Source organism: Mesoplodon densirostris, chromosome 3, assembly GCF_025265405.1.
Source record: "Mesoplodon densirostris isolate mMesDen1 chromosome 3, mMesDen1 primary haplotype, whole genome shotgun sequence".
Classification (NCBI taxonomy): Eukaryota; Metazoa; Chordata; class Mammalia; order Artiodactyla; family Ziphiidae; genus Mesoplodon; species Mesoplodon densirostris.
In genome coordinates, this window is record NC_082663.1 from 14,415,632 (window position 1) to 14,659,424 (window position 243,793).

A 243,793-nucleotide genomic window follows, 5' to 3' on the forward strand; every position below is an offset into this window, starting at 1 on the left:
TTTGCTGTGTTGGGTCTTCGTTTCTGTGCACGGGCTTTCTCTAGTTGTGGCAAGCGGGGGTCACTCTTCATTGCAGTGCACGGGCCTCTCACTATCGTGGCCTCTCTTGTTGCGGAGCACAGGCTCCAGACGCACAGGCTCAGTAGTTGTGGCTCACGGGCCCAGTTGCTTCGCGGCATGTGGGATCTTCCCAGACCAGGGCTTGAACCCGTGTCCCCTGCATTCGCAGGCAGATTGTCAACCACTGCGCCACCAGGGAAGCCCTAGGAGAATTTTTTTCCCCATCAAGTTTAAGTTCAAAACTCATGGATTCCGGACAACTAGCGTAATCTGGGGAAGAGAGAAGCTAGATGATTTTCCCCGGCTACCTTCTCCCAGACTTGTCTGGTTCTCTGCTGTTTCCTGGGGCAAACTGCTTTTCTGGGTTCTAGAAATCTGGTTTTGCCAAGAAGAGCTGCCCTGGGAGTTAAGGATTAGGCTGCTTTTCTCAATTTCGTGGGTGTGGGGTCAGGGCTGTGACACTTGAGTGTGTCCTATTAACTCTTTAAACTCTTTAAACTCTGTAAAAAGAAGAGTACTCCAGGGCTTTTCAATGAACGAATATCCCTTCTGAAACCTGCAAGCAATGATGCCCATTCCAGGCAGAAATAGCCCAGGCATCTCCCCATCCACAGACCCCAAGGATGGCCCACAACCCCTTCCAGGGGTCTTCTATCTTCTTAATAAGAGTAAGGTGGTGTTTGCTTTTTTCATTTGTTGACATGTGCACGGACGGTACAAAAGCAAGTGGGCATGAGCTGCTGACCCTCAGCCGGCATGGTGCCCACCTGTGCTCACAGCCATTGAATTCTTCACCACCAAATTTTTTTTTTTGCGGTACGCGGGCCTCTCCCTGTTGTGGCCTCTCCCATTGCGGAGCACAGGCTCCGGATGCACAGGCTCAGTGGCCATGGCTCACGGGCCCAGCCGCTCCACGGCATGTGGGATCTTCCCAGACTGGGGCACGAACCCGTGTCCCCCGCATCGGCAGGCGGACTCTCAACAGCTGCGCCACCAAGGAAGCCCACCACCAAATTTTAATCCACTTTTCTTTAAGAATATCCATGACAAAACTGTAAAAATTACTAATTTTCTTAACTCTCATCCCTTGAGTACACATCCTTTTAAAATTCTATGTGACAAAATGTAAAGACCACCTGGAAGACTTTGGCTATGAGCCAAAGTTCAAAGGCTATCTTGAGAACAAGCACTTGTACAATTGTTTGAATTCAGAGCTGAACTAGCCCTCTTTTTTTTTTTTTTAAATCCCTCCCACCTTTAGAGCCCAGCTCACATATCACACTTCTCAGGAAGCCTCAGGCTGCAGCTCTCCCCACTGGACTAGAAACTGCTTGGCAGGAGGGACTGTGGCTTTTTTTTTTTTTTCAGCCACACCACACGGCTTGTGGGATCTCAGCACCCTGGCAAGGAATTGAACCCCGGGCGACAGCTGTGAAATCCCGGAGTCCTAACCACTGGACCACCAGGGAACTCCCTAGCCCTCTTTTTAAAATGGGCATCTTTTTTATTTAAAGAAACTACTGTAGTTATTCAAACTTAAGTGTCTGACCACCATTTGCTCAAAATTGAACAAAGAGCCTGTCAGTTCAAGGGAAATAGCTGACATTAATTGTCACCAATAATAAAATTCAAGCTGTCAAGTAAAAATTGGAATTTTAAAAAATGCATATCCACTACCATGAGCCTGTTTCCTAGTGCTTAAAGACTTCTCTGATAAGATGGGGGTATATTAACAAATGTGATTTTTTGATCTTGTATAGTAAAATATGTCAACATTCATAGATGAACCGGTGAACTGGTTCAACTCAGTGAACTGGTATTTTCCAAATGACTAAAATATGATATTAACAAAATTATGCATGGGTAAAACATCCTTTCAAAATGGAAGATATTCCAATGGATTTTAATGTAACAAAGTACGCAAAGTACACTGATGAGGTTTCAGACTCTTCACTGGAGCTAACCTTTATGAAACTAGCTCTTGTCAAGCACAGTGTAATATCAAAGAAGAAAATCCACAATTATCTGAAACAGTTATGAAATTACACCTCCCTTTTCCAACTGCATAACACTATGAGGCTGGAGTTTCTTCAGATTCTTTAACCAAAAGGAACATATTGCAACAGATTGAATGCAGAAGCGGGTATGAGACTCCAGATGTCATCTATTAAACCAAACAGGAAAAAGGATTTGCACACATGTAAAAAACAAAAGTCATTCTTTTTCATTATATTTTTTGTATTGGAAAATATTGTTATTAAATATGTTAAATTTTAATGGATTTATTTTGTTATGTTTAAATAAATTAATAAGTACTTTTAAATGTCTCCATTTTAATTTCTTATATAGTGAACTTTGATAAGCACTTCGGTGTTTTTGACAATTGTTGAGAGGTTAAAGGTGAACTGAGACGAAAAGCTTGAAAACCAATGACCTAGACAATGAGAACTCTGACTAAGACAGCCAGAATACGAAATGGAGGGATGGGGGAATTTAATATCTTTGAATTTTTAACTCAAACGGAAAACAGAATATACTTTTAAACATTAATTCTGGCGTATGTTTGAACTTTACTGCGAGGGGATTTAATAATTGGACTTTAATTTCCTGTTGGGAAATGTAGAAGATTTGGAGTCAAATTCAGAATATCTATGTTGCTGTCCACATTATTGTCCTTTGTTACTAATGTCCTTTCATTTCAACTCAGACTCTCTGTATTGGAGACGCCAGAATAAGCCGAATTGGCTGATGATAATTTGGAATGCAAATGGAAGAAGGATTACATTTTCAGGCTTGGGTTGAGTGGCCTTGGCTTTGATTTCATTAATGCTGTTTTCTAACTCATTCCAGAGAGCTCTGAGAGCAAAATCTACACTGCCAGGGAGACCTCAGAGGGTACCCAAAAGGCTGTGGTTGGTATTGGGAGCAGCATCAGGAAGCGGGATTAGGTCTCTTCTGAGAGCCTGCTGATCGCCTCCTGAATGGGGAATTGTTACCGAACCAAACTCGGGTCCTCTCACCTGCGCTCAGTAAAGCCAATCGACTGATACCGGACTGTGGTGAAGGAAAGTGCAGCGTTTATTGCAGGCACCAAGCAAGGAGTCCAGGCAGCTAGTGTTAAAAAAAAACCCAGAACTCCCTGAAGAGTTTCAGGAAGGCATTTTTAAATACCAGGTGAGGGAGGGGTATCCCAGGGTATGGGATCAACTCTTGCACAATTCTCTGATTGGCTGATGTTGTAGTAACAGGGCGGTGTCACAGGGGTTAACATTATCAATCCTTAGGTGCCAGTGGGTTTGGGGGCTATGTGCTCCTGATCATCAAGTAGTTAATTTCTTCCTTTTGGTGGGGGTTTTAGCATTTGCAAAACAACTCAGGCCATGTGCATCAGATACTATTTTCTAGGTACTTCAGAGAGAAGCTACAGCAGAGAAGATGGGGGAGGGGTCTGTCCTGGGAAGGCCCCATAGGGTCCTGACATTACAGAAGGTCCACACATGTAATGGACTCCACAGCCAAATGGTCCTCCACCACTCTTGGCATTTCCTTTCTCACAGATGGAGTGTCCTTAGAATACACCCCACCTCTCACCCTGACACTCACTGTGCCTCAGGGAGGTGGTACGACTTATCTGTTGGTGATTTGGGAGTAAAGGACTGTTCGGCCGCCTCTTCTACTCTGTCTCTCCTGGGAGTGCCCAGAAAGAGCATGAGTTCCAATCCATCCCAGGCTCCACTGAGTGATTATTGTAAAAGTCTGCCGAATTCTGAAGTTCTGAATTAGGAAGTTAACTTACTCACAGACAGAAGTCACATTCTCTAAAATCATCTCATCAGTTAAAGTGGTAACATATTGGTTCCATACGTCCTCTTACTTTGTCTTATCTCTTGGGTTATTCAAAAGGCAAGCAAGGAAGCAGCCTTATTTATTAGGTCACCTTAAAAACCACAAGAGACTGAATTCAGGTCCACTTGATTCCAGAGGTCATGCTCTTTCCCCTTCATTACTCTGCTTCTGCTTTGTGTTTTCCCGTAGCACCAAGACCACCTCTCCACTAATAAGAACTTGTGGAGTGCATGCTGAATGCATGAGTAAATGAATGAATGAAACACTATCCCAGCATATTGTTTACCATCGTGTGAATTATTCTTCAAAATCAAGCAGAATATTCTTTCTGATCTCAAGTGATGACTAGCTTATAAAGTAAATTCTGGAAATTGTTCAAACTCTGTGGCTTCCTTTACATTAAGAGCACATATAGGAGAGGTATGATAACATAATATGCTGAGACAAGGTAAGAGTAGCCATCAGAGGGCCTCCCTGGTGGCACAGTGGTTGAGAGTCTGCCTGCTGATGCAGGGGACACGGGTTCGTGCCCCGGTCTGGGAAGATCCCACATGCCGCGGAGCGGCTGGGCCCGTGAGCCATGGCCTCTGAGCCTGCACATCCAGAGCCTGTGCTCCGCAATGGGAGAGGCCACAACAGTGAGAGGCCCATGTACCACAAAAAAAAAAAAAAAAAAAAAAAAAGGCATGCAATTTTAGGGACAGCCAGCAAAAGACAATAGGCATATTTTCTGGTAGTAAGGTAAAATACAGTAAGGTAATGTGGTAAAAGAAATCATTCTAGTGGCCTGTATTACAAGGGCAAGACAAGGGATCTTTCAGAGCTGGTCACCTCCATTACAGGATGCCTGGTTTGCTAACCTATGTATCTGGGTGGAAAGGGCTCAGGTGTGACTGGTTCTTTTCAGATCCACCTGGTAAATTTTGATCACTTGTTTCTAAGTATTTATTTTTTTTTTGGCTGCGTGGCTTGTGGGATCTTCCCTGACCAGGGATCAAACCCGTGCCCCCTGCAGTGGAAGTGTGGAGTCTTAACCACTGAACTGCCAGGGAAGTCCATCAATCCCTTGTCTCTTCATCATATTTTCTATACCTTCTTTTTTTATATAAATTTATTCATTTATTTATTTAGTTTTGGCTACATTGGGTCTTCGTTGCTGCTGTGGTGAGTGGGGGCTACTCTTCATTGTGGTGCACAGGCCTCTCATTGTGGTGGCTTCTCTTGTTGCAGAGCACGGGCTCTAGGTGCATAGGCTCAGCAGTTGTGGCACGTGGACTCAGTAGTTGTGGCGCACAGGCTTAGTTGATCCGTGGCATGTGGGATCTTTCCAGACCAGGGCTCAAACCCGTGTCCCCTGCATTAGCAGGAGGATTCTTAACCACTGAAGGGAAGTCCCTATACTTCCTTTTTTGGGGGGGGGGGTACGCGGGCCTCTCACTGTTGTGGTCTCTCCCATTGCGGAGAACAGGCTCCGGACGCACAGGCTCAGCAGCCATGGCTCACGGGCCCAGCTGCTCTGCGGCATGTGGGATCCTCCCGGACCGGGGCACGAACCCGTGTCCCCTGAATCGGCAGGCAGACTCTCAACCACTGCGCCACCAGGGAAGCCCCCTATACTTTCTTTTATTAAAATATATTAAACACACCCACTTCACACTGTTTCTGATCATTTTCACATCTACCACTTTGCAAGTCTAATTCTGTGCTTTGTTTTTTAGTGCTGACTTTTGTTTCTAGAGACTTGTTTTTGCTTATTCTTTTTAAATTATGAACTCATGTTCTTGGAAGTTTAGCTATGGGAATTCGTTGAGTCCACTGTTTTAATTGTGTTTCTCTAAAGAGTATTTGCATTTGCCTCTGCCAGTCTCGCAGGGGCACTACCTACCCAAGACTACTCTAAATTTTCTACAGCCAAACAGGCAGAGGGAATTTGGCCCCAAACCCTAGTGATAGCAGGCTTGTGGTTAGAAATTATAAGTGGAAATTTCGTCCAATTCACTGAAAGGAAAGCTTGAGACAGGATGTATCTCCAATATATGTCTCCAAGATTTTCATCAACAGGGTAAGTTTCTTCTACTTGTCCACTTTAGGGGTGCTACATTTATGCAGGAACTCTGACTAGGCCCCCTTTTCCTGTTTGAGGCCCAGGCTCTGTCTCCTGTCCCTGTGCCTTTGTCCCATTAAAATCCAGGAAATAAGCACCAAGTTTTACCCCATACCTCCAGGGCAAACTCTGGCTCCAGCTCTACCTTGCTCTTTTGGATTTGAACTTTCATGAGGTTTCTAGAAAAATCCTGAAAAATTATTTTACTTTCTCTGAGCTTCACCATGTATTATAAAAGATGCTAGGGGTTGAGGTTTTTTTTTGTTTTTTTTGTTTTTTTGTTTTTTTTGCGGTACACGGGACGCGCAGGGTCAGTGGCCATGGCTCACGGGCCCAGCCACTCCGTGGCATGTGGGATCTTCCCGCACCAGGGCACGAACCCGTGTCCCCTGCATCGGCAGGTGGACTCTCAACCACTGCGCCACAGGGAAGCCCTAGAGGTTGAGTTTTTATACAGCATTTTTAGGTGTGCTGTACTGGGAGAGGTCCCTCTGAACATCTTAACTGCCACTTTGCAGAAATTGGAAGTGAGAGCTACAGTCTTATACCATCACAAGGAAGATCAATTATTTACTTATGTTTGAGATGATCAATCAAGAAAGAAGACAATTGCTAATCCGAAAAGATACATGCACCCCAGTGTTCACTGCAGCACTATTTACAATAGCCAAGACACAGAAGCAACTTAAATGCCCGTCGACAGATGAATGGATAAAGATGTGATACATTTATACAATGGAATATTACTCTGCCATAAAAAGAATGAAATAATTCCATTTGCAGCAACATGGATGGACATAGAAATTATCATAGTAAGTGAAGTCAGACAGAGACAGACAAATATCATATGATATCACTTATATGTGGAATCTAAAAAAAATTACACAAATGGACTTCTTTACAAAAGAGAAGCAGACTCATAGACATAGAAAACAAACTTATGGTTACCAAAGGGGAAAAGGGAGTGGGGGAGAAGGGATAAATTAGGAGTTTAGGATTAACATATAAACATTACTATATATAAAATGGATAAACAACAAGGACCTACTGTATGGAACAGGGAACTAAATTCAGTATATTATAATAACCTAAAATGGAAAAGAATCTGAAAAAGAATATATATAACTGAATTACTGCTGTACACCTGAAACTAACACAATATTGTAAATCAACTATACTTCAATTAAAAATCAATTAATTAATTAATTAAAAGAAGAAAGAAAGAAGACTGTTGGAATAAAAGAGTTAAGGAAGCCAAGTTGTCATTTGTTCCACATGGTCAACCACAAAGGGACATAAATGAGGTCCAGAGACAGTCCATAATTTTGTGTTATTAGGAAGCAATAAAGTGTCAAAGGATGAGACCATTGCTCAATGTCTTACACAAACAAAAAACGACAGACCACAAAGCTGAATTTATTACTTCATTAAGTAAGGAGAATTATGCTGGATGGGCACAGTCTTTCTGAGAAGAGCGGGTAAGTGTTCTGACATAGGCTAGTATCTGGGATGTGTGGACCTCAGGGGTCGGTGGGCTTTCAGAAGCAGGTGTGTGCATACCTCAGCTGGAGAAGCAGAGTTACTCAGGTGAGACTTGTCGATGGGTTCACTTTCAAAAGTCTGTTTATTGGAGCGCATCCAATAGTCCCTATTGGCTGATTTTCCAAAGCGAAAGGCTGGTGCTGACTAGTTGGCTTTCAGAAGCATGTTCACTGGGATGAATTGCTGATTGATTAAATAGTTTTAAAACTAGTTCTGTTGGCTCCACGGTATAAAATTCTCTCTCTCTCTTTTTTTTTTTTTTTCTGGCGGGGGGGCGGTACGCGGGCCTCTCACTGTTGTGGCCTCTCCCGTTGCGGAGCACAGGCTCCGGACGCGCAGGCTCAGCGGCCATGGCTCACGGGCCCAGCCGCTCCGCAGCATGCGGGATCCTCCCGGACCGGGGCACGAACCCGTGTCCCCTGCATCGGCAGGCGGACTCTCAACCACTGCGCCACCAGGGAGGCCCCTCTCTTTTTTTTAATAAGCTGTTTTAAAATCCATTTTGGTGGCTACTTATTACCATGACTACAGAATAATTAGTCCTTTCCTAGGCATATGAGAATTTTTCAGTTGGCAAAAAAAATGTCATCGACTAAAATATGCAATAATTTGTAGACCCAAATCTAAATTTTCAGATAAGACAAAAAACCTCAAGTTAGGATTAACCTACCAACAGCCTCAATTAACCACATATGTGTACATATGGACACATTCATTCTGTGTGAAAGACACAGTGACAAGAAAATGTGATGTCTTTGGGTTGATTCAGTCTTTCACATCTTCTGCAACAGCAGCACGGTACAATTCGAGTAATACTCAGAAAATTCACCTTGTTCACAAGTCGTAAAACAAAGTCCTCAATCACAAAGTAAGATTTTGGTCAATGTCACAAAATCTATACAGTAAAGAAAGGAGCAATGCAGCCTAGAAGATTTTAAAACAAGTATAAAGTCAAAAATAATTATGATCAATACTTAATGAACTAGGAAAGAAAATTCAGACACCTAATTTCCTGATGATTTTAATTAATACCAATTACATACAAATTAAAATATACTATCTCCAATTCAAGATCTGAGAGCACTTATCTTGGCATTACACTTCACTCAGCACATGACAGTATAGTGGTTCAGAGCACAGCCCCAGGTGCCTGACTGCCTAGACCACAGCGTGGCTCTGTAAGTGCCTCAGTTTCCCCATCTGCTGTTATGGGCTGAATTACATCCCTCCAAAATTCAGATGTTGATGTCCTAACACCCAGTACCTTAGCATGTGACTATATTTGGAGATAAGGTCTTTTCAAAAGTAGTTATGGTTAAATGAAGTCATTAAGGTGGGACCCAATCCAATATGACTTGTCCTTATAAGAAGAGGAGATTAAGACACAGGTATGCCCAGAGGGAAGACCATGTGTGGACACAGTGAGGAGGCAGCCATCTACAACCCAAGGAGAGAGACCTCAGGAGAAGCCAACCCAGCTGACTCACTGATCTCAGACTTCCAGCCTCCAGAACTGTGAGGAAATAAATTTCCATTGTTTAAGCCATCCAGGCTGTAGTATTTTGTTATGGCAGCCCTAGGGAGCTAATACATCTACTAAAGTGGATAGTACTGAATCCCCATCATAGGGTAGTTGTGAGAATAAAAGAAATTAACCATTTATTTTATTAATTATTAAAATAATAAATGTAAAGTAATAATAGTGACTATCATTTCCTGACCACTTACTATATGCTCTAGCACTAAGACCAAAGACTGGGGGGAACTTCCCCAGTGGTCAAGTGGTTAAGAGTCTGCACTTCCACTGCAGGGGGCATGGGTTCCATCCCTGGTCAGGAACTAAGGTGCCACATGCTGCACGGCAGGGCCAAAAAAAAAAAAAAAAAAAAAAAGAAAAAAGACCAAAGCTTGGGAATTGCTCAATGTACTTACTGTGTATTTTTGCTTTTTTTTAAAAAAAAAATCAAGATTTCTTAGTGAGAACAGAATGTTATTCTAAAACAATAATTTTGGATTTGATTTTAAGTATTAAGTACAGGTGGCTCACCTTGCTTGCAAACTCAAAAAAGCTTCATCCTCTGAGTGGCAGCCAGGTGTAGTTTTTGATCAGCACATGGATAAACTGTAGTTTGAGGAATGAAAATAATTCATTTAGCCTCATGCAGGGGAATCGATGCTATATGATGTGTCAGGCAATGATTCACTGACTTAAAGGAGATGATTGGTTTTGACCCACGCTTCCCCCTTTTAGATGCCCTAACCTCTTTACTTGGAGTGGTAGGGAATTGGCTATAAATTTTTAAGTGCTGTCCGAAGAGACGTACTATTTCAATGGGAGGAAGAGACAGCTGGAATAAAAGCATGGTTTAGGAAGAGGCAGAAAAGATGCAGGAAGACCAGCCAGTAAATTTGCACAGGGGAGGCAGGGAGTGAAGACAGGAAGATTGGGTACCTTGAGGACGTGGCCGTGACTTGAGAAGTTTAATGCAGATTATGATGTGGTGATAAGTAAGCACATTTGGTAGACGGATTTTAACATCAAGACGTGGGAAAAACTGAGAAGCAAAGAGTCTTTAAGATGTTCCTGGAAACCCTTGAAACTTCCTATAGTGATGTGAAGGGGTTATGTGGCAAAGTGGCCTCGGAAGGAAATTCCCTACAGCTCTCCCTCTGGTCCTATAGGAGGACCCCAGAACTCCGTGGAAGTCGACCCAAAACAGATGGGCCGAGGTCTGCTCCACTCCAATCCTGGACCAGGGAAGAATTATTAAGGTAAAATGCAATAATACACATGAGTCGGGGAGAAAGGCAAGCTTGGATTTCAGAAGACTTCAGAAGCCCAGATTCTGTGTTTCAGGGACATGCAGTCACTTGAAAGAGACCAACGCATATAGGCTAGTGGAAGTCCCAGTGACTTTGCTTTAATGACCAGTTAAGAATCACATATAGGGCTTCCCTGGTGGCACAGTGGTTGAGAGTCCACCTGCCGATGCAGGGGACGCGGGTTCGTGCCCCGGTCTGGGAAGATCCCACATGCCATGGAGTGGCTGGGCCCGTGAGCCATGGCCGCTGAGCCTGCACGTCCGGAGCCTGTGCTCCGCAACGGGAGAGGCCACAACAGTGAGAGGCCCGCATACCGAAAAAAAAAAAAAAAAAAAAAGAATCACATATAATAAGGACATAGCAAGTATTTCTGTAGAATGAGTGATTTCAAATGTTTTTTTTAAATTTTAACAACTTGAACAGTTTCATGTTCTTCAGTATCCTAGTCAAATATTTTGCGATTAATATATGAACATAAACTTCAGCCTTGCCTCTTGACCAAATAATCATAAATTCCATATGTATTGCAGTGGGTGATTGGATTCTTGGACATTCTTTGTCTCATTGTCTGCCCTACTCATACCCCTCCTCTACCCGCCCCCCAAGAGGGCTGCCCACAAATTTACAGCAAATCATCTGCCAGGAATTGAACCAACTCCTTAGTCTGTGGGTTATTTTCCATATGTTCTTATGGTACCGTTAGTTTAACTCAATATGTTAATACATTAGGCATGAGCCCAACTTTGATCAATTTTTCCCACAAAAGCCTAAGCGCCACAAAATTAAAAGACAAAAATAAACACAAAATATTTTCTCCCCTCCAAGTTAGCTAACATGATATGAAATTGCCCCAAGTAACATTTCCTGGTATGAGGTGTTTCAAATATGTTGGGAGTTTAAAAAAAAATGTTAAATAGCTTTGCTTTCCTCCTGCATTGTGGAGTCATGGTGGGAGGAGATGGGGGCTAGACTTTAACTGTTAACCAGGAATATTCTGGATAGTACAATTTGGTTTTGTACACATGCAATTACTAGCTGAGTCCTTTTTGCAGATTTATGAGGAGAACTCCTGAAAAGACAGGGGTTCTTTGCCAAGCTGTTAAGTTTACAGTTGTCAAAGTAACTGTCATTTTGATTTGTAAATAAAACCAAAATGATAAAGACATCGCTGAAAAAAAATTTTTTTCTTGAGCTTATGGTGACATAAAGAATAAGCTTGATCATTTGCAGACTCACTTGGTTAGATTAGCTGATTCGAACTTTTCAAATTCATTAAACCAGTTGTTTGAATTGACTGCTAATTCATTATAGAAAAACAAGTTAGCCCTGTAGGTAGGGCTTAAATTGCTGCTCTGAATCCTGCATTTGCCTTCCAAGAAAGGTAGCTTATAGACCTACGATTCATCAGCTGTTATAATTTCTTTTTTTCTTTTTTTTTTTTTTTCTTTTTTTTTTTTGTGGTACGCAGGCTTCTCACTGTTGTGGCCTCTCCCGTTGCGGAGCACAGGCTCTGCACATGCAGGCTCAGCAGCCATGGCTCACGGGCCCAGCCGCTCCGCGGCATGTGGGATCTTCTCGGACCGGGGCACGAACCCACGTCCCCTGCATCGGCAGGCGGACTCTCAACCACTGCGCCACCAGGGAAGCCCTATAATTTCTTTTTTTAATTTTTTATTTTATGGAAGTGTAGTTGATTTACAATGTTGTGTTAATTTCTGCTGTACAGCAAAGTGATTCAGTTATACTTGTATATATTCTTTTTCGTATTTTTCATACGGTTCATCACAGGATATTGAATCTAGTTCCGTGTGCTCTGCAGTAGGACCTTGCTGTTTACCCACCCTATGCACAATAGTTTGCATCTGCTCACCCCAAGCTCTGACTGCGGTTACAATTTCTATTTGTTTGCCTTCTCAGCCATCTCCCACAACCCAGGTACACCGCATGTAATCAATGAAGGGTCATTATGTTGTAATCAGTAGCTATGTCATAAACTGCTATGAGACACTGCAGCCAGCCAGCCAGGATGGGAATAAAAATGGAAAATCGGGAAATAAAGGTGTCCGTTTCCAGAAGGGTGAGAGAGGCCTCCTTATTGTTTTGGCTCCATGATGGAAATTATTATTACCCAGATGGATATTAAGGAACAGCAGGAAAGTGGACTGGCATCACTACAAATTAATGCACACAGCAATGGGGGGTGTTCATTTGTTATCAATGTAACTGCATGAAAGTTACCAACATAATTTTCTCTGACAAGTGATTGAGTCAAACAAACTAAGAAGCCTCTGTGGTTAGTTATCTGCAACCTGTTTTTTCCTTCTCTCACCCAATCTGCAGGTATTGCAGGCTGGCTGGAATACCTTAATGGTATGCAAAGGGAAACCTCTGACTTACTGAGTCATAGCCTCTTGTATAAACACAGCAAGGTTCATTAGCACTTACAGAAAGTGTCTCCAATGGGGTGACAACTCATGTTATAAATAGTGTTTTCTAAAGATCCAGAAACAAAATGAGCTGGGCTTAGCCTTTGGAAACATATTGCAGACAGACCTGGGAGAATTAGTATACGCCGCAGAATTATCTCAGCTTCCTAATGGTGCTAACATTTATTTTTACTTAATCGCAGAGAATGACAACTGGGAGAGGAAGACGATAAGTATAAAAGAATGAAATTTGCCAGATAGAGAGAATTCTACATCCTGACCAATTTCAGGCTCCCTTGGGGGACCTTTATGTCAGCGCTTAGAGAGGAAAGGAGCTGGAGGCACCATCTTCCTTTGGCTCTTTTGTTGATCCCTTTATTTGCTGTTTGGACCCCAGACTAAGCCATGAGTCATTCCTGGTAGAGAGGGAGGTGGGGAGGGGGGGAGCGGAAATGGAAGTAGTCGTCTCATCGATTTTCAAAAGGCTAAATATAATGGAAGCTAATATTATTAGCGTGCATCAGCACTCGAATTTTTTTAAAGATCCATTTGTTTGATATGTACGTTTTCATAAAAGCTTTTGCATGACTTTGATGCTTTTAACTTTCACTCTATTCACTGAAAGTGGTCAGGAAGAAAATGATCGTTCCTGAGCGGCAGCGGTTTCTTGTTTAAAGATCTCTACTGATCTCTGACATAGACCACCAGAATCATGTTATTTTTCAGGGTGATGCTACGATTCCAACTAAACAGGACTGAACGCTTTATTCTTAGCATGATGCCCCTCCCTGAAACGCCTACGTTCAGAAACACGGAGGAAACGGTTTGACAATTTAAAAAATTTTTATTGCCGATCTACCAAGAGTTACACCTTTGTCTTCACAATTCAGGAAACCTCTATTCTTTTTTTTCTTTTTTCTTTTTTCCCAGCCCTCCCGAATGTACACCACCCGGTTGTGATGACATATGGAACTGCATGGCACAGTGCCCAGTAAATATAGATGCTCAAGTATTGCTAGCTGTTCTCCTTCAATGGTCAGAGCCTATGTCTCTCTAACGTGGCTAAGTCGTATGACTGAGGACTGATTGGTTTTAAGATCAGACCAGAATTAGGCCAAGCAAATGAGCGAACAGTTGATTGGCTCCAGCATGGCAAAGAATGAACAGTCGGTGGATTCAGACTGAACTTGAACACCAGACTGAGCACTGAACGTGACTTTGTTACTCTAGCTCTCTGAGTTTCTGTTCCATCTTCTGTAAAACATGATAAATAATATGCTACAGAATATTTTTGAGGATAAAAATTGAAATATACAAATCAAATATTGAAATTAAAATATATAAAACCCCCTAGTGCAGTATCTGGCACACAGTAAGTACTCAAAATATTTTTAATTTAAGGAAACACGTACTTTGACAATAAAATCATTAAACAGAAAGAACAACAGTAATGTTGTCAGTGTATGTATCATAGAAACGTCTCTTCTTGAAGGCAGCAGGTGGTACGTCCCTCCAGTAGAGCAACTGGATTTCATGCAGATGTGTTCTGCCGATTTCACTATTTGAAGAGTAGAAAAGAGAGGAAAATGGCTGTCCATTCAAGAAAGGGGGAAAGGAAAGGATTTTTAAGTGTTAAAGTGCATTCTCAAATAAACATTGCGCTTAGAGCAGGTCAAGTGAATGTAGGCTACGTATTTACAAATGCCCCTGCCGAGGCCAGGTGTAGATCTCTAGGGATGAAATCATGCCCTCTAAATCTCTTGCTTAAGTCACTCTTAACTTGGCTACAGACACAAGTGAAAACAAACTAATGAGAACTTGAAGCCCAAGAGCCTGCTGGATCAACATGTTTTCCAAACAGCTGGAAAATCCACAATAATTCTGTGACCAAATGCAGGTTCAGCTGCTTGCCACTCAATAGCCAATAAATCAAATCGAAGGGCAAGCTTAGGTAGAGAAGGAAGGTACTTTCTTCAGAAAAACCGGCAATCAGGGGAGATGGTGAATTTATATCCAGAGACCAACTCCGAAGATTCTGCTCAGCCATGACGATTTTTAAAGGGAAAAACAAGAAACAGTCTCAGTTAATCATTAAGGCAGGAGGTCAGATTCTTGGTCATCTTTCCATTGAGTTTAGACCTGCAGACTTCTCCCCATCTTCCTAGGGACACTGTCTTGTTCGCATGGTCCGCCTGCAGTTGGATGTTCTCTCGCCTGCATGGTCCTCCTGCTCCCATGAGGTCCACCTGCAAATTTACTAAGGGGAAGCTAGGGGTAGAGGGTCAGTCAGTAGTTAATTAAGTCATTAAGTTAATTCATCTTAATTCTACTTAATTCTTCATTCTTACTTCTCTTAATCCAGGAAAGGAATCAGCAGGTTAGATAAGGTGTTGTGTATATTTAGTAAAGCAGAAATCAAGAGCTAAGTTAAGTGTTACCTAATGATGTCATCTTTATGATTAAGGTCTAAAGAAAACAAGGATGATTAAACAGAAAAGAGGCAAAGGAGCTGCTTATATAACCACGTTTTCACATCAGAATTACATCCCCTCCAGACTGATGATTCAAAAGGACATGTGACCTAATCTGTAATCTGATACCAATTTAGTCATGGGGTCACCTTGACTAATCACCAAAGGTCACTATGTAAGGAGAAAACACTCCTTTCCTAATTCAGCCACATAACCTCAAACATGAATATTTGAATTAAAATGACTTCGAACATGAACCTGGAAGCTCAAGTTCATCTTTGGGCTCAGGGAACTGTTCAAATGAAGACCATACCTGTTATGTGTCAGATGTTTGCACTCTCTGGCTGATTTCTAAATTCATTCATTGGCTACAACACCCTAAGAAAGCAAACTTAAGTGAATATGGAGGGTAGCTGAGGATTTTGGAAAGAAAATATTGCCTGAGGATCGAGAGGAGAAGAGGACAGTAAGGCACAGTCTTCTTAACCTCTCAGGAGGCCACTGTCATGTCCTCAGCATGGTTGCCCCAGAGAGCGGTGAGGGAAAAAAGAGCCTCTCATGACTTCACTAGGGAGGAGAAACAAGGGAAAGAAAAGCACTCAAGGACAGAGGAAACCCGGCTGCTACAGGGGACACCAGCCAACAGGGACGTCTTACTGTTGTCCAGGCACTTCTGTGATTTCCAGTGGGTGTGCCACATACCCACCGGCCTCTTTCCCTTCAACAAACACCATTAAGCACATAGTGTGTGCCAGGGCGTGCTAGGCGCTATGGGTGATCACAGTGGATGAGGGAAAGGTCTGATCTGTACCAAAGTTCAACTCCAGGAGCTACACAACACACACACACCTGGATGCCATGACATCCTAAAGAAATCCCATCTTACCGAGCAGAGTCCAGAATCCTAGTGACAAAAATTCTGTTCCTTTGGGGATTTTGAGCTCCTCGAAGACAAGGACTATTTTCCATCCACTAAGCCCAGTGCCCCTCTCATAACGGGTATTCAGAGTATATTGGGAATAAATTAATTAATGTTTGAGTGGATATTTCAATGGACAATCTTAGAATTTTTATAATTACAAAATACATCACATCTAGTGTACATATAAAAATACTGTAACTGGGCTTCCCTGGTGGCGCAGTGGTTGAGAGTCCGCCTGCTGATGCACGGGACACGGGTTCGTGCCCCGGTCCGCGAAGATCCCACGTGCCGCGGAGCGGCTAGGCCCGTGAGCCATGGCTGCTGAGCCTGCGCGTCCGGAGCCTGTGTTCCGCAACGGGAGGGGCCACAACAGTGAGAGGCCCACGTACCGCAAAAAACAAACAAACAAACAAACAAAAAAACACTGTAACTTATATTTATTTATCACGTTTATTATTTAAAAAATAATACTATCATAAACAAGATTGGCTCAACAAGTAGAATGTCTCTGAAACCCTCTCTATGCATTTCCCGAATTGCCTTCCAATCCTCACTCCCACACTGTAATAACCAATATCATTGAGTAAAACCTTGGTGTCATTTAAGACCCCTACTTCTCTTTTATTCCCAAATTCTACTGGCTACCCTACCTAGTCTTGGTGTGGAAATATACTCCTCCCTCCAAAGGACCTTCCATGGCTCTATTGCTCTTTCCCATTATCTCTTCTAGATTATTGTATTTGCTGTCTTCACCAGCTAAGTCTTTCCTATTCGCATTTTGCTAATTAAATGAACTTTCACTATGGTTTTATTTTTGCAGAAGAGCAGCCTGAGCAGTGAGATAACTTTTGTGTCTGTTTCAATGCATTTCCAGGATGTTGAAATCATAGTAGCTTCTATCTCTCGGTATATACAGCACACACAAAGGAACTGTGACAATAGACCTCACATTTCTTTTCAGTAATTTGTACAAATGAAAGCAGCTGGCAGTACGTCAACCATTATTATTGATGATCTCCTTGTACAGGGCACTGGGCAAGGGGCTGAGCGGCATCTAAAGATGTGTAAACAAGAACCATCTAGTCTAGGGTTCACAGACAGGTTAGTTGCAGTGGTGACTAGTTGAAATCTCTGCTATGTTTATGGGGACTAACAGACAGAATTGTTAATCCTCTGTTGTCTCTCTAGACTTCAGCCCTTTAATTAACTGGACACATTAATGTATACTACACACACCCGCTTTATAAATCCACAAATATCGCCATTTTTGAATCCTAGTTCAAAAGGTATTTTGTTTTAGCCCATCCTTAACCCTGAGGATAACTGAACAGGCAGCAAAGGCCACTGGCCTTGAGAATGACTCCAAATGCTTCCCCTGACCTCCTTAAGTCTATCACACATCTCCAGGGACACTGATATTACCAACTATTTAAGAGAAACCTTTGAAATGCTTGCCCTCAAAAATTCCAGCATAAATAGAGAATACCGTAGTCATTTTTCTTCTCTGAAAAAGAATTGATGCCTATTTCCTCGACTGATGACCAATAAATCAGTTACCCTTTCCATCCACACATGACCTATCACAACTTAAATGAGTCAGGTTCTCCAGAGACGCAAAACCAATAATATACGTACATAGAGAGAGAGACATTTATTTTAAAGGACTGGCTCTCCTGAATGTAGAGACTGGCAGGTTTAAAGTCTGCAGGGTAGGCGGGCAGGCTGGAGACCCAGGGAAGAGTTGCAATTTGAGTCTAAAGGCAGTCTGTTGGCAGAATTCCCTCTTCCCCCAGGGAGAAGTCCTTCAACTGATTGGATGAGGCCCACCCACTCACATTATGGAGGGTTATTGGCTTTACTTAAAGTCTACTGACTTAAACATTAACCTCTTCTAAAAAATAAATTCACAGAAACATCTAAAATAATGTTTGGCAAAAATCTAGGTACCAGGGACTAGCTAAGTTTAACACAGAAAATTGACCACCACATGACACAAGTGGCTTAACCTCTCAGTAAGAGACACTTACCCAGGGTTGCACAAACTATGGCTGAAAATGTGGCGTCATGTCAGTTGAAACTCAGCCTACTTTTCCAGAAATTATACTCAATTCAGTAATAACCAAAGATGGGCAGGAAATGTCTGCTTTGTTTACCTTGTTTTATTTTATTATAACAAACAGATACGGGGACTTCCGGGTAAGATGGTGGAAGAGTAAGACGCGGAGATCACCTTCCTCCCCACGGATACACCAGAAATACAGCTACACGTGGAACAACTCCTACAGAACACCTACTGAACGCTGGCAGAAGACCCCAGACCTCCCAAAAGGCAAGAAACTCCCCACATACCTGGGTGGGGCAGGGCGGAGAGATTCCCGCACGGAGGAGCGGTGCCGGGCGGCACTCACCAGCCCGAGAGGCTTGTCTGCTCCCCCGGGGCGGGCGGCGCTGGAGCTGGGGCTCGGGCTTCGGTCAGAGCGCGGGGAGAGCACTGGGGCTGGCGGCGGGAGCTCAGCCTGAAGGGGGCTAGTGTGCCGCGGCTGGCCGGGAGGGAGTCCGGGGGAGCTCTGGAGCTGCCGAGGAGGCAGGAGACTTTTTCTTCCCTCTTGGTTTCCTGGTGCGCGGGGAGGGGGGATTGAGAGCGCCGCGTGGAGGAGCTCCGGAGACGGGCGCGAGTCGCGGCTGAAAGCGCGGAGCCCAGAGACGGGCGTGGGACGCTGGGGCTGCTGCTACCGCCGCCAAGAAGCCTGTGTGCGAGCGCAGGTCACTGTCCACACCGCCCTTCCGGGAGCCTGTGCAGCCTGCCACTGCCGGGGTCCCAGGATCCAGGGGCGGCTTCCCTGGGAGAACGCACGGCGCGCCTCGGGCTGGTGCAACGTCACGCCGACCTCTGCCGCTGCAGGCTCGCCCCGCACTCCGTGCCCCTCCCTCCCGCCCGGCCTGGGTGAGCCAGAGTCCCCGAAGAGGCTGCTCCTTTAACCCTGTCCTGTCTGAGCGAAGAACAGACGCCCTCCGGCGACCTACACGCAGAGGCGGGGCCAAATCCAAAGCTGAGACCCAGGAGCTGTGAGAACAAAGAAGAGAAAGGGAAACCTCTCCCAGCAGCCTCAGAAGCAGCGGATTAAAGCTCCACAATCAACTTCATGTACCCTGCATCTGTGGAATACATGAATAGACAACAAATCATCCCAAATTGAGGAGCCAGGAGTCAGTGCTGTGCCTCTGAGGTGGGAGTGCGAACTTCAGGACACTGGTCCACAAGAGACCTCCCAGCTCCACATAATATCAAACGGCGAAAATCTTCCAGAGATCTCCATCTCAACACCAGCACCCAGCTTCACTCAACGACCAGCAAGGTACAGTGCTGGACACCCTATGCCAAACAACTAGCAAGACAGGAACACAACGCCACCCATTAGCAGAGAGGCTGCCTCAAATCATAAAAAGTACGCAAACACCCCAAAACACACCACCAGACGTGGACCTGCCCACCAGAAAGACAAGATCCAGCTTCATCCACCAGAACACAGGCAGTAGTCCCCTCCACCAAGAAGCCTACACAACCCACTAAACCAACCTTAGCCACTGGGGACAGACACCAAAAACAACGGGAACTACGAACCTGCAGCCTGCAAAAAGGAGACCCCAAACACAGTAACATAAGCAAAATGAGAAGACAGAAAAACACACAGCAGGAGAAGGAGCAAGATAAAAACCCACCAGACCTAACAAATGAAGAGGTAATAGGCAGTCTACCTGAAAAAGAATTCAGAATAATGATGGTAAAGATGATCCAAAATCTTGGAAATAGAATAGACAAAATGCAAGAAACAGTTAACAAGGACCTAGAAGAACTAAAGACGAATCAAGCATCGATTAAAAACACAATAAATGAAATAAAAAATACTCTAGATGGGATCAATAGCAGAATAACTGAGGCAGAAGAACGGATAAGTGAGGTGGAAGATAAAATAGTGGAAATAACTGCTGCACAGCAAAATAAAGAAAAAAGAATGAAAAGAACAGAGGACAGTCTCAGAGACCTCTGGGACAACATTAAACGCACCAACATTCGAATTATAGGGGTTCCAGAAGAAGAAGAGAAAAAGAAAGGGACTGAGAAAATATTTGAAGAGATTATAGTTGAAAACTTCCCTAATATGGGAAAGGAAATAGTTAATCAAGTCCAGGAGGCTCAGAGAGTCCCATACAGAATAAATCCAAGGAGAAATACACCAAGACACATATTAATCAAACTGTCAAAAATTAAACACAAAGAAATCATATTAAAAGCAGCAAGGCAAAAACAACAAATAACACACAAGGGAATCCCCATCAGGATAACAGCTGATCTCTCAGCAGAAACTCTACAAGCCAGAAGGGAGTGGCAGGACATACTTAAAGTGATGAAGGAGAAAAACCTGCAACCAAGATTACTCTACCCAGCAAGGATCTCATTCAGATTTGATGGAGAAATTAAAACCTTTACAGACAAGCAAAAGCTGAGAGAGTTCAGCACCACCAAACCAGCTTTACAACAAATGCTAAAGGAACTTCTCTAGGCAAGAAACACAACAGAAGGAAAAGAACTACAATAACGAACCCAAAACAATTAAGAAAATGGGAATAGGAACATACATATCAATAATTACCTTAAATGTAAATGGACTAAATGCTCCCACCAAAAGACACAGACTGGCTGAATGGATACAAAAACAAGACCCATATATATGCTGTCTACAAGAGACCCACTTCAGACCTAGAGACACATACAGACTGAAAGTAAGGGGATGGAAAAAGATATTCCATGCAAATGGAAACCAAAAGAAAGCTGGAGTAGCAATTCTCATATCAGACAAAATAGACTTTAAAATAAAGACTACTAGAAGAGACAAAGAAGGACACTACATAATGATCAAGGGATCAATCCAAGAAGAAGATATAACAATTGTAAATATTTATGCACCAAACATAGGAGCACCTCAATACATAAGGGAAATATTAACAGCCATAAAAGGAGAAATCGACAGTAACACAATCATAGTAGGGGACTTTAACACCCCACTTTCACCAATGGACAGGTCATCCAAAATGAAAATAAATAAGGAAACACAAGCTTTAAATGATACATTAAACAAGATGGACTTAATTGATATTTATAGGACATTCCATCCAAAAACAACAGAATACACATTTTTCTCAAGTGCTCATGGAACATTCTCCAGGATAGATCATATCTTGGGTCACAAATCAAGCCTTGGTAAATTTAAGAAAATTGAAATTGTATCAAGTATCTTTTCCGACCACAATGCTATGAGACTAGATATCAATTACAGGAAAAGAGCTGTAAAACATACAAACACATGGAGGCTAAACAATACACTACTTAATAACGAAGTGATCACTGAAGAAATCAAAGAGGAAATTAAAAAATACCTAGAAACAAATGACAATGGAGACACGACGACCCAAAACCTATGGGATGCAGCAAAAGCAGTTCTAAGAGGGAAGTTTATGGCAATACAATCCCACCTTAAGAAACAGGAAATATCTCGAATAAACAACCTAACCTTGCACCTAAAGCAATTAGAGAAAGAAGAACAAAAACATCCCAAAGTTAGCAGAAGGAAAGAAATCATAAAAATCAGATCAGAAATAAATGAAAAAGAAATGAAGGAAACGATAGCAAAGATCAATAAAACTAAAAGCTGGTTCTTTGAGAAGATAAACAAAATTGATAAACCATTAGCCAGACTCATCAAGAAAAAAAGGGAGAAGACTCAAATCAATAGAATTAGAAATGAAAAAGGAGAAGTAACAACTGACACTGCAGAAATACAAAAGATCATGAGAGATTACTATAAGCAACTCTATGCCAATAAAATGGACAACCTGGAAGAAATGGACAAATTCTTAGAAATGCACAACCTGCCAAGACTGAATCAGGAAGAAATAGAAAATATGAACAGACCAATCACAAGCACTGAAATTGAAACTGTGATTAAAAATCTTCCAACAAACAAAAGCCCAGGACCAGATGGCTTCACAGGCGAATTCTATCAAGCATTTAGAGAAGAGCTAACACCTATCCTTCTCAAACTCTTCCAAAATATAGCAGAGGGAGGAACACTCCCAAACTCATTCTACGAGGCCACCATCACCTTGATACCAAAACCAGACAAGGATGTCACAAAGAAAGAAAACTACAGGCCAATATCACTGATGAACATAGATGCAAAAATCCTCAACAAAATACTAGCAAACAGAATCCAACAGCACATTAAAAGGATCATACACCATGATCAAGTGGGGTTTATTCCAGGAATGCAAGGATTCTTCAATATACGCAAATCAATCAATGTGATACACCATATTAACAAATTGAAGGAGAAAAACCATATGATCATCTCAATAGATGCAGAGAAAGCTTTTGACAAAATTCAACACCCATTTATGATAAAAACCCTGCAGAAAGTAGGCATAGAGGGAACTTTCCTCAACATAATAAAGGCCATATATGACAAACCCACAGCCAGCATCGTCCTCAATGGTGAAAAACTGAAACCATTTCCACTAAGATCAGGAACAAGACAAGGTTGCCCACTCTCACCACTCTTATTCAACATAGTTTTGGAAGTTTTAGCCACAGCAATCAGAGAAGAAAAGGAAATAAAAGGAATCCAAATGGGAAAAGAAGAAGTAAAGCTGTCACTGTTTGCAGATGACATGATACTATACATAGAGAATCCTAAAGATGCTACCAGAAAACTACTAGAGCTAATCAATGAATTTGGTAAAGTTGCAGGATACAAAATTAATGCACAGAAATCTCTGGCATTCCTATATACTAATGATGAAAAATCTGAAAGTGAAATCAAGGAAATACTCCCATTTACCATTGCAACAAAAAGAATAAAATATCTAGGAATAAACCTACCTAAGGAGACAAAAGACCTGTATGCAGAAAATTATAAGACACTGATGAAAGAAATTAAAGATGATACAAATAGATGGAGAGATGTACCATGTTCTTGGATTGGAAGAATCAACATTGTGAAAATGACTCTACTACCCAAAGCAATCTACAGATTCAATGCAATCCCTATCAAACTACCAATGGCATTTTTCACAGAACTAGTACAAAAAATTTCACAATTTGTATGGAAACACAAAAGACCCCGAATAGCCAAAGCAATCTTGAGAACGAAAAATGGAGCTGGAGGAATCAGGCTCCCTGACTTCAGACTATACTACAAAGCTACAGTAATCAAGACAGTATGGTACTGGCACAAGAACAGAAAGATAGATCAATGGAACAGGATAGAAAGCCCAGAGTTAAACCCACGGACATATGGTCACCTTATCTTTGATAAAGGAGGCAGGAATGTACAGTGGAGAAAGGACAGTCTCTTCAATAAGTGGTGCTGGGAAAACTGGACAGGGACATGTAAAAGTATGAGATTAGATCACTCCCTAACACCATACACAAAAATAAGCTCAAAATGGATTAAAGACCTAAATGTAAGGCCAGACACTATCAAACTCTTAAAGGAAAACATAGGCAGAACACTCTATGACATAAATCACAGCAAGATCTTTTTTGACCCACCTCCTAGAGAAATGGAAATAAAGACAAAAATAAACACATGGGACCTAATGAAACTTCAAAGCTTTTGCACAGCAAAGGAAACCATAAACAAGACGAAAAGACAACCCTCAGAATGGGAGAAAATATTTGCAAATGAAGCAACTGACAAAGGATTAATCTCCAAAATTTATAAGCAGCTCATGCAGCTCAATAGCAAAAAAACAAACAACCCAATCCAAAAATGGGCAGAAGACCTAAATAGACATTTCTCCACAGAAGATATACAGACTGCCAACAAACACATGAAAGGATGCTCAATATCTTTACTCATTAGAGAAATGCAAATCAAAACTACAATGAGATATCATCTCACACCAGTCAGAATGGCCATCATCAAAAAATCTAGAAACAATAAATGCTGGAGAGGGTGTGGAAAAAAGGGAACACTCTTGCACTGCTGGTGGGAATGTGAATTGGTACAGCCACTATGGAGAACGGTATGGAGGTTCCTTAAAAAACTACAAATAGAACTACCATATGACCCAGCAATCCCACTACTGGGCATATACCCTGAGAAAACCATAATTCAAAAAGAGACATGTACCAAAATGTTCATAGCAGCCCTATTTACAATAGCCCGGAGATGGAAACAACCTAAGTGTCCATCATCGGATGAATGGATAAAGAAGATGTGGCACATATATACAATGGAATATTACTCAGCCATAAAAAGAAATGAAATTGAGCTACTTGTAATGAGGTGGATGGACCTAGAGTCTGTCATACAGAGTGAAGTAAGTCGAAAAGAGAAAGACAAATACTGTATGCTGACACATATATGGAATTTAAGAAAAAAATGTCATCAAGAACATAGGGGTAAGACAGGAATAAAGACACAGACCTACTAGAGCATGGACTTGAGGATATGGGGAGGGGGAAGGGTAAGCTGTGACAAAGTGAAAGAGCGGCATGGACATATATACACTACCAAACGTAAGGTAGATAGCTAGTGGGAAGCAGCCGCATAGCACAGGGAGATCAGCTCGGTTCTTTGTGACCGCCTGGAGGGGTGGGATAGGGAGGGTGGGAGGGAGACGCAAAAGGGAGGGGATATGGGAACATATGTATATGTATAACTGATTAAATTTGTAAAATAAAAAAAAAATTCCCTTTAAAAAAAAAAAAAAAAAAAAAAAACAAACAAACAGATACTTTATGGTTTACAATGTGAACTTGCATCCACTTTTTAAATGAGTCTCATAAAATAAGACTTCAAGGAAAAGTTTTCCTTTCCATAAACCCCTTTGGGCTAGGTGCCCCGGTCTCTGCCAGAGACAATTCTGCTTAAACTTACTTTTCTTTGCTGTTAGATATATGTTTAAGAAGAATTGCTATGAAGCTTCACCCTGGTCATCTTAAACTCTTGGCCACCTTGAGTAGGTCTTTGTTTCTCCATGCGAGCTATCTCTATCTCTCTTCATTGTGGTGCGCGGGCTTCTCATTGTGGTGGCTTATTTTGTTGTGGAGCACGGACTCTAGGTGCTCGGGCTTCAGTATTTGTGGCACGTGGGCTCAGTAGTTGTGGCACACAGGCTTAGTTGCTCGCGGCATGTGGGATCTTCCCGGACCAGGGCTCGAACTCGTGTACCCTGCACTGGCAGGCGGATTCTTAAGCACTGCACCACCAGGGAAGCCCAGGGCTCATTTATTCTTAACCCAAGTAGGCAAAGGAGTTAACCATGTCTGTGAGCACAGAGACCTGAGTCCACAGTTGGCTCTGCTTCTGCCCCCTTCCTGACCGCTAGAGACAACACAGAGAGCAGGAAGCAGTGTGAATTGGATAGCAATCCATCACTGAGAAACAAGCTCAGGACCCATGTCTTCATGGGAAGAAGAAGGAATCTATGAATTAGTGTTTCCAATAAAAACAACAGCATACACATCGTTCATCCAACAAATGTTTATGGAGCACTTACTATACACTAGTAACACTCTACTAGGTGCATTGGTTAGTATATGGCTTGTATTTGGTTATTGTTCTCAGGAGGTCTGTGGGGATTCAAGCCCACATAAAAGGATGAGGGAGAAGCATCAGCAGTGGGCTTCATCCTAAGTGTGTTTGTTACGTGATTGAATTGGATCATACATTGCAAGGCTTAGTGAAAAACAAATTGTATAAAGCCTTTAATTTAAAATGGAAAAACTCAATGATTTCCTCCTACTGGAAATTTAGAGGGAGGAAACCCCTATTATCTGATAAATTATCTGCATTAAAATGCATTAATCATCCATCTTCATACCATCTGCTGACAGCTACATTGCTTATTTAAAAACAGCACAGTACCCTTTGTCTAAGCAGGCCTTTTATGGTTCTCCTGAAAGAAACTCATTACACTCAGCCATAGAGGAAAGTAAACTGCTTTACAATAAATTCATATGTTATAAATAAAGGAATGCTTTGCATAATATTTTAATTACTATTTTAATTTAAGGCTTAATGCATTGCTGCCCAAAATGTCTACTGCAGAAACCTAAAGAACATAGACCTTATTGTTGATGGTAAACTCTAGAAAGAAGACCAGCCACAGCATTTATTTTTCCTATGCTCTAACTGAATGACAGAGGATTCTAAGGTGCGCTTGAACTATCCATAACAAATGGCATTTTCTTCCTTCCTTTGAAAGGTCACTGAGACCAGTTGTCCTGGAGTCCTCATGGTTAGAAAGGCAGATGCTTCAAAAGGCACATTGGCTCTTGTAAGTATATATTGATATGTTGTATTTGACCCTTTTAGAGCCGTAAGTGTTTCCGTGGTTCTTAGTACAGCATTTCAGGATATCCAAAAAGCATCATAAAAACTAATTCGTTTTGGATTTGTTTGTTTCAGACAAGTGGGTGATTTCTCTATTTGGCTGCCGAAGAGGCATCATTTACAAAATAGAAGAAGCCAACACCCCACAAATGACTCATAACTCCTTCTAGAAGGCGACAGCCCACTCTACTTTCTCTGTGCCCTGGGGGATCGGGAAGGAAAGAAGCTTCTGTAAAATGAAAGCTGAAGAGCTGCTATATTACACGACATCCCGCCAAGTGACAAGAGGATGGTGGGAAAGGGAATGAGAAGAAGGAATCAGTCAGGTTTAGGGGAAGAAAGAGGATTTCCCACAGTTGGGAAGTGAGGACTCAGAGGAATGTCGTGAGTGAAGGGGGTGAGCTGTAATTGTGGAAATGGTGACGAAGAAATGACGAATCAACAAAGCCAACTTCAGAAAATGAGAGCTTTGTCTCTCATTTGGAATACCTTCCTCTCTTCCCACTCCTGGCTCTCATTCTAATCAAGTCCACTGTTTTCCTCTTTCCTTTCTTCTCTCCTCTCCAGTTTCTGTTTCTTTTGTGTGCACGTGGCCAGGTTCCTCCCACCGACACTGCTTAAAGGAAAATCCCGGGTTCACTTCCCGTTTGCTCCATTTAATGGACTTGTGATCTTGGGCAAATCTATTATCCTCTCTGCACCTCAGTTTCATCTGATATACAATAGGGACACCAGTACATAGCTCGTAAGGCAGGTACCTGTAATGATTTCCCCAGGATTGCTGATGTCCAGCCCAGGGTGGGTGATTCCATAAGTTCTTGGGAGGGGAGTTCATATCCTTGACCCTAATCCTGAAGGCCAACTGCCCGCTTCACCTCAGTATATCCCTCACCTGCTCCAAACCCTCGAGTCCACACTTTTACTGCGAATTCTTCAAGTTCCCAACCTGTCTGACCTTCAGAATCACCTGTAAATCTCCCTCAAAATAGATATTCCAGGGACCAATTAAATTAGAATCTGTGAAACTACAGAATTGGAATCCCGGGGGCAGAAGGAGAGTGGTGTTGGCCTGTGAGCTGATCCCCATGCTGAGGACAAGGAGAGACAGAAAAAAGAAGCAGCCCCGTCCAGACTGGCAAGTGGCAAGTTTAATAAGAAATGGAACTCACATACAAGGCTTGTCTTGAGCATCTGCAAGACCAGTAGATCTCCACACATGCTCACCAGAATGTAAACCTTTATACAGAGGCCTTAACTGGGTGCAGTCACGTGCACAGCCCAGATGGTCTCACCTGCACACAGGCTGCGTCCTTGAAGACAGCTCCCACTATGGGAACGGTGGACAGAACATACCTTCCAAGGACAGGGAAGGTGGTGAGGAGCCTCGGATGACCCAAGTCCAGCTCGTGGGTCAACCAGTGGCCACGTCCTTTCAACGACCTCCTCCAACAGATGGACTCAGAGGGTCTGCATGCATTTTTTACAGAAGTTTCTCCATCCAATAATTCTGATGTGTCATCAGGCTTGGGCTGCATTCAAGTTCTATTTCCCTGTGAGGAGCATTGGCCCAAATGCCTGCTTTCTGTGTGGCCATGCGTTTTGGTGACCAGTAATGTTCTAGAAGACTCCATGGTGGTTTTCCTCCCCCTGGAGTTGACTGAGTCCATCTCTTCCCATTTCACTGCCTCACACCTGCGCCCAGCCCTGCCTTTCCCAGACTGTCCAGTCCTCTTCATCCAAGCCCAGCTTTTCCATAAGCCAAGACAACCTTAGCCTCTTACGTATTCTTTCCCCTGGAACTTAGACATCTGATTTCCTAATGTCCAGGGTGCAAACCTGACTATGTTTAGTGATCCCATGCTTAGCTCTTACTCCAAGATCCCACGGCTACTTCCTCCCAAGGCTCTGTCCTTGTCAGGGCATCAAGAATCCATCCAATTAGTCATGCAAACCCAGTTTCCCTTTCCTGATGCCATTAGAAATGCCTTCCATCCCTCATCAGGAGCCCACTCTTCAGGCATCTTTAGCCCTTAAAAGCAAATCCAGCCTATCTTGGATTTTCCTGCTCGTGCCGGAAATACAAATGTTTCCTTGGCAAGAGCCTCAGGAAAGGCATGAACAATCCCTGAATAAAAAGGACACACCACCCACACAGCTATGGAGCATCTCACTCATTACCCAGACCCGCCTGACTCAGAGTCACTCATTGTCACTTCATATCTGTGGATTCTGTGCTTTCATCAATATTCCCTGGGCACTTAAATACATCACACACACACACTGAAGTGAAAGGTAGTGAATCAAGTCACCATGTGTGTGTGTCTGTCTGTCTGTCTGTGCAGTCCTAAGCCTGGTGCCAAAAGGAATTTTCCTGGACTATGAACTATGTCTGTGTTTGTGACAAGGGAGCTGCCTTGGGCACAGCAGCAAGGAGCCTGAGTGTGCCGTGGAAGCTGGGGCAAAGAGTGTAGTACCAGGATGTCTTCAGATGAAGGGTTCCTACCTATTCAACTGAAAGTAGCTTGAACTACAAGGACATCTATGTCATAAAGCAAGAAGGCCAGAGGAAGGGTGATTCCCAGATTGGTGCATGAGTTCAATGATAGCAATCAGGCTCTTTCCACCCTTTTACTCTGCACCTCACAGTGTTGGCAGGAGTGTCCACCCCTGGGACTGCAAGAGCACTGCTGCAGAGCCAGGCATCACCTATCATCATGACCACATCCAGGGAAAAATATTGGTAATTCCTCCTATGGGTCTCTTTTGATTAGGAAATCAACCTTTCTTAAGATCCCTCACATATACATACAGCATCCTTCCCCCTTAGGTCCCTTTAGCCAGGACTAGCTTCAAGAGAATCATCAAGAGAACTTAGGAACGTATCTGGCATGTGTATATCATGGTGGAAAGATGGATCTGCCAGGAAATAAGAAGCCATGGGGCAGAGACAGGGATAGGATGGCTGTTGGGTAAACAACCAACACTGGATGTTCCAGGGGCTCAGGACCAGATGAGGAGAAGGATGGAAGAATTCTCCTGCCTGAATCTTGGATGGTCCCTCTTGGTACCATTTTGAAAATTACTGTCTCCACGTATCTAGACATACCTTAGAGACAAAGGTCCAGATACTCAGGCATCACCATTTGGGGTTACTACTTAAGGACATCAAAGGCATTTTGTATCTTTCCCAGCACCAGGAGAAACCTGGGAAGACTTTATATTCTTAAATGTATTCAAGAGATAGAAACAAGCTCTGTAAAGCTCCGCTTAGCTGGCCCTGCTATAATAAAAATAGCACCGACTGAAGGCTTAAGCCACAGAAATTTATTTCTCACAGTTCTGGAGGCTGGGAAGCCCCGGGTCTGAGGGCAGCATGGTCAGGTTCTGATGAGAGGCCTCCTCCGGGTTTGCAGGTGGCAGTCTTCTTGCTATGTCCTCACATGGTGGAGAGCAGAGTGGGAGAAAGCAATCTTTCTCAGGTGTCTTATTATAAGGACACTAATCCCTTTTGTGAGGGTTCTACCCTCACGACCAAATCACCTCCCGAAGTCCGCATCTCCTAACACCATCACTTTGGGGCTTAGGATCTCAACATGAATCTTGGAGAGATACAAACATTCAGTCCACAGCAAAGCCAAAGTGAAAAGAGGAGAAACAAGTGGGTGCCAGTGCCTAGACTCACAGCTCAGCTTCTGGTTAGTGGTGGACAACTTTCCACTGAGGGTAGCTGAACTGAAGGAAAGAGAGTGAAGTCACCATTACAAAAATGAATTTCACCCTCGTTCTTGTGAAGTCTGCAAACTTATGGATAAGGAGAATTAAGGAATGTCAGCAAGTAATGGCTGAAGCAGGGGCTTAGAAGTCAGAATATGGGCTTGAGTCCAAATTCTGGCTGTGGGTCATGGTGTGACCTTGGACAAGGCACTCCAGACAGTGTGGGTCTGCTGGAACCTTGTTTAAACAACGTGTGGCACATTCTGAGCCAGCAGGGAGAGGAAACGGGCTATTCACAGACAGGACACGGGCAAACTCAGGCTGCACAAAAGGTAGTACTATCACACTCATTGACACCAGCGACTACTGGGCAAGACACAACAGTGTTTGCAATTCTACAAACTTCCATGGTGGTACTACTTCTACGGAGAAGAGAGGGGGGTCTCCTGAACCCCACTAGCCCTCCTTGCACACCCCTCCTAGTCTTTCTCTCTCCCTTCCCCTCAGCCCTCATGTTTCTGGTGTTTTATAGGGTCAGGGGCTGCCCAGGTTTGTTCTCTGAACCCCTGAAGCTCTTTGCCTTCTTGGGACTATAGTCTATGTCCTAACTCTTCTGTAATCTTTGTGCTTCATGAAAACTTACCTCCCCTGCATACCATGGCTTCTGGGACTGACATTTCACTTAAATGCTGTCCAGCTAAGATGCTGGTAATTGATTCCAGGTCAAGAAGTACCCCCACACGTCCCCTCCCATTTCCCAGTTGATACTTGCATTTTACAGGGGTTTCCTATGTCTACTTGCAAGAGATTCAAATGTGGGAAGATTTCTACTGTCCCTAAAATCATTCATCTGTTCCATCTGTAGCTCAGGCAAGAGTTCTCTTGGGAAAATATCATTCTTTTGTATTAGAGACAGTAAAGCCAGAGTGGATGAAAGTGACAGCTCCAATGTCAGGGCATCTGGGTTCAAATCCTGGTTCTATCACTCATTAACTGTGAACCTGGGCAAGTGAATTAACATCTCTGTGCCCAAATTTTCACACAAGAAAGAAATAAAGAAAGAGCTAAACAGACACAGAAAGGGCAAAAAGGATTATTGTAAATTCCTCTTTGGACTGGTGTAAGAATGCAAGGAGTATTACGGACTAAATGTTTGTGTCTCCCCTCCTCCCCATTCATATGTTGAAGCCCCAAGCCCCAGTGTGATGGTGTTTAGAGGTGGGGTCTTTGAGAGGTGATTAGGTTTAGATGAGGTCCAGAGAGCGAGGTACCAGTGATGGGATTAGTGTCCTTCTAAGAAGAGGAAGAGAGACCAGAGTTCTCTCTGTCTCTCTCTCTCTCTATCTCTCCCTCTCCCAGGTGAGGATATAGCCAGAAGGCAGCCATCTGCAAGCCAGGAAGACAGTCCTCCCCAGAACCACTCTGGCACCTTGATCTTGGAACTTCTACTTCCAGAACTGTGAGAAATAAGTGTCTGTTGTTTAAGGTGCCTAGTCTATGGTACTTTGTTATGGCAGCCTGAGCTGACAACGACAATGAGTTAAGGCACAGAAGCAGAACAGAATGAAAGGCGTTGATGTATAGAGAGCACTCATAGGCATCAGTCAGATGCTAAAGTTTTACTGTCAATAACAGCAGGGATGGAGTTTGTTGAATCGATTTTTTTAATATTGCATCTAAATGTTATTTATCTTGATTACTGAATTTGTTGACGCCGCCTTAAATTTTGTGCCCAAGGTGAGTGCCTTATTCATCTCACTTAGTTCCAGCCCAGGTTACTATTCCCTGACAACTGGTAAATGCTCAGTTATAGTTGTAATTCCTTAAGCTTAAAAGCAACAGTGTATCCATTAATTATATGTTTACAATAAATTTTGTTGAGGGTTATGTTCTAAGTGGTCTGGTGAGGAAATCCATTTACAAATCCCTATTCCTGGTGTTTCTGGGTCACTTACTTCACACTGTAAATAACAGAAAGGTCAGAATGGCATGAAAATAGCACAAGTTGTGCCATTCCTGACCCAGAAAGACATATGACCTGAGGTAATGGAACCAGCTGAAATTCAGGTGGAAAACCTTTGGCCAGGTCATCCATCTCCATCTGAATACTCATCATAAATACAGAGCAAAGTCATTATGGCCTTTTTTATTTTTCCTGAGTCCCACCCCCCTCCTTAGCGCTGACCCTTGCCCCTGTCTGAGCTGGGACCTACAGAAAAGATTCTCACTTCATGTTACATCCCAGCCACCCACAACAGACATCACTTCTGAACGTGATGGGCATTGCAACAAACATCGCCGAAGTCACTTCTCCTCATGATCCCTCTGAAGTCTGCACCCCTTTTCTTTCAGTGAGTTTAAATCACTTTCCAATACCCATCTATCTTTACAACATCCTCAAGAAGAACATCAGCCAAGAAGAGACATTATTTCCTCTACTTTATACATGAGGACCCTGTGTAAAGGAAACTCACACTTCATCTACTCCATGCCTAATGAGGTGGTCTAAGCTATCCACTGAGGCCATGATTCTTGGTCTTCTGTTCACTAATGCCCCAAGCCCATCTTGCTTTCTTCACTGGTGCTCTTCCCTCAAGGATTCATGTATTTAGAGTTCAGGTGGATCTTTAGCAAAAAGGACCAAACACTTTTAACTGGGAATCCCATTCCCAGTGGATAGAGCTCTTCCCAGAAAGTGTGCATCAAAGGGAATCTATATTCTAATCATGGCACGACCATGATCATCATGGCAGTCATTGGTCAAGTAAGAAGGAAGGGAAAGAGCAGAAGTATTGGACATTTGCTAGGGGCCAGAGTGCTGATGCAGTGGGAGTCTATGGGGAAAGAGTCAGACTGTGATGTCCACGTGAACAGCACAGCACAGGTCACTAGCACAAGTGAGCCAGCACTGGCCTCCCATGAACAAAAAAGAACCACCATGGAATTCTGGCTCTGGCCTAGGAAATAGAATCTTGGTCGAGGATGTATCCTTATCCAGGAGTGTGATTTTCAGGAACGTACAATATTTGGGTCTTTGCTGCTAATTTATAATATGAGGGGTTTAGGCTAGACAAGACGTTTTCTACCTGGGTCCGTCTGACACGTGGATTTGCCTTAAGGTGTCTGTGGGGGGCACTCAAGCCAGTGGGGCTCAGGAGCTGCCATGTTGGGACCAAAGCATTCCCCTTTGATCTGTTTTACATGCTAGGACCACACCTAAGGTTGTCTCTGAATAAAGAGCTCTGTGGTTGATAATAAAACAAAGCAAAACAAAACAAAAACTAGTAGCATGGATGTTCTCAAATCTTTCTTTCAATATCATCAGTCAATGATTTAATAAAAGTTAGTGATATGTTTTACAAATGGACCCTCTGTCAATGCCCTCCAACAAAGACCTCAGAAATAGCACCCTTGAAGAACTTGGCTTTATTCTTCGTAGCAGGGAGGGAGGATGCCCACCCAGAGGAACCATGGGGCACATCTGTAGGGAAGCAGTAGAAGGAAGCTATTCTAGACTTTGTGTTCTGCTTGGGTAATTATGAGAAGGGAGAGGTGGGTAAGGGGAGGGAAGAAAGTCCTAAGGAAACAGGGGTTTGGTCTGGACTGGGTGCTGTCAGAAAGTGGGAGCATTCTATGGTTGGGTATATTCAAAGGCTTACTACAGGGAGGGCGGGCTGGAACAAGGATAAACTGTAACTGGTAAAGAAGCAGCACTCACTCATCTTAGCTGAGAGAGAGGAGGTGTGGTGTTTGCTGGGTGCACAGTGGCCTTTTGGTCTCACTTCGTCTTGGTCTCAGAGTGACTTTGTCTGACATTGACACGTCCAGTGTGAGATCCCAGTGTGAGATTGTTTACATGAGCGGAACACAGGGTCTAGCTGTGAGCATCAGGCCAGCTCCCGCATGCCAGGGACTGCTTTTTATTTTCTTATCTCAATTCAAAGGTTTGTTTTAACTTTGAAAGAAATCCTTAAATCAGCACCTTCCCACTCAGAGCTCCTCAATACAATCAGGTGCTTCTGTGAATGAGCTGAATAAACATTCATGTGAAAAATCCTACCCACAGTGTCCTTCCCACCTCCCTCTCTTTGCCCACCCAGAGACACCCGAGTGATGCTGAGATTTGTCTGCCTTGTGTTCACATCCCTGAGAAATTCTGGGAGACACCAAAGAAGAATAAACACAGGACAGAAGAGGAGAAGGATGACATGAGATAAAGACATATGTGCGTTTTTTCATTAATGTGGCTCATTGCATCAAAAAGCCAGACAGAATGAATGTTGCCTGTTTTTCCATCAGGTGGTGACTGGCCAGTGGCTACATGAGCATCAAGGTGAATTCCTCTGTAATGAAATAATTCGGAAGGTATGCATGCCCCCTTAAAGGAAATGGGGTTGAAATGAAGATGGTCAATAGACACAATTCTTTAGAGGTGAAAGGGAGAAGATGTAGAGATAAATGATATTTGAGCTGTTAGAATATATGTGGAAAAATTAGTGAATAAATCAGCTAAAACCACACTCACATACATACATGAACATACATGCTTTATTTGCTTTCTTTTTTTTTAAGTTATCTACAATTTCCTGGCAGGTATAGAGTTACTTAATAGACTAAATTATTAGTAGGAAAATGGCATTGGGAACATTCTAAGTTCCTTGTCTAGATGGTCCTCATTCTTGGTCAGTCCTGGCAGGACTGTGTTATATATCCTAAGATAAGAATGGCAATGGTTCAGAGGAAGGGACTCTGACCAAGGAATCAAAGATCCACGTTCCAGTCCCACAGTTGACCAGGAGTGTCATTTGGGCAGGGCACTTAGCCTCTGTGGGATTCTAGTTTCCTTTGTTATCTAATGGCAGATTTGGACAAAAATTTCTTTAAGTCCGTTCTAGCTGAAATGTGCAATGATTACGTGACCCACACCTTCTCTGCATCAGAAATAGGTACCTTCCTCTGTGGTGAGCTGACCCCTCAGGCACGAGATCTACAGTTTGAGCTCCAAAATAACTATAGTGAGCACTTACTGTTTTCGGCCTTTTAGCATCTGTATTAGTCAGGGTTCTCCAGAGAAGCAGAACCAATAGGACATATCTAGATATGTATGTTAGAGGAGATTTATTACAGGAATTGGCTAACACACTTACAGAAGTCGAGAAGTCCAACAATCTGCCAGCTGCACCTGGAGAACCAGGAAAGCTGGTGGAATAATTCAGTCTGAGACTGGAGGCTGAGAACCAGGAGGCTGCATGTCCCAGCTCTCGAAAAGTGAGGAAATTCATCTTCTGCTTTTTTGTTCTTTTCCAGCCCTTAGCGGACTGGATGATGCCCGCCCACACTGGTGAGGACAGATCTTCTTCACTCAGTCCACCGATTCAAAAGCTCTTCTCTTCCAGAAACACCCTCAACAGACACACCCAGAAATAACGTTTGACCAGCTCTCTGGGCTTCCATCAGCCCAGTCTAGTTGACACATAAAATTAACCATCACAGCATCCATCACACCATGTTCAATAATCTATATTTGAAAGCCTCAGTTTTGTTTGAGGATTCACACACACACACCGTTAGCAGTCCAGGTGGTTTGGATGAGTGCTCACTTCCCCTGCAAACCAATCAGAATAATTCCATCATTTTGGTCACCGTGCTTGACTGGTCTGTACGAGTACCTAACTCAGGTTTGTTCAAAGTGAACCTTCCAACTTGAGAGGTAGGTGCTTTGGGAAGAAGATTCCACCTGGGAGGATAGGCGTCTAATCAAGTTTCTAGAGCTAATTACCAGCCTATAAGAGATCTGAGGGAGAAAAGAACATGTTAAGTTCTGTGGACTCTATAGGGAAAAGGACCTAGTTTCCCCAACAGAAGAAAATAGAGCAGAGAGAGAGAGAGAGGGAGGGAGGGAAGGAGTAGACAGCTATAAAGAGATCTAAACAACTTATTACCCAATCAGGTGTAGGGAACTAACTCGGGTACTGATTCAAATATGTAAAACAATCAAGGAAATGTGAACTGACAGGATGTTTGACAATATTAAAGAATTATTGTTAAAAATTTTAGATGTGATGATGATAGTACAGGTATTTTTTAAGAGAATCTTTATCCTTTAGAGATTCATACTGAAATATCTACATATGAAATAACATCTGGGACTTGTTTCAACATAACTTGGGATGGGGAGGGAATAGATGAAACAGGATTTTCTGGGTGTGAATGACTGTTGAAGCTGGTGATGGGAAACCAGGACTCAGTAGATCATTCTCTCTACTTTTAGATATACTTGAAAATTTGCATAAAATAATTTTTAAATAAAATCACATATATGCTTTCTAAACACAAAAACTCCACTTTTGAGAAATGACACAAATTATAGACAAAGACGTTTATTTTAAGATTATTTGTAATGGAAAAAAACTAAACGTTGAACTACAGGTTAAGTAGATTATAGTAATTCCTTTCAATATAATGATATGCACCCTTCAGTTATGTCTAGGAATAGTTTTTAAAGACATGGGGTATATTTATATAGTATTAACTGAAATGTATATCAAGACTATAATATTATCTCAAATAAGTGAAATGTATATCACATGAAAAATTGTACTTATTTCTAAAGAGGCTCATTACCATGATTTTTATTGAGGGGCATATGACCTTGTTAAAAGGGCAGGTTCTAGAGGGAGTTGGAGCCTCAGCTCAGCCACATACTAGATGTGACCTTGAGCAAATCATTTTACCTCCATGTTCTAATCTCTTAAATGGGCATAATCGTGATACCTACCTCAGAGGTTGTAAGATTTAAGTACATTGATTTATTTAAAACACCCACAACAATGCTGCCATATAGTAAGTGCTTTACTAATGTTGGCTGTTACTACCGTTCACAGTATAGTGCATATAATACATGCTGATACTGGTTGCCTGAAAATTGACGCTTTACATGGAACGTATTTCTAATTTTCCAAAGCACCGTTGCCATGTTATTCTATTTTATTCTTGTAACAGCACAGTGAGATAAGAAGAAGTCGAATAATAACTATTTTCAAAATGAAGACTAAAACTCAGTTGCAGAGAGTCGAAGGAACTTTCCTGAAGTGCCCCTGGTGATCTGCTAGAGGTCACGAATCATCTACCTTGGTCTCCTGGCTTCTGCTCTGCCAAAGACGCCTTTCTGCGAGCAATCAGGTCATCACGCGGCGGACTGCTAGCTGCTGTCATTCAGGCCCAGACATTATTTTTAATCTCGCTACTCTGGTAGATAACGGTTCCAAATTCCAGGGCTGGAGCAATAAGGCCTCCCCCCCAGGCTAAGTACTGGAGAGTCAGAGACCATTTTGTGTGCCTGGAGCCTCCGATAACTGACAGCATTCTGCTGCTCCAGCTCGGGTTCATTTCTCTTGCCTGAACTGGCCCTGTCTGGGCACCTCCAGAAGGATGGTGTCCTCACAGCCCATCCAGATTGTGAGGGCCTTTATCTGCATCTCTTGATTAGCGTTCTATTTGTATGCAAATAAGTCCCTGCCTTTGTTGCTTGTGGATAAATGGCCACTGCAAACTGGAGCTCTTCTGGTGAAAGGACTGGAAGTGATCTTAGAGAATAAGAAGTCAAATTTGTGTATTTTAAAGATGCGGAAACTCAGGCTCAGAGTGACCAAATGGATCCCCCAGGGACATGTTGCTAGTGAGAGCAGCCAGTCCAAATATTGGGATCCCCATAGACCATATTTTTATCTCTACCCTAGAACCTCAGTTGAGCTGGAAAAAACAATCACTGATTAATATCAGTCTATCAGTTACTCTGTGTGTGTGTGTGTGTGTGTGTGTGTGTGTGTGTGTGTGTGTGTGAAAGAGAGAGAGAGAAAGAGAGAGAGATAGAGAGGGGTAGAGAGTCGGGGGGGCGGGTACGGGTTAGGGGTGTTATCCCTAAATCATTGGTTTCCAAATTGTGGGACTCACCTCCTTAAAGCAGAGATTGTGCTTAGTTAACAGTTACTTTAATCCTTCAATAAACTTCTATCTTTTTAAACAAAAGGTATTTTTATTTTTTAAATAAATATAGATGGTTAAATTATTGTCCAATTTTAATTGACAAACAATCTGATTCAACTGCTACCTTTAAATTAGTTAAACAAGGAGGCCATTAGACAGAGGTGGTACCAATGCCATGGCAGCCTATGTAAGCAAAGCATATTCTAAGCCTGAAAGGGTCTCAAGTTTTGAAATCAAAACCTAAAGACAACCAATCACAAACAGCCATCTGATTCTAAGCTACAGCCAACCAGTAATTTTCGCACTTTGTTTCCGCTTTTTCTGTATAATGTCTCTCCCCAGCTCCTGTCAGTGGAGCATTCCTAACAACTTCCGGCTTGATGTTGCCTGATTCAAATAGGTGTTTGTTCAAATAAACTCTTAAAATTTGTCATGTGCCTTCGTTTATTTTTTGAACAACACTGAAAGTCCAAATACTGTCAAACGATTGCCATTAAATATTTTAATGTAGAAAGAGAGGGAACCTCATAATAAAAAAGATTACGTTTTCTTGCCATACGAAACAAACTGGGTGAACTGGGTGATGGGGTTGGAGGAACGCAAGGAAACTTTGGGAGATATGGGATATGACTATTATCTCACTCGTGGTGATCTTTCGCAGATGTTCAAACTCATCAAATTGTCTACAGTAATTATGTGCACTTCTTTGTTTATCAATTGTACCTCAATAAAACTATTTTTTAAAAGGATGGGGAAAAGCAATTATAAGTCAAAAGGAAAAGATGAAAGAGGGGTTAAAATAGTCATTTGAAGATGAAAAGAAAGGGAATAAGCATCGAGATTGCTTAATAAAAATGTAAATCATAACTGACATCCACACATACACAAAAAGTGGGAAATAACTCATGTTCACCATCCCCAAAAAGCCCAGGAGGGCTAGAAAATGCCTGGGGTCAAAGTGCAGGAGCTCGGGCCCAGCCAGGAGCACACAAAGAACAAAACTTCCCCCAGTTCCCTCCTAACAGAGGGAAGGTCAGAAGGAGTTCGTGCTGCTGGAAGGGTAGTAACACCACCCAGCGCCCAGGAGAAATCCTTGCTGTTGAGGGCTGTGTAGTTCTTCAGGAGGGGAACTGCCTTTCGGAGGCACAGCTGATACATATTGGTTTGGCCTGACAGCGTCCAGCAGAAACTAAGGGGTGAGAATATTTGTAAATGCCCGTCTTTACCCCAAGTCATCTTGGTGATCATGGCAACACACTTAGGAGTGAAATTCAAATGTGACCCATGGGCTTTAAGTGTCAAGATGGGTGAGAAAGTCCCAAGGACCATCAGAGTGTGTACGTGGGTCTACAGAGGACACCCCACATGATCCAATGTTGTTCACAGGGCCAGACTGGTTCACACAGGCAGGCTGCTATGCTGATGTACCTGGGAGCTTTTGAATTTCTTTTGTACCAGAACGAGGAGGGGAAAGTTGCTTGTGCAAAAGCAAGAGGTGAGGATGAGATGGGGACAACATGGCAGTGCCCTCCCACATCTGCCCATCCACCCAAGTCCAGCCTTCTTGGGGCTAGATTTGAGCCCCAAGGAGGAGGTCTTAGGTCAAAGCATGAGGTAGCTATGTTCAGGGACCGGGGGCTCCTTACACAGAAGGCACCATTCCATTCACTTTACATACATGATGTCATTTAATTTTGACAGCAATCCCTGAGGTAGGTACAGCTATTGTCCAGATTTTATAGATATGGAAACCGAGTCACAGAGAGGGTAAGCATCTACCTCAAAGACACACAGTAAGACGTGCAGTCACGATTCTAACACAGATGGTCAAACTCTTAACCACTGAGCCACATGGCCTCAGCTCCACAGGCAACGATGCTTTGGGAGCCCAGGTGACCAGAGACAACCTGCCCCCATCTTCCCAGGAACCCAGGGACATGAAGCAGAGCAGGATCTTGGAAAGGCCTTGGAGCAGGGACTGCAGTGGCCCCTTGACCAGGAGGGTGGAGCCGACAGGGTGAGCCAGAAGATGCTGCACACCTGGACACACCCGGACATGCCCAGGGTCCATCAGGTCCTGGGTCTGCTCTGGAGACACCCTGTTGGAGCCAATGGGATTCAAGTTCCCAGCTCTTGAAGGAAATGGTCATGAAGAGGAGAGAGAGAAACCCCGTAGCACTTCCTTTACCCTCCCTCCACACCTAGACCTAATCCTGGCCTGTCCTTCCCGGGTTAAGGTGGTGTCCTCAGTGCCTCAAATGACTGGCATAACATGAAGGGACTTAGCTATTACCAGAAACCCAGCCAACTACAGCATCTCAGAAACATACTGAGGACAACCACCCACTTCACTGAGCCCCCATGACTTAGAAACGCCCTCTGGGCTCCCAAACTGGAGTAGGGAAGCTGGCATTTGGTGGGACAGGAGCTGTGCAACGTGAAATGGTAGGATGCATTTACTATTAAAAAGAAGCAGCAGCAGCCACATCTCTATTGCTTCCTTGGAGCCCGGGTTTCCCGCCAAGTGTGTCGAGTGTGCCTAATTGCAGCCACCAGCAGACCATGGGGTCCCTTGTGGCAGAGGGAGCTGGCAGGAGGCATCAGGGGAGAGCCAGTCCCACCCTCCCTGGGGACCCAGGTGACAGCGTCATCCAAATCTTGCTGCAATTAGGAGATACCAGCTCCCCCTCTGCAGGCTTCTTTGTGGCCACAAAGAAAACCAGAGCATTATTATTCTTCAGTCATCCTACAAGTTGCTGAGCCTTGAAAGCTCTAACAGAGGTGGCTGCCGGGGCAGCCCACGTTTAATTGCTTCACACATGGATCCCGTTTATGGGGCTTTTGCTCTGTATTTAACGCCACAGCTGGTGATGGATTGTCGCTGTTTGAATGTGCTCCGGTCCTCTGCACACTGCTTTATAACTGATGGGGGAAGATGTCCTCTCTTTGGCAAATTGTATCTGGCCTTTCCAGCCCAGTGGTAATTAATGTTTGTTCTCATCCAATGGGCAGAGTCAAAGAAATACAGCTCTCATTAGCTCCTGCTCAATTAAGAAAAATTCTCCTCTGTCCCCATGACTCAAAAACTGCTATCAAGCTGGAGCTGCTTGAATTACACAGCTGGGAGGACCAGGAGGGCATCCTAGCTGCCTGTGGTGCTCCAGCCTCATCCCCGTCGGCATCCAGACTCCTTCAGTCTCCTCCAGTGCCCCCCACCCCACCCATTCCACACCCACCTCCTAAGGAACCAGAAGGACAATAATAACTAGATAATAACTAATGTTTGTTGAGTGCTCACCATGTCCTAAACAATGCACATGGATCAGCTCATAAATGACGCACATGGATCAGCTCATATATGACTCACATGGACCAGATCATAAATGACACACATGAACCAGCTCTTAAAGGATGAATATGAATTTGCTCATAAATGATGCAGATGAATTAGCTCATTTAGGCATGGTCACGTATCTATGATGCCAGGAACTCACGAGTTGAATAAGAACTTTTTTTTTTAAGACTACATGTTTAGGGGCTTCTCTGGTGGCGCAGTGGTTAAGAATCCGCCTGCTAATGCAAGGGACACGGGTTTGAGCCCTAGGCCGGGAAGATCCCACATGATGCAGAGCAACTAAACCTACACGCCACAACTACTGAGCCTGTGCTCTAGAGCCCACGAGCCACAACAACTGAAGACCTTGTGCCACAGCTACTGAAGCCTGTGAAGCTAGAGCCCATGCTCCACAACAAGAGAAGCCACCACAATGAGAAACCCATGAACCACAACAAAGAGTAGGCCCCACTCACTGCAACTAGAGGAAGCCCATGCGCAGCAACGAAGACCCAATGCAGCCATAAAATAAACAAATAAATAAAATTTTAAAGGCTATATGTTTATATTCTTCCTTAAAGATTGTGTTTGACAGAGCTGGAGGAATCAGGCTCCCTGACTTCAGACTATACTACAAAGCTACAGTAATCAAGACAGTATGGTACTGGCACAAAAACAGAAATATAGATCAATGGAACAGGATAGAAAGCCCAGAGGTAAACCCACGCACATATGGTCATGTTATCTTTGATAAGGGAGGCAAGAATATACAGTGGAGAAAAGACAGCCTCTTCAATAAGTGGTGCTGGGAAAACTGGACAACTACATGTAAAAGAATGAAATTAGAACACTCCCTAACACCATACACAGAAATAAACTCAAAATGGATTAAAGACCTAAATGTAAGGCCAGACACTATCAAACTCTCAGAGGAAAACATAGGCAGAACACTCTATGACATAAATCACAGCAAGATCCTTTTTGACCCACCTCCTAGAGAAGTGGAAATAAAAACAAAAATAAACAAATGGGACCTAATGAAAGTTAAAAGCTTTGCACTGCAAAGGAAACCATAAACAAGACGAAAAGACAACCCTGAGAATGGGAGAAGATAGTTGCAAATGAAGCAACTGACAAAGGATTAATCTCCAAAACTTACAAGCAGCTCATGCAGCTCAATATCAAAAAAACAAACAACCCAATCCAAAAATGGGCAGAAGACCTAAAGAGACATTTCTCCACAGAAGATATACAGACAGCCAACAAACACATGAAAGAATGCTCAACATCACTAATCATTAGAGAAATGCAAATCAAAACTACAATGAGGTATCATCTCACACCAGTCAGAATGGCCATCATCAAAAAATCTAGAAACAATAAACACTGGAGAGGGTGTGGAGAAAAGGGAACACTCTTGCACTGCTGGTGGGAATGTGAATTGGTACAGCCACTATGGAGAACAGTATGGAGGTTCCTTTAAAAACTACAAATAGAACTACCATATGACCCAGCAATCCCACTACTGGGCATATACCCTGAGAAAACCATAATTCAGAAACAGTCATGTACCAAAATGTTCATTGCAGCTCTATTTACAATAGCCCGGAGATGGAAACAACCTAAGTGTCCATCAACAGATGAATGGATAAAGAAGATGTGGCACATATATACAATGGAATATTACTCAGCCATAAAAAGAAACGAAATTGAGCTATTTGTAATGAGGTGGATAGACCTAGAGTCTGTCATACAGAGTGAAATAAGTCAGAAAGAGAAAGGCAAATACCATACACTAACACATATATATGGAATTTAAGGGGAAAAAGTGTCATGAAGAACCTAGGGGTAAAACAGGAATAAAGACACAGACCTATTTGAGAATGGATTTGAGGATATGGGGAGGGGGAAGGGTAAGCTGTGACAAAGTGTGAGAGAGGCATGGACATATACACACTACCAAACGTAAGGTAGATAGCTAGTGGGAAGCAGCTGCATAGCACAGGGAGATCAGATCAGTGCTTTGTGACCGCCTGGAGGGGTGGGATAGGGAGGGTGAGAGGGAGGGAGATGCAAGAGGGAAGGGATATGGGAACAGATATATATGTATAACTGATTCACTTTATTATAAAGCAGAAACTAACACACCATTGTGAAGCAATTATACTCCAATAAAGTTGTAAAAAAATAATAATAATTAAAAAAATTTTTTTAAATAAATAAAAAAACTACAATGAGATATCAGCTCACACTGGTCAGAATGGCCATCAACAAAAAATCTACAAACAATAAATGCTGGAGAGGGTGTGGAGAAAAGGGAACCCTCCTACACTGTTGGTGGGAATGTAAATTGATTCCGACACTATGGAGAACAGTATGGAGGTTCCTTCAAAAACTAAAAAGAGAACTACCATACGACCCAGCAATCCCACTACTGGGCATATACCCTGAGAAAACCATAATTCAAAAAGAGTCATGTACCACAATGTTCAATGCAGCTCTATTTACAATAGCCAGGACATGGAAGCAACCTAAGTGTCCATCAACAGATGAATGGATAAAGAAGATGTGGCACATATATACAATGGAATATTACTCAGCCATAAAAAGGAACGAAATTGAGCTATTTGTAGTGAGGTGGATGGATCTAGAGTCAGTCATACAGAGTGAAGTAAGTCAGAAAGAGAAAAACAAATACCATATGCTAACACATATACATGGAATCTAAAAAACAAACCAAAAAAATGGTCATGAAGAACCTAGGGGCAGGACAGGAATAAAGACACAGATGTAGAGAATGGACTTGAGGATATGGGGAGGGGGAAGGATAAGCTGGCACAAAGTGAGAGAGTGGCATGGACATTATACACTACCAAATGTAAAATAGATAGCTAGTGGCAATCAGCCGCATAGTACAGGGAGATCAGCTCAGTGCTTTGTGTCCACCTAGAGGGGTGGGATAGGGAGGGTGGGAGGGAGATGCAAGAGGGAAGAGATATGGGGATACATGTATATGTATCACTTTGTTATAAAGCAGAAACTAACACACCATTGTAAAGCAATTATACTCCAATAAAGATGTTAAAATAAATAAATAAATAAATAAATTCAATTTTTAAAAAAAGATTGTGTTTGAAATAAAAACAAAATATTTACTTTCTCATAGAGAACTTACAAATCTCCTAACATTTGTTGGTGGTCTCCAGTGTCAGAATCACTCCTTATAACATAATAATATACTTTCATTCTCTCTACAACTTGAGGTGATATAAACAAAGACTAAATACTCTTTTAATGAATTTGATTTTAGTTTAAATAAGCAGGACTTCTTTCAATTATTCTTCTTTTCCCCATTTCTTTTCTTTTCTTTCTTTCAAAATCCATGTATTTTTTAATAATATTTACTGGAGTATAGGTGCTTTACAATGTTGTGTTAGTTTCCACTGTGCAGCAAAGTGAATCAGGTATACGTATACATATATCCCTTCTTTTTTAGATTTCCTTCCTACTTAGGTCACCACAGAGCACTGAGTAGAGTTCCCTATGTTATACAGTAGGTTCTCATTAGTTATCTATTTTGTATATAATAGTGTATAGCTGGCAGTCCCAATCTCCCAGCTCATTCCACTCCCCCACCAGCCTTGGTAACCGTAAGTTTAAGAGTTGAACAAGAACTTGAATGAGTTCAACGTCTACTCCTGACACCTATGAACTGAGTGGTCACCAGGAGGAGACCTACATGTCTGTAACTGATCAAAGCCAAATAGTCACCATGTGAAGCTCTGATGTTGCTGTCTCCATGGGCCAGTTCCCTTCACTTTGTTCCCTTTCCTCAGGCTACACCCAGGCAGCCGACTCCCAAATGCTGGTGAATGGACCAGGATCAGGAGGAAAAAGGAGAGAATGGATCAGCCAAAATCCATCACCACCCTTGAAAATAATGCCTGTGATGTTATGTTTGTGCATCTGTAAGTCGGAGCTGAAAAGAACCAGTTGTAGGTGTGTGTTAATGGGCGGGGCCTCTCTGCAGGAAAATTTGCTAATATTTCAGAATTTCAAATGCACGTACCCTTAGACCTAGCAATTCTACTTCTAGGAATTCATCCTAAAGAATGGAGGGAGGGGGATGTACAAGCATATTTATGGCCACATTGTCTGTACCAGCATGGGACTGGAAGCAATCTAGTTGAGGGACCAACTAAATAAATTATAGTATATTTATACAATGGAATTGTATATAGCTATAAAAAAATAAAGGCAGCTTTAAATTCAAGTGGAACCATCTCCAAGATATTTTGTTAACTAGGAAAAAAGCAAGATGTTATCATTGGCATATTGTTTTAAAATATCCATACTCATTTGCTCATAGGTGAATAGAATATCTCTATAAGGAAATCAACAATGGGTGATAGTTGCTGTGTCTGGGGAAGCTCCTAGGGTGGCTTGAGGTCAGGCATGAGAGGGATGTTCATTTTCACTGTGCACCATTTTGCATCGTGAATTTGTGCCATAAGAGTGAGTAGGTGGGCCTCATTCAATCAGTTGAAGGCCTTACGAGAAAAAGGTTGAGATTCCCCCTAAAAAGGAAGAGGGAGTTCTGCCTCAGGACTGCCTTCAGACTTGACTTAAGACTGCACCACCAACTCCCCCTGGGTCTCCAGCCTGCCACCCTGCCCTGAAGATGCCAGACTCTCCGGCCTTCCACAACCGCATGCACAAATTCCTTAAAATTTGAGAGGTGCATGGGTTTTGTTTCCTTGGAGCACCCTGGGGTATTATCACACATCAGAACACACATCACACCTGGTGTAGCCAATGCTAATCTCTTATCTCCAGGTGTGCGTATGTCCAGTCCAGCTCGCTAGGCTGTAAGGTCTCTGTGAGCAGGCACTGCATCTCCATCATCAATGCATTTCTACCATTCAGCGGAGAATCTGCATCAGGAGCAAGGGCTCACTAAAGATGTGTTGTTGAAGGAAGCAACACTTTTTGTGACAACGGTCCAGATGCTAAATACTTGGGTTTGACTCCTTTACAGATCAGCATCTAAATCAGCTCATTGATGAGGGGAACATAGAGGAAAAGAAAAGAAAAAGAAAAAACAACCCTTCCCAGTTATTGCCAATTACCAGGACACTTCATTTTACATGTTTCTTCTTACACAGCCACTTAAAGACCTGTCCAAGGCAATTCACTGCTCAGAATCTATTGATCTGACCACGGTAGTCAAGTTTCCCTGATTTCAGACTTAGCCTACATGGATTCAAAATTAAAATCAAGAATTCTCTTTTGAAATAAGATATATTTAAATAGAAAAAAATTATAAAGAAAAATGTTACCTAATATTATCATCCTCCCTTAAACCTCAGATCTGTAGAATTTCATCACTCATTTGAAAAGAAGAAATTATGACCCTTAACTACAAGAGCAAAATATCATTCCTGAAAGGCAGATTGAATTCTAGATTAGAAACCTCTGCAGATATCTTCCACACAAGTTTTTATCATTTGCCCTAGTTTTAAAGGATTACAGATGAATTCATCCTTGACAAGTCACTCTGAATCGATCTGAATCCTCAGATGAATAAAGAACCAGTTGGTTTTGTTTTCTAATCAATAAGACCATTTTCAATGTGCACCAACACTGACAATTCCGTCCCATAGGAAAACTGATTTATAAGCATGTCAAATGGAGATTTTATTTTACTTCCTGTTTTTACTGCTCTGCCATCAGCTGTCAACCCAGAACCTACAAGCTGTCCCCTGGGAGCAAGGAGACAGAGATTATGAGGCCTTCAGAGGTCATCCTTGAAAGCAGGACACACTCAGCTTTGACCTGGTCTATTAAAATCAGTAGGACATGGCATAGAGAAAGAAAGCAGATGGCAGAGTGTAGGTACATCAGTATTTTTCTTAATTATAGAAGTTGCATTCAATTCTATTAATGGACAAGTGGGTTAAATTGACCATGAGAGATACAAAAAGTGTATGCAACAAATCATATCCCATATGAATTTTCATCCACACTATAGGATTTATTGATAGGCTTATTTTTCTTTTAATGAAGTCATCTTATTTCTTTCCATTCTAAGTTATGTGAAACAGTATAGTGCGAAGCATAAAGAAAAGAATACATGACCTGCAGTCCCACCATCAAAAGACACCACTACTGACATGTTAGCATATTTGATCACAATACTTTCTCTATGTTGTTTATAAAATTGTGAATCCTGCTTTTTCCACTTAATACTATAATAAAATAATTTTGTATGTTATTATAAATTCCTCTTCCTTATAAGAGCTCTTATTATCCTCATGTTGTGAGATAAAGCCTTTTCTAGGTCCCCAGAGCTAGTAAGGAATAGAGCTTGGATTCTAACCCTGATCTACCCACTTCTGAAGCCACTTTCTACTATGTTAAACCACCTTAAAACACAGTTATTCTGGGTTTCCCTGGTGGCGCAGTGGTTGAGAATCCGCCTGCCAATGCAGGGGACACAGGTTCAAGCCCCGGTCTGGGAAGATCCCACATGTCGCAGAGCAACTAGGCCTGTGAGCCACAACTACTGAGCCCACGCGTCTGGAGCCTGTGCTCCGCAACAAGAGAGGCCGCGATAGTGAGAGGCCCTCGCACCACGATGAAGAGTGGCCCCCTAAGAAAAAATTTTAAAATGTCATGAAGAACCTAGGGGTAAGACGGGAATAAAGACACAGACCTACTAGAGAATGGACTTGAGGATATGAGAAGGGGGAAGGGTAAGCTGGGACAAAGTGAGAAATAGACATGGACATATATACACTACCAAATGTAAAATAGATAGCTAGTGGGAAGCAGCCGCATAGCACAGGGAGATCGGCTCGGTGCTTTGTGACCACCTAGAGGGGTGGGATAGGGAGGGTGGGAGGGAGGGAGATGCAAGAGGGAAGAGATATGGGGATATATGTATATGTATAACTGATTCACTTTGTTATAAAGCAGAAACTAACACACCATTGTAAAGCAATTATACTCCGAAAGATGTTAAATATATATATATACATATATATATATATATATACACACATATATATATACATATATATATACATATATATATATGTATATATATGTGTGTATATATATGTGTGTATATATATATATATACAGATAAGCCGAACTAGTATTAAGAAATGCCTCTCCTCGGCTGGATTGGGGAAGATGGCGGAAGAGTAAGACGCGGAGATCACCTTCCTCCCCACAGATACACCAGAAATTCATCTACACGTGGAATAACTCCTACAGAACACCTACTGAACGCTGGCAGAAGACCTCAGACCCCCCAAAAGGCAAGAAACTCCCCCACATACCCCAAAGAAAAAAGAATAAACAGAGACAAAAGGATAGGGATGGGACCTGCACCAGTGGGAGGGAGCTGTGAAGGAGGAAAGGCTTCCACACACTAGGAAGCCCCTTCGCGGGCGGAGACTGCAGGTGGCGGAGGGGGAAAGCTTCGGAGTAGCGGAGGAGAGCGCAGCAACAGGGGTGCAGAGGGCAAAGCGGAGAGATTCCCGCACAGAGGATCGGTGCCCTCAGGCACACACCAGCCCAAGAGGCCTGTCTGCTCGACCGCCGGGGCGGGCGGGGCTGGGAGCTGAGGCTCGGGTATTGGGTTTCGGTCGGAGCGCGAGGAGAGGACTGGGGTTGGTGGCAGGAAGAGAGCCTGAGGGAGTTAGTGCACCACGGCTAGCCCGGAGGGAGTCCGGGGAAAGGGTCTGGAGCTGCCAAAGAGGCAAGAGACTTTTTCTTCCCTCTTTGTTTCCTGGTGCGCAAGGAGAGGGGATTACGAGAGCTGCTTAAAGGAGCTCCAGAGATGGGCGCGATCCGCGGCTAAAGGCGCGGACCCCGGAGACGGGCGTGGGACGCTGGGGCTGCTGCTGCCGCCGCCAAGAGGCCTGTGTGCGAGCGCAGGTCACTGCCCACGCCCCCCTTCCAGGGAGCCTGTGCAGCTCACCACTGCCGGGGTCCCGGGATCCAGGGACAACTTCCCCGGGAGAACGCATGGCGCGCCTCAGGCTGGTGCAATGTCACGCCGGCCTCTGCCGCCGCAGGCTCGCCCCGCACTGCGTGCCCCTCCCTCCCCTCAGCCTGAGTGAGCCAGAGCCCCCGAATCAGCGGCTCCTTTAAATCCGTCCTGTCTGAGCGAAGAACAGACGCCCTCCGGCGACCTACACGGACAGGCGGGGCCGAGTCCAAAGCTGAGACCCGGGAGCTGTGAGAACAAAGAAGAGAAAGGGAAATCTGTCTGTGCAGCCTCAGAAGCAGCGGATTAAAGCTCCACAATCAACTTGATGTACCCTGCATCTGTGGAATACATGAGTGGACAGCGAATCATACCAAATTGAGGAGGTGGACTTTGAGAACAAGATTTAAGATTTTTTCCCCTTTTCCTCTTTTTACAACGAATTATCCCAAATTGAGGAGGTGGACTTTGAGTGCAAGATTTAAGACTTTTCCCCCTTTTCCTCTTTTTACAACGAATTATCCCAAATTGAGGAGGCGGACTTTGAGAGCAAGATTTATGATTTCTTTCCCCCTGTCCTCTTTTTGTGAATGTGTATGTGTATGCTTCCGTGTGAGATTTTCTCTGTATAGCTTTGCTTCCACCATTTGTCCCACGGTTCTATCCGTCCTTTTTTTTTTTAATAATTACATTTTTATTTTAATAACGCTACTATATTTTATCATACTTTATTCTATTTTACTTTATCTTCTCTCTTTCTCTTCTTACCTTCCCTCCCTCCCTCCACCTTCCCTCCTTTCCTTCTTTCTTTCTTCCCTCCCTCCTGTCTTTCTTTCTTTCTTTCTTTCCCTCCTCCCTCCCTCCCTCCTTTCTTTATTCCTTCCTTCATTCCTTCCTTTCTTTCCTTCTTTCTTTCTTTCTCTCTTTCTTTCTTCTACTAATTCTTTCTTTCTACATTTTCTCCCTTTTATTCTGAGCCGAGTAGATGAAAGGCTCTTGGTGCTGCAGCCAGGAGTCAGTGCTGTGCCTCTGAAGTGGGAGAGCCAACTTCAGGACATGGGTCCACAAGAGACCTCCCAGCTCCACATAATATCAAGCAGCGAAAATCTCCAAAAGATCTCCATCTCAACACCAGCACCCAGCTTCACTCAACGACCAGCAAGCTGCAGTGCTGGTCACCCTGTGCCAGGCAAATAGCAAGACAGGAACATGGGCCCACCCATTAGCAGAGAGGCTGCCTAAAAACATAATAAGCCCACAGGCACCCCAAAACACATCACCAGACGTGAACCTGTCCACCAGAAAGACAAGATCGAGCCTCATCCACCAGAACACAGGCACTAGTCCCCTCCACCAGGAAGCCTACACAACCCACTGAAACAACCTTAGCCACTGGGGACAGACACCAAAAACAACGGGAACTACGAATCTGCAGCCTGCAAAAACGAGACCCCAAACACAGTAGTATAAGCAAAATGAGAAGACAGAAAAACACACAGCAGGTGAAGGAGCAAGATAAAAACCCACCAGACCTAACAAATGAAGAGGTAATAGGCAGTCTACCTGAAAAAGAATTCAGAATAATGATAGTAAAGATGATCCAAAATCTTGGAAATAGAATAGACAAAATGCAAGAAACAGTTAACAAGGACCTAGAAGAACTAAAGATGAATCAAGCATCGATTATAAACACAATAGATGAAATGAAAAATACTCTAGATGGGATCAATAGCAGAATACCTGAGGCAGAAGAACAAATAAGTGACGTGGAAGATAAAATAGTGGAAATAACTGCTGCAGAGCAAAATAAAGAAAAAAGAATGAAAAGAACAAAGGACAGTCTCAGAGACCTCTGGGACAACATTAAATGCACCAACATTCGAATTATAGGGGTTCCAGAAGAAGAAGAGAAAAAGAAAGGGACTGAGAAAATATTTGAAGAGATTATAGTTGAAAACTTCCCTAATATGGGAAAGGAAATAGTTAATCAACTCCAGGAGGCACAGAGAGTCCCATACAGAATAAATCCAAGGAGAAATATGCCAAGACACATATTAATCAAACTGTCAAAAATTAAACACAGGGCCTCCCTGGTGGCGCAGTGGTTGGGAGTCCGCCTGCCGATGCAGGGGACACGGGTTTGTGCCCCGGTCCGGGAGGATCCCACATGCCGCAGAGCGGCTGGACCTGTGAGCCGTGGCCGCTGGGCCTGCGTGGCCGGAGCCTGTGCTCCACAACGGGAGAGGCCACAGCAGGGAGAGGCCCGCGTACCGCAAAAAAAAAAGAAAAAAAAATTAAACACAAAGAAAACATATTAAAAGCAGCAAGGGAGAAAAAACAAATAACACACAAGGGAATCCCCATCAGGTTAACAGCTGATCTCTCAGCAGAAACTCTACAAGCCAGAAGGGAGTGGCAGGACATAATTAAAGTGATGAAGGAGAAAAACCTGCAACCAAGATTACTCTACCCAGCAAGGATCTCATTCAGATTTGATGGAGAAATTAAAACCTTTACAGACAAGCAAAAGCTGAGAGAGTTCAGGGCCACCAAACCAGCTTTACAACAAATGCTAAAGGAACTTCTCTAGGCAAGAAACACAACAGAAGGAATATACCTACAATAACGAACCCAAAGCAATTAAGGAAATGGGAATAGGAACATACATATCAATAATTACCTTAAATGTAAATGGACTAAATGCTCCAACCAAAAGACACAGATTGGCTGAATGGATACAAAAACAAGACCCATATATATGCTGTCTACAAGAGACCCACTTCAGACCTAGAGACACATACAGATTGAAAGTAAGGGGCTGGAAAAAGATATTCCATGCAAATGGAAATCAAAAGAAAGCTGGAGTAGCAATTCTTATATCAGACAAAATAGACTTTAAAATAAAGACTATTAGAAGATACAATGAAGGACACTACATAATGATCAAGGGATCGATCCAAGAAGAAGATATAACAATTGTAAATATTTATGCACCCAACATAGAAGCACCTCAATACATAAGGCAAATACTAACAGCCATAAAAGGGGAAATCGACAGTAACACACTCATAGTAGGGGACTTCAACACCCCACTTTCACCAATGGACAGGTCATCCAAAATGAAAATAAATAAAGAAACACAAGCTTTAAATGATACATTAAACAAGATGGACTTAATTGATCTTTATAGGACATTCCATCCAAAAACAACAGAATACACATTTTTCTCAAGTGCCCATGGAACATTCTCCAGGATAGATCATATCTTGGGTCACAAATAAAGCCTTGGTAAATTTAAGAAAATTGAAATTGTATCAAGTATCTTTTCCGACAGCAATGCTATGAGACTAGACATCAATTACAGAAAAAGATCTGTAAAAAATACAAAGACATGGAGGCTAAACAATACACTACTTAATAACGAAGTGATCACTGAAGAAATCAAAGAGGAAATAAAAAAATACCTAAAAACAAATGACAATGGAGACACGATGACCCAAAACCTATGGGACGCAGCAAAAGCAGTTCTAAGGGGGAAGTTTATAGCAATACAATCCCACCATAAGAAACAGGAAATGTCTCGAGTAAACAACCTGACCCTGTACCTAAAGCAATTAGAGAAAGAAGAACAAAAAACCCCCAAAGTTAGCAGAAGGAAAGAAATCACAAAGACCAGATCAGAAATAAATGTAAAAGAAATGAAGGAAACAATAGCAAAGATCAATAAAACTAAAAGATGGTTCTTTGAGAAGATAAACAAAATTGATAAACCATTAGCCAGACTCATCAAGAAAAAAAGGGAGAAGACTCAAATCAATAGAATTAGAAATGAAAAAGGAGAAGTAACAACTGACACTGCAGAAATACAAAAGATCATGAGAGATTACTACAAGCAACTCTATGCCAATAAAATGGACAACCTGGAAGAAATGGACAAATTCTTAGAAATGCACAACCTGCCAAGACTGAATCAGGAAGAAATAGAAAATATGAATAGACCAATCACAAGCACTGAAATTGAAACTGTGATTAAAAATCTTCCAACAAACAAAAGCCCAGGACTAGATGGCTTCACAGGTGAATTCTATCAAACATTTAGAGAAGAGCTAACACCTATCCTTCTTAAACTCTTCCAAAGTATAGCAGAGGGAGGAACACTCCCAAACTCATTCTATGAGGCCACCATCACCTTGATACCAAAACCAGGCAAGGATGTCACAAAGAAAGAAAACTACAGGCCAATATCACTGATGAACATAGATGCAAAAATCCTCAACAAAATACTAGCAAACAGAGTCCAACAGCACATGAAAAGGATCATACACCATGATCAAGTGGGGTTTATTCCAGGAATGCAAGGATTCTTCAATATACGTAAATCAATCAATGTGATACACCATATAAACAAATTGAAGGAGAAAAACCATATGATCATCTCAATAGATGCAGAGAAAGCTTTCGACAAAATTCAACACCCATTTATGATAAAAACCCTCCAGAAAGTAGGCATAGAGGGAACTTTCCTCAACATAATAAAGGCCATATATGACAAACCCACAGCCAACATCATCCTCAGTGGTGAAAAACTGAAACCATGTCCACTAAGATCAGGAACAAGACAAGGCTGCCCACTCTCACCACTCTTATTCAACCTAGTTTTGGAAGTTTTAGCCACAACAATCAGAGAAGAAAAGGAAATGAAAGGAATCCAAATTGGAAAAGAAGAAGTAAAGCTGTCACTGTTTGCAGATGACATGATACTATACATAGAGAATCCTAAAGATGCTACCAGAAAACTACTAGATCTAATCAATGAATTTGGTAAAGTAGCAGGATACAAAATTAATGCACAGAAATCTCTGGCATTCCTGTACACTAATGATGAATAATCTGAAAGTGAAATCAAGAAAACACTCCCATTTACCATTGCAACAAAAAGAATAAAATATCTAGGAATAAACCTACCTAAGGAGACAAAAGACCTGTATGCAGAAAATTACAAGACACTGATGAAAGAAATTAAAGATGATACAAATAGATAGAGAGATATACCATGTTCCTGGATTGGAAGAATCAATATTGTGAAAATGACTCTACTACCCAAAGCAATCTACAGATTCAATGCAATCCCTATCAAACTACCACTGGCATTTTTCACAGATCTAGAACAAAAAATTTCAAAATTTGTTTGGAAACACAAAAGACCCCGAATAGCCAAAGCAATCTTGAGAACAAAAAACGGAGCTGGAGGAATCAGGCTCCCTGACTTCAGACTATACTACAAAGCTACAGTAATCAAGACAGTATGGTACTGGCACAAAAACAGAAAGATAGATCAATGGAACAGGATAGAAAGCCCAGAGGTAAACCCATGCACATATGGCCAACTTATCTTTGATAAAGGAGGCAGGAATGTACAGTGGAGAAAGGACAGCCTCTTCAATAAGTGGTGCTGGGAAAACTGGACAGGGACATGTAAAAGTATGAGATTAGATCATTCCCTAACACCATATACAAAAATAAGCTCAAAATGGATTAAAGACCTAAATGTAAGGCCAGAAACTATCAAACTCTTAGAGGAAAACATAGGCAGAACACTCTATGACATAAATCACAGCAAGTTCCTTTTGGACCCACCTCCTAGAGAAATGGAAATAAAAACAAAGATAAACAAATGGGACCTAATGAAACTTAAAAGTTTTTGCACAGCAAAGGAAACCATAAACAAGACCAAAAGACAACCCTCAGAATGGGAGAAGATAGTTGCAAATGAAGCAACTGACAAAGGATTAATCTCCAAAATTTATAAATAGCTCATGCAGCTCAATAGCAAAAAAACAAACAACCCAATCCAAAAATGGGCAGAAGACTTAAATAGGCATTTCTCCAAAGAAGATATACAGAGTGCCAACAAACACGTGAAAGAATGCTCAACATCATTAATCATTAGAGAAATGCAAATCAAAACTATAATGAGATATCATCTCACACCAGTCAGAATGGCCATCATCAAGAAATCTAGAAACGATAAATGCTGGAGAGGGTGTGGAGAAAAGGGAGCACTCTGGCACTGCTGGTCGGAATGTGAATTGGTACAGCCACTATGGAGAACAGTATGGAGGTTCCTTAAAAAACTAAAAAGAGAACTACCATATGATCCAGCAATCCCACTACTGCACATATACCCTGAGAAAACCATAATTCAAAAAGAGTCATGGACCAAAATGTTCATAGCAGCCCTATTTACAATAGCCCGGAGATGGAAACAACCTAAGTGTCCATCATAGGACGAATGGATAAAGAAGATGTGGCACATATATACAATGGACTATTACTCAGCCATAAAAAGAAACGAAACTGAGCTATTTGTAATGAGGTGGATAGACCTAGAGTCTGTCATACAGAGTGAAGTAAGTCAGAAAGAGAAAGACAAATACCGTATGCTAACACATATATATGGAATTTAAGAAAAAAAATGTCATGAAGAACCTAGGGGTAAAACAGGAATAAAGACACAGACCTACTTGAGAATGGACTTGAGGATATGGGGAGGGGGAAGGGTAAGCTGTGACAAAGACAGAGAGAGGCATGGACATATATACAGTACCAAACGTAAGTTAGATAGATAGTGGGAAGCAGCCTCAGAGCACAGGGAGATCGGCTCCGTGCTTTGTGATCTCCTGGAGGGGTGGGATAGGGAGGGTGGGAGGGAGGGAGACGCAAGAGGGAAGGGATGTGGGAACAAATGTATATGTATGACTGATTCACATTGTTATAAAGCAGAAACTAAAAATTAAAAATAAATAAAGAAATAAATAAAAATAAAAATTAAATTAAAAAAATAAAAGAAATGCCTCTCCTCAAATAACTGGGTTGATAGACAGTTACCAGCTGGGTGTCCTGTATTCTTGAAGTTCATTTTCAAACTCAGTTTTCATTCTATTTTAACCTCATATTATTCTTTCAAGTAAAATTTCAAGTAAAAGGCAGGTTAATTTTGATGAGTAACATATTTCACTTCATCAGATGCATTACTCAAATAAATTTGAAGAATTTCTTGGCTATAAGATGGTTGGAACACTAATCTTCCTTTTTGTTTTTTTTTTCACTATTGTAAAAGTAAAGACCTTACATTTTGAATCCTTTAACAAAATGCTAAATTAAGTCAGAAATACACAATTCTTTTTTTTATGATAGAAATAACATGGGTAAACTGTCTTCTATTTTTTCACTAATATTTATCAATGCAGATGCGATGGATGAAATTATATGATACAGATAAACACACAATGGGGGCCATCTTTGTTACTTTATTTCTGGTGTGTTTTACACAGCCAAAAATAAATAAATAAATAAATATTTTTTAAAAAAACAGTTATTCCTTTTGACCCAGTAAATTACCTTTTGAGGATCTATATGGAATGTGAAATGTACAAGATGAGCCTGGGACGTCTTGAAATGCATAAAAGCAAGAAACTATCAAAGACTAAATAGATCCTGTCAAAAGGAGGCCAACTTGTAAGAGATCCCATTAGCCGAAATAGCCCAGTATGACTATAAGAAGAATGATAATCACACTCAATTAAAAGATTATATGTATAAAACTCATGAGTTCCTAAGGATACTTTTTTAAAAACTTACTAGTTGCCATTGGATGTTATAAGGGCACTACGTCATTGCTCGGAAATTGATAAATACATGGAAAGAATAAAGAATTGGTCTGCCTTTCCTATACAAACTCTATTTCAGAGAAGCCAAAAAATTGACGAGAATAAATTATTCCTTATACAAGAATTATGGCTAACTAATGCAGAAGAATGGCAATAAGAGAATTGTATTTCAATCCTTAATGAAACTCTGGATCTAAGCAATGGTTGTCAGTGGATCTTAAAATTATAGGTGAAATGTTCTTAAGAAACTCGCAGGACATTCTGACATCCCCTGGACGGATTCGTGACGTTTCTGAAGGTGGGGCAACCAGACTTCATAAGCTCTTGATATGATTCTACAGGAAGTACACAACATAAGAAATATTATGACCTAAATGGGAAAAGAAATTGAAAAAGAATAGATACATGTATATGTATAACTGAATCACTTTGCTGTACACCTGCAACTAATGCAACATTGTTAATCAAGTATACTCCAATGTAAAATAAAAATTTAAAAAGAATAAAATAAAGTATTACTTTCTGAACTGATTCAAAATTCTGGCAAAGCACAATAAAAGATTTTATCTCCCTTCCAAAAAAAGAAAACTATTATGACCGAAAAAACATTTGAACTTTAATTAAATCATGTCTCAGGTCTCACTACCAGTTTACAGGAAATATAGAGAACAGAGGAATGAGTTAAAAACATCACAGAAATACAATCATACAATTCTAGAAATGGGCACAATTCTATAAAAGATGAATAATCTGATTTCTCCAACAAATTCAATGGCATGAGACGGGAGGGGGGACCACGTAGACTAAAATAATTGAGAGATACACAACCATGCAGTTTATGAACGTTATTGATACTTATTATCTGAATAGACCAACTGTAAAAGAAAAATTTGAGACAACTGGGGACATTTGAATACAGATTGGGTATTAGAATATTTAAGATATCGTCATTTGGGGGGTATAATAATATTCAGGTGGTTATATTTTTTTAGTCTTACTACTTAAATGCATATAAAATAGTTTATGAGGAAAATGGTGCAATGTCTGGTATTTCTTCAAATATTCCAGGAAAAAAAGGGGGGGTGGAAACAGGCAGGAGGAGGTAGAGATGGGTATATACACAAGATGTGCAAAATGTTGATAACTCTTGAAGCTGAGCAATGAGTACATGGGTGTTCATTATACTATTCTCTCTACCTTTGTGTATGTTTGGGAAATTCTCTAATACAAAAAAATTTAACACTGAAAAATGATGTTTAAGAGGACATCAAAACATATAGAAACGAAATCCCATACATGCCAAGGTCTAGAAAATCATGGAATAAATAATCTGAGGAAAAAAAACTCTCATAAAAACCTGCTCCATGTACTGTATATTGATTTCTTATCTATATTTGAAATGGAATCACTGCAAATATTATCTGATTAGTTTTCAAATTGATAATTAAAAAAAAAGATCGATCACCTTCTACGTTCTTTTGGGCACCTAACGCTACCACCATTTCAACAGAAAGAGCATCAAAACAATCAAGTTAAGAAAGAAATTCAGTGAATTAAAAGATCTATGATATGCTCAGTGAACGTCTTTCTCTTTGCAAAGAAATAATTTGGAGATGCGAAGAGAAGATAAATTTGCAGATCAGTTGTCTGTGATCCTCTTTAAAGAGGTTAAGGTGATGATTGGACTTTTTCCCCAAAATCTGATGCTGAAGGTTCCAAAGTGAAGCAAAATTAATAGTGAGTGGAGGAAGGAAAAGTACAATCATAACAGCCCTTCTCTTCCAAGGAGACCGTGAAGCAAGCTAATAGCATTCAGGGGTTAAAAATAATTCCATTCACCATCTGTCCACACATTCTATATAATGACAGATGGAGATCTAATTTTTTTTTGAAACTTACTACATTAAAAAATAACTTCAGAAACATCTACCCAAACAGTGGATTAAAACTTGATTAAAAAATAAATAATTGAAGCACCAAAAGCTCATTGAAAGATGAGATGTTATGTGGAGATTGCCTTCCCATCGAAACAAAGCCATTTGTGTTCAGCAAAATGTTTTCTGCTGAATGAAACTACTAAATATTTTAATTTTCAATTTGTAAGGGAAAATTATTTACTCTCACTCACAGGTCTGATTTAACCCCAGAGTTACAACAGCTGGGAAAATGCATTTGTAAGATGCCTAAACCAGAGCCCAGTCTTGGGTTCCTGGGAACCAACTTCAGAGATGGAAGGTCTCATGCAGGGGCTTTTGGGGGGAGGTGCTCTCAGATACCCACCATGAGGGCTGAAGGAGACAGGATGGGGCACAGGGAGAAGCTGAGCCGGGCTGCAGTTGCAGAAGAAGCCTCAGCAAATACCACAGGGAGACAGGAAGTGGCCATGGCCCTTCAGAGGCCAAAATGGAGGCAAGGGTGCCAGGCCTTTGTATCCTCACAGAGGCCCATCTCCGGATGCCACTGGAACTTGGCTCTAACCTTGACAAAGGTAACACCTTTTGGCCAAGGGCCATTCCTGAGTGGGTCTCACTGGTGAGTGCCTTTGCAGAGGTCAGAGTCAAGTCTCCTGACTGCTTGGGCAATGAATGCTTTCGTCCTGAAGGGGAGACCCCTAGATCCATTACAGTTCACCCCTCGAGCCCTCCAAATCCAGTTCCTTTGTAGAGTAATTTCATCCCATCTGAGAATAGATCCATGGGATTCTGCATGATCTCTTTTTCTTGGGAAACTTATAAGCGGAAGGTTATTGGGATGTACTACAGTAGCCCCTGCCACTACAGCTGGTACCGCCATCTCCCTCTTCAACTCTCCTTTCTAGAGTCCCCATGCCCTCAGACAGCACTATGGCTAGTCAGATTGGCTTACCTGGTGGGGTGACGCAGATTCTCATCCCTGAGGGCTCTGAGCCCTAGGTCACCTGGAGGACATGCCTGTGGTGCTAAATGGCCAAATTCAACCCATAGCTATGGTACTTGCTCACTTACCTTCAAACTTTGGCAAGGGAGTACCAAGGAACAGCCTAGTGCATCCCTGTGTGTGGATGTGGCTATAACTAGGCAGCAGCCGTAGCTTCAAGTTTAATGGAATTCTTGCCATGTCCCTTGATGGAAGCATTCTCTCCCTGAAAACCAGGGCCCGAGAGACTAAATGTGCAGTGATAAGGAGCACAAATTCCCCAAGCAGGTCATTGAGAATAATGTTTAAGTGGGTCAAGCCTACTTCCAATCCTTGTTTTATGGACCAATCAATTCCACCTATTGGGAGCACAGCACTATATAATGGGCGTTGATTTAATGCCAACCCATCCTCAAAGGGCATCATCTCCAGGCTGTCACCTTAGCTGTGTTTTCCAAAATCTCTGTTAGGCAGGAGGCTTCTGGGTGGTGTGGTTTGGTGTAGGTAGGACCTGGTTGCTATAAAATGGGATTCTTGGTCCAGGGTTACATTATGTAGAATCCCATGCCAGCTTATCATATAATCTATAAACTCATGGATGGCAGGGGTGACTGAATCCTTTAGGCAGGGAAGGCAAAGCAGTTTCTTGGAATATGTGTCAGTTCTGGTCTAGATACTTCATTGCCACTTGCAGATTGAAAGGGATCCTATGCAATCAAGTTGCTAACAAGTGACTGGTTAGTCTCCTCGGGGGAGGATGCTGTATGGAGGCCTCAGTGTTGGATTCTGTGTTGGCAGTTTGGATATTTAGCAGTGGTAACAGATACACTAAGTCTGTTCTCAGTTATCAGCATCCTGGTTTTAAATGGGGCAGAGTGTGGAATTCAATGGAGGCATGGTGGGACCACCACCCTTGCAGTGTTGAGTGGTTGAGGTGACAGATCTTGCTGCTGTTCTCCCCGAATGTGATACTGTTTTTTATTTACTCTCTCAACTGTAGTGGGAAAGTCTCAGGGTCCTCCATGTGGCCTTCTGCACTACAATAGCTCACTCTACCATATGACCCAGCAATCCCACTACTGGGCATATACCCTGAGAAAACCATAATTCAAAAAGAGTCATGTACAATGTTCGTTGCAGCTCTACAACAACCAGGAGATGGAAACAATCTAAGTGTCCATCATCGGATGAATGGATAAAGAAGATGTGGCACATATATATATAATGGAATATTACACAGCCATAAAAAGAAATGAAAGTGAGTTATTTGTAGTGAGGTGGATGGACCTAGAGTCTGTTATACAGAGTAAAGTAAGTCAGAAAGAGAAAGACAAATACCGTATGCCAACACATATATATGGAATATAAGAAAAAAAATATCATGAAGAACCTAGGGGTAAGATGGGAATAAAGACACAGACCTACTTGAGAATGGACTTGAGGATATGGGGAGGGGGAAGGGTAAGCTGTGACAAAGTGAGAGAGAGTGGCATGGACATATATACACTACCAAGCGTAAAATAGATAGCTAGTGGGAAGCAGCCGCATAGTACAGGGAGGTCAGCTCGGTGCTTTGTGACCACCTGGATGGGTGGGATAAGGAGGGTGGGAGGGAGGGAGACGCAAAAGAGAGGAGATATGGGAACATATGTATATGTATACCTGATTCACTTTGTTATAAAGCGGAAACTAACACACCATTGTAAAGCAATTATACTCCAATAAAGATGTAAAAATAATAATAATAATAAAGAGATTCTGTCAACTACTAAGGACATCCATTTCCTGACACATTCAGAGACTGAACAAATGATCACCAGATGGATCCCTGGAGCCAAAGAACCCACTGTGAACAAGGCTGGGCCTGGATATTTTACTACCTACCCCTCATAAGACCCAAGGTTAGTAAAGAGCCATGATGAAACATAAAAATCTCTGAGTATCAATGGAGATTGTCTTGTCCAGGAGTCCCTGAAATATCTCGGAAACCACTGCAGAGTTATCCAAGGAAATGGTCACAGACCTTTGGGTAAAGACCAGAGAAATTATTACCATAGGCACTTGCCTTGGTATAGCAGGATCCTTCCTCAAACCAACCTTTCCTTTAGGCAACATTTTAGGGGTTGAAGGACTGGCTCGGGTCTGGAAATTGGCTGTGAGTTTTCAGTGGGGGGTTTGTTAGTTTTATCCTTGTGAGTTACCCCTCTACCTGCCCTTAACACCACCGGGCTCTATTGGTCATCTCCATGGCTCTCTGTGAGGGAGGGTCCCCTTGCCACTCTCATTATAATTGCATTCTCTTTCCTTCCAGTGTTTCAGTTCTGCCACTTGACCCCTATCAATCTGGGATCTTATTGTCCTCTTTGTTCTCAGGGATCCCAGTTCTATATCAGCATCTTCTATAGCATCAGCCCTGCCTGCAGAGGACAGTCTCATGGTGATTCTCAGGTAAGAGGATGCCCCTCTCACCAGCTCATTCCTTACAGCTTTGGTAAATGGAGTGTCCTCTGGGTACTCCTATGAAACACAGTGAACTGGTGGATTTTCCAGTCGTACAGAGTATATCCACCCTAGCGTGCCTGCTTCTTGGAGAACTTCAATCTGTTTCTCCAGCGTTTGCCAAGGCGTTGCTCACATATCTCCTCCACTTAGCGTGGTCGTTGTTTTCCTAAGCTTCCAGGAGCCAACCAAGAGACTGTTAAACCCTATATGTCAGGAGAGTTCTTTCATATGGAGAAACTCTCCTTTATCCATCCTCCTTAATCCAGGCTCTTCAGAATTCAATCCCCTAAGCACTCTTCCAGTTCTGCTAGTATTTGTTGGCTAGGACCTTCATCTTCTTTAGTGTATTTTCTCTTTACTCCCTGATCAGGACCAGCACTTCTCCTGCTGGGTTTTATTATGACTTGACTCTAGTTCAGAGGTCAGCAAACCCTCCCTATAAAGAGCCAGTAAATAGTAGTAAATGTTTTAGGCTCTGTTGCAACTCTTCAAGTCTCTCACTGTGGCATGAAAGCAGCCATAGACAATATGTACCTGAATGGGCATAGCTGTGTTTCAATAAAACTTTATGTCCAAAACAGCAGACTACAGGCTGGACTTGACCCCTAGGCTGTAGTTGCCGATCCCCATTCTAGATAGTGCCCCTAACTCCATCCTTAGTGTCGAGGGATGGAGTTAGGGGCGGACCCTGAGTTGGGAGCCTGTTGTCTTATGTTGATGATGAAGAGGCTTCTCCCTCACCTTCAAGCAAGGGGGCAGAACTAGTTTTTCATAGGGAAGAGTAGGCCCAGAGGGTTCAAGGGCATTTGGTGATTCGAGATGTTTAATAGTGCATGAACACAGATGTCTGCATCCCAAGTCTCAGCACCTCATTTACTCCCAGTTAGGGCCTTGACCTTGGCATAGCAGACTTGCTGGGGTTGAAAATTCAAACTTCTCTGGAGCTCTGCTGGCCTTCCAATTAAGTCCAAGGTTGAATTCTGGCATTTTTGTCTGCCTCTGGCTGCAAGAGGTAAGGGTCTCTTTATAAACTTCCATAGCCCTTTGGCTTTCACACTTCGACTTAGATTGGTGATTAATCACTCCAGCCTTTCACTGCCTTTCTCTAAGTCATTGTATAGTGCTCAGCAACAACCATCCAATTCCACTATCCCTACAATCACCACTTCCCTTGAATGTCTCAGATGCCCAGATCCTGCACCCATCTCTGCATTCCCTCCCAGCTGTCTCGCCGCTAACAATTGCAGGGCTACAGCGTGCTGGGGGCTAACAGTACTCCACCCCCCACCCAGAGTCGGTGCCCTCATTGACTGCGGCCAGCTGGTGACCCAGCACCAGATCCCATGTAAGAGCCTCCTTCCTTGGGTCTTTCCTGCCACCGTTGCTTTTAGTTATTCTTCCCTGAAAACAAACTTTGAGATGGAGATTTACATTCAGGACTTTTTACTGGGGAGTGCTTTGGGGATCTATACCTATAAGCAAGTGAGAGAAAAAGGAATCCACATAGGGAGAAGTTGAACTATGATGCAGTTGCAATAAAGGCCTTAAGCAGTCCCACGGAAAGCTCTGGAGATGGGAAAGCTGTCAGAGTTGTCCTGATCTAGGCAAGGGGGCCAGCCACTGGATGCAGAGGGGGTGCGGCCTTGGGCAGGGCGGCTTCCTTCTGCTAAGGGCTGTTCCCGGAGAGGGGCTCATCAGCGAGGCATCAAAGGCCAGCTCTCCTGACCTGTGGGTGAACGAGTGCCTCAGTCCTGGAGGGGTGATCAGGCAGCACACCACAGCACCCACTACAACACAGGTTTGAGTGGTCGAGTTGGTGTATCCACGGTAACGAAATTAGATAGGCATCCATGAGCCCAGGTTTCCTGTCACATCCTCGTTACCAGGGATCTTGGGAGAAGCCCTGGGTTCAGCTAAATGTTGTGATTGTAATTGTTGTTCCTAAAAGAACTCTAGATAACGAAGGCAATGAAGTTTCAGTGTTTTACTGTCCATAGAAACATTAAAATCCACTTTTGAAGGGTAACATAAAAACAAGAAAGAAAGAAAGAAAGAAAGAGACAGAGAGAGAAGGGAGGAAGGAAGACATCAAGGAAGGAAGGAGAGAAGGAAGGAAGGAAGGGAGATTAAAGGAGAAAAATCAAGTCCTCCCAACTCACTGCAGCAGCCATATCTACTTAAATAAAAATCTACTTAAATAAAAGTAGTATAAAAAGTTAGCCTTTTAACAAATACTTGCTGAATTTTGACACGGTTGAGGAGGGGACATTTTAATACCATGATGCTGACAGTGGCAAACTTAAAGACATCGAATATACTTTCAAATGTATAGATGTATTTAAGTAAGAATCAATGGAACAGAGTGCTTACATTTTTGGCATGTACGATCTCCAAATAAATGAAATTTATTTCCCTCTAAACTTGGAATAATAATGTAGGTAGAGGCTTAAAAAATCATTTTAAATTATTTTTTCTTTGAAGCTGCAAATTATAAAATCCAACAGAAAGCAATGGTGAAGTGGTTTCTCAAGGTCCCCAAGCTCTGTCATATATTTGTACAGTTTCAAATTCTGATGAATCCCTCAGACGTTTCCTTCCAAGTACCTGTAATCCTTTCATATTTTTCAACATTAATTCATAGCCAGAACTTTTATCTTCAAACAACTTCAGCGTCGATTTCTCCCCGAAATTCTGTAAATTAGAGATTATGAACCTGAAATAATCAGTTTGGGCTCTTGTTTACAGATGTTTTTAATGTGGCCTTGTGTGTAATTTCTATCTTTATGAGTGTAGTAGGTAAAGGGTTTTATCGGTATGTAAAACAGATCATCTCACCTTATCTTTATTCTTCAGGAAATTGGGCTCCTGGCTAAGGTGGATTTTCAACAAATGAAATATAAACTTTCTCTGCATTCCTTAACTCATCTGTGACTGCCATTGGGTTCATTTTGAAACACACACATGCGCACACATACATACTCCGCACGTCTAACTCTCTCACCCACCCAAATATAATAAACGTTTAGCCTTTTTTTTTTTTTTTTTTTGCGGTACGCAGGTCTCTCACTGTTGTGGCCTCTCCCATTGTGGAGCACAGTCTCCGGACGCGCAGGCTCAGCGGCCATGGCTCACGGGCCCAGCCGCTGTGCGGTATGTGGGATCCTCCCAGACCGGGGCATGAACCCGTGTCCCCTGCATCGGCAGGCGGACTCTCAACCACTGCGCCACCAGGGAAGCCCAATGTTTAGCCTTTTAATTACAGGCAACAGGCATGGATAGAAAGTCAGAGGCCACTGCTGCAAACCTGGGATCCTGTAAATCTGGTTGAAAGGCAAAAAGTAGCAAAGATCTTTCTGGATCCTGAGATGTCCACTTCTTGGTCATGGAGTGGAGAGCATTGAATGAAATTGCACCGGCATGATCTGTAGCTTGGTGCTGGCACAGTAACATTTGGTAAAGCCCACAATCTGTCCAAACATGCCCAGAGCTCTGAACACTGAATGATGTTTTGTAAATCATGTGGCATCAAAACCTGGCCTGAACAGACATGAGGCTACTTCTAGGCTTGGCGTGAGTGGAGTCGGTCTTCTCTAGAAGTAGGAATGTGTGACCCTTCTCCTTCCTTTCCTCGCCATCACTGGCCAATCTGAAATAAAGGCTACCCTTTATAAAGGCATTCTCTGTGTGTCAGCACCTGTTCGGTACTTTGTCACCTAGCTTTTGGAATGGCTACAATGCCCCTGGAAGGGATACATGACCAGCCCTATTTCAGATGAGGAATCTGAGACACAGAGAAACAAGTAACTTAGTGAGGGTCAAGAAGCACCAGGTACAGAACCTGGATGGCACCCCAGCCTCTGACCACACAGGTCCTACTCCTACTATACTCCAGGCCCGGGTTTACGTGAGGACACTACTTCTTAAGGAAAGACATCTCCCCTGTGCACCGAAAGGCAGGAAGTGTAGGGCAGTGGTTCTCAAACTGTGATCCAGGGACCCCTGCCTGTCACCAAGAAGGTTTCAGGGGGGTTGCTATTTTCATAATAATATTAAGATGTTATTTTCCCTTTTCACTCTTGTTCTCCCATCAGGTTACAGGGAGTTTGCACCATCTACGTGATGTGTGTCGTACAGTAGACTGAGTGCAGACGCAGAGAGGAAAATCCCGTTGTCGTCTGTTCAAGTTGGATGTGAAAGACATTTGAAAAGGGGTAAAATAAATTCACTCTTAACATTGCAGTATTTGAAGGAATTATACTTATTTTCTTAAAAATGTATTAATGTTAATATGTGATGATTTTAGTATTTTTATTATTTTATTTTATTTATTTATTTATTTTTATTTATTTATTTTTGCGGTACACAGGCCTCTCACTGTTGTGGCCTCTCCCTTTGCGGAGCACAGGCTCCGGACGCGCAGGCTCAGCGGCCATGGCTCACGGGCCCAGCCGCTCCACGGCATGTGGGATCTTCCCGGACCGGGGCACGAACCCGTGTCCCCTGCATCGGCAGGCGGACTCTCAACCACTGCGCCACCAGAGAAGCCCGATTTTAGTATTTTTAAAAGGATTCACATTTAAATGTTTTCAGTCTTAATTCTTAACACATTTTATACCAATAAAGACACCCAACACACCCAAAAGCTCTTTATAGAGTCCTCACTGCTTTGGTCGAGTGTAAAGGGGTATCAGTGCCTCAGTCTCCCCACTTGGATAAATGGGGATATTCCCTACCTTGCATAGTTGTTTTGAGAACACAATGGTCTAACACATCTAAAAGTGCACACAGCACTGTCTGGCACATAATAAGCTCTTTGTTTTAGCTTTTACTGTTATGAATTTTTACATTATACATTTTTGTGTTTGTATCATGAAAAACTCCCCCATGCTTCAAGATGAACAAAAAGAAGACACTACCAACTTATCCAAATAGATTTCATTCATTGAATTAGCAATAGGAAGGACATCCTGGAAGGAGTGTTATGCTTCAAGCATAAATGTTATGAGAGTTTCTATTTACTGTCAATTTCATAATCCCATCGACCAGTACTAAGCATAATACAAATCTCTTCAGAAAAACTAAAATCCATCACTTTTTTTTAATATTCGTGTATTTATTCTCAGAACATACCAACTCTTCTCAGAGAATAGAAAACAGAAAGTTCACTCTGACTTCAAGAAGGACTCAGCCAGCTCCCCATCCCCACACCTGCTAAAAAAATTCCCTGGGTGAGGGATGCCTAGAGTGCACAGTACCCCTTGGCACAGGGGCCGTGCACAACTCTAAACAAGGCTCTCCACTTGTTTTATAATCCGAAAGGGCAAACAGCTGTCAAAATGACAATAAGAGTCCAAGATCCATACTCCTCAGTGCCAGATCCCCTGGGTCATCTAGGGCAATGATGGTGCTGCAGCTTACGCAGTCATGTCTGTGCCGAAGAAGTCCCAGCCTGGCAGCCAGGTTTTGTTCAGTCTAGGAGGGCAGTGCCAATTGGCTGCCCCCATACCTGGCAAGAGCTGATGGCCCAATGCAATCCCAAAGCCTGCCAGAGGGGCAGGGCTGGGCCAAAACCTAGGGTAATTTGTTCTCCTTGCCTCCTAGCTTCCTCTCCTCTTACAGCCCCACACTCAGGCCTTCAGACCTGAGGGTCTCGGCCAGGGAGTCTGATTGTTTCCTAAGCCCCCATAAGAGTGCAGACCTGGGAAGAGATGTGAGGGTCCTGAAGAACAGGCTCCAGGGCACAGCCCTGAACCACAGGGAGAGCACTGTGTCAGGCAAAGATGGTCTCTTCCCGGCGCTTCTTGGTGAGGATGGTGCCTGGCTTGTGCTGGGCATCGGGGTGGTTGGCTAGCTCTGGGGGGCAGGAGGACACCGGGCTCTCCAGGATGGCTTGCTTCAGCTCATAGAACACAGCAGAGTCCTCTTTGGTGAGGAAGGTAATGGCCACACCACTCTTGCCTGCTCGTCCCATGCGGCCAATGCGGTGGATATAATCTTCAATGTTTTTGGCCATATCATAGTTGACAACCATAGACACATCTTGGATGTCGATACCACGACCCACCACATCTGTAGCCACCAAAATATCCTTGGCCCCAGCCTTGAGGCTGGATAGTGCAAACTCTCACTGCTCCTGGCCTTTTCCACCATGCAGCGTACAAGCATTGTACCCCATCTTCTCCAGGGATTTGGCCAAAACATCACAGCCCTTCTTCTGGTTGACAAAAATGCTGATGGGGGGATCAAAGCCTTGCTCCAAGATTGCCAGCTGCTTTTTCCTCTTTTCAGACTCTGACATGAGGAAGACCTTCTGTTCCACACGTTCGTGGGGCTTGCCGGCAGAGCCAATGTACACCACAGCAGGTCGCCGAAGATAGCTCCGGGCCAGACGCTCCACCACTGGCGGCATGGTGGCCGTGAACATGACTGTTTGGCGGTACTTACGTTTTCCTGACTCGAAGTTGGCCAACATCTTCTCAGGGTCCTTGGCCTCATCTGTGTCTGGCTTCTGGTTGGTGACAGGCATGTGCTCCAGGATCTTCTGGACGTCTGGCTCAAAGCCCACATCAATCATCCTGTCTGCCTCATCCAGAACCACATAGGTACAGCGGCTCAGCACCAGGTAGCGGTTCTCCAGCACATCAATCAGACGTCCTGGAGTAGCAATCACTATCTCACAACCGATGCACAGCCTGAAGCCCTGGTCTTCTCTGTAGATGCCGCCAATGACAGCCACAGTGCGGATGCCTAGCGGCTTCCCAAACTTGATGGTCTCTTCCTCAATCTGCTGAGCCAGCTCACGAGTGGGGGCCAGGATGATGGCGTAAGGGCCCTGGTCTGACTCTTTGATCCTGTCAATTTTGGGGAGAGTGGTAATCCAGACCAGCAACGGGATGAGGAAGGCTGCTGTCTTGCCGCTGCCAGTCTCAGCCACTCCAATGATATCACGATTCTGTAGCCCAATGGGAATTGCCTGACGCTGGATAGGTGTCGGCTCCTTGTAGCCACACTTATCAATGACCTCCAAGATGTGTGGAGGCAGAGAAGAGTCCTTCCAGGATCGGATGGGATTGGGGATCTTGCCACCTTTGGTGGTGATGCTGTAGTCCTCACGGAAGATCCGCCAGTCCCTGTCTGTCATCTCATCCAGCTTCTTCTGGGACCAATGCCGACCATCCCAGCGTTGCTTGGCTTCCTTCTTACGAAGTTTGCGGAGTCTTGCCTCCTCCTGCTCCTTTTCTTCCAGCGTCCGCCTCTTCTCCATTAGGTCTCCATAGAAATGTGACTGCTCTCGTTTCTGCTGCTTTAGGTCAATGCCCGCAATGAAGCTTCGCCCCAGCAACTGCACCTGGTGCCGTTCTTTGTACAGGGGGTTGTAGTCAATGGAAGTGTCCTCAGATGCATCCCACTCAAAGACAAACTTGCAGTCATTGAGATGCCTCGTCTGGCGCCGCTTCTTGATGCCACCCAGGTAACGCTCCTTAATGGCATGCGGTTCCTTGCTCTTATCCTTCTCCTCCCGGATCTTCTGCCGCCCTTCCTCATCCTCATTTCCGTTGGTCTCCCACTCCATCCTCTCCCTGCGTTCCCGACGTTCCCGTTCCTGAGGGTCTCCCAACATTTTCCTGCCCAAGTCTTGGAACTGTTTCTTTTTCTTCCTCTCTTCCTCAAGCATCCTCTGCCGCTCCTCCACCTCCTGCTGCCGTCACTTTAGGGCTTCACCCTCTCGTTCTGCTTTGGAGAGGAACTTGGGCTTAGCCTCAGCTTCTTCCTCGGCCTTTTTCTTGGCCAGAAGTTCCTCCAGGGATAATGGCTGGGCCTTAGGCTTCTTATCACCATGTTCATCCTCTTCATCCTTCCTAGAGTCTCTGTCTTTCCGAGATTTAAAATCTTTTCCTCGGCCAGGAGATAAACTGGATCGCTTGCGGTCCCGTCTGTGCCCATCCTTATCCCGATCTTGGTCCTTCTTATTCCGATCACGCTCCTTATCTCGCTCCCGTTCTTTGTGCCGGCGTTCTCTTTCTGCAGACTTGGAACGGGAACGGGATCGAGAACGGCTGCCTCCTCGACGCCTTTCCCTTGAACGATGACGTTTCCTGTCTTTAGATGGGGAAGACTTCCGGTCTCGGTCTCTATCCCGTTCTCTGTCAGGAGTCCGAGATCGTTTCCTTTCCTCCTTGGAAGGTGATGCCTCACGGTCCTTCTTATCAGCCAGCTCTCCTGCCATCACTCTTGAGTCCGAACTGCCCAATGCGGCCTCAACGTCGTCGAGCAGTCGCCATCTTTCCCGTTTCCTGGTCCAAAATCCATCACTTTTATAGACAGAGTCTTATTTTCCACATTTGCAATTGCTGGGTTTAGAAAATGGATGATCTTGGTCAGGACAACATGTCTGAGACACATCACCCAAGGTAAAAATGGTATTTGCTGATGCAATACTAAATGTGGTCATTAATAATAGAGTATCATGCAGTAACATAATAATGAATGCCTTAGATTTAGAGGTCTTATTCAATAGAATCAAAATTGTAGATTTCTTTAACAAATACAGATTTGATGTTTTAGTATAGTTAAACACTTTTAATATATTTGTAGGTCTATGCTAAATATAGGTGCATTCATTTCCTCCAAGGAAATGCATCATGTTTACTCAGAAAATAGTTTATACTAAAAGGTTGTTCGAAGGAGTTAAAAAAAGTTTGACTTTGCTGAGTAGTATAGTGAGTATCAAGCCCAGCATGGAGACAATTGTTTTCCCTTGCTGTCAGCTACTGACGTGTCCCACAGATGAGTCATGTGACACCATCCTAAGCATCCAGGTTCTTGTATGTAACCCAGATGGGAAGGAAGAGGTGGGAGGTGGAAATTGATCTGGGTCAGTTCAATGTGTCACCAAAGTCTGAAATTCTATGACTCAAGCAGCACAGATGATAGCACAGTGATGTAGAGCAGCAAGACCCTGGCCAATTATGCCTGAGATTCCTGAGCTGTACAATGGGAATAATAATCATATCTACTTGGTAAGGATGTCATAAAGATTAAGTAACATAAGTAATGTATGTAAAGTCCTTGCCCTTGAAGTCATATTGACAGGAAAACTGCACCAAAAGTTGGCAAGTGGAAATCAAAATGCCAACTGTGCAAAACAGGTGATGGTATAATGGCAAAGTGTACTAGTCACTACTGCTTGTGTAAACCCAGTGGTGTACAACAATTGCTTTATTATGCTCATGGCCTCCGTGGGCCAGGGATTTGGGGAAATCTCATTTGGGCAGTTTTTGGTTAGGATCTGTCGCATGGTTGTGGTCAGACATCAGTGGACGCTGCCGTCATCTGAAGATTCGACTGGGCTGGGTGTGCAAGATGGTGACCTCCGATGCTGGCAGTTGGTGTTGGCCACTGACTGGAATCTCACCTGGGACCATCAACCAGAGCACCTACAGTGACCTTTCCCCATAACCCGGGCTTTTGTACAGCCTGACCTCCTTGAGGGAGTCAGACTTCTTACATGGTCAGTGGCCAAGGAAGCAAGGTGGAGCTGAATTGCATTATGTGACTGTCTGTGGAATCAGCAGCATCACTACTGCTGCATTTTATTGGTTATGAGCAAGTCAACTAAGGCCAGGCCAGCATCAAAGGAAGGGGAGATAGACCCTGCCTCTCCATGGGAACAGGGTCAAAGAATTAGGAGCATGTTGCAAAGTTGTCATGCAAGGTTAATAACAAATATTCATTTTCAGTTTCCACTGTCTCTGTCTCTGAAGGAATAGAAAAAGAGACATAGTGAACATACTGACCTGAGAAATTCCCATATGATCGTAAGGCACTTTTTTCCTAACTGTCCCCCAATCCTGCGTAAAGAGAAGGATCTAGCCCACCTCAGTTTGAGAACAAGACCAAGAGGAAAGTTATGAACCAGAAATTGACAATTGCATCTCAAACACTGTTGAATTATGACAGGTCACATTAGCATTACCCTGGGGTTTTACTCTATTAGATGATAAGCAAGGCTACTGTACCAGGAACTCCACAACAGAGTGGCTTCCATTTATTTCACGTAATAGCCCAGCCAGCTTGGGTCAGGAGGGCAGCTCTACGCCATGATGCCATTTAGAGACCCTGGTTCCTTTCACTCAATCACTCTGCTGTCCTCTGAGAGTGGCAACATGGGTGAAAGTGGCAACACCTCATCTCCAGGTGGGCAGAGGAAAAAGAGCCTGAGTGTAAAAATGCTGCTTGTTTCCAAGTTGGAGATGACCTGTACTTAGATTGAATCCAACCTCTGCTCATATCCATTGGCCCTAATTTAGTCACATAACCACACCTTTCTACCAGGGAGGCTGGGAAAGATAGTCTGGCTGGGAAGCTCTATGCCCAGGAAGAAAGAACAGATCTACAGAAGAACAGTCAGCCCCACAAATAATCAATAAATTATTATTATAACATTGAAATGTTTGCAGCATTAACAAGCTAATCAAATCTTCCTAATCTCCATCAGTTTCAGTGGCATTCATAATTAACGTGCCAACTGCAAATGAGTCTAAATTAAATGACAGGTATTCTTCAATGCACTTATAAATTTCTCTAGGACTACAAGCCATTCCCTTGCAAAAATGCCCGCTTGTAGAGTTGGAAACACAGCAATTATCTGGTCTCCTACAGATGAATTATTGTGAATTCCAAATTAATCATGTCCAATGGAATCTTAACAGAGTTTTGAAAAATCTCAGACAGAGGAAAGCAACTTAATATTAAGAATCCACGAATGACCAGGATTGGTTGGGGGCCAAATTCATTCACATTCTAGGCAAGAAAAGATATTTTACATGGTAACATTTATGTTAACTATGTATGTATCATGTATGTAACATTAAAGGACATATTAAATTCCATGTGTTTCTCAATTTAGAACAAGATTCTTTCACAGCTGCTGCAAATAGAAGGGACTTGAATAGATGTTAACAGCCCCACTAAGTGCGCTCCTTAGGATGAGAGGCTGCTGAAAATTCTGTATGAACATGTTGCGACATTAAGAATGCTGGATCAGAAATCTCTGGCTTCTTTTCATCATCTCCTTACAAAGGTTACTGAACTTCCCTAAATCTATTTTCTCATGTGTGAAATAGGAATGTTACCTACACTTCACAGTGGAGAAACAAAAAAATGGCACAATAAAGCACTTTGTACTCTGTAAAACACAAATTCATAGTCCACAGAGCAGAAAGAATACATCGAGTCATCATCTAGTCTGCAGATGGGTAGTGCAACCAATCAGCAAAGCTGCCTGGAGCTGTGGTAAAATACACAGAGAGGGAACGAGATTATATTCTCGTACTTTTGATCCCAGTCTTGACGTCTCAACCAAAGACAGATGAATCAACTTGCAAGGTCCATCTGATCCTCAGATTACTCCCAGGAGAAAAGAGTCCTCACAGCTACAGCAGCCAGGGCTAACTTGGTCCTAATGCAGACACTTTAATAGGATTACTTTGGTATCTCCTGTCAGTTTAGACACCTAACTATCTTACAGATAATAGGTGTTAGGAAGTATTGATAAGGATTAAACTAAAAATTTGGATTTAATAAAAATTTACTTTGGGGTTAATTTGGATACATATTTAATTTTAAAAATGTGAATAAATAAGTGGAGAAAGAAAAAAGCACTATGTCAACAATATATTGTAAGTAGTGAAATTAAAAATGATCAAGTGTGAAGTTAAGGATGGGAGCTTCTCCTCAGGCTCTAAGCCGGTAGTTTGACAGGTTCTGCTCCTTCTCCAATGTGATGGGCGTGACATCAGGTCAAGAATATGCAGCCTTGAAAGGACCAAAGTGGGGAGATCTGGTAGCAAATTGTTGTGTGGGAACAGGCCAGGAATCCCAACTACAGAAGTCAGAGAGTGGGGCGCAGTGCACCCAGAGGATGAAAAATAGACACACATCAAAGGAGAGAATGACAAGGAAATCCAGTATCAGACATTTCCCTACTTTCCTGAACCACAAAGAAGTCCACCCTGCCAAAACAAGCGCATTTCTCATGCTGTTTTGTTTCTTCAACTAGAGAAGTTGTTTAAATCTTTTTACTTTGCCTTCTTTCCCAAGTAGAGCTTTACTCCAGAAAGGCAAATAAACTGAATTTGTAAAAGTTATGATGTGGATAGAGGTGACAGTGGATTGCTTCACAAACTTAACTCAGAACGAGTCTCTTGAAGCCTGGAAGAAGTAGGTAATACATAAATGGAATGTTTTCAGGTCGGCAAATACGCTGTCATCGCCACTCACAGGTAGAAAGGCCCTCAAGGGGCTTCGCTGGTGGCGCAGTGGTTGGGAGTCCGCCTGCCGATGCAGGGGACACGGGTTCGTGCCCCGGTCCGGGAGGATCCCACATGCCGCGGAGCGGCTGGGCCCGTGAGCCATGGCCGCTGAGCCTGCGCGTCCAGAGCCTGTGCTCCGCAACGGGAGAGGCCAGTGAGAGACCTGCGTACCACACACACACACACAAAGGCCTCAAAATTAAAAGCGCACCAATATAAACGAGGCACTCAAACAGTGCGGTGCTGGTGTGGGACTGGGGGGTTAGAGAGGAGGAGGGGTCAGCTGCGCGGGAGGGAAGTTCTGTGTGGAGAACAGTGTGGACCCCTCCCAGCAGTGAGAAGATGAATTAGGCTCACCAAGTCGAGTGAAAAAATACTGAAAGAAAAACAAAACTGACAAGAAATATAGCACAATGTCCCGTTCGTTAAGTATAGATTAAAAACACACCCCATGCCAAGCACGATATCGTTTTCTCAGGATATAGATTCAACGATGTCACACACAAGAAGGTGGGTACTTGTGTAACGAGAATGTTAGGACGAAGGAGTAAAGCTAAACTAGGGAGCCCTCTACTGTTAAGACGGTGAACCCACATACTAATGAAATATAATTCATTCCATTCTGCACCCAAAACTTAAGGAAAAAATGTGTCTCCAGCTAGCGACGGCTGCTGAATGCATGGTAAGGGCAAACACGATCTCCAGGCATCCCTGAATCCACCCCTCAGAAAGACCACTGCGCTGACCAGACATCCCCCTCCTCAGAGGGGCACCCGCCCCACCAGAGAGAACTTGAAGCACTTACTTTGTGCTGGGGACTGAGCGAGGGACGGGTCCGTTGCTGATTTAATTAACCGCACGACCGGTGAAGTAATAAACACCTCATTTCACAGATTTTAAAGACCAAGTCACTTTTCCAAAGACAGACAGTTAGCTCAATGGATTTGAACTTCATGTTTACTTTCATTTCCAATATATCATGGCCTTCCCCCTAAACCACCTAAACGGAGCATCTCTTCAGAGATTGAACCCTGAGGTCGTTTTTGTTTCTAAAATGAAATTTACACATTTTACATTTATTTTCTTCCTACTCGAAAGGCGGCACTGGAAACTGAGTCTCAGGGTGAAGCTCACTCATTCTTTCTGGAATCACATTTAGGAATGAAGACCCTTGACAGCAAGCCACTGACATGCCCTTTTACTTTCCTGGATTTAATGAAAGTGCCCAGAGACTGTCACCACCTTGGGAGCCATAATACATTCCAGTGAGGGACATTCAATTCTGCTCCTCCAGAATCTTCAAAGCCCCCTTACATAGGTCCCAGCACCATGATATGGTAAGGTGCTCTTCTGAAAATTAAACCAGGTTTGGAGCAGACAAGCCGCTCTTGAATTCCCCACACTATTCTGACAGCCCTAAATCAGTTTCAAGCCGAGACAACAAAGCAGCTCTCAGAAGTGCAGGGCCTGCGTCCAGTTGACACAGCACTCACTTTGTAAAAACACGACATTTCAACCCTGTCCAGAAATTACACTGGAAAGCCAATATGATTCTGACTTTTATTATCAGGTCAGGACAGAGGAAGTACAGGGAGAAGTAGCAGCATAAGGGTCTGTTGTCCGATCCGGCTGCCACGGGTCCCCAGGCAAGAAGGACGCTTGTGCAGGAGACGGATGATGACTCAATCCCTGGACGACTCAGAACAGCACCTGGGGCCTGAAGTGCATCTGCTTGGTGGCGTTGTTCCTCATCCCCATCTTCAGCATCCATTTTGACTTCATCCTTTGGACATACTGCATGTCCCGCTGGCGCACGAGAGCTGCTCCTGGGGTTGGAAAGGGGATAAGAAATGAGGCAAAGGTCTGTGACCTGTGATCAGAGAAGACCCAACTTGGCAGAGAATCAAAGCTAGTTTCGGGTAAGTGGGTTCTTATATTTAAACAAGAGTTATTACCTGGGGTCTCTATCCAATGGGCCTTGGGGGGTTTATTGCATACCAGAACTTCTCCCTATATACATTCTTCTGGGATGAGCCTCTTTAGTTTTCATCATCTGAAAAGGTCTATAAGCCCAAAAGGTGAAGCCCCACTGACCAAGAGGGACAGAGAAAGGCAGACTATAAACCAAGTCAGAGGGACTTCCCTGGTGGCACAGTGGTTAAGAATCCGCCTGCCGGGCTTCCCTGGTGGCGCAGTGGTTGGGAGTCCGCCTACCGATGCAGGGGACACGGGTTCGTGCCCCAGTCCAGGAAGATCCCACATGCCGCGGAGCAGCTGGGCCCGTGAGCCATGGCCGCTGAGCCTGCGCATCCAGGGCCTGTGCTCCGCAACCGGAGAGGCCACAACAGTGAGAGGCCCATGTACCGCAAAAAAAAAAAAAAAAAAAAAAAAAAGAATCCGCCTGCCAATACAGGGTACACAGGTTTGATCCCTGGTCCAGGAAGACCCCACATGCTGTGGAGCAACTGAGCCCGTGCACCACAACTACTGAGCCTGCACTCTAGAGCCTGCGAGTCACAACTACTGAGCCCACATGCCACAACTACTGAGCCTGCACTCTACAGCCTGTGCTCCACAAGAGAAGCCACCGCAATGAGAAGCCCACACACCGCAAAGAAGAGTAGCCCCCGCTTGACGCAACTAGAGAAAGCCTGCGCACAGCAACGAAGACCCAAAGCAGCCAAAAATTAATTAATTAATTAATTAATTAATTAATTAATTATAAAAAACCAACTCAGCTCACAGGGAGCCCTAGTGAAGGAACCTACGTGTATACTAACACAGAGCCATTTACAATGCATTCCAGTGCCAAAGCTTTCCAGGCCATCAGAAGGCAGCTCTCTCACTTCTCTCTATACTGTTTTCAGTAGACTGACCTTCTCTTTGAAGATCCAAGCATAATGAGCTTCACTCAGCAGACATATCAGAATAGATTTAAATAATTTCATTCTGATGATGTTTCAAAGCTTAACAACTTCAGTGGCTTGCTCTAGCTGAGTCTTACTAAGTTTTCTATGGAAAAATTACAGAAGGAAGAACTGATAGCTGGCCTTTATTATGTGCAGGTACTATGTCATACATGCATCATGACAGTCAACCTGCCCAACTCTACAAGTAGGTCCTATTAGTATCATCTCCACTTTATAAGTGAGGAAACAGAGGTTTCAATCAATTAAATTACTCATACTCATTGTGTAAGAACCTACAAGTATATCAGGTAAGTCATGTTTGACTTCACAGCTCAAACTATCGCCACAAGGATATTTAATTCCTCTGTATAACCTCCAGGAGAATTTCAACCTTTGATAATTGCTAAACAATTATTTTTGTAACTATACATCCTGAAAAAGGTAATGGTTTATATGAGTTTTAAAATAGTTACTGTGCTAGGGAATACAAAGCTTTTAAGTCATGGAGCTTTGGGCTTATTGCCAAAAATGTCTCAAGTGGTCACAGAAGCTCCCAGAGCCAAGAAGCTAAGTTTCCCCTAGAGAGGACCCACAAGGACAAAGAAAAAAAAAATCCAGTTCACCCAAGGCCCTTTGTGTGATGCAAGTTCCTGGGCTGGGCCTTGCGGTCCACATGGACGTACCTGTGCTGCCCGTCCAGCCCAGGGCTCTGTACTGCTGGAGGACCCGGCCCACGGCCTTCTGATTCTTAGCAACTGCCACAGCTCTTGACAAGCCAAACCGCTGTTTGTAGTATCTCATCAAGGAGCGATGACCCACTCTGGCACCTGTTTTTCAAAAGAACAATATTGAAGCACTGAGTTGGATCGTTTTTCAAGGCAGAGCTGTAAAAGTAAAGGCTTTCTGAATCAGAATTTTCACTTTTATCTAGGTGGAAAATGGATGTGCCAGAAGAAACAGTGCTTTAATCTGCTGAAGAAAGATGAAGCTGCATGTTAAACAATGAAAGAAGGAAAACCAAAGAGTAGAGACACTGAAAAACAGAGATAATGGCAAGTCACCGTCAGGTGAAAAATTCAGCATCTGTACTGACAATACGCTTCCCTAGAAATTCACATAGCTGCCCCCAACTAACACAGATAATAGGATCCTAGGAGGTAAGGAATTTTAACTTTTTTTTTTAATAGAAAAGAGATTAAGCACAGATAATGGCCCTGATGTTTAGGTCTACAAGCCACAGTCTGAGTCTAGAAGAGACACCAATCCACTTTTCCTTTGCTTAAATTCTCTACTGCGGTGGTTCTCAAACAGGCGATTTTATCCCCAGACGACACGTGGCAATGACTGAGACATTTCTGGCTATCACAGCTCGAGGGAGGCTCCTGACACCTAGTGGGGGGAGGCCAGGGATGCGGCTAAACAGCGTACAATGCTCAGCACAGCCCCCAAAACAAAGAATTATCTGCCCCAAATGTCCACAGTGCTGAGGCTGAGAAACCTTGCCCTACTGCTTTCTAAATGACGGAAGTCGCCTGGTGAACCGTAATTTTAAAAGATGACGAAGACGAATTCTCTCTCCAGGTTTAACTTACTGAGAAGGATCTGATACAGCCATGCCAGTCAATCACGCTTTCAGAAATGAACTCTTCGGACTATCTGCTCTTTTATAGCAAAAGCGTGCTGACCCCTGGATCTCAGCTTCACAGTAGGTGAAAGTGAAGGGGGCGGGGGGGGGGGGGGGCTTCAGGGATGACTCACTCCAGGCTCCATCAGAGCCCTGGCTCTCGAAAAGTGCTCCTGGGTCACCGGCATGAGATCACCTGAGAGCTTACTAAACCCAGGCTATACTTTCACAAGAATATTAACGAGAACATAAGCAATCAAATACATTCCCAGACAGACATCAACGCATAGAAATTTAACAACAGCATACACACAAGGCACGGAACAGCTATTTCCACTGAAAATGAATTAAGGAAATACAGCCGGGTAGAACCATGTGTATGGCTGCTATGGAAGTTTTACACTTACATATATAAAATCATTTCTTTCAGAACAGTTTGTGCAGAGAGACCATGAACAGAATACTGTTAACTATTGTAGATGGCTATATTCGCTTTTAGGACCTAGATTTTTAACTTGCAAGAAAAAATTCTGTCAGGTTATTTCGTTTCAAGTCCCTATACCTGGCAAGCTACCTGGGAAACAGTTTGCTCTCTACACAGATATGGAAAAATGGTTACTTCCAGTTGACCGATTGGTGATCAGACGCAAGAGATGACAAAAAGAAACTTTCAAGTCAAAGATGATGTGGCCTCTGGATACTAATATGGATGAAAAGATGTTTCCCAGGACCTGACTGTTCTGGCAGCAGGAGAGTTAACAAAGCTCCTAAACCACAAGAAATAAGTGAGATACAGTGGATGGAGAAGGATTCACTCTTACATCGAGGCTCTAGCAGAAAAGCCCAGCGCTGCTGATTATGACTTTCTATTTCTAAGGTAGGCAGGATGCTCTGAGTTTGCAATGATGATTTCCTCAAAATCATTAAATGATAATGCTGCTGGTCATTACTACTTAATAAATCGATTTATTTACATTCGTAAGCAGCATTTAGAAATACGTTAGTATTGAAGGTTGGCTTTTAAAACATGCTTGAAAAGGTTTCATTAATCAACGCCAAGGTTTCTGACACCTGACAGGAGAACTCTAAACATTCAGCATTTAAAGTTACTCCTGTCCTGTGGCAATGACAGTGAGCACCTAACATTAAGCACCAAGTACAATGTGCTGAGAACAGCTCAACTGCAAGACCCTCATCAAGGAAAATTCGTTATAGAACACGCTGTGCCTGTCCATAAATAACAGATGGGTAATGTCTGAGTTATGATGAAGCCACAACCTGTCCATCTATCTTTCTCCGCAGTAAGAAGTGCTTACAAGACGGTGACTCCTAACCTAAAACATGATACAAGTGAACTTCTTTACAGACTCACGGACATAGAGACAGACTCACAAACATAGAGAACAAACTTACAGTTCTCAAAGGGGAAAGGAAGGAGGTGGGGAAGGGAGAAATTAGGAGTTTGGGACTAGCAGATACAAACTACTGTATATAAAATAGGTAAGCAACAAGGTCCTACTGTATAGCACAGGGAACTATATTCAGTATACTGTAATAAACCATAATGGAAAATACAAAAAAGAATATATATATATATTAAAAAAACAGAATCACTTGCTGTACACCAGAAACTAACACAAAACTGTAAATCAACTATACTTCAATTAAAAAAAAAGACTGAGGGCTTCCCTGGTGGCGCAGTGGTTAAGAATCCGCCTGCCGATGCAGGGGACACGGGTTCGAGCCCTGGTCAGGGAAGAACCCACATGCCGCGGAGCAAATAAGCCTGTGCATCACAACTACTGAGCCCACGCGCCACAACTACTGGAGCCCGTGTTCTGCAACGAGAAGCCACCGCAGTGAGAAGCCCGCGCACCGCAACGAAGAGTAGCCCCCGCTCGCCGCAACTAGAGAAAGCCTGCACGCAGCAACGAAGACCCAACACAGCCAAAAATAAACAAACAAACAAACAAACAAATAAATAAATGTATTTTAAAATTTTCCACTCTTACTTAACAAATAGCCTAACACTGGGTGAAATTAGACAGTGAAAAAGAAAATATCTCTAACTGTAAGTTTCCTAAGAAGATTGATCACGTGCCTTTCGTGGATCCAGCAACAGATTCATCTGGCTAGTCAGCAACTAACTGGATGTGTTTTCACACCAACTTACTCCACAGGAACTGAAGAGCAAAGAGGGAAGGAACTGAGCCAGACCACAGTCTTCAAAATAAATGCTCATAGCGCCCTCTACCGGATGCTCTATGTCACTGCCTCTGGGATCATCTACTTGACCTGAAGCAACTAGATTTAAGGAATCACAACTACCCACTGCTTTCGAAACCAGTTTAAAGCAGACTCTGCTAAGTGTAGTTGATTAAGTATCACTAGGCGCTCCACATTAGAATCCTTCTCAAGTCAGCTTCATGCTAACATCCACGCTGACCCAGTCATATAACTGAGCATAATCAAGGAAGTTTCTGAACGGTAAATTTGTTCAAAGACATAACCAGGTGACTGAATACACTGTTGTAATATCACTACACATGTATACAGTGTTTATTCAGGGATTCCCTATTTTCTTGGTTCATTACAAAATCCCCAAGTCAGCACTGAGAAACAGAGGCAAACCAATGGACGAAAAACTCATGTCTCATTATAACCAAGACTGACTAGAGCAGGACTGGTTTTTAAAGTGAGATGGTAAAAGTGTATGTAACTGTGTAGCTGGAAGAAATTTCCAAATGGTGGTAGCTTCTGATTCACTAAGAGTGCTATGTTCTGTTGCTATTTAAACAAATTCTATTATCAGGTCTCAGCAGCCGGTCATCTGTGAAGAAGACCCACGAAAGCAGCGAATGCTGTACATTTAGATTTTTCCATTCTTGGCTCTTAATCTCCTCTAGGTCACAGATGCTTTTCAGAAACTACAGCCTTTCCCCAGAAAAAGTGCACTTACCCGCACAGTCAAAAAAAAATCTGTGTGGAGGAATTCCCTCATGGTCCAATGGTTAGGACTCGGCGCTTTCACTGCCCAGGGTGCGGGTTCGACCCCTGGTCGGGGAACTAAGATCCCGCAAGCCACACAGTGTGGCCAAAAAATAAGTTAATTAATTTAAAAACGAATAAATAAAATAATTAAAAAATTTAAAAATCTGTGTGGCCACACAGGTGACCTTATGTTGTTACAGCGTTTCCCCAGGAAAATGCACACACTCAGAAAAAGTGCACAGCCAGTGACGAACGCTGAGGTAAGGCAGCACCTGGCAGCTGGTCTGGCCTCTCCAGAGTCTAACAGTACAATATCGCCCAGTACTCCAAACCAAGCTGCTTACTCACTACTTCCCAGTCTCTCTTAAGAGCTGCCCTGAGGTTATCATCCAGTACTTTAAAACAGCATTACGTGGTATGTGGACACGTAGCTGTGAGCAAGGAAATTCATGCTTTAAAAACCCAAGAAATTGGACCTTCAAGTTAATCTCATGGCATTTTCTTCTTTGACTATATGACGAACAGGCAGAGCAATCTGCCGCCTGGGACTGCAGGCAAATAACGATTCTCAGCCCCCAAGGCAACATCGCAGCCCAGAGTGGCCCCCCTCTGCTCTGCTTTTCCTGCACTGTGACAGGCCCGGGGAAGCCACCTTGCTTTCCTTTTAAAAGTCACCTCCAGTGGCACATATATACAATGGAATATTACGCAGCCATAAAAAGAAACAAAATTGAGTTATTTGTAGTGAGGTGGATGGACCTAGAGTCTGTCATACAGAGTGAAGTAAGTCAGAAAGAGAAAGACAAATACCGTATGCTAACACATATATATGGAATCTAAGAAAAAAAAATGTCATGAAGAACCTAGGGGTAAGACAGGAATAAAGACAGAGACCTACTAGAGAATGGACTTGAGGATATGGGGAGGGGGACAAAGCTGGGACCAAGTGAGAGAGTGGCATGGACATATATACACTACCAAACGTAAAATAGATAGCTAGTGGGAAGCAGCCGCATAGCACAGGGAGATAAACTCAGTGCTTTGTGACCACCTAGAGGGGTGGGATAGGGAGGGTGGGAGGGAGGGAGACGCAAGAGGGAAGAGATATGGGAACATATGTATATGTATAACTGATTCACTTTGTTATAAAGCAGAAACTAACACACCATTTAAAGCAATTATACTCCAATAAAGATATAAAAAAAAAATTTTCCTCACAAGGGTATTTTAAGGACTTAATAAAAATGATAGCTATTATTAAGAGAAAAAAAAAACCACAGTGAGATACTACTTCACGTCCAGTAGGTTGGTGATAATTGAGAAGACAGATAATAGCAAGCATTGTCAAGGATGTGGAGAAATTAGAACTTCATACACTGCTGGTAAGAGTGTGAAATGGTGCAGCCACTTTGGAAACCAGTCTGGCAGTTCCTCAAATGGTTAAACACAGTTACCGTATAACCCAGCACTTCCACTCTTAGGTATATACTCAGGAGAATAGAAAACATACATCCACACAAAACCTTGTATGCCAACGTTTATAGCAGCTTTCTTCATTATAGCCAAAAGGTAGAAACAAGCCAGTTGTTCACAAAGTGATGAATGGGTGACCAAAATGTGTGTATCCACATGATACCATCCAGCCGTGAAAGGAATGGAATCCTGACACATGCTACCACGTGGATGAACATCGAAAACCTTAGGTGGAAGAAGTCAGTCCCAAAAGTCCACCTAGTATGCAATTCTGTTCCTACAAAAGTCCAGAATAAGCAAATCTGTGGGGACAGAAAGTAGGTTAATGGTTGCTTAGGGACTTGAGTGGGGCTGGGGGGATGGAGGGGTGATGGCTGAAAGGTACGGGGTTTCTTTTTGAGAGGATGAAAATGTTCTAAAGTGAACTGTGGTGGTGCTTGCACACGTTTGTGAATCAACTAAAAACCATTCAATTGTAGACTTTAAACAGGTGAATTATAGAGTATTTGGGTTGAATCTCAATAAAGCCGTTCAAAAAAGAGAAAAATAAAATAAAATAAAAGTCACCTCCAGGGCTTCCCTGGTGGCGCAGTGGTTGAGAGTCCGCCTGCCGATGCAGGGAACACGGGTTCGTGCCCTGGTCCAGGAAGATCCCACATGCCGCGGAGCGGCTGGGCCCGTGAGCCATGGCCGCTGAGCCTGCGCGTCCGGAGCCTGTGCTCCGCAACGGGAGAGGCCACAACAGTGAGAGGCCCGCGTACCGCAAAAAAAAATAAATAAATAAAAGTCACCTCCAACCTGCCAGTCACTCAGTCAACAGCCATTTACGTGGCTCCTGTGTGCCTGAGGCACTGCGCGGAGATGAAAGACGCCAGCTTTGTCCTCACAGAAACGGGGCAGAAGGCAAGCCGGCCGACAGGCACAGCGGAGCTAGAGCCACATCACGACAGCTGGGCGGGGGCGGAGGAGACTCTCCTGACTCAGGGCAGGCGCTGAGCTCAGAACAGCTTCCTGGGGCAGGGCCCAACGTGAGCCCTACAGGACGGGGACAGGGACGGGGACGAGGACGGGGAGGGGGAGGACAGAGGCAGCGCCCAGGCAAAGGCCCGGGGGAGGGAGACTGCGTGCGGGCGGTCGCCAGACATCTGGGCGACAAAGTGACCCTGAAGGCAAGGGCTCCCCCTGGGAATTCCAGAGGGAAAGGAAGATAGACTGGTGTTTGTTTTAGAAAGTACCTTCTGGTGGTCAAGTGGACACCAGATTGGAAGCTTTCATGGTGACACAGATAAGGAGGAAAAAAAAGAAAAAATATTCAAAAGCCATTTAGGAATTGCAATTAGTCACCACCTGGATGTGGGAGAGGAAGAGCGGATCCTGAGAAGACACCCAGGTTTGGCTTTGGCGAACCTGAGGAAACTCGATCGCTCTGCGCAAATGTGTTGTCTAGATAGCTAAGGGGTCTTTAAGCCTCAGACGTCTTAAGTCCAGATGAAAATTCCTCTACTTCTAAAATAGGATAAGCTCACTGGAGAGCAGCGCTGCTGCAAAATGAAGCCCACGTTCCTAGTGATCCTACTACACGCCAGGCGCCGCTGTCAGGGACCATTCCATTCACTTTCTCAAGGTCTACTGTGATCTCAGTCTCAGTTAAGGAAGGGGGAGCTAATGAAACTAGGGGCTAAATAAACAGTCTTAGAAAAGAAGTTATTAAACTTATTTCTGAGATTCTGCATCAGTATTTTCACCAAGGGAAGATGGGACTAGGTCCTCTGTGATATATTTAGGCCTGTGTTGCTGCTGCGTATTGTACAGGCCCCGATATTCTGCTCCATTACAGAATATTCTGTATTGAATATCTGAATATTCAATATATGTAGAATATCTGAATATCTTCTACCACTGTAGAAGAATTATATCCTCAAGACAGGTTCTGCCTGCATTTTCCTTTCACTGTCATTGTCTAAAGCTGCCTTTAGCCTTAGAAGGTTGTCACTCTGGGTTAAGCAGGGCTCTCTATACCTAAGCCGTGATATTCCAGGTGGAGAGCAGCACCCCAGGGTGGCTTCCTCATGGCAGACGTCTCCACTGGCAATGTGGCTGTTCCTGCTCCCATCATCACTGCACATCTCCCAGGCAGTGGAGAGAAGTGGGGAAAGGGCTTCACTGACGAGGTCCATGATCCTGGGTAAATTACTCAACCTGTCTAAGCTTCAGCTGGCTCGTATGTCAAATAAGGATAATAGAACCTAACTCAAGGGCTTGATGTAAAGATAAAATAATATATCTGCCTGAATGTGCTAACTGCTCAGAAAATACGAGGTATTATTAGGGTCTTATTATCTTATCATCCCATTCCCTGTCCTTTTTAAATGCGTCTTCTGTAGCTGCCCCCATTCCTATTAGCTAAGCATAACTGTAAGCAATACTGCATACTTCTCACATTCATGGCTTTCCTTCTTCTATTCATATCTGGGACAAAATCCTGCCATTATGAATCCTGTTCGCCAAAGGAGAAGGTAGAATTCAAACTCCAAGCCTCCCCCTACATCCAGAATACGGACAGGAAACCTGGGCGCCGTCAATCAGATCCACCCATGCCAGACTAACATGTGCAAGTCCGAGCACATGGAAACAGGAATCAGTTCAAGGAATAAGAGCAAAGTCAAGTTTAACAAGAAAAACTTGGATGGGGCCAAAAAAACAGGTAATAAACAGAATACAAAAGGTCTATGTATTGAAAAGAAAGGCAATGACTGATTAAAGCATTACGAATCACAACAAAAGTGAAAAAAACATTGATGCAATTTAAACAAAACAGCCAAGACAGAGCTACGGGGCAGAGTTTACCTCATCCGGGGGAACACAAACACACACTTGAAGCTGTAGGGTCTCTCCCCTCGGTGTGGAAGGGAAGTGATGGGAACACGCCTCTCCGATAATCTCAGCAGCATGCAGCTATGTATTTTGGACAACTGCACTTACCAGAAGGGAGAATCAGCTCCATGGTGTCGTCATCATATTCCAAGGCCCTTCCTGAGGGCAAGTCCTCAGTCTCATCAGGGTCCTCTCCTTCCTTGTGACCTGGGTAGCTGCTCCTGGAACCATGGAATGGCATTAATACATAGACCAAGACCCCAAATTTAATGAAAATACTGCAAACCTACTAGATAACTAAAGGGGTTAGGGGTGAGGGATTAACAGTTGCAGCGACTACATTGAAAGCCTTTGGAGAGAAAACAATTTGTTAGCATTTTCTCTGTAGTAAAATATGCAAATGGCCTACGAAATCAAAATGGATCCCAGACCTAAAGGTAAAATACAAAACTATAAAAAATGCTAGAAGATAATATAGGAGAAAACCTAGATAACTTAGGGTTTGGTGATGACTTTTTAGGAACGACACAAAAGGCATAGTCCATGAAAGAAATAACTGATAAGCTAAACTTCACTAAAATTAAAAACTTCTGCTCTGTGAAAAACAACGTCGAGAGAATTAAAATACAAGATTCAGACTTGGAAAAAAGTATTTGCAGAAGACACATCTGGTAAAGGACTGCTATCCAAATGCAAAAAGAACTCTTAAAACTCAGCAATAAACAACCTGATTAAAACATGGGCCAAAGACCTTAATAGACTCCTCACTAAGTAGATACACACATGGCAAATAAGCATGCAAAACAGATGCTCCACAGCATGTCATCAGAAAAATACAAATTAAAACACAGAGCTACCACTACGCACCTATCAGAACGGTCAAAGTCCAGAACAATGACAATATCAAGTGCTGGTGAGGATCTGGAGCAACAGGAACTCTCATTAACTGCTAGTGGGAATGCAGGAGGGTACAGCCCCTTGGGAAGAGTTGGCGGTGTCTTGCAAAATCAAACACACTCTTACCATAAGACCCAGCAATCCTGCGGCTTGGTATTTACCCTAAGGAGTCAGAAACTTTTGTCCATACAAAAACCTGCACGTGAATTACAGAAGATTTATCCAAATTCTTAAAACTTGAAGAAACCAACATGTGCTTCAATAGGTGAATAGATACATAAACCGTGCCACATCCATACAGCAGAACATTTTTGGATTCTACAAAAAAGAAATGAGCTGGCAGGCCCTGAAAAGACATGCAGGAACCTTAAAAGCATGTTACTAAGTGAAAGAAGCAGTCTGAACAGGCTACATACTGTATGAGTCGAATCATACAACATGCTGGAAAAGGCAAAAATATGGAGACATTAAATATCACTATTTTCCAAGGGTCGGGTGGAGGAGAATGATGAACATGCAGAACACAGAGGATTTGTAGGTCAGTGAAACCACTCTGTATGCTATTCTAATGCTGCATACATGTCATTGTATGCACATTTCTCCAAACTCATACAATGGACAACACCAAGAGTGAACTCTAAACTATGGACTTTGAGTGATAATTGATGGGTCAACTTGGTTCCTCAATTGTAACAAATGTACCACTGGGGGATGCTGATAATGAGGGAGCCTATGCACGTGCTCGGTAAGGAGTATATTTGAAATCTCTGTACCTTTTGCTCAATTTTGCTGAGAATCTAAAATTGCTCTAATAAAGAGTGAGCAAATTACCTATAACAGAATTCCTTCACCTCTGTATTTGTTTCTCTCTAGGCGGGTTGGCAAACAGAGGGAGAGGAGACTGTACAGCTGGAGATGCAGCTCTCCTCAATTTAATCATTACAAAAACAAGTTCTACAACAGTGCTGAACAACGGAAGTCTCTGATGATGCAAATTTTCAGTCTGTGTGTCCACTATGGTAGCTACTTTGAAAGCACAGCTGTTTTTAAGCATAGGGCTTGAAACGTGGGGAGTGCAACTGAAGAACTGAATTTAAAAACTTTTACTTTACTTAATTAACCAAAAGAGCAACATGAGTACACCTAGGAATTAGCAAATTAGACACTGTAGTTCCAGAAGAATCTCTGTGTTTCTACAGCTGTTCACAAATACACATGGAAAATAACTGGAGAAATGTACACTAAAATGTTAATAGTAAGGTAGATAAGCCAATAGGAACAGACAAAAGACTAGATCAGATTCTGCACAAGAGATATCCAAATGGCCAGTTGATATATAAAAAGGTTCTCAACTGCATCAGTCCTCATCAGGGAAATTTAAATTAAAATCACAATGGATACCCCTACAGGGCCACCAAAGTGGCTGTAATGAAAAACTCTCTGTCAGGACAAATGAGAAATGACAAATCAGGAGGAAAATGCAAAAGGACAACTTAAAAGACCAGCACTTTCCTGAACACCTGTATTAGGTGGACTCTGCACACCTGGCACGGTCATTAACACACCTGCTTGCAGAGCACACCCGTGCTAGGTCATAGGCACACTGACACTAAGAACCAGCTGTTCCAGAATTTCTAGCATGGATTCGTTGCATGATGTAGGAAATATTCAAGATTCTAGGTAAAGGTGGAATAATTTCACCAAGAAGTGATCGGGACAGGCCTGGTGCAGCCACCAGCTCAAGTCCCTTACGAGACAGCCTGTGATTCAAGGGCTCTCAGGGAAACCAAGATGTGAAGCCTAACTTCCCTGCCTCTGTTCCTGAGGTAACTGGCAAAACTGAACTTCTGACCATGGAAACCACAACAAGCAAAAACAAGTTTTCAAACCACACAAACTGAAAGTTTGGGCCTGAGATCTTCTCTGGCTCAGATATGTGAGTTTAACTCTGTGATACTCAGTTTCTCATCTACAGAATGAGAGGAAATAACGACCTCCTAAAGAAGTGTGCTAAGACGTATGAAGAATACGATACTGGACAGAGCCAGACACAGACCGTTATCAGGTAGGGGCACATGCGAATCCAATGCAAATGTGATCAGCTGGCTTCACTCGCTATTACAAATCAGACTCACCTAAAATCGTAGAAGTCCGCAAATTCCAAAAGCGCATCCCCATCTGTGAAGAGCTTGCAGTGACTCCTGTCATTCATGTGAGCCTGTACAGCTTCCGTGGAGTAGAAGGACTTCCCCCTCTCATTGCACCACAAGCAAATCTTCCCCACACCGACTTTCTCTCCTGGAAAAATAAGTTGAGAAAAAAACAGGAAAGCAGCGTTTTGCAGCCAGATTAGAGCTCACTGTCGATGTCCACAATTCAAAAAACAGCCATCAAGTTTCTGGTTTTCACAAAATCGGCTGGTCATTCAATCCAAGATTGAGGAGAAGCCCCAAACTAATGCCCCCAATAATGTGGTATTTTGTCATTCAAAAGGAAAAAACGACTGAACTTACCCAAATATTTAATCAGTCCCTTAAGATCTGAAAGATACTCTACATCAGGAATAAAGAAGCTGTGGACTTGAGTCATATGAGCCACATTCTTCGCGAGGGACCTTGAATGATGGGGACAAAATAAGCAGTCCGTTATGGGGATGGCACCAAGCGGGGTGCTTCCTCCAGCCTCTTCCTCCGCTGCCTCCTCCTCCTCCTCCTCCTCCGTGGCTTCAGCATCCTCACATTCCAGTTCCTCATCAGAATCAATATCCTCCCAGTCTGCAAGCCAGAGATTTGAAAAACAAAGTTAGCTGGAGATCTCAAAGTCAGCCACTCATCCACCACACACCGCTCGGCATGGCTAAGGAATGCCTTCCTCCTCCTTTTTCAGCGCAGAGTAAACCCCTTGGAGGACGCACGTGCTCCTTTCCTATTCTTATATGAACACATGCAATCAGCGTCAGGGGGATGAGGGAAAAATAGCTCATTAAGTCAAGAAGCCTAGGTTGCTGGCTCCAGCCTCACACTGCAAGTTAGCTAGCCGATTCTGAGCACCTCAAACTCAGAGCAAAGCCATCATGACCGGAAACCCAATGGAATTAAACATTCTGCAGCACATGGTGTGAGGGTACTATGTTCTCTTGCATACGTTGACAATCTTCTCCTTCAACAGAGAAGGCATCCCTTCATTCTACAAATATTTACTAAGTAACTATGCCCCCCACCCCCCGTTAAGGTTTCAGTCCCCGAATCGACCACAGTGAGCTAAACACACAAAATGCCCTGTGGGGGTGCTGGCCACACCAGCCACTTCTGAAACCAAGGAAACACCCTCACGCATCACCTTCACCTGAAAACGGACACCTTCCCCCTCCAACCTCAAAGATAAACTGGAAGCTTGAGGACCAGCCCCGTCCCCCGCCCCGCCAAGCCCCCCAGAGAGGCCCCCACCATCTGCATCCAGGTCCTCCTCACTCTCCTCCTCCCCTTGCTCTTTGGCCAACTTCTTCGCCTGCTGTTCAAACCACTGCAGCCGGGGAGGCTTCTCGGCCGGGTCTCGCTGCTGAGTCCCACGTCCTCCAGCGGCCACGGTCACGGGACTCCGGGACTCCGCCTCGGGCGCTGGGGCCGCCTTCTTGGGAGACGTGGACGGCTGGGCCTTGATGACCTGCTGGATGGCCGCGTTCACCGCATCCCTGTCCACACTGTCCACGCCCAGACCTTTCTCCAAGTTCTTTTCATTCAGGATCGCCACTTTCCGACTCACCGCCTCCTTCTCCAGCTCCACGTGCCGCCGGGACCTCAGATGGTTTTCGTAGGCCTTGAACGAGGCAAACTTCTTACTGCAGACGGTGCAGTAGGTGGCCGCGCCCTTGCTCTCCGGCTCCGCCAGGGCCCGCTGCGCCCGTACCCGCTCCTGGAAGCCCTCGGCGCCGACCGGGGCCATGCCGGCCACTTTGCGCTTCAGGTTGTAGCGGTGCCAGTCCGTCTTGTAGTGGGCCCGCTGCGCCTCCGCGTCGTCCAACAGCGCCCGGCAGGTGTTGCAGGTGTAGGTCGCCATCGCCAGCCAGTAAATAAGAGGCGAACCGAGGCAGCAGTCTAGCGACCACTGAGCGCCCTGACCCCACCACACACTCCAACCGTAAACCTGAAAGCCCACGAAGAGCCGGACTGCGAGCTGACTTCCGGACTGGATCGAATTATTCCCGGCCGGACAGGAAGTCCCGCCTCCCGACCTGTAGCCACGCCCCCGCCGCGGAGAGGCCACAGGCCCCTGGTATGTTGGGAAGCCTGGGAGGGATCCGGCCCCGCCCAGTCGGCCTGAGGTGGGTGTTGATTGGGTTGGCGAAAGCAGGGTTGTGACTGGATGGGCCTGAGGCAGGTGGTAATTGGATGAGCCTGAGACGAGTGGTGATTGGATGGGTGATTGTTGTTTAGGTCTCCGCGAGGTGTGGGATCGGTGAATCCGCGTGAGCTGGGTCGACCAGAAGTAATAGGTGTTCATTGAGTCGACCGAGGTGGGTGTTGCCCTGAGCTGGGTGTGATCGACAGGCCTCGCCCCCGCAGGTTACTGTCCTTTTTGGCTGTGCTGTGAGGCGTGGTGCTGGGAAGGCGACCACCGTGCGGGACGGAGGATTGGGGAACCGGGAGGACTGATGCGTGCGACCGCCCGACCGTCTGGATTCTCTGAGGTCCGCGCCCTGCACCCCTGCAGCCGGGGAATGGGTGTCACGAAAGCCAGGGATGCTGGTCAGCCCGGGAGTCGGATCGGAGACTCGGGTTGGAGGCTGAGGGAACTCACAGGAAAACCGGAGACTCCCGGCCAGAGCCTCGGCCTTACTGGGGCGGAAAGGGCGCAGGAGAAACTCCTGGATGGATAGTTTGCACGTAGGAGCGCAGAGTCCAGCCCAGCCGCTGCCCAGTAGAAATAGAATCCCAGACAAGTAGGTCCTCTTAAATCTAATAGTAGCCACGTTTTCACTAAAGCGGAAAGAGAGAGGTAAGATGGCCATATTTTATTTAAGCCAGTATATCAAAAATAGTATTATTTCAACATGTAACCAAGCCAGAAGATTTAGTGAGACATTTTACATTCATTTGTTGGGACTAAATCTTGGCATTCCAGTGCGCATTTTACAATTAACAGCACACCTCAGTTCAGAGGAGCCTCGTGTCCTGTACTTAGTTAACTATGGCATGTCATGCGTAGCAGCCCGGTTCTATAGGAAACATGAATGTTAAAGGCGTAGGGAGTTCTTACACTCGTCTGCGCAGCCTAGCTGAACCAGTCCGTCCTTTTTCAAAATTGGACATTGCATGTTTAAAATCCAAGCGGCCCATAGCACCAAAGAAGATATCGACGTTTTTTAAAATGTAGGTTAAGTCGCATTGTTCTTCTTGCTGAAAACCTTCAGTGTCTTCCCCTGACTGGGAATAAAGTACAGACACATTCCTGCTCTGGTCTGAATGTTTGTGCCACCCCCCTCAAAAAGAAAAAAAAAATCATATTGACAAACGAATTCCCAAAGTGATGGTCTTAGGAGGTGGCACTTCTGAGAGGTGATTAGATTCTGAGCACATAGACCTCAGAGACCCAAAAGGGGATCGAAATAGAAGTCTGAGACTAGGAAGAGGCCCCTCACCGGACCATGCTGGCACCCCGATCTTGGAATTCCAGCTTCCAGAACTGTGAGAGAAAAAAATTGTTGTTTATAAGCCACCCAGTCTGTGGTATTTTGTTATAGCAGCACAAACTGACCAAGAGGATTGCCTTTCTATTCTAGGAGGCCCTACCCCTCCTTCTGACTGTCACACCCCCTGCCCCACTCTGCTCACCCCACTTCAGTCACACTGACACTTGATGTTGCTCTAACAAGGCTAAGCAAGCATCTTTCGTCTCAGGTGCATACTAAATCTCAGAAATCCTTTACTATTATGCCTGGATCGACTATTGCTGTCTTGCTCCCTTACTTTGAAGGTTTCTGCCCAAATGCGTTTACAGGAGGGGCCTGTCCACACCCTCTTTTCACAGTAGTGCCTCTCCCCAACTCATTAGTCTCTCCTAAGCAGACCTTTTCTCAGTAGCACTGTACTAGCCATCTAGTACTCCATATCACATTACCCAACATTTAGCAGGAAAACAACAAACTTTGCTTCTTTCCATTTCTGTAAGTTGGAAATTTATGAGGCTCATGGTCTCATGAAGTTGCAGGGGGATAGGGCTGATCATGTGACCGCAGCTGGAAGGTTTGACTCCGGCTGGAGGATCCCCTTGGAAGAGGCTCATTTACACACTGATAGCAAGACTCTTGGGTTCCCCACTGAGTGGACCTCTACTCGGGCTGCTTGAGTGTCCTCATAACATGGTTACTGGCTTCCCTCAAAATAAGCAAAGTAGAAGTCATAATATCTTTTAGGACCTAGCCTTGGAAGTCACACAGGGTCATTTCTACGATATGCTGTTACTTAGGAAAGTCAGCTCTGTTTAATGTGGGAGGGACTTTGTAAGGGCATGAATGGGGTGTCATTTGGGGACCATTTGGGAAATGGGCCACCACTAGCGTTTGTTGTTTGTCCCTGATTTCCCAGTTTTAGCACTGAAAGTCTTGTATCCCAGGAAACCTCTCCATCATTTGCAAACCAGGATAGTCAGTCCCATTCGAGGTTAGTCATCCACCTCCAGACTACAAGCTCCATGGGAACAGGGACTCCTTTCCTTGCTGTGTACCCCAAAGCTAGAACAGTGCCGGCATATAGATTGTTCAGTATTTGTTAAACACATCTTTTGTAGTGCAAGTTAAGTCTGCTGCTGATTTTTATTCCAGAAGATTTGAGTTTTAGATTATCAAAATCTTTCACAATAGCTGAGCCCTCTGGACAGATACTTAAAAAATGTAACTAGTATTAGTCATCAACTGGGATAAACAAAACAATGTATATATTTCAAGCCTCTCTAAAAGTAAAGCAGAAGATGGTTTTATAAAGTAGATAACTTGTTTTCTCTTTCCCTCTATCGTTCACATATGGTTCTTCAAGCATCTGTTCCTTCTTCAGGTCAGTATTTCCTCCCTGCCTCCTCCCATCCATTTCCATGACCCATTTCAGCATCTTTGAACTCTCCACGGGTTCTTTCCTTTTCCTCTTCAAAGGGACGTTATTTCCTCCACCTTGTTAGATTTCCCACGGGCTGCAATTCTCCTGCAGTCTCCTGGAGAGCCTTTACTTTCCTCTTAGTCTACCATACAGCGCGTAGAGATAATCACATTAATTCCTCTCAGCCATGTTTCCTCCTTTTGTTCAAGAATGGTTACCTGTTGCCCATAGAAGAAGTTTAAATTCCTTCGCCTGGTTTTCTCCTATCACCTCTCACCCATGCTCCCTACCTCCAGGAACATGGGTGTTTTTTCCAGACTACCAAGCAATTCTCCATCACCAGCTGGGTGTCCTCAAATTCAACTCAGTTCCGACACCTTCTACCTGGAGATGAAGTCAGATCCCACAGGTTAACTGCTCAGTCCCACAAGACTGGCCTCACTTCAGAAGGCAATGCCAAGTCCAGGTTTTTACCTGTGCTTCTGACTGGATGTAAATCAGAGGTTTCCATGACCCCCTCCTCAGGTTTGAGTAATTTACTAGAGCAGCTCACAGAAATCTGGAAACTCATTTACTTACTAGATTACCAGTTTATTACAAAGGATATTAAAAGATGTAAATGAATGGCCCAATGAAGAGACACCTAAGGTGAGGTCAGGAAGTTCCCAAAGAAGGATTCTCTCCCTCTGGAGTTTTGGTTGTGACGCCCTCTCCGCTAGCTACCTAAGGGCTTTGCAAAAGTCACCTCATCAACATAACAAAAGACACCTCTATCACTCTCATCACTTAAGACCTTCCAAGGATTTTAGGAGCTCCATGCCCAGAATGGGACAAAGACCAAATACCTGTTTTTTATTATAAATCACAATATCTCATATATAATATCCTACTGGTTCTAAATTAAAACATCTGTCTTCAAGGGGATTTTTTTCTGCTTTGTTAAGGATGGTAAGAAATACACAATTAACTAATAGAATAAAGATGGGGTCAAGTAAGATGAAATGCAAAGAAAGGGGCACTGGGTATTTAGAACAGAAAAATGGCATCAGCTAGGGAGATGAGAAAAGTTTTCATTAAGGAGTTGACAGCTCAGATGGGTGGGTCCTGAGAGAGAGGGGACAATGAGGACTTCATCTGCAAGTGGAAAAGTGGGCGGGAGCACCTAGAAGAGAAAATAAGGGACATATTTAGGAAGACTACAAGTCTAGTTTTCTTGAGGCAAAAGATAGGGGAAGGAAGACTAGGAAGTTGTAAGGTATCATTGGGTAAAGAGTTGAATTCTAGAGTTTACTGTTCATTTTTCAGTTGGTGAACAGTAGGGACTCCAGGAGTGTTTCAGTTTTTATGGGCATGAGGAATAGAACTGGACCTTGAATAGATCCAGCAGCAGTATCTGTAACTGATTGGAGAAATATCAGAAAGGAGCAGGTCTATAGCCAGTAGGTCCTTGGTAAATGCAAGCCCTTTGGACAAGAGACCTTTGAGTTAAATTTCTCCATGGCATATCTAGGGTATTATGTTAATGTGTCTAAACTCTGCTGATAATACTGTCAAGAATTTTTATTACCAAATTAATCAGTCTTCCAAAGAATTTAAACTGAGTCTGCCCATGAAAAAATTTTAGCTTTGAAAATACTGGAAATTAGAATTCCTTCTGGATACTGTGACATAGCTCTTAAAAACTAATTCACTTACCAAATTATTGAAGTTACTCTACACACTGTAAAAGTGACAGTACCCCCGATGATGTTCTTTTTCAGCTTGGATGACACTGGGATGGTGATCTTTGATAATTACAAAATTTAAGACAAAAACTAATAAGGTCGGGCTTCCCTGGTGGCGCAGTGGTTGAGAGTCCGCCTGCCGATGCAGGGAACACGGGTTCATGCCCCGGTCCGGGAAGATCCCACATGCCGCGGAGCGGCTGGGCTCGTGAGCCATGGCCGCTGAGCCGGCGCGTCCGGAGCCTGTGCTCCACAATGGGAGAGGCCACAACAGTGAGAGGCCCGCGCACCGCAAACAAACAAACAAACAAACAAAAACTAATAAGGTCACCTTCAAGTCAGTTGATACTACTTTCCACATTCCTATATTGCAGTGGCAACTTGATTTTTAAAGGGAAAAGTATGAGTGTGATTGGATTAGTTGAGGTTAACTTATAGGGGGTAATAAATATAGAATATAAAACATATTTATTAAATGATTTACAACTTCTATGACTTCTGTGTTCATAAAAATGTTAAGTAAAGCATTATGATTTTTAATAAACAATTTAAAAACATTTTACTACCTCTTAGTTTTTGGATATCTAGATATGCAAAGTTTTCTGAAATTAACAAGGGATTGAAATTTATAGCAAAATCTGGTTATTGCAGCATTTAAAACAGTTTGGATCAGCTGATTTGTGGATTCTTTGAAAAAAGAAAAATTAAGTCAAATAAAATCAATCTTTAATATTTAGTGAAATTCTGTTAAACTATTACAAACATGATCATTCTTTTTATTTATTTATTTATTTATTTATTTTTGGCTGCATTGGGTCTTAGTTGCTGCACACGGGCTGTCTCTAGTTGTGGCGAGCAGGGGCTACTCTTCGTTGCGGTGTGCGGGCTTCTCATTGCTGTGGCTTCTCTTGTTGTGGAGTGCGGGCCCTAGGCGCGTGGGCTTCCGTAGTTGTGGCTCTTGGGCTCCAGAGCGCAGGCTCAGTAGTTGTGGCTCACAGGCTTTGTTGCTCCACGGCATGTGGGATCTTCCTGGACCAGGGCTCGAACCTGTGTCCCCTGCATTGGCAGGCGGATTCTTAACCACTGCGCCACCAGGGAGGCCCATAAACATGGTCATTCTTCATGTATTTTTAAAAAATTAAAAATATTAGGTAGTGTGACATATTAGAAAGCGAATAGGCTTTGGGGTCACACTGGCTTTTCCTCTTAGTAGTTGTGTGACTTTGGACAATTTATTTGACCCCGTCCTTCTGAGAAAAGTTCTTAATACCACTTAATTGTAGTCATGAGGATTACCCAGGACCCTAACTGTAACTGAGTGTTTTCTACATATTAGACCAAGGACTGGCAAACTTTTCCTATAAAAGGATAGATAGTGAATATACTAGGCTTTGTAGGCCTATGGTTTCATCACAACTATTCAACTTTTCTGTTTTAGCATAAAAGGATGCGTAGACAGTACATAAATGAGTGTGGCCCTCTTCTAATAAAACGTTCTTTATGGATGCTGAATTTTGAATTTCATGTATTTTTCATATGTCATAAAATATTCTTCTGGATTTTCTGGAAGTATTTAAAAATATTTATATATATATATTTTAAATTTATTTATTTATTTTTGGCTGCATTGGGTCTTCGTTGCTGTGAGCGGGCTTTCTCTAGGTGCGGCCAGTGGGGGCTACTCTTTGTTGTGGTGCACGGGCTTCTTATTGCGGTGACTTCTCTTGTTGTGGAGCACGCGCTCTAGGCGCACGGGCTTCAGTAGTTGTGGCATGTGGACTCAGTAGTTGTGGCTCGCGGGCTGAGTTGCTCCGCAGCATGTGGGATCTTCCTGAACCAGGGCTCGAACCCATGTCCCCTGCATTCGCAGGCAGATTCTTAACCACTGTGCCACCAGGGAAGTCCAGAAAAAGAAAATTATATTTTTAAATATTCCATAAAAACAGGTGGCAGGCCAGATTTGGCCCATGGTTGGTAATTTGCCAACCCTAGTCTTAGACATTTAATCCTTATAACATACTATGAGGCAGGTGCATTATCTTAATTTTATAGGTGAAGGAAACAAGTACAGATGTTAGGTGACTTTCAGTCCCACAGCCAGGAAGTGTTAGAACCGTTCACAATGACTAATGTAGAACCCTACACATGTTTCAGAGTCAAATGAAATAACAGACAATTTGGCAACACTATCTATCCTCTTATTCTACAGGATTTATTGGATTATAAGGCCAATATCATGCTAGGCCCATTAAAAGAGCTTTAGAGTCTTTTTTGCAAGCAGGTTCTTGTTGATTGACTTTTCTTTAATGATCAAAAAGATGGCTTCGCTGAAATAGGAAAAAGATCACTATCTTCGTTTTATACAGCTTTTTTCCCCCCCGAAAATGCTTCAGACAGTTTTTTTTTTTTTTTCATTCATTCTCAGAACATCCCTGTGTGAGAGGATAGGAATTAGCTTCCTAATTTTATGTTTGGGGAAACTGAGGTGGTGCTTTGAGATGCTATGTGACTTGACATTGTGTCTTAGGGTCATAATGTTAACATCAGAACCAGAACTCATAATTCTGACATCCCATCCTACCTTACATGCTTCAGTGGAAAAGGAGGAATAATATACAAAAATATAGTTCAGAGGGCTTCCCTGGTGGCGCAGTGGTTGGGAGTCCGCCTGCCGATGCAGGGGACACGGGTTCGTGCCCCGATCCCGGAGGATCCCACATGCCGTGGAGCGGCTGGGCCCACGAGCCATGGCCGCGGAGCCTGTGTGTCCGGAGCCTGTGCTCCGCGACGGGAGAGGCCACAGCAGTGAGAGGCCCGCGTACAGAAAAAAAAAAAAAAAAAAAAATATATATATATATATATATATATATATATATATATATATATATATATATAGTTCAGAGACTGTGTCTTCATTGTGATACACATGACCTGTGACACATTAGTTTAGGAAGGGTAGTAGTTTAGGAAGTGTTTTCAAAATAGTTTCTTATCTCATAACTAACATAGCCAGAGCAGTATAAGGAACTACATCAACCTAAGGTATAAACAGAAAAGGAAAACTTTTAAATCGCTTTTTTCTTAAATGTAGATTTGCTTCTGGCCTAAAGTCAGTAGTATGCCGGCACTTGCCACTTTTTAAAAAGGAATAAAGTCGCACTTATTTCAAATATAAGAGTGAGATGCCAAAATACGTTGAGGATGCTTGCCACTTGCCAAACCTCATAAAAGTTTCTTTTCCTAACATTCTACTAAATTGAGGAGGGAGCAGTTTTTTAAAAATCACTTCTGAAGATTTCTAGGGTAGAAAAAAAGTAAAGGTGTTCAGAATGAGAATATAAATATTGCTTTAAGCCTGGACTGACCTTCCAAAACAAGCCTGAACTTCAGCCCTGCTTTTTTGCTTCAGATCAACATGCATGATCAGTGGATGCTTTTCCCATTGTATGGTTTTGCCCAGCATTTCCTATAGGAAGTGAACAAAACATCTTTCTACAGCTCCTGTACAATTAAGAAATAGCCATGCTTCACATTTTAATGACTGCATACATTCTCATGGTAAGGAATCCGTAGTTTCCCACTGTACTGAATCAATCACAGGGTTTATTGTTAGTACATCTTAAAGCCAGAAACAGGACTATATATAATGTTCCCCCCACCCTAGCCCCCGCCAAACACACACACACACACACAAACACACACACACACACACAACGAAACCCCTTGACATCCCTAAGCTTGATAGTATTAAGAGTACCATTATTACATTGTGTAAATTTATAGCCACATATATTCTGGAACAAATACTACTGAAGTGCATGTGTGGTTATAATCCTACTGTCCAGAGAGCTGGTATGTCTCCACCGTAGGGCTGTAACACCTTTTTCTACGCTAACAACCTCCCCAAACCCCTTTTAATTTATAGTTTATAACCTTTGATTCTAGCTTTACTGTTCATGCCATCAAATCGTGAGTTTATCTCCTTGTAAGCTTGTCCAGTGACTTGGAACACATTCTTTAATTACTTAAGTTATTTAGCTTCTCATTTTCCCCTCAATGAAGAAACTGAAAAGACCTTTGAACTTTCTGACTTCATGGCCAAGAATATATTTTAAGTGAAGAAACAAACACATAAAAAAACTAAACCTGGTAACAAACTATTTTATAAATATGTGACTGTATTTTTCTTCATGTCCAGAAACTCTTACTGAAACAGAATTCAGGTATATTCCTTGTAAACCCACACAGTTCGTAGATCTAACACCAGGTTTTCATTTGTACCGAAACGGGCAAGGTAATGAAGGCACAGGCTCACTTTGTATCAGTAAAGGACTCAAACACAGTCAAGACGTACTAATGACACAGAAGCATCGTCAATCACGAAAAGCAAGTGTCCAGAGTCTGCAGTAACGTCTCTCCCTTTAATATTTGGCAAAATTCAGTCTAGATATTTTAATACCTCAGAAAGAAAAAATAAATAAGAGATGCTACATTAAAATGTCAGATGACCTATCGTTACTCTTTAGACATATAAGGGAAGGGATAAAGTAAAGGGAGGGGACCACAGATTTCCTATATTCTTGGATTATCCTTCCTTTCTGAGGGGCTCAGATGTCTGTCAAAATGCCAGCTGTACCTGAAGATTGAAGAGATGGTTGGTAGTTGCTGACATGGTCCCTCAACACTCTTAAAAGTTTCTATCACAAAAAACAAAATTAGCTTGATTTCTGCTCTTCAGTCCTTTGTTAAACAGCTAAGTGAAATGTGGTTATTTAAAAGTGATCTAAAAAGTTTAAAATAAAGGAAAAATATATTCTAGCTTCCTAAGAAGGAACAGATTACAGATTTAGACTTCTATGGCAAATAAATACACTTGAAAACCAAGCAAGTTTCTCTCCTGTAGGAGAGTCAGACTACAAAAACAGTTCTTGTTTCTCTCCGGCTGATGACCACATCGCTCACAGAACATGCCAGGAACTAGTTTCCCAATTTTAAGAGATTTTTTTCCATAATATGAAAGATGAGGTTTAACCTAGTTCTGAGCAGGCAGACTAGATCTGTACTCACAACATCCCTATCACAAATATATGACAATTGAACAACAAAGCACAGCCCGATCTCTGCTTACATCGAAACCATCGTCTACATGATATCTAATTACTTGCTTTCGATGGGTTAATACCACCTGTTGCAAGACTAGAGCTGGCAGTCAATGGAGCACACCATTTAGAAGGAAGCCTAAAGTCTATAACTGCAAAAATAACATGGAAATGGACTAGCCCATCCAACGTAGTTAAATATATTTTCAAAATTGTTCCTAGGAAATGAATTTTAATAGTACCTCCCAAGTCTTTCAACTAAAGTGACCTTGATCATTTTTGTTTTTTTACATCAAAATCTACCAAAATTTTTTGACTGTTTCCAAGTATTAGGAACAGAGCCAATATAGCATGTTTCACAATTAATTGTTAATATTTCAGCGAGTTACAATAAACTTTTTGCATGCTTGAAAATTAATTGTGAAGAAAAAATACGGAACTAATGGGAGGACCTCAATAATTGGGTGTTTTCATTTTGCTTTAAAAACAACCTCTAATATTCAACTCTGACAATACAGTAAATATATATACATATATATATAAAGTTCATTTCCATGCACATTACGTAAAAATAACTATGAGAAATACCAATCTATCAGTGTCAGCTGATATATATCCAATTAACTCACTGCAGAAGGGGAAAAAAAAAAGGCCAAAAAAATTCTAAAGTAATCAGTAAAGCTCACAGTTCTAAAAGTTTTTTTTTCCTCTTTTTTCTTTTTTTGCTTGTTTGAATTTTTTTTGGTAGTTTATCTGTGCTCTGTCATACAAGCTGATTCCCAGACTAATGGCCTCCGAGTAGATTTGAAAGAAAGCCTGAAGACTTCTTATTTTGCTGTGGTTCTGCTTCCTGGCCTTGTGAAAGCCCCAATTCACTCTCAATGTGGTCGAGCTCTGACTGGTCCAGTAGTTCAAAGTCATCCCCTTCCTCCGTGTCTGTGTCCTCCCCTGGGCTGGGAGCAGCCTGAGATAGTGCTTGCTGCATACCTGCTAACTGGTCTTTGACGGCGGCAGTCACCGCAGCGGTGATGACGTCCCCAGCCAGGTTGCTCATCAGGTGGAAGGTTTGGTCACCGCTCAGAGGAAGGGCGAGACCAGCCACAGATTGCCTCTCTGAGCTGGGTCTGGGACCATGGTCCAACTGCTCCTTTCTTCTCTTGAGCTCAGTGGGCAAGCCAAGGCTTAATTCATCTTCATCGTTTGTTCCTGTGCCATTTTCTAGAGATGGAAAATCTGAAAGGTCTCGAGAGAAAACTTCCTCACTAGGTCGGTCAAGATCTGTGGAAGGTAGAACAGAAGTTCATGCTTAAGCACCATAATACATTTTTTTTTATGATTCAACTTTTAAGTTATAAAGTAGTAATTGATAAACCTTTACTATCTCAGATATACAAAAAATAGAAAGTCAAAGGTTTCTAAGACCCTGTAATAAACCATAATAAATTTGAAATAAGAGAATTGTCTAAAAGATCCCTGCTTTTTTTTTTTTTTTTTTTCGGTACGCGGGCCTCTCACTGTTGTGGCCTCTCCCGTTGCAGAGCACAGGCTCCGGACGCGCAGGCTCAGCGGCCATGGCTGACGGGCCCAGCCGCTCCGCGGCATGTGGGATCTTCCCGGACCAGGGATAGAACCTGTGTCTCCTGCATTGGCAGGCGGACTCTCAACCACTGCGCTACCAGGGAAGCCCCAGATCCCTGCTTTTAATTGGAATCCTCTGAATCACTCTGGCATTCATCTAGCCTCCCATCAGAACCGCCCCCCAAGTCTTGGACACTCTCTCCACAAGTACACACAAACACTACATGTCCCCCGATGGCCTTAGCTTTCCTCTTAAACACAAAAAGTGTGTAATGACTTACTATTCAACCTTAATGTCAGCTTGGGGCTCTGACTAGAGTTTAAATGTTCACCAAAATTTCATCCTGCTCCTGGGGAGGGGATTAGCTTAAGCCAGTGTGGATATGTATAGTCCAAAATAAAAAATATTTCATTTGGACGTTTTCATAGATTTTGGTCCAGCAGATGGTGACTATTATCCAGCCTTTGCATTTTCACTCATGGAGATCTGTTTGAGTATCTGTAACTGAGTTTGTTTAAAGCAATGAGTTAAAAGAAGCTATTGTTCCTTCTATTCCATATTCAACCTAAGAGCTTATGGGGAAACATTTAGCTTTCCATGAATATAGCTGAAATTAACCATACCGTTTTAGCAAAACATAGGTCCTGAATTCATACAGGAACGCTTTAAGATTTGGGACATTTGAAAGCAATGTCAGGTTAGTAGGCAGACAGTGATTTCATTGTTTTTCACTTTTCACAGAAAATCTTTCAGTAACTCTTTGGAATCTTCAATTTAATTAATGAAAGCCTTCTATATGGGTTCGATTATCGTTGCTCCCTTTGTTGTGTAAATCGGAGATAGGATGCTTAAGAACAAAGGGTTTGTTTTCCTGGTCTTGTAGGTATTTACAGCTTGTAGAGCTTGAGAGGACTTCAGTGACCCTCTTGTTCTAATGCACTTTAAAGATGAGGAAATTGATATCCACAGAAATTATGTCACCTGTTCAAGGTCATACAGTAAAATTAATGACAAAAGCAAGGCTACACTTGGGTCTCCCAATCTCCAAACCTGTATTTTTTCAACACTACACAGCCTTCTTCCTTCCTCTAGAAAAAGAAAGTGTGTTCTTGCTTATAAAGACAGATATAAAATAATTTATTCATAATCCTCCATTATAACCTGCTTATATTTTCAGTATATTGTTAAAAATGACTTGAAATGATCCAATGAGACACAAGACTTGTCTCAAATTTCATTTTAAATTGTACTTAACCTAATTATAAAAGATAAGAAAGCTTTTTTTTTTTTTTTTTAAACTAACTTGGAAGAAAAACAAGTTAGTTAAAAAAAAAAAACTGTATGAGAAACCCTGGAATCAGCTTTGGATTTGGGAAACTTGCCCCCCATGCTTTAGTCCCTCTTAATAAGGACTAGCCCTGGATATATGGGATTAGCTTCTCTCCTCCCCCATCCCATTACTGCTATAATCAATGCCACCAGATATTCCAGAAGTTGTTTTTTTCATCGTCAATTATTTGTTTTCAAAATAAAGGCAGATTTGGACATTGATTAGCTTAGATGTTTTTCTCATACTCTTCAAAAAATAGCTTTTGAGATATAATTCATATACTATAAAATTTACCCTTTTAAAGTATATGATTAAGTGTTTTTTAATATATTCACAAAGCTGTTCAACATCACCACTATCTAATTCTAGAACATTCTCATCATCCAAAAAGAAACATATTAATTACCAGTCACCCACCACTCCCTCTTCCCCCAGCCGCTGGCAGCCACTAATCTATTTTCCTTCTGCAATAGATTTGCCTGTTCTGGACATTTCATAGAAATGGAGTTACACAATGTGTGGACTTGTGTGTCTGGCTTCCTCCACTTTAGCATAACGTGTTTAAGGTTCATCCATGTTGTAGCAAACGTGAGTACTTCATTTTTATAGCCAAGTGAGATTCCATTATGTAGATGTACCACACGCTGTTTATCCAGTCAGCAGTTGACAGATTAAATACCTTTGCACGCACTCATAATTATAAAAATCAGAGCATCTAGAAGTGTGAGCATACCGTCAGAAGTGTCCGTCTGTGGAGTGTATCCTTCTGAAAGGTTGAAGGTCCCATTGTCAGTCCAGGACACTTCGGACACATCTGTGTCAGACACAGACAACTCTTTGGCGGCAACGGTCAGGCTAATCTGTGTTAATATAAATACCAGTGACACATTTCAAACTTCTGTGGGGAATCTTTTGAAACATTTTCCTTTCAATATTGTTCAATCATCTTAGAGAAACAGGAGGAGTCTATTAAGAATATCATTCCAGTTTGGGTACATTTAGATAAATTTACAGTCAAACCACACAGGAACAAATTGAAAACTAAACAAAAAATACCTTAGGACAGAGAGCTGAAAAGTCTAATTCACTGTCATCTTTGTGACTTTTTTCTTTATCTGCTTCTGTTGGGAAAAAATTTGGAAGCTTTCAGTTTCCTGGCCAGCTTAGACAGCGTCATTTTACCCATTATATATCCTTACCCCACCTTCCTCATATTCTCCAACGCCTCCACGTAATTAAATGTTTGCACATAACAAGGTCCGCGTATTTGCAACTGTTTGGTTTCCGAGGGAAATGGTCCATATCAGTGGTCCTCATAGTGTGGCCCCTGGACCAGAAGCATCAACATCACTGGAAAACTTTTAGAAAGGCAAATCCTCAGGCCCTCCCCTAGACCAGCTGAATCAGAAACTCTGGGGTATGGGCCCCACAATCTAAGCTTTTTTTTTTTTTTTTTTTTTGCGGTGTGCGGGCCTCTCACTGTTGTGGCCTCTCCCGTTGCGAAGCACAGGCTCCGGATGCGCAGGCTCAGCGGCCATGGCTCACGGGCCCAGCCGCTCCGCGGCATATGGGATCCTCCCAGACCGGGGCACGAACCCGTATCCCCTGCATCGGCAGGCGGACTCTCAACCACTGCGCCACCAGGGAGGCCCCAATCTAAGCTTTAATAAGCTCTTCAGACAATTCCGATGCTCCCCCTAGTTTGAGAATCTGTAAGGTCACAAGCCACGTTGAAAAGTGAAAAAGGAGGGCTTCCCTGGTGGTGAAGTGGTTGAGAGTCCGCCTTCCGATGCAGGGGGACACAGGTTCGTGCCCCGGTGCGGGAAGATCCCACATGCCGCGGAGCGGCTGGGCCCATGAGCCATGGCCGCTGAGCCTGTGCGTCCGGAGCCTGTGCTCCACAACGGGAGAAGCCACAGCAGCGAGAGGCCCTTGTACCGCAGAAAAAGTAAAATAAAATAAATAAATAAAAAGTGAAAAAGGAGCACATTAGTCTTCCCCCTATTTTCTTTTCCTTCCCGTTCTACTGGCCCCCTCTTACAGGGCTCCCACACACAGCCCCACCTGTGTCATTTGTTATTTGCAACCGTCCACTCCCAAAGAAAACGATTTAGAGAAAATAAATAATAAGTAGCAAATACAGAAGTGTTGAAGCCTTTTCTCTCTCCCCTGACAATGTGGATTAAAAAGGCGATTTGTTGTATGTTTGAGAAAAGCATAAAAGCCTAAAAGAGGAAAAAAGCTATGTTACTTTGGGGGGATTTGCTTCGGTAATAATATGTGGTGAAAGGCTAAAACACCCTGAAATATATTAAGGGTGATTTCATAATAAATAGCCAGCCGCTGTCTCATCTCATGCGTGGAATCTAAAATTCAAACGTTACCTACCAGCTCTCTCACGTTTCTTCCGGTTAATATATTCTCTGATTCCAAAATCTAGTTTCAGCAGAAATGACTTGATTTTGTTGTATATTTTTTGTCCAATATCATTACACTTAAACAGTGGACACAGAAATGCACATAATACTGCAAGATAAGGAGGAAGCGAGTTTAGGGAAAGTGACCTTACTTTCTAAAGACTACATCTTAGTATGTCACAAAATTATTTCAGTTCCCTTACGGACAAATTGGGTTTTTTTCTTAAGGAAGCGCCTCTGTGAAATAAGTCCATAGTTTTTATTCTTCCCCCTGTAATGAAACCATTTTCTCCTATATACATACAATCCAACAGTCATGGTTTTCAAAGACAGATAACTCCATCCCTTCAATCCTCTTACCCTCAACATTTATACAAAGGTTACGTGCTTTCCCGACAACAGTCCTGGATTAAAGTATCAACTCTACTTATTTGTTAAATGATCATTCCTCCATAGAAACGTTATTAACTATCTGTTAGCCTCTCGTCAGTAATATTGGGATAATAACATCATCTTTTGGGGTTGCTGGAAAGGATAAATGAGATAAATACAGACCATCTGAATAATGCCTTGCCCGTATTAGCCTCTCTTTCCCTAGCTCTCTTCTCCTTTCCCTCCTAAACAAGGCAGATCAAAGGGTTGATATTCCACGTGAGTTCTACTTGGGAGAATGGATGTGAGCTCTGACCATTGGCCCTTTATGTGAGGAATTAGGAATACAAAAAGAAATGGAGATCAACACAGGGAATGCATTGTATTCCCTACTGTTTATTTCTCTGCTGTTGTCAGGACACTCTACCTTTTAAATAGGAGTTGCAAACTCAAATATCTCTAGAAGACAAGGAGGTATATGTAAATTTTAAAGGCTGGTGCAAGAAAACTAGGGAAATACAAGGGTTGGTTGGGTGGAGAGCGACTGCTCCATCTAAAGGTGGCAGGGCCAGATCTTTATATTTTTTAGGAGAAGCAGGAAATCGAAACTTTTTTACAGCACTTTTGAGTTACAATTGACATACAATACATTGCACATATTTAAAGTGTACAATTTGATGTTTTGACATATGCATACAACTAAGCAACTGTCATCATGATAAAGACAGTGACCATACCCCCCCCAAAAGTTTCCTCATGTTTCTCTTAATCCCTCCCTCTGGTCTTTCCCCACCCTACCCGCCTCATCCCCAGGCAACCATTTATGTGCTTCGTCACTAAAGATTAGTTTGAATTATATATAAATGGAATCAAACATTATGTACTCTTTTTTTACCTGGCTTCTCCCACTCAATCTAATTATTCTGAGATTTATTCAGACTGTTGCATACATCACTTTTTCAGTGCTGAGTAGTAATCCATTGTATGGATGTACCACAGTTTGTTTACCCACCTATTTGTTGATGGACATATGAATTGTCTTCTGTTTTTGGCTAACACAAAAAAAGCCACTATGAACATTTGTGGACAAGTCTTTGTATAGGTGTATGCTTTCACTTCTCTTGGGAAAACACCTAGCTGTGGAATGCCTTGGTCACACAGTAGCTTTTAAAAAACTACCAAACTGTTATCCAAAGTGGTTGTACCATTCTACCTACCTACCATATCCTGGCTAACACTTGATATAGTCAGTATTTTTAATTTCAGCTGTTTTGGCGGGGATATAACGGCGCCTCCTTGTGGTTTTAATTATATTTTGAGCCGCAGATCATGCACAATGGCAAAAGTATTCATGTATTTGTGGGGGGTGGAGAGTAGACCTTGTTTACAGCTTTATTGACATAATTTAAAATAAAATGAATCATTTATAACCTCGCTTTTTGACAGCTATTCTTATAATTTTGAAATAGCAACATGTCTCTAGAAAAAGGAGAAACTTTGTACAGCAGGAAATTAGAGAATAATCAACTTGCTTTATAATCAAGAACACATCCCTCTTCTTCTAAACTGTGGAACGTCTTGTAGACCAGTAAATGATACCATATGTAGAACAAAAGTTCTACTATACTTACACAGTAGATAGCTCAGTATAACCCCAGGAATGTAACTTCCCAAGATGGTAAAAAAGGTGCATACACTGCAGACCAGGAGACAAAACTAAAAATAATAGAAGTAACATGTGACAGTTGTACATAACATCAAGATACTTTAGAGCACAGGATACACACACAATTAGTGATCTACATGCCATCTATCATGTTAAGGCAAGTGTTTTTCAAACAGTGTTCTTTGCACTTAGATCTGACTAATGACTGCTGTGTTCAACCAGCCTTAGCCCACTTTAACATTAAGTGATAATCATTTTGAAGGTTCCAGAAGCTAACCTCTGGCACAGAGGACAACATCTCCCATTAATCATGCCTGCAGCTGTATCACCAGATGCAAGAGTCCTGAAGAATAGTATGTACCCAGAAACTTGTTTTACTCAGGGTCACTCGCTGAAAACAACGCAGCCCAGTAACGAAATCTGTAGGTTCAAACTGTTTCTATAAATCCACAGAAAGTCATAAACACAGCAAAACATGTTATAGAAATTAGAGGTATTTACATAAATATAACAGTAATTCGCACAGCTGATAAGCAGCCGGGATAAATCGACTGGCCATTACTATCCTCCTTCTTAACCATATCTGTTCGGCAAATGAAACTGAATTCCACCAGTGAGATTTGATTATTTTCTTTCTGTCAGTTGAAGCCAAAAGAATCTTGGCCGTTTTAAGTAAGTAAAACATCAAGACAGAAAAATTCTCCCATAAAGTCTTCACTTCTTTTTCACACTCTATTATTTAAAATAAACTATCGTACTTCTTTGCTTTACCTTTAAATTATGGTACTAAATTTCACTGATCAGCCAAGAAAATTCATTAAGGGAATTTCAAAAAGACACACAAGGAAAGGATACATAACTCTGATCAATAACTGATTAAGAGAAACAGCAAGGGGATCTAAAATTCAGATTAACTTTGATTTTTCATTCTTGGCACAGGGTTAATAAATTCACTAGTCAAAAGGAAAACAAAATTAAGAGCTGTTTCTCAAACATCAGGGATCCTTGAAGAATATGGAATTCTAATAGCAAAATGGAAGAGGAAAGACCATAAAAGTTAAAAGAACAAATAAAAGCATTACTATATCCAGAATTCAGTTTCGCAAAGGGATTTCATATTATCCACTAAATTTGTAGCATCGTTATCTTAGGTTAATTGACTTGGGGTATATTAATGCAACCCAATGCAGAAGTTTAAGTTCAGAATCTTCTAAAAATGTGTTTAATCATCTCAGTAAAATAAGCATCAAAAACACAAGTCACCCCACCCCACTACCATGTTGATATCTATTCTAAAAATCACCTTCAGTGATTAAAATAATTTATCCATATACAATGTTGCAACTTTAGTATGCTCAAAATGTGTCCAATTATAGTTCTATTACTCATTGAAGTTAGATTTCCTGTAACACGGAACAAAGAGAGGGATTTTTAAATGAAGACATTCCTAGGTTGTTCCTTCCAACTACAGGTGGACATTCGTTTCCATAGCACTGGAAGGGAACGGGTCTATTGATGGTTCTGTAGCTCACCCGTGCTGTCAAGATACAGTGGAAGCTGCCTCTACATATAAAAAGCCCTATAGTGGGCATTTCTTGTAACCCCTTTCAAACCACTCAACTCTCTCCTCGTGGGTTTTCATCTTTGTTGGAAAAATACTCATTCCATTTATATAATCACTGTGGATGTTTCTGCCAAAGATTTTCTTTCTTAAGTAAATCATACAAGAATCTCCACCTTTTAGACTGAAAGTGAGACTCAGTTACCTCCAAAAACACCCTCAAAGGGCTATGTGTTCCTTTGACTTGAGAACCAGCCTAGATAATATAAACTGAAATTCTTAATAACACGTTTTTATTCTTGGTCTGGCTGAGAGGACAAATCATCATTCATTTTAGTTAATAAGCTACATAAATATGGATAAAATAGAAATCCAATCCAATTTCAAAATATAAGGTTACGGGCTTTCTAGTGCTAAGAACACTAACATTTCTGAACCTTGCTAATATCAGTTTCTATGGCATGTGTTCGTACTGCATTATATTCAGAATTGGAGAACCCTTACAGGCTGATAAAATAGGTTAATTCATTTGTTTCCAAGTTTATTTCACATTTTAAAGCACACACATCATTCTCCTTCTCTAGAAAACTTGCCTTGCCAGGGCTCTGCTGTTTAAACAGAGACATTTCTTGAAGAAATATGCTGAAATTCATCCATGATTCTGCAAGACAGTGGCTGAGCCTGGGTCTTTCATCTGGTTTGGAATTGGTAACTTCCCAGCTAAAGAGAGAAAAAGAAAACAAAAACTTTTAACTGAATTTTGGATGATTCACTCAACATTTATTGCTTTAGCAGATATTCACTGAGCATCTCCTAGTGGCCACACTCTCTGGAAGAGCCATGTGAATTCAGAGATGAACAAGCCAGACACCTGTCTAAGGAAGATCACAGGCCAAGGCAAGCAATGAGCTCCACGATTATCTGGTCACAACGAAGGAAACATATAGGGTGGAGGCTCTGGGACATCTTCTCTGAAGATGTCACTTTTATGCTATGATCTGGATTTGCACTATTTACCATAAAGGCTTGGAAGGGCTCCGGACAGAACAATGTACAGCATATGCAAGAGGTCCTGTTGTGAGAAGGAGCTAAAGCACCATTGGTCCCAGTATGGCTGCAGTAGAGCGAACCAGAGAATAGCATTGCAGGGAGCTGGGATGGTAGGAAGAAACCTGATCATACAGGGCCTTGTGGGATTGTTAGAAATGTTTTAAACGTTAAAGGTAGTAAAGCCACAGTACCTTTAAAGAAACCTTGGCTTTAATCTTATCATTATCCTCATCATCAACACAAACAAAGCATTTTCAGTCCACAGTTGATCCTGTACAATGCTGCAGTTAATCCACGTATGTATAATTTATTGTTGGCCCTTCGTATCTGTGGTTCCTCTGCATCCGCAAATTTAGCCAACGACAGACCCTGTTGCACTGTAGAATTAACTACTGAAAAACATCCACTCTAAGTGGACCCACGCAGTTCAAACCCAGGTTGTTCAAGGGTCGACTGTATACTATGTTGGTCAACTCAGTAGAAAACTGTCAAACTCAACAGGATCTCACAATACCCCGTATTTGTCTAGAGTATCTTTTCCCGATCATCATCACAGAATGTGTTGAATGTGGTGTGTGTGCCAGGCACGTGCTGTGGGTCCCCGCCTTCATTTTCCCATAGGAATGGTAGTGAGCTAAAAACTAGTAACAATTGCTCCAGGAAGAAGGCATGCAAATACTGGGCATCTCCTGAAGTTACAATGCCATCAAGTTCAAATCCCACTCTTGCAATCCTAACTCATCACATAAATATACCAGCTCAAACAAGTTCTATTAAGGGCACCCAAATTCATTTATTACACAGATAATTTTAAACAAATGTGTCTAGTAGAGGACACACTGTTAGTGAAGTGTCATCTGAGCTATGACTGCAAAGGTGTCAGGGTGAGACTGATCTCTGGATTCAACTCCAGTAGCCCTGCAACAAATTAAAACTACCTTGGCCCTTAGATGCTCAACTACCCAGAAATTGTGTACATTTAGATTCTGTTTCTTTTAATAAACTTTCGAATCAACATCAAGGAAATTGTAAATTAAGTAATACAATTTCCCTTTATAATAGAAATTTTAAGTTATATTTAAACGAGTGCAATAGCATTAAAAAAGCAAAAAAAAAAAAAAAAAAAAAAAGTAGTTCTTGTCCTTCCTCTTTGTTCTATCAGCCTCAACCAATGCTCTGCCAGAGAGTCACTGAGCTGCCCGGTGTCCAGGCTGATGCTACTCCACGAGGTAGACATTTGCCAAATGATTTCCCGACTGTTGTAAGAAATTAACTTTTGGGGACGTTTAGCTATCAGTTTATGCCTTCATTAACTCTTCCCATGCTCGAACCACTGATCAAGCCTGTTTACATTGGTGACCAAATCTAGCACTATGCATATCCTACGAATGATTCCAGATCTATTAAAAGAAACACTAAGTTTTTATGTTACATATAGTGGCCACTATCTGTAACAAAATCTTGCCAGTATGTCAGCTTAATGGGAAAAGATTTTGTACAGGAGAGTAAAAACTGAAATTGAACTGTGGCTTCCTTTCTGGAACAACATAGGCTTGTTACAAATTGGCAAGGGTAGGCTACTCTACTGCTCAGTGTATGACATAAATACAGATTTTAATTTCTGCTCTCTATGCATATCGAGTAGTATTTAAGGATTTGGTTAACCTGTCTGGCAAATATAATTCTAACAAAAATCAATGAAAAACTTATAATGGAACTTTATTATTATTTTAACAATTCCAAAGGAATGGGTGAACATTTTGTATTTTGAAGCAAATTAAAAATATACTTCCATTAGGATAATGAAAAAATAAAGTGAGTTGTGTTCAAAAATGAAAGATGGGCTTCCCTGGTGGTGCAGTGGTTAAGAATCCACCTGCCAATGCAGGGGACACAGGTTCGAGCCCTGGTCCAGGAAGATCTCACATGCGGCGGAGCAACTAAGCCAGTGCGCCACAACTACTGAGCCTGCGCTCTAGAGCCCACGAGTCACAACTACTGAGCCCGCGTGCCACAACTACTGAAGCCCATGTGCCTAGACCCTGAGCTCTGCAACAAGAGAAGCCACTGCAATGAGAAGCCCGTGCACCGCAATGAAGAGTAGCCCCCGCTTGCCGCAACTAGAGAAAGCCTGTCTGCAGCAACAAAGACCCAACGCAGCCAAAAATAAATAAATAAAAATAATAAAGTTCCCTTAAAATAAAAACAAGAAAGATGGAATGGATATGAAGGAACTCAAACTCCATGTTTATACCTGAACCTCAGGATCATAATATTGAGAAAAACATCACAGAGGTATATACACAGCATGGTTTCATTTATATAAAGCTCAAAATCACATTAAGCTAACAGATATTTAAGCAAGGAAATGACTGAAAGAAAAACCCAAGATTTAGGAGAGGGGATACCTAAGATGGGGGTGTGTAGGGAATGAGCCTTGAGATGGCAAGTGGGAGCTTCTTGGGTATTTGTCATGTTCTATAGCATTTTTAGGTGCTGGGTACACAAGAATTGATGTATTTCTGTTCCTAAAGCTATACATGTACACACATATGGTCTTGATTTAAAATTCCTGGATACTTAAATGTATAATCATTCTTTTTATTTAATGAGTAACATTCTTACACGAGTATATCCCACTTCACATCCTATAGTCAAAACACAAGTGTTACCTCCTGTGACAGTACTTTGGGACAATAAATTCCATTGTTACTTATATTTATTTTTAACAAAATTGCCTTAAGGAGTCCCCTGGTGGTCTAGTGGTTAGGACTCAGCACTTACACTGCCGTGGCCCGGGTTCAGTCCTTGGTTGGAGAACTGAAATCCCATAAGCCATGTGGCATGGCCAACATCTTTTAAAAATCGCCTTGAACAATTCTAATGACATCTGAATTACTGTTACCATCACAAACAGAAATGAGAAATGCATTGTGTAAATCATGAAAATATTATCTAACCAAATGGGTTTTGGGAAGAGTAGTAAATGTCTGAGATAAAATAAATGTATAGATTGTCCTGAATAAAATTTAATGGAAATATGTATGATTTAAGAAGAAAATCCGAATTCAAGGGCAAAGAAGAGGTGTCACTCTACATGTACACTCTAAATAAAACATGCACCTAGCCATCACTCTCCGGGAGTTTCATAATAGTTTTAAGTTGTCCAGTGACTAATTCTGAGGACCAGTGGAACATACATTTCTAATGTCTTCCATTATATACTGTCTACCATTAATTTATGTCACCACAGTTCAGTTTAGGTAATATAGTTACATAATATATTTGAATAATGCAGTTATGTAATTTAGAATAAGATGGGCCAATTGATGTCAACTTTTCAAATTCCCTTCTTTTCTAGACAAGGAAAGTGAAACCCACATTTTCTCAGCTAGTTCAGGGCAGAGCCTGACTGGAGGCTCCTGATTTCCAACACAGTTCTCTTCCCTTTAAAACATGTGCCCTCTGCAAGGGAAGAACAAATTCAATGACATCTTGGAAGAGACCACATCTTGTAATTTAGAAAAAGAAGGAACATGTGATGCTTCTCCTCACTCTTTTCTAGAGTCAGGAGGAATGAGGTGTGATTGACCAGGATCAACACGGCATCATTTAAGACCTACCCATTCCAGAAAAAAAGAGAACTTCCTGTGCAGAATCCAAATATTTATTGGAAAGTAAGATTCATACTTGATGGTTGGTCAACGATTAATACAAGTGACATCTGCATGTGTACACACACACACACACACACACACAGAGGCTCTGAGTTGCTCCATAATGAAACTCTAGGTTTTCCTAGAGAGCCTTGTCTGCAAAACACATAATCAGAGAAAGGATCTCCTGTGAATACTGGACGATACTAGGGAAACAGATCTTTCACATGGTGTGTGGCTGTCTTCCCACCATCCTTGGCGCTGATCAACGTGCAACGAAAGGCCCAACAAACAGAAAAGGAGGCTGAAAAACAGTGTGAATCTTTACCAAGTTCTTCACCAAAGAGTGTAAGTCTTCTATGATTGAAGCTCATTCAAGGAAGAAATTTAGTTACCAATGGCTTCAGCATGAATATTCCAGGGCTTAGTTTTTTTCTTCCATAGTTTCAGAGAGAACATGCATTTTCCAGGTTCAAAGGGAAGTAAGGTCCTTTTGTGGGTCTGTCTGTCCTTCTTTCTTTCCTTCCCTTCTCTCTACCCTTGCTTGCTTCCTCCCTTCCAGCCAGTTTTCTCTCTCCTTCCTACCTCCCTCCAGCCAGGAGATAAGGACCTCTATAGCGTCCCTCCCTTGTGACCACCAGCTCCAACTTCCCAGACTCTCCGAGAATCCAGTTCACGTGGTTCCCAGTGGGAAGCCACACCTCCCAACCGTCCCACAGCCATGGCATCTTTCACATGGGCTCTGCCCAAGGATCTGCAGCTGTGCAGAGCTTGCCAGAAAAGCTACCAAACTGAGGCCCTGGCAGATTCCGTTTAGTTACATTCTCCTTAAGAGAAACTAGAGGGACAGATTCTTGACAAAAGACACTCTGCATGGTCAAGATAAGCAGCTGTTTCCTGAAGAACCGATATGGTTCCACCAGTCCGAGAAGTTCTAAGGGAATAAGAATTAGAGAGATGGCCCCTCAGACAAGCAGCCTCGCTTTGGCACAGAAGGGAGCTCTGCTTCCCAGTAGAATCCGAAGCCAACACCCCTTCTTTCTGCCTCCATAACCCTACTAGAATACAATCAGGCATAGACGATAGATGTGGCCAAAGTAATCTCGTTAGGCAGTTCCCACGTGGGAAGTGTGTGTGAACCCCAGGGCACTGTTTCGATAGCATCTGTCATGGCCTCACTCCAGAAACTCTGGTGGAGCAGGCCTGGGGTGACCTCAGAAATCTGCCTTTTGAATTAGTGTCCCAGGTGATTCTGAGGCACGTGTTTCTTATCCTAAGAGTTACAATAAGAAATACCCAGTGAGAAAGTGTCAGGCCACAGAGCAGGGAGGTGCCCCCCAGGTGGGTCCCGGCCACTACCTGAGTTGAGCATCAGAAGTGACAGTCCAAAGAGGCTGGAGTTGGAGGGACAGAGTGTGGGGTGTAGAGCCTGCACAGAGAACACTGGCCACCTGCAGGGTCCCCTGGACCCTCCAGCTGAGGGCGCACGTGTGAGGAACAAGGCATGGGAAAGGACGAGAGGGAACAGAGTCCTGTGCTCACAGGGCTGCGAAGGATGCCTGGAAATCCTTCCCGCCGACTAGACTGGAAAGCCTCAAAATTCACACGTCGGGTAGAGTACTCACAAGGGTCCTACCTCAGCAGCAGAGAATAATGAGCCCTAGACTGAATGCTGCTGTGGTCCTAACACGTCTTAAAAGCAACGTCCAAAAGGATCCAACTGATTTTAAGTAATTTAACTGTGTGATTTAAGTAATTTAACATAGGAATAAAAAGTGGTGAGTTTTGTTATGAACCAAATAACCCACATGGTCAAACTGAGATCTGAATGATTTTTAAAATTTTTCTTTCATACCTATCTTTTTCCTTAGTTGAGTTTTCATTTATTTATAGCATAGGAACTTGCAAAAATGAAATTTTAAAAAGTATGTCATTTACAATATCATCAAAAAAACGCCAAATTCCTAGGAATAAATGTTACTAAAGATGTATAAATCTCTACCCTAAAAACTATGGAACATTATTAAGAAAAACTAAAGAAGACCTTAGTAAATGGAGGAATATGTTCAAGGAGTAGACATATTGGCATATTGTAAATATATCAATTCTCCCCAATTTGACCTACAAATTCAAAATCTCATCAGAATTTATAATGCCAATTGGCTGCCTAATCCTAAAATTTAAATGGGAATTTAAAGTACCAAGAACAACCAAGGAAATCTTGAAGAAGATAAAGCTGCAGACATATGCTACCATATTTCAAGCCCTATTATAAACGCTATTGATACACACACACACACATACACACGTATGAACACATAACTATAATTTTGTTTTTCTTTTATCTTTTGTGTATAGTTTTTAGTGTAGAGGGTTATGCATCCTTTAGGACATTTGTTCCTAGAAATCTGATGGGTTTTGATGCTATCATGAATGATGTACTCTTTTAATATATGCATAGTGATTTCCTTGCACAGTATTTATGCAAGAAAATAGCAAACTAATCATGATAATAAATGATGACACTATAGTTCAGTGGGTAAATAATTTTTTAATTAACCTTTTTTCACTCAAGTATAGTTAATTTACAATGTTGTGTTAGTTTCAGGTGTACAGCAAAGTACCTTTTTTTACATGATTGTGTACCTTCTTTCTTTAAAAATCTGCTTAACAAAAACAGTCTTTAAGTGTTATATTAAAAGACAAATTAGCCTTTGCACAGCTTAAAGGCTCCATACATGAACCTTGAATGCACTTGGTTTTCAGGGTGCAGCACACAGTTCTCCCCGTTAGGGGGTTCTGTGAGACTAAGAAACGTGACACTCGGGTGCTCTTTAAAAATAGACGGTAATTCTGGAGGAGAGAACACGTGCCAGCAGCCTGCTACATCTCTTTCACCCCAAGTGTCTCTGAGCACAACCAAAAATTATGCTGAAATAAATGAATCCTGGCAGAGAACAGATAACGTGTCTCAGTGTCATTTCCCTTCCGTTCATTTCAATCACCACGCACTGAGTGCGGTTGTCTGTCACCAGTCCAGCCTCAGGGATTTCACGATGACGAAGGCACAGCCTCTACCAGTGAGCGACCCCAAAGTGATTTCTCTCTCGCTTGTGTTATATATTAAATTCACGTTTACAAAATGACATTTCATTGAATCTAGGGCTATTGGGGGGAAAAACATTCAAAAACTAAGCTGGGGACTGGATATATGAGGAGAGCCTGTTGAATATAAGATACTCTCTTTGCATTACTGTACACTTTACAGGATAATAAATCTTTTTAGCTTATACTAATCAACCTAAAAGTCAGAAGGTATTTTTATAACTGAAAGTAATTTTTCAAAGCAAAAGAAGGGATTTTTTAATATATCAAAGCTCAAATCCTTTCACGTATTTCTTGAGCTTTAGATTTGCAGAGATGATTACCAACAAGAGACAGGAATCGTGGAGCAGATGGAGAGAGAAGGAGAGGAGGGTGAGGTGGAGACAGAGGGCACAAACGAAGCCTGATGGTCGGGTCTGAGTTCCTGGGTTCTGCTGAGCCCCAAACAAATTCAAACATGGACGCCCTCTTTGTGGAGCCCATTCCCTTTTTCGCCTTAAGCTGGTTTCAGTTTGGTTTCTGGCATCTGCAATACAAAATAAAGTGCTACATTTTTCCGGGGAGGGGGTGGGCAATGCAGAACTGTAGAATATATTTTAAATTGTAAGGTAGAAACAACTATTAAAAAGAGTTATGGAAGAAGATTCCACAGAGATCAGCATGACAATTTATTCACTTTTTTTTTTTTTTTTAGTCTTTAGTACCTGGTTTCGTTTGTTACTTTTTTCACTTTATTTTTTAATTTTTATTGAAGTATAGTTGATGTACAATATTATATGTTACAGGGGTACAATATAGTGATTCCCAATTTTTAAAGGTTATACTCCATTTATAGTTCTTATAAAATATTGGTTATAGTCCCTGTGGTGTACAATATATCCTTGTAGCTTATGTTATACCTGACAGTTTGTGCCTCTTGCTCCCCTCCCCCTATGTTGCCCCTCCTCCCCACTGGTAACCACTAAGTTTGTTCTCTATATCTGTGAATCTGTTTCATTTTTGTCACATTCACTAGTTGATTGTATTTTTTAGATTCCACATATGAGAACACATAGTATTTGTCTTTCTCTGTCTGACTTATTTCACTTAGCATAATACCCTCCAAGTCCACCCATGTTGCTTCAAATGGCAGAATTTAATTCTCTTTTACAGGCTGAGTAATATTCCATTGTATGTACCACATCTTCTTTATCTATTCATCTGCTGATGGACACTTAGGTTGCTCCCATATCTTGGCAACTGTAAATAATGCTGCTATGAACACTGGGGTGCATGTATCTTTTAGAATTAGTGTTTTTTAGAAAAACAGTTCTATTTAGGTGATGGTTTTAGTAGAATGGAAGGATGCTAATAGAGTGCAAATTTCACACCAAGACAGTTGATGAAAAATTCAAGTAATGGGGGTTCCAGGCAATGTGAGAAAAGAATACTAGCTAACACTCAGCAGGAGCCAGGCACCATCCTATATGTTGTGAACTCACTGTCATATTCCATCCTTACAGTCAGCCTATGAGCGAGGTCCTATGATTTATTCTGTCCTACAGATGAGGGAATTGAGGCTCAGATACATTAACTATCCTGCTGAGGTCACAGAACAAATACACACAAAATAGGGCCTTCATAAATGGAACCGAGAATGCTTATAATGGGAGGTTGAGACACCGGAAGAACTCTCTGGAATGGAACTTGGCATCATTTCAAAGCTGAGTGGGAAAGAACACTAGAGCAGTAACGTGGACAGATTATGGACTCCCTGAAGGCCGAGCTACAGAAATAGAGATATCGACACAGCATCTCGGTTCCCAGGTGAAGCCTGGGACCAAGGAGTTTAGATTCCTATTTTCTCTCTCCACTGCTTCAGCTCTTTCCAAGCCAGGACCCTCAAGTGATTCCATACCCTGTGCCAATGATACCCTTGATCTCTAGGCCCTCCCAGGCCGGCACTGTGTCACAAGAACTGTGTGCATCTCCTCCCTGAATCTTTCCTCCTGAGCCCTGCCCACCTCCACCAATACATCATTTTCTTTTGCAGCAATTTTTCAATTGAAGTTACTTTCCTTTGTAATGTTGACACCTCATGAGACTTAAATGCCCTGAACGGATTCACAGATACGGCTCTGTCTTCAGCAGCTGACAGAAGTTGACTTCTATAAGGCACATAAAATATCGAATGAAGGAATGGATATAAACAATGAACAGATATCAAACAAAGAAAAACAAATCAAAAATAGTTTAGTGACTTTTATTGATTTTTTTAATGAACTTATCCGAATGCTTCTATACATTACCTATCACAGTAATTAGTGTGTATTCCTTTATATCTGTAGGAATACATCATAGGCAAAAAGTCTAAAAAATTTGGAAGCCAACTTTCACTTATATGGAATAGCTTTATTTTTTTTCTTTGGAAATGCAGAATTAAACTGCCTTCGAAATTAGGTAACCAGGAAATAGGGCTCATTTATTTCAAATGTTTCCTGAGGTGGAAATTAGTATTTTGTGTGGAATTCCTTCTGGCAAAACTTGGGTCCTAACACCTGACTTCTCCATGGAGATCCCTGGATCCAGCATCTTCTGTAGACATTACTGTCACATGACCCAAGAGCACCTGTGCGACCCGTGGAGACAGGACTGGGGCTTGTGAAGTTGGCCAGAATGTGAAACTCCATGAATATCCATCCTTCTATCAGGATAGGGAAAATCAGTCCCTTGTTTGTTCCTGTCAGGTGACCTCAATCCACTGGAGAGTATTTTCAGCTATTGCTGTTTCCTCTCAAACACATGTGCACGTACACACACACACACACACACACACACACACACACACACACACCTTTCTGGTCACTTTTTAGATTTTCCATATCCTTAAGAACTCATATTGTAATAACCATTTCCAAAGATGTTTAGAAGAACCGTCAAAGTACCTCCAGAGAAAATACATTATTTTACACTAATTTATTTTATTTTTAATCCATAGGAATTGGAAATTGAAGCCAAACCATATTTTACAGAAAGTTAACAATGACAACATCCCAAACTTCTGTAAAAGGGGATTTGCTATAACCTAAGATGTCACCTAGCAACCGGGACAAACAGCTGCTTCACCCAGCGCACCTATAAATATGCTTTGGCCGGGAGCCCTCGCTGCCTGTCATTCTCGGCTGGTGACTAAAGGTCTCATGTTCTCTGTTACTAGTGAATATCTGTTGATATGAACTCCTGCATAATTTTTCTTAGAAAGGTCAGTCATTCTCCAGTTACAGATTTGAACATTTCTGAGTGCGATGTGTTAGAACTGTTTTTAATCCTCTGGATCCATGTCGTGTTCCTCCGCGTGCAGGCGTGTTCGTGTGTGACTGTGTGTAGGCAGAGCAACGAAATAAAAACAGGGATCCTGTTTCCCTGCACAAACACGCACAGAATTAGAACCGTGACAAAGCCAATAAGATATGTCAACTGGAGGATTAAATAAGCAAACACAAGATTAAGAAATTACAGACCACTCAATGTGAAGCTGTCACTTTCTCAGACCAATTAACCACGTGGACAACGTCTCCCCCGGCCAGGGACAAGGAGGCGCCACCTAAGTGTTGGCTCTTCCTGCCCTGAGAAGCTGAGCCTCACCGCCCTCTGGGCAACTTGGTGTTTTATTTGGAGCTCTCTCGTTCTTTTTAGAAAAAGTCTCAAATGAATTAGAGATCAGTCACTCTGTGAAACTGCCCCTTGCTTCCTTCCACCTCAGTCTCTGCCCTGCCACTTCCCTGGGTGCAGAGATTATCAACTGTCCAATCTGCCAAGATCACCTGGAAGCCTGGCACTCAGCTGCCCATCACGTTACTTCTTCTTTTTTTTTTTTTTTTTTGCGGTACGCGGGCCTCTCACTGTTGTGGCTTCTCCCGCTGCGGAGCACAGGCTCCGGACGCGCAGGCTCAGCGGCCATGGCTCACGGGCCCAGCTGCTCCGCGGCACGTGGGATCCTCCCAGACCGGGACACGAACCCATGTCCCCTGCATCGGCAGGTGGACTCTCAACCACTGCGCCACCGGGAGGCCCCCATCACGTTACTTCTTAGATGATTCTAGTTTCCATGAATAGATGCCAGTAGAAGTTATTTTCCAGCGTTTTCAATTTTGTTAACTTTTCAACAAGTAGACTTCCATAAGCCCAGGGCATGAACAATTTAAATTCCATTACCAGCTCCAAACAAGCTCCTACTTGAGACCTGCAGGAGATTAAACACCCTTTCATTTGTGAACACAGAGGTTTGCTTTAATCACTACCCCTGAGGGAAGAAAAGGTTTCTACTTTATCCCCGAAGGACAGATAATACCTGAGAACCAGGAAACGCTCCCCAAGGAAAACAGAAATTGTTCTTGTAAAGCAAGTTTACTAATTCAGATATAAGCCTTTCTTTTGCATTCTGTTTCGGATCCACAATTTCCAATGAAGTACTGTCCAGGATTTACTGCAGTTGGAATCAAAAGGAAATGTCCTCTCCTTGCCTTTTTTTCTTTTTCTTTTTTTTCTTGTTTTTTACCTCTGGCCTAGTTACATGAAACCTAAGCTTCTGTGACAATTCCTTAGATTGTATTTCTTATGGTGCAAAAATTTTTCTTTAACAATATAGTTCCTCATTTTGTTTTTTGAGAGACCTTACCCATCACACTGGGCTGGAACAGGTATATACAACCCAAACAGACTGAACGATGATAAAGTTCCTCCAGAGGGCTTTTTAAATGAAGGCCAATTAAAATTAATTTTTTTTTTTTTTTTGCGGTACGCGGGCCTCTCACTGTTGTGGCCTCTCCCGTTGCGGAGCACAGGCTCCGGACGCGCAGGCTCAGCGGCCATGGCTCACGGGCCCGGCTGCTCCGCGGCATGTGGGATCTTCCCGGACCGTGGCACGAACCCGTGTCCCCTGCATCGGCAGGCGGATTCCTAACCACCGCGCCACCAGGGAAGCCCTAAAATTAATTTTGTTGGGAGAATTTGTTGTCAGCCTTTGTGTTGAAGGGGGTACCTTGGAATATGGCAAACCTGGAGTCAGTGACTATCAGTCATTGAGATATTTATTCAAAAGGCTACATTGTTAAATCATAGGCCACGGTTCCACCTTAGTCCTTTAAAGACTGCATCTCCCGTTTATCTCCATTTAAAAGCCAGTGAATGATGTGGGTGACTCTTAAAGGAACATATACCCTTACCAAGAGGATCACTGTTGTCAGTCATAGAAAACAATGAGAATCGCATTATGATGTTTTACTGCTTGCTAAACTGGCCATCGGCCTCCCTCCAAAGCAGATTTCTAACAATAAGCTATTGTATGGATATTGCATGTTTTAATGGTAAATAATGTAATAGTCAACAGCAGCATGGGGGAAGGTGGGGATGTATTTGGGAGTGGGGAGGGCACGGACTAGAAAGGAGTATGTGTGGAGGAAAGGGAGAAGTGGATCTGGGCACAGGTTACCGAGGAGGCATCTCCTGCCCAGGGAGGGTGTGCAGTGGTTGATGCTATGGAGTGAGGACAAATGTCAAAAGAACGTATTTCTCCTAGTGATGGTTTCTTTAGGAAAACAAAATTCTAAAAAGTAATGAATAGAGCCTGTCTGCTTTAGAGAGTGAGTTTATACGGGATTGCATTTCCCCCACGTTCTCATACACACAGAACAGCAATAAAAATCTGGCCGATAATTAACTAAAAAGGAGTTGCCTTCAGTGCATTTCTCACCACCTTGATAACCGTCATTGTGCATTTTATACCTGAAGACTGAAGGGGTTCCTGCAAACACTTACTTAAAGCGTTCCTCTGACATTTCACTTCCATTCACATTATAAATTCGCTCAGGAAAACTTTTTCTTAAAATTTTGTATTCCCTTGTGCAGTGAAGTTCAGTGAAAGTAAATGAGACTGGAATGATCTAGGCTGAACCTTATGCCAGTGAGAGAGGCGCCTGCCACCTCCCCCATCCTCCTTCATTTTTGCAGACACTCACACCTGCCCCCAGAGTCCAAGTTCCTGTCCGTGGTGTTCAGGAGAATCTAACGGCTGAGAATCTAAAAGCACGTGCTTTCTGTATGTGTAAACTGCCAAGCCAGCGTATTGGAGATCATCTGCTTGCCCAATCTTCTAGCCATTTCCAGGAAGCCGCCGACAACTGAATCAAATCTCCTAGGCAAGTGCCTGTGTGTTCACAACTCCTGCAGCTCTCTCCGGGGCACACGGTTACATCCATACCCCTTTCTCCTCTCCCTCTAGGTCACTGTCTACTGGATTGGCTAGTCAGTAAAATGTTAAATGCCTTCTTGTTTTTATACACATATAGAATGTATTATTATCCCATGTTCTACTTGTACTCTAGTGTAGGGATGCAAAATTTGCCACCCCAAGTTGTCTCTTTGGCATGCATATTATTTCGAGGTGAAAACAATCAAGGCCCAAAAAAACTCAGGAAGAAACTTTGACCTTCCCCCTAAATGCCTAAAATAATGTATCAACAGATAGAGGGCTTGTTCCAAGAAGCAAGCTAGCAGCAGAGACATCTGTGAAGAATATGGGGTGAGTGTGGTGAGGGAAACTCAGCAGGACCTAGAGATCAGAGCCCACTCTGGGTCCCATTGTCTCTTCCTGGCCCAGCAAACCTTTACTTACCAAACATTTGCTTTTCTATCTCCATGTCAATTGCCTTCCTAGCCTTTGAAGTTCCAAACCACTACCTTCAACACCTCTTTTGTCTTTAGCTGAAGATAGTAGTTCAGTTGAGGGTTTTGGCCATTCTGGAGAGTTACTCAGTTCTCCTAGGTCTCTCCCATGTGTACACGTTATTAAACTTTTGTTTTTCTCCTGTTAATCTGTCTCGTGTCAATTTAATTCTTACATCAGCCAGAAGAACCTAGAAGGGTAGAGGAAAATTTCTTCCTCCCCAACACGATCAGCTACTAACATGAAACAGACTTGATATGAGCCTATATAGTAAGATGAAACAGCTCTTTGATCAACCTTAATCATTTATTTGGTTGGCCAAAAGTTCGTTCAGGTTTTTCCGTTAAGATGGTATGGAAAAACCCGAACGAAACTTTTGGCCAAACCAATACTTTTCCCATGTGAGAACAATCCAGAACCACAAGGACAAAAGTACTGTGAAATGGCATTTAACTGGGCCTGGACATTCCAAGGGTTGTCTCCACCCAGTTAAGTAGATCAATTAAGTGGTGCTAAATATTTCATCCTGAGCTCCTTGTGAGTTCATCATCCTAGGTGAGAGCCACAAAGGTAATGAGTCTTCAGGAAACTGACCACAGCCAGAAGGGAACCAATGGGGCCAAATGGTCAAAGAAAATCACCTATACTTAAACAACACAATGACGATTTTAAACAAACATTCACTGAGAGACAGAGTGAGATATCTTTTTGTTTTTGTTTTTGTTTTTTTGCGGTACACAGGCCTCTCACTGTTGTGGCCTCTCTCGTTGCAGAGCACAGGCTCTGGACACACAGGCTCAGCGGCCATGGCTCACGGGCCCAGCCGCTCCGCAGCATGTGGGATCTTCCCAGATCAGGGCACGAACCCGTGTCCCCTGCATCGGCAGGCGGACTCTTAACCACTGCGCCACCAGGGAAACCCGATTTATTTTAATCATTGTGTTGAAAGATGTTCTAGGTTTAGAATTGTATTTTGATCAAAACTTAATTTATTATGTATATTCTTCTTGCTTTTTATTTTTCCCTAGCTCATGCTACCACAATGCATTTTCAAGAAATGGAAAAAATGGCTCATCAAAATGTTGGGTTCTAGAAAAGGTAATTGTTTGTAAAGACAGATATCTGCCTTTGTTTCTCTTACAAACAAAGCCCATACCTTCTAGTCTATGTAATCTTCCACAAAACTATCCAGTGCCAACATGATCTGAGTGATTCCTCTACATACCACAGCCACTAGACACCCCAGACCCTAAGAATATGATTAGGTTCACTTAAAAATTCAGTTCACTTCGATTATATAGTCCAAGAGGCCAGGAATGAACCAACTCTGTGAATTCTGTTCTGAATTGACTCTTTGGAATCGTAAGAGGTAATGAAATTAATGTTCTTTTAACAAATTATGTGAAAGAATGCCACAGATCAGTGGCACGGCAACCACAGAAGTCCCTGGGAGGCTGTTCTGACTAGTCCACAGGAGGAATTCGGGTTTCTCAAGTCTATAAAATAAGGAGCTGGACCAGATCGGATATTAACTGTTTTTGGATAATGGCCCCCTTCAAAATACCTCGGGAATTCAGAGGGTCCATGGGCCCCGGTTTGAGTGCTGCTGGATTCGATAATCAATGATGCCTTCTGTTCGAGGATTTTATAACCCATTCACGTTTACCTAAAAGGCTGAATTGAGGAAAACTCTAAATATGTCCTCTACTTTTATGAAATAAACATTTATCTTCTCCTATAAAGAGTTGATTTAGAAATTGATATTAACTTGAGAGAGGAATACTTAAAGCTGGCAATATCCCTTAACACATCCCTGGTGGTACTGATGGGAAAGAGAATCTCAGCCAGCAGCTCTCAGTGACCCTTCAAGTACTGATGTCAAAGTGTCAGATCTCAGGCCGAAAGCAGTTCCCAGCACACCGACCTCCTAATAAGCTGAGAAGGCCCAGTCTGCTTCCATTTTCTGAGGCTGTGAGGGTATTAAAGATGTGAAATGCCAATATCTGTGGTCCTGTAATGGAGAAACTTAAAGCCATATAAGGAATTTCATCTTTTCTTTGCAATGGGTTGCTGATTTCCAGGCCCTGGGGATTGCAAGGCCAGAGCAGATGCCCAGCTGGCCTGCCTTCTGCAGGCTCAGTCAGTTGGACCCCTGGAATTCTGTGTTTGGTCAAAGCAGGGACCCGTGATTTCACTGGAAACAGTGGAGCAGGAGACCAAAGAGATGGGGGTCAGAAGCTAAAGGCAAATTTACCAGAAACAATGGGCACTCCTACCTGTCAGGGCCTAATTACCTGAGAGTCATTCAACTTCCTTTCTTAGATTTTCATCGTGGGCTTGAAATGAGCTATCACAGTCTATCTCCATCCGTTGCAAACAGTGGTCACTTTTAAGCTGCTTTTTCAGTATTAGATAACTTTCCTATTCCCTTATCTGGGCTGGTATAGGTGATTAATTCTCAACCATATTAATGAGTAATTGGCATGAATATTCTTAGACTCAGGGTAGAACTTGAATGCTGACTGGAGACTAAGAAACCAAGCAGTACACCCTCGGGGCAGTCAACTCAATCCAATAAATATTAACTTACGAATACGTGCTGCGGGAGTTATAAAAGTTCCAGTTGAGTTAGGGCTTGCAACAAAGATTGGCGTTCTGGCATAAAACACATCCCCATGAATTACTCATGATTTCTAGTTTCATTTATTTAAAGAGGAGCAAGAATTTAATGACAAATCAAACAACCCACATAAAGGATCATTCTCAATTGTTATACCTATCCCCCACCAACCTTTTTAGCTGTTTGTCCACTTTTTTCAAAAAGCATTATTTATCAGCAACTGGCCCTTATTGATTCTTTCTAATACATTCAACAGTTTTCTTAGGGATAAACTGTATGTATTAAGATATAAGTTTGCCTGTTGTATCAAAGGTCTAAGTGATGGGTTTAAACAAGAGAGCACTTCATTTCTCCCTCATGGACAGCAGAGCACAGTGGTCCAGGGCTGACACAGGATGTCTATAGTGTTGAAGACCCAGGCTCTTTCCATCTGGATACTCCATATTCTCAAATCACACAGTCATCCCATGGACCACTGCAGCCAGCAGGGAGGGGAAAAAGGAAGCAGAGGGCACTTCCTCTCCCTTGAAGTCATGGCCTGCAAGTTGCATGCAAAGCTTTCACCCACCTCCCACTGGCTGGAATGTAGTCACATGGCCATACCTGGCTGCAAGGGAAACTAGGAAATGTAATTCAGTTGCTGGTGGCCATCATTGGGCTGAAACTTGAGATTCTACTATCGAAGGAAAGGAAGTCGAGTATTTGGGAACAACCAGTAGACGCTCCCACAACAATACTCCTTTTGGTCTCTTATTTCATCAGTTTACATAATTTATAATTAAAATTATGTAATTACAGTAGCAATGACAATGGGTCTTAAGAGATTTGAGAATGAACGCTCTGACTCAGTAAGCACACAACTCAAATGGTGGAAGTGGTTCTACACTAGAGTCGGGGAGACAAACGTGTTCTCTAAAGGGCCGGAGGGCAAATATTTTGGGCTCTGCTGGCCATACAGTCCGTGTACGCAACTCTGCCATTACAGTGTGAGGGCAGCCACAGACAATGTGCAAATGGAAGAGCATTCCAACAAAATTTGATTTATAAAAACAGGCTGTGGGGTGGATTTGGCCTCCGGGCTGCACTGACCTGCTGGGTTCAGGGTGTCATGGGCTTCAGCCATATGGTTATACAGCGGTGACAGGGATCACTGATTAGCCCAGCAAGCCAACCAGGAACCATTCCAAGAGCTTTTAGTCTAAGGACACCTTTCACTTACTGTGCATGTACCAAGGGCCAGGAACTACTTTCGGAGCTTTATAATATTCTCTCTAATCCTCTCAACAAGCAGACAAGGTGGGTAAAATGCTCCTGTTTTCAGATGAGAAAGCAGACACGACCAAGAAAACCCAGATTTGAACCCAGGTCTTTCCAGCTCCAACCCACCAGCCTCCCAAGCCTGTGGTTAGAAAAACAGTCCTTTTGCCAATAACACATGAAACATAAGCACACAATTTCCTGTCACATTGCTGCTGAAGCTGTTGTATGCCAGATTTGACTTGTCAAGTATTAGAATGAGAAAGTTTTCCTCTGATCTTAAAATAGTCCTTGCCCTAAAAGTTTATCCAGGTTTTAGCAAAAGGCATCTAACTTTCAGATTTTTCCTGGGTAGAGTTGCTAAGGTCTCAAGCTTCAGAACATTGGTATCTAATGGAAGGGGAAAAGTTAAGGTGCCATCAAAATCAGTGAAAACTTTTAGGGTCTTTCAAAGCTTATCTGAATAAATAAAGATTATACCCCACCCCTTCCACCTCCCACCCCGACTTCTTCCCCTAGTGCAGTGGGCTTCACCCACATAAGGACTCCACCCTCCCCAGGTATGGCGGACCATCACACTCTTTCCAGAACCTTCCTGACGAGGCCTCACAACCCTTTGAGAGCTCCAGGGACCATTTCTAGTTTATAGGAGTTGGCAAGAAAGAAAGAAGTCATCTGCCATCAAACCTTCAACACTTATGGAACAAACCGTCTCCCATTTTCCCCTCTGCTGTGCCCAAAAAAGGGATTATCGATTACTTCCCTTATTGTCGCTGCCAACATTTGTCGTATCTTAGTTTACTGAGCAAATCTCTTCTTGTTTCAGCAAGCAAGTCGATTAATTCTAGGTTTATAATCTATTGATGTGTGTATTCCTTTTATTACAAAATCTACGTCTCAAAGTCTTCCTTCATACAAACAAATACGCTTCTAAAAGGAAGTTTTTAAAGTATTACAAAATGGGGAAATTATGACTATTTAGAATTCACGTTCAGTTTAATTACTTTGGAAGGAAGGTTATCCACCACTTACGTTCCAAGCTACTACAGAAACACTGAGTTAATTTCTTAGAGAAGAGAGCCACGTTTAAACATACATATGACACACAATTAGTGAGCCCTGCATAGAATTCTCTCAGTAGTAGACACTAGTAATGTCCAAAAATATAGAAACACATTTGTAATCCCCTCATCTTGTCTGAAGATGAAGTTTATAGGTATAACTTCTATAGGCATAATGTGAAGATGCTCCACTGATAGATGGGCTTGTTTTCCTTTCCAAAATAAAACACTTGCTTAGAGTTCAACTAAAACCCCACCAGGAGATGTCACTTCCTGAGTCACAGGGTCATACTGGTGCACAGCCGCTCCTTCTGTTCACAGCTAGCAAAGAGGCTGCCTCGCGCTGGTAATTACTATGCGGCACCTCTTGAGCACCACCACAAGTGGGTGTCTGCCCAGCTCTGGGGGACCAGTCTCCACCCTGGAAACAGAGCAACCCGTCATAAGTCACAGTTACGGGGGAGAGGAGGCATCTGGGGGTCCGACCTCTCCCTCACCTCTTTCTATATCAGGCACTCACAACTGCAGCCCCCCTCCAAGAGGAAGACTCTGCCGTCTGGTGACTCCTCCCCAGATGCTGCTGAAGCCACAGAGCAACACTTTTAATAGCCCTCGGTGGCATTGTCCCAGTGGGCGACAATCACGCCCAGGGCAGGCTGATCCTGCAAAAATGAGGCTGTTGGCGGTGGTGGGGGGGGGGGGCAGTGTGTTCTGGCCTGGAAGGCTCACGGGAGCTTCCTCCCAAGGGTAACACATCTGTCCTCTTGAGCACTGAGCTTGTGTGTGTCTCCCTGGAACAGCCAGGACACTCCCTACCCCACTGTTTCCCAAAGTCTGCATCAGGACACTCTGTGACCTAGATGTACTGCCATGTGTTGCTACATGCAGGTATCCCCTCGCCTTTGCCAATGTGGGACGCAGAGGTGGCGGGTACCACGGGTAAGAAACCAGTTCCTGGTGTGAAGGCACCAGGGGGAAGATATAAGAGAGAGAATGGAGGCAGGAGAGGATGAGAGAGAAATCAGAAAAAATTCAGGTAGAAACGTCCTGCCTGATCGTCTCACTCGCAAAACACTGGATGAGATGAGGTTACTCTGGCCAAAAAGCCAGAAGCCAGGACGCCCCCAGGAGGTCGTGTCTATCTCCGTATTCAGAGTTCACTGGCGGTTTCACAAGAACGGCTGAAGAAACATAAACAGAGTTTTAACTCACTTCTGCCTGAAGGTCTTTCCTCTGACTTTGGGCTGGTTCTTATTATACATTCTTATTAAGCTGCCACGTGGCCAACCAGCCCCAGAAACCAACTGAAATCCCTTGACCTTAGTTGAAAGAGAAGTGTGATTACTGAAGAAAATTTCTGATTTTCAAAGCAACCTTTCTTTAAACACTGCAAGCTGATGCCCCATTTTCTCAAACACAAAATGGAGGTATTGAATTTCTTTCACCTTAACTCCAACCTATAACTGACCTTCTCTAGAATTGAATCACTTTTCGTTCCCTTGTCTTAAGTTTAAAACTAGCTGAGGAGGACACTTCATTTTCTGTTTCTTCATACTGATGTATGTACTGGATTTGCCTGCAGCCGTGGCTGTTCTCTTGGTAATCACTTTATCTCACTCTGGTGCAGAAAGGGTTTGAGGTCACTTATAAAAGTACATAGATAACAGGGCTAAAATAAACACCTCAGGGAGCGGAGCCTATTAGTCCACAGGATGTATTTGTACAAAATGGTGCACCTTGTCCAGGAGATGCCGCCCCTCACGAGGGCACAGGGCTTGGGGGTAGAGCCTGCGATGGATGCCAACCCCCCACTGGCTCTCTCAGCTGGATGCCTTGTACACATCCCCTGCCACCACGGGGGTGGTGGCCCTACAAAGGAACAAGGCTAAAAGGCCTGATGGGAGAGAAAATAGGAAAGCCCAGGGGAAGAAGAGCATCCAGAAGTGCATCCAGAGGGTCCCATATACTATCTAGAAGGGAGCTGTAATTTTACCCCCAAATGGCTAAATCAGAGATAGAAATACGATCATTTAGAAGATTCACGGTGCCCATAAGATTAAAACAAACCAATCAGACAAGAGACAACGTGTGCCGTGAACTCCCTCCTGTGGGTACTCAGCTCACTGTCAGATGCATTGGGCAGACATCCTTGTTCCCCAGAGAAGACGTAAATACTTTGACTCAACACACGTCACTGGCATGACACCCATGCTCACTTGGGTTAAATCAATTACAGAAAGGATCAAAACAATGTGAACCAAACACACACCCCTTGTGGCCCTTTCCAAACAGACTATCTAGACCAAACCAGCCAGGAACGCACCAACTCTGTGCACACCCGTGACTGAGCCCACCATCTAGAGAGTTGGATGGATTACACATACTGAATATCCTCCGTATTATCATATATTCTGTGCTGCTTAAGGAAGTGCATAATTTATGTAAGTATTATTATTATTAACTACTTTTTGAGGACTTACTATGAGCCATTCACTAAGCTAAATATTTAATGTGGAATACTATATTTAATCTATAGGACAAACCTATAAAGGAAGTATTATTATCCCCATTTTATTGATAACAAAATGAAATTCAGAGAGGCCACCCAGCTAGTCAATGGTGAGGCTGGGATTTGCAGCCAGGATTGGAAACAGCTTTGCATCATTCCACAGACCATGTCTGCAGTCACTCTAAAGAACAGTTAAAATAGTTAGGTGTTTATGCCTAAAGACGTCAGCTTCAACTAACTAGGAAGTTATTAATATATATAAGTAAGTTCATCAAGACTACTGGAGCATTCCTCTGTTAGGAAGAGATGTCACTGGTCTGCAAGGTTTTTTAAAAACAGGAGAAGGAGGGGCTTCCCTGGTGGTGCAGTGGTTGAGAATCTGCCTGCTAATGCAGGGGACACGGGTTCGAGCCCTGGTCTGGAAGGATCCCACATGCCGCGGAGCAACTAGGCCCGTGAGCCACAGCTACTGAGCCTGCGTGTCTGGAGCCTGTGCCCCGCAACAAGAGAGGCCGCGATAGTGAGAGGCCCGTGTACCGCGATGAAGAGTGGCCCCCGCTTGCCACAACTAGAGAAAGCCCTCACACAGAAACAAAGACCCAGCACAGCAAAAATTAATTAATTAATTAATAAACTCCTACCCCCAACATCTTGTTAAAAAAAAAAAAAAAAAACAGGAGAAGGAGCCAAATGGTAAGTTTTACCATCAATATCCTTCCAAACGATGTGATAAAATTTTATAAAAATAGTAAACATTTTTTCTCTCTCTACTAGTTTTATTTATTTTTTTTTTAATTAATTTATTTTTGTCTGCATTCGGTCTTCACTGCTGCATGCGGGCTTCTCATTGCGGTGGCTTCTCTTGCTGCGGAGCACGGGCTCTAGGTGCGTGGGCTTCAGCAGTTGTGGCTCACGGGCTCTACAACGCAGGCTCAGTAGTTGTGGCACAGGGCTTAGTTGCTCTGCGGCATGTGGGATCTTCCCGGACCAGGGCTCGGACCTGTGTCCCCCGCATTGGCAGGTGGTCTCTCAACCACTGTGCCACCAGGGAAGCCCCCCTCTCTAGCAGTTTTAAAATAAAGCCCCAGAATTCATTGACGTTCTTCAGGAAAAAAGGGGTTCATGTCCTCTCCCCTCAAATCTGTATTCTTTCACTGCTTGACCAACAGGACATGGTAGAAATGATGCTTGGCCAGTTTCTGGACCCAGGCCTTAGGAAACTATCAGCTCATACTTCATACCCTTTGATGCAATGATTACCCTAATGAGAAAAATTAAAGTGGCAAAACAATCTGGAATAATAGAGTAATATTAATATAGGTGGAAAAATCCAAAGGATAGCATATTTTGTAGGCATTAAAAATGCTCCCCAGGGGACTTCCCTGGCAGTTCAGTGGTTAGGACTCCATGCTTCCAATGCAGGGGGCACAAGTTTGATCCCTGGTTGGGAAACTAAGATCCCACATGCCACAGGGTATGGTCAGAATAAAATAAAATAAGATAAAATAAAATAAAATAAAAAAGTAAAATAAAATAAAATAAAAATGCTCCCCAAATGTTTAATGCCATTGGGAAATGCTTATGAGAAGAAAAAGCAGCATACAAAATTGTATGTATCATATATAAGTATTGTAACATTGCCAAGAAAATTTGTCCAAAGAAGTACTAGAAGACAAGACATAATAATCCTTTTTTTAGGGTAGTAAGATTACAGTTGATCCTGCCTTCTTTTTTTTTCCTTGAATTTTATTTTATTTATTTTGATCCTTTCTTCTTTATATTCATTTTTCTCTACACTATTTTTGTTTCCCCCAATGGACAGTCATAACACCTTTTAGTGGGAAAACACCCTTGTGTACGAGATTTGACCCTCAGGGTAAGCAAGCCTGTGCCCTCACATACCTTCTGTGGGACACAGATTTCCATAGTGAGGAGACCCCAAGTGGATCCAGACATGGATTTGCCCACGAAGAGACCAAAGGCTAGGAGTAGGGCAGCCTGCCTGAGTGGGCTGTCCCTCTGTCAGGGACAGCTTCTCTTGGCAGCCCTGGGACAGACCTCTCCGTGGCCCACCACACAGCAGCTGCAGCCCTCCTTTGGCTTTGGAAAGCAAAGACACCTTCCTCACATTTTAGGGATGGCAAAGAATTAGTCACCCTGTGTTGATAAAATAGAAATGAGCTTTAACAGGGCTTGATTACCAGAAGCTTGCTGGGGAGCCACAAGGGTTGGGAAGCACGTTGCTTGTTAACTGGTGATTAAGATTATCTCACACTAAACATACTCTCTTGCAACAAGGATAGACTGTGTTATTCTCCATGCTCTTAATCAATTTCAAATATTAGCCCATCTGGGTCAGAGTAGGATTTCAAAAGTGGTAAACATTGCCTATGCCTGAGACAGATTTCTCCACGACCACATTAGAGGGTGGAAGAAAAATAAATCATTCATTCCTTCGACAAACCTTTCCCGAGTGTCTAGTATGCCTTAGGGATGTATAAATGGAGAAGATGGAGCACACTTAGAGTTAAACACAAACTCTTGCCCCAGTCCACAGCACTTGGGTTCTGGGGCTGACCCCTGTGGGTTTGCAAGAACCAGTTTTTCCCATATCTTCTGAACCCCGCTTTCACTGACCTCATGTCGGTGGCCTGAAATTGACCACAGTGATGTATTTACACCACAGAAATCAAGAATGCCAAAGAGCAGAGAGCTGGTTGCTAGACATTTACCAGCACACCACTGCTTACAAGGCCCAGTGAGGGGTCCCCATACACCGCCCCCGCTCACCTCCAGCCAGACTCTCCCGTCTCCTTGTGTGCTGACCGCACTGACCTTTCTGGGTGTCGAGCCCACCTCGTGCATTGCCACCGTATAACGATACACATGTCTGTTTGCACAGGCTTATTTATTCACTTCACCTCTCTGTGCCTATTTCAAAACCAACGGCAGCATAAGGACTTTGGCAGGCCTGTGAAAGCTGAAATACACTTGTCTGTGGGAACCCATCTCGACCGAACGTCCAGACACACAAAGCTTGAGCTGGGGCATGATGGTCAGACTTCTTTGTGAGGCTTTTCTTAGCCTCACTTTATATATGAAAGAAATAGTATTATCAAAGCATAGGCTTCATCCACAAGGTGAAATTAAGCCTATAATCAGGCCAACCTGAATCATTAAAACATCTGGATTAAAGAATACATTTAAATCAATTTCTTTTAAACCTTCCAAGACTAGAATTCAGTGCGATTGCTAATGCCATTTCCAAATACTACAGAGGCCATTGTGCTTTTATTTTTTTTAATTTTAATGTAAATACATTTTTTAAAATTAATTTATTTTTGCCTGCGTTGGGTCCTCGTTGCTGCGCGCGGGCCTTCTTTTTAGTTGCGGTGAGCGGGAGCTACTCTTCATCGCCGTGCGCGGGCCTCTCATTGCGGTGGCCTCTCTCGTCTTAGAGCACTGGCTCTAGGTGCGCGGGCTCTAGAGTGCAGTCTCAGTAGTTGTGGCGCACGGGCCTAGCTTCTCTGCAGCATGTGGGATCTTCCTGAACCAGGGCTCGAACCCGTGTCTCCTGCATTGGCAAGCGGATTCCCAGCCACTGGGCCACCAGGGAAGCCCCATGGCCACTGTGCTTTTAAAGAGCTTTGGTCTTCTTAAATACAATAGCCCTTCGTATATCCAGAGCCCAAATATAGGGCAACCTCTCCACTCCAGGGCAGGGCAGAGCAGCCGAGACGGCTGTTACAGAGTTAGTTTTAGAGGCTCAGTGACCTTTTTCAAACTTTTGCATCTTTACTATGTTATATGAGACGTCAAATAATAAGCTTCAGAGAGCCCTGCATTAGCAGCCAACATTTTGCTTCTTAAATGCTAAAACTGCACACTGTCCTTGGGTAATAGTCTCCTAAGTCCAGGTAGCCTGGAGTCCACCTGCTTCAAGGCAGCTGGACTGGACGATGTTTCACCTGTCCCCATCCCCCCACCACTGCAAATCGGGCTACTGAAGACATCCCAGGGCCCACCTGCTACCTCCAAAGTGGGGTCCAAAATGAGGTGGGAGGCAGGATGAGAAACCAAGGGAGCCAGGCCCCTGGCCAGGAGATGATTCTCCTCGTATTTCTTGATCCTGTCTGCCTCCCCGGTCGCGGCCCCTACTTTCTTCCTTCTTCTTTGGCACCCGATGCTTCCTGCTTGGCTTTCTGCCTTCCTCACCCGGCGTCAGAACGGCATTCTCTCACACCCTCTCCCTCACCTCCTGACCGTGACACTGGCGCAGAGTCTTTGGACGTTCTTACCAAGAGCGTTTATTACTGGCAACGAGATAAACAGCAAGGAGGAGGGTCTCTCCTCCGCCTCCCCCGGCACCCCCAGGCAGCTGTCTTCACGTTCGTCCACTTGGTGAATATGAAATGGTGCGTCGGGGCCACTGGACCACAGCACACGAAGCAGCCAGCCCGTGAGGTGCCCTAAGCACGCACCCGGATACCCTAACGAAGCCTCCCGTCATTTATTTGCTTTCCACTGATTAAGTTCAGATTTCGCTCACTGCCCGTTGCAGAGCCATTTGATTCAGCAAATTCCAAAATGGGACTAAAGTAACAGGAAGAAGCCTGAATGTGGCATTCACCCAGAACCGGCTGCAATCAAGCTTGAAAAACACGTTTGGCCAGCAGATTCGAGACTTATAATAATAGTTATTTCTCTTTTAGATGTGGCACCAAAAGACGTGTCCAATGGCATGTAATCTCAAATTTAGCAAGAGTAAGATTCCCTCTCAAATGTAATATTTTACTTTTAGCCTGGCTCTAAATGTTCCCCCTGTCTGGGGTGCCCTTTCTAACTTTCTGCACAGATATGGAAAAAAACAAACAAATGTATGGAGCAAAGTATATTCCATAGAAAACTACCAACTGTTGAGAGCTGGGAGTTATCTCATCAGAATAAAAAAGGTGAGGCAGGGGTAGCCTACTTCAAAGGAGTGAGAGGGCGTTTCCCACTTTCAGCAAGTTATTAGTCTTTGGTAATAATAATTATTATTAGATATGTGTATAGTGTGTGTGTGCGTGCGTGTATGTGCGTGTGTATTTACTTATTTATTTATTCTCCTTCGTGTCTGTTTATCTTGTAACCAGTAAAACATTCTCAGAAAAAAACTTTTGTTTGTTTAGTTTACATCATAAACTACTTGTTCAAAATATTTATAATTATCCACAATTAATTATGATTTAATTTAATTGTGGGAATGTTCCATTTCATTAAGACAACCCTTATTACATTTCTGCCAAGTCTCTCCCTTCAGTCTCTAAAATGATCAGGCCCCCTAGATACTTACTTCAGGTGTTAAAATGGTTTATAAATACTTTCCATTCACAAGTATTTATAAAAGTGCCTATTCTGTGCAAAATTCTATGCAGAGAGTGGGTGGGAATGCCATGATGTAAAGTGAAAAAGAGAAAAGTCCTGTTTTCAGAAATGTTCAAATGTCATAAGGGGGATACGTACAATACGGGTAGATCACCCATCATCTCAAACCAAGACTGACATCTAAAATTCTCTGAAAGTGTTTTCTCAACTATTTAATTAGTCCATGTCCTAAATCTAGGCACTTGTGTGAATGTCATCTTCAAGCACTTGATTTAATGTCTCATTTTATATAGACAGTTCTTTCATTATTCAATTAAATGTGAACTTAACGTCCCCTTTGATGGACGGGGAAGGAATTTGGAAGAAAATGAAAACTAGAAAACTAAAGAGAAAAGTAGCTTTTAAGGACATGATTACAACTGATTATAGTCAACACACACACACACACACACAAACACACCATACCACCATGGCTGAAAAGGAATGCTTATACAAGGACAAAAAAATATTGTGGTATTCCTGTTCCTATTTTTTTTTTTTTTTTTGGCGGTACGCGGGCCTCTCACTGCTGTGGCCTCTCCCGCTGCGGGGAGCACAGGCTCCGGACACGCAGGCTCAGCAGCCATGGCCCACAGGCCCAGCCCTCCACGGCACGTGGGATCTTCCTGGACCAGGGCACGAACTCATGTCCCCTGCATCGGCAGGCGGACTCTCAACCACTGCGCCACCAGGGAAGCCCACCTCTTGTCCTTTTTTTAAACAACTTTCTTTCTACATCTTCATATCTGAATTTCAATGGCCCTAATTAGAATTCCAATTACACCGATTTATATAAATTTTGTTAACACAGCAATGGGGCTAGAAATGGAAACTTCCAGTATGGACACAAGTTGTGCTCATATTAATAGAAATAACTGCCTGCTTCCTTTCCCGTCTCTATCCCCCTTTCTTAGAGCCAGATATTTTTTTTTTTTTTTTTTTGCGGTATGCGGGCCTCTCACTGCTGTGGCCTCCCCCGTTGCGGAGCACAGGCTCCGGACGCGCAGGCTCAGCGGCCATGGCTCACGGGCCCAGCCGCTCCGCGGCATATGGGATCCTCCCAGACCGGGGCACGAACCCGTATCCCCTGCATCGGCAGGCGGACTCTCAACCACTTGCGCCACCAGGGAGGCCCTAGAGCCAGATATTAATAAAACATTAATACAGTTAATGTACTGCATATGGGGGCCCAATGATGACATTTTCAAAGATAAGATCTATGGTAAAAAAAAAAAAGTATTGTAATACCAAAATGGGTATATTGGTCTAATTATTAACCTTTAGAAATGTTCAAGTCTTTAAAATGCAAGCAATTTACAAAATGTTTACTAGCTTCGATTTCTAACAACTACCATCTGAAGTTAAAAATCAAACATCAAAAAACTCAAGTAGACTTTACAGGGTGTAGGAAGAAATACTTTTTGATAATTTCAGGCCGGCCGTCACTTCCTCACTCAAGAAAAACACTTATTGGCATATGTTTCTACGGGTATATTCAGTTAATTTTATGTCTCTCTCTTCATGCTAAAGAAAATTCTATTTCCTGGAATTAAGGGATTGCACTCCTTTTTAAATTTTAATTCCAACTACCTTTTAAATTAGTCACAGTATTTTTTAGAAAGATAACCAGCAAATGAAATAGACTCAAGAAAAAGTAAATGTGTATCATAATTACCTTGTGCCTGATCCAAAGTCCTCACCTTCAGGCATTTCTGCCCTTTGAAAATAATAACAAAGTGGAGAAGGCTGCAGCACTTTTGTGCTACGATAGTGTCTCCTCCACGCTAACGATGACTACCAGGCAGGAAAAACCCCAGTACTCAAGTTCTTTTCTTTTTGGAGTAAAAGCACTCCTCCCCTACCCAGAAAGTAGGTGTTTACAAACTTCCGAAGCCCCGGCCTGCCTTGAATGAAGCTAGGAGCCGGGTTATTATGACTGTCCCCTTCTAAAAATAAAGAGGTCACCTCTTACTCCCAGGACCGTGACAGACAGCTGGGAACAAGCACTGCCCAGCTGCCTAGCTTTTTCGCTCCAGTCCTGTGAGGAGGTGTCACCACCCAGCTATTAACCTTTACCAGGATGACTTCACCTAAGCCATCCTACCCTTTCTATTTCCTGCTTTTTCCTGGCATGACAAGGCACCCCCAAAGGGCGGCGAGCTTGAAACTTCAGCCTGGGCTATCAGATCTCCAACTCACAGGAGGGGCTGGAGGGTGGAGAGCAAAGTGGGCAGGACCGCAAGAGCTGAGAGGTTTGTTTGTTCTGGAAATGCTTAGCTACTCAGCAAAAAGATCCCTTCCTCACAAAAAAAGGGGGGAAAATGCCAATAAACAATTGTGTTTGGAGAGATATTGTTTGGCAAGAAAATCTTCCTTTGGGTCTAGATTTCTCAACTCTGAAGTAAGCACACAAATACGAATCCATGTGTTCCTTTGGGCAACGGTTTTGTCCCTCGGTTTCTTCTGAGGGACTTCCCTCTGTCATCAGGGACCAGCCTGACATTGGAATGCGGCCAGGCTGTGGGCGTGAGATGTTCTGATAGCTTGGCCCATCATTACATAGGAGTCGTCAATCACCAGGTACCCTCATTCCCTACAACTTCTAATAGCAGGACGAAAATCACTTCACTTCTTGCTTTCAAAAAAGCTGGACGAAACATTACTGAGGTCCCTTTAGGAATACAACCTGAAAACTTTGCAGAAAAACTTGAAATCATTTTTTTTTTTCCTGATTGGGAAAGTCAAGTAAGGCTGTAAGCAAGATCTAATTATTAAGAAATAATATACTTTTCTTAGATACATGCACCCCAATGCTCATTGCAGTACTATTTACAACAGCCAGGACATGGAAGCAACAGATGAATGGATAAAGAAGATGTGGTACATATGTACAATGGAATATTACTCAGCCATAAAAAAGAACAAAATAATGCCATTTGCAGCTACTTGGACGGACCTAGAGATTGTCATACTGAGTGGAGTACGTCAGACAGAGAAAGACAAACGTCATATGATATTGCTTATATGTGGAATCTTAAAAAATGGTACAAATGAACTTATTTACAAAATAGAAATAGAGTCACAGATGTAGAAAACAAACTTATGGTTACCAGAGGGGAAAGGAGGGGGGGAGGAGGGATAAGTTGGGAGATGGGATTGACATATACACACTACTGTATATAAAATAGAAAACTAATAAGGACCTACTGTATAGCACAGGGAACTCTACTCAATACTCTGTAAAGACCTACATGGGAAAACAATCTAAAAAAGAGTGGAAAGATGTATATGTATAACTGATTCACTTTGCCGTACATCTGAAACTAACAGAACATTCCAAATCAACTATACTCCAATGAAAATTAAAACTAAAAAATAAAATAAAAAATAAAAACATTAAAAAAAGAAATAATACACTTCTTTTTAACATCTTTATTGGAGTATAATTGCTTTACAATGGTGTGTTAGTTTCTGCTGTATAACAAAGTGAGTCAGCTATACACATACATATATCCCCTTATATCCTCCCTCTTGCGTCTCCCTCTCTATCCCACCCCTCTAGGTGGTCACAAAGCACTGAGCTGATCTCCCTGTGCTATGCGGCTGCTTCCCACTAGCTATCGATTTTACATTTGGTAGTGTATATATGTCCATGCCACTCTCTCACTTTGTCCCAGCTTACCCTTCCACTTTTCTTTTTAAAATGTGTGTTCCATTGTCACAAGATTGGTAATAGCTAATCCTAGCAATATCTCTATATTCAATGTATACTTTACATTTATATGTGTTAAAGTGATTTCTGGAGCAATAAAAAATTGAAGACTCTAAACAAATATTATCTTTCTCTGAGGCACTGTTAGCTATTTTGTAGCACATGCCTGTCGCAATTCACGACAATTCTTTAGTATTCCACACAAGAGCTAAAGTTCTAGACTTCAAAGTCTAAAAGTAAGTTGCTGCTCAAACACATAACTCAAATACTGTTGACCTTGAAAGAAAACAGTCATAAGCAGAGTTCTGAAGATCAGGGTGTGCCCGAGCCTCTCAGGATTGGAGCAACGTGCTGTCTTGTTAGAAATTCCAGGCCTAATGAAGTGAAAAGTTGCGACGCTGAAAATATTACCCATGAGAATATTTTACCACCTCTATTTCACTTGACCAACAACAATGCTCATTCTATGATCTAATCCTCAGTTCTAACAATCCTATCCCATTCATTTAACCTTTTTTGTTCTTTTAAGCTTCTCTTATACTACTTCTTGAATATCTGAGTACCACTGTTGTTGAACTTAGCTGCTGATGACTACAGACCAGACTACTGTATCCCTGAAACCTGCCTCTCAATCTTAAAGGACAATTAACTGATCGGTGTGAGAGATGAATTACCCATTACTACCATAAAATATTTCCTTTAAAAATACTTCCTTTAAGCACGCCTTCATGCATTTTAAAATTACGTGCTCCAACCATAAATTCCCCTTTAGATATGTTCATGTTAACTTCTGAAATTCCCAAGGACAAGGAGGGAAAACAGGATGGCACAGACAACAAAAGCCAGGTGCAGGACACGGTGGGTGGCTTCCTCGCTCCAGTGACACCTTCGGTCCGGCGGGGGGTTTAGGGTGCCAAGGGTTCCCTCATCATCCCTGACCGGAAACCCACTGGGCATCCCAAATGTAAGGACTCACAGAATACAGCCGTGAGAAAGACCCTGAGGGCCACGAAAGCCATCCAAGATTTTCAGACGCTGAAATGGGGGCCGAGCAAAGTTAGGTGACCTGCTGGGGGCAGAGCCAGGAACGGCCTCCAGTGCAGGAGTGGAGGGCTCTTTTCTTCCCTGCAGCCAAACAGAGAGCAGAACCCACTCATTCTGGCAAAAGTGCATACATACGGCCAGACACGTACACGGTTTACGTTCTCTTATGCCCATACTCTTTCAAACTTTGTATGCATTTAATTTTAGTAGTATACTTTAAGTGAACATTTTTATTTTCTCTTGCAGTTTTCATCAGTATTATGGCCTAAGAAAATAACTGCCATTTCAAAGCTAAATGTCCACTTCTCTGAATGCCCTTTTTTCTCTTCACACAATCATTGGCCTAAGAGTTTTGTTTTTTTCCATCTCTCCTATGGCAGCGTTGACTGAGGCTCTGGAACTTTCAGAGACAAGAGGAGGGACCCTCCCTCTATTGTAGGTTATGGGGCAATATTAGCATGAATGGCTAAGAAATGGGTGGGGTTCGTTGGTGGAGAGAAAATTATTAGGAGGGGTAGGTTAACTCCTTGCTAAACTGACCTAACAGATTTCTTGCTGAAGGCAGGCCAGGGTGATCAGCTATTACCTGATGGGGATGGTGAGGCATGAGGGATTTGGTTAGATATTAAGGGTGATCAAATATCAAGGGCGGAGGGTTCTAGATAAACTGACTTGACAAATTTCTTGCTAAAACTGAGTTCCCAAGGGCAGGGCCTAGTTGGAAATGAGCCCAGAGGAGCCTGACTAGTTTGGTCAAAGAGAGAGTCTTTGTCACCTCCTAAGAACAAGGCATATTTCAATTTTTTTTTGAAATTAGCACTCAGTGTTACAAACTGTATGGCCCCTTCAGAGGGGCACTGTCCAGTATGGTAGCCCCTAGCAGCACCTGGCTATTGAGCACTTAAAATGTGGCTAGTTTGGAATTTTAGGATGGAATAGGAAAAAAGAATGTAAAATATCTCATTACCAATTTTTATATTGATAACATGTTGAAATAATAATATTTGGGATACATTGGTTAAATAAAATGTATTATTAAAATTAATTTCACTTCTTTCTGTTTACTTTTTCTAAACATGGCTGCTAGAAATATACAATTATATATGTAGCCTGCATTCTGTTTCCACTGGCCTGTATAGCTCTAGAGCTTCAATTTTCTACTTTTCTGCCAAAACTGGCCTAAACATACAACAGAAGTTCCTTTGAGAGCTCACTGGCTAACACAATCTTACGAATTGTTTCAAAAACATTTCCAGAATCACTTTTAGTCAGAAGGGAAAGGGGTACAAATTACAGAAGGCAATTAACAGGACAGTTAATGGATACTGAGAAGAGTCCATTGAGTATCTTCTCCCTCCATATCTTGGCCTCTGCTTTTCTCCATCCAAAACCCTCTCCCACCCTTGCTTCCCTTTGGCCTCCGAAGACAAGAGCCCATAAGTAATTTCTTCAAGGCCAGGCTGTATCCCAAGTTCTTGATTCCCTTCCCTCCTCTCATCTCTGGTTTAAACCACCATAAACAGGTATCCCAGCCTGTTCTTGCCAGTTCCTGACCTCCCAAATTCTACCTTTCCCTCAGCCCACAGACATATGCAGGCCTTTTCCAGAAACCCCACCACTGACCATACATCTTCTTCTAGTCCCGAACCTCTGTCTGCCCTTTACAGCCTAAGGTCCTAACCAGGAGTCTATGTTCAACTCACTCCTCATCAATTACAGCCTGCCTTCTGCGCCTACCATGGCCCTGACAATGCTCTTCAAATGCAGCTGATGCTTCCTTCCCATCTAATCTGCCCTGACCTCGTGGGGCCCTACGTGGCTGCCCGCTTGCCTTTATCTTGACACTCTCTCCACCCTGGGCTCCAAGACTCCACTTTCTGTGCCCAGCCCCACTCCTCTCAACAGTCCTTCTTGGTCTATCTAAGTGTCTCTCTTCTAATTGACTCTTCAGTCGTAAGCGTTGGTGATCTCTAGGGCCGGCCTTCCCAAACCTGAAACAACACAGAGTAGTGGGTCCCAACCTCAGCCACTCTCTACTTCCACTGGTCTGTGATGGGTCATGAACTTGCTTCCAAGATGCTGCCCGTGGGGGGCAGGGGGGAACCACTCTTTGAGAGCCCAGTCCTGGCATTCCAACATTGGCCACCTTCCTTTTCATGCTATACAATATCTCTAGGAGACCTCTCTATTCCCAGAATTTTAACTCTGACCTCCACGCCCAAACCTATATTGCTAGTCACACACTCTCCAGAATTCCAAACCTATACAGACAGTGCCTGACTTACAATTTTTCCACATTATGATGGTGTGAAAGTGATACACATTCAGTAGAATCCGCCCTTGGAATTTTGAATTTTGATCTTTTCCTGGGCAAGATGCGGTGTGACACTCTCGTGATGCTGGGCGGTGGCAGCGAGCCTCAGCTCCTGGTCAGCCCTGTGATGACGAGCATCAATAATCCATACACTTACGACCGCTCTGTACCCAGGCAGCCATTCTGTTTTTCACTTTCAGTACAGTGTTCAATATATTACATGAGATAGTCAACACTTTGTTATAAAACAGGCTTCGTGTTAGATGACGTTGCCCGCTTGTAGGCTCACAGAAGTGTTCTGAGCATGTGGGCTCGGCTAACCTGTGATGCTCAGTAGCATAGGTGTATTAGATGCATTTTTGACTTAACGACATTTTCAACTTATATTGGGTTTATCAGGATGTAACCCCATTGCAAGTCGAGGCGGCTCTGTATTTCTGTCACCCATTAGCTGTGGTGCAACCGAGCTGCCTCTGACTCACTCATGAAAACTCTTACCACCTCTTTCCACTCCACGTTCAGTGCTGCGAAGGAGCTAGTCTGCAACCAGCCATGAAAACTGGCATGAAAACTGGCAAATGCTACAAATCAGCTGCTATCCCGTACTCACCCCGAGCCAGTTGTTAAAAATGTACCCATACAACACTGAATACTAGACATCTTAACCTGTGTTAAATTAATTAAATAGGGAGGGCATTAGACGGAGGTGGTTCTAATTCCTTCGAAGCCAACATAAGCAAACCAAAACCTGAGCCTACAAATGCCTCAAGGTTCAGAAACCGAAACATAAGAACAACCAACCACAAGCATCCAACCAGGGTTTCCCAAATAAGGGCAACTGCTTGGGCTACAGCCAATCAGATGAGTTCCTTGCTTTGCTTCCACATCTGCTCTATAAGAGTCTCATCCCGGACATCCCTGGTGGCACAGTGGTTAAGAATCTACCTGTCAATGCAGGGGACACGGGTTTGAGCCCCGGTCCGGGAAGATCCCACATGCTGCGGAGCAACTAAGCCCGTGTGCCACAACTACTGAGCCTGCGCTCTAGAGCCCGCGAGCCACAACTACTGAGCCCACATGCCACAACTACTGAAGCCCACGTGCCTAGAGCCTGTGCTCCACAACAAGAGAAGCCACCGCAATGAGAAGCCCGCACACCAGAATGAAGAGTGGCTCCCACTCGCCGCAACTAGAGGAAGCCCGGGCACAGCAACGAAGACCCAATGCAGCCAAAAATAAATTTAAAAAAAAGAAAAAAGAAAAAAGTCTCATCCCCAGCTCCTGTCAATGGAGCATCCTGACCACTTCTGGTTGGTGCCACCAGATTCAAATTGATTTTTGCTCAAATAAACTCTTAAAATTTTTAATATGCCTCAGTTTCTCTTTTAATACCTAGAAGTCCCAAAAACATCGCCAAAAACGAGCCCAAAGAGGATCCACCAACTCTCAGTAACCTGCTCTCCCTTATCCTTTCCTATTTCTTCTCTTCATTTTCTTTCTTTGGAAAAATAATTCTCCATATCATTCTCAATCCCATTTTTCTCAAGTATTTTCTTCAATGAATTTAGCAACATCTCAATGTATCTTCACTACTTGCTGACATGTCAGCTATGGGAATCCCTCCCTCCTTCCCACTAGGAGATACGCAGGGACCTTATCTTCTTGTTCATTATTGTTTCCCAACAATACTACGAAGCATGGTAGAGCCAGCTCCTAGAACAGCACACACCGTATTATTTTAGTGTGAAACTATTAGTCAATATTAGTTACATCAGTAAAGTGAAAAAAGGTTCCAAATGGCCAATGAGGCAAAAACATGGGAATTATAGTCATTCTTCCCTCTCGCTCACCAGCCAGAGAGGATTCTCACCAAGTGCCATCAACCCTAACGCACTGAGCTGTGCTTGTAACCACCCTTGAGACTGTGCTTTCTGTGGTTATTGTCTTCAATCAGTCCAGCATCACCTGTTGCCTAGGCTAGGGGACACCAAATACTTGTGATAAAGCACCCCTAGCAGGACACACTGTCCAAATACATTGTGCGTTTATACATTATATGCATATATATTTTCAATGTACAGATATGACCTGTAAATACTGTATGTGCTTCATAAATCATATGCAAAATAAAAACATGTAGAGATAAAATAAATATAAGCATTCTTTGTAATTGCAGAAAAACCAAAACAATCCCTATCAACAAGGGATTAATTAAAGTATGGTGCCATGAAATTCTATGCTAAAAAGGATGAGATTATTATGAAAATCTTTCCATAATATGGTCAACTTAAATGAGAAACTAGAAAACAAAATGTATAATAGCCCATTGATGTAAAAATATACATTTACATATTGATGAAAATACCTCAACAAAGATATGGATGAAGAAAGGGAAACCAGGAGGACAAGGGGAAGGGGGGAGGGGAGGGAGAGGAGAGAAAGGAAGAGTGCTTCAAAGGACCTACACTGAGGTATTGATTGTGGGTTTCTTTTCTGGCTTAAGAAAACAATGAATATTTTCTATTTTATTCGTTTTGCTTGTCTGTATTTTCAATTTTTCAGCAACAAATACAAATTGCTCTTTTGGTAAGCAAAGAAAATGTTCTTAAAATATGAAAAAGAAAAAAGGTTACTTTTAAATGGAAGGGGAAATTTTTTTCTGTGGTTTCCTGTCACTAAAGGAAAAAAAAATCCCTATTCTTTCATTTGGGTCTTCAGGATTTTTCCCTCAAACCAGACCAGGAAGAGTTCCTACCTTCAAGGATTTGACCACTCAGAAAAAAACGTGTTGGTTGAAAGAATGAGAGAAAGAAAACGGAAGCAAGCCCTCCCTCCACCCACTGACTTGAGAGGATAAGAATTCCCCTTCTCCACTTTTTTCATATCCCACGGAAGACTTCCGGTGTTGCCAATACAGAATTTGTTTCCCGTGAAAATTCAGGGTATATACTACGCACTTTGCAAAAGTGGAATAAGGGTATAAATTAGTATCAAAGCCAGTGTATTTCTGGAGCAAAGTGGAAAAGGACATCTTTTTTTCCTTAGATTAAAAATAAAAGGTTCAAATGATTATATATGTAAATGACGTGAATGATGCCATTCAGTAGTGACGATGTGATGAATAATCATGATGTGCTACACTGAGAGAGATGGTCCCTCTCTCTTGCTTTCTGGTTGGTGGAATCATATTGAGACTTGTCCTAGATGGGTGGCTTTCCAAGCAATAAAAACTTATTTTTCCTAAATGCTATGTTATGACAAACCTCAGTATATAAAAGATACAACAACTCAAAAGACTTATTCAGGTTTAAATGGGAGCAGGGCACTGAGAAGTGGCCTCAGTCCTGCACAAAGGCAGCCCTTGAATCGGATCCTTGGAAACCCAGAGTTGCACAAGTTACAGTTGGAAAACTGTGATTGGGATCATCTGGACAGCTAGGAAGAGAAAGTGGGAATTTTTTTTCTCAGTCTCTTCTCTAATATTAGAACAGAAGCAACCTAGTTACTCTCTTTATCCTTTTATCTTTTTTAAGCTTAGAGTTATGAAGTGTTTTCCTCAAATTTCTTTTCATCCAAACATAGCTGGCACTCTACAACCAACGCACAGAGCTTCTGAAGTCCCACCCTCTAGCTTTCTGGTCAACCTTCCCCTTCCTTTTGCTGGAGGTACCACTGTAGACACCCTACTTCCCAGCCTGGGACAGTCCCCAGTTTCACCTCTTGTCCTGGTATAATTAATAACAGACCCCTTTCACTCTCATCAGTATACCTGTTTAGGTCATCAATTGTAAGATAACCCAATACACTACCATGTTCTTCCCCCTATTTGTCAGAACTTCCATTTTGCTAATGTGTGCTAGATTGCTGTTTTGATTATCACATAATTTGTTATGGTCTCAGCAGGGACTCCCAACTGGAGCCAGATCTGTGCCACAGACCATTCAGTTTAGCCAGGGAGTGCCTCTCACACCCTTCCAGTCTAGTCCATGCTATACCCATTATGTGACCTGTCGTCTTGGGTCGAACTGTGTCCCTTCCTACAGTAGATATTGTTGGAGCGAAGCTGTCTGGAAAGTGTGGTTTGGACACTTGTGGGTGCAGCTGCCCCAGGGATGCTGAAGAAGCCAGCATCCAGGAGTGGAAAGACCAAAATATGGGAGAAGAGTCAGCAAACGTCCAAAGGGGAAGAGGGGGGGGAAGGAGTGGAGAGAAACTGGGGGGCAGGGGGGCCGGCAGGGAGCACCGTGAAAGACTCAACAGCCTCCAAGAGGTGGACCCTGTACCAGCTGCGTCTTTGTCATGCTGATCTCTGTGGCATATATTTGATGTCCTAACATTTAAATAAAATATTTTTCTTTATTGAAGTCGAGTTGATTTACAATGTTGTGTTAGTTTCAGGTGTACGGCAAAGTGATTCAGTTATATATATACATGACAAGAAGATTGAATACAGTTCCCTGTGCTATACAGTAGGTCCTTGTTTCTTATTTTTTATTTATTTATTTATTTATTTATTTGCTGCACCGGGTCTTAGTTGCAGCATGCGGACTCTTAGTTGCGGCATGCATGCAGGATCTAGTTCCCCAACCAGGGATCGAACCACAGCCCCTGAACTGGGAGCTCGGAGTCTCACCCACTGGACCACCAGGGAAGTCCCTCTTACGAGTTACTTAAAAAACGTTCATTATATGTCGTTAAATTTTAAATGGTGATATTTAGGAGTTCATGACCATTTGAATCCATGAAGCAAAGTGTAAACACCGCAACTAACCCATCTGCTGACTCATTCAGTGGGCTCACGGCTGGGGAGCGGCAGATGCAGAGCAGCAGGAAGGGGCACAGGAGTGGCCTCGGGACACGAGGAGAGGAAGAAGAGGCCGTCTGGCAGCTGCTTAAGGAAGCGAGGAGAAAAGGACTGCAGGAAACCGGCAGGAGCTGGGACCTCCCGAGTCACACCAGCGTGCATCACTGGCCTGGTTGGCGTGTGTGTGTCCTGTGTTTACCAAGACCCACGTCACTGCGCTAAACAGGGTCTCTACAAACTCTTGTCTGGGACGCCCCCCTCTGAGGACCTGTTGGTCACCAGTGACTAGTTTCATTCCCACGTACTGCCTCATGCCTTCTCTCCTTAGAAAACTGTGGATGTGCTTCTGTATCAAGAGGGGGTCTTTGTCTCTTTCTCTCTTCTCCCTCCCATCCTTCCCAAACCCCTCCCCCCGACAAAAAAAAAAACGTCTACAAAACCGCAGGAGTAGAGAGACTGGTAGAAATCAAATCCCCAACGGTGCGAAATGTCACTGTTGGCTCAAGCTTCCCTCCGCAGAATAATCCTGAAGAAGACTAATCTTGTTTCTGAAGAATCCTGCTTGCTTGGTTACTGAAAGCTCTCTTTTAAGGCTCTATGTGTATTTCAGGGGTGAAGGTCCTTGACAGAGAATCTTGGGTTCCAAGAAAGTCAGAACAAATAGCCATAGGAGAGAAAGAGCTCTGGCAGGTCCCACTGCTCTTAGCAAACATAAAGAAATGGAAAATTTCTAAGGCCACAAATCACAGAGACAGAGGTCTCTGTGGCCGGTAAAGACGGGAGTGGCTCCCACAAGAGTGGCACGCAGCTCAAACCAAACCTTTTCTCTTGCACTTAAAACTACAATGCAAAACACTGGGCAATTGCAACTTATGTTTAAGGATTACACAATACTTTTGTTATCTGTTAATCTTCCTTATCAGGTGTTGCTTATGTCAGTATTAAAAAGTATTTTTCATTCGTTAAATAGCACCTGATAAAATGCTTCTTGGTTATACATTTACCCAGGATTTTGTGGAGAAGCCAAACTGAAATGGAGACTTTCCAGCTCCACAGCCTTGTAATAGTTAATCATTATTAGTTTTGAGGGTACCAGAAAGCCTCTTTCTAGTCCCGTTTGGCCATGCATCATCTGACACCCTTGTGGCCTTGGCTGGATGAGTTCCACCTGATGACCCGGCCTTGGGTAGGGATGAGAGATCTCAGACACTGAAAGGGCCACCCCCCTCCCAGGCAAGGGTGTTTCCTGGGAATGTGCTCCAGGGCTTGCTAATATCCGACAGCCTCCAGGCATTTCTGAAAAGGAACCAGCCCTTTTAGAAGCATTTGCTATGGGAAAAGCTGAGTATCTGCTGGCCTGGATCGGGTGGGAAAGAAGAAAGCCTTCACTTCAGAGACCTGTAACTGCTTCTTGCAGCCGGGCAGCTGCCTCCAGTGACGTGGTGGGCCAGCATCTCCATACCGCCTCGACCACTGTCTGACTGTCTGATAATAAACCCAGCCTCTCAGAAACGTGGTGTGTCTCCTGCAGGCCACCCCAAGGTGGGGTGGCAATCTGAAGGTGACCATGAGTGAGTTCATTTCTAGCAGGTATGAGTAAAACCCTTTCAATGACTAGCAAAAAGCAATGAGCTTTAAAAACAGAGTGAAACAAATGTGAAATGTGACCCTTGAAGAGCCTTAGCCGAGAAACCGGGCATTGAGACAGGGTTAACCTGCCTCCACAATAACCCCTCAGGAGGGGTTTCCTCGGGCACCCAGCATCTCTCTCCTATAAGCTTAACAATCTTGTCTTCTCGTAATAACCTTTTTATTTGGCAATGATTTGAGATTTACAGAAGAGTTGCAAAGACAGTACACAGAGCTCCAGTATACCCCCCACTTAGTTTCCCCCAGGGTTAACATCTTACGTTACCACGGCACGTCTGTCGAAACTAAAAGCCAACATTGGTAGATTACTATGAACTAAACTCCAGACTTTACTTGTAGTTACTTTCACTAACATCCTTTTTCTCTTCCAGGATCCCATCCGGGGCATCATGGTGCTTTCCGTCGTGACACCTGCCTAGTCTCCGTGGTCTGTGAGAGTTGCTTCGTCTTCCCTTGGTTTCCTGCCTTGACAGTTTTGAGGAGTATTTTGTAGATATCAGGTATTTTATAGAATGTCCTCCATTTGGATTTGTCTGATGTTTTTCTTATGATTAGACTGAGGTTACAGGTTTGGGGGAAGACAACCATGGAGGAGAATGGCCCTTCTCATCACACCCGGGGTTCCCTGAGATCCACATGACTTCTCCCTGGTGATGGTCACTTGATGACTTGGATTCCTAGTGTTTGCCAGGTTTCTCCATGGCAAAGTTATTACTTTTCCCTTTCCATACTCTAGTCTTTGAAAGCAAATCTAAGTCCAACCCTCATTCTGGGCAGGGCGGTGGGGGATGATGGTGCCCAGGGACACAGGTCCACCTGCTGAATGCAGGGGTTGCAACTTATATTACTCAGAATTCTTCTGTCAGGAAGCCTTGTCTCTCCTCCTTCCCTCAGTGACTTATCTATTCAATCATTTACATCAATAAGGACTTCTGTGGACTCGTAAGGACTTAGGGTTTGGGTTATAATCCAGCGCTATATGATTGATTTTTTTTTTTTTTTTTTGCAGTACGTGGGCCTCTCACTGTTGTGGCCTCTCCCGTTGCGGAGCACAGGCTCGGGACGCACAGGCTCAGCAGCCATGGCTCACGGGCCTAGCCACTCTGCGGCATGTGGGATCTTCCCGGACCGGGGCATGAACCCACGTCCCCTGCATCGGCAGGTGGACTCTCAACCACTGAGCCACCAGGGAAGCCCTATATGATTGACTTTGTTGCGCAGATTGTTCCATCCACTAACTCTGCCTACCCTGCCCTCTTCCACGACCCCTCCTCCAGCCCCTTAAGACCCCTGAAGAGGCCACCTTTCTGCTGCACTTGGCTGGCTCCACTCTCCAGCCGACCTCGGGGCTAACCACAGTGTGCCCAGGCCCCAAGATTACCTCGCTTCCTTCCCAGCCAGTGTCAGCACCTGCCACGGGGCGACACCAGGACGAATTTGGAAGTCAGAGGCAGGCTGATGTGGGAGCAAAGGCCTGTGCTCCACCCGCATGCGTCCAGTTCCAGGGACATGGGAGAGACGGGGCGCTGCGTGTGCCCCGCCCCTTGGGGTGCCCCAGGCCGTGAGCAGTGTGCAAGGAGGTGAGCCATCCGCACACCAGTGTGTTCCTATGAAAGCGTGACCACCTGCCACCTTTTTCCTTACTCTGATAAAATATCCAGGTTTGAAACCAAGTTCCAATTTCCTTTCCATGTGTGCCATGCGTCCTGATGTTTCATGTTTCCTTCCTGTTGTGAGCACAGAGGAAGTGCACAGTTTAAAAATGGAAACGAGACTTGGCTACTTCACCTGCACCTACTTTTAGCATCAAACCATGGCAATGTCGTACACACAGTTCATCCTAAGTTTTCACAGTGGATTCACGCCGCCAGACGCCACTTTCAATCTGCTTATTTATAACCAATGGGAATTTTTATATCAAACTTGACTTTACATTTTTTCATTGAAATCATAAGCTGTACTGAAAACTGGAGAGGGCGGTGACAGTTGAAGACCCCCCCCCCACTCCCCGATCCAGCTTCTGTGCTCAGCGTGTGCAGTAGAAATTTAAACACTGCCTCATGCCAAAGTCTGAAGAGCAAGGGACGGGCCGTGTCAGGAGCTGTAACAGAGGCCAGGAAACAACATGCGTTTCCATACCAGCTGCAGCCAGGCGTGCGGGAGGGGACACCATGCTTACACGTGTCTCCCAGAGTGAGCGGGTCCCCTTCTCTTCCCATCAAAGAGCCACTGCTTTCATGGCAGGGGATCACAGTGAGCCTCCCTCACAACGAGAAACAGCTGTTCCCAGGGTCTTTCCAATGACATGAGATTACAAACTCTAAAGGCAAAACTGAGGCGCCTCTTGGGGGTGTCGCCCTGAGAAGTAGGCTTCATTGGATGCGTGTCCACAGGCCCCCGAACGGGCAGGTTCCTTTAAAACATACTTTGCTTCGTTTTGCTTGAAATTATCCCTCCAGAAGAGGATGTGGTCACACGTTTATGATCTTACCAAATCTGTCACAGACCAGGACTGTGCATTCAGTTTTAAAATTTTGAAGAGCAAAGTACTAGGAGAGGAAGGATGGCTGAAGTGACGTCACTCAGTGCTGGTCTGGGAAGCTTTCAGATGTCACAGAGTCTACCTGATAGGATGGGTAAAAAATAATAACAATACTAATGAAAGAGAAAGACATATATCACAGATTCCTTAATTACTTGTGGGTGTGGGCTAGGCTATTATAAAATAAGCTTTGCCCAAATTTCTTCCCGAAGTACTGTCCTCAGTCCTCAGTGGTCGTGTGATAAAGATGGAGCCACATGGTTTTCCAGAGGTGGAGGTGTGGGTGGGGAATTGGGCGAAGGTGGTCAAAAGGTACAAACTCCTTTTGTTATGAAGATAAGTAAGTCCTGGCGATGTAACGTACAGCGTGGTGACTACAGGTAATTATACTGTGTTGTATATTTGAAAGTTGCTAAGAAAGCAAATCTTAAAAATTCTCATCACAAGAAAACAAAACTAGCTGTACGGTAGTGGATGTTAACTATCATGGTGATCATTTTGCAACATGTACATGTATTGAATCGTTACCTTATGCATCTGAAACTTATACAAAGTTATATGTCAGTTATGTCTCAGTAAAACTGGGGGGAGGGGATAAAAATGGAGGGGAAAAAAGATTGACTGAAATAGCTGTTTACAGCTTGGATCAATTTCCAGTGAATTTACTATGTAAAGTCCTCTATCACAACTTAGGAATGAAATAACTTGTTCTGGAAAATGTGTTAGGGTCAAAAAGTGGCCCTAACTTTAATAAAACTGACATGAAGGGAGAACAGGAAAAGCGGCATTTTAAAACTAATATGTTACGCAAATACGTTGTGATTTTATATCTATCAACAGAGTGCGCTAACAGTGATTTGACAGGGGTTACAATTAGTACGAGTAGAAAATTGGACCCTCTATATTTACATTCCCCGCAGCCGATATATTCAAGGTGGGCGAAAGCTTTTCCTGGATCTTGGCAATGGGAAGGAGGGCCCTCACCACACATTCAAGGTTCCCTTACATCGGGTATGAAGTGTATTCCGAGTGGAAGGAGAAATCATCAAAATAGTTAGTCCTGGCTGCTCTGTAGAGACCAGCTCTTCGGGGCCAAGAGGAAGCATGGGGGTCAGTTAGGGGTTGAGACCTGGCCCAGGTCCAAGGGGATGATGACACAGTGAGGGCTTGAGGGTCTAGGCCACATTCTGCAAATGCAGCTGAGCAGGTTGACTGATGAACTAAACGTGTGGAATAGGGACAAGGTGAAATCACATACGGCTTCCATCTACTCACCTGAACACCACAGTCCTTAAAAGCACATTTTTAACAAACAGCTAACGGCCTGGGATACCTGACATATTAAAACACGTTGGAGAACTTTTCTGCAAAATGGACCCACACTAAATAGTTTCAAATTTGTGGGCCATATGGTCTCCATTACAGCTAATCAACTCCACTGCTGTAGCTCAGACAATATGTAAAGGAATGAATGTGGGCCATGGGTGGCCACCCTCTGTATTTTATACACACACACACTCCACCAATTATAAAAGAACATGCGCTATTTGTAATTGATTAAAGAAAACCATCGGGAAGGAATTATGTACCCCAATATTTATAGCGATTCTCTCTATGGTTTTTATTTTCTAAAATTCCCCCACATATGTATTCTTGTTGTAATTAGATAAAATCTACCCCCCAAAAGTGTGAAATTCTATCTTTAAAAATCTACAAAGAAAAACAAAGCCTGGTGTTTTGGTGTCCTGTCATTGATCATACTTTCAAATGGAGATTTTTTTTTAATATAAAAAGACTTTGAGGGCTTCCCTGGTGGCGCAGTGGTTGGGAATCCACCTGCCGATGCAGGGGACACGGGTTCTTGCCCCGGTCCGGGAGGATCCCGCGTGCCGCGGAGCGGCTGGGCCCGTGAGCCATGGCCGCTGAGCCTGCGCGTCCGGATCCGCAACGGGAGAGGCCATAACAGTGAGAGGCCCGCATACCGCAAAAAAAAAAAAAAAAAAAAAAAAGACTTTGAAAAAGGTCATCAGTAAATAAATTCTAAATCGGTAGTTGAAACTAGAACTGGAGAGAGTCTATGTGAGGAATGGGGAAGGCTGTTTTTCGCAACACTGGCTGAATCTCTGGAAAAGATTGCATCTTGAATTAGCAGCTTGATTGTCTGCAATCCAGGTAAATATTGTGTTGCTACAACCGAAATCATCCTGCCATGTGGGTCACCCTGTCATATAATTAGCCTCTTATCATATCAGGGGCAAATCAAAGCAGCAGCAGTTGCTGTTAATGTGGTAACTGAACCAACCAGCAACACTCTCTTCCTGGATCCACATCCGATTTGATAGTATCACCATCCCACCGAAGACACCAGAAGGGTTGTTTTGCCGCATTTTTCAATAGCAAGCGGAACCTGAGAGAACATGGAACATCTTAAGGACTTCCCAGCTGTCTCAGCTACTTTGATTTTTTGCATGTCCTGCACTGCATCACTGTGTATCTTATTAGTCCACCAGCTGGGGAACTGGGTGGAGGGTGAAATTTCACCCTAAGTGTCCTGTGGTGCACGGATATCGCCCTCAGGCTCTCCCATTCACCTTATCCGGCACTCGGTCAGGTTCATTGTCTCCGATCACCCGATCCCGTCCTCCCTGCCCCAGAAGGTCTGCCCCCTCCTCCTGCACCCCCTTCCCAGGTGTTTATCCAGACAGACACGCTGCAGCTCATCTCCATCCCCTAGTCCATTTCAGGAGACCCACCCTGGCCATTGTCCTCTCCTCTGTAGCCAAGTGTTATTTACTTCTCAACGCGACTGTAAGTCCTTGCCTAAGCAGTAAACTGCCGAAGGGTCGTCTCTGGTGTCCTGTCCTCTCACTGTGCTAGGCACACTGCATGCTCCGAGGCGCAGCTCTGCCGAGTGACCCCTGCAGACAGCCTGCCTGGGTTCTGATGCTGTTCGACTACCCAGCAGCTGGGTGAGCTCGGGCAAGTGACTTAACCTCTCTGTTTCCTCGTCTGTGAAATGGGGATAACGGCACTTCGGAACAGCTGCTGTGAAGACTTAAGGCATATGTAAATGTTGTAAGTGGATTAGATTAAGTATGTAAGATTAGAGAATGAGAATGTCATCATATGCAAAACACCAAGGACGGAGCAGGCATCTTGACTGTCTTACTTATGTGTTGGCTTAAAAAGAACACACGAGACACAGATTCAGCCTCACGCTTTCCATGGTGCTCTCTCCAATCACAACTATCTTTCCTTCCTCTAATGTTCAGCAGAATATCCAGGTAAGGAATGAATGAAACTATGTTTTTGATTTCCTATTCCTTCACTTTCGATCCTTCATTATCGCTGGCCAGCTCACCTCTTGATGAAAGATAATAGTAATTGCACCAAGGATTGCTTACTCTGTACCAAGTGCTTTATGTTAATCATTTCATGTAATCCTTGAAACATCTTGGGGAAGGTGTTGTTCTAATCCCCTTTCACAGATGAAGAGACATTGAGAAGCAAAGCATCTTGCCCAAGGCCACTGCCAAGGCTTGGAAATGGCTGAGCCAGGGCTGTTTTTCTTCTGAATCACCCATTGCTCATAGCACTGTTCTAGACTCATCACAGGTGCTTATTAATTACATAGTTTGGCTAAATGACTGATTCATTTAATAACTGTCTATTAATGGCAATTGTAGGCCAGACTTGGGGAGGGCAAAGATTAGAGATGTTTCCTCTGTTATCACCGAGTTTAAGTCTCGGTGACTTTGTCTGTGGGGAACACAGACAAACCAAGAAGCAATTACAAAGCAACATGATGGGCCCTGTTAGGACAGGGAAAATACAGAAGGACACAGAGAGGCGCAGTACGAGCACAGGAGACAGGCGTGGGGTCTGCGGCGAGTAGAAAAGGCTTCCCTGAGGTGACGTTTTAGTGATGCTAAAGGATGGGCTGCGGTTGAGATGGGGGATTCCAGGTGGAAACAAGACAACTCGTTGCTCGGCTGGGGACAGAGAAGGGGGCGTGGCTAGAGAGGACTGCAGGGGGAACAAGGTCCCCCAAGCATTAAGCAGGATTTCTTTCAACAAATTAGCCAGTGGACAGCCTGAGCCGGTACTCTCCTTTAGCCCACACAGCCAGCAAACTGACTAGGAAGGTTTGGACTCCTCCTCCAGCTGCAAGGTTCCTTTACACCAGAGGAACCGGCACCCTTAAGGCAGCATCAGCGAACCGCTGGCTCTTCCAGGGCCCTGCTGCCCTGTTAAAGTCCTTGACTGCTGGGATGAAGGGCATGGACCATGTCCTCCTTGGCCTTAGACACCTTCCTTTAAAAACAGTCACAGGACGGCAGACACTGAGATCAAACAATGCATCCTGATATCCAATGGAGACCCAGTGATACTGAATATCAGTAGCTTGTCTGTCATTCAAGCCTGTGGGTATCAGGGTGGTGATGCAGTTTTCGAGGGCATCAGAGGTTTCATCTCAATTTACTCATCGGTGTTCAAAAAGTTTTTCTTTTTCTTTTTTTTTTTTCTTTTTGTTTCCTCACATTGGGTCTCCAAGCAGACAACAAACGGAAAGACTAAAGCAATTACCTAGATGACATTTTTTAGCATTTTTACCAAGCGTGCCTGTATTATCTGCATATTTCTGAAGAAACTTCTATAGATTACCTGAACAAGAAGATAACAGCATGAATTCTTTGCCTGAAGTTATAAGGCAGAAAATTGTCCTTCAGAGGAAAGTTCCTGGCAGCCAAAAGGAATGACACATTTTCTCTACACCCACTAATTTACAATAATGAACATTTTATCAACAACAATGAAAAACCCAAGCATTAGAGTATGTTCCGAGTAGCTGAGGCCCTGACTCCGTGTGAGAACTGTACTGTCCACACATACTCTACGATACGACATATGAGGTCCCCACTGGTCTGATGTCGTGTGAAGGACCGCTCCCCGAGGTCATCGTGCGGGGTGCAGACTGCCCCACACCTGCCCAGCCCCGCTGGAGAGCACAGACGTATAGCGTGGTTGGAGAGGAGAGACTGCCCTGTGGATTTCAGCCAACCTTATCAAGGCCAAGGCAATCATGTGATAATGTGTGAATGAATCAGAAGGGGTGGCCCGGGGATTTCTGCACTCCCAGCAACATTCACACTTCGTTTCCAGCCAGCTCTCATTTTCCTCTGCTGAGTCTTTACTAGCCGCTTTTCACATGACACTCAGAACCCCCATCTTGCTAATTTGCTCAGGGTAGAAGTCCCGTCAGAATTAGACTCTGTACCAGGGATTGCTGCATCGCTAAAATATCCCTGCTAAACTCCCGAAAAGGCGATGTCTTCTGCTACCACTTTTCTTCTGGAAATGACGGCCTCAGGTCACTCATTCCCTCGTCAAACATGTTTTAGTGAGCACTTATTAAGTGCCAGGCGCTGTGCTAGGCCCTGGGGCCACAGGGGCAGATCCAGGAGACGTGGTCTCTGTTTTACGGAGCTCCCAGGGTGGTACAGAAGCTGGATATGAAACAAGTGAAGACACAGACCAACAATGCAAAGGCCCATTTGGTTAAGAGCTAAGAGACGCTGGGTTCTAATGAGGAAGGGTTTAAACCAGACCACCTATATTGCTTTTCCTCCGCCCCCCACCCCCCACAAATGTGCACAAGTATGTCTTCAGCGGGCATCAGTCCTTAGGAGAGCTGAGGGCTCGCTCGATTTCAGCGGTGACAAGTGCAGGAAGCCCCTTCCACAGGGTGGGAGCTGTAGCTTTGGGATGCAGGCTGCATCGGGCTTGTCGCAGAGCTGTCTGCCATGTCCGTACCTCGTCTAAAATCGCACAGGAGCGCACGAGAGCTTTCCGCGTCCTTTTGTCTCCTTTGCAGCCCACCTCCCATGCCCACTCATTTCACGTCCCTTGCTCGACTGCACCAGCCAAATGCTGGAATTGGCGACAATCTTCTGACCCGCTTTCACCAGCGAAGAAGCCTGCCTTGAAATCCATGCGCCTTCTTGTTCATTCCCAGGGAGAAGCTCTCACAAAATGCCCCGAAGCTGGACAACGTTGACAGATCCCAAATGCACTCCTTTATGTCTTCAAGCAACAAGAATCCGACTGCCCACAGTGCCAACGAGAGAGGCAAGGATTGTAAGTCAGTCAACGTAAGAGGATCACCTCACGAAACATGAAATCGCCCACCTGGTCCCCCCCCGGGGCCCAGACATGCCGGCACTTCGACAGATTCTAACCCCCTCCCAAGGCGCCACCAAGACACACGGGTCTCCCGTTTCATGTCCTCAGCACTCTGACATTTATCCCCTCATCCCAACCCGATAGGAAACAGTCACAGCACAGATGTGTCAAAGCCGGCTGGATGGAAAACCACGGCTCGTCCAGGGGCTGGCTGCCAAAGTCCGCAGAGCGGTGAGCACTGCTGATGGTACCAAAGCCAAAGCAGGCCTGAGACTGTGCAGGTTTTGACGGATTAAAGCTAGCGTTGGAATGTTTTATCGCTGATGGGCTTCCACGTTCATCTCAGACTCCTGTCTTGGGGGAGCTTTCTGGCAGGCCAGAAGAATACTTTTCAAATACAGACCTGCTTGAGGGTTCCCCCAAGAAAAGCCCTCCGAGTGGGGAGAGCATATCCATGGGAAACAAGAAAAGGGCTTCAGGCCACAAGAGTCCCAAGATGGCAAAAGATCCAACCTCAGCCGACTGTCCTTCCAGATGCTTACCTGCTCTTCCTCTGACGGGCCCCCCACCCATCCCACTCTGCCTGTCTTGGCCCTTAGGACCAGCGCCAACACCCTCGAGGGGCCCGACGCCCTGCCCTGCTCAGCTGCACAAACCAGAGAACCGTTCTTGTGCCAGAGCCCTTACAGAGGGGTCGGGCGCTTGGCAGCTTCCACGTGCTCTAATCCTTATCACGACCCCTGAATTAAATAGCATTTCCCATGTTTCAAAAGCGAAAAAATGAGGGACTTCCCTGGCCGTCCAGTGGTTAAGACGCCGTGCTTCCTTTGCAGGGGGCGTGGGTTCAAGGGTTCGATCTCTGGTCGGGAAACTAAGATCCCGCATGCCGCGGGGTGTGGCCAAGAAACTTTTAAGAAGTGAAGAAATGAGGCTTTGAGGTTTTAGAACTTGCCCAGGGCCAGGTGCCTGCGAAGAGAGCTGAGCTGAAACCCCAGGCAGCAGGCCTCGGAGCCCGCTCTGTAAATGCCTCTCCTGTTCTGCCTGGACATCTGAACCTCAGCCGGGCTGCCAGCTGCCAACATCTGCAGCGGCTAAACTGTGGGGCTTGGGGGTGGGTTTACGTGGTGTGTGGCTATGACCACAGATCAAACAAATGCTTTAGTTCTTCAAAGGGAAAAGGATGGCGTGAGGCGTGGATATGGGTGGCCACGTGGTGACTCCACGTCCCAGGGCCCTTTATCCGCTAGCAGAGCGCAGTCCCCGCCCGGCAACTCAGCTGTTTCGGGAGCAAATCGTGGAGCAGATCAAGCGCAGGAATTCTCAGCCCCCAAGTATATTTACAGGATACAGAGCAATTCAGCTCTCACGTCTGTTCGAGGAGGATCTTGGCAGGAAGGACTTTGGATCAGCTCTTTATTTTTTTTTTGTGGTACGCGGGCCTCTCACTGTTATGGCCTCTCCCGTTGCGGAGCACAGGCTCCGGACGCGCAGGCTCAGCGGCCATGGCTCACGGGCCCAGCCGCTCCACGGCATGTGGGATCTTCCCGGACCGGGGCACGAACCCGTGTCCCCTGCATCGGCAGGCGGACTCTCAACCACCACGCCACCAGGGAAGCCCAGGATCAGCTCATTTTACTGACGTCTGCGGGGACAAACACGGAGTTCTAGCAGGGCCCAGCTCAGAGCAAGACACCCAGAGCTGCAGCGCAGCCCGGGCCCCGGAGAGGAGGCAGAAAGTTAACACCCACCGCGGCCATCCGTCACCACAGCAGGTGGCCCTGGCTCCAGGCTGAAGACCCAGCCGCCAACCTCAGGGGAAGGGGAAGAGACCCCTTGGGACAAAAGGAGCCTGTGAGGTGACGGGTCTCGTTAGTGTGCCTCCTGGCCCCCTGGGGAGGCGTGTTCTGAGAAGGGAAGTGGCTTCAGATCGGGGCCTCCTGTACTCCTCGCAGAAATGGTCACAAATAACAACAGCCGGGACAGCTCCAGCGAGCCACGTGCGTGCCGTTCTGTGTTCGATGCTGTACACAGAGCTGCTCTGTCAAGGCTTTCCAGAGCTCTGGGAGGGGGTTCTATCGCTATACCCGTTTTATTTATTTTTATCTTTTTATTGAAGCATAGTTGCTTTACAATGTTATGTTAGGTTCTGCGGTGCAGTGAAAGGAATCAGCTGTGTGTGTACCTATATCCTCTCCCTCTCGGACCTCCCTCCCTCCCCCACCATCCCACCCATCTAGGTCATCACAGAGCACCGAGCTGTATACCGCAGTTTCCCACTAGCTGCCTATTTTACACATGGTAGTGAGGTAGGAAAAGGTCTAAACTCAAGTCTGTTGTAACCAGGACCCTGCCTCTCAGCATAACCCCTGACCTCCCAGGACGCCCTGCACACTGCCCTCAAGGTCGCCCGCCCCGTCTTAGAACTAAAAAGGAATGAAAGCACTCTTCTTCAAAGGAAAACTGAGGATGGTTTGTAAGAATCAGTTACAGGCTCACTTTGTGCTCCAAAATTTTTCAGAGATGACTGAAATCATGTCTTCAGACATAAACTTCGAAATATCCCTCTAAGGAGCTCAAAAATCTGTTTTGCAGGCCACTTCCCAGGGCAAGGCCCCAGCACTTCACTTCCACACGGCTAGGGACCTCCATAAAGGGGACACCGAGGCAGGGGAGGCCCTGACTTCATGGTCTGTTAGGAGGAGCCTGGAGGAAATAAACAAGTTATTTTGTCCTGCACTCATGTGCTGTGTCCCAACACCAGCAGGGAGAGTCCTCAGAATTCAGTGCCTAATCAGGTGATGGGCCATAACGCACACCCCTGAATGTCATCAGGGCACAGGCATTTGCACTGGGAATCCAGAAATAAGCTGTCACCAAAAGGATGTGTGCCCGCTGGAAATAATTTCCAGAACATGTTTCGTAATCTAGAGCTGGGACTCAGCGAGCCAGACAGGAAAGGTCAAGACCAGCCGCTGGTCCTTCCCACCTGGCCTCATCTCCTGCCTGCCGGGGCCTCACAGCAGCTGCCCCTGCTTGCTGCCTGTCCCTGAGCCCCCAGGTCCCTTCCCAACAACCACCAGCAGAGCCGACCGTCCTGGCACCGTGTCCTGCCATGTCATTCCACTAGCACTGAAGGCAGATCTCACCGCTACCTCGACGGGCCTTCAACATGTTTTGAGTAACTGTCAAAATTTAGTAAGTATTTTATTCACCATACATTTAGATGTCAAGTAATTACCAGTACCAGATTCTCTGTGTATCAAATATGCCTGAATTGAATGACATGTTTTAAAATAACTTTTCTTTTCCAAGTAACATTTACTCGGAGTAGAGAACGTGAATGACACTTTTAAAAGAATTCTGCCCAAGGAAAGTGCACATTCAAATAATTTTTTAACATAAAACTTACGAGTATCTTCTTTATACTCTTGATTGCTTTTTGGTTAGGACAAAGGATGTGGCTGCTAATAAGAATACAGACGTTCAGTGAGTAGATTTATGAAACTCGGTTCTTTGGGAACTCCTTTTGATTGGGATCTATCGGACCAAACTGAACAACTTTCTCAGTGCAAACTGGATCCCCCAACTAAAAATGACCAACACAGTAAGTTTCAGTTCCCAGGGCACTGGCCTCTATCCTAACTGATACCTTTTAAGCACTTGTAAATTTCTTAAGAACAAATCAATTACCTCATTATGTTTGTTTATGAGCAGAGTTATTTGTGAAGTCAATCAGGGATCAAACTTGAGAGGACAAAGTGTACCAGCCTAAGGAGGGGGGCAGTGGGACCTGATGAGGCTTGACGTGCGGACTCAGGATTAATGTTTCTGTCACACAGAAGCCCCCATTTCTGCAGACACAGGCCAGGGCTAAACAATGAGTTTGCTTCTACCACAAATTCAGTTATTACCGAAAGGATCTTAAACTCTGAGAATCTGAGACTCTTTGATTCTGATCCCTTTAGGAAATGCACATACCTGTGAATGATTCATTGGGTCGCTGTAGGAAAATCAAATCTGGGAAAGATTTAGGCTGGTTAATGAATAACTTGGAACTAACTGATGATTATATAACAAGGGAAGGGAAGGAGAGGGATAGCGGGGGTCTGTGCCTGACAAGCACGGGGGCTGGGCACTCACATCCATCAGTTCACCGAGGCTCCAGGGAACCAGACAGAAATGACCTTTCTGAGCACAGAACCGGGGATGCCAAGTGATTGGGAAGACATTGTTCCTGGTTGGCTAATACGTCCAGTGTGTGTTTTGGGGGGAAGAGGGAGAAGAGCAGTTGTGTAACAGGGATGATTTGGAACAACTGAAGGGGAAAAAAGCATCCATTCAGTCAAGTGACAAGTAAACAAGTACGCATTCACTACGTGGTATCACCGCGCTTGAGAGATTCTAGGACCGACATCACCTTTGTCCCTGTCCTGTCCCAGAGCTTACATGTTTGAAGAGAAAAGACTAATCACCACTCTCTTTCATATTTCATTAGCTAAAACAAACTGCCTCAATTTCACACTTGACTTTGCCCTTAGGAACACAGATATAAAGGAAGAGTATCCAAGTTTCACAATAAAAACTAATATACATGCCTGTGGTTTCTTGTTTCAAGAACTACCTAGGGAGGCAATGATGTGATTATTTTATTAAAACACAATCTGGGGCTTCCCTGGTGGTGCAGTGGTTGGGAATCTGCCTGCCAGTGCAGGGGACACAGGTTCGAGCCTTGGTCCGGGAAGATCCCACATGCTGCGGAGCAACTGGGCCCATGCGCCACAGCTACTGAGCCTGAGCTCTAGAGCCCGCGAGCCACAACTACTGAGCCTGCACTCTAGAGCCCACAACTACTGAAGCCCGCGAGCCACAACTATTGAAGCCCACGTGCCTAGAGCCCGTGCTCTGCAACAAGAGAAGCCACTGCAATGAGAAGCCCCTGCAACAAAGAGTAACCCCCGCGAGCCACAACTAGAGAAAGCCTGCACAGAGCAACAAAAGACCCAACGTGGCCAAAATAAATAATTAATTAATTAAAAAAAAAAAAAACCCACACGCAATCAGGGTGTGTGTGCAGGGGCCACTATATTCTAAAGCTGAGGGCAGAAAGCTATGGAGCTCTAAATCAACAACTTCATGGAGATATAATTTCAGAGAATAAACTGCATGCGTTTAAAGCATAAAATGGGGTGAGTTTTGACAGATGATTACACCGTGGAACCACCACCAGAAGCAAGATAGAGAACATTTCCAACGCCCACCTACAAAGCACCTACCCACCCTGGCCCAGGCAACCACTGCTCGGCTTTCTGTCACTACAGATTAGTAATGGTTCTAGGAAAACAGGAACTCCACCTGACTCCTGCCCCAAGGCTTTTTAGTTGTGGGTGGGGTGTTAAAGCACAAGTATATTTTATTTTGGTCAACTATATACAACAGTAGCAGGTGACAGGGCTTTAGAAAGACAGAAGATAGGCCCAGGGAGTGGGGGGCGGTCTCAGAGTCAGTAGAACCTGTTGTCCTCCAAGCACCCAGCCCTCTTTGGTGGTTTTTTTTTTCACATCTTTATTGGAGTATAAATGCTTTACAATTTTGTGTTAGTTTCTGCTGTATAACAAAGTGAATCAGCTATACATATACATATGTTCCCATATCTCTTCCCTCTTGCATCTCCCTCCCACCCTCCCTATCCCACCCCTCTAGATCATCACAAAGCACCGAGCTGATCTCCCTGTGCGATGCAGCTACTTCCCACTAGCTATCTATTTTACATTTGGCAGTGTATATATGTCCATGCCACTCTCACTTCCTCCCAGCTTTCCCTTCCCTCACTGTGTCCTCAAGTCCGTTCTGTACGTCTGCGTCTTTATTCCTGCCCTGCCACTAGGTTCATCAGTACCGTTTTTTTAAATTCCATATGTATGCGTTAGCATATGGTATTTGTTTTTCTGACTTACTTCACTCTGCATGACAGATTCTAGGTCCATCCACCTCACTACAAATAACTCAGTTTCATTCCTTTTTATGGCTGAGTAATATTCCATTGTATATATGTGCCATATCTTCTTTATCCATTCATCTGAAGATGGACACTTAGGTTGCTTCCATGTCCTGGCTATTGTAAATAGAGCTGCAATGAATACTGTGGTACATGTCTCTTTTTGAATTATGGTTTTCTCAGGGTATATGCCCAGGAGTGGGATTGCTGGGTCGTATGGTAGTTCTATTTTTAGCTTTTGAAGGAACCTCCATACTGTTCTCCATAGTGGCTGTATCAATTTACATTCCCACCAACAGTGCAAGAGGGTTCCCTTTTCTCCACACCCTCTCCAGCATTTATTGTTTCTAGATTTTTTGATGATGGCCATTCTGACTGGTGTGAGGTGATACCTCACTGCAGTTTTGATTTGCATTTCTCTAATGATTAGTGATGTTGAGCATTCTTTCATGTGTTTGTTGGCCATCTGTATGTCTTCTTTGGAGAAATGTCTATTTAGGTCTTCTGCCCATTTTTGGATTGGGTTGTTGTTTTTATGATATTGAGCTGCATGAGCTGCTTGTAAGTTTTGGAGATTAATCCTTTGTCAGTTGCTTCGTTTGCAAATATTTTTACAACATGCAGATGAGAAGGCGGAAAGCCACAGCCCAGCGAACACAGCTCAGAATTCAGGTCTACCCTGTCTGTCTTTGCACTGTGCCTCCAGAAAGCAACTTCTTTTCTTTTTTAAATGTATAACACATTATTCTCAAAAGTCAAAGGACCTCTTAATCATTTCGGCTAAAAGAAATACACGCCACACACCACATGTGAAGGGACATCTCAGCCACGTGGAAGGGTGTCGGAACTAGTTCCGGAATCATCCGGTAGAAAGTTTTAGAAAATTCCTGCTGGCGTCTAAACAGAACAGCTCCTACTTCTATTCGTGTTCTCACTCATGTATTGGTATCGATTGCTCTATCCGCTTTGTTTTCTTTTAAACAGCTTTATGGATGTGTACTTGACATATAATAAACTGTGCCTATTTAAAGAGCACTACTTGAGGGCCCTCCCTGGTGAGGAAGTGGTTAAGAGTCTACCTGCCAATACAGGGGACACGGATTCGAGCCCTGGTCCGGGGGGGAATCCCATGTGCTGCGGAGCAGCTGGGCCATCCGCCACAACTCCTGAGCCTGCGAACCACAACTACTGGGCCTGCGTGCCACGACTGCTGAGGCCCGCACGCCTGGAGCCCGTGCTCCACAAAGGGAGAGGCACCGCGGTGACAGGCCCATGCACCGCAGTGAGGAGTGGTCTCCGCTCGCCGCAACTGGAGGGGCCCCCACGCGGCAACAAAGACCCAACGCAGCTAAAAATAAATAAATTAATTAATTAAAATAAATAAATAAAGCAGGGCTTCCCTGGTGGCGCAGTGGTTGAGAGTCCGCCTGCCGATGCAAGGGACACGGGTTCGTGCCCCAGTCTGGGAAGATCCCTCATGCCGCGGAGCGGCTGGGTCCGTGCGCCATGGCCGCTGAGCCTGCGCATCCGGAGCCTGTGCTCCGCAACGGGAGAGGCCACAGCAGTGAGAAGCCCGTGTACCGCAAAAAAAATAAAAATAAATAAATAAATAAATAAATAAATAAAGCATACGGCCCCACTTGGGCCTTTCAAAATAAATAAATAAAGAGCACTATTTGATAACGTTTGGCACGTGTACATGCCTGTGAAACCATCTCCAAAATCGGTATAATAAACAATTCCATCGCCCTCCCCAAGCTTCCTGGTGCCCTTGGTACTCCCTCCCTCTCGCCCTTCCCTGTACCCCCCACTCTGTTCCAAGGCAAGGACTGATCTGCTTTCTGTAACTGTAGATTCGTTGGCATTTTTAAAATTTTCCTCAAATGGAATCATACAGCACGTACTCTGTTTCGTCTGGCTTCTTCCATTCAGCATAATTATTCTGAGATTCATCCATGTTGCTCCATTAATTCATTCCTTTTCATTGTAGAGCAGGGTTCATTGTATGGATACACACAACTCACTCATCCATCACCTGTCAATGGACAGTTTGGGGCTACAACAAATAATGCTGTTATGAGCATTCATGTCCAAGGCTTTGTGTGGACACGTTTCATTTTTCTTGGGTAAATACCTATGAGTGGAATGGCTGAATCACATGGTAGGTGTATGTTTATCTTTTTAAGAACTGCCCAGCTGTTTTAGCAAACAGTTGTATATAGTCTGACACTCATTCAGACTATATGAATGTGAGAATATGAGAACTGCAACTGCTCCACGTCCTCGCAAGACTGGGTATGTTCAGTCTTTTAGAATTTTGACCATTCAGGGAATTCCCTGGGGGTCCAGTGGTTTGGACTCCAAGCTCTCACTGCCGATGGCCTGGGTTCAATTCCTGGTCGGGGAACTAAGATCTCACAAGCTGTGTGGTGCAACCAAAAATAAAATAAAGTAAAATACAATTTTGGCCATTCAGATAGGTGTGAGGGTATCTCACTGTGGTTTCAGGAGCAGTTCTAGTGACTGGTGATATGAGCACCTTCTCCTGTGTTTATCGTTGTTGAAGTATCTGTTCAAATCATTTGAGCTTTTTTTCAGTGGGTTGTTTATTAAGTTTTAGTTCTTTATAGACTCTGGATACAAATATTTTGTCAGATACACGATTTACAGAAGACTGTCGATCTGTGCCTCGATTTTTTCATTCCCTTAACAGTGTCAGTTAAAGAACAAAAGTTTTTAATCTTGATGAAGTCCAGTTTATCATTTTTCTCTTTTATGGATCATGTCTACAGTATTATATCCAAAAACTCCTTCCTTAACCCGGGGTTATGAAGACTTCCTATGTTTTCTTCTGGAAGTTTTACAGACTTAGGTTTATATTTAGGCCTATGTTTTAATGCCCTCTTAAAGTTAATTTCTGTGTGTGGTACAAGGTATGGATCAAAGTTATGTTTTTGCCTACGGATATTCAACTCTTCCAGCACTATTTGTTAAAAAGCCATCCTTTCTCCCCTGAATTGCCTCTGAACCTTTGTTGAAAAGGAGTTGTTATATTTGTGTGAGTCTATTTCTGGACTCTCTACTCTGCCTTGATTAGCACAGCTTTAAAATAAGCCTGTTCACTTTGTTTAGCCAGTAAGGAAACTGAGGGCCAAGAGTTGACCTTACTTGCTTAAAGTGTCTTCCATTGGTGACACATTAACTCCTAAGATTTAATTCTTTTATGTGTAAGGAGAAATTCTATGCCAAAAAAATAATTAGTTGATATGACAGAAATCAACATACTTTTACTAAAATACAGTCTCATTTTTGTGATGAAAACAAGGCTTAAAACTATGGAAAATAAATTTTTAGCAAGAGCAAAGAAATATATTTCAGTCACAAGAAGCATAACTCTCCAAACTTCAGAGACCCCTTCCCACTCCACTGCCCGGTCAGGGCTCCTTTCCACCCAGCTCAGGCCCCCGCCACGGCATCTCTAACCCTTGTGCACTGATGATACCAACGTTCTATTTGCTTCTTCACTGTTGGCACGTGATGAAAACATTTAAAATTCTTAACTCCACCCTTATTTGCCAATATACTGTTTAAGAAGCTACGTTCTGGAAGAGGAAATATAAGCAGTTTGGTAAGGGACGCAGTAGAACGTCGAGATAAACCCAGTGCTTTGGAGGGGAGGTCGATGTGAGTGGAAATCTTCCCTCCATCACTGTGGTCAAGTTCGTTAACCAGGCTGTGGTGTCCTTGTCTCAGAGCTAATACTTCCTGCCTCGTGAACTGTCATGAAGGTAAATCAGGTAATGCTGAAAGCATTCAGCACAGCGCCTGGCAAATATCAGGCACTAACAGGTAAGAGTTCTCCGCAGTTTACCAGCATAATCACTGGGGCCTTCCCTGTCTTCAACTGCCCTGCGCTGTACTCCAAGCTTCCCACCAGCTCCCTCCGATTCCTGGGGCACCTTCTAGCTACTTCTGTTCTGGTCACTTTCCAACCCCTGGTTCCTTACATCTCTTGGTTTCAGCCTCCATGTGATACTGAGTCCAAATAAATAATCCCTCCCTCATGAACGCTGGATGGAGGGGTTTCTGTTTGTTGTTAGCACAGAAGCTTCCTTGGAAAGACAGGTAAATTAGCATCTCCAGACTCGTGGGTTCTTGCTGTCCACCGCGCTGCTCCGGGTCATTTGGGGTCACTGTTACCCTGGGCGGGGGTGCCGGGAGGAGTGCTGGGCCAGAGGCACTGCTGGGTTATAACAAAATGCATCATACAGGCAGTGAGCTAAAAACCTTTATCCCTCAATGAGAGCATCGAAACAAGTCTGGTCTTCACAGGTCATAAAAGGCAAAGCTATGGGAGTCAAACGACTGATATCCCAAGAGGAAAAAAAAAATTAAAAAATTTCCTTTGATACCTCTGTTTTTCCACGGCAGAAATCTTGAAATTTCATATTCTTTTTATTTTTTTGGAAGTTTCATATTCTTGATAAAGAAACATTCGACATTTGAAAAGATGCATTGGTAGAAGCAACATGTTACTTCAAAGATGCTTTTATAGTTTAAATGATATATAATTATAACAGGTGATTGGAAAACAGGAATAAAATAGGGTGCTGATTCAGTATACATAAAAATTAATATCATATTAATCAATGTGTACAAAATAAATTTGGTGGATTTCTTCAAGTATCCCTCCCTTTCCTTTTTCTTACTTTGTCTTAAAATTACCGTTTCAGTGAGCAAAACAGAATCAATCTAAATATAACCACAGACTTCCTCCCCTCCAGGCATAATGTACCAATGAAAGCTTTTCCTGATGATGTAATACAGCCATTTTCATTCTGGTGCCACTGGCTTTCTCCCTTTACGTAGAGCAAACAGCAATGGACTCTTTTTAGAATTATTTAAAAGGTGAACTGACACAGCTTCAACCGTGCCTGATAATGCACAGTTCTCTTATTATCTGTACCACCTCTCTGATGTCTGAGAACTTTACCCCTTGTTCCAGCATCAAGGAAAATACAATAAAATCTTGACAGAATATGAGGTTCTATGCCACACACCCAGCAGAATGCCTTAGACACAGCAGGCATCTACTAAATGTTGGAAGAATGGAGCCATGGATTCAAGCTCAAGACACCAACAGGGCAAGTGGCCCCAGGGTTTCAGCAGGAATCCAAAATAGCAGCCCTATAGAGACCTAGAGGGTGACCAGGGACACTGTCACCTCCCCATCTCCATTCACAACCCAAAAGATTGACATTTGTAAAGTGTTTCATCCTGTTACAAATACCACAAGGAGTTCAAGTGAAGAATTTCAAGTGAAGAATTTCAGAGTCAGGCCCGAGATGAAAGAGATTTTGTGGAGGGAAAGCATAGAGGGTTAATGACCTCCTCAACAAATAACAGGAAAACTGGATTTCCTCAGAATAAAAGAACCATTTTTAATACATTCCACACTCACTTTCCACCATCCTCTCGCAGAGCCTGGCTCTCTATTAGCTTTCTTTGAATAATAACCATGGTTGTGTTACCAACAATGGGAACTTAATTTTTGATCCCAAAACAATAGTAACTCTTGCTTCAGCAGCATTAATTTCGGCTACAGAAATAGATGGATGATTTTGCCTAAGGGTATCTCTGGTTCTTCCAAGTTCCCCTTTCAATGTGTACAATGAAACCCTTCCATAAAAAATAAAGGTATACAATACATTCAGTTCTGTTACAGCAGGTTTTTCAAAGCCCTTTAGCTCTGACTATATGAATTCATACAAATATGGCATCATCATGTCAAGTTTTCCAACAATTTCATATCCTGAAATTATTACTGGTTAAAACTGTTCTGGTTTTCAAAGACATAAGAATAAGAAGGTAGTAAGTAAATGCTGAAAAGCTTTCTCTAGGATTTTAGCTAAAATTGATTGATTAAATTATCAATCTCATATTCTAACCAGCAGGAGAAAATTCATTTATTGTAAGCCTTGTATTCTTTTTTCACTGTTGGAGGACTTTCATGCCTTAAACAAGGAACGGAGACAAACTTATAGGTCGATCTCTAACTTTCTATGTGCCCTACCCAAAGAGCATAAACAAATTCCTCAAACTAGGGTCACTTCTCCCCTTCCATTAGGGAAGCAGAAGCGGTCCAACTCAATCGCCTGTGTATCCATGGAACAGCTCACATTTGGGCAAGAGTGTGGAGAAGGGCACTCTTTCCTAGTCCAGTTTACTGAGGGTTTAGATTGGGACAATCCTGTTGTGACCCCAAGTGTCAATTTCAGATCCATTTCTCAATTTAAAAATACAAATTTCTTTTTCATTTAAAAATCCTCTCAATGACTGAGGTTTCACTACATACTCCAAGCATGGTGCAGCCATTAAAAGCCCTTTAAAGGAAGATGATTTCATTCCAGCTTAGCCCCAGGGGGGAAAAAAAGTATTTAAAAGTGTGATTTATTCAAAATAGACATCCATTTCTGACTTGGGGATGTTTAGCTTGATAAGCTTTGGAGCTCAGTTAGTTTTCTTTCCAGAGCAGATGACTCCTGAGTCATGATTGAAAATATCACTCATTTTAAAAAGATAACAACTGACCCCTCCCCCCGAAAAAGACCCCAAACACCAAGGAAAAGATATGTTGAAATGTGTTTTCAGTGGAAGTAAAAATCCTATTCAAAATCTAAAACTTGCACTTTAGGAGAAATGAATACTGAAAGCACTTCCTGTGCTTTAAATGACGTTGGAGGGCTCTGAAAGTTGAGTTTAAAAATACTTTCTAAGAATACAAGCCAAATGACTGCAGGATTATAAGTTCTCTCTCCCAGTTGTTCAGGTATTAAAAACAGGCACAAGCAGGAATAGCCTTCAAAAAAACTGAAACAGCACATGAGTAATGCAATCTACCCCAATAAAGGATACGACAAAATGGCCTTTTTCCTCCTTTTACGATGTACCTCTAAATCATAAGGTACCCTCCCATTCCCCTCCTTCCTGTATGGTCCCTTCTCTTTCAAAAAAAATTTAAAAGGACACATGACTAAAATGACAAGTGAAGGGCACATTCTTGGATTCCTCCTTTAGAAGCAGTGCTCTTGCTGCCGGAGGCACGGAGGCTGCCTAGAATCCAGCTTCCCCAGCAGGCATTCCAGCATTTGCTGAGTTATATTATACCATCTTCAATTCTCCAGAGGAGAGTTATGGATGGAAAGCAAAGAGGATCACCTGCCCAGGTCCACCTCTCCCCTGGACATCATCCTGCCCCCTAGTGACTCTCCCTGCAAGTTCTACCCAGTGACCGGGCAGCGTGGACCATAGCAGTCCCGCCCTGCTGTGTTCCCCATCTTCTCCCACACGGTCACACCCTTCTATCACGAAAACAAAACCACACAAGAGAAAACCAAGCTGTTCGCTGTTCACAACAGCCAAAAAAGTGGAAACAATCTAAGTGTCCGTCAAGTAAAATACTGTACGTCCAAATAACGGAATATTACTCAGCCATGAAAAGGAGTGAGGAACTGACACCTGCTACAACATGGATGAACCCTGAAGACATCCTGCTAAGTGAAAGAAGCCAGGAACAGGAAGGCCACATATTGTATGATTCCATTTATAAGAAATATCCAGAATAGGGAAAGCCCACAGAGACAGGAAGCAGATTAGTGGCTGCCAGGAGCTAGGGGGAGGGGCGCATGGGAAGTGATTATGGAGATTATAATTATGGGGTTTCCTTTTGAGGGTGACAAAACTGTTCTAGAACTAGACAGTGGTGATGGCTGCATGACATTGTGAATGTACTAAATGTCACTCATAGTAAATTTTACACGATGTATATTTTACCACAATAAAAAAATGTAAACAACAACAAAAGACAAGTTGCTGCTTTTCCTGGCCACTGTTGAGTCTCTCTGCGTTCATTCACCACTAATATTTTCTAATACGTGGTTCACACGACCTACCTCCATTTTCTCAGCCCTCATCTCATCCTTAAGCCCCTGAATTCGTATTTTTACCCCCAAAGACCTCCTCTTCCTCTGCACGTAAACAAAAGCATGGACAACTATTTACAAAGGTCTCTACAGATGTTTTAATAAAATTTGCTCTTGGAAACTGTTAATAGCCTCCTTCTTGAAATAATATTTGCCCCTGGCTTCCAAGTATGGCGTCTTCAGGACTCTTTTGGACCATCTTGACCTCGTGTTTTCTTTGCAAGCTCTCTTATGTGCCAGTGGGAACATTCCCCCAGGCCACCCTGGGCTCCCTGTCCTTTCCCAGTGCTTCGTTACCTCGCCTGGCATCACTCTAACCCTCGTTTCAGGACGCAGTTCTCCCACATACTGGGGGGTCCAACTGCCTTTCCTCAGTGGGTGGAGATGTGAGTTGGTAAACCCACCCTCGACATTTTCAAACCAAGCCGGGTCTTTCATATCATAAGGAAGAACACTATGGGAGTTTCCTATTGCTGCTACACAAATGATCAGATTAGTGGTTTTAAACCGCACAGAGGGGCTTCCCTGGTGGCGCAGTGGTTGAAACTCCGCCTGCCAATGCAAGGGTCATGGGTTTGTGCACCGGTCCGGGAAGATCCCATATGCCGCAGAGCGGCTGGGCCCATGAGCCATGGCCGCTGAGCCTGTGCGTCCGGAGCCTGTGCTCCGCAACGGGAAAGGCCACAACAGTGAGAGGCCCACGTACCGCAAAAAACCAAACCAAAACAAAACAAAACAAAAACCGCACAGATTTATCATTTTACGGTTCTGGTGATGAGAATCTAAAATGGGTCTGCCGGGCTGCATGCTTTCTAGAGGCTCTGGGGGAAGAACTGTTTCCTTGGCTCTTCCACCTTCTAGAGGCTGCCTGTCCCTAGCTCATGGAACCACACTCCATCTTCAAAGCTATCAGCATCCTCTCTCCTCTCTCCTCTCTGCCTGCCTGCCTGCCTCCCTCTCACAAAGACCCTTATAATTACACTGGCCCACCTGGATAATCCAGGATCAACTCCCATCGTAAAGATCCTCAATTTAATCACATCTGCAAAGTTCCTTCTGCCATGTTAGGAATATAATCACAGGTACTGAGCACTAGGTGGGTGGTAGGGGGATTATTTGGTCTAGGACATACTTTGGCAGCCCTTTCTTTCCTACACGTTGCTAACAAGCAGGGACCTTTGCCCTCAATATTTCACAGGTCAGTTGCTGGCCTGGGACAAACAACTCACAAGAAGTTCTCTCTCCATGAAACTGCAAATTAAGACATTTTCTGGGATTCTTGATTCAAGGTTATTTAGAGCTCTGTGGGAGGGAAAAATCCATGGGTTTCCATTCATTTCCAAGAGAGGGAAAAGTACTAAGTCAGGGACCAGCAAGGGAAGGAGACTTTTGGAGAGCACGTAATAAAGAACATTCAGAAGATTTCTTGAGACACTGGATAGAAATATGCAGTCAACAGGGCGATACACTCAAAATACTACTGAGTTCTTGGAGGCCTCCAACATCAGCCTGTTTCTAAACTGAGAAGCAGAGTCATCTGTCATTGTTTTGGGCCATTTGTATGTGAATTTCCTCCCCACCCAGTCTGTCTTATTCTCCTTTGATGCAGCCTATCACTACTCTTCATCCTTGTTCATTTTTTCACCCCACCTACGTTAAAATGTGTGTGTAACCTGGCACAGACCTGTACAGATAGAAATGTAACCTTTAATTGGATCTTCTTATTGTAACTGAAGCAACACTGATGTTTTTGTCCTGCTGAAATGTGCACGTACTAAAATCACTGGTGCCACGCAGCTAGGCTTCAACAGCAGGCACGTTATCCTCAGCCGCTCCAACACGCTGACGGCCCAGCTCTCCCACACCCTCTAGTGGCGGCCAGCCCTAGAACACTGCCAAGCGCGCAAGGAAATCATTCCAGCTGTCAGAGCCCAGGTGTTGATGCAGTCTTTACACAGGCTTTCAAATATACAGTATTCTGGCTTAGAAAACCATTCACTTTATGCGTTAGGCATTTGCCTTTTCCCTTTTTGTGATTGTTGGTACTGTCATACAGTAAACTCAGAAACTCACAGAAGCAGTAGACAGTCCGGTAAAAAATGTTCTTAAGTCCAATGAAAAGAGAGCATATAAATCAATTGAGGTATAGCCACATGATGGAATATTATACAGCAACAAAAAAGAAGGAACCGCAGTTATACACAGCAACATGGATTTATCTTTTTGTAAAAGTTTAGTGGTAAGATATTAGTTCTGGAAGACTACATAAATATGGAACCATTTTTAATAGACCTCAAAAGTGAAATTTTTATTTAGGAATACATGTATATGTAATTTAAATATATATGTATACATACACATATTTATATACATATATACACATATACAAATATTTATATACATACACATATATTTATATACATTTATATACATATATACATATAAATACATATACATATATTTATATGTGTATACAAACATACACACATATTTTTTTTAAAGCAAAGGAACAAAGAACACAAATATCAGGACCGTGCTTGCTTTTAGCCTGGGAAGGCAGCAGGAGAAGGTAAAGGAGATGCAGGAGCATCAGTCCTGTTTGGGGGAAAGTTCATGATTATCTGTTTTATTATAATGACTACAACTTCTGTGTATGTTACATATATTCTTCAATATATAAAATACGATCATTAGGGCTTCCCTGGTGGCACAGTGGTTGACAGTCCGCCTGCCAATGCAGGGGACATGGGTTCGTGCCCCCGTCTGGGAAGATCCTACATGCCGCAGAGCGGCTGGGCCCGGGAGCCATGGCCACTGAGCCTGCGCGTCCGGAGCCTGTGCTCCGCAACGGAAGAGGCCACAGCAGTGAGAGGCCCGCGTACCGCAAAAACAAAAAAAAACAAAAAAAAAAACCCCAATCATTAAAAGATAATTTAGGAACACGTGTAGGTAGGTAGGTTGGATAGACTGACAGCTGACCGATGGACAACTGACAGCTGATAGAGAGACTGGCTGGCTGACCTACAGAACCCAGGGATGGGATGTTCAGAGGAGAACACACTGTCTTCCCAGGTTCATTCTTGTTTGAATTGCCCAAAGACTACAGTTTGGAGTATAAGGATAGAGATATAAATCTTCCTCTGGAGGATACAAAGAGTTTCCAAATTTTACTTAGATAGGCTTTCTGGGGGCATCTAAATCATGAGGATATGCACGCAGGCCCTTCACCTGGACCTGTCACTTAGCCTCAGAAAGGAAGGGATCAAGAACTTTTATCCCACCCCTCGAACACCACCTAACCTTGGAAATTCATCATTTTAATGTATTACTCAATAACACGTTAGTCATTTTGCTTTGCCCCAATCCTATGAAGCTCAGTATCAAGTGACACTTGGGCTGGCCAGGGCCCCCCTGTAATGTCTCTGACGTACTCCTGAGGCTCCCGCCCCTCCTCTGAGCCCCGCTGCTTCTCTGCACTTTGACCCTGACCTGTTTCCAAGGCCTGGGCTGTGCCATCTGTGTAACCAGAGCCCCATTTCCGGTCAGCAGCTCAGGAGCTGGAGCCCGTACATGAACTGAATACCTGAAGTGGTGTGTCATCTCCCATGTCCAAAGTCACAGGCCTCACCCTGACTGGCAGGATGCTCTCTCCTTTTTTTTTTTTTTTTTTTTTTTTTTTTTTTTTTTTTTGCGGTATGCGGGCCTCTCACTGTTGTGGCCTCCCCCGTTGCGGAGCACAGGCTCCGGACGCGCAGGCTCCGGACGCGCAGGCTCACCGGCCATGGCTCACGGGCCCAGCCGCTCCGCGGCATATGGGATCCTCCCAGACCGGGGCACGAACCCGTATCCCCTGCATCGGCAGGCGGACTCTCAACCACTTGCGCCACCAGGGAGGCCCTGCTCTCTCCTTTTACTGAGTATCTTTCATCTCTCTTCATGTTAAAGGCTATGCATGTTCATTATAGAAGTAAAATGTATTGATAATAAAGATAAACAAAATCAAGAAAACAAAAACCACCTGTCTTCCCTTCGCAAGAGCTACCAGACATGTTCAACACATAACTGTAAGGTACTGTGCATTATACCTCCCTGCAATGCTTTAAATCTACAATTTTTTTTACAATTAGCAATAAATGATACATTTTCATATCTCATATCCCATTTTCATACTTTCACAATACGATCTTAATTAGCTACACAATATTCCATTTATTCTAGTTACTACAGTTGCATTAAAAAAAACTTACTAGTATAAAACAAAAATAACCATGCCCCAGGGCCTTTGCACTTGCTGTTCCCTCTGACTAGAAACTCTTCAACCAGACATGATTCACAACTTCACCTCTGTCAAGTCTTAGCTCAAAACTCTTCTTCAGTGAGGGCTTTCCTGAGCACTTTAATACAACTTGACCCTCACCTCCCACCCTCACACTCCCTGATCCCCTCTCCTGCTTCAGTTTCCCTTAAACATCGTTCACCACCTAACATTATAAATTGTAGTAATTTATTTTCTGGCTCACTCACTAGAATGTGACCTCCAGGAGGACAGAGTTGTTGCTTTTTGTTTAATTCTACTAATGCCTAGAAGTACTGGCAATAAAGGCACGCAATAAATATTTGTTGAAATGACGAATGAACAAAATCAGATATAATTTTACAAAAAGACTGGAAAAAATAAAATTGAAAGTGAGTTTAATTTCTGGGTGATGGGTTTATAAGGTTTGAGTATTCCTTTTTATAATAAGTTCCCTATATTTTCAGTTTTCTAAATTAGCATGTATTACTTTTAAAATCAAGAAAAAAGTTATGTTTTAAATGCTATTAGGCAAATATGACTATAAATATTGTTTAGGAACAATAGAGAGAGAGAGACAAAGAGAAAGAGAAAGAGACAGAAAGACAGACGGACAGAGGACAAAAAGTTTCAAATACCTGTGAAGTCTTAATTTATGTTCAAATAATCACAGCATAGGCCAGGGAAAGTTAAGAGAAATATTAACTACTAACCATTCTTCCTTCTTGGTAATTTAAGTTTATTGAAGCAAGAATGCTACTAGGTAACAATTAGTCTAGCTTAATTACTTGATATATTTATAAGTGAACTACATTCTCAAATCCTTAGTAATGCAGGATCCAGTACCTAATCAAACCTAATAAGCAAGGAGCCTAAGAGAATCTGAAAACAGATTAAAATGATCAAAGCTGCAATTTTTGTTTCTTATGAAGTGGCTGTAGACAGCCATGGTGAAGCCATAGAAAACAGTGATGTACACACATTTTTAATTAAGCAAAGATGAAATAGAGCTAAAATAATGGGGGAAAAACGCTGACTGGACTCGTCATTGAATCAGATTATGGAATTACATTAACTTTAAGAAATGTCCCATATTATCAAAACTGAAAATTATAAACTATAATAAAATATAATATTGAGTGCATTTTACTTAGGAGCCCTGAGTATTAAGTCAGGGGCTGCTGCTCCCAGCCTCACTGAGAGCCTGACTCCTGGTTTCCTGCCCACGTTTTGACTTGATAAATCTGCTTGAATATAAGGAGAACATGTTACTCATAAAAGCAATGTACAGCCAGGAACAGGTCTAACTATTTGTCTCCCTTGTCAATGAAGCCAGTGGGCTATGAAATGTACTTCCTGTTTCATCTTCTTTCTTGATTTTCTTGAGGTATAGTCGATGTACAATATTATGTAAGTTACGGGTGTACAACGTAGTGATTCAGAGTGTTTTAAAGTTATACTCCATTTACAGTTATTAGAAAATATTGGCTATATTCCCTGCGTTGTACAATATATCCTTGTAGCTTATTTATTTTATACACAATAATTTGTACTTCCTGTTTCATTTTATTTTTAACACCTAAGAAACAGATCAGTTGCTGTTGTGAAGATGGCCGTCAGTTTCAGGGAGGGCTTTTAGCTTGAGGGGCTCCTGAGGGGAAAAAACAGCCCTTAAAGTTCCAGCATGAGGCATTTTTAGGAAGTCAACACTTTTTATGTAGAGACCCCCACTGATGGTGAAGAGATAAGAAGCAGAATTGTCCCCTTCGTCCTCAAACAGCTTTCAAAACGGCTTGTAGTCCTTTGTTCCGCACTTGTCTTCAACTGGTCTGATTGTCAAAGTACAACTTTTAAAAATGAACACAACAGATTGGAATCTGGGTGAAGAATTCTAAGCCACATCGCAGCCGTGCTGCCTAAGAGCTCACCATCTCTCGGTGGCTGAATGGGTCCGTTCTTTCCGGAGAGAGAGGAATAAAAGGGCTTCAACTCTCCATTGTGCGATATATGACTACAGAATTGTGCTCAATTATTATTTTTGAAAAAAGGAATAAAAGGCCTATTCGGATTTTTATGTTGGCAGCATAGAGACTTTCAAAGTGGTGCTTTGCCCCCAGGCTGGCCCAGGCAACTCCAGCCAAAGACTCCCCAAGCCCAGATATGCTTGTGTTAAAATCCAGCATATTCTGAATTTAAGTGAATTTTTTTTTCCGAGGAAAAGAATTTTTCATTTAATCCAATCAAATGTAGCCTTCATAGCAAGACTTTCTTTTAAAACTCATGGAGATGTGGCTCCCTAACTGCAGTTCTGGCTGAAGTTAAAAAATAAAGCTTCCAAATAGTATGCCTTCTTAGAAAGGTTACAAAATACAAGTTATAAGGTGACTTTAGACACTTTTGAAAATACTAAAACTGTAAAATCTAGTAGTTTCAATGCATGAGTCAGAATTACTGCTGTGCCTAATAACAAAGAAAGAAAGAAAACTTTTTAGGCTGCCATGTGACTACTTAATGCTTTTGACTTGGTGATTCATCCCGTCTGTGGAATTCTGATGAGTGATGACGATTCATAAATATAGAATACTCAGTTTTCATACTAAATTCTATTCCTCAGAGGAGACAAGTTAGCAAATGCTAGATGACTTCTCACTTTTACCGGAAGCATGGTGCTGCGCTCAAGGATTTAATTAATTAGACGGCTCTTACCTACATGCTCCAGTTTCCACATTGGTTCTGGGCCTATGAGGGGGGCAAGCTCGGGACTGGGCTTTTCAACCAACAATTCTTGGCTCCTTTTCTCCAGAAAAAAATAGAAACAGAACACTTTGGCAATTATCTGGAAGTTGACAAGACAAAAAGGCATTTCATCTCACCAAGTAGGGCCACAGAACTGCTTCTCTTAAGAGCAGGTGAGAGAGAGAGAGAGATAGCTCAGAGGAGGAGTCCCAGGATTTGACCAAGCTGCAGGCAAAAAGCCCACAACTCCTGCTAACTCCTGCTGGCTCTAGAAAGACTGCGTCTGTTAATTCTCTGCTGTGCCCACCCCAAGAGTCAGCTCAAGGTAAGGCAAAGTAGATCTGATGCCCTTGTTACATTCTTGGAAAGCCACTCCCCACTTCCTGTGAAAGACACCGGCTGAGGCATCAGGATTCTGGCGATGTCTGTTATTAAATCCCAGAGTTCTCAGCCGTAATTTCCAAAACCTGTAGTGTTGATGAAAGAAGTGTATTTTCTGTAAATTGACACTGAACAGTAAAACAGGATTTATGATGAGAAGAGCTCCTTCATCTGGATTATAATGTACAAAACTATTAAAGAATTAGGGAAAGAAATTTTGAATGATCGATATATACGTAAGTAAAAGTACTTTTTTCTAATTTATACTTCCTTAGAAAAACCAGGCCAAACTGAAACCAATTTTATGTTTTTAAAGGTAATGGGCACAATTTCTCCTTTGTTAACAGAGGCTATTATTCAGTCAGCGGCCACAGTCACACGAGAATTAAGAGCCATGATAGCACGGGTCAGGTTTCATGCCAAGACTAGGAACGAGCCATAGAAGATGTTAATTTGGTTCAGTTGACAAACTGCTCTGCATAAATCCTGTTCATATCGCAGAGCTGGGGCTTACTGTTTAGTAAAGAAAAAGGTCAAGCACCAGCCCTTCTCAGGACTTACACACTGAGAATCACATTTGCACAAAATGAACTTTCCAGGTACAAAAACTGATATGTGAATGGCATCTGATTAAAATGATCCAATTTTTATTGTTGAAGACATCAGAAATTTGATGCTGGCTTTACTGTTATTTACTAGTTAGGTATAACATGTTATACTTGTGAATACCCTTCTTGTACATAGACATCACCATCTTCGTGCTAAATTTTGGAGGAGATGCTTTAAGCTTAGCTGACAAAAGCAACTTTTCCCAGTGTCTGTGAAATAAGCCATTAGGATTATAGGAAGGAAAAAATTACTTTCCTTTCCAGTTTTACTGAGATATAATTGACATATAACCTTGTGTAAGTTTAAGGTGCACAGTATGATGATCTGATAGATGTACATATTGTGAACTGATTACCACAGTGGATAGTTTACACTTCCTTCACCTCACATCATTACCATTTTGTCATTGTGGGGGTGAGAACATTTCAGATCTACTGTCTTAGCAACTTTAAATCACACAATATGGTATTGTTAGCTAGAGTCACTATGCTGCACATTAGTTTCCCAGAATCCATTCATCTTATAACTGGAGGTTTGTGCCCTTTGACCAACACCTCCTCACTTGCACCCCCAGCCCTGGCACCTACCAATCTGCTGTTTCTTTTTTTTTTTTTTTTTTTTTTCTTTTTGCGGTATGTGGGCCTCTCACTGCTGTGGCCTCTCCCGTTGCGGAGCACAGGCTCCGGATGCGCAGGCCCAGCGGCCATGGCTCACGGGCCCAGTCGCTCCGCGGCATATGGGATCCTCCCAGACCGGGGCACGAACCCGTATCCCCTGCATCGGCAGGCGGACTCTTAACCACTTGCGCCACCAGGGAGGCCCTCTGCTGTTTCTTTATGAGCAACTTTTTTAGATTTCACATAAAAGGGAGATCACACAGTATTTGTCCTTCTCTGTCTGACTTATTTCACTTAACATACGCCTTCCAGGTTCATCCATGTTGTAGAATTTCCTTCTTTTTTAATGGCCGAGTAACATTCCATTGTGTATATATACCAATTTTCTTTATCAGTTCATCCACTGGTGGATGCTGAGTTGTTTCCATATCTTGGCTATCGTGAACAGTGCTGCAGTGAACATGGGAGAGGTGTGTGCAGACATCTCTTCAGGACAGTGATTTCATTCCCTTTGGATCTAGACCCAGGAGTGGAATTACTGGACCGTCTGAATGTTTTATTTTTAGTTTTTTGAGCAACCTCTATACTGTTTTCCATAGTGGCTGCACCAATGGACATTCCTGCCAACAGTGCACAGAGTTCCCTTTTCAAGGAGCTCCTTTTTAATGGAAAAGCTCTACAACAGCATAATGAAGGCAGAGTGGTCCATGATTTCATCCACCTTTTGAACAGTGAATTTCACGGCCCTTAAACAAGCCCTACAGAGAAAAGGCCTGGTTCATTCTGAGCCTGAGAGCAAACCACTAATGCGATGTTGGGAAGAGGGACAATTAAGCCTGGCTGACAGACCTGGGAATCCAAGCTGTGCAGGCTGTAATGGGGGGTGGGGAGGGAGGAGAGGGGGAGAAATGCTGATCTCTTTTTTTCCCTTTTTAACTTTTTAAAAATAGATTCTATTATTTTAAAGCAGTTTTAGGTTCCCAGCAAAATCAAACAGAGGGCACAGAGATTTCTCATATACCCTCTGCCCCCAGACACACACAGCCTCCTCCCTCATCAGTGTTCCCCACCAGGGTGCTGCATTTGTTACAACTGATGAACCTACACTGACACGTCATAATCACCCCAAAGCCAGAGTTTACATTAGGGGTCACACTTGGCGTTGTACATTCTATGGGTCTGGACAAAAGTGTAATGACCTGTATCTACCATGAGAGTAACATACAGACTATTTTCACTGCTCTAAAAATCCTCTGTTCTCGGCCTATTCATGCCTCCCATCCTCGCGAGCCCCTGGCAGCCACTGATCTTGTTACAGTTTCCGTAATTGTGCCTTTTCCAGAAGGTCTTACAGTTAGAACCATAGGGTATGTAGCCTTTCCAGATTGGCTTCTTTTGCTTAGTAATATGATTAAGGTTTCTCCATGTCTTTTCATGGCTTGATAGCTCATTTCTTTTTTTTTTTTTTTTTTTTTTTTGCTGTACGCGGGCCTCTCACTGTTGTGGCCTCTTCTGTTGCGGAGCACAGGCTCCGGACGCGCAGGCTCAGCGCCCATGGCTCACGGGCCCAGCCGCTCCGCGGCATGTGGGATCTTCCCGGACAGGGGCACGAACCCGTGTCCCCTGCATCGGCAGGCGGACCCTCAACCACTGCGCCACCAGGGAAGCCCGAGAGCTCATTTCTTTTTAGTGCTGATTAATATTCTATTGTCTGGATGGACCACAGTTTATTTACCCATTCACTTACTGAAGGACCTCTTTGGTGGCTTCCAAGTTTTGGCGTTATGAACACAGCTGCTATAAACATCTGTGTGCTGCTTTTTGTGTAGACCCAAGTTTTCATTCCTTTGAGTAAATACCAAAGGGTATGACTGCCTGACTCTATGATAAGAACATATTTGGTTTTGTAAGAAACCACCAAACTGGCTTTTAAAGTGGCTGTACCGTTTTGCATTCCCACCAGTAATTAAGGAGAATTTCCATGTACTAGAAAAGAAGAAACATCTAGTTTCCTAAGGTGGAAAGTGTTTGCACTGATGTTACTTCTTTTGCTGTATGCCTAGGGTTTACCCACTTAGCAAGGTACTGTAGTTGAGATCATACTGTATCATTTTTAGGATTTAGAAATGTTGATTTCTAACTCCCGCCAAATGAGGGCGAGATTTCTGAGCTAAGCACCTCAGACCTTGTAAGGGGAAAGATCCTAATCCCACCTGCCTCACAGGAGCAAAACAGCACCTCCTCCTGCCTGCAAAGATCCTCCTATCCAGCACTGTATTTTATTCTTCAAATAAGGTGGTTTTGAATTGTTCAATGTTAAAAACATGGCACTAGCAAGTACCAGATGCCAAGAGTCACTGTAAATAACAAACCAAATCATCGTCAAAGAAACTAGAGGAAAACATATTTCAATTTCACATCTCCAGCGTGAACAACAAATCAGAATGAAATTACACAATGGAAAGTGCAGTGAAGAAATTTTGGGAAGTATCCTTTCTAGTGTGAATTAAATCACTTTGAAAGAGGCACTGGCCAAACAAAAAGGTAAATGGATAACAATATGAAAGGAACACTAATCCCCCTCAAATCACATCATAGACTTCTTAGGGCTGGAAGAGATATTCAAGATGATTCTCTCTCACCTCTTCACTCAGCAGATAAGAAAACTGAGGCCAAGAGATAAGTGAACTTGGCAAGATCACTAGCTGCAGGGTTGGGACCAGGATGGAAAATGAGCTGCATCTGGGCTTCCCTGGTGGCGCAGTGGTTGAGAGTCCACCTGCCGATGCAGGGGACACGGGTTCGTGCCCCGGTCCGGGAAGATCCCACATGCCGCAGAGCGGCTGTGTGCGTGAGCCATGGCCGCTGGGCCTGCGCGTCCGGAGCCTGTGCTCCACACCAGGAAAGGCCACAACACTGAGAGGCCCGTGTAACGCAAAAAAAAAAAAAAAAAAAAAAAAAAAAAAAGAGCTGCATCTGAACATCCATCGGGGTGATCCTGAAGTAAATGAGACCCTCCCTAAAAAAAGGCTATTATTTCCATGATCATGGCTTCTCTGGGGGTACAGAGGCAGCTCCCCAAACAAGTGGAATATTATAAATCTTTAAAAAGCCGCATTATAAGGAGCTACTCGCTCCCTGACCAAACCCAACACTGGCAAAGTGAGAGCCTTGGTCCTGCTGTGCTCACTAATAGCTAATATTTCTTCCAGATCCTTATCAAACATTCCAATAATTTCTATGTTAAGAGGAAGTGCACACTGGGAATTCTCCCAGGCAACTTATAACTACTTCAGAAGGGCTGTGGACAGCAAGGGCTTCAGCAAAGCCCTTGGCGGGTCAGACTGAATATCAGTAAATCTGAAAGAGTATTGCTTTGAAGAGCTTTTAAAATTTTTTTTTTCTTTTGTGGTACGCGGGCCTCTCACTGTTGTGGCTTCTCCCGTTGCGGAGCACAGGCTCCGGACGCGCAGGCTCAGCGGCCATGGCTCACGGGCCCAGCCGCTCCGTAGCATGTGGGATCTTCCCGGACCGGGGCACGAACCCGTGTCCCCTGCATCGGCAGGCAGACTCTCAACCACTGCACCACCAGGGAAGCCCTAAAATTTCTTTGAAATTACACTAACTCACTTGGTCAGATCTTCTTCCTCCAACCAGAATTAGGGAGCACGCTCAATTTCTTCACCTGACAAATGGGGAAACACCTGCAGAGAAAGCTTAAGACACTTATCCAAGGAGGCCCAGTGTGTCTGCAGGGGCAGGACAGAAGCCAGGACCTGGACTGTCAGGCCAGGGGTGGGTCTGTGTCTGGAGGATCAGGTTTCCCTTCTTATAGCTAATATCTCCCTCTGCTGAGTTTTTGGCAAGTTTACATTCTGCCCATGAAAATCTGGGCTCCAAAATGAAGGAACAAGCACTCAGAAGTGAACTCGTCATAAAATTAGCCTTTACACATGAAGTAAGCATTATTTTCACGAGCACAGCTTCTAAGAGTACATTATAGGGGTTTCCCTGGTGGCACAGTAGTAAAGAATCCGCCTACCAATGCAGGGGACACGGGTTCGAGCCCTGGTCCGGGAAGATCCCACATGCCCCAGAGCAACTAAGCCCGTGCACCACAACTGTTGAGCCCGCGTGCCACAACTGCTGAAGCCCACGTGCCTAGAGCCCGTGCTCTGCAACAAGAGAAGCCACCACAATGAGAAGCCTGCACACCAGAACGAAGAGTAGCCCCCGCTCGCCACAACTAGAGAAAGCCCGCGCACAGCAGCGAAGACCCAACGCAGCCAAAAATAAATAAACAAAATAAAAAAATTTATTTAAAAAAAGAGTACATTATATACCAGGTTATGGTTTTTTTCATGGATTTTTAAAGGCATTACTTTGTTTCCTTTGTGAGCCTTCACTGCACGTTGCCCACTTTGATGTAAGTCGAGCACCGAACCATCCCTCTTTCAGTCCTACAAGGGTATTCTTAAAGCAGAATTTAAACAAATAAATAACTACAAAAATTCATTTTACTGGAATACTGATCCTTACATTTTCTTCACTTTTCCACTTCTCATATGCACAGTTGGTGATGTGAATTCTGATCCTCTCATCACCTGCCCCACCTCTTTTCTCTTCCATGTGAGAAGAGAGCCTTTACTTCAGGATGGGGGATGGCAAATGAAAAGGGGGCTCATTTGCTTGTGGCTGCACAAGGAACCCAGAGTCCTGTGGATGTTCACTGCACCCTCCCACCTACAAGCCTCTCACCCCTCTTCCTCGTCTCCTTACCCCAGAGTTCTCTGAACCGACAGCCTGGTTAGCCTTCGGGAATGTTCCTGCAGAGTTCCAGGACATGGGGTTGCCCTGGTCTTCCCCCACTACCGCACGCTGCTCAGGCCCCAGAATGAGGTCTGAGAGGAAATCCCCAATGAAAACACCCCCATCTCCCCCACCTATCTTCACACATTATGACTCTCACGCGTGCACATGGCCCAATATTACAGCAAGACGTGAACCATTTCCTAGAACGAGTCCTGATTTTATCCTCGGCCTCACTTCGACTGTATTTTTCTTTATGTTCCCACTCTTGTAGATTACTATGATCAATCCTGTCACTAAACTATGGTTTCAGAGATGCACCTTGGCGGCCCGGTCACCTCTCCCACTTGCCCTCCATTAGCCATAACATGAAAAGAAGGTTCCCTACCTTTCACTGAAGCTTCTCCACAACTGTGCACCTGCAATAGGAGAAGTAAATGTGAAAGGTTAATGGAGGTATTTTCCTCTTGAGGCATTTCTCAACTTAGAAATATTCTGAGCTATTTAAAATGGACCGCTTAGATCTTAAAACTCTAGAAACGATCAGTTCATACAGCGTATACTTCTGCTACCATAACTCATTCAGGCAAGTTGTCCACAAATATCCATTGAGATTCTACTATATGCAAAACACCTGGATAGGTACCACGGAAGATGGAGCACCGTGTAACACATGGTCCTGCCTCGGGGACTGTACTGTCCAATGGGGCAGACCGAACCCGCACTCAAGCAAATCTGAACCGAGGTAGGCGGTGTAGGAACTCTACAAGAAACATAAGCCAGGGGAGTTCAGGGTGGAGAGAAAATGTGGCTGGTCAAGAAAGCAGCAATATCAGGGGTGGTATTCAAGGGGAACTCTGAAATGGTACTGACAAAGGAGAACTGAAACAACCGCTATTTGAGAAAGGAGATTTTTATCTGTTCATTCTTTAGGTGTTTTGAGCCTATATCTATGCTCAAATGAAATCAACATTTATATACACACACACACATACACCTAGATCTCATTTGCTTTCTTAATTCTCCAATGACTTTCTTCACTGGACTATGCCTTGACACTATACTCCCCGCTACCAGCTTTAATGAAGTTCAAGAAAAGAAATGGCCAAGAGATGGTTTCTGCTTTTTCCATCGAACAAAAGCCAAAGATGTTGTCCCTTTTGTTCTTCAGTGTCCCCTAGTAAAGATGCATGTGATAAATTCTTCTTAAAATTCAGCCGCAGGAAAAAGTTTCTCCAAACTGCTTGCATCCTTTTATCAGATTATTAGAATTGTGCCATGGATCTGGTTTTGCTTTCTATCTAGATGAACAAAGAAGATGTAGTGTATACATATATTACAATGAAATACTATTTGGCCATAAAAAAGAATGAAATCTTGTCATTTGTGGCAACACGGATGGACCTGAGGGTATTATGCTAAGTGAAATAAGTCAGACAGAGAAAAACAAATATTGTATGATTTCACTTATATGTGGAATCTAAAAAAACAAGTGAAGAAACAAAATAGAAACAGACTCATAGATACAGAGAACAAACATAGTTGCCAGAGGGGAGGGGGTGGGGAGATAGACCAAAACAGGTGAAGGGGATTAAGAGGGACAAACTCCCAGCTATAAAATAAATACGTCATGAGGATGTAATGCACACATACAGCATCTAATTAATAATATTGTAACAACTCTGTATGGTGACAGATGGTAACTGGTCTTTCTGCAGTGATCATTTCACAATGTATAAAATATTGAGGCACTATGTGGGACACCTGAAATCTGAATAATATCGTGTTAATTATAACAAAAGCATTGGAAAAATGAGTACAGTTGCTGGCTAAGGGAGCGAGGACGTCAGAACGGTGAGGACAGCAGCACCGCAATCGCTGAACGTAGACCAGGGCCGGGCAGCACAGGGCTGAGGACGGTGGGGTGTAAGAGGCTGAGCAGGGGCGCGCTTGAACTGGAGTCACGGAGCAAGTGCAATGGGAGTGAGGGGCCGGGGGGTGGGGCCGGACGGGAGGAAGCACCGAGGACTGACTGCCAGCCTTGCAGGGGCTGGAGACAGAACTTGCGAAGGCTAAGGTCAAAGGCACAGGGATGGTCTCGGGGACCGAAGCCGGGCTTCACATGAGCCATCAGGGCACAAGCGGGAATGACAGAGCATGGCGTGGGCACAAAGGCCTACAGTTCATAGGCCACAAATGTAGGTGGGTCCACGTTCAACCACGACCGGAAGGCGGCATCAAATGGATGGTGTAGATTTGGCAGGAGGAAAGGCATAAAGGGACAGTGGTTGGCGATGCCTCCACAGGTGGCATGCGGGAACCTGCTGAGCCCTCCTCCACTGCCCAGTGCAGTCGCTGAAGAGCATCTCACGGACAGCGGGGTGCGGAAATTACTAGTTCTTTGGCAAAGAGAGAGAAGGAGAAGGTGGTCGAGAAAAACTGAAGGCCGCGGGAGGAGTTTCCCACACCGCAGAAGCATCCCCAGAGCCCAGAGGAAGGGGTTAATTCTGGGGAGCACACAGTCAAGCGCACAACAGCGAGACCGTGAGAGAGAAATCCATCACGGCCGAGGGCGTCCACACCGGTGACTCAGAAACCAGAGACACGGGGTCCCTGGGTTTCGCAACGAGTAAGTCCTAAGAAGGTATCGCCACACTTCTGCTCACCTATTTCGTATTAAGTACCTAAGACGGTATTAAAGATATGATGGAGGGAGGGGAGGGGTACAATTAAATCTTAACAAGAGAATCTTAATCCCTTCAGCCAAAAATGCTGTGGGAAGCGGGGAAGCTGGTGGAGAGGCGAGGGGCCAGATGACCTGGGGGTCCTTTCCTCACTGCTCCTGCCATAGGGCCAGGGTAGCTTGTGAGAGCCCGGCAGTTCTGGATGAAGCCATGGAGCTACCATCCCCGCATCTGGATCCAACTTGAAGCTGGTTCTGCGCCTCCCAGAGATCAGGTCATCACTGCAGGGCCTTGGGCTGAAGGGCCTGCAAAGCTAGGCTCTGCCGACCACGCATGGGGCTCAGTGGGCCTTTGTCCTAAAAGACTTGACTGCAGAGGACGACGTTGGCACCCATGATGCTTCGGCCACAGACCGGGAGCACTGGGAGACCACAGCCAGGAGTCCTGCTTCTCCTTTTTTCCTCATGCAGTAGAAACACTGTATTCAGAGCAATGTCCCCCGTTGAAAACTCGGACAGAAAGACTGGCCTGTGACAAATGCCCACCCTACGGGCTGGAGCGTGAGAGGTGGACTCGGGCAGAGAGGCACTGGTGAGAGGAAGGCGCTCAACACGGGCCGACTGACGGGTGAACAGACCCGTGCTGCTCCGGCCGCAGGTCGGAGCTGGAGAGAGGGGCCCGTTACTGACTGAGGTGCTTCTGTTTCATGCTCTTGTCTGACCCTTAGACAACCCTGTGGTATCAGGAGGATTTGCCATTTCACAGGATAAAGAGGTTCGGATTATGTAGGAGGCTGAATAATGCCCCCCAAAGGTATCGGGTCTTAATTCCCGAAACCTGCAACACGTTACTTTATACGGAAAATGGGATTTACCAAACGTGACGAAGTTATGGGCTATGAAATGGGGACACCGTCCTGGATTATCCAGGTGAGGCCCAAATGGAATCACAAGTGTCCTTGTAAGAGGAAGGCAGAGGGAGATTTGACACAGGCAGAGAAGGAGGTGATGGGACCACAAAGGCACAGACTGGAGAGATGCCCTACAAGCCAAGGATACCAGGAACTGGCAGAAGCTGGATGCTCAAGGAATCTGGGAGCGCGGCCCTGCCCACACCTTGATTTTGGCCCAGTGGTACTGACTATGGACTGTAAAAGAAGACATTTCTGCTGTATTGAGGCACCAAGCTTGTGGTAATTGGTCACCGCAGCCATAGGAAACCAATACGGTCTTTGACGGGGCCTCTCCACAGCTGAGAAATGGAGCCAACTAGCTCTAGAAGACTAGTATGCTTCCCACCCTACCACCCTAATTTTTTAAAGGACTGAATCTTTGTAGTGGAGAGCTTTCCTGCAACTTAATATGAAAGTTGCACGCCTGCAAGAACATCAAGCTGGTGAGGCAACGCAGGGAACGGTCCTCGTGAGAGTGAGAGAAGGACAGTCACGATGTCTTTCCACTTCATCCTTGCCCCCCCCCCCGCCATTTTTCCCCTCCTTATAACTTGTGCCCAGACTGGGACCAAATTTGTACACCACTGAAAACATCGAGATGCTCAGCTTGCTTTGTGAGGTCCCTTGCCCTACTGAGCTAGAATGACTGCAGGTAAAATAGGTTAAGTGGCTACTTCTTCTAAGATTCCTCGGAGGGAGCTCCTAGAGGGTGAAAATGTTACCAAGTCTATTTGAGAGAAACAGGTTCTCCTCTTATCAGTTATGAATCAAGGCAGAAACACAGGTATCGCCATGCGTTGATCTCACCAACCCCAGCACAAAGCCCTACAGCTTGGAGATGTCCCACCTCTAGGCAGAATGAATACATCTGGAGTAAATAGAAAGTAGCAGGCCAGGTGCCTGTTAGGGTTAGAAGGCAGAGAGTTAGGTGTCTGTTCTCTGAAACAGAAGAGAGGTGGGTGGGAGGAGGAGAGGGAGAGAAGGAAGAATGTGTACAAGAATATAAACTAAATCTACAGATTCAAGAAAAGTAATATCCGGGCAAAACCCACCTGTTCACCTTCCCAGAACAGTGAATGAAGGAATCACCTTCAAACCTTGAAACACACCCGTGTAAAACAATCTTTCTAAATGGCTTACACATGAGTTAGTTTAAGAACCATAAAGACTTAAAATATAAACCAGATTTAAAGCGCACCATAGAACACTATGATGGTACATCCATAACAGATGATGGTACATCCGTAACAACCTAATATCCCTGGTCCCAGGGTCAGTGCTAGGGAGGAAAGGGTGCCTCCCACAAGCAGCTTCAGTATCCCCGCCAGGGCTAGGACCCTGGACAGTTCTTCTGTGCATCCACCTATATGGACCCCTACCAAAATTATCCCTTCATCTGGGGTTACATTTAGTGGAATCAACTGCTTCACTGTAACCCCCTCTTAGCTGTTTTTGATCAAATCAATCTTATTTCACTTAATTTCATGGGGCTCAATTATTCCAAGCAGGGATTCTTGTCTATCTACAAAAACTAGCTCAAACCCTGGTAGAAAGAAGCTCCTCCAAGGACGGAAAAGCTTGACTCAGATTTATGATCTAGTTAAATTACTCAGAAAACCTTAAGCACATTTTTTTTTAATAATTCAAGTTCTCACTTGAATTTTTTGAAAAATTTGGTGTTTAAAATGAATTTATTTTTCAATTCATTTTTAAAAATGAATTTAACCGTTACTTGTTTCTAAGCCCTGAACTTATTGTTTTTCTCCACAGAGGCAGAGAAAAAATTTATATAAACTAGTCCATTTTCCAATGGCCCAGTTTCATCATGTGGGATGTAATAAATATTTAACTGTTATCCTCACTGCAGCCTACTTGAATACCAAAATGGTATTTAAAATAACGGCACTTAGAGCCAAAGGAGAAACCAACACACACAAACCTTTTGCCCAGCAGCAGTAGCTATGACTATGGACAACATCAGTTAAATAAATAATAAGTAGTAAATAAGTTTAATAAATTTAAAAATAATATTTAACAAACATTCAAAATAGAATAGTCAGTGCCTATATAATCTGTTATTTTGCTCCATTTCAAAGACCGCTCAGTTAATCTGCCTATACAAAGGTCAGACCTTCAGGGTCTAGAAAATTAAATACCATAAAAATGAATACTGAGTCTTCTTACCTCTTGTTCTAGACAAAACCATATCCTTTATTATTTGCATAATAACACGTCCAAGGATCATGACAGAAATCAGGTGATACACTCTCCATGGAGTCAGTGCAAGGAACCTATCACAGCAAAAACAGACAAATCATTATTTCAACTTGAGGATTGTACCTTGTTTTAAAAATTAGGTTTACTTTCTGCCACAGAAACAAAAAAATACATTCAATAATGACTTCACTTGTCAAAAGCACCCTCAACGTGACCACATGAAAGTTACTTAATAGGCATCAAAGTCAGGGAAATAAAAGCACTGGAGCCATGTGTACTTTTGTGCCAGGCTTTCTGCTCTAACCTCCAATCTGGGCAGAAGATTTGCTATTTTGGGTATGGCCCAAATATCACTCTGCTAACAGATGGAATAGAACTGACCTGCAGCAGAATTATGATGGGCTAAAATTAAAAAGGCAGAGCAGTAGGGTTTTTTCACGCACAAGAGAAGCTAGAGTAGATGCCCTTTACTTGCTGTCCTCTGTCTTACGGTTTTCTCTTATGCCACATCCACTTCTTTAACTCCTACCCCCCCACCCCACCAATCTCTTAAAAATAGCAGTTATTAGGGATCCAATTTGCTAGCCCTTTCTAAGATCACTGCCCTTTTGTCTATCTGCCCACCTCGTCTCCAGAGGGAAACAAAGAATTCTTTATCATGAACAGCACACAAACCCTACAGTACTTTTTGTTTTGTTTTGTTTTTGATTGGGTTTATAAAGGAATGGAATGGCAAGGAAGTCACAAGGAGCTTTGAGCCTTCATATAGAGGCTGAAGCCCATTCTACATAAATTAGTTGGTTAAGCTACCAATTAATATTGACTTTGGTGTAATCATAACTTAGAAAAATCAATTTAACAGAAATGTCATTTAATACTAGTTGTAAGGCAGTGTGGGATGTATAAAGAAGCAAAGAACACATGAATACTGCCTTCTAGGAACTTACTTCCTCATCAGAGAGATGAACACAGGCTGCACTAACCAAGTCCAAGGCAATGAGTCTTGGTGCTACAGCAAGACGTGAGCAAAGAGCAAAGAGAAGCAAAGGAGGAGAAATGATTAGCTCCAAATCAGGGAAGATTTATAAAAAGTGGCATTGAACTTGGTCTGGGAGGATGGATGCAATTCAGAGGAAAACAGAAGCTGTTCCAATTGGAGGATACAACATGAGTGGAAGATAAGAGTCAGGCAAGGGTGAGGTGTGCCTGGGGCATGCAAGTGGTCTGGGATGGCCCCTGCGGAAGCAGAGGGATAAACAACAAGAGAGTTGGGAGACTGGCAGAGAGAAGAAATTGAGGTGCGAGGCTGGGGGCAGACTACGGCAAGCCCTGAAGGATATGTAAGGAGTTTAGCCGTCACTACTGACAACAGAGAGAAAGCCAACGGTATAGGGTAGGTAAATGAAATGATGAGTGGTTTAGGGAAATGCCTGGGGGCAGCAGAGAGGATGAGGTGGAGTAGAGAGGAAGCAGGGAGGCCAGGACGTCTACTAGAAGGTTATGCAATGTGCTTGGTGAGAAGTGGTCAACGTGAGATGCTGGTGAAGTTGTGGGTAAGACCTCTCCCAGCATGCGGACAACCCAATTTCCATGTCTGGTTCTAATGTTACCTATGTGTGTGACCTGGGCCAGAGTGGGTAGAATAGGTCAGTGCTTCTTTAATATTGGTCTGCAACTGCCAGCAGCTTGGCTGCCTGGAAAGTTTGTTAAAATACAGATTCCCAGACCCCAGGGTCCTCCCCCACCAGATCCTCTGAAACAGGTGGTCTAATTACTAGTGTTTACATTCAATAAACATTGATGTATGAGGGCCTACATTGTGCCAGGCACTGTGCTACCAAAAAGGAATAAATGGTGAATAATATATGCAGAGTAAGAAGCAGACCTAAAAGACAACCCACAATGCCAACATCCACATCTTCAGTAACAATAACTGGTTCTTCCACTATGGGTCTAACACTTGCTCTATTTTTGAGCTCTTATGTTTGTTTTAACCGGAGTTGTTTTTTTGGTATTTATTTTCTTTTTGGCTTACCTCCTGGCTGTCAGTTTATGATTAATTATTGTGCTTGCCTGTGTGCCAGTCTCTCTGTTTTCCCCACCTCACACTGAAGTGGCAGTTTTCAAAAGTTTTGATAGTGATCCACCATAAGAAATTCATTTATCTCTAAATACATACAAATGAAACCAAAGTTTCAAAAATAATATTTATCCTTACAATGTGTGATGCCTTCTGATACTTTCCTCCAATTCCATTATATTTTTAAATGCCGACTCTGGCTCACTAAAGTGACTCCACAAGCGAGTTATAACTCACAGTGTGACTCACATGGCATCGGAGGGAATCTGCAACTATTAGATTAGTATGTTTCATTAGAATGGCCTTCTTTGCAGAGTCAGGCAAAACCCTAGGAGAGAAAGTTCCCACAAGTTTAAAGGTCTTTTGAGCTAGCCAGGAAGCCATTTAAGTATCTTTTAAAAACCAGAGAAACGCAAAACCAACTGAAGCAATGAAGGTCATTAGTTATTCTTTTAGTGGAAATTACAATCTTCCAGGAATAGAAAAATTAGGGAATGACAGGACTTTGACCCACCGCCCTGGCTGCCGGAAGCTCTCATTTAGAGGACGTTGCCATAGCAACTCCCAAGAGCACTGGGCATGCCCACCCCCCGTGTTCCCTGGGCCAGGGTATAGTTGGCATCTTGCCCAAGGGTCTCATTGGTCATTAAGAATCCTCAGCCAGATGAGAAAGCAAACCCAACAACTACTTGGGATGGAAATGCCATACCTGTATGGGACTGCATGTCTCCTTGGTAGATGAGCATCTTTGCAGCCCAAGAATTAAGCATAGACATGTTTGAGAAACTAAGTCCTAATAGTAATAATTTGTACTTAGAAAAACCTGCACGTATTTGGTATTTTAATTATTTTTACTGCCTACGATAATTCGTCTCATGGTTCCAATTTAAAATATGTAGTATAATTTAGAGTTGTGATTTGAAATAAAGATCTTAGGAACACCTATGAGTTTATTTATTTTACAGGAACTGCCTAATATTGGGAGATCTTGGTTGTTAGACAAAGTCATTTTTTTAAAAACTTCTATTTTGGTAACTTTCGAATATATACAAAAAGAGAGACCAAAGTATAATAAACCCAGCCTCAACAATTCTCCATTCATGGCCAATCTTGTTTCTTCTATATTCCCACCCACCAAGCTCCCCTCACCACATACACACCCAAATTATTTGAAGCAAATATCAAGCATCATATAATTTAACTTGTAAGTGTTGTCATTTATCTTCAAAAACAAAAAAGCACTTTTTAACCTAACAACAATACCACTATCACACCTAATAAAATTGCTTTAATTTCTTAGTGTCATCAGATACCTGTCAGCATTCACATTTGCCCAGTCATCTTTTACACATGTGTACACACGTGACATATACACACACACACACACACAGAGTAAAAGACTGAAACAGAATCTGAAAAAGTCATACATTGAAACGGATAGATGTGAGTTTTAAGTTTCCTGTAATTTATAGGTCTCCTGCCCGCTCCCCATCTCTCTATCTCTCTCTCTTTTTTATTTATTTAGTTCTTTTGCTTAAAATTTCTGTGGAAGAAACAGACTCATTTTGTCCAATAAAGTTTTCCAGAGTCTGAGAATCACCCCTTGTACCCTTGTGGTTTAGTTTAACATTTTCCTTTACCTCTTCTGCAGACTGTAAAAGTTGGCAGTTGCATCTAGAGTCTTGACCAGATTTAGGTTCAATTTTTTTTCCTATAGAGCTACATGATAGGTGGAGGTGTGTGTTCCCATCAGGAGGCACATACTGTCTGGTGTCTCTATTTTTGTGACATTAGCAGCCATTCATGATGACTGCCTGGCATTAATTCCTCAGAGACTACCCAGGGGTAGGAGCCCTTCATTCTTGCTACGGGTATTAGCTGGGTCACATCTATAAAGAGAAACTTCCTTTCATCAACTGACCGGAAGAGACGCATCTCATGGGAAAGGCAGGATCAATGCTTGATTCTTCCTCTTTATTTACCAGCCTTCAAGATAATGAGACAGTTCCTTAGTATCCCCTAAAGGCAACAAAGTTGGTTTGGGTCATTACTTTTTTTTTTAGTGTTATTGTGAATGATGTGCTCCAGCCCGCTGCAGTCTCGTCCCTACTGACCATCAAGTGGCCCATCTTGGCTGGTGGAAGCGTAATCAGGTTGGTTCCTGAGTCTCTTAGAATAACCTTAGTAACCTTTGATAATGAAGTACTTTAAAGGGACAGGGAAAATATAAAATTTACAAATGCAGTTTAAAATGTTGAAAGGAGTACAGTGAAACTTTTTAATAAAACCAGTCATTCACCAAAGACCCTCTTGAAAATGCTTGTTCAAGTTTGATCGATTTATAAACAAAATAGTAAGTTATATTAGCTAACATTGAAAGCTCAAAGAAAAACAAGGGTTTCAACCTTACTTAATCAAAATTTATTTTTTAAAAGGTAGTTGAACAGGGCTTCCCTGGTGGCGCAGTGGTTGAGAGTCCGCCTGCCGATGCAGGGGACACGGGTTCGTGCCCCGGTCTGGGAAGATCCCACATGCCGCGGAGCGGCTGGGCCCGTGAGCCATGGCCGCTGAGCCTGTGCGTCCGGAGCCTGTGCTCCGCAACGGGAGAGGCCACAACAGTGAGAGGCCCGCGTACCGCAAAAAAAAAAAAAAGGTAGTTGAACAGAATTGTTTCAAACCAATCTTTTTTTTTATATGAAAACTGTCTCATAGGACATCAAAAAAAAAAAAAAATCCCTGTCTGTGGGCCGTAAGCAATTCTGAGGCTGGTGTTCTGTGGCACCACTCAGAGAAAGACGATACTTTCATCCAACCCGTGATTCCCTCAGTGAGAATCACACATCTCTACTGAAATACATCTCATATCGGGGAGCTCAGCACGTCTTCGGCATCCAGTTGCCTACTGTATCCTTTTACTACTGGGGGAAGGGGAAATTCACTTTTCATTCCATAACCAGTGATTAACAGACACTGGGCTAGTGGCAGGGACACACTGATGACTAAAACCCTGTGAAGCCGGGAAGCAGACAAGTAAACAACTATGTTTAACCCAAGTATCAATACTTTCCAAAAGGGAGTGGGAGCAGGAAAGAGGGCCGAGAGCTGCATAAGGAAGGCAGAGTGAGCTCTCGAGAGAAGGTGGGTGTTTAAGCTTTGCCTCCCTGGAGCAGTCAGACTTTGCCAGGTGGAAGGCGCCAAAGGCCTTCCAGGTCGGGAACAGGGCAAGCACAGAGAACAGCAAGAGTGTGAGAGGCTAAAACAGAAGAGTGAGAAGGTGCCCCTAACGCCGGCTTCCCTTGGCCCGGCGGCGTCTAGTTCTGCCCTCCAGACCACAACGCAGTGAGCAAAACCGCCGATGTCTAGTGAGTGCGAGCACGGTTCTAGACATCATTTAATGTATTCCCTCATTTCATCCTTACAACAATCCCATGAGGAAGGTACTCCACTTTGCAGATGAGCAGGAAGGGGTTCAGAAACTTGCCCAAGGCCCCAAGATCAGGGGAGGCGGGGCCAGGATCCAGGAATCCAGACAGCTTGGCTCTAAGCCAACTCTCTCACCACTCTGCTAAATACCTCCCAGACACAAGCGCCTGCCTCTTCCACCTCCTGTTATCACAGGAAAATAGCTGGAAGGGCTGTCACCAATTTTCAAGAGTATGTCTGCTCAGGGTGGGATGAACTGACTGAAGAGATGCCAGGAGCGCTCCTCGAAGACACCAGCCACTACCACCAAGACTTAGAAAGCGAGGATTATGTTCACACCTCTTTAGGACACACATCCCTGGTCCCTTCACCTCTTCCCCAGGCGTCCCATCCCTCCTCTGGCCAGGCTCCAGGTGTGACTCTTTTCAGACCAAATGCTCCCACTGGCATCTGGTCCCTACAGAGTGGGGGGGACCAGGAGGGGCCTTAAATCCATTTGTTCTGGACTCCATAGCTCTACTTATACAGTTTTTTTTTTTTAATTAATAGGCTGTTTTTTTTTGTTTGTTTGTTTGTTTTTTTTTGCGGTACGCGGGCCTCTCACTGTTGTGGCCTCTCCCATTGCGGAGCACAGGCTCCGGACGCGCAGGCTCAGCGGCCATGGCTCACGGGCCCAGCCGTTCCGCGCCATGTGGGATCTTCCCGGACCGGGGCACGAACCCGCGTCCCCTGAATCAGCAGGCGGACTCTCAACCACTGCGCCACCAGGGAAGCCCAATAGGCTGTATTTTTTAGAGCAGTTTTAGGTTTACAGAAAAATTGAGTAGATTGTGCAAAGACTTCCCATATATCTCCTCCCCCATCCTCCCATCCCCCTACAGTGTCTCCTAGTACTAACATCTTGCTTCCGTGTTATAACATCTTGCATTTGTTATAACTGATGAACCAATGTTGATATGTTATTAACCAAGTCCATAGATCACAGTAGGACTCACTCTTTGTGTCATACATTCTACGGGTTTTGACAAATGCATAATGTCACGTATCCATCATTATAGTATCATACAGAGTATTTTCACTGCCCTAAAAATCCCTGTGCTCCACAAATTCATGCCTCCCTCCCTGCCTATAAACTCTGGTGACCACTGATCATTTTACTGTATCTACTAGTTTGTCTTTTCCAGAATGTCATTTAGTTGGAATCATACAGTATGTAGCCTTTTCAGACTGGCTCCTTTCACTAAGTATTTACTTAAGTTCCTCTGTCTTTTCACGGTTTGATAGCTCATTTCTTTTTATTATCAAATAATATCCTGTCATATGATGTACCACCGTTTATCCATTCACCTCATGATGGACATCTTGGCTGCTTCCAATTTTGGGCAATTATAAATAAATAAAACTGCTCTAAAAATGTGTGTGCAGGATTTTGTGCGGTCATTAGGTTTTCAACTGATTAACTCATTTGGGCGCAGCCTTTTTTTTTTTTTTTTTTTTTTTAACAGCTCTATCAGCATACTGGCTTATTTTGAATTTACAGGCAGCTAAAACCCTCAAGGATTCCATTTTTCTGATGCAACTTTTGAATCTCAGTATGTCCTATTACATTGGTTCTTGTTTGACATGGTCCGTCATTCAAACCCACAGCCCTTAATGGTGCCATCAGTCCCATTTGTTCTCCTGTCTGGCATCATGACACCCACACATTTGAGATCTGCGTGTCATCTGTCCTCGTCCACACTGCTGGAGGTGGATGGAGACCGATCGGTACTGGAGCCCTGGGACTCCCACAGTGATCTAGTTTATTAATCAGCACTTTATGAATGTGACAGGCCATCCAGTTTGCCGCTACATTCCATCCATGTTACTCCATCCTGCCCATAAAGCCATAATAAGAGATTTTCTCAAACACCTTGTTGAAACCTGCTGCATTCCTAATCTCTGAGTGCCTGTGAGTGCTGATCTGCTTGGCTGACGCTGAGAATTATGCTGAGGCATAGAAGAGCTCTCAGGAGAAGGACCAAACACCGTTAGGACCTGCCCATGCACATCCCACGGCACAGCCTGATCCAAGCCCCGGGGTGACCTTGCCGATCTGCCATTCACAGAATTCACAGAAACACGTGGTGACCCCCTCACCCACGGGGGGAATTTTGAAGCAAAAGTGGCTGCACACAGGTGGCCAGAGGATTCCTGAATGCTGCAGAACGATTATTCAGAGACGGGTTGGGGTCCCATTGCACGATGCCCATGAGGTCATGGGAAGCAGAATGATAAAAGTACAGACTTTGAAGACGGGTGGCTGTGGACAGGCATCGTTCTCACTCAGGGGGGTGATGTAATTTTCCAGGTCCGGTGCAAGGTGAAAATGCAGAGACCTCACTGGGGATGCAGAAGTCAACCTCCCCTCCCCACCAGACTGCAGGCCCAACCCACAACAAACAGGAGTTCCCCCACAATATTGCAGCCTCGACTCTAGGGCGTGTTTGGGACCTGGATCGGGGCGGGGGGTGGGGGTGGGAGAGGCCCCTGCCCGCTCGTCACTCTGCTCACCAAGGCGCTGCTGGCCAGGGCGAAGATGGTGATCTGTGCCTGAGGAGGACCCTTCTCACACCTGTGCTCAGGTCCCAGCAAGGGGTGGGCGGTCACAGTGGAACACAAGCCTCCCCCTACCGATGCAACCTGGCCACCGCCCTGGGCGTTGGACCCAGGGCAGTCATGCAGGGTGGGGTGGAGATGGGGAGGGTGGGCAGGGCTGGTGCCCAGTGGCTGGGTGGAGGCGGCCCAAACCCCATCCCGGGGAGGAGGCCTCACACGGGAGCTGAGGCCCCACGCTCCCAGCATGTGCGTCATCGTCCTGTTGAGCTTCACTGACAAAACATATTCAACGATGGAAGTACTAAGAATTACACGATGGCGGCCTCAGAGCATTAATCCCCAAGTGCAGGCCTTCTGAGCACCAGGCTCTGTGCGACTGCAGAGCTCACATGTCCATTTAGCCAGCCCTATAAAGGCTTTCTTTCTCCTTAAAATCACTTTTAGTTCAATAAAAAGGCCATGGACACTTGCCTTTCTCCAAATTAGACTAGGGACCTGTGACTGCATCAACAGATCCTGGAAGGGAGAACATTAAGAAGCACTGTGAACTCCCAAGCTTCCAGTTTTTGTAAATATCTTTCTGCAGCTGGATGGGCTTTTTATAACCAATTAAATTAAAATACCATTTTAAATTAAAATACCATTTCTGTTTACTAAGACAGTTACATGTACTTTTTTAGCTGACGTAAGATAACATTTATCTGACAAGGGGTAATCAAGACTTCGGAAACCAAGGCAGGTAAACATTATGTAGGACAACTATAATATACACATACATATCATGGCAGGTAAACATTACATATGACAATTATATGTTATATATAAATATATAAAATTATATACAAGTTTCATACACATATAAAACCATATGTATATAAGAATACCCATTTGTCCTATAAATACATACTGTATGGTTTAGCTGCTGTTGGGAAGGTAAAGTTCTGCAACTCGCTATGTGTACTTTCTTTTAGCAAGTTGTGTCCAATTCTATATCCCAGTGGGATGACTGCTTTAAAAAATACCACATTGGGACTTCCCCGGTGGCACAGTGGTTAAGAATCCATCTGCCAATGCAGGGGACATGGGTTCGATCCCTGGTCCGGGAAGATCCCACATGCCGTGGAGCAACTAAGTCCATGTGCCACAACTACTGAGCCCACGTGCTGCAACTACTGAAGCTTGCTCGCCTAGAGCCCGTGATCCACAAGAGAAGCCACCGCAATGAGAAGCCCGCACACGGCAACGAAGAGTAGCCCCTGCTCGCCACAACTAGAGAAAGCCTGCACGCAGCAACAAAGACCCAGTGCAGGCAAAAAAAAAAAAAAATACCACGTTACCCAGCTGACTCATGTTTACCTTGTGATAATTACAGTCCACGGATGATTTCTAGCCATGCTTGTATAGCGTCATTTCTGATTCATTTTTATATTGGATACATTTGTCTATTTGCTTTTTTCTTCCTGTTTTTTCTTTCTTCTACACTTTCTTCTCTCGTTCTCTGGTTCAGTTACATCATTTTGAATTTTAATCTAGTTTGCAAGTCACCAATAGCCAGAACCCACTTGGTATTGTTGGGATGGTTTATGCCACTAGTCTCTACTCTGCTACCTGGACCAGCTAAGAAATAAGACCCAACTGTATGCTCAGAGCCAAGGGAGGATATAAGGAAAACAGGTAGGGATCCAGAGAAAATCTAAACAACTGTAAGGGTAAACCCTCTACTAATTGTAAAAGAAAAAAAAATAGAGGAGACTGGGGAACCCCCAAATGATGTCCATTTTGGAATGGGCTGTGATTTTAAGCAGAAAAGTTTCCTAACAAATTATGGGTTTTGGGGGCTTCCCTTGTGGCGCAGTGGTTGGGAGTCTGCCTGCCAATGCAGGGGACACGGGTTCAAGCCCTGGTCCAGGAGGATCCCACGTGCCGTGGAGCACCTAGGTCCGTGTGCCACAACTGCTGAGCCTGTGCTCTAGAGCCCGCGTGCCACAACTACTGAAGCCCGTGCGCCTAGAGCCCGTGCTCCGCAACAAGAGAAGCCACCGCAACGAGAAGCCCACGATCCGCAACAAGAGAAGCCACCGCAATAAGCCCGTGCACCGCAACGAAGAGTAGCCCCTGCTCACCACAGCTAGAGAAAAGCCCGTGCGCAGCAACAAAGACCCAATGCAGCCAAAAACAATAAATAAATAAAATAAAATAAATTAATTTTAAAAAAATTATGGGCTTTGACTAACATCAAACCAGTCTGCATTCGCTGCCCATAAGCCACGGACAGGAAAGCTAGACACCCACTCCACGAAGATGCTCAACAAGGAAAATGACAGGCTGGGAACTAAATTACACTCAGGTCACTCATCGTCTCAGCTTTCTGTGCACGCATCATTCAAGGCCACAGCTTTTCCTGGTCCCTTTACTGGTTTCAGGATGCCAGGTGTGTGGGGGGCTTGGGATTGAAGGAAGGAAGCCCCGGGATGGGCTATATGGACAATTTACATGATGGAGAAGGAGATGAAAGCACTAGAGTGACCTTCTGTGGACCTCCGCTCCGCGGCGAACTACAAATCTCTAAAAAACTTTTTTTCGACTAGTTGTGTATCTATTTGATACACAAGGAAAGCCTAACTAAATCTTCCACTACTTCATGATAAGTTTTGCAAGGCCAAATTAAATGGCTCGACAGGATAAATTTCTTGTAAAAGCAAAGAAAGGGATAGTTCACAAAAACAAACAGAGCAACTTCTCTGGTAAGGGATGAAAAGGACATCCCATGGGATATTTAGCTAATCCCATGTGTAAAAACCTAACCCTCATTTCTGGGTAAAGCATAACCCACTTTGTACCATGAAATGAAGGCTGTCAACAGCTAAAATACACATTTTTGTCTTCAGAGAAAGGAAGTCTATGGACAAAACCACTAGAACCCTCCATAGTTCCCATGCAGGAATTAATCTGTAGTGTTTGCTTTGTAGCTCTTTCAAAAGAGAGATCTAAAAAGGAGGTTTAGTTCTCCTTTACTGAAATATATAGAACCACAGACTTTGCCTAGATAGAGTCCTTCGTGTACACTGGCTTTATTTAATATTATGGTGGCTCTAATTATAAAAGAAGGATCTCATATGATTTATCCAACACTGTTCAAAGTTCAGATCACATTTTTCTGGAAAATAATTCTGTCATCTTCTCAAGTGCGTACTGGCAGCCATCTTCCTTAATATTGCAAAATTCTGAATCTTCACTGAAGTTGGCTTCAATTTTTCCTGGTCTTTTATCCAGATCCTGCAAAAATACTGTCTGAAGATGCGATGTGAAACTGAACTATACACCACTATACCTGTTTATACCTGTTTAAACATGAAGGTATGTCAAGGAGAAGGGGGATATATTTCTTAGGAATCAACAAAATATACGATTTTAAATAATTGAGAAAGAAGAAGGTAATCATGCAATGGAGCAAGATAATGACTCGATTCATTGCAAACCAGAGACTAAGTTAAACTCGGAAGCGTTTCTTTTTTTTCATCATATAAGTACTTCTTTAGCTGTGATGACCAGAGAAGTGAATTAGAAGCAAGAGAGGTGAGAAGCATGAAGAAACATAAAGAGGCGAGCTTCTTTACAGAGGGAGGTGAGAAATTTTGCAAGGGAGGCGTCAGACTGCAGCAACCAGAAAGGGTCCGAGTCAGGTTGGCTCCAGGAGAAACCAGTGGCGATAATCCAGTGAATTCAGGGAACGAGCCCAGCTCAGCAAAGCATGGTGGACAAACCACAAGACAGTGGTGGGGAGCAGCGGGGAGTTTGCGTTCTTGAGCCCGGAGAGTGGGAGGGGCAAGGGCGCAGCTGGAGTGGAACCAAGTCCATCTGAGGTCAAGGCAAGGCGAAATCAGGCTTGCTTTACCCCAGCTCTGCAACGGAATTAAGAGAAAAGCCACAGGCAAATCAAGTCAGGAGCACCGGGCCATGCGGTGGGCTCTTTAGCGCTACTTAGTGTATAATGTCTGCCCATCCGCCTTGCCTCACACCTGTCCCAGGTGGTCACTGCAGCTCAGTAGAAGCCGACTTCCAAGCAGGGTTGGGTGAGTCAACCTCTGCTGCCCCTTTCGGCTGAGTTACCAGTAAGTTAAATACTAACTCCAAGATTCCGTCACAGAACAGAGCTAGAAAAAGAAAGAAGAGATCTGATCAAAGTCACGCATTGCAGTGGAGCACAGGAGGAGAAGAGGGACGAAGGCGGGGTGGCCGTGTGCAGAAAAGGGACAGTGAAACCCAGACGCACAGAGGGGGGAAAAGAAAGAAATATGAGGTCAAGCAGCTATTGTCATGGCAGCCCGGTTGGTTTACATGGGTTTGTATGCAAATGGCAATGAGATATATACTGTGTGTCTGCCCAGTGGCACCTGCAGAGTTTGAGTTTTGGCCCCAATCACACAGCTGGTGAGAAACACCTCCCTCCTCCTCTCTATGCCTCAGTATTTTCATCTGTAAAGTGGACACTGGCTAGATAAGTCCTTCCCCAAACTGACTGGCCATCACATTACTCAGGACATTTTTCAAAACACAGATTCCTGGGCTCCATTCTGGACCTGGGAGAGATGAATCCTTGGGGTGAGACACAGGAATCTACGCGTTAATAGCTAGGTTTGCAAACACTGAGCTGCAATGATCTCCCCAGGCATTTCCCATCCAAACATTCTCTGAGTCCATGAACCGTAAACCTAGAAGCAATACCTCACAACTGATCCAAATCCCAGCTGAACTTGGGGCCTCTTCCTTCATAAATAAATAAATGCATACACTGGGTACAAGACACAGCGGCAGAGGTTAAAGAGGTTTCTAAGAAGACTAGCTCTTGGGTAGGGGGTGGGGGGCCAGACACACAGTAATGAATTCAATGAACCATTACGGGCATGCCTGAGAAAGAAAGGAGTAATGAGGATTTACCATTTGCTAGATATTTTCACATCTTCCTCTCAATTTCTGTTGAAGTATAATTGACTTACAACATTGTGAGTTTCAGGTGTCATTTCAGGTGTACAGCAAAATGATTCAGTTACATATATTTTTTTCAGATTATTTTCCACTATAGGTTATTAAAAGATACTGAATATATTTCCCTGTGTTATACAGTAAATCCTTGTTGCTTATCTGTCTTGTGTATAGTAGTTTGTACCTGTTAATCTCATACTCTTTTTTTTTTTTTTTGCGGTGCGCGGGCCTCTCACTGCTGTGGCCTCTCCCGTTGCGGAGCACAGGCTCCAGACGCGCAGGCTCAGCGGCCATGGCTCACAGGCCCAGCCGCTCCGCGGCATGTGGGATCTTCCCGGACCGGGGCACGAACCCACGTCCCCTGCGTCGGCAGGCGGACTCTCAACCACTGTGCCACCAGGGAAGCCCCCTCCTTTCCCCTTTGATAACCATAAGTTTGTTTTCTACATCTTCATCTCATTTAATGCTCCTGCACCACCCGATGAAGTTAATATGTGGAAATTATACACTCATAAATAGACTAGGTTAGAACAATTTGTCTAAAACCGTCCAGCCTCTAATTGAAAGAGTTGGGTGTTCTTGACTCCAAGTCCACTTCCCTATTTACACACCATTTATGGAGTCCCTTGGCATCCCACTTTAACCAACCAATCTAAAGCACCAGAATGTTCTAGATAGCAGGGTTGAAAGAGCAATTGTCATATGGGCTCCTGCCTTTTTTTTTTTTTTTTTTTTTTGCGGTACACGGGCCACTCACTGTTGTGGCCTCTCCCGTTGCGGAGCGCAGGCTCCGGACGCGCAGGCTCAGCGGCCATGGATCACGGGCTCAGCCGCTCCACGGCATGTGGGGTCTTCCCGGACCGGGGCACGAACCCACGTCCCCTGCATCGGCAGGCGGACTCTCAACCACTGCGCCACCAGGGAAGCCCCTCCTGCCTTTTAAATGCCCATTCAGTTGTAGTCACCCACTCATCAGTTCACATCCACATTCCATTCAGGACCCCATTCCAATGCACCTGACCCTGTCCAGGGTCCCCCAAAAGGAATCCAGCCACTGTGCACTTCCAAGACTGGCAACGTTGCCACAGCTGTTGATGATCTTCTTGTGCCTCCAGCTCCTTCACTGTGCAAACCCAAGGATGCAAGGAACTGGACTTCAGCCCCGCTGCTTCCACGTGGCCCCCCCCACCTTGGCTCTGCCCTGTGGGTTGGCCTGGTCCAGCCCATCCCTACCCTACCCTCCCCCTCTTCATGGGAAGCCCGGCCAGGGCTGTGCCTCCCCAGCTCCAGCCAATCCCTTTCCAGGTGAATGAACCCCGATCACACTCTAATACACATTGTCCAAGATCACGGGCTCATAGATATGGGCCTCCTGGAATGACCATTCTCTGTCAAGATCCTAGGCTTGGCAACAAGATTCACACAGCCCAGACCCTCTCCCTCCCAGTCTGAGGCCACGATGTTCCAGAACTAGGACTGAGGCTTCTACACCCCTTGAGCCAAGTGTCTGGACTGAACTGACCACCACAAGGTCCACTTCTACATCAAGGTGCACGAGCCTGCAGCTGGCCCGGTCAGCCCCGCAGAGCTGAGGACCATCCTGTCTCTCCTAAACTCCCCGCTAGAAAATGAGACATTCTCTCAGGCTGCCAAAGAGACCAAGGCTGAAATAGCTGAACAAACTATAAGAAACTGTGTGGATTAGAACAAACAGGTGACTTCAGATCAGAGAGACCACAGTATCCTGCTTGACACCTTGTCTGGCATAGTTAGGATTGGACAGTAAGTTATACACTCACCCACTAAAGATCCAAACAAACACACAACGCAGAGAAGCAGCTATCTAATTTGTTTGAAATGTCCAAAACATCAAGACTGAGCACTGAGTTAGTAATTCTGCCATCCTGGGAGGGCCACTTATCGGAAGGCCAAGATCAAGTGTCCTTTATCAGTGTACCAAAGCCGTGCGGGTCAGCAGGGCTGACCCAGGGTCACCCCGTTTATGAACACAGGCTCCCTAAGACATGGGCAAGCAGCCTCCCCATACAAACATTCCCTTACTCTCAGGGACACCATATCCAGTAGCTGTCCCAGGAAGAACATCACCTACGTTTCTTATTTGATGCCAAAATGTTCCCCCAAACCCACATAACACCCAGAACGGGATGTGGACTCTTGTCGTCACAGTTTCCACAGATACATTCAGTGGGCAGAACAGTGATGACACACGTGGGCATCCGTCCCTCCAAAAGGCAACACCAGGAACAGGTCAGTCAAAGCTGGAGATTACAGTCCTACTTGGTGTGGCCGCCTGACCAACACAGGGCGGGAAATGTTTTCAGAACTTGAGTAAAAATAGAAAGGGTGTGTGCAGGTCCACTGGATGTCCTCCTAGTCGCTGGCACAGGGCGGGGGACGCAGGTCATCACTCCAGTACACGGGGAGCCACGACGCCTGGAAACTCCACCTCCAAACCTGAGGCGCAGGAGAAAGCACAGCAAATATCTGGGCACCAGTATTCTGACTCAGGAAGGCCCACTCTGGGTCCACATGCCAATGGCCACCGTCCAGCTGGATTGTGACTGGCAGTGCCACCTCAAGGCCCAAGACTGGTTGTGTCATCCGGGTCGGAAAACCCTTTCTGGTTCTTTCCTATGGGTCCAGTCAAAAAGAGAAAACAGAAGTGGAGACAGAAATGCAGAGAGAGAGAGAGAGAGATGCCTGTGCATCCGTGCACAAGGCATGAGAGAGGACTGGTAGCTGCCTCATGGACCCCAGTCCTCGAAATTCCCCAGACTGTGTTTCCGGAACATTCCAAACCAAGAGTAAACTTGGGATGAGAATGAATCTCCTTTGATGGCTGTCAATTCTTCAGGGTCCCTGACTCCAAGCCCAGGACCTCCAGTACCCCTGGGCAGGGTTTGAGGAGCAAACCTAGCAGAGCCCCTCCCACCAACTCAGATGGAGGGCGTGTGTGAACACACGGGAGGGAGCGAGCTCCCCTTCTAACGAAACCGCCCTGTCCGGTGGATTAGTGGAGCCTGGCCCCGGAAGTGCAAGGCAATTCGCAAATCAGGCTTCTAGCACCTAAGAAGGTTTTTTTTGGTTTTTTTTTTTTTTTTTTTTTTTTGCTGTACACGGGCCTCTCACTGTTGTGGCCTCTCCTGTTGCGGAGCACAGGCTCCGGAGGCGCAGGCTCAGCGGCCATGGCTCACAGGCCCAGCCGCTCCGCGTCATGTGGGATCTTCCCGGACCAGGGCACGAACCCGTGTTCCCTGCATCGGCAGGCGGACTCTCAACCACTGCGCCACCAGGGAAGCCCAAGAAGTTATTTTTATTCAAAGTAATATTTTAATGTCTTCTTTTACAATTTGTGATTTTAAAACTAACTTTCAGTATATAGCACACACAAGTAGTAATATAAAATTTAATGGAACATTTTTAAGTGGGAAACTATGATTCAGAAAAAGAACCACAGGGCAAGGGCTCTGGCCCGAGTGAGTTCACAGCTGGGGTGCCACAGACGTGAGGCAGCTCGCTCCACAATTCTTACTGTTTTTGACAAATGAGGAAACTGAAGCTCAGAAAGATTAAGTCCTTTAACTGGGCTCATCTTGCTAGAAGCTAGTTCACCTCTAGTTCACCTCCTCCTTAGCCCCACCACCACACACACACACACTAGCCTGCCTTCGAGAGCACTTATTTCTACTATATCTCAGTCCAAAAAGCAATTGAGAGAGCTTAAATGTCCACTGTAACACGGAATAAATACAAAAAGATAAGGAAACTGGCAAAGAGAAAATAAAAGACGATTACTCAGGTTTCAGCTTAGCCCACAGGAATTCAAACCATGAGTTGAGATGCAAAATGACAGCCACAAAGTTGGTCCTGAGAGGACCTCTTTGGGGGTAAGAACTTGATATTTCATCATTAGGAAAACCCTTTTTCACCCCAATAGAAGAAGGCAAACTAACAGAGTGAACATTTCCTTATGTTCTTAATATGAAAAGAATCAATCAATAAAACACAGCGAGTGTGTAGGCGAGGCGGTGAAGGTCACAGACCACCACCCCAAGCTCACTTTGAGAGCCTGGGAGCCGCAATAATGATCTGAACAATGCAACCCTGACTTGTGAAAAGTGAAGTCAGTCAGACAGAGAAAGACAAACATCATATGATATCACTTATATGTGGAATCTAAAAAAAATGATACAAGTGGACTTATTTACAAAACAGAAATAGACTCACAGACAAAGAAAACAAACTTATGGTTACCAAAGAGGATGGGGGAGAGATAAATTAGGAGTTTGGGATAACATATACATGCTACTATATATAAAACAGAGAAACAACAAGGACCTACTGTATAGCACAGGGAACTATATTCAATATACATATATTCAATATATTCAATAATCTTATAATAACCTATAATGGAAAAGAATCTGAAAAAGAACAGATACATATACATATATATGTATGCATATGTGTATGTGTGTGTGTATATATGTATATAAAACTGAATCACTTTGCTGCACACCAGAAACTAACACAACACTGTAAATTAACTATACTTCAATTTTTAAAAAATGGTTAAAAAAAATGAACCTCTTGGGATGTTTGTTTGTTTTTAATGCTTTTCACCATTTGCCAAAAAGGAGCAATAAAAGAGGAAGACAAGATAAACAGCGACTGCAAGTGTTATAGAAGGGGGTAATGCCACCCCCTCCAACACCCGCAGTTTCCAAACTCCCGTGGCTGTGCTAGAAGGTGGGGGCATCACCAACAGGCCTGCCCTCCCGTGCACACCCGAGGGCAGAGGGAACAGCCCTACAGCTCTCTCTAATTAAACAAGGGAAACAAAGCCATCCCTTAGCACAGCCCGAACCAACTTCTAGCGGAAAACAAATGTCCTCCTGAGAATTCCATCTGAGATTCCCAGGGCCAAATTAACTCTCCAAACAAACAGACAACACCCGTGAAAAACAATGCCAGCAAGCAGGGTAAACGCACACGTGATGAGCAAAGGCGACAGTTTCTCATTAAGCTCTCCAAAAGAGCGAGGCAGCTTCTGTGGTTGTAACATTTGGCGTTAAACACCAACAATAAAAGAAAACGCCTCGATGCAGCCGCGAAGAGCAAGCACCAGGACCCTGGCACTGAATAGGATCCACATTTCAATCGTAAGATGGCATTTCAATCAGACGAGAAGTGAATGCGAGGTAAAACGCTGCTTACAAATGACAGAGAGGTGCCTTTGGTCAGTTCTTAACGTGTCTTTTTAGAATGACCCCAACCATGCAGTCAGCTACATCAGAACTTCAAACCTGCTTTCCCCAAAAGGGACTGGCTATTCTGAACGAGGACAGGAGTTCTCTGGCCAAAGGCGTTTCAAAAGCTTGGTAAAGGCACGAGGTCAAGACGCTGCCCCGGGGCCACACTCAGTAGCAACACAACCCTGAAAACCTGTCTCCTTGGCCGACTGTGATCAGATGTGACATCCCATTGCTTCCCCAGAAAAACGTTTTTTCCTTTCATGCCCTCATCTTGATTCCCACCTGTATATCATTTGCTTGTTCACTTGTTTATCCTTTGCTGACACCAAACTGTAAGCTCCATGAGGGGAGGACCCACTCTGTCCAGATCACCAGCGTCACCCCCGGATGAGGTCAAAAGCAGGTGCTCAGTAATGCGTTTTTGCATTGTGGCTCATTCCATGTTTGTTGAATGGATGAGTCAATTAACGTAATTAAATAATCATGCATGCAATTAACGTCATCATTAATCATGAACTTCCTAAAGCACACTATCATAACAGTAACAGCTTGCCAAAATCGGGGGGGGGGGGGAAATTGCATGAGGAGCGTGAAAATTTCTGCACAGTTTTTGAAGACCTTTTGAGAAGCAACGGATAACATGATGGCCCTGGGACCTCGGCTTAAGTTAATTTGTATCTCTTTAAAGGGAAGTCAGTCTGGCTCTCCCAACTTGCCACCGTGCTGAATAAAGCCCTGTTGCGAGCTTTACTGTGATATCGATGTGATTGGTCAGGTCAAGGAGGATAGTGCCCTGGCCAATGCAGGCATCCTCATCACTGGAGCAGCCATGCTTATGTGAAAGCCACACCCATACACAATACATGTCTGGGCTTCTTTCTACACATCTGGGAGTTCTTCTAACTAGAAGCCAAAGACCATCACTGACATTCTAAAGACAATACCCAACCATGGTTCTTTTGTTAACAGCCATGCTTTTGAATGCCACAGGCACGCGGCAAGCATGTCATGACTCATGGGCTCATGAGCCTTAAGACATCCACCTTCTGCGCCAGGCAAACCCATTCACAGCAGAGATTCCACGGGCAACATCAGAGCTAAAATATTCAGTGATATTATTAAAAGTGAAACATTTTAATGGAAATTATCCATTTCCACGCTGATAAATGAAAGCTAGTATCCGTTCATACTAGTTAATTAAAAAACAGAAAAAGCAACTTTAGGATCATATTTTCCATTGCCACTAGATTCTATTTTAAAATCTATTCTAATGAACTTAGAACTTGAGGCAAAAGTGAAACTTTATTGTCCAATATCTTTAAATATTTAGATTCATTTATAAGAAAATGGTTAAATTTAACATATGTACCATTTTTTTTTCATAAACTATGAAAATAAACTGGTTTAAGTCCCTCACCAAAGCTTTCTGATACTCTACACGATGTGACAATGCAAGCTGTTGTTTTGAATTTATGCCAAAGGTATTTGGAAGTTAAATTCATAAGGTATGCCAAGAAAATATATATTCATTCCTAAAACGATGATTTAATAGATGAAGTAAGGTTTCCAAACTACAGTCAAAACCCCCAAGATATATCCATTCATGGAACAGGAGCTCAGCTGGCAAGAGGAATTTTATATAATGTCCCTTCCTCCAGCTTATGAACCATTTCCTCCCTATACAAAGATGGATTTGGATTTTGTAAAATTCATGAGCAACCGAGCCCCAGGGCTAGAGACCACAGGGTTGCCTCCTGACTCCTGGTGAAATTCTCCTCGGGGGACCTGGGATGGGCAAGTCAGCAGCGGCTGCAGTCTTGCACACCACCGACCCTAAACCCTGCTGTTTGAATGGATAGCTTTAGTCCTTGCTTTTATATTTTGTTGTTATTTCCCAGGAAAGCTTGAATTTTTTTAAACACTGAGGGCATGCATGTTTTTTGTCTGTGATCACCCCGTATTATGTGTACCAGCTACAGGAGAGCTGGAAGAGAAGAGATCAACAGCTCTTTTCAAGAGATTTCATTAACAACAAAAAAGCCCTTAAGCTGGCTTTGACAACAAATACAGCTATTAAACGGACCGGGTCGATGTTCATTTCAACAGGTCTTGGTGGCGTTTGAGCAAACATAACTGTCCATTTGTAGCTCAGGAACATATAAAAATATTTCCTTTGAAATATAAATACATTTTCTAGTGACAAGAATTCTCCCGAGGAAAGGTCTCCCTCATCATTTGAAAGAAGGTGGTACTCCGTGAGCTGGACGGTAAACATCTTGCTTTGAGTAGATGTGCAAGTCAAATGCAAGCCATGAGTACTGAGGGCGGTAGAAAGTCTCCTTTTGTCAAAAGTGACTTTTACAAACTCTGGCTTATGTGAACAGCAGGGACGAAGGGAGGGTGAAGTCTCGGGGGAAGGCCTGAAGCTCACGGCTAGGAGCTTTGGAGGGGCCTCTGCTGCGCCTTGGGGAGATCTGTCAACACACCAACTCCAGACGCTCAAAACCCCAGAGGTGTCGTTGGATCCACTCAGCAGAGTCTCCGCACGGGCCTGTAAAATCATGTGCTGGGCAGTTCTGCCCTTGGGAACACTGTGATTCTACCTTCCTAAGTTTCCTCGTGCTCACGGCTTCCACACCTGGTGGCATGCAGTTTTCAAAAAGGGTCGCGTTGTCACCAGTTCATGGTGGGGCCTTGGGACTCAGTTTCTTCATCTATAAAATGAGGTGGTAAAACTGAAGCAAGGATTCCCTACTTTTTATTTCATCACACAGGTGCCTTCTTTTGAAAGGTTTTAGCTGCTAACAAAATACATAGCACAGTTTACTAGGTCAGAGTGAGTGCAACCTTGTCACGGAAAGAAGCCTCTTCCCCAGTTGTTGGAAATACCGAAAGCAGGTCAGTACCTTCAAAGAACTGGGGAGCTCGGGGTCCTAGGTGATTCTAATAGATTCATGCTATGACTCCTGGGCTGAAATCTGCGACTCTGGATGTCCACTTTGTTCAGTGCTACACAGATCAGCAAAACACACACCCAGAAGTGCCAGTGTGGCTTTCTGGAAGCACACAAGCAGAAAGGGGCAGCAACGTAGCATTTGGCTCCAAACCAGACCTCGAATGTAAACAGTGACACTCTAGACTTAAGGGGCCCTGGTCTATGACAACTTAGGACACTACTTGTTTTGAGCATTGTGCTAATGAGGTCAAGGTATGAATTCTCTCCGCCTTTTAGTTCAATTAGGCCCAGCCTATCCTAGGATCGCAAGTTCCCGCAAAGCCGGGCCAGGTGCCAGGCTTGACGCCCACCCCCCGGGGCACGACTCAGCCAAGCCCGTGGGAGCCAGCCAGGGCAGCATCCCTGCACGATTCGGGGGGGCGGGGAGGTGCCACTCAGGCTCTTTTCTGCGTGAGTCACCTTGGGAGGCACACAGAAGCCCTGTGTTCAGTTCCATCCAACTCGAGAATGGACCACGGAAGTCAGATGCAGCCTTTACATGGCAAGAAAACATTGAGTCCCGGAAGTAAGAAAGGCAAAAAGAAATGCTTTAAGCTTGCCCCGAAGATCTAAAGCGCAAGCTATAATAACACAGCAGTCAGACTGACTCCTTACCCAAATACCAGAAATCATAAACCAATAGCTGGACCAATTGCAGACCATCTATAAGAGATCAGGCGTTGGAAAGGTATCCATCTGCGAAAAGCAACACTGGAAGCAAGCGAGAAAGGAGGGCAGTGCTTCAACATTCTAAGGGAAAATTATTCCCCACCCAGAATTCTAAACCAAGCCAAACCAGCAATCAGCTGGAAGGGTGGGATACAGATATTTTCTGCACACAACTTCTCAAAACATGCTAGAGGATGTACTCTCTCGATACCAAAGAGTCCACCGAGAAAGAGTCCAGTAACAAAACAGACAGACGCAAAGAACTCAGAGCAAACACAAGAAAACCTTAAACCTTAAACCATCATGAATAATCTCAAGGAGAAGAAATGGGTGCTGCTGACTCTCCTGACCCCGTTCTCAGTAACAGAGGCTCTCACACAGGAGAGGGGGAATGGGGTGACGACGCAGATGTCCTGCAGGGACACCAGACCCAGGGGACAATCAGACTAGATCAGAACAGGGGGAGGAAGACTCCAAGAAGGGTGGCTCCCAGGGAAAGAAAGAGAAGAGAAACTGAAGTGTGGGTCTATAGAATTGACGTTTATCAAAAGGAATTTTCCAGAAATGTTGGAGAGTTAGAAAGATCGAACAGAAAAAAATGCTAAGAGCAACAGCAAAATAGAGTTGTACAAGAAAGGGCTTGTAAACACGGATCTCCTTCCCCACGAAAGCGACAGCCAGTCTCATCCGCCCTCAACCTGCTCAATCTCAGGAACTCATCCTCCTCCTTCAAAGAGAAATCAGCTGCCATTGGCAGGTGACCCCCTAGCTACCTGCCTTCCAGGTGTGCCCACCTGTCCCCCTGGTCCTCAGGTGTCAGAGGAGGAGGTGTCCTTCTAAGCCCAGCCCCCATGTCCCCAGAGCCCCCTGCTGTCCCTCGTCCCTTCCCCTGTCTCCACCCTTCCCTCTCCGTTCCCCCATCCTCACAAATGCCAGCACCTGTCAGAGGACCCGTCGGGCATCAGCAGAGCAGGTGGAGAACGGCATGGGGGCGGGCTCAGGACTCTGCAGAAGGAGTGAACACAGTGAGGTAGGAGATTGGCTCCACGCTGAGGGGCTGCAACTGGTCTCCTGCTGATACTTCGAGATAAGATACCAGCAGGAGCACTGGGCCCGGATCAGGTGAAAGCACAAGTGAGACGACTGGCCAGAGACAACCCGGAAAACTGCCCGCATATAAGCGACCTAAGCCACCCCTACTGCACGCAACTCACTCCAAGTTTGCCTGTGTGTTCTTCCACATGTACTTTGCTTCTAATAAGCACTGTCTCTATTTCACAGTCTTGGTCCCTTTGCTGAATTCCTTCCTCAAAGACAAGGACCAAGGTCCTTCTTCCACAGCTGGACTCAACAGAAACAGCTAACAACAGAACGCTTCTGACATTCAAAATCTCTACCTTGGTAGGCATGAAAGGCAGGCACTGGGGAGAGAACGGATTTCCTAAACTGTCTGAACTCCCGCTGGCCAAGTCAGGATCTGGCCTGAGGACCAAATCCCAGAGGGGCCCTGGAGGGCAGGGTAGGGAGTTCTGTCCTCCACAGAGACTGAGCCACGATGCTGCAGCAGGGGGGAGGTGGTGAGGGGCTGCGAGGAAGGCAGGGTCCCCCTTCTGGTGTGACTGGGAAGGCCAGGCCCTCATGCCGGCCAGGAAGGGGCACTTGCCGATGGAACCCCAGCGGACCCGGCTGAGACCTCACCTGGCTCCCGGGGAACCCCGCTCTCTGGGACTCGCCACGCTCTGACCCTCCTGCAAAGATGCTCCTTCATCACCACCTTGCTGAGGTCGGTTTCCTCACACTCTCCCCAGGCTCTCTTCTCATACAGCCCAGCAGGTGGTCCCTAGGAAACTTCACCACCCCCAACACACACACATCTGTATTTCAACCCAACCCGTCCCCTGCTGGGGGACCCTCAGAATGGTTAACACCAGCCACTCCTCATTTACCCTCGGAGGCTGAGTCACTCCCCGACCCCCTCTCTTCTCCCATCCAAGAAATCACTCAGTCGTCCTGATTGTATCGCCAGAGTCTCCCCACCCCGCTGCCTCTCTTCACCACCGTGAGTTCCTGCAAAGGTGTCCTGCCCCACCTCTGGCCCCAGGTTCTCACTCCCCTCATTCACCCGGGGCGGGTGGGGTGATGGAAAGCCGGTAAGCATAGTCTGCACACTTGCTGCATGAAGTTCTGAGCTAAAACTAATGGTGTCTCCTGCTTGCTCAACCAGCTCCAGCCACACTGGACTCCGTGCCGTTCTGCAAACACCCCCAGCCCACTCACCCCAGGGCCTTTGCACACCCTGTTCCCTCTGCCTGGAGCATTCTGCTGCAGAAGTAGCTGCTTGGATCCTTCCGTAATGTGCTCTTGGGGCGTCAGCTCACAGTCACTCCTCTGAGAAGCCTGCACTGACTACCCCAGAAAAGTAGCACCTCCTTGTCCCTCCCTGTCCCTTGTCCCTGCTTTAGTTTTCTCCACAGCACCTAGCTTCTCCTAGCATTTTGTGCATTTGTTTACTGTCTTTCTTCCACCATTTCCACCACAAAAATATAAGCTCCATGAGAAAAGGGATCTCATGCTTTCTTGTCCACGGTTACATCTCTAGCACCAAGAACAGTGTCAGCATGTAGTAGACAATAAATATTTGTTGAATTTTTGAATGGAGGTCTTAAGAGAAAGGGACTATGGCTATATGATGGCATATATATGATGGCACTTACATAAAAGTAATAGAGACGGCTTATTTGATATAGTCCAAATTCCTAGCACAATCCAAGAGTAAACTCTTCAGAAACTGACCCCAATGTTTCTCTTCCCAAACTCACCTGTGGATATTCCCTCTAGAACATAAAATACCTGTCCCACCCATCCTCTCCCCTTCCCTTCCCCTCTCTCTCTATATAAATGAATAGTTATGAGTGCTCCTGTGTACCCTGTTCAAGCCTCCATCAGTTAACTGAGTACCTAGCACATAACAGCTACTCAATATGTATTAGTTCTCTTCCACTTTTTTTTTTTTTTTTTTTTTTTTGCGGTTCGCGGGCCTCTCACTGTTGTGGCCTCTCCCGTTGCAGAGCACAGGCTCCGGAGGCGCAGGCTCAGCGGCCATGGCTCACGGGCCTACCCGCTCTGTGGCATGTGGGATCCTCCCGGACCGGAGCAACAACCTACGTCCCCTGCATCAGCAGGCGGACTCTCAACCACTGCGCCACCAGGGAAGCCCCTCTTCCACTTTTTACATACTGATTATCCTGTCTTTTCCCCAATCTCCATGCCCCCATTTGCTGCCTAAGGAAATCCTATTGGTTCACCTTGGCCCATGTATGATAATTTAGTGCTCGCAGCATAACCTGAGAATTACTTGCTTACTAATCCGTGCTTCTCACCAGGGATCAGAATGTGTCTCAGTCATCACTGTATTCCAGCAGCTAGTGATAATGATACACCTCATTTATTTGTACTCATTTCGATCAATCAGGCAGCTTAAAAACATTCACGCACAACAGGATAAGAAGGAAAAACAGCAGCAGCTAATTCTTTAAAAAACAAAAGCAAATGGGTATTTTCTGTTTCACTGGGTTCATTCTATTTGATGGTGTGCTTAAAACTGGTGTCACTGGTTGCCCCTGGAAGGAGACAGGTAGCCAGTGACAGGTGTCGGAAAGAGCCTTTCAAACTGTTTACCATTTTATACTTTTAAACTTTTGAACTGTGAGGCTGTATTGACCATTCTTTAATAAATAACATTTAAAATTAAGAAAAAGAATTCACAAACATGTCCCTCATTGGTAAAATGAGAGACCCAACCCTAGGACCATTAGACTGTTGTGCAATCTATTTCAGGTTGTGGAAACCCTGCTCCTTGAGACAGGTGCTATATGGTCTGTATTTTATCAAACTCCTCTGAGCTCTGAGTGAATACCAATTTTTTAAGCATTATTTAGTATTTCAGTATTTTTCAAAAAACATATCAAAGATAAGAATGCACACACACACACTCATAGTTTTAAAATAATTATAACTTGAACACCAGGTAACTTCCACCACTGAGGTCAAAAAACGGAACACTGCCTGTACTGCAAAACCTTCCACGTGCCCTCTGCCATCAAACCTTCTCCCTCCTCCCAGGGATAATCACTCTCTTGATTTTGCAGGTAAGAATGTCTTCTATCAATATATCCCTGATCAATACTGTTTAGTTTTGCATAGTTTTCAAAAAACCAAATCATTCTGTACATATTGTGTGCTTTTTTTTTTTGCCCAAAATTACGTTTGTAAAACTCATCTGTGTTGTTGCCTACAGCTGTAGTTTATTTTCATTGTTCTATATGTTATTTTATGGTAGAAATAAATGTACCACAACTTACTTGCCCATTAAAATATTCATGAGCACTTTTACAAGGCATTTTTGGGTCCCCATTGCCTATAGAAAAAAACAGGTCCAAACACAAAGTATGACACTCGAAGCAACCACTGCCCCCAGATGTGTCTCCAAAACACCCAGCCACTCTCATCTCCCCTACTTTTCTCCACCAACTCATGTGGCATTGCATCAGTCGAATATATTGGTTGAAACATTAAGTACAATTCCTTAGGACTGGAAAGCTGTCGACCATATACTAGATCTACCCAAATCATGCCTGTCCATCCAAATCTGACTCGAGCATGATCTCCTTATGAAGACTCCACAGTCCCTTCTAGCCAGGATGCCACCTCCCCCCAAAAAACTGCATCAAAACGAATGATCCCTTCTCTGACTCTTTACCACACTCGCTCCATTCAGCCTTGAGTTATACCCATTTGTTATGGCCAAGTCTCAGCTTTTATGCTCTCAGTGCACAGCACTAAAATCTTGCAGATAATGGGCAGGTAATAAATGTTAGAGCTTTTGAACCCAGGCTCAAAATCCTGAACACTAGTGCTGGTACCAGGTACTAAACAATCAAAAATACGCATTTAAAAAGTTCATTTCCCCAAAAATAACATCAAGAAAAGTGCCAAGGGCTTCTCTGGTGGCACAGTGGTTGAGAGTCCGCCTGCTGATGCAGGGTACACAGGTTTGCGCCCCGGTCCGGGAGGATCCCACATGCCGAGGAGCGGCTGGGCCCATGAGCCATGGCCGCTGAGCCTGCGCGTCCGGTGCCTGTGCTCCGCAACGGGAGAGGCCACAACGGTGAGAGGCCCGCGTACTGCAAAAAAAAAAAAAAAAAAAAACTACAAGTGCACATCCCCTCTGATGCAACAATTCCACTTCTGGCAATTCATCCTATAGCAATACTTGCTTATATGCAAAATAATGCATGTTTAGGCCATTAGCTATAATGCTGTCATAGCAAAAGTTGGGAACAATCTTAGTCCATCAGTAGGAGACAGGTTAATCCGTGACATCCATACAGTGGAATTCTGTGCAGCTGGAAAAGAACAAGGAAGTGATCGCCAAAGTACACTAAGAAGAAAAATAGTCCAGATAGTATTCCACAATTTGCGTAGAATATTTTGTATTTGCTGAAATATGCACTATCTGGAGAGATACACAGGAAATTCGTAACATTGGTTGCTTCTGGTAGGAAAGTGGGTAGCCAGAGACAGGCATGGGAAAAAGATTTACAGAGTGTTTAACCTTTTTTGTACCTTTAAACTTTTGAACTCTGAGGCTATTGGCTATTTTTTTTAATAAATAAAATTTAAAATTAAGAAAGAGAATTTTACCTCATTGGTAAAATGAGGGAGACCCAGCCCTAAGACTACGGGACTGTTGCCCAATATAGCATCAGACACTATATCGTCCTTCTTTTGAGTGCCCACTGTAACTTCATAACAGGCTGCAGAACTATGGAATAAACTCTAGAAACACTGATAGCTAAGAGACCCAAAGTGTGGTTAATTCACGTTCGGGGGTCTAATAAGAAACAGCTCGGGCTTCCCTGGTGGCACAGTGGTTAAGAAAGCACCCGCCAATGCAGGGGACACGGGCTCGAGCCCTGGTCCAGGAAGATCCCACATGCCATGGAGCAACTAAGCCCGTGCGCCACAACTACTGAGCCTGCACTCTAGAGCCCATGAGTCACAACTACTGAGCCCACGCACCACAACTACGGAAGCCCACGCGCCTAGAGCCCGTGCTCCGCAACCAGAGAAGCCACCACAATGAGAAGCCTGTGCACCACATCGAAGAGTAGCCCCCGCTCGCTACAGCTAGAGAAAGCCCGCGTGCAGCAACAAAGACCCAACACAGCCAAAAAAATAAATTAAAAAAAAAAAAAAAGAAAGAAAGAAACAGCTCATTTCAGGAGAAAAACCAGGACTAGCACAGATCTGCAGAAAAACCTTCAGGTTAAAGGAGCTAACCTAGAAAGTGGCAGGCTGTGTCTGTTTCGGTCATTTATTTCCTCACTTTACGCTTAAGAAATCTATGTCCTGTAACAAGTATCCACTGCTGAAGCTCTGCTTATTCTGCAGTGTGTGGGTCAGGCTTGTTATGAGGACACAGTCGCAGACAAAGAAGGTTTTTCTCCACCCTCCATCAGACTGGTAACAGATAACAGGGCACAACCTTCAATGAAGGAGCCACACACTTCCCCTGTCTTTAGGGGTGAAGGGTGCTTTTTGAAGAGACAAACCTGTTGATCAGGGGCTTTTCACAGAACATTCCTGTGTATTCTCTCTGTTCTTCAGCTAAAAACACGACTGTTTTCCACACTGCACACCTGCGGGGTGCGGTGATGTACCTAATCCACCTGTTTGCCGCCTGTTTTCTCATCAGGGAGTAAAGACAGTAAACCCAACCCTCCAGGGAACGGAAAAACAAATCATTCAGTGCCCATCTCAGGTGGCTGACGGACACAGGCTCAGTCTTCAGCGTGTACCGAAGCTGGTCCAGATAGGCCCGCTCTGGGTGCAAGAACGAATGCAAGTTCAAGTGTTCGTGGTCTGGCAGGCTTTGGGCGAGCAGCCCAAGACCTGCGAGTTTCGGAAAGCGAAGGCCAAGTGCACTCCGGGCACACCTGTCGGTCCAGGTGCGTGGGCTCAGCCCACCACCTGTCCCGCGAGGCTGCATACACACACGGAGGATAACTGTTTACAGGGAGGTGGGTCTGGAGGAAAGTTGAAGTGTGTGTCTACCTGTTTGAGAAAGGTGGCCGAGAAAGTGGGCCAGGACTGACACCTTCCTCCGCGGGGTCCGGCGTGCACCTCCCCCCACCCCGGCCCTGGGCGCGCCCTCCGCCCGCCCCCGAGCGCCCCAAGGTCACCTGCCCTCCCCGGCGTCCCCACCCACCCCGAGGTCTCACCAAAACAGCAGGTTGGCCCCGACGAAGGCGAGCAGGCTGCACAGCGGCCTCTTCCAGCTCAGGAGCTCGTCAGCGCGGCAGCCCAGCCACAGCACGGGCTCCCCCAGCAGCCAGGTCACCGCGGCGGCCACCCCGCCGGCGGCCTCCTCCACCTGCCGGCCCGCGCCCGCCGCCGCCCCTTCCTCCTGCGCTTCCCCCTCCTGCTCCTCGCGGGGTGCCCGGGGCGGCGGCGGCGGCGGCGCCTGCTCGGCGGCTGCGGGAGCCGGGCATCCCTGCTCGGCGGGCTCCGGGGGCGCCGGGCTCGCCATCTTCGGCGGCGCTGGCGGGCGGGGACGGGCACGGGCACGCGCGCGAGCGCGCCTAGGTGTCGCGCGGAGAGGGCGGCGGGTCCCGGCGCGGGGCGCGCACCGCGGGGCGCTGGCGGCTGGGTGCCTTGTGACGTCAGCCCCGGCCGCGGCGGGCCGCCTCCCAGGGGAAGTGGGTGCGGCCCAGTTCGCGCGGGGCGGGGTGGGGCCGGGCGGCCTCTCCCAGCCGCCTCGGCATGCGAGCCGGGCGGTGTCCGGGAGGTAGCGGGGACCCCGCCCGGGACCGAGGGAGCGTGACCGCCTTTTCCCTTCCAGCTGCGGGGGACGGCGCAGTAGAGCACCGCCGCCCGGCCACTTATCTAAAAGGGAGTCAGGGCCACGGGCGGAATCAACTGGAATCCTCACTTTCTCAAGCCACCGATCGCCCAGCCCGCAGCCTTACCGGGCGTGACGGGCACCCCTCCCCCTGGCAGCGCATTTCCGCCGCCAGCGACCCGACGCCCCCCGCCACCCCCGCAGGCCTAGTGCCCTTGCAGGGACAGATGGCACCCCCATAGCATAAGTCTTTAGTACTCTGCGAATAACGTGATGATATAAAGGTTGGATTGAGAAAGGAAGGAGAAAACAAAAACAAAAACATTCTGGGTCAGTTCACGAGCCCTCTGGGCCCTCTGGCTTCACAAGTCAGGAAAGCCAGGCCGCAGTGATGGGGAAGGGGTCTGGGGGCTTTCTCTCCGACTTGCGGGCAGCGTCATCTGGCTCAAGAACGCGCGCTGGTCCGTGGGAGGCACAGGTGAGCGGGGAGCTTAGAAGCAGGACCCCTTGCGTGTGTCACACAGGTTTGGGCAGCCTGGACTGCGGTCGTTCAGAGTCACTCTGGTCACCACAGGTATCTGGACGGGTAAGGCGCTGTGAGGGTGTGACAGAGTCCTGAGCGCTTCCTTCCGGGGCCTCACTGGCTCTGGTGCTTCCGGGTGAGTGGGGGGCGGAGAGGGAAGAAAGGTAAATGTTTATGCTCCCTTTTCACTATTTGCATTTTTTAAACGTTCTGTTCTTTAATCCCTGTTGTCACTTTTCTCTGGAATAAAATGTCCCTTCCCCATCCAGAGCGTTCTACCTGTGATGAATCAGAGCATCTTACATCCTCTTGGAGTTCACTACTGGCAACCAACCTTCTTTCACAGGACAGATGGGGCTCATTCCCAGAGCAATTAAAGCCTGTGGTTTCCAGGGAGCCTCTGGAGAATGTTCTGTAGTGTTGTCTGGGGGTCATTATATATGTTTATACCTCTGTGTACACATATGTAGCAATTCACTGATCGGTACATTGCAGATGTGTGCACTTTCCTGTATGTAGGTTATACCTCAAGAGGGTGTATTCCTAGTTCACTCAGAGGTTTATTGAGCACCTACTATGTGCCCAACATATTGCTCAGCTCTGTGGATATGGCTTCCACGCATAGGAAGTTCACAGTCCTAGGACAGGCCGGTGACAATCGTGATAACTGCTGTGACAGAAATAATCACTCAGGGCTAAGGGTCCTTACTTAAATAGTGCATCCAAAATTAGGGACAGGGTGGAGGAATCAGGCTTCAAGGGGCTATTTGGAATAGACGGCATCTGCCCTGAACGGTAAGGAAGTAAAGTGGGGGTTGGGAAGGGGAGGCAGTCATTTCTTTCGGGAAATCAACACGAGTGAAGTTATGGACTTGCAGGTGGAGGTCATGGTTCCTTATGTATATTTGCAGGAGATCACCAAGGCCTCGACTGATCCACTAGTGGAAGGAAGTTTGGTTTTTGACCTGCCGGCAACGCAGAGTCTCACGTTTCTGACTTGTCTTTGAAAAGAGTTGCAACAACCCTGTAGAGAGTGGCCAGGGAGGCATGAAACAGCAATGTGGAAACAATCCCAGTACTTTTTTTCCACAAAAGAAAGACCATCTTTCCCCGGGTATTGTCCCCTCTCTTGGTCCTAGTGCAGGAGCTTTTGAAAGATAAAGGATGCTTTATTGTGTCACCTGGCCTTTGCTTAGCACTGGATACAGCCCAGGCGTTGCGATATTCGGAGATTCGTCTCTAGACTCCACAGCTGGAGGGAAGAATTGCAGGGCAGAGGAGGTGAGGAACCCGATATCCCCATTGCCCAAAACAGCATGATATGCCTTCAGAAACATGTCTGCAAGATCCAACACATTCCTCCTTCTCCCCGGAATTCTAATTATTGTTGTCAGGATAGGTTGAGATAGTAAAAGCTATTGACAACCAAAACACATAAAAGCTCAACTTCAGTTGCTACATGTGGTTTGCAGCACTTCTCTCCATTTAATGATAAAGTTCCCTACTCACAGCTCTGTGAAATCTTTTCCTTCTGTCTCTTTTTTTTTTTTTTTTTTTTTTTTTTTTTGAGGTAAGCGGGCCTCTCACTGTTGCGGCCTCTCCCGTTGCGGAGCACAGGCTCCGGACGCACAAGCTCAGTGGCCGTGGCTCACGGGCCCAGCTACTCCGCGGCATGTGGGATCTTCCCAGACCGGGGCACGCACCCGCGTCCCCTGCATCGGCAGGCGGACTCCCAACAACCGCGCCACCAGGGAAGCCCTCCTTCTCTCTTAAAGTAAAATGCTACCCAACACTGTTTTGCACAAAAAAAAACTGGACTGATTGCTCTAATCTGTCCTTTTCACCTCTGACCTCTAATCTACCAGCAGGTAATGTCACAGGAGTAGGCACTGGCCTAGACATATAAATGGGTGCTACTGTGTGTTTTTTCTTTGTCTAATTATCTTTGTGATGTGTGAATAATGTATTCAGTGCTAAAACTACGTAAAAATAATGCTAATGACGCTTAAAATAAACCTTGTCCCCTCGTTTCAACAACATGTCTCATTTAGAACCCCTGTGGGTAACCTTACCCTTTAAGGTTCTCTTCTGAATTTTGCATCTCTGTGTCCTGGAGACAGAGTGATTAACACTAATGAGCTAGAGGATTTGAAAATATAGATCCAAGGAAAACAAGGAAAATGGGTATGTGTCAGAGGGGAATAAAAAAGGAGAGAGAGAGAGAGAGAGAGCAAAATAGTTGTAGCCACTGAATCTAAGCGACAGTTCAGAAAATAACAGCTCAGGCAAAGAAAACCAAAATACTCACAGGAACTCTTAAAAGAGGCCACTCACTTTTCTCTTCCAAAAGTAGCTAGAAAGCTTGTAATAGGAGAGAAAAACAATGAATAATTAATTCCCACTCGAGGAGGTCACATAGGCAACACCAAGCTAAGCCTTGAATGAGAGGGAAATGCCCCAATATTGGTTTCTTTTTTTCCCTAAAATGTTTCATATTAGACTCCTACAGGAGGTCCTTAAATGAAGGAGCTGTGCATCGATGTTGTATTGTATTAGTCCCGCAGATAGATTTTTGTGTGCTGATAATTTTGTTAAAGCAATTCTACCCTCCTATTCTACCATATCCTCTAGTCTGTATTCCTAACTTTCCCTAATTTTTTTGCCACTTAGTCAGGAGAACCTAATAGTTCAATCTAAGCAGAGAGAAATAAGAACATCACGCAACCACAGAGGGATCGGAAAGGAAGAGTGTGCCTGGTTTCCAAGGCCCAGCTCACAAAAGGAATTAGCTATTTCTGTTTTGGGTTGACTGTTGCGCTTATTAGAATTGGAATATCCAACCCAGAATAATCTGTGTTTGATAAGCATTCTGTAAGGGAGGTGCTAACCAGAAATGAACCACAAGATGGTGGCCAACCATACCCAGTTGGGGTACTCAGTTTTTCGTGTTATTCCCTAATAATACACAAAAGAGCTTTATCAAGTCCTCAGGAAGGTTAATTTAAGGGACCTGAGGTCACACTACAAGATTATATCCCGAAAAGGTACTATTTATCTGCCCACAGGCATACACGTCAACACACACACACATGACCAGCAAGGATGATTTCAGAACATTGACTTCCAACCCCTTCCCACCTGCCTTGTGGTTACACTCAACTCAGCAGACTGGCCCACCATTCCGGTCCTGTTGGAGGAGGTCACCGAGAGGATGTGACCGCTAACTGAGCCTCAAGCTGGACCCAGGCAATTGGAGGCGCCTCACTCCCTCCCCTGTCCTTGGAAGATATGTTCAGCCCATCGTTCCCACAGCCGGAGCTGTTCCAAGGATGCAGCCGTGAGAGAGCAGTGTGGTGTTGAGACCGTTTGGACGGTCAATGTAACTGAAGCCCGTTAAGGCCTCTGTATAAACTCTTAGGATTCTGGTGGGCGGGTGCGGAAGTCCACTGTCTCCCCCGATGGGCTGCTAAGGAGTGTGAGCTTTGGGGCCTTAGGTGGGCCTTCAGCAGGAGAGTAAAGTGGCCTGGTTTGTGTTTCAGAAAAGTATCTGGGGCAATGGCTTCCATAGAGCCCAGCAGAGACACTGGAAGAGACTTTTTCCTTGTCCTTCGCTAGGAGAGGGGAGAGGAGGAGGAACAGGGTTGGGACATCTTCGGAAAGGCCGGTTGGGCAGGTGGGCACAGGGGTGTGCAGCTCAGGGCGCAGCAGGGGTCCTGGACAGGATCCAGGTGGAGGGAGTGGCCTGTACACGAACTTGCCAGAGGGCAGGCCGGGATGAGTTCAGAGGCCAGATCAGATGGACTGCGGGGCTCAGAGAATGTGATGAGACTTCCGGACAAACAGATCAGATGCAGGGGAGTTTTGAGTATCAGTTGCCAAGTTCAGACACAATTCTGTGAGAAGTGGAGGATTCCTGAAATTGGTGGATTTTCTTTTTTATCATCGTTTCTTTGTTTTTACCAAGGAAGTGATAGACTCAAAATTCCAGTCTCCTGAGACCCCAGCTTGATGTCCATCATCAAAGCAAAACTGCGATGTGCTCATCTCTAAATGCAGGTCTCCAAATCAGGCCTTCAGTCTCCAGGGCTATTCTCTAAGCTAAAATTAGACTAGTGGAACGTACTGGAATCGCTGCAACCATTACATCCCACAGACATCCCTTCAGAGTCTGTATTTGGCTTGTCACCTGTGACTAATTTTAGTTCATTAGAAATCAGGCACAAAACCTGGTGACTTTTTAGGCTGGGATAGTGGCCCAGGCCCTGTTGAGATCATTCAGTCAGGCTGTGTCACATGCATCCTCTTAGACCCATGCATAAATGGGCACAGCCAGGGCTGTTCATGGGCACGCTTAAGCTTTACAGGACTCAAGTGACTTCTGAGCCATTAAAGGAATGTGGAGATTATATTTAATATAGTTCACAGTATAGTACATTTGCTTGGAGGCCAATTTATTGTAAGTTGATGGTTTCTGTCTACCCCACTGCACTCTCCTGTCCCACCCCTGCCCTAAACCAGGCCCCCCAAAACAGCCTTGGGAGCTTTCTCTGGGTTGCAGGGACAAGGGCCTAGCTGGGACTGAAGGCCTTTCTCCTTTCTCCAGGGAGAAGATGCACATGAACTCAGGGTCCCACAGGCTCAGTGGCCTCAAGCTCCCCAGGTGCTAGGCCGCTGGATTTCCCAAACTCTGCCAACCGCTGACATCCAGTGCACCTGTAGACCGTTTTTTCTCCCACTGATGAGGTAGTTCTTGCTCTTGCCCTGTACGGAAGGGAGGTGACAGAGTTGGAGGGAAGAGACTCCTTCTTCGGGAATGTCTACCCCAGTGCGTCCCTGTTCCTTATGAGTTAAGCCTGTTTCTTAACCCGTCCTGTGTGGGGCTGTCTGATTCCTCACAAGCCCTGTTGGGGAGGACGGGGGTGGGAATCATAAAGACAGCCACCACCCTGGCACAAGAAGGAGCTTTTACAACTGCCCTGGAAACCACAGTAACCCACAGTCCCCAGGGCAAGAAATACTGGAGTGAGTTTTGATTCTGGTCGCTCCTTTCTCTGTGTGGAGCAACCATATGTCAGGGTTACCCACGACAGTCCTGGCTTATGCCTACTGTCTGGCGTGGTTATTTTTTTTTTAATAAATTTATTTATTTATTTATTTTGGGCTGTGTTGGGTCTTTTGTTGTTCTGTGCAAGCTTTCTCTAGTTGCGATGAGTGGGGGCTACTCTTCGTTACGGTGCACCGGCTTCTCATTGCGGTGGCTTCTCTTGTTGCAGAGCACGGGCTCTAGGTGCACGGGCTTCAGTGGTTGTGGTTCACAGTGCTCCGCGGCATGTGGGATCTTCCCGGAGCAGGGCTCGAACCCGTGTCCCCTGCACTTCCAGGGGGATTCTTAACCACTGTGCCACCAGGGAAGGCCCTGGCGTGGTTATTAATAGCACTTCGTTTTCTTTCTCAACGGTGTTGGGTTTGGATGATAAATTATACAGGCTCCCCATCCATCTCTCATCTGTCACTAGCTGCTGAGAACGCTTCTTCTCAAAATAGAGCCACCTTCCCTGTCCAAGCTTCGTCACTTGCTGCCTGTCTAAATTGCAGTAGCCCCGTGCTTCCTTCTCTTCTGATCCACACTGTACATGTCTCCTCTAAAACACAGCTCTCAACATGGGACACCCACCCAAATGCTTCCAACGATGTCCAGTCACCTAGAAACGCTAAATCAAAATAATCACAAGCCACCTTCTAAAGTCCTGGGTCATCTCTAAAAGTCGTATTCCTTTTTTTTTGCGGTACGCGGGCCTCTCACATTTGTGGCCTCTCCCGTCGCGGAGCACAGGCTCCGGACGCGCAGGCTCAGTGGCCATGGCTCACGGACCCAGCCGCTCCGCAGCATGTGGGATCTTCCTGGACCGGGGCACGAACCCGTGTCCTCTGCTTCAGCAGGCGGACTCTCAACCACTGCGCCACCAGGGAAGCCCCCATATTTCTTTTTAGGCAGATTAGCTGCTCGCTAATCTGGACACTTGACTATCGTCAGATGAACTCACTCTTCACCGAGTCCACACTCCAAGCAAGCCCTCACATTCATGGCTTTGCTGACACGGTTAAACTTTTTCCCATCCTCTCCAGCCCTAGCTTCTCTCTCTGCAACTCAGCCCGCTCCTTGTCCGGAAATCCTTCCTCAAGTGCAAGGAGCATGGGATTCAAATTCATGAAGATCTGAATTTGATTGTAGATCCTAGTGTCCAGGCACTAAACATTATGTTTTATTGATCCTAAAACACACCTTTCCCCCCCACCCACATTTTAACATACCTGAGAATGAAATATGCCTTAAAATCTGTGTCACTTTAGCATCAGTAAAATATAGTAGCTCTCTGGCTTTGTGTTCTAACACAGACTCTCCGAGTCTTGGTTTCCTCATCTTTTAAAACAGGAATAATACCTGAGTCTCAAGACTGTTTTGGAAATGACTTGAGATAACTATAGTCGAGACCCAGGGTGGGGATATCTCCGTGGGAATCTGGATACTATGTCCATACATTTTGTAATCATCACCCAATATCTCACGGGAAGATGTACCACGTGCAAAAATTGCAGTGGCAACAGATACCAAAAGTTTGTGTACTAATAGAATTTCACAGAATCCTCTGCAGTGTGCTGAATCAGAAACTAGTCTCACCCACAGGGGTGGCTGAACCACAACATTCCACTGAGAACTCTGTTCAGAGGAAATAAGGGGTAATTGGTCAGGTAGCTTTTAGTTGGAAAGTTATCATTTGCTTCAAGAAAACTACAAAAGCAGCTTTGTCCTTAATTTATTCCTAAGTAGACAATCTTCAAAAACTGATTTTATGTAAAAAAATCCCCAGGTAGATGAGTATTGGGTCCCAGGTGGATGTTTTGATAATATTCGTTTGGGTAATGTTCACTGCCCTCCCTTGTGAGAGATCCTCCCCTTTCTGTACAAAAGTTTGCCCACTCTGAGAAGCCTGGCAGGCAGCCACCCTGGGATACAACTAGCTGACTGGCAAGGGAATCTTTCCTTCTGTGTCCTTGTGTCCAGGTGAGAAGCCCATCCTTTGCAGAAGAGCCCCAAGTACAGATCATCAAGGGTTGTGGTGTAGGAGTTTAATTGGAGCTGTCAGTAACCATGAAGAGCCTGAATCAATAACACCCCATGGCAATGAGCTCACTTAGGGAGCAGGTGTTGGTTTCTAACTATTTTCTACCAAAAAGAACCAAGGCTCCTTAGAGAATTGGCTGATAGTAGGTCTGAGTCAGGAACGTGTTGCATGCTGGAAAGCAAAGACATGTTCAAAGACAGTTTAATAGTTCATATCAAAAGGACACAGAAGCCAGCTTGAAAGGGATTCCACTGACTAAATCTGGGAAACTTTAAGGATCAAAAAGAATAGGGATTTCCCTGGTGGTGCAATGGTTAAGAATCCGCCTGCCAACGCAGGGGACACAGGTTTGAGCCCTGCTCCAGGAAGATGCCACATGCTGCAGAGCAACTAAGCCCATGCACCACAACAAGAGAAGCCACCACAATGAGAAGCCCACACACTGCAACGAAGAGTAGCCCCCGCTCACCACAAGTAGAGAAAGCCCACGCACAGCGATGAAGACCCAATGCGGCCAAAGATAAAATAAATAAAATTAACAACAAAAAAAACAGAGGAAGAGATTGGGAGAATAAAGAAATATAACAGCCAAGTCAATGTGTGAAAATTGATTGAATTCTGGGTCCAAAAAAATAGCTATCAAGAACATTTGGAGGGAAAATTAGGGTAATTTGAGTCCAGACTGCATAGTAGGTGATCTTGTTGAATCAATACTGCTTTTCTTAGGTATGATAATGGTGTTATGGTGGTGTGAGAGAATGTCCTCCTTCTGAGTGATGCAATACACACCATTTAGGGGTGAAATGCCAGAAGAGCAGCCATCTGCTTTCAGCAAAAAGGAAGTGTGTATATATATATATATAGAGAGAGAGAGAGAGATAAATACAGAGATAGAGGAAATGGGTGCAGCAAGATGTTGGTGAATCTACGTGAGGGGTATCTGGGTGTTGGTTGGTCTGTTCTTTCAACTTTCCTGTGGGTTTGAACATTTTCAAACAGATATTTTTTAGAAGACTGTATGAGAGAATAGGAAATAGAGAACATTTATATATATTTTTTTCAAAACACAGATCTCGGGCTTCCCTGGTGGCGCGGTGGTTGAGAGTCCGCCTGCCGATGCAGGGGACACAGGTTCGTGCCCCGGTCCGGGAGGATCCCACATGCCGCGGAGCGGCTGGGCCCGTGAGCCATGGCCGCTGGGCCTGTGCATCCGGAGCCTGTGCTCCGCAACGGGAGAGGCCGCAGCAGTGAGAGGCCCACGTACCGCAAAAAATAAAATTAAATTAAATTAAAAAAAAACAAAAAATAAAAACAAACAAAAAAACCCCACAGATCTCTTCTAGTTCCTTTTGCCCGAGACTGTGACCTTTGATAATTTCTCTTTTCCAAGAACTCTTGCTTGACTTAAAATCACTGTGACAACAGAGCATGGGAATCATAGCAACAGGAAATGAAATATTTCTGCTTTCTGCAGAGAACTGTAGCTTATCTATGTAATTCAATCTTCTTATATTGAACACCAACTATATACAAGATCCTATGAGAGGCACCGTGAGTGATACAAAGGTAAACAACAACATGGTTTCTGCCTTCAAAGGGCTTAAAATCTAACACATAAACAGGGACTCAACATGTTTTGAGTGGTTATTATGAGCTAAACAAAAGACTAGGACTAGGGATCTAATTATGAATAAGACACAGTCCCTGTGGTCAAAGAGCCCCTTGTCTTTTGAGAAATACAGACACATACATTAATGCCAATATAATAAAATAAGATTTATGAAAATATCTTTATCGTTGTCTAAAAATTATGCCCAAGCAACCAGCGACAGCTTCAGAACAAAGAGTAGCTCTGAGCTAGGATGTGAAGAGGAGCTCAGAATGTTTTCAAAACGGATTGGTAGGCATTCCAAGAAAATGGAACAAAATATATAAAAGCATGAAGGTGTGAAGGGATCATGACATGTTTGGGGATCCACAGTTAGTTAAATATAGCTAGAATTTGGGGTATTTATTGAGGAGTAAGAGAGATGGAACTGGGAGTCAAGCTAGTTGATCAAGAGATTTCATGTTACACTGAGGAGTTTGAGTTGCATCCTGTAGGTGATGGGGAAACTTTGGTGGTAAGTGACGTGATCTGATTCTTATCTTAGAAAGATAACCCTGGTGGTGAAGTGGCAGGTGAATTGGGAGAAGATGAGGGAGAGAGACTGGTTAATGGACTTTTGTAATAGCACAGGCGAGAGATGCTAAGAGCCTAAACCAAAACAGGGGAGGTGGAGACAGAGAAAGGGTAGGTGCAGGAGACATGTCATACACAGCATCAATCGGCTCTGGTGACTGAATGAATGTTGGGAAGTGAGGGAGAGGAGGTGGTCCAAGATAATCCCTGTATTAGGGTTCTCCAGTAAAACAGAACCAACAGAATGTCTGTGTGTGTGTGTGTGTGTGTGTGTGTGTGTGTGTGTATGGGGACAAGAGGGAGGGAGATTTAAGGAATTGGCTCATGCAATTGTGGACACAGGCAAGTCCAAAGCCTGCAGGGTAGTCTGGGAGGCTGGAAATTCCCACAGGAGTTGATGTTCAGTCTTGAATCTGCAGGCAGTCTGGGGACAGAATTCTGTCCTCCTTAGGGGATTTCAGGCTTTTCTCTTAAGGCCTTCAACTGATTGGATGAGGCCCACCCACATTATGGAGGGCAATCTGCTTTACTCAAAGTCTACTGATTTAAATGTCAATCACCCCTAAAAAAATAACTTCACAGCACCATCTAGAGGTATTTGATAAAACAACTGGGCACCAAAGCCTGGCCAAGTTGACACATAAAATTAACCATCATCCCAGCCTCTTAAAAGACTGGTTATATTTTTGTGCCATTACTAAATTACGGAATAGAGGAGAAAGGCTGGAGACAAATTTGAGGAGAAAAATAACATCAGTTTGGAAAATGTTGAATTTCAGTTGGTCATGTTGTGTGGTCAGTTGGAACAGATGTACAGGGACAGATCTTTCCAATGGGCCAAATTTAGAGGTCTTACTGGAAGCCATAGGACCAGATGAGGCTAGACCACAAGAGACTGTTCATTCATTCAACAACAGATGTCTTCTGGGTGCCTCTATGGGCCAGACAGACAGGGGGACCATAGTGTACCCAAGATAAAATTCCTATCCTCATAGAGCTTAAATTTTAGAAGGGTTGGCAGGTAATGAGCAAATCTTCACATAGATACATAATTTCAAATAGTGATAGGTATAATTTACTGGTGCCTAACAAACCATCCCGAAACTTGGTGGCCTCAAACAGCTTTTATTTGCTCACGATTCCATGGGTTGACAACTGGGAGAGACCAGCTGGAGCGGCATGTCGGAGATCCATGCTATGGTGTTGGGTTTACTTATGCTTTTGCCATCAGTTGACAGATGCTGCACGGCATTTGGCTGGGGTTGTCAGCTGATGTGTCTCAGTTGTCCCCCTGTGGCCTCTCCAGGCTAGTTCAGGCTCCTCACTTGGCAGTTGGGGTTCCATGAGGGCAATCTCCTATTGTTCAAGCACTTATCAGGCCTCTGCTTGGGTCACCCTTTCTAATGTCCCAATGGCCAAGGCAAATCATATGGCTAAGCCCCGAATCGTCATGAGAGGGGACAACATGAGAGCACGGAATTCATTAGGAAGTGACCATTAGCCTAACAATCTAACCTGTGCTAAGTGCAGTGAAGAAAATCAAAACAGGGTAAAAAGAGAGAGAATTAACTCAGAAGAGGGGGCTTTAATGGACAGGGTGGTCAGGAAAGTGACTTTTGAGCAGAGACCTAAATGAAGTAAAACACCTAGTTATGTGAAGTTCTGGAGGCAGGGGCATGCCGGATGGAGGGAACAGCAAGTGAAAAGATCCTGAAGCTAGAACCAGCTTGACATGTTCAAGAAACAAGGAGAGCAGAGTGCATCTGGGCGATGAACAATTATTAGTTACTGCTATGAGGCCAGGTTTTGCTTCCTCACAGATTTTTGGCCATGTTCTGAATTACTGAGTTTGCCAAATAAGTACCATATGGATAACTTATTATTGTAGATAATGTCATTTATTAAGTTTTAATTATATAGCTCTCCTTGAAAAAATTAACCCTTTCCTAAATATATTGTGTATCTTCAGACATACAGTTATACATTCTGATTTCAGTTCACTTGAAATTAGTTCAAAAAACAGGATTTCAAGGAAGAATGAATGTTAAATCACACACAACATGCACTGAGGCCAAGCTATTCTGACCTGGCAATGAGACCACATCTGGCACAGCAATTGGGATGATGCTTGGTTGACTTGGTTTTCACAGGGTCCAGACTTGTGCATTAAAAGGCAACATGATGGGGGTCTCACCCTGAATCCTCTAGCTCTTTAGGGATGACATTGATTTCTGCCATTTACCCCGGGACGCCATGTCAGTTTTGACTTGCTATCCTGGTCATGGAGGGATTCATTTCAGAGAATTCTCCTTGGCCCTGTGCACTCTGGTAGTCTTCCCCTAAGCCAAGGAACCAGTGTGAAGTTGTACAACTACCAAGCATTTGGGGTCTCAGGAAATGACCACCAGCTGGGGCCACAGACACAGTGGACCCACTGAAAGTTGGATCTGAGCCAGGTCTCCATTTCTAGGCCAGACCCAATATTCCTGTACTCTATCAGAGGCCGGTGATGGTGATTAGTGTCTCTAGGTATTAATGTCTACTAAAAGCCCTTGCCCAGTAGTCATCAAAATACTTAGGTAACCTTCAGAGTTCAGTTGCCCAAGAAATCCTTTGGTGAAAGATTAGGAGACCCAGGACCACATACACTTGTGGTTTGCCTCCTGCGGACACAGTCTTTTCTTCAATCAATGGAACTGGGTCCAAACACTGGCTCAGGTCTGGAAATTGGGCAAGTGATTATGACTTTTTATTGGGATGGTAGCCTCTTAGCCTTCTGGTCATACCTCCTTGACTTCTTTTCATTGTACAGGTTGAGCAATCTCTCACTGGCTACCCATCTGTCTTGCTCCTGGGGATTCAAGAACTAATCGGATTTTGAGTTAATTCCCTTGAGTGTTCTTTTTTGGCTGGGGGAAGAGTTTTCCATATTCGGGGGGAAAGAGTCTTTAAGAATAGTTCTTGTCCAGAGGGGCAGCTGTCCACCAAAGTTTCAGTCTCCCCTTATATAACATACAATTGTTACTGAAAAGCCTGGAACTGCATTTCTTGGCATCCCCTGCATAGAAGTAATGCTACGTGACTAGATCTTGCTAAAGGATTGTAAGGGGAAGTGATAACACTTCTAGGCCGAGTAGGTTAAGAGGTGTACATCCTTATCCAATCAACTGCTCCTTCTCTGCCATCTGTTTCTGCCTAAGGTGACCTTGGAAGGTAAATGTGGAAGAAGGCAGAGCCTGCGTCAGCCTGGACCCCGGAATAACCACAGGAGTATAACCTCCCAACGTGATGCCCATATTGGACTGTTATGTAAGCAAGAAATCACCTTTAATAGTGTTAGTCCACATGTAGGAGTTTGTTTGCTAAAGTTACCCTAACACATGCTCTCTATAAATTCTATATCAAATCTACATTAAAATTGTTTCTGCCTCAGTAGGTTTTTACCAGATTTGAAGGTATGTTTGTGATGGTCTGACTCATATACAGATTACGGGACAGTATCAAATTCACTCTGAGAGGCCCAGGGATGTCTTACAGAGCTAGGCAGCTATTCTTCACCGTAACTGGAAATGAAGTGTAATAAAATGTAATATGAATACAATCAGCATGTACATATTTCCTCTGTCCTCAACTTCTTAATATAAGCCATCATTTTAAATACCTGCCCCTGTATTGTGTTTGTGTCATGTACCTCCTCAGGTGCCCTGGACTTGCCCATCACCCAGCTCTCAGCATCGAGCTGGCTGACAGCCACCCTGCAGGCCCACACTTTTCCACCCCTTGAGGCTGACCCGCTGTGTGTCTGAGGCCTTTGGATCCTCCTGACACAGATTTAGAGGAAGCGCTCCCCCTATAGTGCATGTGTGTTAGTTTCCTATTGCTGCTACAACAAGTTACCACAAACTCAGTAGCTGAAAACAACACACGTTTATTTTCTTACAGTTCTGGAGGGCAGACATCTGCAATGAGGCTCACGGGGCTAAATCAAGGTGTTGGTAGGGCTGCTTCCTTCTGAGGGCTCCAAGGGAGAATCCACTCCATGCCTCTCCCAGCTTCCAGAGGCTGCTGGCATTCCTTGGCTTGTGGCCCCTGTTTGCATCACTGTGACCTCTTGCTTCCTTCTCATCTGCTACTGCTGAATCTGATCTCCTGCCTCCTCATGACACGTGATTACATTGGACCCACAGGGATAACCCAGAATAATCTCAAACTCCTCAATTTCATCACATCTGCCAAGTCTTTTTTGCTGTACAAGGTAACCGAACAGGTCATAGGGGTTAGGATGAGGATATCTTTGGGGCCCATTGTTCAGCCTGCCACCATGACGGATGTGGATTCCTACGTGGCTTTTAAAGGCATCAGATTAAAAAAAAAGAAAAAAAGAAAAAGAAAAAGGGACTTCCCTGGTGGTCCAGTGAGTGAGACTCCACACTCCCAATGCAGGGGCCCCGGGTTCGATCCCTGGTCAGGGAACTAAATCCCGCAGGCATGCCGCAACTAAGAAGTCCGCATGCTGCAACGAAAAAATCCCGCGTGCTGCAACTAAGACCCAGTGCAAACAAATTAAATAATAAATAAATAAACATTAAAAAAGAAAAAGGCACCAGATGACATGGAAAGGTGAGGGAGCTGACTCCCCACATAGTGAAATTCAACAAATGGGAACCAAAAGGCAGGACCTAGCCAGGACGAGACTTTTTTTTTTTTTTCCCTCTCCCTGGAGGAGTGCTCTGGGCAGGAATTCCCTGGAGAGCCTGTGCAGAGACATCCCATGTGGCCACAGAGAGGTTCCTGCTGAACACCTGGCTGGGTCTTTTGGTGGCTCATGGGAAACTGCAGTGGGCACGGTGATATGCTCCTTTGCATTGCTTCCCGTCCTCCTCTGCCTCACTGCCTTATCCTTGCTGCCCTGGGACTGCACTTCCCAAGCATCAGCAGTTAATCTCTGCCTTGGGCTCTGTTCTCTAGGGAATCTCAGCTGGGGTGCCCCCTCCTCCATTGAAAGTCAACATTTATTCCATTTATTCAAGAAATAATTACTGAGCATCTACTATGTTCAGACACGGTTCTAGTTAACAGAGTCACAGTAATAAATACGAAAAGATTTCTGCTCTCACGGGGCTTACGTTCTAACTGGGGAAGACAGACAATAGACAATTAAAGAAGAAAATATCATCTAGTGGCCAGTGATGCAGTAAAGTCTAGCCATCTTATATTTGGTGGTGAAGGAAGGCTTTTCTAGGGAGTTGACACTTAAACCGAGGCCTGGATGACAAAGAGTCATTTGTGCGGAAGCTGGGGAAGGACAGGTGACCTTAATGGCAGGTATCAACTTGCCACCTCACATGGATGATTCTGGGTAGCATGCTCTGGGTGAATAGCAGCAGAAATTTACTTTTAAAAAATGCATGATTCGGGCTTCCCTGGTGGCGCAGTGGTTGAGAGTCCGCCTGCCGATGCAGGGGACACGGGTTCGTGCCCCGATCCCGGAGGATCCCACATGCCGCGGAGCGGCTGGGCCCGCGAGCCATGGCCGCGGAGCCTGTGTGTCCGGAGCCTGTGCTCCGCGACGGGAGAGGCCACGGCGGTGAGAGGCCCGCGTACAGCAAAAAAAAAAAAAAATAAAAAAATAAATAAATAAAAAAAATAAAAAATGCATGATTCTACCAAGCAACAGAAGGCCAGATGGTTTAAAAGACAAAATAAACATTTCAGCAGAGGCTTCCTACTAACCAATAAATGGAACTTGCTTTGTCGTCAAAGGATATGTTTTGTTTCATTTTAGAAATTAGATTTTTCTTTACACTGAGCATCATTTAAGAGGAAGGACCATGAAATTAAAAGTGATGACTCTACCTTCCTCACCTGTATAATAAACTGGGTTATAAACCCGTTTCCTCCTATCTCCAACATATTTCTGTTTGTAGGATTAGCTGACATTGGGTACCGCAGGCATCTTTCTCCCCAAGCTTCTCCACACACTGTCTCTCCAGCATGGTGACTGTCAGGCTCCAAAAGCACATGTTCCAAGAGAGTCAAACAAAAAGCTGCTGTGTCCATTTTCATGACTTGGCTTTGGAATTTGAACACTGTCCTTTCTGTCACATTCTATTTGTTAGAAAGAGAGGAGAATCAAACTCCACCTTCTCACGGGAGGGTTATCAGAGAATTTGTGGATGCGTTTAAAGCCACCATGATTGGTCCTCTGGTCCCAATTATCGACATTTCTTCTTCATGCATTTCTGAAATCCAGCTGAACGTATGTTGCCAGTTGCACGATTAGGACTCAGTTACACTAACTAGGCATCATTCTCCATGGGCTCTTGGGTATACCCTCCGAGTCATCCTTCTTTTTCCATAAATGCCGTGGATTAGTGACTATTATGTGCCTCCCATTTCCCTCTTTTTAAAATTAGTGTCCATAGCTGTAATTGTATGCCAGTCCCATTACTGTATGTCAAGAACAGAAGACTTGTCTCTTTAGTGCACAGATCTTCCAGTAAGCAAGAATTTAATCAACGAGCTGTACTTGGGACCACACCCACGGAGCATCATTCACACCAGAGCTTGATTTCGATGACGAGGTCCTGGGCCTCCAGCCTGAACCTGATGCCTCGGTAGATAAGACTTTGATGAGTCTTGAGAGGGAGGGAGTGGGTTTTTGCATGAAGGGTGATTTAAAGCCAGCGGTTGGGAAATGTGTTCTGTAGCTTAGCATCTGATGGTAAAAGCAGAGAAATGACAGATGACTGGGGAATGGTGAGCTGTCTCTGAAGCAGGGAGCTTTGTGGAGGAATTAAAATCTAGGTTGTCACTGATGAAGAAAATATGAGCGGGGAGAAAGGTCATCTCAGGCAAGAGAAAAATAGGAGCAGACATTTGGGAAAGGGAGTAATGTGGGCATGTGTCTGTTTACATTAACAGTGCATGTCTAATTAGAGGAAGCCGGTAGTGGGATGGTGGTAAACTAGGCCACATAGGATGCCTGTGGCCCTATAAAGAAACATAGAGGAAGTATTTGGATTTTAACATAGCTTTGTGATAAGAGCAAGATTTCAGAGTCAGACGAACCGGGGTTTGAATTCTCTGTCCATTGTAGTTTTGTGATTTTTCAGCCAGTGTGGCAGATTACAAAAATAGCCACAATTCTCCAACCTCTGGTTGAGTGACTCTGCAGAACTTCCATTAAGCCATGGAGTCTGTTTCCCCATCTCTTGGTTCTGGTCTGGCACTGGGTCTTGCTTTAGCCAATAGAATGTGGCAGAATTAACCATGTGCCTGTTTTAAACCTAAGCCTCAAGAGACTTTGCCTGTCCCTACTAGCTTTCTTGAGACCTTGCCAAATCCACGTGAATCCGCCAATGCCAGCTAAGTGGGGGATGAGCAGAGCTCAGCCATTCCATCTGAGGCCCCAGACACAGGAGGAAGCCAAGGTAAGATCAACAAAGGTGACCTTTGTGCAGCTGGCCTGCAGAGTCGTGAGTGAGACCAGCAGGGAACTGCCCAGCTGAGCCCAGCTCAAACTGCCCACCTATAGAATCATGCCCTCCATAAAGGATTGTTGTTTTTCAGCCACTGGATTTTGGAGTGACTTGTTAACACAGCAAAGCTGTTACAGCTAGTTAAATAAATTACTTTCTAAATCCCAATATCCTCAACGTACAATAGGTTTGCCAACACCTACATCATGGTCACTGGGAGGACACAATAAGATGACGGTCGTGGTGTACCAGGCACCGTAATACGTGCTGAGCAAACGGCAACTAATTCCGTTGGTCACATCAGAGAGATGGGCAAGGGAAAAACACAGTGAAAGGAGAGCGTAAGAAGGAATTACTTAGAAATCCACATTGTGTTCCCTTCTGCCTCGTGGAGTTTCTTCATTCGCTGTTCCACGGGCATGAGTTCAGACAACACACCACGAATCTGCATTTTTTGGCTCATTATTCACTTTTGAAAACCCTCCTCCTAGCATTCTTGTTTTCTGGACCTTTCAACACATATGCAATGGTCCATATACTCTTGCTCTCATACAAATCGACTTCCTATTTCATATATTTATATATTTTATCTCCAACTGGGCTCTAAGCAACTTAAGACAGTTCTTGGGTTTCCTTTGCAAACCCCACTGAGATAGTGTTTTGATTTTTTATTCAAACAGCAAGAATTTAGTAAATACTCAGTAAATTAAAGTTAATTAAATTTTGTTCTGGTTGGTGTTGATCCTTGGGGTTATCTTATCTCGAATCAAGAGGCCTATTGAATTTCCTCAGTGTCAAGTCACTAAGTAAACTTACAAAGAACAATTCCGCCAAGAGATCAGAGTTATAGGAATTATTCATTTTCTTTCCTGGCATGTCAGGAGGGAATGGTGAGAACTGGCAATTGGTTCCCACCGAGCAAATGTCTGGATGCCTCAGAGGCAATAGACCCTGTTTACGTCTCAAACTGCTAATCAACTTGATCCTGTTATTACTTGAAAGAGAAGCTAAAAGTTCCTGGGAAAACTAAAGATAGGCACCGATTACATCCTCTGAAAACATATTTAATTTTCCCACATAATTTTCCCTCACTCAGAATGCTTAAGGCTTTCTAAGCGCCTTCTTTTTTACTTCCTTCAGAGGTTTTCCTCTGAATAAGATGCTGATTTTTACTGAAACGTTATTATTGATGTGTCCTTGTCATGGGGCGCAGGACCCAGCTTCTACCAGCTTTGGAGAGCCGACCGTGCACGTCGTTTCAACTCTGCGTTCAGCGACGTCACCTTGGAGCTTGAAGTCAGCCATGGTGGGAATATTGCCACCATGAGAATCAGCAAACACTACAAAGTGGGACCGTTTTCCCCTGGGGAGCCCGTAAATGAACTGCTGCCAGAGCTCCGGGTGCCTGGGAATTACAGCTCTTGTCATCCTGAGTACAGACACTGGGTCTCAGCAGGAAATGTCAGGGTCACCTTCCCACTGTTGAGCAGCAGATGCTCTAGGTTGGGGGACTGACCAAAGGGGGGCAAAATGAAAGCAGGGCCGAGATATGGGCTGCTGAGTCAGAGCCAGCTTATGGGCTGAAACATGGGTGAGGTACAGCGTGCATGAGACAAGGCCGGAGACAAGTGGAGCAGAAAACACAGGGCGTGTAGGAGAGATGCATCTCTTGGTTGGAAGGTTACAGAAGAGTTTTAAGTAGAAGAGGGATAGTTTGGATTTATGTTTGATAAAGAGCCCTCTGGGCGTCTGGTCTGTGGATAAGAGCCTACACAGGTCAGGGAGGGAGGTGAAGGGTACCAAGGGTGGAAGCCTAGAGGCCAGTGAAGATGCCATCTGGGGCTGGGGCAAAGGGGGCCGTGGCATGGCTTCTGACCTTTGCCCTGACACCTCCACCCCTGTGCTCATGCTCCCAGGAATCCTTACCCCCTGCCGCAGGGTAAGACCAGCTCAAGGTGCCCCACCTCTTCCCTTTGGGTTCCCCCATCCCCCATCCCAGCCACATCCACCTACCTGCTTTGGACACCTGGAACACTACTTCCTGAAATTCGCCTACCCCCTGCTGTGTGACCTTGGGTGGGCATTTAGCGTTTTCACCTGCATTTGTCTGATCTCCAGAACTTCTCGAGAGCTGAGGCTGGGACTCATTCACTATGTCTGGCTAAGCTCAGTCCGCGACGCTCCCGGCGGGCACCGCGCTGGCTTTCTGGGGGTGTGTGTGGGGAAGAGTTTCTGTCCTGGAGAAGCTCTAGTCAAAATCTGGGAACTGATCAAGTAGAAACGAGAGGTGATGCTAAGCCAATCTATGATGAGAAATGCAGGGAGGGAAATCTGGGAGGTCATTCAATATAGTGAATAAGAAACACAAAGCAGGGCTTCCCTGGTGGCGCAGTGGTTGCGAGTCTGCCTGCCGATGCAGGGGACGCGGGTTCGTGCCCCGGTCCGGGAGGATCCCATATGCCGCGGAGCGGCTGGGCCCGTGAGCCATGGCCGCTGAGCCTGCGCGTCCGGAGCCTGTGCTCCGCAACGGGAGAGGCCACAACAGCGAGAGGCCCGCGAACTGCAAAAAAAAAAAAAAAAAAAAGAAACACAAAGCAACAATCTCCAACCTGCAGACTACATTCCTTGCCTAACGTGTGGAATCAAAATTCTAAATAGAGCCAACGATTTGTTATAAAGGAGATGGTATACTTCTATAATCATCTAAAACAGGGGTCCACAAACTCTACAAAGGCCCAGAGAGTAAATATGTCCAGCTTTGCAGGAGGTCCTGTCACAACTGGTCAACTCTGCTGCTATAGGGCAATCACACCTCTAGACACCACACAAATCAACAGGTAGAGATCTGTTCCAATAAAACTTTATTTAAAAAGCTGGTTGGGCTTTGGGCTGTAGTTTCCTGACCCCTGACCTAAAAGATCAGAATTATATACTCCGAAAATCACAATGCCAAATCTCGAATCCAGGTCCAATATTTCCCCGCATGTCAATGATGCTTCTCTGATCAATTGTACAAAACAGGCATAAAGGTGCTGGTTAAACTTAGTTTTAT

General features: G+C 44.1%; 3 protein-coding genes across 4 annotated transcripts; all 3 read right to left on the bottom strand.

Annotated features, from left to right (window-relative positions):
- Window positions 1-68,261: 68,261 nt before the first annotated feature.
- Window positions 68,262-70,985, bottom strand: LOC132485117 (probable ATP-dependent RNA helicase DDX23). The gene is given in 1 exon segment (XM_060091594.1): window positions 68,262-70,985. A coding segment is annotated over 1 exon segment (2,457 nt). The 5' UTR covers window positions 70,922-70,985; the 3' UTR covers window positions 68,262-68,464.
- Window positions 70,986-76,554: 5,569 nt separating this feature from the next.
- Window positions 76,555-91,959, bottom strand: ZNF622 (zinc finger protein 622). The gene is made up of 6 exons (XM_060092751.1): window positions 91,223-91,959; window positions 90,290-90,550; window positions 89,912-90,074; window positions 86,988-87,100; window positions 78,601-78,744; window positions 76,555-76,834 (listed from the first exon to the last, which is right to left on the bottom strand). Exons 1-6 carry the CDS (start codon window positions 91,830-91,832, stop codon window positions 76,707-76,709), a joined length of 1,419 nt encoding a protein of 472 aa, XP_059948734.1. The 5' UTR covers window positions 91,833-91,959; the 3' UTR covers window positions 76,555-76,706.
- Window positions 91,960-95,901: 3,942 nt separating this feature from the next.
- RETREG1 (reticulophagy regulator 1) lies at window positions 95,902-223,223 on the bottom strand. 2 transcript variants are annotated; one of them, XM_060092749.1, is made up of 11 exons: window positions 222,812-223,223; window positions 193,472-193,578; window positions 188,040-188,070; window positions 111,206-111,332; window positions 109,017-109,101; window positions 106,985-107,122; window positions 105,653-105,717; window positions 105,330-105,456; window positions 102,675-102,965; window positions 99,954-100,054; window positions 95,902-96,026 (listed from the first exon to the last, which is right to left on the bottom strand). In XM_060092749.1, the coding sequence occupies exons 1-10, from the start codon at window positions 223,117-223,119 to the stop codon at window positions 99,999-100,001; spliced, it is 1,335 nt and encodes a 444-aa protein (XP_059948732.1). In that variant the 5' UTR covers window positions 223,120-223,223; the 3' UTR covers window positions 95,902-96,026; window positions 99,954-99,998. The 2 variants fall into 2 exon arrangements, with proteins under 2 accessions (XP_059948732.1, XP_059948731.1); XM_060092748.1 differs by lacking the exons at window positions 95,902-96,026; window positions 99,954-100,054 and having other exon boundaries at window positions 100,741-102,965.
- Between the last annotated feature and the right edge of the window lie 20,570 nt (window positions 223,224-243,793).

Bases quoted from the DNA above. Each gene is read 5' to 3' on its own strand.
- ZNF622 (XM_060092751.1), bottom strand. From the start codon at position 91,832: ATGGCGACCTACACCTGCAACACCTGCCGGGCGCTGTTGGACGACGCG. The intron at 87,101-89,911 runs GTGAGTCTGATT...CCATGGTTCCAG, and splicing joins GCGGACTTCTACGATTTTAG to GAGCAGCTACCCAGGTCACA. The intron at 78,745-86,987 runs GTAAGTGCAGTT...TTTGAAAAACAG, and splicing joins GGAGCTGATTCTCCCTTCTG to GTGCCAGAGTGGGTCATCGC.
- RETREG1 (XM_060092748.1), bottom strand. From the start codon at position 223,119: ATGGCGAGCCCGGCGCCCCCGGAGCCCGCCGAGCAGGGATGCCCGGCT. The intron at 193,579-222,811 runs GTGAGACCTCGG...TTGCTGTGATAG, and splicing joins GGGGCCAACCTGCTGTTTTG to GTTCCTTGCACTGACTCCAT. The intron at 105,457-105,652 runs GTATTTTTTGTT...ATATTAACACAG, and splicing joins TTTCAGCTCTCTGTCCTAAG to ATTAGCCTGACCGTTGCCGC.